Source organism: Oncorhynchus keta, chromosome 14, assembly GCF_023373465.1.
Source record: "Oncorhynchus keta strain PuntledgeMale-10-30-2019 chromosome 14, Oket_V2, whole genome shotgun sequence".
Lineage (NCBI taxonomy): Eukaryota > Metazoa > Chordata > Actinopteri > Salmoniformes > Salmonidae > Oncorhynchus > Oncorhynchus keta.
Genome location: NC_068434.1, coordinates 23,061,294 through 23,345,424, shown reverse-complemented (window position 1 = coordinate 23,345,424; position 284,131 = coordinate 23,061,294). Strand labels below are relative to the sequence as shown.

Here is a 284,131-nt window from a genome sequence, read left to right as displayed (position 1 = left end):
CAAGCCACCAGCTCCTGTGCCCAGAGAAAGGTGTTTTTGTCTGGGGTAAAAACCTGACGGCCACTGGGATCTCCTGGACGCATTTCCCATTCCTGACAGGACAGTAACCTGAAACTTTTATTACGCGGGTGTGAAACACTTTTCAGCTCCTTTACGACCACCGTCTGTCCCAGACCACTTTGTTCAGGGGCTGCAGCCCACACACACACACACACTGTCTGAGGGAGCTGAACCAGGCACCAAGCACCATCCCCACTGAGACACCACATTGTAAGGCGGCGGCCCGACCACGCTCTCCAAATGGAGCGACTGAAAGTCAACACCACATCTGAGGATTGACATCAGTCTGGGCATGGGCTCCGTGGTCGTCTGCACCAACATTGGACAGACACCATTGAGAAGATTTGGGTGGTATCTGGCGTACGGTGTATGAACATGTACTTTCATATTACTTTCTCCGCTGTTCCACTCCGCATGTGACGATGCCACTGCTCTCAAATTCTTATACCGGCAAGGGGAGCTTGAGGAGACTTTGTACTGTTCCTTCATTCTGGTCAGAAATTAAGCCAAATGAAGTATTGTTTGTTCAGCAATTGAAATAGCTGGTATGGATGGATGGAGTGCATGTGATCAGCTACTGCTGGGGTGTTTTCCACAGGATTGAGTGTCACAACTCCTTTCTCCTCCAATGTTACTACAGTGCTGGGAGGGGGCAGCTGCTTCGCTCTCAAAACAACAACTTCTCTCCAGTCTCCCATGTACAATATGCTACAATCCCCAACTATTACACACTGTAAACCACTTTATTGCCACGCATAAAATATTTTACACTCTAGATCTATTTACAGGACCAGTATGAATTCAATCTATACAATGGTCTATAATCTGGATAAATATCTTTTAATTTGGCAAAACATCCTTTTCAGACAAATTTCCAACACAAAACAATCTGTTAAAAATAAAGGTTTACTGTATACTGTTAAAAAAGAATAGCTAAACAGACAATGGTATTACCATTCAACTAAATTCTCAAGCTTATAGAACCAACACAATAGAGCTACAGTACAGTATCTCCATCCTTTATGTCTGTCATATCACTGAATTTCGCTACACTCGCATTAACATCTGCTAACCATGTGTATGTGACAAATAACATTTGATTTGATTTGTCATAAGCCCTTCACATGTCTCCATATGCCTGTTAATCTATGGACATAAACAATACAAACACTTGAGGAAAATACCATAACAAAATCATTGTGCCCTGACAATCTAGATTAATGGATCAATTAAATAAATCCAAACAGGTGAGGTGGAACTATGGAAAATTGTGCCTCTACTGACACCTATTGGATTAAGAACAATATGGTACCATCACAACCTCTACATTACTATGGCCACACTCAAGCTTAGAGGGCTGAAGAGCAACAGTGGACCAACAGTTCCACCATGTCAAACGAACAGTAGTAAATGCCATAGTGTTGCTGCTCATTTGGAATTCACTCCAAACCCCCCAAACTTCCTCCAGTGGTATGGCCTGTCCTTTGAGCCCAGTGCAGATTGCTCCTGTTCCACTGTGCAGCCGGGGGACAGATGGGGCCCGTCATAATGTAGAGGCTGCCGCCATTCGAGGGCCAATCGCACTGCTCGCTTCACCTGGCACAGCAAACACAGAAAGTGCACCTTTGGTCAGTATGAGAGATGCTCTCAACGGGTGGAGGATCCAACTAAAACAAATACTGATCAATGGTGAATGTGAGTGGAAAGCATGAGCGTTTTATGTGATTTGGTGAATAAGAGGTATGGAAAAGAGAGTTTGAATTGAAGGGCTTTATTGAGTGACCTCATTAGATGAGGTTAGATGAGTTTGTCTGTCCCAGTGTCTGGATGTCTTCCTGGTCTCGTACCTGCTGGTTGATCCTGACAATCTGCTGGTATACCTCCTGCGGGGCCACACGGGCTTTAAGAGGCTCCGCCCCCTGGTCGAACTGGTCCTCTGAGGATTGGCTGTCAGACTGGCTGTCTGCGTCATGCGACAGGGTTATCTTGTCAAGCTCACTGCACATTCTGGGGAAACAGGTTAAGGAAATCTGTAATTAGCATCCACCACAGTTAGTTTGTACACTTTGGGACTGGTGAACACACCCATATTTAGCCTATGAAAGGACTACAAATCACTTACAATTGAGACTCTCTGTTGAAAAAGCTTATTTGTAGTCCAGGATAAGGCTTCATCTGGACCTGTGCAACTGCCCTTTAAACAAAATATGTCAAAAACATTAAAGTACTTGAGGTGTGCTTAATTTAGCTTGGATTCTGCACTTTGGGAACTATTCCACTGGTTATATTGTACCTGGCAAACTAAACCAAGTGAAGATTAAGTATTGGACATATATCTTTCTGACTCAGGTCTGACCTGTTTAGCAGTAATAGGAAGGGGTTGCAGACAAACAGTGCTAGCCTAACCTTAGCACGGAGGATGTAGATTGTTTGCAGGCCTGGATGCTGTCCATCAGCTGGGCTTTGACCGTCCTGGCCGTTTCACTGGACAGAATATCTGACACGGAGCAGCCTGGGAATAGACTCAGCAGCAGAGGGACCACCTACACACAAACACACACACTCACACACACACACACACACACGGACAGATTTACTACAGCAGTCAGTTCTGCACCGTGGGAGTTCCGCACCACTTTATGAAACATTTATTACATAAAATGAAATGTTGGTTAAAAGAATCAACCATTCATGTATTTATAAAAAAACATGTTTGGTTTCCCCCAACTGCATAGGAAACAAGTAGTGAGAGCTTTGTACTTGCATAACAAGGGCCCTTCGTATTTCCTGACAAACTCCGTTAAGCCCTTGCCATAAAAGCTCAGAATATCTGGTCCATAGTTTTTGTACAGGCCAAGGTTAGTTTTATGGATAGCGTGGATGAGACATATAGGCCTTGAGGGTCTTGCCTGATCATTAGTGGGGTCCAGGATGAGGGTACTGATGGCATCCTGCTTGGCCCCCTCAACGTTGGGCAGTTTACTGTGGGCTTTGGCTCGGTTCTCATAGTACCGGCTAACTCCAGGGTTATAATTGATGGCCTCAGAGAACTTGTCAGCTGCCTCCTGGTACTTCCTGCGGTGAAGACAAGAAACAGTGGTGTGGATGATAGACAGACTCACCGGTCCTGGTAGCAGTGTGTTTCCAGGGTGTTGTGGATGAGACTCACCGGTCCTGGTCGCAGTGTATTCCCTGGGTGTTGTGGATGAGACTCACCGGTCCTGGTAGCAGTGTGTTCCCAGGGTGTTGTGGATGACAGCGAGGCGGATCCTAATGACCTGGTCATCAGGAGAGATCTCCTTCGCCTGCTGGTAGTCAGCCAGGGCAAACTCCCACTCATCCTGCTTGAAGAAACAATCTGCACAAGCCACAACCACCTTTATAAATATCTGAAGTGATGTGTGCGGTCTACCCAGATGCACCCATTCCTGAAATGGGATGTTATGGATGTAGGCATAGCCACGGAAAGTAGGAGTGCTGAGGGTGCTGCAGCGCCCCCTGATAATCCGTTTTTTTTATTTTTAAATACACAAAATTAGTGCCCTGGCCCTTTATTACTCCGGTATAAGCAAACAAAAATAGCCTTCAGCAGCGCGGGGAGAAAAAAAAAAGGTCAGCACCCCAACCTCTAAACATCTTCCCATGGCCATGGATAGGTACTGACTTTCTGCATTAACGTATTCAAGTTGTATGAGGAGATATAAAATCACCCGTCACTTCAAACACATTCTCTTTTGATCTCAGAGACTCCTGCCCACCATCTATAGTTATACAATATTGTTATTTCACTGGGCCAGACTTCAATTGCACCTTTTTCAAGAGGGAGCCCACAGTCTTCCTCACTTAATTTCACCTCAGCCAAACTCACCTCCTTCACCTCCACCCCCCTCAGACATACCTCACTTCCCTGATCTTACCCTCCTCTATTATCCCCTCCGCTCATTTCTTCTCACCTCCTCTGTTGATGTAGAGGCCACTCTCCTCCTTTTGCTCCTGGATGGCCTTGTTGAGCAGCAGGACTGCCTCTGTGTAGAAGCTACGGGAGAAGCACTGCACAGCAAAGTCGTTGTAGGTGAGCACCAGCTGGACCTGGGCCTCTCCCTGCACGGCCCTCCAGTCTTCCTGGGTGTGTCCGCTCAGCTCCGACCCCTGGTCTCCCGCATCTCCAGCCTCACTCAGCTCCACAGCCAGGACCAAGTCCTCAATGGCAGCAGTAAACTCTTTCAGCCTGCGGTACAGAATACCCCTATGGTGCAAAATACTACATATTAGTGGATAATAGACAGTATATATCCTCATTTACTATAGATTGGTAGAGAAGCTTCTCCTAACAGGTACATGTAGATGTATATCTCTTCAGTGGTAGCAGAGAACGGTATGGTAAAATGGGGTCAGGCATGTATCAGATAAACCACAGGCCTAATCAACCACCTTGCTTGGTGTATCAGAACCTGATAAATACTCTGCCATCAACACCTGAAGAGGTAGTGCCGCCCAGTCTCAGGGCAATGCTCTAGGGCTGTGTTGATCTTGGACAGGGCCTCTGTGAGCTCCCCTGCCAAGGCCCTGCTGACGGCCTGCTGCCTGGCCCTTTCACTGGCCTCCTCTAGCTGGCCCAGCAGGGCACCTGCCTCTGGGCACGACGGACTGAGAATCAAAGCGGACCTCAGATCATGGTAGCACATTTTTACCTGTATAGAGAATTGTGCAGTCATTACATTACATTGCATGTAAATTAGACTTTTGATCATTTATATAGATAAAAGTGGCAATGACGTCACGTGTTGAGCTAGTACATAAGCTATTTATCCCTAGGGTTAAAACTAGAAATCGCCACCCCTTTGTTCTTTCTAGCATGGTATTGTCAGATATTGCCCAGTGTTTAACACAGAGGTAACGGAGTGTGAGAGTGTACTACTGACCTGGTTGAGCTGTTTGTGGAGCCGTGCTCTGAGGGTGAACAGATCTGCGGTCTGAGAGTCTGCCTCCAGCCAGTTACTGACCAGCCTCAGACAGTCAGTATAGCGGCCCAGGGCCGTCAGACATGCCAGGCTACAACAGCAACAAAGGGGGACACTTCAGTGGTTCACACTTTAAATCTTAGGTGAATAGCACCATCACATGGCTGTACAAGGTGTCTGTCTATCTGTAGAGACGGCTGAGGTCAAAGGATCTCACATGACCTCCTTATGCCGCGTCCACACAGGTTATTGCCGTACGGTACATTTTACGTAGTCTTCACAATCCAAGTGCTGCATCACAGCAAAAAGATTCACACCACACATTAGCAACTTCTTCTGTGGTTTACTACTGACACCACGCGGCAAAGAAACACACAAGCTTTAAAAATCCAACGCATGCGACACACTGCACGCAGTGCCACGAACCGCAACCTAGTCCCGCAGATGAGTCGCAGCAGTGCAGATTGTCTCCCAATTAAATGAATGGACATCTGCCGGAATTTGCCGGAATTTTACAGTTTGACGCAACCGGTATGCACGAGGCGTTAGGCAGATAACATATGGATAAAGCTAAAGAAAGTGTTTGTAAATAGAGGAAACAGTAATACATATATTATTTTTATGCACGTAGCTCTCCATGTGAATAACTCGTATTTCACACTGACCTCCTCATGTGATATGACCTGCAGCTAGGCTTGAGCTCGGCAGCCTTGGCAAACGACTCCAGAGCATCCAGGAACATGCCCTTATCATACAAACATTGGCCCTGTGGAGTGGACAAGATTTTATATATTACAAACTGTTTTCAAGTGAAAGCAAGAAGTATTTCAATAGTGCTGGATGCTTGCTTGACTGTGTAGGAATGATCATCCTGTTTGCATCACATAGCAGGCCGCTTTGGGGGACATTCTCCCTCCTCACTCTCACCTGTAGGTAATAGATGAAGGCTAGACGTGTGTGTAAGGTCTTAGTATGAGGCTCCAGGAGGCAGGCATGCCTGTAGCTGACGACTGCAGACTGGAAGTCACATAACTGTAAATAGGCCTCCGCCTGGCTCACATAGAGCTGGGTCTGGAAGTCAGGACACGTATGCCAACTTCAGACAATTCTTTCAGACAAATCAGACTATATTTCAGTTAAACAATCAACCTCACTCCCATCTGTTCTCCTTCCAACAGCAGTTACTATAGATATTCAGAATAATTTGGTACTTGATGTCAATTTATGTGGTTCTGTACCTGTTTCGGCTGAAGATGGATAGCTTTGGTGAAAAATGTCACAGCCTTTGAAAATTGGGACTCTGCCATTGCCTCTTCTCCATTCTCATAGCTGCAAATGGTTAAATATAGGTGAGTGACCCTTGGCAAACTCATCTTCAGAGATCCTATTGACATGTGATCAAAGTAATACATTGTCAAATAAGCTGCATCAACCTGTTGCCATGTCAAACTCACTGTTCAATGGCTTTGTTTGTTAAAATGTAAACGAGATCAGGCCGGTCCCCTCTCCGGCTTTCAGATGATAGGAAAATGCTGCTGGACCCAAAGAGCCGGCAGATGGCATGTTTACGCCGCGCCTCCACGAGCACTTCCTCCGACACAGCAGTGGGGAACAAAACCGTGTCGTCGTCCACCTGTTGGTCCATCTTCAGAGCAGGAACAGACATGCCTTATATTATGCAGTTAACGTTAGCTAGCAATTTGTTGGCATTCATAGCTAATGTAGGGGATCGCAAAAGTGCCTACTTTATCATTCTAACGTACCAAAGTATTTGCATATAACAGGGTAGCTAGCTACTTAGCTATTAGTGCGAAAAGTTTCTACAGTTGTTTTTCTCTCTTTGCTTTCAGTCCCTGTTGAGAGCGCCATGTAACCAAGGGAACGAATAACATGTGCATGAGCGGCTAGTGGATTTACCACGCCTATTCTGTCTGATTGATCACAAGCTTTTGTTACATAAATAATTACAATTGTAATGTTTTGAGAAGAATTTCTAACTTTAACCTGAAAGGCAAAGGATAATCAATTTGTTTTACTCGGCCAAAATCGGTCCATAAAAATAGGCACACGAAGTGAGGAATTTTTGTATGGCACTCAAGGAGAGAGTGGGCTGATTCGATTATGCTGAGCTCCCGGGGACCCCTGTAATACTGCTCGTGGCGTGCAAAGGCGGGAGTCGCGCCCTTCTCAAATCGAACAGTAATCTGCTCCGCTCAGAAACACACAATATCTATTTTATATTACATAAATCTTCGAATTAATTTTCAAACTAGTTTTCATTGAGAAGGCAGATTAAGTGTTTTTTTTTCAAAGGCAATCAGGTGAAAATAGCATCCTTATCATTACTCCGTGCTTAATTACTTACGTACATTTTGTTTTGAGGCAATTTTGCCGTGGTCTTTGAACGGGGCTCCTGGCACACGCCCAGGAGACGGCGCGGTTCCAAGCGAATTTACAATCAATTTTCACCCGGGTCGGATTAATCGAATCCCCTCATAGTGAATTTGGTCAACAATTATTATTTGCTAATTTCCTACACGAGGCGGATTTAATCGAATGTACATTTCGTAATAGTTAGGTTGTTACAAATACACTGGAGTGGACGCACGTGGCATTTAGGCAATAAAAAAAACAATTACTTGAAATGAGAAGTGTGCCTGTTGTCAGAGCTAGATAGAGGATTTTTAAGCAATAAGGCACGAGTGTGGTATATTGGCCATATATCACAAACCCATGAGGTTCCTTATCGCTATTATAAGCTGGTTACCAACGTAATTAGAGCAATACAAATACATGTTTTGTCATACCCGTGGTATACGCCAAATAGTTTATCTGTGTCGTTTACAGTTTCAGCAAATTAAGCATGTGGGCAAAGCCACATGTACTACATGTGTGCAAAGCCATGAGCTAGCGAGATCCTATTGGCGCGTTGTAGCAGATATTAGGGAACGCAATTCCCTGTGAAACGAACGAAACTGCGTCCTGGGAACAGCTGCACTTTTATTTTGAAAAACCAAACCGGAAATTGCAATTAATTGCTAGCGTGTGCATCAACTGATTATATGAAAACACAAGACCAGATTTCACAATCCGCTGGTCGGTCTCTCAGTTGACAACATTGAAACGAATATATTGCTTTAAAAATTGTAATATAATTATGATTTTCGTTCTTTTCTGATCATTGTCGATTTGAATTTGGTGGTTCTAGTCTCACGCGCGGTGGTAGTTTTCAATTCGCGTATTCTTTTGCACAGGTTTGCTAAATTATCTGTCGCTGGCTCTGCATGTTCAACATTCATGGTTGTCAAGTGACTGCGAACAGGACAAAACATGATTGAAATCCAAAATGAGTCAAGACGATTGCTTGATACAGAAGATGGAGAAGACATAGGAGTGAGGTCGGAACAGGACTCATATCTTGAGTAAGTTTGTTATTGATTGTTAGAAACATGTCTGCAATAAAAGTTTTAACCCAATATCTTTGGTGGCCCTATACCACATAACATGATGTTGTTCTTTACTAAAAACAGTCTCGTGTTGTTGAGATGAAGTCTTATATGTAATGTTATTGTTACAATAGATACTGATTTGTAACCCCACCTGTTCTGTCTTTCAACAGCAAGGTGAAGAATGGAAAGCTGTTCCTGGCCACTCTAGCAGCTGTCCTTGGTCCCTTGAGTTTTGGGTTTGTATTGGGGTACAGTTCCCCTGCCATCCCTGAACTAAGCACAATCACTGACCCAAGATTACGACTAGATGATGACGAGGCTTCGTGGTTTGGGGTAAGATCAATGCTGGGTCCCATGACAAGAATGTTTTTTTCCCCCCCTCTCATAACCCCACTAGGATATGCTTTGAATCCTTGTCATGCTATAACAAGGACCCAGAGTTATTCTTGGTCAGGCCATGCCACTCTTGGAGGGGGTGGGGACTTAGGGCCCTAATAATTCCTGAGTGGATGAAAGTGGAAATTAGCCACTTATTTGACTGTTTTTGTTTTGTAGTCTATCGTGACGATTGGAGCTGCTATAGGAGGTCTACTCGGCGGTTGGATGGTGGACAAGATCGGGAGGAAGCTGAGTCTTATGTTCTGCTCTCTACCTTATATTTTTGGTTTTACTATCGTCATTGCTGCTCAGAATGTCTGGATGCTGTATCTTGGGAGGGTACTCACAGGACTGGCAAGTGGGGTTACGTCACTCGTGGTGCCAGTAAGTACTATGGAATGTCTACTCTTATGCTATCAGTTTAAGGTCAGAGGGAGTTACAATTGACCATGATAAGTGTATTATGTGAATGCCTGCATTCTAATGATCTTATTTCATCATGCAGTTCTATTTTACATAGCACCTCAAATGTTGAATTATTGATATTGATATGCCATGCTGCTTACTCTTCCTGTGTGAAAATTGTTTTTCACTTTTCTCTTCCTCTGTGCCCTAGCTGTACATCTCAGAGATTGCCCATGAGCGTGTCCGTGGGACAATGGGCTCCTGTGTTCAACTCATGGTGGTCACAGGAATCATGGGGGCATATATAGCAGGTATGCCACAGTAGGTGTCCGTTTGTTAGCAGTATTTGGATGTTATGTCTTTATCGTTTTGAATCTCATGAGAAAGTCTTAATTTAAAAAAATATTGTATCTGGTCAGTGGAGGGGATTTCTGACCATGTCACTAAGGATTTCTCTGTATTGTACAACTTTGACAGAGGTTATAACAGTAGTCATACGGGTAGAGGTTCATGTTTTAATGATGTGGTGCAAGGTTTTCCAATCCCAATCAGTATTGGCAACTGAACCTTGATAAACACATCATGTCATGTGATCATCATCACCAGGAATGATCAAGATTCCACCCTGCTAACTGAGAGCTCTCATTTGTGCCAGCCTCCCAAGCCACCGCTATGCCTAATCAAGTTACTGACATGACATGCTTGTTTCTCAAGATACTTTCCTCAATAGACAGTACTATTGCAGGCGTGGTAGGCTGTTTTGTCTCATTATTGTCTTCTGTTTAGAAGGAATGGTCTTTGGCTGAGGAATGTTGTAAGGCAGAGGCTTTTCATTTTCCCATTGTCTGCATGTGCTCTTCTAATTATGCATATTTCAATTTAGGGGGGGGGGGGTGGATACTAATAATCGACACTAGATTTTCATTGTTCATCTTCTGGAGTTGCATAATATCAACACCACTGTATGTGGAATCCAGAATGTCAGTGGTTAATTTTCACTGGGAAGGATCCAACTAGGGTCATCCCACTACTGTCCTCTCACATTCCCTACTCTACTAACATCCCAGGGATGTTTCTGGACTGGCGCTGGCTGGCAATCTGCTGCTCCATCCCACCCACCATGATGATGGTGTTCATGTGTTTCATGCCCGAGACCCCCAGGTTCCTGTTGTCTCAGGGTAAACGGAGGGAAGCCGAGGAGGCAGTGCGCTTTCTGAGGGGGCCAGATGCCCCTGCAGAGTGGGAGTGTGCCCGCATTGAGGATGCTTCTGACGACCAGGTGAGCTTTGTGTATTCCCTAATAATCAGGAGGTATAAGACTTGCTTTGAAAAAGACATTGTGCAATGGCATAATACAAGGGACAAAGGTATGGATTGTGAAATATTGAGTCACCTCTGTGTTGCACTTAACCAAATCAATAAGAACATGTGGGGGAAAATCCAAAACTTTCAGCTGAAGGAACTCTTGTCTTTACTTGCATGGTTTTGTATCTGAGTGAGTATATTCTGGTCAGCCCCACTACTATATGGAAGCAGAGCAGAGATAAACTTGGCAGAGCTGAGAAACGGTTGTCATCCATTCAGTGGATATAGTGTGAGGAGAATCGGGAACAAAGAAGCATGCTAACACATCTGACTCATGTTAATGGGAATAAGAGGGTGTGATGACTGTGTGCTTTGTGTTAAACCCAGGGAGGTAGTTTGGGGATGGCTGATCTTAAGGACCCTGGAGTATACAAGCCCCTTGGAGTGGGCATCATGTTGATGCTCTTCCAACAGCTCACCGGTATCAACGCCATCATGTTCTATGCTGAGACTATCTTTGAGGAAGCCCATTTTAAGGTAAGAATTGTTAAGTGTTATTTGAGGTATTTTGGCTGCTGGAATGAGCTATTTTATTTTTTATGATTACAGTTTTAATACATTGATCAAAATTATAAATGCAACAATTTCAAACTTGACTGAGTTACAGTTCATATAAGGAAATCAGTCAATTTAAATCAATTAAAACTGACATTTTCAGCTTCCAGGAATTGTGTACATATTCTTGCGATGTGGGGATGTGCATTATCATGCTGAAACATGAGATGATGATGGTGGTGGATGAATGGTACAACAATGGATCTCAAATGTGCATTCAAATCTCCATTTGATAAAATGCAATTGTCTTCATTGTCCATAGCTTATGCCTGCCCATACCATAACCCCACCGCCACCATGGGGCATTCTGTTCACAATGTTGACTTCAGCAAACCCCTCGCCCACATGATGCCATTTGCCCGGTACAATTGGAACCGGGATTCATCTGTGAAGAGAACACTTCTCCAGCTTGCCAGTGGCCATTGTGACTTTACTTTCATTAATCTGATTACTTATTTATTTAATCCACTAACTATGTTTAATTGTTACCCGATTTTAAAATGATCATCTAACAATTAACTCAAAAGGAATTTGGGGCACCACGGAAGAGATAAAGAGTTATCATCTCCTTAATTAGTCTATGGTATATCTATTAAATCGATAAACAGCAATCTTATTCATTATTACCGCACATCATCATTCTAAACAGTTGTAATCTCATGCATCTGCAAAAAACCCAGCCTATGGGCCTCCTGGGTGGTGCAGTGGTTAAGGGCGCTTTACTGCTGTGCCACGAGAGACTGGGTTTGCGCCCAGGCTCTGTTGTAACCAGCCGCGACCGGGAGGTCCGTGGGGCGACGCACAATTGGCATAGTGTCGTCCGGGTTAGGGAGGGTTTGGCCGGTAGGGATATCCTTGTCTCATCGCGCACCAGTGACTCCGGTGGCGGGCCGGGCGCAGTGCACGCTAACCAAGGTTGCTAGGTGCACAGTGTTTCCTCTGACACATTGGTGTGGCTGGCTTCCGGGTTGTATGCGCGCTGTGTTAAGAAGCAGTGTGGCTTGGTTGGGTTGTGTATCGGAGGACGCATGACTTTCAACCTTCGTCTCTCCTGAGCCCGTACGGGAGTTGTAGCGATGAGACAAGATAGTAGCTACTAACAATTGGATACCATGGAAATTGGGGAGAAAAGGGGGGTAAAAAAAAAGCCTCATGATTCAGTACTACACAAATTGGTTTATTTACTAGCTAACTTAATAATAACAGGATACGCAACATGGAGGGGGAGAGAAAGAAAGATGCTTATCGTTCGTTGATACATTTCAGAACTATTCTCCTTAATCATATAGTTTGCACACTTCCCGTTTGGAATGAGAAATTATGTATGTATTTGTGAGTTCCTTAGTCTGTCGGAACCAGCCCTCTTTAGGAAGGTTGTTGGCCTTTCAGTGGCAAGCTGTATGGCTCTGATTGTCCGAAAGGGGTCTCCCCTGTCCCCTTTTCTACTGTTATTCCCTCTGGAAGATAGCTAGCTAGCCAGCAGTGTCGATGGTTCCCACTGGGTGATGAGACTAGCGTACAGTGATTGTCTGGAAGATGAGCTTTTCGCCAACACCTCGAGTCGATACTCAGGGTTCACATTTCCTGGTCTAATTTTAATTTCTGTTGGCAATCCTTTTATGCATTCTGACCAAAGGGGAAGGTTCCGTTAGTTTGATATGCTCTCTGGCTACTTACTTATGCAGTTTATAGGAGAGGGATTCTCTTTATAAACTCAGCAAAAAAGGAAATGTCCTCACTGACAACTGTGTTTATTTTCAGCAAACTTAACATGTGTAAATAGTTGTACGAACATAACAAGATTCAACACCAGAGACCGAAACTGAACAAGTTCCACAGACATGTGACTAACAGAAATGGAATTATGTGACCCTGAACAAAGGGGGGGGGTCAAATGTAACAGTCAGTTTCTGGTGTGGCCACCAGCGGCATTAAGCACTGCAGTGCATCTCCTCATGGACTGCATCAGATTTGCCAGTTCATGCTGTGAGATGTTACCCCACTCTTCCACAAAAGCACTTGCAAGTTTCTGGACATCTCTGGAGGGAATGGCCCTAGCCTTCAATCGCCGATCCAACAGATCCTGGAAGTGTTCAATGGGATTGAGATCTGGGCTCTTCGCTGGCCATGGCAGAACACTGACATTCCTGACTTGCAGGAAATCACGAGCAGACACTTGGTCTGCCACTGCGAGGACGATCAGCTGTCTGTCCTGTATCCTTGTAGCGCTGTCTTGGGCATCTCAGTACAGACATTGTAATTTATTGCCCTGGCCACATTTGCAGTCCTCATGTCTCCTTGCAGCATGCCTAAAGCACGTTTACGCAGATGAGCAGGGACCCTGGGCATCTTTCTTTTGATGTTTTTCAGAGTCAGTATATACAGTGGGGCAAAAAAAATATTTAGTCAGCCACCAATTGTCCATGTTCTCCCACTTAAAAAGATGAGGCCTGTAATTTTCATCATATGTACACTTCAACTATGACAGACAAAAAAAACAGAAAATAACATTGTAGGATTTTAAAAATGAATTTATTTGCAAATTATGGTGGAAAATAAGTATTAACCTCTTGGGTCGACCCGGGACGCATGCGTCCCATCTAGACATCTGCAAATGCGCTACGCTAAATGCTAATAGCACTCGTTAAAACTCAAACGTTCATTAAAACACACATGCAGGGTACTGAATTAAAGCTACACTCGTTGAGAATCCAGCCAACAAGTCAGATTTTTAAAATGCTTTTCAGCGAAAGCATGAGAAGCTATTATCTGATAGCATGCAACACTCCAAAAGACCCGCAGGGGACGTAAACAAAGTAATTAGCATAGTCGGCGCTACACAAAACGCAGAAATAAAATATAAAGCATTCATTACCTTTGACGATCTTCTTTGTTGGCTCTCCTAGATGTCCCATAAACATCACTATTGGGTCTTTTATTCGATTAAATCGGTCCATATATAGCCTAGATATCGATCTATCTATGAAGACTGTGTGATCAAGGAAAAAAACTGCGTTTTATAACGCAATGCCATTTTTTAAAATTAAAAAAGTCGACGATAAACTTTCACAAAACACTTCGAAATACTTTTGTAATGCAACTTTAGGTATTAGTAAACGTTAATAATCTATCAAATTGATCACGGGGCGATGTATATTCAATAGCTCCACGTCTTCAAATCATGTTCAGAATTTCTACTCCAAAACATCCTGTCGGAGACCGGAGAAAATGGGCTGTCTCTTCGTTTGACCAAGAAACAAAGCCTAGGCAATTGACAAGACTGGTGACATCGTGTGGAAGCTGTAGGAATTGCAATCTCGGCTCTAGGTAATGTGGTTTCCATTCAACAATACATGCAAGTGGCACATTGATATATTTTCCAATTTTCAGTGATCAGATTTTCCTGCTCTTTTCGATGAAACGCACATTCTGTTATAGTCACAGCCGTGATTTAACCAGTTTTAGAAACGTCTGAGTGTTTTCTATCCACACATGCTAATCATATGCATATACTATATTCCTGGCATGAGTAGCAGGGCGCTGAAATGTTGCGCGATTTTTAACAGAATGTTCGAAAAAGTAGGGGGTAGGATTAACAGGTTTTAAGTATCAATCTCACGATACATGGCCCCATTCATTCTTTCCTTTACACGGATCAGTCGTCCTGGTCCCTTTGCAGAAAAACAGCCCCAAAGCATGATGTTTCCACCCCCATGCTTCACAGTAGGTATGGTGTTCTTTGGATGCAACTCAGCATTCTTTGTCCTCCAAACACGACGAGTTGAGTTTTTACCAAAAAGTTCTGTTTTGGTTTCATCTGACCATATGACATTCTCCCAATCTTCTTCTGGATCATCCAAATGCTCTCTAGCAAACTTCAGACGGGCCTGGACATGTACTGGCTTAAGCAGGGGGACACGTCTGGCACTGCAGGATTTGAGTCCCTGGCGGCGTAGTGTCTTACTGATGGTAGGCTTTGTTACTTTGGTCCCAGCTCTCTGCAGGTCATTCACTAGGTCCCCCTGTGTGGTTCTGGATTTTTTTTCTCATTTTGTCTGTCATAGTTGAAGTGTACCTATTATTAAAATTACAGGCCTCATCTTTTTAAGTGGGAGAACATGCACAATTGGTGGCTGACTAAATACTTTTTTGCCCCACTGTAGGTCTCTTTTAGTGTCCTAAGTTTTCATAACTGTGACCTTAACACTAACAGTTACAGACTGTAGGCAATTAAATACCGTTCCACAGGTGCATGTTAATTTATGGTTCATTGAACAAGCATGGGAAACAGTGTTTAACCTGTTGAGTGTAGGGGGCAGTATTTTGATATTTGGATGAGAAACGTACCCAAATGAAACTGCCTATTTCTGAGGCCCAGAATTTAGAATATGCATATAATTGTCAGATTAGGATAGAAAACACAAAAGTTTTCAAAACTGTCAAAATTTTGTCTGTGAGTATAAAATAACTGATATTGCAGGTGAAAACATGAGGAAAATCCAACAAGGAAGTGCCTAAGAGAAACATCTCCCTGTTCCATTGCATGCCTTCCCTCCATTTAAAGGGATATCAACTTTCCCTATGGCTTCCACATGATGTGAACTGTCTTTAGACATAGTTTCAGGCTTCTATTCTGAAAAATGAGCGAGAAGGATCACATCGCGTCAGTGGATGGCTGGATGCCAGCAGAGTTTTGCATGCGCAACAGCTTGGAGCAGACATTTTCTCTCTCCTGTTGAAATAATATCGGTTATTGTAAAAACAACCTGAGGATTGAGTATAAAAAAACTTTTGACATGTTTCTACGTACTTTACGGATACTATTTGGAATTTGTCTGCCCCGTCGTGACCGCTCGAGCCTGTGGATTTCTGAACAAAACGCGCCAACCAAATGGAGGTATTTTGGATATAAAAATAATCTTTATGGAACAAAAGGAACATTTATTGTGTAACATCTGAAGATCAAAGGTAAGAGATTATTTTAATTGCTTTTCTGACTTTCGTGACCAACTTTGCTGCTAGCTGTTTGTGATGTTTTGTCTGCTGAGAGTGATGTCCTAACATAAACGCTTGGATAGCTTTTGCTGTAAAAAAAAAAAAAAAAATCTGACACGCTAGGTGGATTAACATTCCTGCAGTCAGCATGCCAATTGCACGCTCCCTAAACTTGAGACATTTGTGGAATTGTGTTGTGTGAAAACTGCTAATTTAAGTGGCCTTTTATTGTCCCCACAAAGTGTACCTGTGTAATGGTCATGCAGTTTAATCAGCTTCCTTGTATGCCACACCTGTCAGGTGGATGGATTATCTTGGCAAATGTAGAAATGCTCACTAACAGGGATGTAAACAAATTTGTGCACACAACTTAAGATCAGCTCATTAAACATGGGACCAACACTTTACATGTTGCATTTGATATTTTTGTTCAGTGTCGATTTATTGGTTCAATTTGTTTGTTTTTACACATTACTATTCACAAGCTGTAATATGATCCAAATAATATCAATACTATGGATATTGACATGCCAGTTGGGTTAAATGTATTAAATGGCAGATGTTGATTTTGTTTTTCAGAACAGCAATGTTGCTACGGTGGTAGTAGCAGCAATCCAGGTAGTGTTCACTGCAGTAGCAGCATTGGTCATGGACCGCGCTGGAAGAAAGCTTCTCCTCATCCTCTCAGGTGCATATGTCTCAAGCGTGTCTGTGTAATATCAGATACTTAACTTTCCTCCACCACTGATAATAATGCATCAATTGAGTCCTTTGTGGCAATCCCGCTCAAAATGTAGGGGGTGGAAATAAGGCGCTGTCAAGCTTGACATCAGATTATCTCACCCAAACTGGGCCCCAACTCCCTAAAAATAATTGTTTAATGGCGGACATGCATAAATATGGAGGCCTCCATGCACTTACCACAAATGCCTCGTTTGCTGTATTGTAGCTTGCTCTCCATTATGCTTTTTGGTTCTTTTTTTTTTTTGTATCGGCATTAGCACAGTATCAGCACAGTATATGATCCAAATCTCCAAAGACACCAGCAATTCAAAAATAAGAAAAAGATTGAGCCATGTCGCGTGCCATAGTTTTAGAACTATGACATCATGTCTGTACTCTGCCATCTTTATGCTTGTTCACCAATGTGAAAAATGTCAATTTCTCCCCCCCTTTATATATCAAGGAGTTTCTATGTGCCTAAGCACTGCTGCCTTTGGTGTCTACTTCAAGTTGTCCAGTGAAACCCATGGTAACTCCTCAGGACTTTACCTAGTAGAGAGTCCCCTTGCAGAGAACCCTGCGGTTGGGCTGTCCTGGCTCGCACTGGCCAGCATGGGCTTCTTCATCACAGGTGAGCTCCACACTTGGATTGGGCTCTGTCTAGTCTAGAAAACAGTGACTACTGTTGCCCAGCAAACTATCCTGGCTAAATAAAGACATTTTAAAACAAATTGTTGGCAATGTACAGTGCATTTGGAAAGAATTCGCACCCCTTCCCTTTATCCACATACAGCCTTATTCTAAAATGTATGACTTTTTTTATACCTCATCAATGTACACACACTACCCCATAATAACAAAGCGAAAACAGGTTAAAAAAAATGTTTGTACATCTATGTAAAAAAAACAAAAAAAAACAACGTTCACATAAGTATTCAGACCCTTTGCAGTGAGACTCGAAATTGAGCTCAGGTACATCCTGTTTCCATTGATTATCCTTCAGATGTTTCTACAACTTGATTTGGCATCCACCTGTGATGAATTCAATTGTTTGGATATGATTTGGAAAAGCACACAACTGTAAGGTCCCACCGTTGACACAGTGCATGTCGGAGCAAAATCCAAGCCATGAGGTTGAAGGAATTGCTGTTGGATTGTGTCGCGGCACAGATCTGGAGGAAGGGTACCAAAACATTTCTACAGAATTGAAGGTACCCAAGAAAAGTGGCCTGAATCACTCTTATATGGAAGAAGTTTGGAACTACCAAGACTCTTCTAGAGCGGTCCACCCGGCCAAAATGAGCAATCTGGGGAGAAGGGCCTTGGTCATGGAGGTGACCAAGAACCCGATGGTCAGTCTGACAGAGCTCCAGAGTTCCTCTGTGGAGATGGGAGAACCTTCCAGAAGGACAACCATCTCTGCAGCACCTCACCAATCAGGCTTTTATGGTAGAGGTTTCACAGAAGCCGCTCGGGAAAAGGCACATGACTGCCTGCTTGGAGTTTGCCAAAAGGCACCTAAAGGACTCTGACCATGAGAAACAAGCTTCTCTGGTCTGATGAAACAAGCGAACACAGGAGTGGTTTTGGGACAGGTTTCAATGTTCTTGCGTGGCTCGGACTTGAACACGATCAAACATTTCTGGAGAGACCTGAAAATAGCTGTGCAGCTAATAAATAATAGTTTTTGTAGATTCTCATTTATACATGATATAAATTAGGATCAAGCTCCTTGATTGGATAAAAATGATAACTTTTACACTTCCCTGTGGTACTTTTATTTTATTTATCCCCATCTAACCTGACAGCGCTTGAGAGGATCTGCAGAGAAGAATGGGAGAAACTCACCAAATATAGGGGTGACACGCTTGTAGCGTCATACCCAAGAAGACTCGTTGACACTGACATCTTGCTTCCGGACAAGCTAAACACCTTCGGACGCTTTTGAGGATAACACAGTGCCACCGACACGGCCTGCTACCAACGACTGTTGGCTCTCCTCTCCTCAACCTCAGGAGGCTGAAACTTGGCTTGGCACCCACAAACTTTTACAGATGCACAATTGAGAGCATCCTGTCGGGCTGTATCGCCACCTGGTGCAGTCTGCACAACGCATCGCCGGGGGCAAACTACTAGGACACCTACAGCACCTGATGTCACAGGAGGGCCAAAAAGATCATCAAGGACAACAACCACCCAAGCCACTGCCCGTTCACCCTGCTATCATTCAGAAGGAGAGGTCAGTACAGGTGCATCAATGCTGGGACCGACCGACAGACTGAAACAACTTCTATCTCAAGGCCATCAGACTTTTAAATAGCCATCACTAGCACATTAGAGGCTAATGCCTTAGACTTAATCACTGGCCACTTTAATAAACGGAACACTGGTCACTTTAATGTTTACATATTTTGCATTACTCATCTATGTATATACTGTACAGTCGTGGACCAAAAGTTGAAAGAATGACAAATATTAATTTTCAAAGTTTGCTGCTTCAGTGTCTTTAGATATTTTTTTTTGTCAGATGTTACTATGGAATAAGTATAATTACAAGCATTTCATACGTGTCAAAGGCTTTTATTGACATTTACATGAAGTTGATGCAAAGAGTCAATATTTGCAGAGTTGACCCTTCCTTTTTCAAGACCTCTGCAATCCCTGGCATGCTGTCAATTAACTTCTGGGCTACCTCCTGACTGATGGCAGTTCATTCTTGCATAATCAATGCTTGGAGTTTGTCCGAATTTGAGTTTTTGTTTGTTCACCCGCCTCTTCAGGATTGACCACAAATTCTCAATGGGATTAAGGTCTGGGGAGTTTCCTGGCCATGGACCCAAAATATCGATGTTTGTTCCCAGAGCCACTTAGTTATCACTTTTGCCTTACGGCAAGGTGCTCCATCATGCTGGAAAAGGCATTGTTCATCACCAAACTGTTCCTGGATGGTTGGGAGAAGTTGCTCTCGGAAGATGTGTTGGTACCATTCTTTATTCATGGCTGTGTTCTTAGGCAAAATTGTGAGTGAGCCCACTCCCTTGGCTGAAAAGCAACCCCACACATGAATGGTCTCAGGATGTTTTACTGTTTGCATGACACAGGACTGATGGTAGTGCTCAACTTGTCATCTTTTTTCCGGATTCCCCAAACAATCGGGAAGGGGACTTTACAACAGTCCTCAGCAGCCCAATCCCTGTACCTTTTGTAGAATATCAGTCTGTCTGTTTTTCCTCGAAGTGTCTTCTTTGCTGCCCTTCTTCACACCAGGCCATCCTCAGTCTTTGCCTCGCTGTGCGTGCAGATGCACTCACACCTGCCTGCTGCCATTCCTGAACAAGCTCTGTACTAGTGGTGCCCCGATCCCGCAGCTGAATCAACTTTAGGAGACTGTCCTGGCGCTTGCTGGACTTTCTTGGGCGCCCTGAAGCCTTCACAACAATTGAACCACTCTCCTTGAAGTTCTTGATGATCCGATAAATGGATGATTTAGGTGCAATCTTATTGGCAGCAATATCCTTGCCTGTAAAGCTTTTTTTTATGTAAAGCAATGATGACGGCACGTTTCCTTGCAGGTAACCATGATTGACAGAGGAAGAACAATGATTCCAAGCACCACCCTCCTTTTGAAGCTTCCAGTCTGTTATTTGAACTCAATCAGCATGACAGAGTGATCTCTATCCTTGTCCTCGTCAACACTCACTCCTGTGTTAATGAGAGAATCACTGACATGTCAGCTGGTCCTTTTGTTGCAGGGCTGAAATGCAGTGGAAATGTTTTTTGGGGGGATTCAGTTAATTTGCATGGCAAAGAGGGACTTTGCAATTCATCTGATCACTCCATAACATTCAGGAGTATATGCAAATTACCATCATACAAACTGAGGCAGCAGAAAATTAATATTTGTCATTTTCAACTTTTGGCCACGATTGTATTCTATTCTACTGTATCTTAGTCTATGCTGCTCTGACATTGCTCGTCCATATATTTATATATTCTTAATTCCATTCCTTTACTTAGATTTGTGTGTATGCTGTGAAATTGTTAGATATTACTGCACTGTCAGCGCTAGAGAAACAAGCATTTCACTCTGAATACTTATGTAAATGTGTGATTTTAGTTTTGCTAAAATGTATAACCTGTGTTTGCATTTATAATTATTGTGGGGTAAAACAATTTAATACATTTTAGAAAAGGGCTGTAGAGTAACAATCTGGGAAAAGTTGAGGGTTTTGAATACTTTTCGAATGCACTGTAGGAGTGTTTCGTAATGTTTTTAGAGTATAGTGGGTTTAGTCACCTATAAGTTGTTCCATGTCTTTTGGCTATAATATTGAAATGACTATTAACCATAAAATATAAATGAGTATAAGTTCAGATCTGACATTTTGCCTTGTGTGATATGTTTTCTCATCGGCATAACCTGTGTCCGTTCAGGTTTTTCTCTTGGTTGGGGTCCCATCCCCTGGCTGGTGATGTCTGAGATCTTTCCTTCGCGAGTAAAGGGGTTTGCCAGCTCTGTTTGTGTCCTCACCAACTGGGGCACTGCCTTCATCATCACCAAGACCTTCCAGGACCTGATGGTGAGCTGGTGCTGATTTGGGGCATCGTGTGGCAGACGAGGGGGATAAAGGGATGTTTTGCAGGCAGAGGGCTTGGCAGGAAGCCATTTTGCAGTTATGGTTTGCATGTTCTTAGCCTAATAGAGACAAATGTCTTCAACATGTTTTATTACAGATACACACAAATGGCTATGTATATATTTAGATACTAAACACGTCGAGCAAGGTAGTTTCGTGCAGTGTCCAAGACAAAACACAGTTTACAGGATCAGCTAAGATGTCTGAGGTAATACTGGTAACTGTAAGGATGAATTTGGGAATTGTAATAACAATCCATGATGAATTTATTTCAGGACCTTCTAACCAATGCTGGGACCTTCTGGCTGTTTTCTGGGTGTTGTGCGCTCAACATAGTCTTCACCATCCTCTTCGTCCCGGAGACCAAAGGCAAAACTCTGGAGCAGATCCAGACACAATTTAAAGGGACTCCAGAATAATTAAGCTACAATAGACTAACTTAATGCCAACCCCAAATATAACATCAACGACAGCGTTTCCTGATACTTTGTGGTCAATAGTTTTCTGGATGGTCCTTAGCGATAGATTATCTCATTCTGTGACTTGAAAAGGTATAAATGGTTGTGGCTGACTTATGCCTATTTGATACGCTCAGACTTAATAGTGGGCCTTGCATTCTGAGCCATTGGCCTTTTGGGCATCCTGAATGAATGCTGGACCTCCTCAGCCCCCTTTTTTTAAGGGTTATTTTACCAACAACAAAACATTTCTGGAATAGTTTATATCTGGAATAGTTTCACATCACACTTGAGGATTTACAAAATATGTGTGCTCCAGAAATATTTGTTAATTCAACTTACAATGCTTGCATTTCATTATGTTTTATGTATTTTTTTGGGGGTAAAAGTACAAGAACAGTTTACAACATTTTCAAATGTGAGAACAATTAAGGCTATGTGCATGTAAGTTAGAATTTGGCCCATATTGATAATTAGAGACTTTACTGATTTAATGTTCTCTTTGTACCATGGGGGTATTATTTGTCATGTTTTTCTTCTGAAATAACTAAATGTTTTTACTGAAACATATTAGGAAGGTGGAGAAAAGTATGTCATTTTGGTAAGAATGGCTGTGACTACACATGAAGTATCAATGCACACTGTAATATAATGTGTTATACTATTACTGGTGCCAAAACATTGAAACTGAATGTGCTACAATAGTGAATGGTCATAATATCATGTTAATAAAATCTTGTCTATTTCATCCATACCAGTACATTGTTTTTTACCATAGACATTCTATTGTTTTCTTATTCTGAATAGTTCTAGGGGTTATGGGGTCTGTTCAGTGGGCACTCAACTGTATGAAAGCCTAGCGGTTAGAGGGTTTCCAGTTGTTAACCCAGGTCTGATGGGAAAATTCTGGCGGGAAGTGAGCTGGCAACCGGAGCTGGTATCAAATCCTAGATGCCATTGCCTGCTGTTGTGCCCTTGAGCCCAACAACTGCTCCATGGGCGCCCAGTGTGCATCCCCTTCTAACCTGTGTGTCTGTTGGAGGGGATGGGATAAAAGCAGAAGTCGACTAAGTGTATAATTGATGAATAAAGTGATTTTAATAAGACTACATGGAATTGCTATTGCAATGAAATGAGTGTGTGACTAACCCTTGAGACTTTTCTCAAACTTGTGGTGGGTCGTTTGATCGCCTACACCTGCAATTATCTGCCTTATTTACCATCTTACATTTGTATAAACTTGTAAGACCATTTGACTTCTGCACTTTTAACGTCATTAACATTTTCCGAGATTATACAGTATGTCGTCATGTTTTAAATCCTTTCAACTGTGAATGGAAATGTCAGCTTCTTTGTTTCCTGGCCTCACGTTAGGAATGAGTCCATTATGTTAAGCATATTTTATCACCTCTGTTAAGACTAGATGCATCATTACAATGTGGAAGTTACATTCTGATAAACATTTTTTTGTTACTTTATCCTTTGAAAAGTGAATATGCATTACCCACAGGGTACAGGAATGTGCAATTACCTAATTGGTGACAGGTGAATGTGAAGGCGGCATTAGGAACATTTCCAAGTACTTAGAGGAAGATATAAAGGTCCACATCCAGGAGACCTCCCACTTATCTATTTGATTCTACCTGCTTGGTCTCACAACAGGGTCAGTATTTCTCTATTTGTTCATCATGTTTTTAGTGGTGACCGTCTTCAGCGTGATGCTATGGACTCAGTGTATCAATGCTGATATTCATCCACAACAGGACTTTGATCTACAAAGGGTGAGAACAATGGTATATTTGTCAATGTGCTGTGGTAGTCTTTTTCTGATAAAAGCACTGTGGTTCTTTGATCTTTTTTTTTTACAGGTTTTACTCTTTGTTAAATGCCTGCTTTAGACCATTTTATTTATTCTCTGAAATCTGATTAAATAAATGTTATGTATCTATGGTAAATGTCTGTGTCTAACCATAGTATATGGAAATCCTTGTTTGAATCAGAAAAGTTACTGAATTGAAAAACAAACAGTAGTGAGGTCAAAGAACAGTGGAATTTCAACTTTGTTGTTGTTTGTTTAGACCATTACATAAGATTGGTCTTTTTGTGTGTTTTGAATCCTGTTTTTTGAACATTTATTGTAACGCGTACCCTGAAATATTATTTTAAAGCAATTATTAATATTTGTTCTTCATTTTAAACAATGCTGTTCTCTCGTCACTATATATTTAAAAACACAATTGTGTTATTGAATTGTTATTACTATACTTGATGGATTTTGATGGAAGGATTTTATTTCCCTATTTAATGTTGTAGGGAATAATGTATTGTCTTTATTAAAATTCTTAGTTTTTTGCTCAGTTTTCAGGACAGTGGTATCGTGTTGGCCTGGCATATGACTCGCCAGAATTTGTGCCATGGAGAAGTTATGTGCAGGTCTCCAATGGGAATGTAACCTATGATATGGATGGCAATGCCAACCTAACCGTATGGGGGACAGGGTATTTACCCTATTTTGTCTTTTAAATGAGATCTACACTCCAACAAATAAAAACATTGTAGTTTTTAGGAACATTACACATATTTGTCATTAAGTCAACACTGGGATAAACGTTATACCTACTTTATGACTTTCAGTAATAGGCCATTGTAAATGCTTATCAATGTTTATAAATTCTTATAGATGCTTATGTTTATAAATGCTTAAATACTCAAGTAGTGAAAGTAAACACTATGTGTATTCATACTTATTAATACATGTTATAAATACTTGCAGCACACAAACCCATAACCCCTTTCTCAATTTCCTGTTGTCAGGTTAAAAGGTTGCATGTGTCGTGTGTACTACTACCAGAAGACTGACCTCCCAGGCCAGTTCAACTACTTTAGTGACCGTAAGTTGTGCTTCCTGTCTCGAGCTGGTTAGAGGAGATGGTATGAGGGAGGAGACACAGTACAGCATGGGGTAAATGTAGAAATAGACACGCCGATGTTGACACTGCAGTGGGAGGGGGAGTACAGACATCCGTTTCTTATGTATGTTAGATTCTAACCCTAACCCTTCCCATAATCCATTTGTGTTTCAATGTATGATGAAGTTTACTGATCCACTAATTATCTGTGCTATTTTTGTTGCTGTGCGGTTTCATTTGTCTCTTTATGGTATCATGTCCTGAGCCTGTAAAGAAAAAACATTTCAAACCATAAAGTATTCTAACTAACAAATGACCTAATTGACAGGCCATCAGATATTGAAGGACATCACCGTGGTAGAGAGCAATTACACTGAATATGGTCTGGTGGTGAAATACAAGAAGATTGTGAAAGAATTCTCCCAGGTGTCTCTTTATGGTAAAGATAATTTACATACAGAATTGCCTTTTTCATGTGGGATCCCCTTACTCCTACAGTTATTCTAGTCATTATCAAAAAAGTATGTTTTTCTCAATATTTCCCACTCTGTTTTTCTTAAGGTCGCTCTCCAACGCTGAGAAAAGAATTGGTGGAGAGATTTAGAAACTATTCTCTGTCTCTGGGCTTCTCTGCAGACTCCATTCTGACCCCATCGTTCGTAGGTAAATATGACTGATCAAACACAGCACAAACTGTGTTTGTAGCGTAGGACTTGGACTGGTGCCATTGAACTGTATATAATCATTGTGCCACTTTAAAAAAAGTACTAAATGTGTTATGTTATGCTTTAAAATTTCACCTTTTGTTATTTTCATTTTTTCATTCGACTACTTATACAGATCCCTGCTCTGATTGCGGGCATTAAGTGAGTAGAAATTACATTAATTGAGAATAACATTTCTATAGCAATGGGGTTTTCTGAGCGTTTCTGTGTGCTGCTTTTTATATAATACAATCTGCTCACTTTTTAAGGACCTAACAGCAAACATTGGTTAAAGAACTCCACACCATCATACTGGACCAAGATAGGAGCGCATCAGCCTTAAATATCCTGGGTCTTCTGTTTCGCTCTCTACTTCACATACATGTATTGTACAATAACACTATTGAATACACAGAGAACTGTTGCCATACTCTATAACAAGTCTGAGTCATATTACTCATATACGTCACTGCCTCAAGTGTTGTACATGAAGAATCTGTTGTATTTAATATGGGATAGTGGGTTGAAATGTCTTGAAGGTTGACATTGGAAGCTATCAATATAACCCTATTACCTGAGGGAAAATAGAGGCCTGCTTAACATTATTGCTGAATCACTCAACATCGCTTTACATCATTAAACCTTTCTATTTAAATCTCAGGTTTTCTGTAAGCAAATGTACACCATTTATACTGTATACACAGGTCCAGAAATCAACAATAAACAAGATTTTGAATAGAATAACTTCATTTTCCCCTTGAGGGAACTTCTTGTCTGGTGAAAACAAAAAAAGGAACTTGTGTATTTGTTTAATTGTACTTGAGCAGATCTGCCCCACATTTTACCAAACCATTTCAGCTCCCTCTAGTGGGTCTTAATAATGCCATTTAAGAATTTTGTCAGTGTTCATTCAATTTCAGTATAGCCCATGATTTTAGTTTTTTAAGAAATGTCCTCCCATAATAGATCCATAGACACTGTGTGAAAAAGAGTGGACCTGTAGAAGGGAAACAACTTGGTTCTAGGGCTTGAACCAATAAATCCATAGGTATACCAAGTGCACTAATGGGCTAATACACTTATAATAACTATTTCACTTTTTAGGTGGTATGCTGAAAATGCAAACACAAAAACGGCTTCCAACAAGGCCAGAGGGACTGTGATGACACTAATGTTGCACTTTCCACCAAATTATGGGGAACAGCTGGGAATGGGATAAGGGTTTGAACAGTTCATTGAGGTTATAGAGCATGACTGAGTTTACACTATAAAGGTCCAGACTCCAGACACCTTGGTTGATGTCAGAGGCCAGTAACTGTACACTGTGAAACTCAATTAGCCCATTCAGCTATCCCTTTCTAACCTGAACTAAACAATTACAACGTTAGTCAGTGGATAACACATAACACAGTAATATAAGGCACAGAACGCTAATTAAAACAAAACTGTTTTATAAAATATTTGTCAATTTAGAAAAATTGTGGTTCCTTCTTATGGGTATCAGTTCCATTCAATGGACATTTTGGACTAAATGTGTTACAACATTTGGCCAGCCTAAGAAAAAAACTAAATTGAAATTGATATAGAAATTGAACGGCAAGGGTTTATAATCGAAACAAAGTAGAACTTACGAGATAGAAGTCTTCGAAGCAGGGCAAATAACTGACATAGATGGCCTTCACTCACAGCTCGTCAATTTCGTCCTCTCTGGCTAGTTTAGTTTAAAGCTACAATTGGTTGGTGTTACTGTTATGCAGATCTCCATAAGGGTGGTAGCTAGAACTGACATAATATTGCTAGCTGACTTGCTGGGATAGCTATTAACGTTACCTTATGCCGTATTCTTATTTTTCTGGTATTAACTAAATTGTAGTTTAGAAACTGTTTTCGACATAACGTTGTCTTTATAACGGGGTTGATAGAGCTGTGGGAGCTTGACAAGTTGTGCCTGCTTTTGAAAACTTAGCCTGTTAGCTAGTTTAGCTAGCCGGGGGTTGGCACTGGGGATCAGACTTGGAGAGCTGACCAGCTGGCTTTGCTAGCCACTTACTACCAGTCAGCTAGCTAATGTTATTGGCCAAGCTAACGGTACTGTAACAATGCAGGTTAACTAGATATCTATATTCGCTAGCTAACTGTTAAGGCTAGATAAATCGTTTCAGGTTAACTGTGGTGTAGCTAGTTAGCCTGACGACAAGAACACAACATCTTAGCTCAACGTTAGTCCTCGCTACTGTACTTTTTTTGTTTCGTGAAGGGGAAGAATGGAGAGAGATACTATTTTGAGATACATTGACAAATGAATTTTCATCTGGCAAAGATTGATTTGCAAGAATTGGATCGGACCTGGCGTTGACAAGCAAGCTGTAAACTCGCCCTGCTAGCTAGCTAAGTGGGCTAACGGTAGCTGACTGGCGTCAACAACCGAGTAAGTTCTATAACGCGTTACGCTAACGCAACACTTTTAACGCTAGTATGTATAAAAATGTCACGCACTGTACAGTAACTTTACATGGTATGGATTTGTATTTTCTGAAGTTGTAGGTGCAGCCCGTAAGATTGAGTTGACCCGAGCTAGAAAGCTACATTAAGCTAGCTGACTAACGTTGTGACGATAAAGTCGAAGCGAATAGTCACCATATTCAAGTTGAATTGCAATACATTTGTTCCACTAGCTATACATCATAAGAAAAGTAACTAATTTGTCATTACAATAGCATATACTTGCTAGTAGCTAGCAATCAAGGCCCAGTTTGCGTAGTTAACTAGCTGACGTCAACAGGTTACTTAGCTACTAGCTAACACTAGTTAACTAATTGTTTCGCTAACATTAGCCAACTAAATAAGCTTGAAAGCAAGTTGTCAGGCACACATTTCTCATTTGTTTTTATGCATAATGTGTTTTCTGTTTGAATTGTATGGTGGTTAACAGTTTCTACACAAGTTTTCTGTGCCGATGTAGAGGTTATTGCTCCCATTTCTACCGGAAGTGGGGCGTAACTCTTGCGCGATAACTAGCTAGCTACATACCCAGTAAAGTATGGACTGATTGTTTTTTTTTTTACATCTAGTAATGAATAGGTGTAACATTAGGTCATTAATATATATCTGGACACCTTGAGTCACTCACACATTATTTGCAGTGTCGGCCTGGGTGATGTCTCTTGGTCACCCTCACTGCCACAGCCTACAATTCGCTCAAACATAATTTGCACTTCACTAAAACTGAATGCAATATTCATTCAATTCAGTTTAAAAAAATCGATGTATTGAATTGAAGTGCAATATCTTATACACATTGAAAATATTTAATTCAAATACAGTTTCTGTTGGCACTGAAGTCACTCAATACACCACCATGTCACCATGAAGATCCAAGAGACCATGAGTCAATGACATTACCTATTCTGCATGTACTCATGCAACATAGGCACACATAAGGATTTGGTTTTGCCCATGTTTTGAAACTCTAATTGACCGTTATTTCAAACCCCCGAGCTGACAAGGTTGAAATCTGTCGTTCTGCCCCTGAACAGGCAGTTAACCCACTGTTCCTAGGCCGTCATTGAAAATAAGAATTTGTTCTTAACTGACTTGCCTAGTTAAATAAAGGTTACATTTTTAAAATTTGTATTAAACCTCCCTTTAGCTCACATTACATGCATTCACTTTGCAGTGTGGTGAATATTTGCTCCTTGTGTCTGTGATGAGCTGTAGGCGGTAGCCAGTTCAGATTGCTTCCAAGCCAGCACAGATATACTGTGGAAAGTTGTAATATTATGTAAAGGAATGATAAGGCCTGCATCTTCACAACAGTTACTACAAAGCTGCTAACAAAGGTTTTTCTTTGATGTGTTGCTAAGTAATAGCCTTATACAAACTCTTGATGGTGTTATACACCAGTCTTCTGTGATTTTGATTCAGCTCCATTAAAAGGTCTTGTGCTCCTCTCTGTAATCATATTACAAGCTTTTGCCCAGAGGCAGCTTTTGTCATTTACTTCTTCCGATCAGAAGTTATTCATCTCGGCTCAATTTTGCCAAGGGCTTAACTCCTGCTTTGGTCTAAGTGTTTGTGTTAATTGAGTAGGGCAGTCCTATCATGAGCTGCTCATCTCCGGGCCCACAGGCAGTGTCAGGAGGTTGTGTGTGTACAGTGTGTGTACTCCGGTGGTACTGGTGGAGGATTTACAGTAGTCAATAGACCAAAACATCCAGTCATCAACAGAAGAAGGCACTCCTCTGCTCTAAGGCATCTTTGCTTCAAGGTTATATGTTTGTTTGTTATGAAACCCCTCTATTGCCTGCCGGGCAGTTGAAAAGTTGTGTGCTAGCCTGTTGCGCTTCTATGCTCAATTTCTTTGACTGCCACTACTATCTGTCATTGAGATTAATTCTGAGATCTTGATTGCAGACAGTTGTAGCACGCGCTGACAATGGGCCCCTCTGTATTGTAGCTCTCTGCAGACATTTGTTTCACGGTTTCCCTGCTAAGCTAATCAAAACATGAGATGCTCCACAGTATGGTGGAACAACACTGGCTGTACTACTTTCAAAATGCTCTAACTAACCTACCTGTCTTGTATTGTCTGACAAAAGAACTCATCACCTTCCCTTTTCTTCTTCTTTCCCCGTCTGCTGTTCAATGCAGGCAGCTGATTGCGGATGGCCGGTGTCTCTGTATTGGACATGGAGACGCCTTCATGCCCTCCGGTCCCTGTGCACCAGAACGGGACTGCTCACCGGGAGCCTCGGGGGTCCAGGCCAGCCACTGCTCCGGTGCTGCGGGTCCACCTCTACCACAGCAGCCTGGCTGGGCAAGACTCATCCCCCCTCAGATACCCACCGGGGGACTACGTAGTCGAGCAACTGTGTGTCAATGCAGCGAAGGAGTGCAGTGAGTACCAGTCAAATTCTTTCAAAACAGCATGATAACGGTCATGAGTTTGTCCTCATTTAGTGACCTGGCCAAGAAGACCTCTGGACTCTAGTTGTAGACTTGTAACTTTAATAACTTAAAATCATCGTTTTTGGTTAGGTCCTGTGCGTTTGGCATGAGATGTCCTTTCTGCACCAAAATGCATCGTTGCATTTCCTCTGAAAAGGGATAGAGGGAATTGGGTTTGAATGGTATTTTGGTACAGTATTTTATTAGGATCCCCATGTAACTTACATACTCATTGAGTTAATGTGCTCCGTACTAGTTCAGGCATAGAGGACTAGACACAGAGGTTATGGTCTTGGTTGATTGCAAAAATAAACTATATTATACACTTTGTTCCAGCCTGTCTACCTTTATGTGCTGTTGTCATGGACGCGTAAAATATAATAACTAAGGTTGAGTGAGTTCTGACATAAGCTGCACTCCCAATGGTCAATAAAAATGTGCGACAACAAAAAAATGTCAGCGAGGAGAAACTTAACCCGCATGTTTTTAAATGCCCACAAGATTTATTGAAAAGCAAAACATGAGGGACATTTTAAAGGACAATTCAACCACTTTTCAACCTCATTTTCATTATCTCCAGCACAATAACAGTTGTTGGAAATAAGTGTCTACATACAGTATGTGAAAACTGCACATTTCTACATTTAAAAAAAAAACTTTTAATCCTACCCTGAGATGTCACAGAGAAGCACATTTTTAAGACCTACCTTCTCATCTTTTTAATCACAGATCATACAGACATGCTGTTTTAACATATGTAGACACTGGTTTGGTGCAGGAGATAATGAATATGCGGTTGAAACATTTCACAATTGCCCTTTAAGCAAACGGCAACAGGTACGTTTGTTGGAATATGTCCCAAGTTCCAACGGCTCAAATACAGGTCTTGTGTTTAATGACCTTTTGGTGACCCTGTAGGTAGAACATTTTATTATCGTAACATTCAAATCCTTTTCAAGCTTTTTATTAAGACTCAAGGCACAGTGCATTATCTGGTCTCCTAAATGTTGATGAAAGATACAATGTTGTTTTGAAATGAATCATGTTTCCATCCACAGTTTTTATGCGAGTAAAGTCATACAGCTGTCGTGACTTTTTTTATATACTGTGATGTAAACTGGACGTTTCGGCACAAATTATATAAATGCTGAAAGATCATTTGTTCGTTCGACATGGTCAGATCTTTTTGTGTCGGTAATTTTTTTTGGTGAGAAATTGTGGTGGAAACCATCGTATAATAACCATCATCTCATCACGTGACTCCAAGTTTACTTTGATATGTTGTGTGGTTTAGAGGTCGACCGATTAATCGGCATAGCCGATTAACAATCGGTAATCGGCATTTTTGGACGCCGATTACATTGCACTCCACAAGGAGACTGCATGGCAGGCTGACCACCTGTTACGCGAGTGCAGCAAGTAGCCAAGGTAAGTAGCTAGCATTAAACTTTATATTATAAAAAACAATCAATCTTAACATAATCACTAGTTAACTACACATGGTTGATGATATTACTAGTAACTAGCTTGTCCTGTGTTGCAAATAATCAATGCGGTGCCTGTTGCGGTGCCTTATCATCGAATCACAGCCTACTTCGCCAAACGTGATAATTTAACATGCGCATTCTCGAAAAAAAGTACTGTCGTTGCACCAATGTACCTAACCATAAACATCAATGCCTTTCCTAAAATCAATACACAAGTATATATATATATTTAAACCTGCATATTTAGTTAAAAGAAATTCATGTTAGCAGGCAATATTAACTAGGGAAATTGTGTCACTTCTCTTGCGTTCTGTGCAAGCAGATTCAGGGAATATGCAGCAGTTTGGGCCGCCTGGCTCGTTACAAACTGTGTGAAGACCATTTCTTTCCAACAAAGACCGTAATTAATTTGCCAGAATTTTACATAATTATGACATAACATTGAAGGTAACAGCAATATTTAGACTTATTGATGCCACCCGTTCAATAAAATGCGGAACAATTCTGTATTTCACTGAAAGAATAATCTTTTTGTTTTCAAAATTATCGTTTCCGGATTTGACCATATTAATGACCAAGGCTCGTATTTCTGTGTGTTTATTATAATTAAGTCTAGGATTTGATATTTGATAGAGCAGTCTGACTGAGCGGTGGTAGGCAGCAGCAGGCTCGTAAGCATTCATTCAAAAAACACTTTCTTGCATTTACCAGCAGCTCTTCACAATGCTTGAAGCACAGCGCTGTTTATGACTTCAAGCCTATCAACTCCCGAGATTAGGCTGGCAATACTATATTGCCTATAAGAACATCCAATAGTCAAATGTATATGAAATACAAATGATATAGAGATATATTGTCCTGTAATTCCTATAATAACTACAACTAAAACTTCTTACCTGGGAATATTGAAGACTCATGTAAAAAGGAACCACCAGCTTTCATATGTTCTCATGTTCTGAGCAAGGAACCTAAACGTTAGCTTTTTTACATGGCACATATTGCACTTTTACGTTCTTCTCCAACACTATGTTTTTGAAAATTGAACATGTTTACATTGAACATTTATTTGAGACTAAATAGATTTTTATTTATGTGTTATATAGTGTTAAAATAAAACATTTCATTCAGTATTGTTGTAATTGTCATTATTACAAATATATTTATAAAAGTAATCCGATTTAATCCATATCGTCTTTTTTTGGTCCTCCAGTAATCCGTATCAGCGTTGAAAAATCATAATCGGTCGACCTCTAGTGTGGTCCTCCCACTACGTCTCGAAATTGGAAACTATGCAGTTTATTAGGCACACATGCCAAGACCCAGAGTTGGCACATTTTCTATTTAACATAACTGTTTTTGTGACTAAACTATCAGTAGAGTTGAAAATGTAATGGAAACACTTAACTTTAGATTTTTAGCAAAAAAATAACATTTTGTGTGCGCTACGTCATCACCAATGTTCCCTCTAAACTGCGCGCGTGCCCCGAGACTGCCTTTGCAGAAATATCAGCTCACAGAGAGAAGAAGCACTGAGATTGAATTTCTCTCAACTTTCTAGAGCAGTGGTCACCAACCGGTCGATTACGATCGCCTTGTTGATCCAATGCATTCCTAGTCAATCGCCAAACATTTCTGTAAAAAAAAAACAACGATAAAGACTTGTGTTTCTATTTCTTTGTATTAGTCTCGGGAAGTTGGCGGTATGTGCACCACGTTTAAAACCATGCCTAGAGAGAGACAGTCAATGAATACAGAAAAGTGTTGCTGTTTTTATGAATTAGTTAATGTTTAAGTTCTTACAACACTTTGTATTCAACATTTTTAGCAGCTTGGGTATTTTTTAATATCGAGGGATATTTCACTTTCTCTGTTCATAGAAGTAACAACATACAGTTGTGCATGAGGCAGAAATAATGCAGTAAAACTCGTGTTTCGCCATCAGCTGGAAGAAGGTGTTCCTTTTTAGTCCGTTTCAGTGGATGAAAGGGAGAGCGGAGGGATGTTGAGAGGTGGACCCTCAGCCCAGTAAAATAAAAAGCAAATAATTTGAATGTACAGTGCCTTGCGAAAGTATTCGGCCCCCTTGAACTTTGCGACCTTTTGCCACATTTCAGGCTTCAAACATAAAGATATAAAACTGTATTTTTTTTGTGAAGAATCAACAACAAGTGGGACACAATCATGAAGTGGAACCACATTTATTGGATATTTCAAACTTTTTTAACAAATCAAAAACTGAAAAATTGGGCGTGCAAAATTATTCAGCCCCTTTACTTTCAGTGCAGCAAACTCTCTCCAGAAGTTCAGTGAGGATCTCTGTTGAGGATCTCTGTTGATCCAATGTTGACCTAAATGACTAATGATGATAAATACAATCCACCTGTGTGTAATCAAGTCTCCGTATAAATGCACCTGCACTGTGATAGTCTCAGAGGTCCGTTAAAAGCGCAGGGAGCATCATGAAGAACAAGGAACACACCAGGCAGGTCCGAGATACTGTTGTGAAGAAGTTTAAAGCCGGATTTGGATACAAAAAGATTTCCCAAGCTTTAAACATCCCAAGGAGCACTGTGCAAGCGATAATATTGAAATGGAAGGAGTATCAGACCACTGCAAATCTACCAAGACCTGGCCGTCCCTCTAAACTTTCAGCTCATACAAGGAGAAGACTGATCAGAGATGCAGCCAGGAGGCCCATGATCACTCTGGATGAACTGCAGAGATCTACAGCTGAGGTGGGAGACTCTGTCCATAGGACAACAATCAGTCGTATATTGCACAAATCTGGCCTTTATGGAAGAGTGGCAAGAAGAAAGCCATTAATTAAAGATATCCATAAAAAGTGTTGTTTAAAGTTTGCCACAAGCCACCTGGGAGACACACCAAACATGTGGAAGAAGGTGCTCTGGTCAGATGAAACCAAAATTGAACTTTTTGGCAACAATGCAAAATGTTATGTTTGGCGTAAAAGCAACACAGCTCATCACCCTGAACACACCATCCCCACTGTCAAAGATGGTGGTGGCAGCATCATGGTTTGGGCCTGCTTTTCTTCAGCAGGGACAGGGAAGATGGTTAAAATTGATGGGAAGATGGATGGAGCCAAATACAGGACCATTCTGGAAGAAAACCTGATGGAGTCTGCAAAAGACCTGAGACTGGGAAGGAGATTTGTCTTCCAACAAGACAATGATCCAAAACATAAAGCAAAATCTACAATGGAATGGTTAAAAAATAAACATATCCAGGTGTTAGAATGGCCAAGTCAAAGTCCAGACCTGAATCCAATCGAGAATCTGTGGAAAGAACTGAAAACTGCTGTTCACAAATGCTCTCCATCCAACCTCACTGAGCTCGAGCTGTTTTGCAAGGAGGAATGGGAAAAAATGTCAGTCTCTCTATGTGCATAACTGATAGAGACATACCCCAAGCGACTTACAGCTGTAATCACAGCAAAAGGTGGCGCTACAAAGTATTAACTTAAGGGGGCTGAATAATTTTGCACGCCCAATTTTTCAGTTTTTGATTTGTTAAAAAAGTTTGAAATATCCTATAAATGTCGTTCCACTTCATGATTGTGTCCCACTTGTTGTTGATTCTTCACAAAAAATACAGTTTTATATCTTTATGTTTGAAGCCTGAAATGTGGCAAAAGGTCGCAAAGTTCAAGGGGGCCGAATACTTTCGCAAGGCACTGTATGCTCAATCAGCTGCGCCTCACAAGTAATACAACAACATGTCTAGTACCGGTGTGATCATATAGCCTACCTCAAATTTTGTAATATAATTTTAAAAAATGTCCCAAACAACAATGCATTGGCAGGGCAGTTAAAGCAAAGCTAATATGCAGTGTTAATGTGTTGGGCCTTTAGCTTACTGCACAAACCTCATTGCTACAGTACTGTTTTTAATTGGTTAATGTTGCATATGCTAACGTTTTTTAAGTCATGTAAAAAAAAAAGATCTGAGAGGTACATTGAGGGGGAAAAAGTATTTGATCCCCTGCTGATTTTGTATGTTTGCCCACTGACAAAGAATTTATCACTCTCTAATTTTAATGGTAGGTTTATTTGAACAGTGAGAGACAGAATAACAACAACAAAAAAATCGAGAAAAACACATGTAAAACATGTTATAAATTGATTTGCATTTTAATGAGGGAAATAAATATTTCACCCCTCTGCAAAACATGACTTATACTTGGTGGCAAAACCCGTGTTGGCAATCAGAGGTCAGACGTTTCTTGTAGTGGGCCACCAGGTTTGCACACATCTCAGGAGGGATTTTGTCCCACTCCTCTTTGCAAATCTTCTCCAAGTCGTTAAGGTTTCGAGGCTGACGTTTGGCAACTCGAACCTTCAGCTCCCTCCACAGATTTTCTATGGGATTAAGGTCTGGAGACTGGCTAGGCCACTCCAGGACATTAATGTGTTTCTTCTTAAGCCACTCCTTTGTTGCCTTGGCCGTGTGTTTTGGGTCATTGTCATGCTGGAATACCCATCCACGACCCATTGTCAATGGCTGAGGGAAGGAGGTTCTTACCCAAGATTTGACAGTACGTGACCCCGTCCATCGTCCCTTTGATGCGGTGAAGTTGTCCTGTCCCCTTAGCAGAGAAACACCCCCAAAGCATAATGTTTCCACCTCCATGTTTGACGGTGGGGATGGTGTTCTTGGGGTCATAGGCAGCATTCCTCCTCCTCCAAACACAACGAGTTGAGTTGATGCCAAGAGCTCCATTTTGGTCTCATCTGACCACAACACTTTCACCCAGTTGTCCTCTGAATCATTCACATGTTCATTGGCAAACTTCAGATGGGCATGTATATGTGCTTTCTTGAGCAGGGGGACTTTGCGGGCACTGCAGGACTTCAGTCCTTTACCGTGTAGTGTGTTACCAATTGTTTTCTTGGTGACTATGGTCCCAGCTGCCTTGAGATCATTGACAAGATTCTCCTGTGTAGTTCTGGGCTGATTCCTCACCGTTCTCATGGTCATTGCAACTCCATGAGGTGAGATCTTGCATGGAGCCCCAGGCCGAGGGAGATTGACAGTTCTTTTGTGTTTCTTCCATTTGCGAATAATCGCACCAACTGTTGTCACGTTCTCACGAAGCTGCTTGGCGATGGTCTTGTAGCCCATTCCAGCCTTGTGTAGGTCTACAATCTTGTCCCTGCCATCCTTGGAGAGCTCTTTGGTCTTGGCCATGGTGGAGAGTTTGGAATCTGATTGATTGATTGCTTCTGTGGACAGGTGTCTTTTATACAGGTAACAAACTGAGATTAGGGGCACTCCCTTTAATCTCAGCTCGTTACCTGTATAAAACACACTTGGGAGCCAGAAATATTTTTGATTGAGAGGGGGTCCAATACTTATTTCCCGCATTAAAATGCAAATCAATTTATAACATTTTTGACATGCGTTTTTCTGGATTTTTTTGTTGTTATTCTGTCTCTCACTGTTCAAATAAACCTACCATTAAAATTATAGACGGATAATTTCTTTGTCAGTGGGCAAACGTACAAAATCAGCAGGGGATCAAATACTTTTTTCCCTCACTGTAGATTTCGTCTTGCATTTTGACTCAGAAAGTGATCTTGAGTCAGAAAAGGTTGGTGACCACAGTTCTAGAGTTTGCCCTGTTAACACTGTCAACGTTTCCCTTTAATGTGGCAATTGTGATCGAATCAATGCAATATTAGCCACTTTCAATGCAACATACAGGCAGAAAGCATTGGAGTAGGATTCTATTGAATTGTCACACTCTACACAGACCGGTGCGGTATAAACAATCAGAGTTGCAGTAAGCTTTTATGCAAATAGACCATTGCCATATATAGATCTGTGCCATTTTCTTGGAACTGGATTGTGTTTACAGCATGAGAGGTCGTGAGTAGATGCGCTTGTTTTGAGAGCAAAGCGAGAGCTGCATTAAGCCACGTGCAAATTTAGTTTATATCCTTTACTAGTTAGTGAGAGCTATTAGCCCAGTTATAGATCATTTGTAGTCAGCAAAAGGGGAGTTATCGCTTCCTACAAGAGCACAAAACATGTACATTTCTAGACACCTTTGAAAAGGGAGAGAGGTAAAGAGCTTTTTTTGTCTTAAAGGGGCAGTGTAGTATTTTGAGATAGGCTAAGTAGGCAGAGGGTAGCATCATTTTTCTGATTCTCTGTAATAATGGTATGACAATAATGCATTTTATTTTGTAAAGAGGTTTCTTGCATCAAACAACACAACAGCATTGTCAGTCACCTCCTTGTCTGAAGGACAAGTGGATAAACAGTCAAGCCCTGTATGTTCTTTTTCAAAAGTCTCATGAAATGTAGACCTAGATTGAACACCACACATTGGCTGCTACTGTAGGCTGAATGATAGAACAGCTATTTCCATGTTAAAATGGTATGGGTTGCATTTTCCATAGGTTTTTTTTATGGAAGGCAACTCTGGTAGGCCGACATGATGATCAAATAGCCACTATTAAAATGGTAACTTAAAACAGGTACAGCGTCAATGTTCGCAGTAAACGCTGGAAGTTGCACAGAATTTTCGCAATGTAAGATTTTTCTTAGAGCAGACCTGAAATTTGCTCAGTGATGGAAAAATATTTGAGGGAGCATTGGTCTTCACACGCAGATTTTTATCCGCAACAATTATGTTTGTTGGAAACACCACTGGTGGGAAAATGTGCGTATTTTCTTAATGAGGATTTTAGAATATTCACATGAAATTCTGTCGCCAATTGGATGGAACCTAGTTGTGTACCGTGGAAGTGCTTCATAAGCACAATGCATGCCATCTCATGATGTATCTTCTGTCTCCACTCTTCTTTAGGTGTGTCGCCTCTGTACTGCAGCCTGTTTGGGCTCTTCAGAGAGAGAGACGGCATGTGGTTCTCCCCGAACCATGTCTTCCAGCTAGATGAATATGCCAATGAAGACATGGTCTTCAGAATAAGGTATGTGTAGTGTTTTCTGTGCTCATGGTTTCTGCATTTTTGTTCGGTAGATCTCACGCGCTCTAATTATACATGATTCATTTCTCTCTCTGTCTGTCTCTCTCACTCTCTGTCTCTCAGGTACTATTTCCCTGGCTGGTACAGCAGTGGAGCTACGAGGGCATATCGGTATGGAGTCACCAAGGGCTCTGAGAGTCCTGTCCTCGATGACTTTGTCATGGCATACCTCTTTGCCCAGGTAAGAGTCAGTCTGTAACATAAGGAACCAAGCAATCTAGCAAATTGTCTCACTCTTCACTGTGATGATGTTTGTTAAGATTTGATCACTAAAGCACACGTTTGTCCATTGGTGCACATGTGGCCTTATTCCTTCAATAATGCTGTGGAAAAACAATGGTGGTTGATTGGCTGACATTTACTGTAGCCAAGCGGTATCTGAGATAAGAACATAGACTAGCTATATCCTTGAGGAAGTATCAGTATTGCTGTCAGACTGTTGTACTGTCTGTATGTATCGTGCTTTCGGAAAGTTTTCAGACCACTTCACTTTTTCTACATTTTGTTACGTCACAACATTTTGTTACGCCCTATTTATCTTCAGAGTTTGTACTGTTAGGTGACCTAAACTGGGATATGCTTAACACCCCGGCCGTGCTACAATCTAAGCTAGATGCCCTCAATCTCACACAAATGATCATGGAACCTACCAGGTACAACCCTAAATCCGTAAATACGGGCACCCTCATAGATATCATCCTGACCAACCTGCCCTCTAAATACACCTCTGCTGTCTTCAACCAGCGATCACTGCCTCATTGCCTGTGTTCGTAATGGGTCCGCTGTCAAACGACCACCCCTCATCACTGTCAAACGCTCCCTAAAACACTTCAGTGAGCAGGCCTTTCGAAACGACTTGGCCCGGGTATCCTGGGAGGATATTGACCTCATTCTGTCAGTAGAGGATGCCTGGTTATTCTTTAAAAGTGCTTTCCTCACCATCTTAAATAAGCATGCCCCATTCAAAAAATGTAGGACTAAGAACAGATATAGCCTTTGGTTCACTCCAGACCTGACTGCCCTTGACCAGCACAAAAACATCCTGTGGTGTACTGCATTAGCATCGAATAGCCCCCGCGATGTACAACTTTTCAGGGAAGTTAGGAACCAATATACACAGGCAGTTAGGAAAGCAAAGCCTAGCCTTTTCCTGTAGCATAAACTCCAACAAGTCTGAGAAACTGTAAATTCCATGGAGAATAAGAGCACCTCCTCCCACTGCACTGAGGCTAGGAAACACTGTCGCCACCGATAAATCTACGATAATAGAGAATTTCAATAAGCATTTTTATATAGCTGGCCGTACTTTCCACCTGGCCACCCCTACCCTGGTCAACTGCTCTGGACCCCCCCACAGCAACTTGCCCAAGCCTCCCCATTTCTCCATCACCCAAATCCAGATAGGTGATGTTCTGAAAGAGCTGCAAAATCTGGACCCCTACACATTAGCTGAGCTTGACATTCTGGACCCTCTTTCTAGAATTATCCCCCGCAAATTGTTTTTTTATTTTTATTTATTTTTTACCTTTATTTTACTAGGCAAGTCAGTTAAGAACAAATTCTTATTTTCAATGACGGCCTAGGAACAGTGGGTTAACTGCCTGTTCAGGGGCAGAACGACAGATTCTGTACCTTGTCAGCTCGGGGATTTGAACTTGCAACCTTTCGGTTACTAGTCCAATGCTCTAACCACTAGGCTACCCTGCCGCTCCGGTTGTTGCAACTCCTATTACTAGCCTGTTCAACCTCTCTTTCGTATCGTCTGAGATCCCTAAAGATTGGAAAGCTGCCGCGGTCATCCCCCTCTTCAAAGGGGGAGACATCCTAGACCCAAACTGTTACAGATCTATCCTACCCTGCCTTTCAAAAGTCTCCGAAAGCCAAGTTAACAAACAGATCACCGACCATTTTGAATCCCACCATACCTTCTCCGCTATGCAATCTGGTTTCCGAGGTGGTCATGGGTGCACCTCAGCCACGCTCAAGGTCCTAAACGATATCATAACCACCATCGATAAAAGACAATACTGTTCAGCCGTATTCATCGACCCGGCCAAGGCTTTCGACTCCGTTAAGTCACCGTATTCTTATCGTCAGACTCAACAGCCTTGGTTTCTCAAATGACTGCCTCACCTGGTTCACCAACTACTTCTGTGACAGAGTTCAGTGTGTCAAATCGGAGGGCCTGTTGTCCGGACCTCTGGCAGTTTCTATGGGGGTGCCACAGGGTTCAATTCTTGGGCCGACTATTTTCTCTGTATACATCAATGATGTCGCTCTTGCTGCTGGTGATTCTCTGATCCACCTCTACGCAGACGGCACCATTCTGTATACTTCTGGCCCTTCTTTGGACATTGTGTTAACTAACCTCCAGACGAGCTGCATGCACCTGCCCGCCCGTCTAGCATCGCTACTCTGGATGGTTCTGACTAAGAATATGTGGACAACTACAAATACCTAGGTGTCTGGTTAGACTGTAAACTCTCCTTCCAGACTAACATTAAGCATCACCGATCCACTGCGACCTGTATGCTCTCGTTGGCTGGCCCTCGCTTCATATTCGCTGCCAAACCCACTGGCTCCAGGTCATCTATAAGTCTTTGCTAGGTAAATCCCCTCCTTATCTCAGCTCCAGCAGGTATATTTCACTGATCACCCCCAAAGCCAACTCCTCCTTTGGCCACCTTTCCTTCCAGTTCTCTGCTGTCAATGGCTGGAACGAATTGCAAAAATCACTGAAGCTGGAGACTCACATCTCCCTCACTAACTTTAAGCATCAGCTGTCAGAGCAGCTTACCGATCATTGCACCTGTACAAAACCCACCTGTAAATAGCCCACCCAACTACCCCATCTCCATATTGCTGTTTATTTTTTGCTCCTTTGCACAATTTTTTGCTCCTTTGCACTCTACTTGCACATTCGTCTTCTGCTCATCTATCACTCCGGTGTTTAATTGCTGAGTTGTAATTGTTTCACCACTATGGTCTATTTATTGCTTTACCTCTCTAGTCTTACTTAATTTTCACACACTGTATATATACTTTTCTATTGTGTTACTGACTACGTTTGTTTATTCCATGTGTAACTCTGTATTGTTTGTGTCGCTTTGCTTTATCTTGGCCAGATCACAGTTGTAAATGAGGAGTTGTTCTCAATTGGCCTACCTGGTTAAATAAAGATTAAATATAAAATAATTGAACAGCCTTATTCTAAAATGTATTACATAATTATTCAGACGCTTTGATAAGAGACTTGAAATTGAGCTCAGGTGCATCCTGTTTCCATTGATTATCCTTGAGATGTTTCTACAACTTGATTGGAGTTCATCTGTAGTAAATTCAACTGATTGGACATGATTTGGAAAGGCACACACCTGTCTATGTAAGGTCCCACAGTTGACAGTGCATGTCAGGAAAAACCGAGCCATGAGGTCGAAGGAATTATCCATAGAGCTCTGAGACAGGATTGTGTTGAGGAACAGATCTGGGGAAGGGTACCAAAAAATGTCTGCAGCATTGAAGGTCTCCAAGAACACAGTGGCCTCCATCATTCTTAAATGGAAGATGTTTGAAACCAACAAGACTCTTCCTAGAGCTGGCCACTGGCCAAACAAATATTTTGGGTGGAGAAGGGCCTTTGTCAGGGAGGTGAACAAGAATCCAATGGTCAATCTGTCAGAGTTCCTCTGTGGAGATGGTTGTCCTTCTGGAAGGTTCCTCTATCTCTGCAGCACTCCACCAATCAGGCCTTTACGGTAGAATGGCCAGACTCAAGCTACTCCTCAGTAAAAGGCACATGCCAGCCAGCTTGGAGTTTGCCAAAATACATCTAAAGGATGCTCAGACCATGAGAAAGAAGATTCTCTGGTCTGATGAAACCAATATTGAACTCTGACCTGAATGCCAAGCATCAGATCTGGAGGAAACCTGGCACCATCCCTATAGTGAAGCATGGTGGTGGCAGCATCATGCTGTAAGGATGTTTTTCAGTGGCAGGGACTGGGAGACAAGTCAGGATCAAGGGAAAGATGAATGGAACAAAGTACAGAGAGATCCTTGATGAAAACCTGCTCCAGGTTCTTCTTCCAACAGGACAATGGCACTAAGCCCATAGCCAAGACAACGCAGGAGTGGCTTCGGGACAAGTCTCTGAATGTCTTTGAGTAGCCCAGCCAGAGCTCGGACTTGGACCGGGTCAAACATCTCTGGAGAGACCTAAAAATAGCTGTGCAGTGACGCTCCTCATCCAACCTGAGAGGAATGGGAGTAACTCCCCAAATACATGTGTGCCAAGCTTGTAGCGTTACACCCAAGATGACTCGAGGCTGTAATTGCTACCAAAGGTGCTAAAACAAAATACTGAGTGAACTGTCTGAATACATATGTAAATGTAATATTTCTGTTTTTTTTGCACACAAAAAAGTGCAACCTGTGATTTCTTTGTCATTATAGGGTATTGTGTGAAGATTGAGGGGGGAAAAAAACAGTTCAATCCATTTTAGAATAGGGCTGTACCGTAACAGAATGTGGAAAAAGTCAAGGGGTCTGAATACTTTCCAAATGCGCTGTATATATCGAGACATCAGCCGTGGAATGTGAGCATGTTCCAACTGCGTTTGATAAGGGCCCCCTATTAGGGAAGTTGCATGATAAAATGAAGAATTTCTACACCCGCCTGACATTGCTGATGGGCGATGCCTGTTTGGCCATCAATATTTTTGTTTGGGATGTTTACTGTTGAGTGACGTCTACAGTGTATGGTTTAGTGCTGATTGGAACATGTCTTTATCACGGAAGTAGAGAGGGAGACTATTTTAATCGCTGAGGACACAGATTTACTGTAATCTATAGATTTGTGTCTTTTCTTATTAGAGACCATTTCAAAATGATCACACATACACAAAGCTATTTTTAATTTATTTACCACCTCTTCATGTAGCCTGATCGGTTTGTTCTTTTCTTTAGGCCTTTGATATAATTTGTCCAGTCAGTGAATACATTTAGAGGTGCCCATACTGTCCACCCATTCTGTAAAACATGAATTATCTATTAAGCCACAATTTAATAGAAAGTTTATTTTTAAGAGGATATAACATTGAGATAAACCGACTAACACCTTACATTTTCCAAGCTAATTTTTAGGTCTGGGGTCAAATTAGATTGGAGATTCTCCAATGCAACTTCCCATGTGCCTCGATGGAAAAGAGGAGAGGTGAACCCAGGTATCTTGAGACTGCGATATGACTGGGGCTGAACTCTTAAGGATTATATGGATTTATGACTGGGGCGGCAGCATAGCCTAGTGGTTAGAGTTTTGGACTAGTAACCGAAAGGTTGCAAGTTCAAATCCCCGAGCTGACAAGGTACAAATCTGTCGTTCTGCCCTCTGAACAGGCAGTTAACCCACTGTTCCTAGGCCGTCATTGAAAATAAGAATTAGTTCTTAAATGACTTGCCTTAAATAAAGGTAAAATAAATAAAAATAAAAATACCCTGGAGATCTGCTTCAGTGACACGGTGCTCTGGGGCCTCATTTATAACCGTTGGGTAAATTTAACACTAAATATCTGCATGCAGCTTTTCTGAAATGACTGCACATGCACAGAAATATTGAGATTCATACGTTTGGCGCACACCATACATATGCATGTTTGCCGCTATAAATTAGACCTGTCATAAAACTACGCACATGAAGTAGCATTATAACGCCGCCTGAAAAACGCCCATCATTCAACTTTTATGGTGACAATAACTCCCTTATTTGCTGTATACTTTGGAAGTATTGGAATTAGGGCAAGACGGTAAAGGAAGTAGCCTAGTAATGGTGAACTGGATGAGATGTCGTTTAGAGGTGTTGGCAGAATGTTTTTTTCTGCAGTGACATTTGCTGTATATGAAAGGCAAAAACAATTGCAAATCCTTGTGGACCTGTAAACAGATAGTTTGATTTCAATAATGTTTTGCATTCACTTTTTCCCAAACCTTAATATGCTGAACTGCTAGCCAATTCTGAAACATTGTAAATTACAGTAGGCTTACTTACAGTGGCAGCCTACACACTACAAAATATCAACTGTTAATTGATACTGGATGTTCTAAGCCATGCTCCCTGTCAGATGCATAGAGCAAAAAACTTGAAATTATAATGGCCTATCTAATAGGCTCAATTAAATGAGGTGTGCATGGTCATTTGTTGTATGGCTACTTCGGGAATATTAACTCATCGTGGACAGAAAAGGTGAGGAATTTATTATGCAATGGTTATGAGATACACTACCATTCAAAAGTTTGGGGTTACTTAGAAATGTCCTTGTTTTCCATGAAAACATACATGAAATGAGTTTCAAAATGAATAGGAAATATAGTCAAGATGTTTATAAGGTTATAAATAATGAATTTTAATTTAAATAATAATTGTGTCCTTCAAACATAATCAACCATTTGCAGCAATTACAGCCTTGCAGACCTTTGGCATTCTAGTTGTCAATTTGTTGAGGTAATCTGAAGAGATTTCACTCCATGCTTCCTGAAGCACCTCCCACAAATTGGATTGGCTTGATGAGCACTTCGTACCATACGATCAAGCTGCTCCCACAACAGCTCAATAGGTTTGAGATCCAGTGACTGTGCTAGCCACTCCATTATAGACAGAATACCAGCTGACTGCTTCTTCCCTAAATTGTTCTTGCATAGTTTGGAGCTGTGCTTTGGGTCATTGTCCTATTGTAAGATGAAATTGGCTCCAATTAAGTGCAAAATGGAGTGATAGCCTTCTTCAAGATCCCTTTTACCCCATACAAAATAAACTCAGCATAAAAGAAAATGTCCCTTTTTCAGGACCCTGTCTTTCAAAGATAATTAGTAAAAATCCAAATAACTTCACAGATCTTCATTGTAAAGGGTTTAACTTCTTATGGCTGCAGGAGCAGTATTGAGTAGCTTGGATGAAAGGTGCCCAGAGTAAACGGCCTGCTCCTCAGTCCCAGTTGCTAATACAGTGGGGCAAAAAAGTATTTAGTCAGCCACCAATTGTGCAAGTTCTCCACTTAAAAATATGAGAGAGGCCTATACTTTTCATAGGTACACTTCAACTATGACAGACAAAATGAGGGAAAAAAATCCAGAAAATCACATTGTAGGAATTTTTATGAATTTATTTGCAAATTATGGTGGAAAATAAGTATTTTGTCACCTACAAGCAAGCAAGATTTCTGTCTCTCACAGACATGTAACTTCTTCTTTAAGAGGCTCCTCTGTCTTCCACTCATTACCTGTATTAATGGCACCTGTTTGAACTTGTTATCAGTATAAAAGACACCTGTCCACAACCTCAGTCACACTCCAAACTCCACTATGGCCAAGAACAAAGAGCTGTCAAAGGACACCAGAAACAAAATTGTAGACCTGCACCAGGCTGGGATGACTGAATCTGCAATAGGTAAGCAGCTTGGTTTGAAGAAATCAACTGTGGGAGCAATTATTAGGAAATGGAAGACATACAAGACCACTGATAATCTCCCTCATTCTGGGGCTCCATGCAAGATCTCACCCCGTGGGGTCAAAATGATTACATTTTGAGCAAAAATCCCAGAACCACATGGGGGGACCTATTGAATGACCTGCAGAGAGCTGGGACCAAAGTAACAAAGCCTACCATCAGTAACACACTACGCCGCCAGGGACTCAAATCCTGCAGTGCCAGACGTGTCCCCCTGCTTAAGCCAGTACATGTCCAGGCCCGTCTGAAGTTTGCTAGAGAGCATTTGGATGATCCAGAAGAAGATTGGGAGAATGTCATATGGTCAGATGAAACCAAAACAGAACTTTTTGGTAAAAACTCAACTCGTCGTGTTTGGAGGACAAAGAATACTGAGTTGCATCCAAAGAACACCATACCTACTGTGAAGCATGGGGGTGGAAATATCATGCTTTGCAGCTGTTTTTCTGCAAAGGGACCAGGACGACTGATCCGTGTAAAGGAAAGAATGAATGGGGCCATGTATCGTGAGATTTTGAGTGAAAACCTCCTTCCATCAGCAAGGGCATTGGAGATGAAACGTGGCTGGGTCATTCAGCATGGCAATGATCCCAAACACACCGCCCGGGCAACGAATGGTCTTACGAGTGGCTTCGTAAGAAGCATTTCAAGGTACTGGAGTGGCCTAGCCAGTCTCCAGATCTCACCCCCATAGAACAACTTTGGAGGGAGTTGAAAGTCCGTGTTTTCCAGCAACAGCCCCAAAACATCACTGCTCTAGAGGAGATCTGCATGGAGGAATGGGCCAACATACCAGCAACAGTGTGTGAAAACCTTGTGAAGACTTACAGAAAACGTTTGACCTCTGTCATTGCCAACAAAGGGTATTTAAGTATTGATAAACTTTTGTTATTGACCAAATACTTATTTTCCACCATAATGTGCAAATAAATTCATTAAAAAATCCTACAATGTTATTTTCTGGATTTATTTTCTTCTCATTTTGTCTGTCATAGTTGAAGTGAACCTATGATGAAAATTACAGGCCTCCCATCTTTTTAAGTGGGAGAACTTGCACACTTGGTGGCTGACTAAATACTTTTTTGCCCCACTGTATATACTGACTCTGAAAAACATCAAAAGAAAGATGCCTGGGGTCCCTGCTCATCTTCGTGAACGTGCCTTAGGCATGTTGCAAGGAGGCATGAGGACTGCAGATGTGGCCAGGGCAATAAATTGCAATGTCCGTACTGAGAGATGCCTAAGACAGCGCACAAACTTCCGCCCCAGTCGTATTAAATTCTGCTCTCCCACTTCCCTGTAACTTTAATGCCTTGGTTTGTGGGACTCCATAGAATGCACGTCCTCCCTGCCAGAATCTGCAACTAACACTCCGTAGGACTTTCCCCAGGTTTGTGGTCTACTGGTGTCTAAAACTTTCCCTGACCACTTCACTCCCCTAGTTGCTGTACTAAGGGCAATACTGGTGAATTAAACCTCCTTTTACAAGATAGCACTTCCCCCACACTATCCTTTGCTGCTCCATCGTCAGCAATGATTGTGTCCACGCTATCAACCTCCTGAAATGTTTGGAGTTCTGGTAGCATTAATCTGAAAGTTATCGACTGAGCATGAAATCCATCTGTGGCAAAAGAGAAGATCTTGTTTCAGTCTTCAGACTCAGTGTTATTACGTTCCTTCCACACTCCTGTCAGTCATAAAACCGCACCTTGTTCAGCAACACCTACGTCCAATGTGCTAGTTCTGTTATCAAGTGGCTCCTCCCATATCACCATACCTTTGTGATTAGTGATCTGTCAAGTATGTGTAGCTTTAGTACCGACTCTACCCTAATCCATTCTTGTGTCTTCATATTTAGCAACCCATTCTATGCTAATAGTCAATATATCTTCTTTACATGATTCAGTAACCATTAAAGCAACCGACACCAAAACTATGGCGGTTAAAGTAACTCCCAGACCCAACCGCTTGTCTACAGTGGAATCTACTCTTCCTCTCTCTCTTTAGCTCCGCTTCCGCTATCATGGCGACTTCTAGCTCACCCATTATGCCTAGGCAAATCGTTTCACGTGAGAAGTGTGAACCCACCGAGGAGAGGCTGTGGTCTTTAACGCTGCGGGTGCTGTGAGGAGTACTGTGTGTGTGTGGTCCTGACCAACGCTGGCTCACACCCCCGCCTGGTGGATCTTGATGTACACTCGGATCTCCAGGAGTCAGCCCGTGTTCTCGGTTATCTCCTGGCGCCTGCTCCTCGCGTGCTCCTTTTACCTGGGAATATACACACTGCAACGCATGGGTCATTTTCTGACAATAGGACAACATAGTTTTTCCCATTATTGCCAAATCACTAATTTGTGAAATGTGAATAACAGCCCCCGGTACCCTCATCGGTCTGGCAGTCACTACTTCATGTGGCCGGAAGTGGCGTTAGTTGATGCCCTCATTCACATCAGTACCATGGGTAAATTCGCAACCCAGTGTTTTTCCTTCGGGGCCTAAAGTCTTGGCCAATTTCTCTTTATTAGAATGCTTCTTACGCTCCATAATCCCCGCCGCTTGCGGCCTATGCGACAATGAAAAGCATGGGAGATTCCCAAAGCCTTAAATACCGCCTGTAGCACTTTAGAAGTGAAATGCTTTCCTTGATCGGAATCTAATTTCCGAAATAAGTTGCAAATACTTCTGTCCATTTGGAAAATCTCTCCACCACCAGCAATGCATGGGTCTTCCCCCTGCTTCGAGGGAGTGGCCCTATAAAGTCCCCTTCCGACAGCCTATAAGCCTCGGACAATGCATGTAACTCCGCCCCTTGGGCTGACACAGAGGCTGGCACTGAGGCTGGCAGTGGGCCAGCCTTCACTATTCCCCTGTCATCACACACAGCGTACCCCGTTACTCTCTTCCCTTCTATGGTCATGTAACTAGAGCCATCTGAACACAATACTTGTCCCAATTCAAATGCTGTCTCTTGCAAATCAGGCCTAGGCTTTGGATGAATTTGATCTGGGTTACATGTATGCAATTCACCCTCCCCAGACAACAGCATTAACGATGTAGGGGTCAAGCATCAATCTTATGGAATTGTAGATTCTCCCAATTTAACATTAACTCCCATTTTGTTCATCTTGCACCAGTAACATGTTGTGTTTTTGTGCTGTTAACTATGGTTGCTACTGTGTGTGGAACATACATATCCACTTTTTGAACCATTGTAATCAGAGAGCCATGTTATGCAACACCATTTCTGTCGCCGGTACCGCCCTAAGGCACGATGGCATTCCTCTTGCCACCAAGTCTGCCGATTTTACTCCAGTACATCACTGGTCTTTCTCTACCCCCATGATGTCCTTCCTGTTCATTGGGATTGCCAAACCTAAGGTAATTTTAGGTTTGGCAATCCCAATGCTGGCGCTTGACACAATTTACTTCTTTAGCTCGACAAACACTTCCTCGCACTCTTGACTCCACTTTATCCTTTCATGGGGACCCATCCCCCTTTCGTCATGTCTAAGTGGCTCAGCAATTTCAGAGAATTACAGAATAAAATGTCTCACAAAATTGAAAACGTTTTCCTGAGTATGCGAGGAGTGTTTGGCCGTGCCAAAGAACGCATTGTTTCTACCTGATCCTGTGTAATGTGTTTAGTGCCTTTAGAAATCAACACCCCCAAATATGTTACCTCAAATATGTTACCTCTATTTGTCCCGTGTAATACGTAACAGGTGTCGCGTGTGTTCGTACTGGTTGCACCTCTCTGATTACCTGGATCATGCTGATCAACTACCCAGTCCGGTACAACTATGTCCGGACTCGTACTGTGCTTGCACCCTGCCTCTCGCAACCCATATCGCTCTTTTTCCACTTTTAAGAGATGGGTAAAATGGTGGCCCATCAGTTGTGACCTGTTTCACCTTATAGCATGGGGCGAACGGTGGAGCAGTTGCAATTGGATATACTCCTCCACACAAATTCTGATACTGTTGAAGCGTAATCCTGAGTTGTTTAATTTGGTTTTGCCTATCCTCAAGGTCTTTCTCTAACTCTTGGTTGATGTTTTGACTCTTTTCTAGCTCATTAGCCAATTCCTGTTTATCTAATCTATGCGCATGCCCTTCGGATATTCCTAGTTTTTTTTAATTTGCTGCCTCATTCTTGTCTACTGCCTGTTCCATTTTACTTCGCAGATCTCTATTTTTCTCTTTTTGTAGTTTTATCCACTGCTGATAAAATGATGTAGTTAGGATGCCTGCGTATTGTGGTTTGGACCGTTCTTTGATCTCAGTGCACCTATACACTCTTGGCTGGTTTTAAACTTTCCATCAACCAGAAAATGTGTACCAACTTTGTCCAATTTGTCTTGTTTTCCCCACCATTTATTTGGTACTTGGTGCTGATCATATGCTCTTTTTAGTGCCTCTAAGGCTATGGTAACAGTTTCACTTTCTACTCCTCCCCGGGAGTATCCTGGCCTCTAGAAGCCATCTCAGTTATTATTGATTCGGCGTTATCTCTAGGTTTAGTAATAACAGTTTAGCCTATTAATAATTTGGTCACTACTTGTACACTTTTGGTGCTGGTTTACACTATCGTGTTTATCAATTCACCTAATCTGTCTCAACAGGGCTTAAACCAGTTCCTCTCTTTCTTACTACTGTTACCACAGACTAACATTGTCCAAACATTCATACACACACACACACACACCTCCGGCTTCACGGCCACTGTGGCTGGGCTCTAACCCCGTTATAGGTTAATGGAGGGAACCAACGCCGCCCGGGATTTACCTCCTAGATCTTACCCTTTGAAGATTCAAACCTGCTCAGGCTTAACTTCCGGGACTCACTCTATACTTTATACTAGTCACAGGAACTAACCCACTTGGGATTTACCCCCTAGGACTTACCCTCTACGTTTTTTGTTGTGCCGATCCTATTCCACTGATCTGGACACTTTGGTTAGATTCAAAATCGTTGGGAATCCTGTCGACAACGTCAACTGTTAGGTTCTAATTATTAGAGTAAGAACTCGACGGACACTATGAAATCTTAAACCAAGTTTATTCTTCCCAAAGGATCGAACAGCTGAATCGACTAAGACATATTCACACAAGCACTAATATTGAACTCTTTCTCCTATGCTGAGTCTCCTCCTGCACATCTGAACAAATATTGTATCTTTATTGCTAGGCAGGAAACTAAGTGACACGAGCCATAAACTGTTCTTTCTCCCTTAACGTGACCTGACCTGACCTTGACCCCCTTCATCACATATCCATGGCTCTCTCCCCTTATCAATGCCTGCCACGTGATCGCTTTCCCTACACTCAGTATATTCCAAGCTTAATTCCACCCACCATATACCTTCCCCCTACAGATAACCATTCATCTCTGGTGTAGCCCCTCAATTAACAGGTGTGCCTTCTTAAAAGTACATTTGTGGAATTGCTTTCCTTCTAAATGCATTTGAGCCAATCATTTGTGTTGTGACAAGGTAGGGGTGGTATACAGAAAAAAGCCCTATTTGGGAAAACCAAGTCCACATAATGGCAAGATCAGCTCAAATAAGCAAAGAGAAATTACAGTCATTATTACTTTAAGACATGAAGGTCATTCTATACAGAACATTTCAAGCTCTTTGAACATTTCTTCAAGTGCAGTCGCAAAAACCATCAAGTGCTATGATGAAACTGGCTCTCATGAGGAGCGCCACAGGAATGGAAGACCCAGAGTTACCTTTGCAGAGGGTACGTTCATTAGAGTTACCAGCCTCAGAAATTGCAGCCCAAATAAATGCTTCACAGAGTTCAAGTAACATACACATCTCAACATCAACTATTCAGAGGAGACTGTGTGAATCAGGCCTTCATTGTTGAATTGCTGCAAAGAAACCACTACTTAACGACACCAATAAGAAGAAGAGACTTGCTTGGGCCAAGAAAGACGAGCAATGGACATAATACGGGTGGACATCTGTCCTTTGGTCTGACGAGTCCAAATTGGAGATTTTTGGTTCCAACCGCCGTGTCTTTGTGAGACTCGGTGTGGGTGAACGAATGATCTCTAGGTTTAGATATGTTGCTAAGCTTGTGTCAAGTAGACACTTATTGAACACATGATACTGAACATTCTTACAGATTACCATACAAGTAGTTAGTAGATACAGTGGTTGATACAAGTGCTCTCTCTAAGATGGTATCCCTCCTAATTCTACATACCTTTGAAATAAAACCTGTCTTGTCAAGCCTAACAAAGACTTATGCTTTTACAAGAGAGGAAATGCATTTTTTACCAATACAATTATTTATCACTTGAATTGTACCTTCATGCTTGTTGACAAGATTATACAGGGTTATTTAAATGTTTTATGTTTATTCTTCTCTACCATTTGTGTGTCTTTGGCCTCGTACCGACTTGTTGCCTTCCCTATCAGTCGCTTTGTTTTGTAGAGGGATGACTACAATATGTATTATTTTTCCAAAAGGTTGGCTGGACCTCTTTGAAATCATGTAGATCACATCATTACGCTCTTTTTGTTTACATGGCCCTGCTCCACAAACTTCTGACTTACCTTACATCACTGTTAAGATTTAAAATGACAAGTTATCAAACCCGTTCACTCCTTTGGTGTATTGAGAAATAGGTAAATCAGCCTTTAATATCCTTGCACCTTATGTGGGGAATGATCTACAATACACTTTAAAATGGGAGGAATTGGTGCCTCTAAGGCATTTCAGATGGTTGTTAGGGGAACTTTTCTACTGAAGAATGTGTCTGTTTTTATGATTGTGTTTTGCTTTTTGTGTATTGTTGTGCATTTTATTGTGTGTCTGAATGTGTAGTTTCAATGTGTTTTTTTGTATTTTAGAATGTGAATTTTGGTGCTTAGTGGTGCAACGGGTCACAAACCTCACGGTTCGAATCGGATCACGGTTTTGAGTCACGAATTCTTTGGATCAGCAAAGAAAAAGGGGAGACAACTTTGCTTTCCATTTATTACTTAACCTCTTTAAAGTGTAATATGAGGCATGATACCTTCTTCTTTTGAACAATAGTGAATGAAACAATGGCCTGTGTCTACATCATTAAAAAAAAAGTAAAGAAAGAAAGCAAAGCAGACCTGAGCTTATAACTTCAAATTATTTTTAAAAAATATGAGCATGTCTACATTGTCTGGGGAGAGAGTAGACCTCTTTGCAGTCTTCATGTCCCCTGCCGTGGAAAACACCCTCTCGCTAGGAACTGAAGTACCAGGCACAGCCAGGTAGCATCTTGCCATCATGGCAATGTGAGGGTATTTACACTCATTGCTTTTCCACCATGCCAGTGGAACGCCGCTTGCTGCCTTGTAAGATGCCATCTCCTCTTTGATGGTGTTGGCAAATGTCTTGCCTGTGTCCTTGCTCGCAAAGGTCTCCCCGAAAAGCTCCTTCATGGCCAAATTATTTTATTTTGTGGAGGAGATGCCTCTGAGTCTGCTCCTGTCGGCTCTGTGGCTTGACCCTGCAGAAAAAATGACTTGATCTATTAAACTAACTTTATTTCCATATTTCATAGAACTAGAATTGTGGCAATAACATTTAATAAAATCCATTATTATTCCAAATCAAAAGTGGATGATTCTAATAGCAATAGCATAGACTAAGATTAGACTGCACTATATTTATTATTTAAGTAATTCACTCATTATTTTTTTTTTTTTAACCTCTTCAGTGGCCACAAATCTCAGTGGTGAGATCACTGTATGTCCTCCGGTATAGGGCAGGGTCTAGGTGAGACAGGGACTTTAACCTTGGATCCAGTGCAGTAGATCTATGAAGGTCGTCCTGTGCATTAGGGGGGTATCTGGGGTTCAGGTCCTCTCTAATGACAGCCGTGACATATCTAGTGATGGTGCTTTCTTCCTCACTTGGGGCCATGGATTGTAGAATCCTTGTTTTCAGAGGTAGGATCATGGACACAGACGGTGCAGTTTCAGCGCTCAATAGGGTTGTATCCGTTTTGAGGGGTTTGAGCACCTGGAGGAACTCTTCTGCCACTTTCACGTCATCATCAGACAAGGTGACGATGTCTTTATTTTGTTTAGAGTCTTGTCTGTCAGTGCAGAGTATACAGCTGCCTGCTGCTCAAGATGGTGCTCCAACATGTCATAACTGGAGTTCCATCTTGTTGTGACATCTTGTATGAGATGTGGGTCGGTAGCTGTAGCATTTCTTGGTTGGTCTTAAGCACATGAACGGCTATTGTGCTTCCTGATCCTCCCAAGGAGGCGGTCCATCTGGTTCACTGAGATTCCCCTTTGGGATGCTAAATTGATCACGTGCAATACCATTTGTATTTGATATACCTTTGACTATTGGATGTTCTTATAGGCACTATAGTATTGCCAGTGTAACAGTATAGCTTCCGCCCCCCTCCTCGCCCCTACCTGGGCTCGAACCAGGAACACATCGACAACAGCCACACTCGAGGCATTGTTAACCATCGCTCCACAAAAGCCGCAGCCCTTGCAGCGCAAGGGGAATAACTACTCCAAATCTAAAAGCAAGTGACGTTTCAAACAGTATTTGCACACACCCAGCTAACTAGCTAGCCATTTCACATCGGTTACACCAGCCATTAGGCTGATAGGCTTGAAGTCATAAACAGTGCTGTGCTTGCGAAGAGCTGCTGGTAAAATGCACGAAAGTGCTGTTTGGTGCTGTTTGAATGAATGATTACGGGCCAGCTGCTGCTCAGTCAGACTGCTCTATCAAATCATAGACTTACTTATAACACAGAAATACGAGCCTTTGGTCATTAATATGATTGAATCCGGAAACTATAATTTCGAGAAAAAAAAAAGTTTATTTCAATGAAATACGGAAACATTCAGTATTTTATCTAACGGGTGGCATCCCTAAGTCTAAATATTCTTGTTACATTGCACAACCTTCAATGTATGTCATAAATACGTAAAATTCTGGCAAATTAGTTCGCAATGAGCCAGGCAGCCCAAACTGTTGCATATACCCTGACTCTGCGTGCAATGAACGCAAGAGAAATGACACAATTTCACCTTGTTAATATTGCCTGCTAAACTGGATTAGTAGTTATAACTAGTGATTATGATTACTTGTTTTTTATGAGTTTAAATGATTTAGATGCACTATTGTAAAGTGGCTGTTCCACTGGATGTCATAAGGTGTATGCACCAATTTGTAAGTCGCTCTGGATAAGAGCGTCTGCTAAATGACTTAAATGTTAAATGTAAATGTTTAATGCTGCAGTGATAAACATCCCAATAGATTTGGTGATGGCTTTAGCCCGGTTCTGCAGCAAAGGGCTGCTTAAATTCCACGGTGAGAAGTTGTTACCTCCCATCACTGACACACCAGAGTGATGACGCTTTAAATGTGTGGCCATGCTCGATGTATTTCCATGATCATACGGCTTTCTTGTAGCACAATGGCTCCTCGCTGTAATGGTGTTGTCCACCACCCTTCTTCTGTCATCATATTTGACAGGGAAGCCAAAATGCTCCCATACATGAGACTTAAATGAAGCGGGAGGCTTTTCCAGTTCTTCAGCTCCTCCGCCAGCCATGGCTCTCACTGCTCTTTAGTCTTCTTTGCTTTTTGCAACGCGACCATCCAGGATTGATTAGTTGGGATTCAACATGCCCCGCTCTGATGGGCATCCTCCCAAGCTCCCAAGTGTAAGGCTCTGATTGTCCACAAGAGGTCACAATGTTCTTGTCCCGTAGTCTGAAGCAGGCTTACAGGGTGGTGTTTACTTTCACTTCCCAGGAAGGGGGGGTGGATCCTCTGAAGACAGCTAATCAGCCGTTTCGATGAGAGCAGTGTAGTTGACGATGATTCGAAGAGAATAACAGGATGATCCTACTTAAATTCACTTTCTTAGATACTTAGAACAGCTACTCAGCCGTAACATCGATTGTTAGGGAGGCTACTTTGTCATCTTCACCTCGTGTTGATTTTCAGGGTTGTGACCAATGTAGACCTAAGCTGCAGCTTGAGTCCTTCTAGTCTGATATATGTTCATTCTCAACTCACCCTTTATACACTCAGGTAAAAAGGGGGTGTTTCCGTCATGCTGACACGCTCTCTGAGCTCCCTCTGGTGTGGCTAATTACTTGGCAAAGTATCATCCAAGCTATGATCTTGTTAGAAAACTAAAACCACATTCCTATCTTAACAAAAATATTATCTTCATCCTTGATATTTCCTACACGCCGTAAAGGATTTAACCTGACATACACAATGTGAAAACTCCTCAAGTTACAATATTTTTAGACCATATTTAATGACAACACAAAATAGACATTAATTTCCCGTCTCATAATTCCCCACATCCAGATGCTAGAAATATTGTCCCAGTGTTCACTTTTGGACATTAGCGTTTCTGAGTGGAAAACTCTTCTGGAGACACAGGAACATTCCAATCCCAATACTAGAGACCAAAAGGAGTTGTCTGCTGCATATAATTTACGATTGGCGTGAGGTGTCATAAAACCCCCACACCAATCCCTCTTCCCCTCTGCGGGTGAGAGGGATCTGTAGTCGTTGAGCCGTTGCAACCTGATCTTTGCATCCTCACAGGAGAGTCATTACAACTACAATATATTAACCAGCCCACCTCTGTCTCTGTGTTTAGTGGAGGAGTGACTTTGTGAATGGCTGGGTGAAGATCGCCAACACACATGAGACTCAGGAGGAGTGCCTTGGCATGGCTGTATTGGACATGATGAGGACAGCCAAGGAAAGACAAATGTCTCCGCTGGATATCTACAATTCCATAAGGTGCAGAGGAAAGATAAATACATGTCCAACCACTTAAGTGGTTTAACCTGGTAGTACTGGGGGTCAGTTGTAGCTAGAGACAAATGTCTCTGCTGCATATTTACAACAATGCCATAAGGCCATACCTAAAACAATACTGTAAGTAGTATGGCCAACAGAATGACTTGAATTGGCAATGTAAATTATTTATGGTCTATTGTGTATCTTGATATTCTACAGGTACCTATTATACTAACCTATTCCATATGGCTTGACTTATCCTATTCTTCCCCGCTGTCACCTCAGCTACAAGTCCTTCTTGCCCAAGGAAATGAGGGCTCACATCCAGGACTGCAACTTCGTGACCAGGAAGAGGATCCGCTACCGCTTCAAGAAGTTCATCCAGCAGTTTAGCCAGTGTCGGGCTACGGCACGCGACCTGAAGCTCAAATACCTCATCAACATGGAGTCTCTCGAGCAGGCATTCTACACAGAACGCTTCCAGGTCAGGGAATCCTCGGTAGGGCAGGTCACCATCATCGTGACGGCTGATCATGGCATCCAGTGGTGCAGAGACGGGCACAAAGACTCTGAGCAGGTATTCACAGCAGGGTTGTCCAGGTTGTTCATGTTCACTTGTCTAAGGGGAATTTGCTGAAATGTTATAATTATCAGACTTATCACTGACTATATTTCCCTGAAAGCGGAAGGATCAATACAGCAAATGAGTACACTATGATTTGAGTGGAATCTCTTACTTAGTGGAAACATGACTGAACTCCTGGTTCCTTAGTATAGCCTATGAAATAATTTCATACAGTAATCCCAGTGATTTAGCTAGCTACAATGGTTTCATGCTGTTGTCAGGAGGGTTTTACTGTGAAGTTGAATTTAGGGTGGTGATGTCATGTTATTTTGTAGCTTTGGCCTGGCCGTTTTATTCTTTCCTAATCCACGGTTAGAGGTGTTAATGTATAATTGAGTAATTACTGGGTTTAAGAGCTGTTACAGTAGGTCAACAGTGGCTTACATTGCTAATGGCATCTAATGCCGATGGACTGCATCAGATCAGTCTGTGGTGTTTAACAATTTAAAATGTTCAAGGACTTAATTTTCTCCAGTGAAGATGGGCAAAAGCAAATACTGTACTTGGCTCATTTCTGGCTTAGAACTAATTGCGTCATGCAATTTTCTGCTTCTTGGCACTAAAAGTTATTCAATCAACACATTTTACTTTGTTTCAGAGGAATGATATCCTCTAGATTGAGTCAAATGACGTCTTGTTTTCCCACCTTTTTCCGGGCAGGACCTGCAGACCTACTGTGATTTTCCAGACGTTACTGACATCAGTATTAAACACGCCAATAAGGAGGGCTCGATGGAGAGTCGAGTGGTTACCATCAATAAACAAGACGGCAAGACTCTGGTAAGACGTCAGCCTCTCACCTCCACTAGCCTTTCTTAATATTCACATTGAAAAAGCCACAGTATTGAAACCTCATTCTATCAAATTTAGTTTTTATTGGATTGGATAAATATTTTGACAATTGTATTCTCATCCTTTTTGCACTTTCTCAGGAGCTGGAGTTCAATTGCCTCTCTGAAGCTCTGTCCTTTATATCGCTGATTGATGGCTACTATCGTTTGACGACAGATGCACACCACTACCTCTGTAAAGAAGTGGCACCCCCTGCACTGGTGGAGGCCATTACCAGCCACTGTCATGGTCCCATTTCGTAAGTGAAGTTTGGAATCCTACCCTTATAGAGCACTGTGCATCATCTGATTGTATATCAATAACTTACAGAGATGCATACATAGATACACTCTGTGCTTCTCCACAGAATGGATTTTGCAATTAATAGACTGCAAAAATCTGGGAACAAGCGGGGTCTGTACATCCTGCGATGCAGCCCTAAGGACTTTAACAAATACTTTTTGACCTTCACCGTGGGGGTATGTAATGTATTTAAGTTATACTTTTAGTACATAACAGATTTTTTTTAAATTAATGAATTTTGCCAGTTTGGAAAACCTTTGTGTAGAATTTATGCAGTTTGGAACATATTTAACTATCATGTCACAGGAACACTGATTTGATTATAATTTCTTGCTCCTGTGCTTTCCTTTAGTTATATGATGGCATTGAGTACAAGCACTGCCAGATCACTAAGGCTGCTAATGGAGAGTTCAATCTGAGTGGAACCAAAAGGAACTTCAGCAACCTCCAGGAATTGCTGAGCTGCTACCAGAAGGAGACTGTGCGCTCTGATGGCATCATTTTCCAGTTCAGCAAGTGTTGCCCACCCAAATCCAAAGGTAACTGAGTTTAAAGACTCACTCCAGCTATGTTGGAATTTTTCAGATTGAAAAACAAAAACTATATCCCAAGCATAAATACAGTAATGTACACACACTTAATGGTAAAAATATATGTTTTGAGCAAAATATAAGAAAGGTTGCTAGATCAAATCCTCGAGCTGATATGGTAAAAATCTGTCGTTCTGCCCTTGAACAAGGCAGTTAACCCATTGTTCCTTGGCCGTCATTTTAAATAAGAATTTGTTCTTAACTGACTTGCCTGGTTAAATAAAAAAATAAAAACTGGAAACTTCAAGCTGTAGGCCATTCAAGGGGTTCGTCTGATGTGATGTCACCGGCCTCCCCCTTGCTTGCCTACTTGTGCCATGTCATACCAAGACTAGCTATTGAATGTGCCTTCTATTAAGTAAATCGGGTGACAAATGAGGTGAAAAGGAGACTGGAGTGCCACCTTAAATCTTGATTTATTTTTGCCTCTAAATCGGCAGAGAAGTTCTTTGACATGTTGAGGCATTGCTCCACTTAAACTCAATATACTGTCAATGGTTAGGCTGATTTATATGGTCCTCTTGTTTTCTTGACAGACAAGTCCAGTTTACTGGTATCCAGGAGTAACAAGGGCTCAGACGTGCCGCTCTCTCCCTCCCTACATAGACGCAACATCAACCAAATGGTGTTCCACAAGATCAGGAAGGAGGACCTGGAATATGTAAGCATTTCACGTTCAACACAGACACACAGTCTTATTGTCATTCATACAGCAAAATTGTAGATGTCATCATCTCACTGTTTAGTACAGTTTTGGATAACCAGCATGCAGTGTCTGTTTCTTATCAATGAAAGATTCAGGAATGTATCCTTTTATTGTAGACATTATCTTGTTTGTGTGTTTTTTAGACTGAGAGTCAAGGCCAAGGGACATTCACAAAGATCTTCAAAGGGGTCCGCAAGGAGCTGGGAGACTATGGGGAGATGCACCAAACAGACGTCATCATGAAAGTCCTGGACAAGGCCCACAGGAACTACTCGGATGTAAGAAACTAAGATTTTATACACATAGAAGACATTAAACAGTTTCCTGAGTTGATTGGCAAAAAATTAAGTACTTTATCTTTCTACAAAGAAAGTAAGAGCAGGTGACTAATTGCCTGTGGTCATGTCTATTGGTATTATTGTCTTAAATCAGCCATTGTCTATGGTGGGCTGTAATGAATGATGACGGTGTTTATTAATGATGGTTATCTCTCTCCTTCTCTACAGTCTTTCTTTGAGGCAGCCAGCATGATGAGCCAGCTATCTCACAAGCACCTGGTGCTGACCTACGGCGTGTGTGTGTGCGGGGAGGAGAGTGAGTCAATCAATCTGTCCCAGTTGGGAAATGTATATAACAGATAAAGCAAGTGAATGAGTGTGTCCCTCCATCCATAATACCTGCCTGCGTTTTAAGCTTAGGTTATTATCCTTTAATGTCCACTACCCTACTGTGACTGATGATCCTCTGACCCGTTGTAATAATCTGTGTAACCTGAAGAAGAGACCACAGTAGAGTCAAGGTGGGCTATTCTTAGGGGGATTACAATACCAAGCTGTTTCATCAAAACCCTCTTACCTGACCATTCTTAATCTGCCATCCTCTGTGCCCTATGAGTGTTCCTCTGCTGCTTTTAGATTGACCCATGTTGTCTCTGGTATGTAATGTAGTGCTGCATATGACTGGAGGGCTGGATTCGATGAAAGCTGATATAGCGATATTTATGCTTTATTGCAAAAAGGTTCATTAATAGTGGCATTTGATAAATCCTTTGGGACAATGTCTTGTGTTTTAACCCCTGTAAAAATGTTGTTAACTCTTACAGATATCATGGTGCAGGAGTATGTGAAGTTTGGCTCCCTGGACACATACCTGAAGAAGAACAAAAACTCAGTCAACATCTTGTGGAAGCTTCAAGTGGCCAAGCAGCTTGCCTGGGCCATGCACTTCCTGGTAAGGCTGAACCCAACCTGTACTACAGACATGGCTGCTCATTGATAAAGGGATAATTATACATTCTCAGCGTTACAAGCCACAGACTGCACCAGTCCATCAGTGCCTGCAGGAAGTTTGTGAATGTTTAGTTAGTTGGTGTGATGCACCTCTGCTCCTAACTGTTCCATCCCCTCTTGACTGTCCCGTCTCCTCCCCTCCTGACTGTCCCCTCCCCTCAATCCCGCAGGAGGAAAAGAACCTTGTTCATGGGAATGTCTGTGCCAAGAACGTCCTGCTGATCCGGGAAGAGGATCGGAAAACTGGGAATCCCCCCTTCATCAAGCTGAGTGACCCTGGTGTCAGCATCACTGTCCTGCCCAAAGATAGTGAGTTCTCTCTCTTCCTCTGATACACCGGTGTTACCGCTAGGCTGCCAGAAGGGGGCAACGTTTATCCATCAAAACTCAGTTGTGTGCACGAAGTTACCCCAGCTTTGACCTGAGCCACACCTCCAAAAATCCTTGAATACCTCAGTTTTTACGACCTTTCACATCTTAAAATATTACAACCTAGAGATTATATTCAAATCATATTGTACTATTTCAGAGTTATGATTATTGAACACTAAATGCTGTGTGAATTGATTGTCAATTAATTATTAATGACATATTATGGTCTGGCCCAGTTTTGGTTGAGCGAATCCCCTGGGTGCCTCCTGAATGTATTGAGGATTCTACCAACCTGAGCCTTGCAGCAGACAAGTGGAGCTTTGGCACAACGCTGTGGGAGATCTGCAGTGGAGGGGAGAAACCACTGGCGACACTGGACAACTCTAAGGTGAGGATCACATCAGCTATACCAGTAGGTTATGTTTTAGAAATATGTAGCAGTATGTTTACACTAATGCAACTTGATATGCAGTCCTACTACAAGCAGTCCTACTACAAACAAACATACATCTAATGATTCTTTGGTTCAGAAAAACCTCTTTTACGAGGACCGCCACCAGCTGCCTGCTCCTAAGTGGACTGAGCTTGCTAACCTGATCACCAGCTGCATGGACTACGAGCCCACGTTCAGACCCTCTTTCAGGGTCATCATCAGGGACCTCAACAGCCTGTTCACACCTGGTCAGTGCATTGCTACAGTCATTGCAGATTTAAACTGGGTCATACTGATGGGTCCTACGGTCTCTTCATTGAGTTGATTGTCTCAAGATTATTGATTATTATAATTGTCACACATCATGTTGTTATAGGAAGAGGAAATTATGGGTGTAATGGTGGCCATATTACCAGCCTATATTATATCTAGGCTGTTACCGGTGTTTGTGTTTTAGGTGGATCAAGTGCTGCTAGGGGCTTAAAAGAGATGGGGAGAATCCAAGCAGACATGGAAAAAATACAAGTCTCTGCAAAGAATACTGTCATTCTTGAACATGTCTGTGTGATTTGACATTGTGCTGTTTTTGACCACAGAATATGAGCTGATTGTAGAGAGTGACCTCCTGCCAAACAGAACAGCAGCGTCACCATGGGTCACTGGGGCTTTTGAGAACCAAGAGCCAGTCCAGTTTGAGGAGAGACACCTCATCTTCCTACAGCAGTTAGGCAAGGTAAGGAACCACAGTGTCACAGCCAATGATGGCCACAAGCTAAGGAATCACACTACACTCATTGTCATGAACAATGATGACCACAGATGATCATTCATGGTCTTTGAACACCACACAGTGTTCTCGTTTGTGGATGTGTCTGATTCCGTCTCAAAGCGCTTCATTAAGTAATCAGCTGAATTTAATGTCATCTCTTCCGTCCTACTTAATCATGTTGGTTTCTTCCATCAGGGTAACTTTGGCAGTGTGGAGATGTGCCGGTACGACCCACTCCAGGACAACACGGGGGAGGTTGTGGCTGTGAAGAAGCTTCAGCACAGCACGGCAGAGCACATGCGGGACTTTGAGAGGGAGATCGAGATCCTCAAGTCTCTTCAGCATGAGAATATCGTCAAATACAAAGGAGTGTCTTACAGCGCAGGTACCATGTGACGTGTGGGATTGGCTTGATTCCTCGCGTCCTCTCCTCCTTTCGAAAAAGGTCCAATTGAAATTACTCTCCACTACTGCGTCATCAGGAAAATTACGTTTACAGAAGAGGAATCCCAAAATACGTATGTAAAGTGGTAAGGTACATCCATGTATAGATCTATACATGGATAAGTAGCATACCATTTTACATGTGCATGATTTTCTCCTCCGAGAAAACAACAGGTGATTCAAAGGGGGTGTTGCGGATTTCAAAACAATTCTGCAATAGGATACACCTGAGTATCTTTGGCCGGAGGAGGCAATCGAGGAGAGGAGCAAACTCCTCAGTTCACTTTACAAGTCACTGTCCTACATATGGCAACAACTTATGTCTCTGTGTCCAGTATGAAGGAAGTTAGAGGTACAGTAGTTGTGCGAGCCAATGCTAACTAGCATTAACGCAATGACTGGAAGTCTATGGGTATTTATACTGAACAAAACTATTAACTCAACATGCAACAATATTACTGAGTAAATCAATCAGTTGAAATAAATAAATTAGGCCCTAATCTATGGAATTCACATAACTGTGCAGGGGCGCAGCCATAGGTGGGCCTGGGAGGGCATACGCCCACCCACTGGGGAGCCAGCCCCAGTCAATAAGAATAATTTTTTCCCCACAAAAGGGCTTTATTACAGACAGAAATACTCTGTTTAATCAGCTGTCCTGGTGGCTGTTCTCAGACGATCCCGCAGGTGGAGAGGCCGGGTGTGGAGGTCCTGGGCTGGCGTGGTTAACGTGGTCTGCGGTTGTGAGGCCGGTTGGACGTAATGCCAAATTCTCTAAAAGAAAGTTGGAGGTAGCTTATGGTAGAGAAATGAAAATTCAATTATCTGGCAACAGCTCTGGTGGACATTCCTGCAATCAGCATGCTAATTTCACACTCCCTCAAAACTTGAGACATCTGTGTCATTAGGTTGTGTTACAAAACTGCACATTTTAGAGTGGCCTTTTATTGTCCCCAGCACAAGGTGCACTGGTGTAATGATGATACTGTTTAATCAGCTTCTTGATATGCCACACCTGTCAGGTGGATGGATTATCTTGTCAAAGGAGAAATTCCCACTAACAGGGATGTAAACAAGTTTGTGCACAAAATTTGAGCGAAAGAAGCTTATGGAACATTTCTGGGATCTTTTATTTCAGGTCATGAAACACGGGACCAACACTTTACATGTTGCTTTAATATTTTTGTTCAATGTACTAGCATGCTAGCAGATGCCCATAAACTTCCAGCCATTGCGCTAACGCTTCATTGCCAAAACCCTGAAGTATCCCTTTTAAGGCTCAAGTTTAAAGTTTTAATGTCACATGCACAAGTACAGTGAAATGTCTTTCTTGCAAACTCAAAACCCAACCATGCAATAATCAATAACAATGTAATACTAGAAAAAAAACACATGAGAAATAAGATGAAATATGAAGAACACAATAAGTAAGTAAACATACTATGTACATGGTCGGTTCCAAGACCATATTTACAATGTGCAGGGATACTGGAGTGATGGAGGTAGATATGTCTAGGGGTAAGGGGACTAGGCAACAGGATAAAATAAACAGAGTAGCAGCAGCTTGCATGTGAGTGGGTGTGTAGAGTGTATAAATGTATGTTCATATTTTGTGTGAGTGAGCAAATGATGGCGTGAGTGTGTAGGGCCCTATAAGTGTGCGTCGAGACACTGAAATATAAGGTCAATAAGATGCAAGGTAAACTCGGTCCGTGTAGCTATTTATCAGTCGTATTGCTTGGGGCTATAAGATGTTCAAGAGCCTGTTGGTGTCAGACTTGATGCACCAGTACCTCTTGCGATGCGGCAGCAGAGAAAATTGTCTATGGCTTGGGTGGTTGGGGTCTTTGACGATTTTCCAGGCCGCCTTTTCACACCACCTGATATAGAGGCCCTGGATGGCAGGGAGCTCGGCCCCAGTGATGTACTGGGCTGTCCGCATAACCCTCTGTAGCATAACCTTCTGTAGCATAACCCTCTGGCACCACGCTGCCAGTCACTGACCTCCTCCCTGTAGGCTGACTTATTGTTGCCTGTGATCAGGCCTACCACCGTTGTGTCGTCAGCGAACTTGATAATGGTGATAGTCGTGCATGGCCACACAGTCGTGGGCGAAGTCGAAGATCCAGTAACCTGTTAATCCAGGATCCGATCATTAGTAACCCGTTTGCTTCTGAAAAGATAAGTCTAGAATACACTTTTTTGGTGTTTTTTTTGTGTGTTTAAAAAAAAATGTACCCCCTTTTTCTCCCCAATTTCGTGGTATCCAATTGTTAGTAGCTACTATCTTGTCTCATCACTACAACTCCTGTACGGGCTCGGGAGAGACGAAGGTTGAAAGTCATGCGTCCTCCGATACACAACCCAACCAAGCCGCACTGCTTCTTAACACAGCGCGCATCCAACCCGGAAGCCAGCCACACCAATGTGTCGGAGGAAACACCGTGCACCTGGCAACCTTGGTTAGCGCGCACTGCGCCCGGCCCGCCACAGGAGTCGCTGGTGCACAGAAGGTGAATAGTAGTTGCCTTGTAACTCCAACAGATCCTTTTAATTCAGTCAGAAGACAAGACAAGTTCAGCAAGTTATTCGTAGAATCCTAAGTCAGTGCAGAGGTGAATGTTTCTCTATTTGTTTGTTGTCTGCAGGCCGGAGAAACCTGCGACTGATCATGGAATACCTGCCCTATGGGAGTCTGAGAGATTACCTCATCAAGAACAAGCAGAGAATAGACCACATGAAACTGGTGCATTATACCGCTCAGATATGCAAGGTACTGATAGTGACCAGATATGAAAGTAACTTTAACCTTTTGATTATAATGGTTTTACTCTTCCATATCCAGATATCTACCCTCAACTGATGCCTGATGTTTACCATATGGTGATAGTTCATAACATTCTAATACAGACTGCAACCTAGTGGGAAGTAAAGGTAAAGCATGTATGAGGTCTGAACGTTTTTGTCTTTGTTCTTTTGTGTGTGCAGGGTATGGAGTACCTGGCAACCAAGCGCTACATCCACAGAGATCTGGCAACCCGTAACATCCTGGTAGAGAGTGAGCTGAGGGTGAAGATAGGGGACTTTGGCCTGAGCAAAGTCCTGCCCCAGGACAAGGAGTACTATATGGTCAAGGAGCCTGGAGAGAGCCCCATCTTCTGGTTAGACACCTTTAGCAGCCCCTCCAGGATTCTGCTATCTTTTTTAGCAAAATTAACAATTCCCTGCTTATTATCATCATTGAAATTATTGCATATTGTGAAAATCATTTTTAAAAACCCTGCAAATCCTGGAGGGACAGTTTTATTCGGTCACTGGCAGAAAAGTTTTTATTTTTGTAGTGACCAATGATATTTCTTGAAGTCAACCAACATAATCGTTTAAAGTAGGACCAGGCGGTTTACATATAATTACTACATACCGGTATTGAGGCATTTCCACCGCCATTTCTCGCACATTTTTACAGACACAAAAGGATCGCAACGTCGAATGAAGAAATTCATCTGCCAGAATTTATAAAATTGTACTGAAACTTCCTGTTTCTAACAAAGCTGTCGTGATGATTATTTATACAGTTTGCCTTTACTCGCATAAAAACTGTGGATGGAAACATGGTTACAGAGAAAAATAAGGGAAAAGTGACTTTTTGATGATAAAGACAAAACAAGCCTCAGTATGGAAATGACAGCAAAAATTGGTAAATGCTGAAAATTGGTAAATGCAAAAATTGGTAAATGCTGAAAATTATTTTGAAGTTGACTAAACAGTTTGAGACACGTGTCAAAACTCATTGCATGGAGGGCCGAGTGTCTGCAGGTTTTCACTCCTCCCGTGTACGCGATTAGATTAGTCACTGATTAGTTAGGAACTCCTCTCACCTGGTTGTCTAGATCTTAATTGTATACAAATTGAAAGGTGAAACCAAATACCAGCAGACACATGGCCATGGAATGAGTTTGACACCTCTGTTTTAAAACAGTCAGAATAGAGAAAGCCCTGTTAAATCCACTTAGAATTTGTGTTGCCATCCTAGGGTCATGCACTACTCGAAGCTTATTTAGAACTTTTATTATTCAAAAACATAAACAACTGTCAAATGCCATCATTCTGTAAACAAATGTGGATAATATTGTGATATGATACTGTATTTTGAACATATCGTCCAGCCCTAGTTTAGAGTTCTATGAACTGTCCAATCTTGTTCCTGACTTTATTGTTAGTTCCTGTGTTAGATTTGTGCTTCAGCTGTTCGTTTTCACCCATTTCCTTGGCTTCCTATGTGGTGTAACTGTAATTCCTAGTCATCCTTTTTTTGAGAGAAGAATAAGAGAGAGATTTGGGACACTTTTTTGTGTTGTTGTGCAGGTATGCCCCAGAGTCTCTGACGGAAAGCAAGTTCTCTGTGGCTTCTGACATCTGGAGCTTTGGCGTAGTGCTCTATGAACTGTTCACCCACAGCGACAAGAACTGCAGCCCTCCTGCAGTGAGTTCATCCCTCTCTCTCCCTTCTCTGATTATTTTTTTCTTCTTCAAATACAGCTAATATGTTGTCTCATTAAATACTTGATACTTGTACAGTGGGGCAAAAAAGTATTTAGTCAGCCACCAATTGTGCAAGTTCTCCCACTTAAAACGATGAGAGGCCTGTAATTTTCATCATAGGTACACTTCAACTATGACAGACAAAATGAGAGAAAAAAATCCAGAAAATCACATTGTAGGATTTTTAATGAATTTATTTGCAAATTATGGTGGAAAATAAGTATTTGGTCACCTACAAACAAGCAAGATTTCTGACTCTCACAGACCTGTAACTTCTTCTTTAAGAGACTCCTCTGTCCTCCACTCGTTACCTGTATTAATGGCACCTGTTTGAACTTGTTATCAGTATAAAAGACACCTGTCCACAACCTCAAACAGTCACACTCCAAACTCCACTATGGCCAAGACCAAAGAGCTGTCAAAGGACACCAGAAACAAAATTGTAGACCTGCACCAGGCAGGGATGACTGAATCTGCAATAGGTAAGCAGCTTGGTTTGAAGAAATCAACTGTGGGAGCAATTATTAGGAAATGGAAGACATACAAGACCACTGATAATCTCCCTCGAACTGGGGCTCCACGCAAGATCTCACCCCATGGGGTCAAAAATGATCACAAGAACGATGAGCAAAAATCCCAGAACCACATGGGGGGACCTATTGAATGACCTGCAGAGAGCTGGGACCAAAGTAACAAAGCCTACCATCAGTAACACACTACGCCGCTACGCCGCCAGAGACTCAAATCCTGCAGTGCCAGACGTGTCCCCCTGCTTAAGCCAGTACATGTCCAGGCCCGTCTGAAGTTTGCTAGAGAGCATTTGGAGGATCCAGAAGAAGATTGGGAGAATGTCATATGGTCAAATGAAACCAAAATATAACTTTTTGGTAAAAACTCAACTCGTTGTGTTTGGAGGACAAAGAATGCTGAGTTGCATCCAAAGAACACCATACCTACTGTGAAGCATGGGGGTGGAAACATCATGCTTTGCGGCTGTTTTTCTGCAAAGGGACCAGGACGACTGATTCGTGTACAGGAAAGAATGAATGGGGCCATGTATCGTGAGATTTTGAGTGAAAACCTCCTTCCATCAGCAAGGGCATTGAAGATGAAACGTGGCTGGGTCATTCAGCATGGCAATGATCCCAAACACACCGCCCGGGCAACGAATGGTCTTACGAGTGGCTTCGTAAGAAGCATTTCAAGGTCCTGGAGGGGCCTAGCCAGTCTCCAGATTTCAACCCCATAGAAAATCTTTGGAGGGAGTTGAAAGTCCGTGTTGCCAAGCAACAGCCCCAAAACATCACTGCTCTAGAGGAGATCTGCATGGAGGAATGGGTCAAAATACCAGCAACAGTGTGTGAAAACCTTGTGAAGACTTACAGAAAATGTTTGACCTCTGTCATTGCAAACAAAGGGTATATAATAAAGTATTGAGAAACTTTTGTTATTGACCAAATACTTATTTTCCACCATAATTTGCAAATAAATTCATTAAAAATCCTACAATGTGATTTTCTGGGGTTTTTTTCTCTCATTTTGTCTGTCAGAGTTACAGACCTCTCACATCTTTTTAAGTTTGAGAACTTGCACAATTGGTGGCTGACTAAATACTTTTTTGCCCCACTGTATATGCAAAGCCTACTGACCTCAGGCTACGCTAAGATCACATAGCCTGTTAAAACAAACTATGGGGGCCTCCCGGGTGGCGCAGTGGTCTAGGGCACTGCGCCCTAGACCACTGCGCTTTTATTTTTGTTTTATTTTTCATATATGTTTCATAAATATTAGCTTTTTTTGGCATTAGAGTATTTTGTGTAGATCATTTACATTACATTTAAGTCATTTAGCAGACGCTCTTATCCAGAGCGACTTACAAATTGGTGCATTCACCTTATGACATCCAGTGGAACAGCCACTTTACAATAGTGCATCTAAATATTTTAAGGGGGTGAGAAGGATTACTTTATCCTATCCTAGGTATTCCTTAAAGAGGTGGGGTTTCAGGTGTCTCCGGAAGGTGGTGATTGACTCCGCTGTCCTGGCGTCGTGAGGGAGTTTGTTCCACCATTGGGGGGCCAGAGCAGCGAACAGTTTTGACTGGGCTGAGCGGGAACTGTATTTCCTCAGTGGTAGGGAGGCGAGCAGGCCAGAGGTGGGTGAACGCAGTGCCCTTGTTTGGGTGTAGAGCCTGATCAGAGCCTGGAGGTACTGAGGTGCCGTTCCCCTCACAGCTCCGTAGGCAAGCACCATGGTCTTGTAGCGGATGCGAGCTTCAACTGGAAGCCAGTGGAGAGAGCGGAGGAGCGGGGTGACGTGAGAGAACTTGGGAAGGTTGAACACCAGACGGGCTGCGGCGTTCTGGATCAGTTGTAGGGGTTTAATGGCACAGGCAGGGAGCCCAGCCAACAGCGAGTTGCAGTAATCCAGACGGGAGATGACAAGTGCCTGGATTAGGACCTGCGCCGCTTCCTGTGTGAGGCAGGGTCGTACTCTGCGGATGTTGTAGAGCATGAACCTACAGGAACGGGCCACCGCCTTGATGTTAGTTGAGAACGACAGGGTGTTGTCCAGGATCACGCCAAGGTTCTTAGCGCTCTGGGAGGAGGACACAATGGAGTTGTCAACCGTGATGGCGAGATCATGGAATGGGCAGTCCTTCCCGGGAGGATGAGCAGCTCCGTCTTGCCGAGGTTCAGCTTGAGGTGGTGATCCGTCATCCACACTGATATGTCTGCCAGACATGCAGAGATGCGATTCGCCACCTGGTCATCAGAAGGGGAAAGGAGAAGATTAATTGTGTGTCGTCTGCATAGCAATGATAGGAGAGACCATGTGAGGTTATGACAGAGCCAAGTGACTTGGTGTATAGCGAGAATAGGAGAGGGCCTAGAACAGAGCCCTGGGGGACACCAGTGGTGAGAGCGCGTGGTGAGGAGACAGATTCTCGCCACGCCACCTGGTAGGAGCGACCTGTCAGGTAGGACGCAATCCAAGCGTGGGCCGCGCCGGAGATGCCCAACTCGGAGAGGGTGGAGAGGAGGATCTGATGGTTCACAGTATCGAAGGCAGCCGATAGGTCTAGAAGGATGAGAGCAGAGGAGAGAGAGTTAGCTTTAGCAGTGCGGAGCGCCTCCGTGATACAGAGAAGAGCAGTCTCAGTTGAATGACTAGTCTTGAAACCTGACTGATTTGGATCAAGAAGGTCATTCTGAGAGAGATAGCGGGAGAGCTGGCCAAGGACGGCACGTTCAAGAGTTTTGGAGAGAAAAGAAAGAAGGGATACTGGTCTGTAGTTGTTGACATCGGAGGGATCGAGTGTAGGTTTTTTCAGAAGGGGTGCAACTCTCGCTCTCTTGAAGACGGAAGGGACGTCGCCAGCGGTCAGGGATGAGTTGATGAGCGAGGTGAGGTAAGGGAGAAGGTCTCCGGAAATGGTCTGGAGAAGAGAGGAGGGGATAGGGTCGAGCGGGCAGGTTGTTGGGCGGCCGGCCGTCACAAGACGCGAGATTTCATCTGGAGAGAGAGGGGAGAAAGAGGTCAGAGCACAGGGTAGGGCAGTGTGAGCAGAACCAGCGGTGTCGTTTGACTTAGCAAACGAGGATCGGATGTCGTCGACCTTCTTTTCAAAATGGTTGACGAAGTCATCTGCAGAGAGGGAGGAGGGGAGGGGAGGAGGATTCAGGAGGGAGGAGAAGGTGGCAAAGAGCTTCCTAGGGTTAGAGGCAGATGCTTGGAATTTAGAGTGGTAGAAAGTGGCTTTAGCAGCAGAGACAGAGGAGGAAAATGTAGAGAGGAGGGAGCGAAAGGATGCCAGGTCCGCAGGGAGGCGAGTTTTCCTCCATTTCCGCTCGGCTGCCCGGAGCCCTGTTCTGTGAGCTCGCAATGAGTCGTCGAGCCACGGAGCGGGAGGGAAGGACCGAGCCGGCCTGGAAGATAGGGGACATAGAGAGTCAAAGGATGCAGAAAGGGAGGAGAGGAGGGTTGAGGAGGCAGAATCAGGAGATAGGTTAGAGAAGGTTTGAGCAGAGGGAAGAGATGATAGGATGGAAGAGGAGAGAGTAGCGGGGGAGAGAGAGAGCGAAGGTTGGGACGGCGCGATACCATCCGAGTAGGGGCAGTGTGGGAAGTGTTGGATGAGAGCGAGAGGGAAAAGGATACAAGGTAGTGGTCGGAGACTTGGAGGGGAGTTGCAATGAGGTTAGTGGAAGAACAGCATCTAGTAAAGATGAGGTCGAGCGTATTGCCTGCCTTGTGAGTAGGGGGAAGATGAGAGGGTGAGGTCAAAAGAGGAAAGGAGTGGAAAGAAGGAGGCAGAGAGGAATGAGTCAAAGGTAGACGTGGGGAGGTTAAAGTCGCCCAGAACTGTGAGAGGTGAGCCGTCCTCAGGAAAGGAGCTTATCAAGACATCAAGCTCATTGATGAACTCTCCGAGGGGACCTGGAGGGCGATAAATGATAAGGATGTTAAGCTTGAAAGGGCTGGTAACTGTGACAGCATGAAATTCAAAGGAGGCGATAGACAGATGGGTAAGGGGAGAAAGAGAGAATGACCACTTGGGAGAGATGAGGATCCCGGTGCCACCACCCCGCTGACCAGAAGCTCTCGGGGTGTGCGAGAACACGTGGGCGGACGAAGAGAGAGCAGTAGGAGTAGCAGTGTTATCTGTGGTGATCCATGTTTCCGTCAGTGCCAAGAAGTCGAGGGACTGGAGGGAGGCATAGGCTGAGATGAACTCTGCCTTGTTGGCCGCAGATCGGCAGTTCCAGAGGCTACCGGAGACCTGGAACTCCACGTGGGTCGTGCGCGCTGGGACCACCAGATTAGGGTGGCCGCGGCCACGCGGTGTGGAGCGTTAGATCACTGACCATCAAATACAATGAACAAATACAATGAAATCCATCATAATCCTAATTTGTAACACTACCAAATAAGAAAAAATTGAAGGAGTGTGAGTACTTTCTGAAGGCACTGTATGTTAAGACACATTGTCACAGACTCTACTTGAGTCTACTTGTTTACACATGAGCCTGCACATAAAGGAAAGTATACTGTATGTGTGCAATAGAGACCTAAAAAAAACTGCTAACATCCCTGCGTTACACTGACCTAGTTTACATATACTTGTTTGATCATTTGTAGTTTACACCTGACCAACCAACCTTTCTCCACATCCTCAGATGTTCATGGGCATGATGGGTAATGACAAGAAGGGCCAGCTGATTGTTTATCATCTCATTGAGCTCCTCAAGTCGGGCAGCAGGCTGCCTCAACCTGTGGGCTGTCCCATGGAGGTAAGGGCTGGGTTGTAGTCATTATGTCCGTTTTGTCATGCATTGTTCAGTCTATATAGTGCGTTTGCCTTCCTTAATGATGCAGTGTCATATGTGTAAAAGAGGGGTTGCGGTTTCCACAGTTAACTTAGTACCTTAACTGAGCAATGTGAGTGAGTGGTAACATGTTTATGTTACAATCAGATTTCAATGAATATATACCATAGGAAGGATACCAGTTGTGACCATCCCAAATAAACATGTCTTTGGTTCCCTCTCTCGTTCTCTCAGATGCATGAGATAATGCAGGAATGCTGGGATAAAGACCCATGTTTGCGGCCCTCTTTCAAGGAGCTGGCCCTGCGTGTCGACCTGTTCCGTGACAGCAAGGATACGTAGACAAACACCCTAAGTGCCCCTCTTCTAAGAGACTGTTTTTCTGCATTCACTTGGTTGCCGTGTGTGTGTGTGTGTGTGTGTGTGTGTGTGTGTGTGTGTGTGTGTGTGTGTGTGTGTGTGTGTGTGTGTGTGTGTGTGTGTGTGTGTGTGTGTGTGTGTGTGTGTGTGTGTGTGTGTGTGTGTGTGTGACCGCCCCCCCCACCCCCCCCTGTCCTTTTGCAGTGTGGCAATAGATTGGACTGAGAACAAGATCTTCTACCAGGACACTATAGAGACACTTGTATCAAACAAGGTCTCATTTCTCTTGAGAGTGTGTTTTTTTCTTTTCTTCTCCAGCCCTTTGTTTTCTAAGCTAGCAGGGCTAGCCTTCACCTTTCTGTCCCCCCATCTGAAAAATGAAAGTATGCTGGACTGATGGAACGGAATGTTTCTTCTTTTTATTTGTGTCGTTTTATGTATGTATATACATATATTTGTGTACATATGTCAAGAGGATTTTATAATTTTATAAAATGAAAAGAATACAGTGCAGTCTGTATTTGAAATGTTAGACAAGAAGTCAGTGTAAATGAAGTACATTTAGAGATTTAAAAATCCATTGATTTAAAATTCCATTGTGAAGCAGGTGTTGTAAGATTAAAATATATATCCATGCTATATGAAAAAGGGTTGTAGAATGTTTTTCAAAAACCCGTTAGTGGGGTCAGTAATTTATTCTGCTGGCCTTACAGTCAATAATACTATGATCAAGGTCAGTACAGATTATAGGACTCTTCTGATACTTTGTACACAGGCAGAACTCTGCTTGAGGACAGTTCAAAAGTAGTTGAGAGTGTGTGACACTCATTCCTTCCATGTCCATTCTAAAAATATCCCTTCAACCGAACAGGCTACTCATCATATCACTCCTCAAATCACAAGATCTCTTTCATTTGTATAGGGTCACACTATCAGTATAATCTTAGTGTGACATGAGCTCTTCAATTTCACTAGTTGGGTTTGTCAGCTAACATTGAACTCTATCAAGACATTATGGTGCATAGTCTTACACAATCCCTTTCAAATACTTGACACCACTGGCCTTTAAGTTCCAAGAGATACTTTATTTTTCCTAGAGCTACTTTATTATTGCAACATCTCATGCATTTTCTCCCCACGTCATTACAAAATGGGAGTGTTACAAACTAGTGTATCAAATCCAGGGGTCACAACTGGTCAGTGAATGAACCCAGGTACAAGTTTACTGACGTTTTTCAAAGATTATGACAGATTCTTCTATTTGTTCAAATGTGTCTACATGCATTCCCCTCCATATGTATTTGGACATTGAATATGTTTTAATTTTTTGGGCTTTATATTCCATACTTTATACTTTGGAATTGAGATCAAATGTTTCATATGAAGCGACAGTACAGAATGACAGATCTTATTTGAGGGTATTTTCATACATACAGTGCCTTCAGAAAGTATTCACACCCCTTGACTTTTTCAGCATTTTGTTACAGCCTGATTTTAAAATGGATTAAATTGAGATTGTGTGTCACTGATCTACACACAATACCCCATAATGTCAAAGTGGAATTATGTTTTTAGACATTTTTACAAATTAATTAAAAATGAAAAGCTGGAATGTCTTGAGTCAATAAGTAATCAACCTCTTTGTTATGGCAAGCCTAAATACGTTCAGGAATAAAAATGTTCATAGCAAGTCACATAAGTTGCATGGACTCACGCTGTTTGCAATAATAGTGTTTAACATGATTTTTGAATGACTACCCCATCTCTCTTCCCCACACATAAAAGTATCTGTTGGTCCCAAGCACACATTCAACCAAGAAAACCAGGGTTTTCCAATGCCTTACAAAGAAGGTCACCAATTGGTAGATCGGTAAAAATAAAATAAAAGCAGACATTGAATCCTCATTTGAGCATGGGGAAGTTATTAATTACACGTTGCATGGTGTATCAATACACCCAGTCACTACAAAGATACAAGCGTCCTTCCTAACTCAGTTGCCGGAGAGGAAGGAAACCACTCAGGGATTTCACCACGCCAATTGTGATTTTAAAACCATTAAAGACTTCAATGGCTGTGATATAAAACTGAAGTTGGATCAACAACATTGTAGTTACTCCGCAATACTAATTTAAATGACAGGGTGAAAAGAAGAAAGCATTTACAGAATTTTTGTAAATAAAAAAAATGCATTCTGTTTTCAATAAGGCACTAAAGAAATACTGCAAAAACTGTGGCAAAGAAATACACTTTTGTTCTTGAATAAAAAGCATTATTTTGGGGCAAATACAACACATCAAATTTATTTATATAGCCCTTCGTATATCAGCTGATATCTCAAAGTGCTGTACAGAAACCCAGCTTAAAACCCCAAACAGCAAGCAATGCAGGTGTTGAAGCACGTTGGCTAGGAAAAACTCCCTAGAAAAGCCAAAACCTAGGAAGAAACCTAGAGAGGAACCAGGCTATGAGGGGTGGCCAGTCCTCTTCTGGCTGTGCCGGGTGGAGATTATGACAGAACATGGCCAAGATGTTCAAATATTCATAAATGATCAGCATGGTCAAATAATAGGTCTGGGACAGGTAGCACGTCGGGTGAACAGGTCAGGATTCCAGGCAGAACAGTTGAAACTGGAGAAGCAGCACGGCCAGGTGGTCTGGGGACAGCAAGGAGTCATCATGCCAGGTAGTCCTGAGGCATGGTCCTAGGGCTCAAGTCCTCCGAGAGAGATAAAGACAGGACACCGGATGAGACAGGAGAAGTACTCCAGATATACAAACTGACCCTAGCCCCCCGACACACAAACTACTGCAGCATAAATACTAGAGGCTGAGACAGGAGGGGTCAGGAGACACTGTGGCCCCATCTGATGATACCCCCAGACAGGGCCAAACAGGAAGGATATAACCCCACCCACTTTGCCAAAGCACAACCCCCACACCACTAGAGGGATATCTTCAACCACCAACTTACCATCCTGAGACAAGGCCGAGTATAGCCCACAAAGATCTCCGCCACGGCACAACCCAAGGGGGGGCGCCAACCCAGACAGGAATATCACATCAGTGACTCAACCCACTCAATCCACCGAGTTTGTGTCTCTCACATGGGTAGGCAGACCATTCTATAAAAATGGAGCTCTTTAGGAGAAAGACCTGCCTCCAGCTGTTTGCTTAGAAATTCTATGGATAATTAGGAGGCCTGTGTCTTGTGACCATAGCGTACGTGTAGGTATGTACGGCAGGACCAAATCGGAGAGATAGGTAGGAGCAAGCCCATGTAATGCTTTGTAGGTTGGCAGTAAAACCTTGACATCAGCCCTTGCCTTGACAGGAAGCCAGTGTAGGGAGGCTAGCACTGGAGTAATATGATACATTTTTTGGGTTCTAGTCAGGATTCTAGCAGCCGTATTTAGCACTAACTGAAGTTTATTTAGTGCTTTATCCGGGTAGCCGGAAAGTAAAGCATTGCAGTAGTCTAACCTAGAAGTAACAAAAGCATGGATTCATTTTTCTGCATCATTTTTGTACAGAAAGTTTCTGATTTTTGCAATGTTACGTAGATGGAAAAAATCTGCCCTTGAAACAGTTTTGATATGTTGTTCAAAAGAGAGATCAGGGTCCAGAGTAACGCCGAGGTCCTTCACAGTTTCATTTGAGACGACTGTACAACTATTAACATAGTCAGATTCAACAGAAGATCTCTTTGTTTCTTGGGACCTAGAACAAGCATCTCCGTTTTGTCCGAGTTTAAAAGTAGAAAGTTTGCAACCATCCACTTCCTTATGTCTGAAACACAGGCTTCTAGCAAGGGCAATTTTGGGGCTTCACCATGTTTCATTGAAATATACAGCTGTGTGTCAACTGCATAACAGTTAAAGTTAACATTATGTTCTTTTCGAATGACATCCCCAAGAGGTCAAATATATAGTGAAAACAATAGTGGTCCTAAAACAGAACCTTGAACAACACCGAAATTTACAGTTGATTTGTCAGAGGCAAGCCATTCACAGAGGCAAGCCATTCACAGAGGCAAACTGATATCTTTCCGACAGATAAGATCTAAACCAGGCCAGAACTTGTCCGTGAAGACCAATTTGGGTTTCCAATCTCTCCAAAAGAATGTGGTGATCGATGGTATCAAAAGCAGCACTAAGGTCTAGGAGCACGAGGATAGATGCAGAGCCTCGGTCTGATGCCATTAAAAGGTAATTTACCACATCACTGAGTACCAATCAGTATTTCCAAACATGACAGTGGCTGTATCATGTTATGGGTATGCTTGTCATTTGAAAGGACTAGGTAGGTTGTTTAAGATTTAAAAAAAATGGAATTGGGCTAAGCACAGGCAAACTCCTAGAGGAAAACTGGTTGTCTGCTTTCCAACAGACAGTGGGAGACATTCAAATTTCAACAGGAAAATAACCTAAAACACAAGGCCAAATATACACTGGAGTTGCTTACCAAGACGATGTTAAATGTTCCTGTGTGGCCTAGTTACAGTTTTGACTTAAATTGTCTTGAAAATCTATGGTAAGACTTGAAAATGGCTGTCTCGCAATGATCAACAACCAATTTAACAGAGCTGGACGTATTTAAAAAAAAAACAATAATGGGCAAAATATTGTATAATCCAGATGTGCAAAGCTCTTAGAGACTGAGACTCACAGCTGTAATCTCTTCCAAAGGTGCATCAAACATGGGTTTGAATGCTTATCTAATCAAGCAGTTTGTTTTGGTTGTGTTTTGGATTATGTTTTGCCCAATAGTAATTGAATGATGACTAGAGTAATTGTATTTCTAATTAAGTAGGTAAGATTATTTTTGAACACTTACAAATTAATCCTGATAAGAAAAATCATGAATAATTATGCCATTCAGAGGCTGCAACAAAATGCTACCCTCTCACAATTACCAATAACAGGGAAGATTTTTTGGGGAGTATGATCTTTGTGCCTCTGTAACCTCACTCATACATTCATGATTCATTTATGATTATCCATAATCATGGTAGCATCCACTTAATGTTTCTTCAATGATATGACTAAATGATTAATTCATGATTTTTCTTATTAGGATTAATGTAGACTCCAAAATGGCACAAGACATTATTCACCATTCAGTTCCTGTTGGGGAAAAACGTCATCCAAAACAAACTGCAAATTCATCCAAAAAGTTTGTAGAGTCACAAGCTTGATGTAGTCCTTGCGTGCAAGAAATACTACACTTTTGACTACTTTAATACACTAAGTGAATTTATCCAAATGGGGGGACTAGATACATAGTGTTTTAATTTCTTAACAGTAAAACAGATACAATGGGTATAGAAAGTCACCAACCCCTTTCAAAATGTTCACCTTTTGATGTTGCCTTACAGCCTAAAATGAAAACACATCAAATTATTTACAGACAGTAGCCCACAATATCTAAGTAAATGTTTCTTTCTAAAAAATATTCAAATTAATTAAAAAGTAAAACAGTAAAATACCCTATTTGGATAGGTGACGCCCCCCCCCCTTAGAATTGTAATTGCAAATATGCTGAGGTTTAACCAACCACCTTCCAGATCACAAATCAAGCTAATTGGCTTCCATCTGTGACCATTTGTAGTGACTTTGATTCGTTCAGAATAAAAGCAGAGTGTTCATAGAGAACTCTATTGCTGAGTAGTGCAATTCAAAGCAAAGAATCCACTATGGGCGGAAAGGTACTTTCAAAAGATCTACGAGATAAAGTTGTGGAAAGGCACGAGTCAGGATGGATATGAAAAGATTTTGAAGGCTTTCTCTGTCCCTCGGAGCACAGGTAAGACCATTATTAAGAAGTTTAAGGTGTATGGCACCACCCAGATCCTGCATAGATCAGGCCTCCCTCCAAACTGGATGACTGGGAAAGAAGGAAACTGATTAGAGATGCTACCAAGAAGCCAATGTCGACTTTGAAGGGGCTCCAGGCCTTTTTGGCAAACACTAGTCAATGTGTGCATGTGACCACAATATCACAAGCTCCACAAATCTGGCTTCTATGGGAGGGTGGCAAGAAAGAAAAAAACGCTCAGAAAAAGCCACATCAAGTCTCATTTGAGCTTTTGCCAAAAAACACATTGTAGATTCCGAGGCCGTGGCAAAGGGTTCTGTGGTCAGATGAGACCAAAATTGAACTGTCTGGCGAAATCCCAATACATCTTTACACCCAAAGCACCATGCCTACAGTAAAGCCAGCCGGTGGCAGCATCCTGTTATGGGGGTGTTTCTCTTAGTAAGAACTGGAGCACTTGTTAGGATAGAAGGGAAAATGGACAGTGCAAAATACTGACAGTTTCTTGAGGAGAACCTGCAGCCCTCTGTCAGGAAGTTGAAGATGGTTCATGTTTCAACATGACAATGACCTAAATCAACTGTACAGTGGCTGAAGGACAAGAAGGTGAATGTCCTTGAGTGGCCTAGACAGAGGCCCGACCAAAATCCTGTTGAATATGTGGAATGACTTGAGTGCAGCCCCTGAGTGGTCACCTTACAATTTGACTGAGCGTGAACAATTTTGCAAGGAAGAATGGGCAAATATTGCACAGTCTAGCTGTGCAAAGTTAGTGGAGAAGTGTTCAAAGAGGCTCATGGCTGTAATTCAAGCAAAAGGTGGTTCCACCAAGTATTAACTCAGGGGGGTGTTCACTTATCCAAATAAGGTATTTTACTGTGTTAATTTAATACAGTTTGAGGTTTTTATTTTATTTTTCTCACTTGGATATTGTGGGTTACTTACTGTGTGAAAATAAAGCTGGAAAAAATCCAATTTTATGTGTTTTCATTTCAGGCTGTAAGGCAACTGAATGTTAACATTCTGACTTTCTATACCCACTGTATGTCTCAAAGTACTCTCAAAAAGAACCTGACATTCTATACTGTCGCCTATATGAAACATTCTGTCTTAAATACAAAATGCCACATTTTTTTAGAAGTGCTCACTGCCCAAAAACGTATGGATTGTAATTTGCTTCTGCTGTGGAAATGCATTTTATTACTATACAACTCTGGAAAATGTGTTACATTGACTTGAATTCTCACACTCAACCATGCTCTCTGTTTTTAAAGGTTAAGCTCAGGGGAAAACCAATCCCTTTCAGAGGACATGCACCCTAGTGAGAGGGAGAAGTGGGAGTTGGCATACGTTGTGAAAACAGTGAATCAAGCGTTGCTATGTAGTAGTACTGTCTACAATCTTCAATGGTTCCTTCTCCTGTGCAGAGAGCAGGAAACCTGTTGAGATACCAAACAGATGGGGCATGGACAGTTGAAGAGGGCTGTCAGATGTTGTAAATGGACACGTTTGCCCTAATATTCATCATTAATTTCCTTCAGACAATTATGTAATGATGAACATGCCTGATTCTCAAGGCAAGGGCAAATTACACCATTAATGATGGGGTTCTCTCCATGTTGGCACACACCATGGACTCTAAGCATACACACATGATTTAATCAATTATTAGGTTGTGGGTCTTGGTCCATTCCAGTAATGACAGTAATACTTAATTTTGACTGCACATTTTAGTAGTCTACGATGGTTATGTTGTAGGATACAACCAACCTAATACAACCATAGAATAGATACAACCACAACTCCCTTTGCTGTATGAGCTCCAGAGTGGCGCAGCAGTCTACGACACTGCATCTCTGTGCTAGAGGCGTCCCTACAGACCCTGGTTCGATCCCAGCTGTGATTGGGAGACCCATAAGGCAACGTACAATTGTCCCAGCGTCATCCAGGTTAGGGGAGGGTTTGGCCGGGGTAGGCTGTAAAATAAGAATTTGTTTTTAACTGACTTGCCTAGTTAAATACATGTTAAATAAAAATAAATTAGTTGTGACCAAAGCCTCTCATTGGCCAATACATAGCATCTGCAATCCAGGGTTTATATACATGATTGGTCGTTGTAGTAGGATGTCCCTTGGGGGTATCAGTACCTATGTAGGACATGCGAGGGTTGGGTTAATACACAGGCTGGAGCTAGAACCTCGTTGTCGTGCGTCCCCAGGGAAGGCACTGATCACAGCAGATGCACTCTCCAGGGCCCCAATTAAACGTCCATTATCAGAGGAGGAGCAATGTCTAGAGGGTGAGGTACAGGTGTCCATTAATGCAATAAGAGACAGTCTACCTGCATCTCAGACCAAACTGCAGCAGATTGCAGAGAAGCAACAACGAGACCACATCTGCCAACAGATAGTGCAGCATTGCAAAAAGGGATGGCCCAGGCAGAAGGAACTGCCTCAACTGCTGAAGCCCTACTGGGTGCACCAAAGTGACTTCCACTGTAATGGAGACCTTCTCATGAAAGGACAACGGATAGTTATCCCAGAGACTCTACAACCAGAAATGCTAGACAGAGTGCATGATGGACACATGGGGATAACCAAATGCAGACTGAGGGCTCAACAGTCAGTGTGGTGGCTTGGTCTGAGTACTCAGATTGCCAAGCTAGTGGCCCAGTGTGAGGTCTGTACAAAATGTCAACCTTGTAATCCGGAGCCGATGATGGCAACGGAGCTGCCAAAACAGCCATGGCAAAAAGGTAGGGGCGGATATGTTCTATTGGAAAAATGACACTTATCTGCTAGTGGTAGATTACTACTCAAGATACATTGAAATAGCAAAGAAACCCATAACCACATCAGCTGGTGTTATTACATTTACATTTACATTACATTTAAGTCATTTAGCAGACGCTCTTATCCAGAGCGACTTACAAATTGGTGCATTCACCTTATGACATCCAGTGGAACAGCCACTTTACAATAGTGCATCTAAATCTTTTAAGAGGGGGGTGAGAAGGATTACTTTATCCTATCCTAGGTATTCCTTAAAGAGGTGGGGTTTCAGGTGTCTCCGGAAGGTGGTGATTGACTCCGCTGTCCTGGCGTCGTGAGGGAGTTTGTTCCACCATTGGGGGGCCAGAGCAGCGAACAGTTTTGACTGGGCTGAGCGGGAACTGTACTTCCTCAGTGGTAGGGAAGCGAGCAGGCCAGAGGTGGATGAACGCAGTGCCCTTGTTTGGGTGTAGGGCCTGATCAGAGCCTGGAGGTACTGAGGTGCCGTTCCCCTCACAGCTCCGTAGGCAAGCACCATGGTCTTGTAGCGGATGCGAGCTTCAACTGGAAGCCAGTGGAGAGAGCGGAGGAGCGGGGTGACGTGAGAGAACTGTTATCAATGGATTAAAGTCAATTTTTTCCAGGCAAGGGGTCGCTGAGGTCCTGGTTACAGATAACGCTCCCCAGTTCTCTGCAAGCTCCTTTTCTGCTTTTGCCGCAGAATATGACTTCATACATGTGACCAGTAGCCTCCATGCACAGAGTAATGGTGAGGCAGAGAGAGCTGAAAAAGAACAAGGATCCATACAGGGCTCTGTTAGCCCACTGCATCATGGGCCGTCGCCTGCCGTTACACCACTGCATCATGGGCCGTCGCCTGCCGAGCTCCTGATGGGCAGGAGGCTGCGTTCCCCATTGCCTGTCTCGCCGGCTCAGCTTAAACCCCGATGGCCTAACAGGAAGACCTTCGCTGAGAGGGACAAACGTCTGAAACAAACGCAAACTGGAGACTTTAATCGGAGACCCCGTGCTAAGGAGTGGCCAGAGCTGACCAAAGGTCAACGTGTGTGGATTACAAACTCAAAGACACCAGCAATAGTGCTGAGGAAAGCGGATGCCCCATGCTCCTATGTGGTGGACACAGGCTCAGAAGAGGTACGAAGGAACAAAACACACCTCAGAGCTCTTCCAGATCTACCAGCCACACAGAAAATGCACAAAAAAGAGGGTGAAGGAGAGAGAATGCTCACAGAGCCACAAGCACACCCAAAACGAGATGTGAAGCCACCAGAGTGGCTGAAAGACTATGTTACGTGAAGAGAAAACATACTGTTGGGGACCATATCCAGCAAAAATAGACTGTACCTAAGTTAATGCTCATACTGTGTGATTTTAATGCTTTCATACTGTTTCAGGATGGGAAGTAGCATGTTAGAGAATACTACTGGTTTCCAAATTGCATTTCAGTTATGCTTCAGTGGTTATGCATGTTGAGTTCTTGTTCATGGGAGAGGGGAAGATGTAGTAGGATGTCCCTTGGGGGTATCCGTACCTATGTAGGACATGTGAGGTTCAGGTGAATAAACAGGCTGGAGCTAGAATTTCGTTGTCGCGCGTCCTTATTTTAGATCATACTACAGTCGTGACTTACATAATGAGCATGAGCTCGAAGGGGAGTGTCCAACTCCGACATGTATATATAGAAGACCTTCCCGCGCTGAAATAGAAATGACGATATGGCCGGTAGAAGAGAACAGAAATATCTCCCAATGAACCAGGAGGAGAAGAGCAGGAAGTGAGGAGGCTACGATCCAGTCGTGAGTGATACTCAATTTCTTTATTCCATGCTTGCGTTGAGTTTTCAGAACGGTTAGCAGGATAAATACTGTCAATTTAGACATAAAAAAGGCAGAATGACTAGACATGATGCAAGTGCCGTAACTGCTGTTATCTCATTGCGAGGAAGAATAGATATTGTGGATCGATGCATTGTATCACAAGTGGTGCGGATCGTCATTGCTTGGTTTGCAGTGCAAGTCCACTACGTGCGGTCATTCGCGTGAACAACCGAGAAGCTGTGAGTTTAGAGCGCCGATGGACACGACTTAATAGTCAGAAATTCAGAAACGGTCATCATGCTCAGAAATGCATTCAGGCAGACAAGCTGAAGTTCTTAAGAACGTTTTTCATACTCTATGTCAACCTTGTCTCGGAGCATTTCGTATTATTCTGTACATGTTAGGAATTTGCTAAACATATGTTACTAATTCTAGCTAGCGGAGTAACGTTAGCTAGCTCCCTAATGTTAGCTAGGTTAGGCTTTAGGGTTAAGTATTAGGTGACGAGTTAGTTAGGGGAAGGGTTAACTAACATGATAAGTAGTTGCATGTGATGCGCTTCGAACTCTCAGCCTTTGGGTTGCTTGACTTTTCGTATATGTCCAACCCTCCTTTTGTTTTTGCCTTAAGTAACCATCTGTCTAATGTAACCTATCATACTAAATGGAGCGTGTTGGATTTACATACAGAATAATACAAATGCTCTGAGACCAGGTTGCAACTAAGTGTATTTGTGTCCACGAAATGAGTCCCTTTCGCATGCCTTTGACATAAGTAGAAATTGTGCGCAAATATTGCATTTTGAAAGCCTGTTATATTAAAAAAGGCACTTAATTTAATATCTACAGTTTTTTTTTGGGGGGGGGGCAAGATTCGTTTTTTATTAAATTGAACATGTGCTCTTTATGACGATGTCAAAATGATATGAAATAAAGTGGTGGCTCCACCCATTTACTGACCACATTGCAGCAGTGAACATATGCCTACTGTACATATGTTCTTCGAAGGCTGTAGAGCTGTGATGCAGAGCCCTGGTATGAAGGCCGGTGGCCCCCCTGATGGGGGCTATGGATGGGTGGTGGTCACCTCAGCCTTCTTTATCATGGGCCTCACTACAGGCGTCCTTAAGAACTTCGGCCTATTCTTCCTAGAGATCCAGAACCACTTTGGAGTCCTCACCAGCACCACCTCATGGGTCACCTCCACTATGATAGTCATGTTTCACTTGGGAGGTAAGTGAGGGGAAACTTGTCTTGTTTACATTGCAGTTTAACTTCTATTTCATTATTCAACTGAAATGTGTTGCATGGTTATAGAGCATTATAAGTTGGACAAATAAACAAACCCGCTCAAGCAACTAGAGACCAGGTTGACATTTTGTTGTAGTAACCACTAGAACAATCCACTCTGGTTCCTGTAATAATTTGTCTCAGCCCCAGTTGCCAGTGTCCTGAGCATGCACTGTACCCAGAGGGCAGTCATCATGACGGGAGGGCTCCTCAGTGCTTCAGGGATGATCCTGGCGTCTCTCGACCTCAGTCTTCCATGGATGTATCTCAGCATTGGCGTACTGCAAGGTAGGGTTGAGGGCTCCCCAAGTGGGGGAAAAGAAATGTAACATTTAAGAACAGTTTACATTTGTGTGTTCCCAGGGTGATAAAGTTACTTCTTTTTTTTTTTTGTCGATGACCAATCACAGGAGACGATGATCACCAACCCATAAAACTTACTGTACCAGTACAGTTAAAATAATCAGTTAGAGGAAAACAAAAGGCATTACCTCAAGTGATTTATGATTTCAGGAGTTTGAGAAAATAGAACTGAAATGGTCATCCCTGAGGGTAAACAATCCTGATGAGTTTTGCCTTGTGACCCCAACCAGAACACATTGTAACTGAACTTGGTGTAGTTATTGATTAGCTATATTGGCTCATTAAATGTGAGCACATACACATGTATTACATTTAGTAACAGACCAACACAGAGCCTAGATTTATCTTCGCTTTATTTTTAGGTTTGGGACTTTCATTTTCCTGGTTACCAGCCAACAGCATAGTGAGCCACTACTTCCTGAAGTGGCGTCCCATAGCGTACGCCATAGCCAGCTCCGGGGAGTGTGTTTTCGCCATGGTGTTCAGTCCTTTTTTCCAGTGGCTCATCGAGGTCTACACCTGGCAGGGAGCTCTGCTCGTCATAGGGAGCCTTCAGCTCAACCTCTGTGTCTGTGGAGCCCTCATGAGACCTCTTGAATCCAAACCCCATAATCACACAAAGCCAAATAAGGACGACCACCAGGACTCCAAAGCTGATGATGACCCGACACCAAAAAAGCTAAGCTTCCAGTGGACGTTGCTAAGGAAACCAGAATTGCTGCTCTACATCCTGTTTGCCATTTTTGCTGCTGCAGGATTTTTCATCCCACCTCTATTTGTGGTTCCCTATGCCACCAGCCTGGGATTGAAGAACTACTGGGCGGCGTCCATCCTGTCTGTGCTGGCATTGGCTGACCTGCTTGGTCGTCTGGCCTGTGGTTGGCTGGCCAACCTGAGGCTGGTGAGGAACTTACAACTGCTGACAATGGTTGTCACCATGTTGGGGGTAGTGCTACTGCTGCTGCCCATTGGCAAGGACTACTCAGTCCTTCTGGTCTTCTCCTCGCTCTATGGTTTTCTGTTTGGCTGCGTTGTAGCCATCCATGTGACGTCTATTGTGGACATAGTGGGCCTGGAGAGGTTCGACAGCGGCCTGGGACTCTTCATGCTTTTTAGAAGTATCGGGGGCTTCATTGGTCCACCTGCTGCAGGTGAGATGGGGTGAAATTACAATGTTGACATGCACTAACTGAAATTGCACCCATTTTCACTTTGCATGAACTAAGCTTTTAATCAGTGAAGCTACTGGTTTATTCATCCAGGGCAGCAGTTTGTGGGCTCAAATTTCTTCTCTTTGCACAGGTTGGCTGGTTGACCTGGACAAAGACTTTGGTGCATGCTTCTACCTGTCTGGATTGGTTCTCATCCTATCTGGTGTGTTTGTGGTGCTGGTGGACCGGCTTGTCGAGCGGAAGGTGAAACCGAGCTACTCAGGCCTTTGCCTACAAGATGGGAGTGAAGCTGGTTGTTCGTGAGAGAAACTGCAAATAATGTTACTCTGTTTCAGGGGATATGGCAGTTGTTTGCAGTTCATGAGCTCTTGGGATGGCTTCATTCTGAGCTTGTATCACCAAGTCAGGGTTTTATCTATATTAAGCTGCGTCACAGGAGTAAGTAATGGAGGGTGTTGACATTATACCTGGTCATTCACCATTTGTGAAGTTCCCCGTTTACATATGTTTGACCAGGTTGTACAGTAGTTATCACTTTTAATGCCTACCATGATGTATTTGAATGTTCACTGATTTGTCTTGAAATTGTCTGTTATATACTTGGCATATAGTATACCTGTATGAACATCTAAAGTTATTTTTGTTTCAATATCTGGTGCAATGCATATTAAATGTTTTTTTGGTTAGTCCTGCTGCTAACACCTATGCTGAGGCACATAATGTGAGTAAAGTTAAGTACTTTCGATGTGCCGTTTTACCCATACATTAACTGGAATGTAATGTGCTATAGAGTTAATGATCAATGTTATTTATCCCCTTTACACAATAGAAAATTGCACATGGCAATCTAGTACTGGTGCTGTGGCTCAGCACTTCACATGTCACCAGTGCCTTATCTTCAATAGACTCTATTCAAGTATATCAAGCTTCATGGTTGTGCAAATTCCTTCCATCCACATCAAAGATTGTCAACTGTTGCCACACCGTTTAGTCCTCCCCTTATAACGGTGTTTCTGAAATAATGATCAGTTTGTTTCAAAAGCTGAATGTCTTCTGTGGCTTTTAAACCTTCCTTCACTGCCACTGGATGCAATGAAACCACCCAACTTTAAAATCCAACAAATTACATGCAGCTGTTGCAAGTTAAAACACTTGACTGTGATATTGCCTAGACTAAATCCCCCCCTCCAAATATAACAAGACATAAATACAAGGGTACTTTTGCACCCATCAAGTTTTTATTTTTGCAATCGAATAAAAAAACGGTGGCTGTACAATGGCACAAATCTGCACCTTTTATCCCAATGGGTATGAGTCAATTGTCTAGGGCACAATCGCTCTCCTCTGATCCTGAAGTTGATTTGCTACCATTTCACTTACACACTAACCAAACCAAATGCTAGTCATTTGTGAGAACAATGGTGTGTGTGTGACTGGAACTGATGCTCAAGTTTGCAAGCTCTTCAAATTGAGTCTCATACATGGTGTTGAATGAGTTGCAAAAATTACCTCAATCACAAGTCGATGTGTAATTTAATCACGCATACAGGCTGTAGCTCTTACAAGTTCCGTTTTGGGTCTAACAATCTTTACGTTGGTATTCACCACAGCACTTTAAAGTCGTGCACCCACAACTGTTCCCAGTTGGACATTAAGTCAATGTATTTGAGGCTAAGGAAAGATGATCACCCAATAGGATTAACAAAAGGAATGAACTTCCTTGGGGTTCACATGCCATGTCCATAGACAGAACTGAAGTCTTTCTTTGAACTAATACTTAAAGCCCAATTAGTTTGATAAATTGATGTTCTTCAATGTTACCTTAGTCTGTTTTGGAAATATTTTAATGTCGAAATGTATTAGTGTCTCAGAACAAATCATGTGAGAACGTTATTGGTGTTTAACATTCACATCTAGGTGGCAGTATTTCCTTATGTGGAAAAGAAATGACTGAAGTCTACTTCAAACTGAACAAGAAAAGATTGACAATGTTCAATACAACTATTTTCCTTAAAGATCATTAGAACTATCCATAATTCCTATCAAGACTAGTATAAGTGACTAGGCAAAAGTGTCAATACACATTTTAAACATTTTCATGCACAGAACACAGCAAATATTAACAAAACCCTACAACTTGATCTACGTGTCTGTGCGGCTCGCTACTTTAGAGCATAAAAACGTCATGAAGGGAGAGTCAAGGCAACTATTTGTACAACAGAAAAGAGTTGAGGCACATTGAAATACAGAAACTACAGTGGGCGATACAACTCAATGGATTTTCAGAATTTGGAAGTGTGACGACTGGTATAACGGAGACGTTTGTCATGAGGAAGCTCTCTTCTCCTCGTATGGTGACTCATACACATCCATGGGGGGGCAGGTGCAGACCAGGTGCTGGTCACCGTAGATATCGTCAATCCTGGATATAGATGGCCAGAATTTGGTCTCGGGCCTCACAAATGGCTGGAAATGGGGAAAGTGAGTTTACCTTGTTAACAGTTTGTAATTAGAAAGAGTAAGGTGTAAAGATTTTGCTAACGCTGATGTAAACATGTTGACATTCACATGAATCATGAAAACAACTATTTTTAGTGGAGTTGGTAGTGTGTGATGTTTTCCAGAGGAAAGACTCACCAGGGGGAAAGCTGCATACTCCCTGGAGTAGGGCCTGTCCCAGGTAGAGGAGGTGATGCTTGCCAGGGAGTGAGGTGCCATCTGTGGACACAGACCCCAGTCAACACCTATTTTAGCTGGTCTGGTGACGTAAAGCAACTCATGCTACATTTTAGGTGCCACCACTAAAAGCACAGATTTATGCTCAATAGCACTATAATAAAAGGTTGTCCATATCACAGTGGTATTTCTTAAACAGTCTAGTGAAAATCTTGCTTTTTAAGTTCATACTCTAAACTCCAACCCCAAATAATGTTTACTGTCCTATTCTCGTATGTGCCCAAACCATACATAAAAAATAATTACACTTCAGAAACCCCATCTCAAAACAGACAGTTTCAAAAATGCTTGCCATTTCCTCAGAGGATGTCAACAACACAAAACAGTTAAGTTGAAACTAACACCGATTTGACTTAGTAAAATTGCTATGAGTTTAATGACCACTGTATGTAGCTGATTACATGGCTTGACATGCAATTTGTTAGTTGTCTGAGTCAGGCCAGTGACGTACCTTCAATGGGTTAATGCGGGCATCCATCCTGCCTTCCTCGATATCTGCTATTTCCTGTCTGATTCCCATCAGCGAGTCACAGAAGCGGTCCATCTCTGCCTTGTCCTCCGACTCAGTGGGCTCGATCATCAGGGTTCCTGCCACGGGCCACGACATGGTGGGGGCATGGAAACCTGACCAGGGTCAGACACACAGGGGGATGAGAAGGCTCACGGGTAAATTCAATAAAACTATTCCTATTTTTTTAACTTAGAGTAAGCCCAACTATCCGTTAATGCAGTGTGTGTGTTCCAGCTCACCGTAATCCTGCAGCCTTTTCGCCACATCCACCGCTTCAATGTTTGCAGATTTCTTGAATGGCCTCACATCCAAAATAAATTCATGAGCACAAAAGCCTGTAGACCAAAACAAATCGGTGTTAAAGCAACATGTTGCTAGTGTTGGCTAATTACTGAAGGACTTTATAAAGTGATGTAATCAAAAGCTAAATGTTTACTTTTATTTGAGAGTGTGACCGTCCATTACAAATGGAATGTGGTTCCAAGTGACAGATGCAAAGTTATTAAAGTTTAGGAACAAAATCTAAGAAGATCATCTGGCAATAATTGTATGATCTTCTGTGTAGAAAAGATCATTGCTTTCAGTGATTGTGTTCTTTTTCCCTCCAGTCAGATTTGGTGACTGGTCCCGTCCACTCTGTTTTAAGTCCTGTGCAGCTTGTGCATATCGTAGAGGGAAAAAGACACGTACGTGTTCCTGCGAGTCTTAGCTTTCAGGAATGGGGTCATAATAGCTTATAGCTCCAACTATTCAAAAATGTGAACCACATTTGTAGGAAGTAAAACAGACTGCTCTGTTTGTCCCGACCGCTTTTAGCAGATATCAAAAGATTACTCATGTACCCGTGGTTCTATGAACTAAATGGCACATTAGTTTCTCGCGACCCCATTTTAAATCAAGAAATCCGACAAGGTCATGACCCCTAGTTTGGAAAACGCTGCCATATGGGGTGAATAGGAACTACCACTCACCTTTCCTGCCTTTGAAGAGGATTTTGTAGTGGCTCTCCAGTCTCTTGGCCATATAGTTGGCATTCAGGATAGCCACCTCTGTGGCGTGAACCAGCCCCTTGGCTCCCATCATCTACACAGTAGGATACAAGGTCATGGTCTATATCGATATGTACTCAACTGTTGTCGCTGCTTTCGTTGCATGTTTTCTCTGCATTTGCCTAGAAAGACAATTTGAGTATCCTGAATAACACTATTCTAACAAATCTATCATTATTGACATTCCATGGCACTGAACCATAAGATGCATGTTGGCATGTAATGTCATGACTTGTATACTGGAGGCAGCTCTGCAGTGGTCACAAGCTGGCATAGCCACAAAGTCATAGAATCTGATTTTAAACCTAACATTAATCACACTGTTAATCCTGATGCCTAACCTTAAATTAAAGACCAAAAACCACATTTTGGTTTCCATTACATTTTCACAATATCGCCAATATTTACTTTGCATCTGGCCAATCTAGCAGACATCACTCAGTTCTTCCTCCAAGCCAATATTCATGACAAACATCAACCTGCTCTTAGGATAGATGTAGTACTGACCTTGATGTAAGCCCAGGAGATGGGCAGGATGGCACTGGAGCCCCAGGGGGCAGCACTGATGGTGCCCAGGGAGCTGGACATGTTGCCTGCTGACATTAAGACCACTGGGTGGCTAGGCAGGAACGGGGCGAGGTGCTCCTTCCTGTTTAACATACACAACTCGATTTAAAGTCAAAAGTAATTACTTGTCCACTTTTTTAAAAAAAGTTTTTTTTTTTTTGCACTAATACTTAGTGAGTAGCGTTTCCTGACCAGGAAAAAAAACCTCCACATTTATAATGGATTTGGCCAGACATGGATCCGCTTTGGGCAGGTTGAGATCTGCTTTGGGCAGGTTGAGTTTGTGCTTAGCCCATCAATGTGCATTCACGTACACTCCAATAGGTCCCATCCCTGGTCCTCCGCCTCCGTGGGGGATACAGAAGGTCTTGTGGAGGTTCAAGTGAGAGACGTCAGATCCATAGTCACCAGGACGACACAAGCCCACCTGTAGAGTAGAGAGCAGACCAGGTAGGAGAGAGCGGTGATGACAATGTGGTAGAAAGGCAATTCTCCAAAGTTACTCATTTGCAGAAGAGGGCGCTACTGTACTCTGGGGGTAAAATGCATTAGACCTGAGTTCAAAAATATTCCAATTGAATAGCTCAAATACACTACATGACCAAAAGTATGTGGACACCTGCTCAGGGGACATCTCATTCCAAAATCATGGGCATTAATATAGAGTTGGTCCCACCTTTGCTGCTACAACATCCTCCACTCTTCTGGGAAGGCTTTCCACAAGATGTTGGGACATACAGGGACTTGCTTCCATTCAGACACAAGAGCATTAAAGGTTGGGCACTGATGTTGGGCGATTAAGGCTAGCTCGCAGTCGGTACTCCAATTCATCCCAAAGATGTTCGATGGGGTTGAGGTCAAGGCTCTGTGCAGGTCAGTCAAGTTCTTGCACACCAATTGACAAACCATTTCTGTATGGACCTCATTTTGTGCACTGTCATGCTGAAACGTCCTACCCCAAACTGTTGCCACAAAGTTGGAAGCACAGAATTCACTAGAATGTAATTGTATAATGTAGCGTGAAGATTTCCCTTCACTGGAACTAACCACTTCAGCAGACTCTTGGCATTGCGCAAGGGGATCTTAGGCTTGTGTGGCTGCTCGGCCATGGAACCCATTCCATGAAGCACCCGACGGACAGTTCTTCTGTTCACATTGCTTCCAGAGGCAGTTAGTAACTAACTACTGAATGTTGTAACCAGGGACAGACATTTTTTTTTACACTACGCGTACTCTGTGGTCCTGTTCTGTGAGCTTGTGGGGCATACCACTTTGCGGCTGAGCCATTGTTGCTCATAGACATTTCCACTTCACAATAACAGCACTTACAGTTGACCGGGGCAGCTCTAAGCAGAGCAGAAATTTGACAAATGGACTTGTTGGAAAGGAGGCATTCTATGACAGTGCCACGTTGAAAGTCACTGAGCTCTTCAGTATGGGCCATTCTACTGCCAATGTTTGTTTATGGAGATTACATGGCTGTGTGCTCAATTATATACGCCGGTCAGCAACAGATGTGGCTGAAATAGCCAAATCCACTAATTTGAAGGGATGGCCATGTAGTGTATTTATGCTTCAGAATGGCAGTTCCTGTTTTGGCGGGAAATACTGGCTTACCAGGAGAGAAAAGTGATTTATTCTCAGGATGGAACATTTGTAAAATACTGAAAATATTCAACCATACGCTGTAGAATAGTGCAATCCCTGAGACGCTTGTAAAAAATATATACATACTTTCACAAGGTTCTTTCAAATACACTTCTGTAATATGACTCAATATTCAAATAATGGGTCCATGATTCAATTAACATCTGGATAAGTAACCCAATTTTTTTTTTTTTTACCAAAACAGATCTTTCTACAGTTTTAGTACACAGCTTATACTCTTCTCTCACCTGTGCGTTCATATTAGCACCATCCAGGTAGACCTGTCCTCCGTTCTGGTGGATGAGATTGCAGACATCATCAATGCTCTCCTCAAACACACCAAAAGTGGAGGGGTATGTGATCATCATGGCTGCCAGGTTAGCCTTGTGTTTGTCCACCTGAGAGGGGAATAATGTGTTAGTCTGTGACTCTGCAACATGACAGTCCACTTTTAAGGGGGGTAATTGACTGCCAATTACACTACCAGTACATAGTGAGTGACCTGACTGTCGGGCCATCATGTTCCTCAATGATTTTTTTAGTGCGGCTGGTTAGATTGAAAGGCTACTCTAATAGAATCAGATTAGCAGAATCACTCCAACCAGCTCTTACCAGTGCCTTGAGATTTGCCATGTCAATGTTGCCATCCTTGTCCACCTCCACCACCTGCACCTTCATGCCAGCCATCTGGGCACTGGCCGGGTTGGTACCATGGGCTGACTTGGGAATCAGACAAACCTGAGCAAAAGGAAAATATCAGAAACAGTTGCACTCAGACCATCAAAGTAAAAGAGAGAATTAAGACTCAACAAATCAACCATTAGATATGCAATCACACAGCCTTAAGATTTCGAAGCACAAATCTACAATTGACATCAAACATGATTTAAAATAGGTCTTCCAATTATTTTATCCCTTTTATAAGGAGACTTATTTTGACATTTTGCAATATTGTCACACAAGGTCACCAAGACCTGTGTGTTTGTTGGGTAACGTTTACATTTCCCCCCTAACAGGAAAAACAAACTGAGCTCAATCTATTTTGCCCATGACTTGCAGTTCACAAAAAACACCAAATATGGGATCTTGGAATCAAGTAACTTCCAGACAGTGTGGTATTTTCTGTCCCTTATTTGCACAACTGTGGACCTTGACTGTTTCAAGAGCTCACACCACTATCAAAGAAGTGCTTATAATAGTAAAAAAAATAAAGGCCAAATTAGAAAACTGGAAAGCTACTTGAACGAGCATTCTTATCTTCGGTCACTGTTCTATCATATTCCCATCACCAGATGTACTCAAATCACTTCAACCCAGCACATTGTGACACTTGGGGCCTTTCAAAGTTACTGTAGAAGTATCCAAAACAACCCTCTTCTTCAGATAGAGCTTTTCCAATACAATGCATGTTGACAAACAAGTGATTGTACTTAAAATGAGTCCCTTTATGGCTTTACATGTGATAAATTTGTAAGTCGCTCTGGATAAGAGCGTCTGCTAAATGACTTAAATGTAAATGTAATAAATTATTGTAGGTGGGTCTAAGTATCATGTATTACATACAGGTTGTTTACAGGGAAATGGGTGACCTCAGCAAACTTTCAGACTGAAAATGAATTAGAGTCATTTGTAGTACACAAACCCCAACATGTACTTTGATCTAATGTTATAACAATTAACCAAGTTTGGGTTATTTTGATTCTACAGGGCCTAGCATGTGTGCTAGAAAAGATGTGTTTAGTTTCATCAGAACCATACTTACTGTTCTATGGGCCTCTCCTTTAGAGTTCAGGTAGGCTTTGATGGCAGCGAGGCCAGCGTATTCTCCCTGAGCACCACTGAAAGACGAGGTTATACAGTCTTAATGTACCAGACATGCTCACAGACACATGCTCCCAGTGAAGTCTCAGCATAATCAAAACGTGCCGAGTTCAAAGGTAAGTCTATATGAGCGTCATAGTAACTGTAAAGGAAAAGCATGGAATAAGAATAACCAGGCCGCTATCTTTCCAGGCCAATGTAGCACGATGTGCTTTTCATCAGCCCCATTTATACTGATAAGTGGGGGACTTGGAACCATAGTTATCAGCCACAAACTGAGTTATATGATCAAATAAAATGTGTAACAGAGGGTGACAGGGAAATCACGCTCGGATGAGGAGTCTGGGAAACTGAAATCCCAGTTGGTCATGAATAACCCACACTGAATATTGCTGTCAGTGAGGGGCTTACCTGTTGGGTTGGAAGGAGATCTTGTCATAGCCAGTCACCTCACAGAGATCCTTCTCCAGCTGCCTGAAGAGCTGCTGATAACCCTCAGCCTGGTCCAGGGGACAGAAGGGGTGAAGGTTGGCAAACTCCTTCCAGGTGATGGGCTAAAAACAGTGGGAAAGAGAGAACAAAGGGAGAAATATGGGAAATGACAGTCAGCGATGTCCTTATGACTTGTACAATTTTTTTGTCTTAAGGTAAGCTAGTGTTTTCACAACACCACCACCATAAGGAGGAGAAAGAAAATATTAATTAATCAGGGTTGGGGTCAAATCGAAGAGTCAATTCAGGAACCGATTTGAATTTAAAAATGGAAACTTAGAATAAATAGCTTTTACTTTCAAGTTTATTGGGAAATCATTGCAAGCTAAAGCCCTTTAATTATTGGTGCAATCTCAGTACTTCCTGAATTGACTGCCTTCTAACCGAATTGACCCCAACCTTGATATTAACTCACCATGAGCTCTGAAGAACTGTTTAGCTTCATTGTGCAGGAACCCTGACATGGAAAACAAAATGGATATTACAAATGGCGTTGGCCGAGAAATCTTTTCAGTAGTTCGTAAGTTTTTAGTATTCAAGACCATGTAAAAAATGCTAAAGTAAAAAAAAAAAAAAAAAAAAAAAAGTAAAAAACATTTCTTCTTTGCTTTCCCATAACTCACCAGTGGGATCATGCTGTGAACCAAAGAGATGTCCTTGTTCTCCAAGCGTTTCATGTAGCGCACAATGTTGGTCTCCGAATGGTAACTGCATGGGATGAAGAATAGGAGTGAATCAAGATTATAAAGATACGTTTTAGGCCTAATGTGTTATTTTTCTTTAAAACCTTAGTGCTTAAACCCTGTATTATCCCTTATACAGTACCAGTCAAAAGTTGACACCTACTCAAACCAGGGTTTTTCTGTATTTTTACTGTGTTCTACATTGTAGAATAGTGAAGACATCAAAACTATGAAATAACACATTTGGAATCATGTAGTAAGCAAAAAAAGTGTGATGAAATTAAATGAAAATATTTTATATTGGCATTCTCTCAACCAGCTTCATGAGGTTGTCACCTGGAATGCATTTCAATTAACAGGTGTGCCTTGTTAATTTGTGTAATTTCTTTCCTTCGTAATGCGTTTGAGCCAATCAGTTGTGTTGTGACAAGGTAAGGGTGGTATACAGAAGATAGCCCTATTTAGTAAAAGACCAAGTCCATATTATGGCAAGAACAGCTCAAATAAGCAAAGAGAAACAACAATAAATCCTTACTTTAAGACAGTCAGTCAATATAGAAAATATCAAGAACTTTGAAAGTTTCTTCAAGTGCAGTCGCAAAAAACAGGAAAGGAAGACCCAGAGTTCTCTGCTGCAGAGGATAAGTTCATTAGAGTTGGCGGCCTCAGAAATTGCAGCCCAAATAAATGCTTCAGAGTTCAAGTAACAGACACATTTCAACATCAACTGCTCAGAGGAAACTGTGAAATCAGGCCTTCATGGCCAAACTGCTGCAAAGAAACCACTACTAAAAGACACCAATAATAAGAGACTTGCTTGGGCCAAGAAACATGAGCAATGGACATTAGACGGTGGAAATGTGTCCAAATTGCATCCAAATTGCAATTTTGGGTTTCAATCGCTGTGTCTTTGTGAGATGCAGAGTAAGAGAACGGATGATCTCTGCATGTGTGGTTCCCACCGTGAAGTATGGAGGAGGTGTGATGGTGCTTTGCTGGGGACCCGGTCTGATTTATTTAGAATTCAAGGCACACATAATCAGCATGGCTCCCACAGCATTATTTGTTAGCATTATTATCATTTGTTTTTCAACAGGACAATGATCCAATACAACTCCAGGCTGTATAAGGGCAACTTTTTGACCAAGGAGGAGAGTGAGTGCTGCATCAGATGACCTGGCCTCCACAATCACCCAACCTCAACCCAAATGATATGGTTTGGGATGAGTTGGACCACAGCCTGAAAGAAAAGTAGCCAATAAGTGCTCAGCATGTGGGAACTGTTGGAAAAGCATTCCAGGTGAAGCTGGTTGAGAGAATGTCAAGTGTGCAAAGCAAAGGGTGGCTACTTTGAAGAATCTAAAATATATTTTTGTTTAACACTTTTGTTTACTACATGAACCCATATGTGTTGTTTCATAGTTTTGAGCTCTTCACTATTTTTCTACAATGTAGAAAATAATAAAATAAAGAAAAACCCTTGAATGAGTAGGTGTGTCCAAACTTTCTACTGGTACTGCATGTGTAACAACCTTATGCTATCAGTGCAAGGAATGATTCTACCAAGCATCAATCTGAGTTTGGGACAACAAAGACAATAATCACGGAACGTCACCTAATGTCTCTCACCAGTCTGGTGTCATACTGATAATACTATAATCACTGAGAACACGTCATCAACAGTTACGGCATAACAAGCTCATCCTTATTACGGCAAATATTGTAATATTTAGCAGCTACAAACAGACCAACCTGTTGAAGACTGTGTGAACAAGGTACTTGCTGGTCCTCTTGAAAGGACTACCCATAATGCCTTTCACCCTTTCACCCATCTTCTCAGCAATCAGCTCCTGTAAATTGAGATTTAAATTCAATTTGATATTTGTCCTATGGCTTCAAGACGGACCTTTGCACGCTCTTAAGAAAGCAATGCTGAATATATGCATTATCTTATTCCATTGAAAGCAAACGTACCGCTGAGGATTCACATCCAAAGACCCAGAGCAGATCGTCCAAGTCCCTCTCAGTCACGGTCTCATCCAGAGACACACCTAACTTGGTAAACAAATAAATAACTTCAACCAAAAGTCAACTGGTCTGAGAGATTTACATGGTTAACAAAACATCACGCCAGGGTCAGCCTAAATGAAACACCGCCCTTATTTGAAGTGTTTCTAAAAATCCCCTTTACGAAAAATGAATGTTTCCGAAAACAATTGGAACCATTTTCCTGTTTGACTGCTAGATTATGACACCGCCACTGTGGAGTTCTGTGGAGGGGGTCTTAATATGAGTGCATCTATGCTTATGTGTGCTTTAATGACAATGTATTCTAACACAGAACCCAAAACGGCTGCGCGCACCATCGTGCATACATTTATTTTGTCCCCCATCACCAAACGCGATCACGACACGCTGGTTAAAATATCAAAACAAACTGACGACATGGGAACACTGAGTGGATGTATATGTAACTTGTTCCCAAACTGTATCTGTTACTACTCACCACTCCCTCACTGTAGACACGCAGATTGATCTCCCTTTGGACAGCCCTCTCCAGGATGTCCTTGGCTGCCACACTGCAGCCAACCTTCAGCGTGTCGAAGAACATCTCACTGTGCAGCCTGTGTCCGGCCCGCTTCAGACCTGATACAAAAGGAGGGAGAGAGGCATTTCTAAAAACTCAAAGAATACATTTGTAAATCATCTGAAAATAAGCTATGCTACCATTGTCTTTCTCAATGCACCCTTATAGTTTAAATTAGCTAACTATTGATTGATCGTAAAAGTTGTGACGTAAAAATGGATCAGTGCAGTCAGGGTGTCAGAGGACATACCTTCAGCCAGTATCAGTGCAGCATTGTGTGTCCTCTCAGCAATGTGCTTTAAGCCTTGGGGTCCATGATACACCCCAAACATGGCTGCCATGTTGGCCAGCAGAGCCTGAAAGACAGATACATTTGAAGGTGAGAAACTTTCTTTTCAAAAAAACAAATATTAATAATTCATAAATGAAGACAACCACTCCATTGAGATTTTTAACACAAACAAACTTTCATAAGAGATGAATACACCAAGGTAACAATCCTGTCCTGGGGCAAAGAGTGTTGGTATTAAGGGGGGGGGTACAGTACCTGTGCAGTACAGATGTTACTGGTGGCCTTGTCTCTACGTATGTGCTGCTCTCTGGTCTGCAGAGCCAGACGGTACACCTCCTTACCAGCTGCATCCCTGCAGACAAACAAGGGACATTTCAAACCAATGTGCATTGAGATAGTCTTTATGTATATGTGCATTCTGTATGTATATGTGCATTCTGTATATTTCAGTCTTTTCCACTGTGAGCAAGAACTCTATGAAGTCAATCAACATGTTTATAAAGCCCAACATTGAACAATCTCAAGAGATCTGACTTCCATTCTGAACAGGGCCCATGTGAATCTTAAGGGCTCTCACCTGGTCACTCCCACCATCCTGCCAGGCATCATCCTGACCAGGTTTTCTTTGACAGAGAAGAAGGCAGCGTGGGGACCACCGTAGCAGAGTGGTACTCCGAACCTCTGGGAGCTGCCCAGGGCGATGTCCACCCCAAACTCTCCAGGGGGGCGCAGCACACACAGGGCAAGCAGGTCAGTGGCACAGCAAGCCAGAGCCTGCAGGGATGAGAGACAGGGAGTCTTCAAACAAGTCACTTCAGCACCAAACTTGAATCACCACATAATGAGGGGTCCTTTCCTACCAAACGAGGAGCAACAATTCCAAAAGAACACTACCAAACCCCAACCCACATTTACTTTAAGATAGCATCCAAGGTTAATAAACCATTACTACCAATGTCAGACATGGCAGCTCTCTTACCCCTCCCTTGTGAGCGCGGTCCACCAGCGCAGTGAAATCCTCCACTCTGCCGTCGGTGTCTGGGTACTGGAACAGCACACCGCTCACATCCTTCCCACTGAAGTCCATCTCATGAGGCAGCTTCAGCACAGTCTTGACCCCGATGTAGCTGTTGGTCAACAATCAGAGCACCCATAATGAGGATGCTGCTTTTAGTACACAGTTCTAACCTTGGTCTGAGTGAAGCTTTGAAGGATGTCCGTACTTGGCTCTGGTCTGCACCACAGCAATCGTCTGAGGGTGGCATCGTGAGTCGATGTAGAACATCCTTCTCTTGTTCTGTCTGTAGGGAACATAACAAACAATTAAAGATGCAATGTCACTTTTTAGGCAGCCCGACCAAATCCACATAGAAATTCAGTTATAGATCTGTCATTCTCATTTAAAACAAGTCTAAGAAGTACAATGATACAATGATTCTCTACACTATACTTGCTTGTTGTCACAAATTCTGCACATTTTAGGAACCAGGAAATGGATAAGCGATTTCCGCATAGTGCACCTTTAACATGTGTAGGGCCAGGAGTTTTTCATGAAAAAGTAACCTCACCAGGAGAAACTCTGGGCCTTATTTATAGACTATAACTAGACCCTATACATGAACGATACTAAATTAACGACCCTTTAATGGTCAGCCACTATTTCTCTTATGTTTATTCTCCCCTCACCTATGACAGAGCTGCATGGCCTCAGCGGCGGCTGTCGCCTCATCCAGCAGAGAGGCGTTGGCCACAGCCATGCCCGTGATATCACAGATCATGGTCTGATAGTTGAGCAGACTCTCCAGGCGACCCTGAGCCACCTCAGGCTGATAGGGGGTGTACTGTGTCACCCTGAGGAGAACAGGAGACACAGAGAAATGATTACACATTACATGTACTTGCTACGACTGTGATATGTGGTTGTCTCACCTAGCTATCTTAAGATGAATGCACTAATCACTCTGGGTAAATGACTCAAATATTTTTTGGAATGTAAGAATGTATGACAATACAGAGAAAAAAACAAAACTCTTTTTCAAGGAATCGAGATACTAGGGTTAAGTGGGTGGAAGTTAATGAAAATAAAGAAAAAGTCAGTGCTGTCTTGTTTTAAGTTGGACAAAAAACAGATCCCAAGATCCCACATGTGAGGATGTAATTTAATGCAGTGCAAACCTAAACTGGAAACTTGAGCCTCAAGTCAAAATATGTATTTGATTAGGGGCACATTTTTCTGCAATGTAGTAATTAGTGATTTAATGACAAGCAGAAGCCCATACATATATGCACCTTGAGTGCACAATCAAACAGTATATTTCTCTACTGATGGATACAACTTGGCTAGATGCAGAACACATCACAACTCTTTTGTTTTTATGGGTTTGTACCAAAGTGACCGTTACCATCCTGAATTCTCCAGAAGGTTTCTCTGTATAACTGGAGGCACTGAGCAGTTGTAGTAGCCCATTCCGATATAAGACCTCCACACCTTGTTCTTTGATGCAATCTTTTGGAGATGCTCCAAGACTTGATTCTCACCTGCAGAAATAGAAATCACAATTGGCATCACATATATTTGAGGAAAAAGTGCATTAAACAATTATACCCATACATTTTCTGAACAAACCACTCAAACAAATGGGCAGTAACATCATATAGCATCAGATTCACTGTCAAAATGGAGTGGAAAGGAAATTACACTAAACAGCTTTGTGTACTCCACATCACTGTGTCGTGTTCTGTGTGAACTGTATACAACATTTCTGTGCGTGTAGAATGCACTTCCATTTGTGCATCATATTTCTATCTATTGTAGGGGACAATTATGTGCAACATATGGGCCCTTTCCCAAAGGTTAGTAATCTAGCCTAATTCTCCAGTGCTGTAGGGGAGATCAACCAATATACACCTAGACACTGGAATTCCTCAGGCATGCCGTCGCTGCTTAGCAACGCCCTCAGCAAGGAATGGACAATACTACCCCTCTGAATCGAGTGCCCAAAGTACTCTCATTCAGGATGAGCATTTCTATGGTTATTTCTAATGGGGTATACCACCATACGATCAGAAAAAGGTGAACATTTGCAGTTTGAGTTTAGGTGGCAAAGAATTTAACTGTAAATCCATTAAAAAATGCTTGCTTTATGACTCAGCAGCACAAGAGAAGGGTGTTTGGAAATCTAACATTTGACAAAAACAAGTGAAAGCATTATCAGTAGTGGAGGCCAGTGGTTTAGTGTGTGTGTGTGTGGGGGTGGGGGGGGCTACTGTGGAGCTGCACATTTCATTAGAGAGGACAGTTTTCCCATGGTCCCAAAGTTCCTCAAAGCATCAGAAAAGCCTGATTCAGAACCATCCAGCACATCTATTGTTGTGAAGAGAATCCCTTGCTGGCTTTGCAAACCAAGCCCCCCCCACCAAAAGCTGAACAGGCAAAAAGCAGTATAGCCTTCAGTTTGTTCCTTCAGCATGGTTAGCTACATAATGAAACAAGACAGAAAGGAGTGACCGAGGGTGGTCTTAGAACCCCCCCTCGACCTTCTTATTACTTATTAAGCATTGTGAATATTAAGTCAATCAGTTTGCATAACAATAATGTTGGAAAATCCCCAAATAGCAGATAAGTGTTATTTTAGATTTGATCAGTAAGTGTTATTTTATAGCATCTGATCAGTAAGTAGTATATAAGTACACTAGGCCAAGCCTTCATTACCAATTACTTATTCCTCTCACCATGTTGAGCACTGCTGGAATATCAGGATAGTGAAAACAATGACTAATGTAACTGATGCAAAATTATGCAGCAATAATACTAGGGATTTTGACAGCTGAGAGTTTCAATACATGACATTGACACTCCAAAACGAGTAGTTTGTATTACATTGATTATTGTAGAGATGGGTCACTGTTAAGAGTGCATCATCAATGTGGCCTGGTGAGAATATTTTCAAAATAAGAATAATCTTTGATGTGCCTTCGATGAAAATTGTCATCAGCAATACTTGTCTGTTTTCAAATGGCCATATTGGCCATATTGTCAGTTGCTTAAGAACAATGATTTTAATAAATGCAACCCATTACACAGAACAAGGTCAATTAGTAATACAATGTACTGTACTTGTCCAGAATAGTATTTTTATAGACTTGTAAATCTCAAGTGATAACAGTATGAGACTTTAGTCTCTGGTGGAATAATGCAGGGGTTTGCCAGGGAAATATGCCTAGTGAGTGTTTTGTAGACAATAAACTATTATTTATAGTAAGACATTTAAAAGGTCTCCTACTTCTCTTAATCGATTGAAACTCCGTCTGGCTCTTATTAAATGCAACAAAAAGAAATGTATTAAAGTAAGAATACCAACACCCATCAAATTAACCATATTAGGAATTCCATGAAGGTCGTTTACACATGTCATTCGTCTGTGATGTAATGTTAACGCTATAACCAGATTGAACTGGACTTGGGACAGGAGCTCAAGGCTGAACTTTACACTCCAATTGCCATCCTATTAGCATCGGCTTCCCAACAGGAGATTGGTGCTGCTCGTTGAGTTCCGCAAAAACAACTCCAAATATGTTCAAAGGAAGACTTAACCGTGAAGAGGGCTTCACAATAGGAGTGCAACCTACATTTCAGCCAGTCGCTTGCTTGGCTTGATTTACAATGTTAAAAGAAAACTCAGACCAGCAAAATAGGCAGACAAAACATAAATGCAAATAAAACAAATCAAGATTACAATTGACGGGGAAATCAACAACAATAATGAAACGCACTGGAAGAACAAAATCATACCAGAAGCGGAATTTTAACACGATGAATTGCCTCATCGTGTTGTAAAATCCCGCTTCTATATAGAGAACACACACACATCAACAATAACACGTGCTGTTAAAGATGATGAAAGAAGATAAACTTACAGAGAGGATCATCCATTTTCATACTTCTTTGAATACGGATGGATTCTGGAACTGTATCTTCTATCAACTGGGCGATTGACTGTAAAACAATGTATAGATCACAAAAAAACGCACTAAAACTATATACATTGTTGAAAGTTCAGCTGTTTATTACAATAAACATGCAAGAGCGCCTGCAAGGCATTAGATCGACACATTAGCCTACTTTCTGTCCTATCAATTCTCTATTTATCCAAATGTTTGTAAATCTTACCTCAAGTCCAAGAACATCCAGCATCTCCCTTTTCTCCCGTTCGCCTGGACCAATATGTCTCTCTGCAAAATCATCGTGTCTCGGCAGTATTCTGTCTATCTGTCTGGAAGAAGCATAGACTGCAGACATCCGAAGACCGCGGACAGTTACAAAAGCATTGCCGTTTTGGATTCTAGTCTGTAGTTTCCCAAAGAATCGGCTTTGACCAGATATATGTCTGCAAGGTGCATGTGAATTCACCGATTTGGCGAATAGGATCCCCCAAGACTTTGCGCAGCTTTGCATTTTTAACTCACTAAAACAAAAAGCTATTCAAAGAAATCCTTCACACTGCCGACCTCAACTGAATCCCTCAGACATGTGATTTCTCCCAAAGTCTCTGCCATCTACTTCAAACTGCTTAGTTTTTACGCCTGCCCCTTAAAAAATAACTAACCAATCGATAAGAGAAAGGTCGCTGACGCGCTGACGAGCCCCAGTCAAACAGCTGCAGTGAACTTTCTCACGTGCCCGCCCACTGTAAATAAAACGAATCCGCTGCTTTGTATCCGGCGACCATCATCTCCCGCCAGTTAGCTGTCAGTTGGAGCGAAGATGTTGTGGTTTGTATTAATTCAAATGTATTACATGTTTACGGCCATAGCAAGAGCGCTCGAAACGTCATGCCGATGCAGTATGCTTGTGCATGTGTAGGGGAATCGTCTAAGTAAGTAAACAGTGCAATCCCATGAGGTATAAAATGTGTTTTAAATCTTTATCTCATTGATTTTATTTCCATTATTTTGTCATGTGCCCTCCTTGGATAATATTCACAGGGCCACCAGGAGGCATTGTATTATGCTGGTTGATGTAGGGTACCTTAATTATCCAGTTATTTTTAATATTTGTTGAAAGCAATATAATGATGGAACTATCTTGCCTGATGGATAGTGCCTGCCGTGCCATGACAGAAATTGTGAAGGGGTAAGAAAGGTAACATAGAATGTTGTTTTAGAATGGAGGTCACATTGAAGCCAAGCCTCTTACTACCTTTTTGGCAATCTGGACCATATTCAGTATTGTTGACATCTTTGCAATAATGTTTCTGAATTAAACAATTATAAAATACTTTGAGCAAAGATTAACTGAGAATGGAGGCTGTTTGCAACATATTATAAAAAATATTATATTAAATTACTGGAGGGGTTATATCATATACCCTCAAAGTTCCCAAATGGGGTGAAAATCTCAGGGAGAAATCCAAAACCAGTCTAATTGGAATCAATGGCATTAGAGCCATAGAGGATGCATTTCCTGCTTGTACATATGCAGGGAAATAAAAGCATGGCATGTGATGTATCAGAAATTATGTAAGGGAATTATAGTCAGCCTAAAATATTATCATATAATTATGCATACAGTTTATACCAATTTTCAATATAAATAGCCTAGAAATATACAGTACCATTAAAAAGTTTGGGGTCACTTAGAAATGTCCTTGTTTTTGAAAGAAAAGCTTTTTTTGTCCATTAAAATAACATCAAATTGATCAGAAATACAGTGTAGACATTGTTAATGTTGTGAATGACTATTGTAGTTGGAAACGGCAGATTATTATAATTTTTTTTAATGGAATGTCTACATAGGCGTACAGAGGCCCATTATCAGCAACCATCTGTTATGCAGGTGAGTGAGGACCCAAAAGCGTTTTAACAGAAACAGAGTCTTTTAATGTCCAAACACAGGGAAGACATATATCCTCTTCGGATGTATTGATTGACAAAATAGACAACCCGCAGAGAGGGCGACAAATAAATCATAAAGTCCTCTGATCCTTACAGGAGAGTCCCCTTCTAGCAGCAGAGGAGAATAGCAGGGTTAGCGGCAACAGACTGCTGGTCTCTCCGGGTAGGCGCGGGTTGTAGAGGACAGAGGTACCTGATTACACGTAGCATCTAATGAAGAGGCAGATTACGACAGGACGGGACAAGGGTGAAGCAAACGAGAATCTGACAAAGACAGAAGCAGAAACAGAGAGAGAAATAGAGACCTAATCAGAGGGAAAAAAGGGAACAGGTGGGAGAGAGTAAACGACGTAGTTAGAGGAGATGAGGAACAGCTGGGGGAAGGAAAGGGAGAGAAAGTAACCTAATACGACCAGCAGGGGGAAACGAAGTGAAGAGAAAGAACAGGAACAAGACATAACATGACAATACATGACAGTACCCCCCCACTCACCGAGCGCCTCCTGGCGCACTCGAGGAGGAAACCTGGCGGCAACGGAGGAAATCATCGATCAGCGAACGGTCCAGTACGTCCCTAGATGGAACCCAACTCCTTTCCTCAGGACCGTACCCCTCCCAATCCACAAGGTACTGATGACCACGGCCCCGAGGACGCATGTCCAAAATCTTACGGACCCTGTAGATAGGTGCGCCCTCGACAAGGATGGGGGGGGGAGGGAAGACGAACGGGGGCGCGAAGAAATGGCTTAACACAGGAGACATGGAAGACCGGGTGGACGCGACGAAGATGTCGCGGAAGAAGAAGTCGCACTGCGACAGGATTAATGACCTGAGAAATACGGAACGGACCAATGAACCGCGGGGTCAACTTGCGAGAAGCTGTCTTAAGGGGAAGGTTTTGAGTGGAGAGCCATACTCTCTGACCGCGACAATATCTAGGACTCTTAGTCCTACGCTTGTTAGCGGCTCTCACAGTCTGCGCCCTATAACGGCAAAGTGCAGACCTGACCCTCTTCCAGGTGCGCTCACAACGTTGGACAAAAGCCTGAGCGGAGGGGACGCTGGACTCGGCGAGCTGGGACGAGAACAGAGGAGGCTGGTACCCGAGGCTACTCTGAAAAGGAGATAGCCCGGTCGCAGACGAAGGAAGCGAGTTGTGAGCGTATTCTGCCCAGGGGAGCTGTTCTGCCCAAGACGCAGGGTTACGAAAAGACAGACTGCGTAAGATGCGACCAATAGTCTGATTGGCCCGTTCTGCTTGACCGTTAGACTGGGGGTGAAAACCGGAAGAGAGACTGACGGAAGCCCCAATCAAACGGCAAAACTCCCTCCAAAATAGAGACGTGAATTGCGGACCCCTGTCCGAAACGGCGTCTGACGGAAGACCATGAATTCTGAAAACATTCTCAATGATGATCTGTGCCGTCTCTTTAGCAGAAGGAAGCTTAGCGAGGGGAATAAAATGAGCCGCCTTAGAGAACCTATCGACAACCGTTAGAATAACAGTCTTCCCCGCTGACGAAGGCAGTCCGGTAATAAAGTCTAAGGCGATGTGAGACCACGGTCGAGAGGGAATGGAAAGCGGTCTGAGACGGCCGGCGGGAGGGGAGTTACCGGACTTAGTCTGCGCGCAGTCTGAACAAGCAGCCACGAAACGACGCGTGTCACGCTCCTGAGTGGGCCACCAAAAACGCTGGCGAATAGAAGCAAGCGTACCCCGAACGCCGGGGTGGCCGGCTAACTTGGCAGAGTGAGCCCACTGAAGAACGGCCAGACGAGTAGGAACGGGAAGGAAAAGAAGGTTCCTAGGACAAGCGCGCGGCGACAGAGTGTGAGTGAGTGCTTGCTTTACCTGCCGCTCAATTCCCCAGACAGTCAACCCGACAACACGCCCCTCAGGGAGAATCCCCTCGGGGTCGGTGGAGGCTACTGAAGAACTGAGGAGACGGGATAAAGCATCAGGCTTGGTGTTCTTAGAGCCCGGACGATAAGAAATAACGAACTCGAAACGAGCGAAAAACAGCGCCCAACGAGCCTGACGCGCATTAAGTCGTTTGGCAGAACGGATGTACTCAAGGTTCCTATGGTCAGTCCAAACGACAAAAGGAACGGTCGCCCCCTCCAACCACTGTCGCCATTCGCCTAGGGCTAAGCGGATGGTGAGCAGTTCGCGGTTACCCACATCATAGTTACGTTCCGACGGCGACAGGCGATGAGAAAAATACGCGCAAGGGTGGACCTTGTTGTCAGAACGGGAGCGCTGGGAAAGAATGGCTCCCACGCCCACCTCTGACGCGTCAACCTCGACAATGAACTGTCTAGAGACGTCAGGTGTAACAAGGATAGGTGCGGATGAAAAACGCTTCTTGAGGAGATCAAAAGCTCCCTGGGCAGAAACGGACCACTTAAAGCACGTCTTGACAGAAGTAAGGGCTGTGAGAGGAGCTGCCACCTGACCGAAATTACGGATGAAACGACGATAGAAATTCGCGAAGCCGAGAAAGCGCTGCGGCTCGACACGTGACTTAGGGATGGGCCAATCGCTGACAGCTTGGACCTTAGCGGGATCCATCTTAATGCCTTCAGCGGAAATAACAGAACCGAGAAATGTGACGGAGGAGGCATGAAAAGAGCACTTCTCAGCCTTCACATAAAGACAATTCTCTAAAAGGCGCTGGAGGACACGTCGAACGTGCTGAACATGAATCTGGAGTGACGGTGAAAAAATCAGGATATCGTCAAGGTAAATGAAAACAAAGATGTTCAGCATGTCTCTCAGTACATCATTCACTAATGCCTGAAAGACAGCTGGAGCGTTAGCGAGGCCGAACGGCAGAACCCGGTATTCAAAGTGCCCTAACGGAGTGTTAAACGCCGTTTTCCACTCGTCCCCCTCCCTGATGCGCAAAAAATAGTAAAAAACCTGTAAAAAAAACCTGATAGTAAAAAACCTGGCTCCCTGCAGGATCTCGAAGGCTGAAGACATAAGGGGAAGCGGATAACGATTCTTAACCGTTATGTCATTCAGCCCTCGATAATCTACGCAGGGGCGCAGGGTCCCGTCCATTTTCTTAACAAAAAAAACCCCGCTCCGGCGGGAGAGGAGGAGGGGACTACGGTACCGGCGTCGAGAGCTACAGACAAATAATCTTCGAGAGCCTTACGTTCGGGAGCCGACAGAGAGTATAGTCTACCCCGGGGGGGAGTGGTTCCCGGAAGGAGATCAATACTACAATCATACGACCGGTGCGGAGGAAGGGAGGTGGCCCTGGACCGACTGAACACCGTGCGCAGATCGTGATATTCCTCCGGCACCCCTGTCAAATCACCAGGCTCCTCCTGTGAAGAAGGGACAGAGGAAACAGGAGGGATAGCAGACATTAAACACTTCACATGACAAGAGACGTTCCAGGAGAGGATAGAATTACTAGACCAATTAATAGAAGGATTATGACACACTAGCCAGGGATGGCCCAAAACAACAGGTGTAAAAGGTGAACGAAAAATCAAAAAAGAAATGGTTTCGCTATGATTACCAGAGACAGTGAGGGTTAAAGGTAGCGTTTCACGCTGAATCCTGGGGAGAGGACTACCATCCAAGGCGAACAAGGCCGTGGACTCCCCTAACCGTCTGAGAGGAATGTCATGTTCCCGAGCCCAGGCTTTGTCCATAAAACAGCCCTCCGCCCCAGAGTCTATCAAGGCACTGCAGGAAGCTGCCGAACCGGTCCAGCGTAGATGGACCGACAAGGTAGTACAGGATCTTGAAGGAGAGACCTGAGTAGTAGCGCTCACCAGTAGCCCTCCGCTTACTGATGAGCTCTGGCTTTTACTGGACATGAAGTGACAAAATGACCAGCGGAACCGCAATAGAGACAGAGGCGGTTGGTGATTCTCCGTTCCCTCTCCTTAGTCGAAATGCGAATACCCCCCAGCTGCATAGGCTCAGCACCCGAGCCAGTGGAGGAAGATGGTAGTGATGCGGAGAGGGGGGCAATGGATAACGCGAGCTCCCTTCCACGAGCTCGGTGACGAAGATCAACCCGTCGTTCTATGCGAATAGCGAGTTCAATCAAGGAATCCACGCTGGAAGAAACCTCCCGGGAGAGAATCTCATCCTTCACCTCCGCGCGGAGACCCTCCAGAAAACGAGCGAGCAAAGCCGGCTCGTTCCAGTCACTGGAGGCAGCAAGAGTGCGAAACTCTATAGAGTAATCAGTTATGGATCGATTACCCTGACATAGGGAAGACAGGGCCCTGGAAGCTTCTTCCCCAAAAACAGAACGATCAAAAACCTGTATCATCTCCTCCTTAAAGTTCTGATACTGGTTAGTACACTCAGCCCTCGCCTCCCAGATTGCCGTGCCCCACTCACGAGCCCGTCCAGTAAGGAGAGATATGACGTAGGCGATACGAGCTGTGCCCCTGGAGTACGTGTTGGGCTGGAGAGAAAACACAATATCACACTGGGTGAGGAACGAGCGGCATTCAGTGGGCTCCCCAGAGTAACACGGCGGGTTATTAATTCTGGGCTCTGGAGACTCGGAAGCCCTGGAAGTGGCCGGTGGATCGAGGCGAAGTTTTCACCCCCCTAAAGTCAATACTTTGTAGAGCCACCTTTTGCATCAATTACAGCTGCAAGTCTCTTGGGGTATGTCTCTATAAGCTTGGCAAATCTAGCCACTGGGATTTTTGCCCATTCTTCAAGGCAAAACTGCTCCAGCTCTTTCAAGTTGAATGGGTTCTGCTGGTGTACAGCCATCTTTAAGTCATACCACAGATTCTCAATTGGATTGAGGTCTGGGTTTTGACTAGGCTATTCCAAGACATTTAAATGTTTCCCCTTAAACCAATCGAGTGTTGCTTTAGCAGTATGCTTAGGGTCATTGTCCTGCTGGAAGGTGAACCTCCGTTCCAGTCTCAAATCTCTGGAAGACTGAAACAGGTTTCCCTCAAGAATTTCCCTGTATTTAGCGACGTCCATCATTCCTTCAATTTCCCAGTCCCTGCCGATGAAAAACATCCCCACAACACGATGCTGCCACCACCATGCTTCACTGTGGGGATGATATTCTGGGGGTGATGAGAGGTGTTGGGTTTGCGCCAGACAGCGTTTTCCTTGATGGCCAAAAAGCTAAATTTGTCTCATCCGACCAGAGTACCTTCTTCCATATGTTTGGGTAGTCTCCCACATGACTCTTGGCGAACACCAAACGTGTTTGTTAATTTTTTTCTTGAGGCAATGGCTTTTTTTCTGGCCACTCTTCCGTAAAGCCCAGCGCGTACGGATTAAAGTGGTCCTATGGACAGATACTCCAATCTCCACTGTGGAGCTTTGCAGCTCCTTCAAGGTTATCTTTGGTCTCTTTGTTGCCTCTGATTAATGTCCTCCTTGCCTGGTCTGTGAGTTTTGGTGGGCGGCTCTCTCGTGGCAGGTTTGGTTTGTGGTGCCATATTCTTACAATTTTTTAATAAATGATTTAATGGTGCTCTGTGGGATGTTCAAAGTTGCAGATATTTTTTTATAACCCAACCCTGATCTGTAATTCTCCACAACTTTGTCCCTGACCTGTTTGAGAGCTCCTTGGTCTACATGGTGCAGCATGCTTGGTGGTGCCCCTTGCTTAGTGATGTTGCAGACTCTGGGGCCGTTCAGAACAGGTGTATATACAGTGGGGAGAACAAGTATTTGATACACTGCCGATTTTGCAGGTTTTCCAACTTACAAAGCATGTAGAGGTCTGTCATTTTTATCATAGGTACACTTCAACTGTGAGAACTGAATCTAAAACAAAAATCCAGAAAATCACATTGTATGATCTTTAAGCTTTAAGTAATTAATTTGAATTTTATTGCATAACATAACTATTTGATCACCTACCAACCAATAAGAATTCCAGCTCTCACAGACCTGTTAGTTTTTCTTTAAGGAGCCCTCCTGTTCTCAACGCATTACCTGTATTAACTGCACCTGTTTGAACTCGTTACCTGTATAAAAGACACCTGTCCACACACTCAATCAAACAGACTCCAACCTCTCCAATGGCCAAGACCAGAGAGCTGTGTAAAGACATCAGGGATAAAATTGTAGACCTACACAAGGCTGGGATGGGCTACAGGACAATAGGCAAGCAGCTTGGTGAGAAGGCAACAACTGTTGGCGCAATTATTAGAAAATGGAAGAAGTTCAAGATGACGGTCAATCTCCCTCGGTCTGGGCTCCATGCAAGATCTCACCTCGTGGGGCATCAATGATCACGAGGAAGGTGAGGGATCAGCCCAGAATTACACGGCAGGACCTGGTCAATGACCTGAAGAGAGCCGGGACGACAGTCTCAAAGAAAACCATTAGTAACACACTACGCCATCATGGATTAAAATCCTGCAGCGCACGCAAGGTCCCCCTGCTCAAGCCAGCGCATGTCCAGGCCCGTCTGAAGTTCGCCAATGACCATCTGGATGATCCAGAGGAGGAATGGGAGAAGGTCATGTGGTCTGATGAGACAAAAATAGAGCTTTTTGGTCAAAACTCCACTTGCTGTGTTTGGAGGAAGATGAAGGATGGGAAGCACAGCCTCAAGCTGGCCAGTGACACGAGCCAGTGACATATGCCCAGTGACATATATCTACAGTACATGTGTATGTATAGTGTGTGTGTGTGTGTGTTTGTTACTTGATGTGGAATAGTGTTCCATGTAGTCATGGCTCTATGTAGTACTGCGTGCCTCTCGTAGTCTCTTCTGGACTTGGGGACTGTGAAGAGATCTCTTGTGGCATGTCTTGTGGGATATGCATAGGTGTCCGAGCTGTGTGCCAGCAGTTTAGACAGACAGCTCGGTGCATTCAACATGTCAATACCTCTCATAAATAAAAGTAGTGATGAAGTCAATCTCTCCTCCACTTTCAGCCAGGAGAGATTGACATGCATATTATTAATATTAGCTCTCTCTGTACATCCAAGGACCAGCTGTGCTGCTCTGTTCTAAGCCAATTGCAATTTTTCCAAATCCTTTTTTGTGGCACCTGACCACACGACTGAACAGTAGTCAAGGTGCGACAAAACTAGGGCCTGTAGGACATGCCTTGTTGATAGTGTAGTTAAGAAGGCAGAGCATCACTTTATTATAGACAGACTTCTCCCCATCTTAGCTACTACTGCATCAATATGTTTTGACCATGACAGTTTACAATCTAGGGTTACTCCAAGCAGTTTAGTAATCTCAACTTTCTCAATTTCCACTTTATTTATTACAAGATTTAATTGAGATTTAGGGTGTAGTGAGCGTTTTGTTCCAAATACAATGCTTTTAGTTTTTGAAATATTTAGGGCTAACTTATTCCTTGCCACCCACTCTGAAACTGCAGCTCTTTGTTGAGTGTTACAGTCATTTCAGTCTCTGTAGTAGCTGATGTGTATAGTGTTGAGTCATTCACATACATAGACACTCTGGCTTTACTCAAAGTCAGTTAGTAAAAATTGAAAAAAGCAAGGGGCCTAAACAGTTACCCTGGGGAATTCCTGATTCTAACTGGATTATATTTGAGAGGCTTCCATTAAAGAACACCCTCTGCGTTCTGTTAGACAAGTAACTCTTTATCCACATTATAGCAGGGGGTATAAAGCCTTAACACATGTTTTTCCAGCAGCAAACTATGATTGATAATGTCAAAAGCTGCACTGAAGTCTAACAAGACATCCCCACAATCATTTTATCATCAATTTCTCACAGCCAATCATCAGTCATTTTTGTAAGTGATGTGCTTGTTGTGTGTCCTTCCCTATAAGCATGCTGAAATTCTGTTGTCAATTTGTTTACTGTGAAATAGCATTGTATCTGGTAAAACACCATTTTTTTCAGAAGTTTACTAAGGGTTGATAACAGACTGATTGGTCAGCTATTTGAGCCAATAAAGCGGGCTTTACTAATCTTAGTTAGCGGAATGACTTTAGCTTCCCTCCAAGCCTGAGGGCACACACTTTCAAGTAGGCTTAAATTGAAGATGTGGCTAATAGGAGTGGCAATATTGTCTGCTATTATCCTCAGTCATTTTCCATCCAGATTGTCAGACCCCGTGGTTTGTCATTGTTGATAGACAATAATTGTTTCACCTCCTCCACACTGACTTTACGGAATTCAAAACTGCAATTCTTGCCTTTCATAATTTGGTCCAATATACTTGGATGTGTAGTGTTAGCGTTTGTTGCTGGCATGTCGTCCATAAGTTTGCTTATCTTGCCTCAAGACCCCCCGTTGCCAATGAAAAAGTAATTTGTAGTAGTTTGCATTATCAGTGGGCTTTTTGATGAATGAGCCATCTGGTTCAATGAATGAATGTGCCAAGTTGGCTTTTTTCCTCAAGATTTAATTTAAGGTGCTGTGGTGTTGAGGGTCAGATATTACTCCCACTGGGGGATCAGTCTGAATAATGCTGCTGGGCTTGGGTTCAGGGGGATGGTGTCACGTCCTGACCTTAGTTCCTTTTTTTATGTCTCTATTTTAGATTGGTCAGGGCGTGAGTTGGGGTGGGCATTCTATGTTTTGTTCTGTGTTTATATTTCTATGTGTTTGGCCTGGTATGGTTCCCAATCAGAGGCAGCTGTCAATCGTTGTCTCTGATTGAGAACCAAACTTAGGTAGCCTGTTTTCCCACTTTTGTTTGTGGGTGGTTATTTTCCGTTTCAGTGTTTTCACCATACGCAACTACTTAGCATGTTAGCTAACCCTTCCCTTAACCCTAACCTTAACCCTTTTAGATAAACCTTCCCCTAAAGCTAACCCTAAACTTAACCTTAACCTTAACCCTAACCCCTAGCCTAGCTAACATTAGCCACATAGCTAGAATTCCTAACATATGATACATTGTGCAAATTCGTACCATATTGTACAATTTGCAATTTTGTAATACATTGTACGTTTTGCAAATGCATAACACATAATACGAATTCCAATTCATAACATATTATACAAAGTGGGTGATGGCTATCCACAAATTAATACATAACATACAAAACATAATATACCCGACGTGGATGTCGATTAAGGCAGCCCCCCTGCACCTCTCTGATTCAGAGGGGTTGGGTTAAATGCAGAAGACACATTTAAGTTGAAGGCATTCAGTTTGTACAACTGGCTAGGTATCCCCCTTTCCCTTTCCATACCAATTGGAGTGTCTCGGATTTACAGTGCATTCAGAAAGTATTCCGACCCTTGACTTTTCCACATTTTGTTACTTTACAGCCTTATTCTAAAATGTATTATATTGTTATTTTTCCTCATCAATCTACACACAGTGAAATGCTTACTTACAAGCCCTTAAAACCAACAATGCATTTTTAATAAAATCCCTAAAAAAGTAAGATAAAATAATAACAAATAATGAAAGACCAGCAGTAAATAACAATAGTGGGGCTACACACAGGGGGTACCGGTACAATGTGAGTCGATGTGTCAATGTGCAGGGGGCACTGGTGTCGAGGTAATTGAGGTAGTTATGTACATGTAGGTAGAGTTGTTAAAGTGGCTATGCATAGATAATAACAGAGAGTAGCAGCAGTGTAGAGGGGGGCAATGAAAATAGTCTGGGTAGCAATTTTATGAGCTGTTCAGGAGTCTTATGGCTTGGACTTAGACTTGGCGCTCTGGTACCGCTTGCCGTGCGGTAGCAGAGAGAACAGTCTTTGACTAGGGTGGCTGGAGTCTTTGAGATTTTTTGGCCCTTCCTAGATCTCAGGAAGCTTGGCCATGGTGATGTAATGGGCCGTACGTACTACCCTCTGGAGTGCCTTGCGGTCGGAGGCCGAGCAGTTGCCATGCCAGGCGGAGATGCAACCAGTCAGGATGCTTTCAATGGTGCAGCTGTAAAACCTTTTGAGGATCTGAGGACCCATGACAAATCTTTTCAGTCTCCTGAGAGGGAATAAGTTTTGTAGTGCACTCTTCACAACTGTCATGGTGTGCTTGGATCATGTTAGTTTGTTGGTGATGTGGACGCCAAGGAACTTGAAGCTCTCAACCTGCTCCTCTACAGCCCCTTCGATGAGAATGGGGGCATGCTCGGTCCTCCTTTTCCTGTAGTCCACAATCATCTCCTTTGTCTTGATCACGTTGAGGGAGAGGTTGTTGTCCTTGTACCACATGGTCAGGTCTCTGACCTCCTCCCTATAGGCTGTCTCATTGTTGTCGGTGATCAGACCTACCACTGCTGTGTCGTCGGCAAACTTAATGCCTGGCCGTGCCTGGCCGTGCAGTCATCAAATCAAATCCAATTTATTTATATAGCCCTTCATACATCAGCTGATATCTCAAAGTGCTGTACAGAAACCCAGTCTAAAACCCCAAACAGCAAGCAATGCAGGTGTGGAAGCACAGTGGCTAGTAAAAACTCCCTAGAAAGGCCAAAACCTAGGAATAAACTTAGAGAGGAACCAGACTACGAGGGGTGCCTGTGCCGGGTGTAGATTATAACAAAACATGGCCAAGATGTTCAAATGTTCATAAATGAACAGCATGGTCAAATAATAATAATCACAGTAGTTGTCGAGGGTGCAACATGTCAGCACATCAGAAGTAAATGTCAGTTGGCTTTTCATAGCCGATCATTATGAGTGAACAGGGAGTACAGGAGGGGACTACCCCTGAGGGGCCCCCATGTTGAGGGTCAGCATGGCGGATGTGTTGTTACCTACCCTTACCACCTGCAGGTCGGCCTGTCAGGAAGTCCAGGATCCAGTTGCAGAGGGAAGTGTTTAGTCCCAGGGTCCTTAGCTTAGTGATGAGTTTCCAGGGCACTATTGTGTTGAACGCTGAGCTGTGGTCAGTGAATAGCATTCTCACATAAGTGTTCCTTATGTCCAGGTGGGAAGGGGCAGTAAGGAATGCAATACAAATTGCATAATCTGTGGCTCTGTTGGTGCGGTATGCAAATTGGAGTGGGTCTAGGGTTTCTGGGATAATGGTGTTGATGTGAGCCATGACCAGCCTTTCAAAGCATTTCATGGCTACGGACGTGAGCGCTACAGGTCGGTAGTCATTTAGGCAGGTTACCTTAGTGTTCTTGGGCACAGGGACTATGGTGGTCTGCTTGAAAAATGTTGGTATTACAGACTCCGACAGGGAGAGGTTGAAAAATGTCAGTGAAGACACTTGCCAGTTGGTCAGCACATGTTCGGAGTACACGTCCTGGTAATCCATCTGGACCAGCGGCCTTGTGAATGTTGACCTGTTTAAAGGTCTTACTCACATCGGCTGCAGAGAGCGTGATCACACAGTCGTCCGGAACAGCTGATGCTTTCATGCATGTTTCAGTGTTACTTGCCTCGAAAGCGAGCATTGAAGTTATTTAGCTCGTCTGGTAGGCTCGTGTCACTGGGCAGCTCTCGGCTGTGCTTCCCTTTGTAGTCTGTAATAGTTTGCAAGCTCTGCCACGTCTGACGAGCGTCGGAGCCAGTGTAGTACGATTCGATATTAGTCCTGTATTGATGCTTTGCCTGTTTGATAGATCATAAGAGGGCACAGCGGGATTTCTTAAGCTTCTGGGTTAGAGTCCCGCTCCTTGAAAGCGTCAGCTATACCCTTTAGCTCAATGGGAATGTTGCCTGTAATCCATGGCTTCTGGCTGGGGTATGTACGTACAGTCACTGTGGGGACGACATCCTCGATGCACTTATTGATAAAGCCAGTGACTGATGTGGTGTACTCCTCAACACCATCGGAAGAATCCCGGAACATGTTCCAGTCTGTGCTAGCAAAACAGTCTTGTAGTTTATCATCTGCTTCATCTGACCACTTTTTTATAGACTGAGTCACTGGTGCTTCCTGCTTTAATGTTTGCTTGTAAGCAGGAATCAGGAGGAAAGAGTTATGGTCAGATTTCCCAATGGAGTGCGAGGGAGAGCATTGTATGGATTAAAGGTGTGTGGAGTAAAGGTGGTCTAGAACTCTTTTCCCTCTGGTTGCACATTTAACATGCTGATGTATAAAAATAATAAAAAATGGAAATATCACATTTGCATAAGTATTCAGACCCTTTGCGCAGTACTTTGTTGAAGCACATTTGGCAGCGATTACAGCCTCGAGTCTTCTTACACACATATATATATATATATATGTATGTATGTATGTATGTATGTATATGTATATACATATATATATATATAGATATATATATTAAATGTGTATATATATATATTAAATGTGTATGTATGTATATATATATATATATATATATATATATATATATTAAATGTGTATATATATACACGTGTGTACATATATACATATATACACGTGAGTACATATATACACATTTAATATATATATTATATATATATGTGTGTATATATTATATATATACATATATATATATTAAATGTGTATATATATACATATATACACGTGTGTACATATATACACATTTAATATATATATTATGTATATATTATATATATATGTGTGTATATATTATATATATACATATATACATATATATATTAAATGTGTATATATATACATATTTAATATATATATTATGTATATATATATGTATAATATATCCCTCCGATGTCAACAACTACAGACCAGTATCCCTTCTTTCTTTTCTCTCCAAAACTCTTGAACGTGCCGTCCTTGGCCAGCTCTCCCGCTATCTCTCTCTGAATGACCTTCTTGATCCAAATCAGTCAGGTTTCAAGACTAGTCATTCAACTGAGACTGCTCTTCTCTGTATCACGGAGGCGCTCCGCACCGCTAAAGCTAATTCTCTCTCCTCTGCTCTCATCCTTCTAGACCTATCGGCTGCCTTCGATACTGTGAACCATCAGATCCTCCTCTCCACCCTCTCCGAGTTGGGCATCTCCGGCGCGGCCCACGCTTGGATTGCGTCCTACCTGACAGGTCGCTCCTACCAGGTGGCGTGGCGAGAATCTGTCTCCTCACCACGCGCTCTCACCACTGGTGTCCCCCAGGGCTCTGTTCTAGGCCCTCTCCTATTCTCGCTATACACCAAGTCACTTGGCTCTGTCATAACCTCACATGGTCTCTCCTATCATTGCTATGCAGACGACACACAATTAATCTTCTCCTTTCCCCCTTCTGATGACCAGGTGGCGAATCGCATCTCTGCATGTCTGGCAGACATATCAGTGTGGATGACGGATCACCACCTCAAGCTGAACCTCGGCAAGACGGAGCTGCTCTTCCTCCCGGGGAAGGACTGCCCGTTCCATGATCTTGCCATCACGGTTGACAACTCCATTGTGTCCTCCTCCCAGAGCGCTAAGAACCTTGGCGTGATCCTGGACAACACCCTGTCGTTCTCAACTAACATCAAGGCGGTGGCCCGTTCCTGTAGGTTCATGCTCTACAACATCCGCAGAGTACGACCCTGCCTCACACAGGAAGCGGCGCAGGTCCTAATCCAGGCACTTGTCATCTCCCGTCTGGACTACTGCAACTCGCTGTTGGCTGGGCTCCCTGCCTGTGCCATTAAACCCCTACAACTCACCCAGAACGCCGCAGCCCGTCTGGTGTTCAACCTTCCCAAGTTCTCTCACGTCACCCCGCTCCTCCGCTCTCTCCACTGGCTTCCAGTTGAAGCTCGCATCTGCTACAAGACCATGGTGCTTGCCTACGGAGCTGTGAGGGGAACGGCACCTCAGTACCTCCAGGCTCTGATCAGGCCCTACACCCAAACAAGGGCACTGCGTTCATCCACCTCTGGCCTGCTCGCCTCCCTACCACTGAGGAAGTACAGTTCCCGCTCAGCCCAGTCAAAACTGTTCGCTGCTCTGGCCCCTCAATGGTGGAACAAACTCCCTCACGACGCCAGGACAGCGGAGTCAATCACCACCTTCCGGAGACACCTGAAACCCCACCTCTTTAAGGAATACCTAGGATAGGATAAGTAATCCTTCTCACCCCCCTTTAAGATTTAGATGCACTATTGTAAAGTGACTATTCTACTGGATGTCATAAGGTGAATGCACCAATTTGTAAGTCGCTCTGGATAAGAGCGTCTGCTAAATGACTTAAATGTAAATGTAAATATATAATATATATATACATATGTGTGTGTATACATATATTATATATAATATATATATACATATGTATGTGTGTATATATATGTATACATATATGTATACATATATATATGTATGTATATGTATATATATGTGTGTATATATATATATATATATGTATATGTATATGTATATATATGTATATGTATATGTATATATATATATATGTATATACACATATATGCATACACATACATACCACACACACCCATACATACGTACACCATTTTCCTCTTCCCGCTCGGTGCTTCTCTCACCCCATCCCCATCATTGCGTCTCTCAATACATACATTTTAAACAAACTTACAAACAGAAATTAAACAAAAAAGCTCAGTTTAAACCAAGAAGTTAGGTTCCACACATGGAACGTACAGTGTAGTTCTGAAATGCATAGATCCACGCCATTCTAAGAGAATCCTTGCAGCATAATAGCTGATACCTCAGGTTCTAGGTCATTTAGATAAGGTTCCCATACTTTGTAGAACTGGTCTGTTTTAGAATGCAATGTACATGTCAGATATTCCAGAGGCACCCATTCAAATAGTATCTTATGCCAATCTTTAATAGAAGAAACCTTATCACTAATCCACTGTAAAATGATGTTTTTCCTCACTGCGAAGGTAAGGATGTTGTAAAGCCTCCTTTTACCCACAGAAGTAACATGCCTACTAGGGAGACCTAACAGTAAAGAAACTGGGTCCAATTCTAGATCATCCCCTAGGATCTTTTCAATTTCTTGCAGAACACCAGACCAGTATCTTTGTATTTTGGTACATGACCATAAACAATGTGTTAGGGTGCCTTGATCAGTTTTGCATTTAAGACACTGAGGGAAGAGGAAGTGGGGCTAAAAGCATCTCTGCGATTTGGGGATATATGCAATCTGTGTATTATTCTTAATTGGATTGCTCTAGTACGATTACATATAGATATTGTTTTTGCATACCTCCAAATGTCCTCCCACATATCTTTGTCAATAGTGAAAGACAATTCTTTCTCCCACACTTGTTTCACCCTCTGTGTGATGACAGCAGAAAAGGACCTTAAAGTATCATAAAACAGACTTACAGACATTTTCCTTTGTGGGAAAAAAAAGCATTCTTTCAATGACAGACACATCAGGGTTACCAATTAAGGTGGTGCTCTTCAGAATATATAATGTCTTACTTGTAGGAAGCGGAAAAAGTCCTGCTTTGGGAGTCGATATTTCTCAACCATCTGCTCAAATGACAATAAAATCTTATCAGCAAATAAGTCATTTAGCCTGCATATGCCCTTGTTAAGCCAAAAGTTAAAGCCAGCATCCAGCAATCCTGGACTGAAATCTGGGTTGTTAAGAATTGGGGTAAGAGCAGAGGTTAGTTTGGACCTTCCCAGGAAGCGTTGAACTGATCTCCATACTTTGAGTGTGTTAAGTGTAACGGGATTATTGCAGTGATCTTCTACAGACTTGAAACTTCTGAAAAATAAAAGATCCTGTAAGGGGCATTTTGAAAGAGAAGTCTCAATGTCTAACCAAATAGAGGAGTCATAATTTGTGATCCAGTCAGAAATATAACAAAGGTGGGCACACCATTGATAGAACCTGATATTGGGCAGGTCCAATAGGTCCATAGAACTTGGCAGCTGCAATATTGCCATCTAAAGTCTCGGCTTGTGTTTACTCCATATAAAGGAACTTAGCCATCCATTTACATCCTTTATTACCTTATTGGAGAGTAATACTGGGATCATTTGGATTGGGTAAAGTAGTCTAGATAAAATGTTCATTTTCAAGAAGGATATTCTACCCAACCAAGAAATCAGGAGAGAGTTCCAGCACTCCATATCCTGTCTTATTGTATCAAACAAGGGAACAAAATTGGCTTTGTACATTTGCTGGAATTTAGGAGTTACAAATATACCCAGATACATGAAACCTGAGGGACACCATTTAAAAGGGAAGGGGGGAGAAGTATTAGGTACAGAGTGTAGGCTACCAAGTGGCATAGCCTCTGACTTAGTTAGGTTAATCTTGTAGCCTGAGAATTTGCTGAATAATTCAATAATATTAATAAGAGATGTAATTGAAGTCTCGGGACTAGAGATGAATATCAGGACATCATCAGCATACAAGATTATTTTATGGTGAACATCACCAATGAGTAGCCCCTGTATAGCAGGCTTTACCCTGATGGCCTCGGCCAGTGGTTCCATAACGAGTGCAAAGAGGAAAGGGGACAAAGGACAGCCCTGTCTGGTACCTCTGTGTATAGAGAAGCTATTTGACCTTAGCCCATTAGTAAGGACAGCAGCCTGAGGATCATCATATAAAACTTTCACCCATTTTATAAAGTTGTCCACTAGACCAAATTTATGTAGAGCAAATAATAGGTAAGACCACTCCACACAATCAAATGCTTTCTCAGCATCTAGGGAGAGCACAAGACCATCCATAGCACTTTGTTGTTAGGCTTGAATTACATTAAGAAGCCGCCTGACATTGTTGCATGACTTGCGGCCCTTAATGAAGCAAGTTTGATCTCCTTTCACAATTAGTGGCAGTGAGTCCTCTAATCTTGTGGCTAGAATTTTAGGAAGCAATTTTCTATCCACATTCAGAAGGGAAATTGGTCTGTACGAGGAACAAGACTGTGGACATTTTCCCTTTTTGAGAATAAGGGAAATGTTGGCTTCTCGCAGCATTTGAGGGAGCTGGTAATTTGAAAATGAGTGGTTAAACATCACGCAATGGCTCAAGGATCAGGCCATGGACCTCTTTATAGAACTCACTACAAAACCCGTCTGGTCCTGGGGCCTTACCATTTTGCAGATTCTTAATTGCGAACATTATTTCTTCCTCTGTAATAGGGGCATTAAGGAGAGACCTCTGTTCTTCGGAGATAGTAGGGAGCTCAATCTTACAAAAGAAGTTCTCCATTCATTTGGGTGCATCCTTTGGCAGTTCTGAGGGATAAAGGTTTGTATAAAATTTCTTAAATGAGTAATTTATCAATTTATTTTCATATAAATGATTGCCATCAGAATCAGTAATAGTAGCAATTGACTGAGTCAGCTATCTTTTTAGCTAGGTATGCCAAGTACTTTCCTAGCTTATCGCCATGTTCATATAGCTTTTGCTTGACAAATCTAATTTTCTTTTCAGCGTCCTGTGTTAGGAGAGAGTCTAACGTTGATCTAATGACTGATATTTCCTTTAATAGGGCAGGAGTGGGAGTTTTAATGTAGTCCTTCTCTTTAGTTCCTAATTCACCCTCTAACATTTTTTGCTTTTCACGCTTTTTCCGTCTCTTAGTGGCTGTGTATGACATAATCAGACCCCGGGCATACGCTTTACAGGTTTCCCAAAGAAGCGATTGATTGAGAGTTAATAGAGAAAAATGCTTTAAACTCTGTAATAAAATATGATGTGAATGTATGGTCTTTAAGAATGGTTGTATTCAACCTCCAATGTCTTGACCGATTGAATGCCCCGTTGAGTTTTATGTCCAGGATCACCTCAGCATGATCAGATATGACTATGTTTCCTATCCTAGTGGATAAAACAGACTTCAAAGACGTCCTGGGCATAAAAAAGTACTCTATTCTAGTCTGACATCCATGAGGTGCAGAGAAAAAAGTGAATTCTCTGTTGGAGGGATGAAAAGCTCTCCAGACATCCGCATACCCCAGATCATCACAAATAGCTTTAAGTGACTTAGCTTGAGGAGAGAGTGAAGCTATACCGCTGGGAAACTTATCAATAAGGGGGTTCAACAAGCAGTTAAAATCTCCAACCACTGCAGTGTCCCTCAAGACCTATGTTAAGGGGACCTGTAGTAGTTTTATTACACATCAATGTGTCTTACAGTAGTGGCGATAGGTCTACTGTAGTCTATTTTATAGCTATGTTATCCACGGAGAAGCTAACCTCACGACGGAGGTACTCTGTAAGCACTGAACCAGTCGTACACGGTGTGATCATGGTTCATGACTATTTGGGGGATTCTATTTATTAGAGGCATGTGTGTTAACCATCAGAAGAGTGTTTTGGATATTTGGAGATTCCCTTCCACGTGTTGCAATCTGAGTGACTACTAACTCCTCTGTTGCTGTCATCAGTAGCAATTTGACTTGTGAGGTCTCTTACCTTCTTACTGATTGTGCCTGGACTGACTGTGCTGGCATTGACACTAGTACTCAAGGGGACCAGTTATCCTACTTATTTATTCTGAAATGTTATCCTACTGGAACACATGATTAGAGCATTTTACTAGTTGCATTGTAGTTGAAACTACACATGGCAAGCAATGTTTATTGTTGTTTTGGAGGTGGAAAGTCCGCTGGACTTCTTTTACGACCAGTGTGGTACACCTCAGTGATATCTTAGATGTGTTCTAAGGTTATCCCCATCGAGGGGCCTGTCTGCTCCTCTCTTCTCGTGGGGAATTTTACAACTAGATTTTTCCTGCTCTGACTGCCTCGTACAGTGTTGCACCTAGTCTCGACCCCCCCCCAACGACCTCGATGAGGCTCGTCCTGGGTCTGGGCTAGTATTCCCCCCCCCCCACCAGCGGTTGGTGTTGGTAGCAGAGACACAAACGAAAAGGTCAGACCCTTTGTACAAGTTGTCAGCAGCCGCATTATTAGATTGGCTGTAACCTTTCAACCAAATCTCCTGGTGTTTGTGCTTCAAAACACTCAGTGGCTGTCGAGGCCTGTCAGTCACCACAGCATCCTTGTGTGGCAACCTCTCCAGTACCTGCGAACTGAGACAAGGTTATCTGCCTGCGATATCGCACAGCGTTTCACCAGTGGGAGTCATCAGGTCAGTTACGGGACTGATACCGTTAGTGTCATTGTAAGGGGTTTCAGTCCCCCACAAAGCGGGAAATGTATCATCGGAAGCAGAGCACACTCTGTATGTCAATGCTTTTATTGCTGAGACGCCACAGTGCTTGCGGAAGTGTCCGAAGGACAAGAGAATTTCATCTCAACGACAGCATTGCACGACTCCGAGAAGGAGGGAAGTTTCTCATTCACAAAGACTGCTGGCTTGAAATCAAGAAACTGCAGCTACGTGAAGGTGACTTCATCAAAAACTGCATGACCTTTGATCAAATGATTTCAGTAAAGTTCATGTGGTTGACATGTCGGAAATGTTTTATAATCATAATGCAACACACTTTGAAAGGCTGTGTATAATGATGGTCAACAACTTGACAAAAGTGATCCACTCCAATGCGCCCAATGAGAGAAGTTTCCTTAATTGTTAATTTTCTCAAAATCTAAAGACACAACCTAGATTTGAGCCAATGTTTTAAAGTAGTTGAACATATTATTACTCCAAACAAGTGAAAGTGGCAAACTGACACGTTTTTATTTTCGTCAAAAAAACTTTCCTTCGAAGGTATGTCTTTGAGTTTGACGGCATGCACATGCGCAGTTCGGCGTGAGAGACCGTTTTAACGCATGCGCTTAGCTAGGCAACGTCGCCATGACATCGCCTACAAGCGTTATCGGGGATTTCTATTGGAGAAGCAGTTTCTGCCTATCTTCATGATTGTACTGTCTTTGGCTTTATCGTTATCGTTGATTGACAGATTTATTTGCACTGCACGCCACCCCCTGGCACTATCGCGACTGCTAAATTGTTTTATGTGTAGCCCCTCGACCCCGGCGTTGCTGGTTGTCAGACGGAAGAGGACACATGAGGTTGTTGTAGGAGCGGGAAAAAATGGCGACGAACATCGACTACAGAGCTAACACATTGAGGAATCGAAAAATAGTCTGAGTCTCACCGATTCTCTGTGGAAAAGTGTGAGTAGGCTATTCAATCTATTCCATTAACGTCTTTGTAAATGTTCATTGCGGGACACGTTTTGTAGTTTTTGCTTCGTAACATTTTTCATATTTCTGAACTGGATCAATAGAAAGGCAAAGGGGGTTCCGATTCCACTCCCCATGCAATTTTAGTTCCTGTTCGACAAGTGACAGAGCTGGGACCGAAATGGTGTAAACTTGATTGTTCACAAGTTTGATTCTAATAAATGCAGCAAGTGTTATTTGGTAAGTCTGTGCAGTTATCAGAGTTTGCTATATGTTATCAGGGGTTGCATTTAAGAGACAATCTAGATATATAATGTCAATGCAGCCAGAGCTCAGCTCAAGCTTTGGCTACCTTGCTAATACTGTTGTGTTTAAGCGAATTACCCATTCTAGTATAAGGCTGCAAATGTCCAAATATTCTAGTTCACAATTTCAGAGGTGTTGTCTCGCATGTAACGGATTGTGTGCTGAAGTGTCTTGTCCTTTGATCTATTGCTGGGTTGAGGATTTCAAAGGAAAGATCAACTGACATTTTGTGGTTAATCATTTTGTGGTCCTCTTCGATCTGAGGACGAGGCTTATAAACATGCAATGTCTGAAGACACACTGTGGCCACTTAGGTGTGATTGCAAAGCAATACACAACTCTCGATTTCTTACATACTCATATTATTATTTGATTTATTCTGCTCGCTCTAGCCCTTAATAACGACTTTAGCTATTAACGCAAAACCAATTTCCAAATGTGCAGACTGACAAAAGTATTTTTGATAGCATAAATACTTTTTTAACTACAACAAAATGTAAATGTGTTCCCAATATATTTCAATGGCAATAAATGTGCCAGAGATTTACATCGGAACATTTAGGTGTATCTCCTCCTACACTATTTAAACGATCAACTTCGAGATGTTCAGACTGACCCAATATAGATTGTTTGCATGCAAGAATGTTGATAACATTTGTACTTTCTTAACTACAAACATGACACATATTAATAAACGCTCCATGGGCTTGAATGGGAAGTATTTGGATTTGACAAATACACCATTTCAGCTATCAATGCCAAACTAACATTGAGATGTTCAGACTGACCCAACTAAATCCTAAACTTTGATCAACTATAACTATACAAATGTGCATAAATTAGCATAAAATAACTCACCAACAGTAACTTTTCAACTATACAAATGTAGATAAACCAGCTTTCAAATGTTAATTTACATATTAGAACAAATACCAACTCTAACCCTATCAGCTAAAAACACGAAACCAACTTTCAAATGTGCAAGACAGCCCCAACTTAAATTGTTTAAGAAATTATTTTTGATAGCATCCATACTTTTTGTACTAGAACAATATTTAAATGCGCTCCCAATGCATTTCAATGGCAATAAAAGGGCCATAGACTTACATGGGGAACATTTTGGCACGCATCTCCACTTACACGTTTAAGCTATCAACACCAAACCAACATTGAGATGTTCAGACTGACCCAAATTAGATTGCTTGCATTCAGATTCTTTATACTTTTTAACTATAACGGTTTTAAATTTGCTAAAATTAACATCACGTGCGCGGCAAAATACATTTAGAAATGTATGTTATTCAATTATTGCGTCAACGAGCGTCTGCGTTGCCAGGGGCTAAAATAGAAGTCCTTTCTATATCTGACACGGATCGCGCTGCAAGTTCTGCCTCTCCCATCTCATTGGTTTATAGAAGCAGGTACCCATGTGCCATCTACTCATTAGTTATACCCACGTGGGTGATTGAAAGACGAACTTTGTTGCCGGTCGTCGTGGTAATACTATGAAAGTTTAGATTCCAATCACCATTTAATTTCAAAGATTAAATATGCCTGGAAGGAGGAGAGATGACTTGCAACGATTCGGTTGACCATTTTATGTGTGGATTAATTGTCGGAGTAGAGGACCTTGTGCATTTCAGGTAAAATAACAACTCAATGTTTATATCCCAGGACAAATTTAGCTAGCAACAGCAAGCTAGCTAAATAGGACAAATTAGCTAGCAAGTGCAAGCTAACTAGCTAAATTGCCATAAATGTTTAATGCTTCTCGACCTGTCCCCAAATTAATGTCGATATTTGGACCTGCGTTTCGTGATCATGCTTGGTGTAGGGGGACAAAATTAATTTATGCACGACAGCGCATGCGCGCAGCCGGTTTGGGTTCCGTGTTAGAATCACAGTAATACAGTGGTAGCTATTTAAAATGGTCCTGCTCCAATTAAGCTACAAGACCAACTTTAAAACATTCAAGCTATCCTAACTTCAAATTATTTAAGGTTTTTATTAACTATATACATTTAGCATAAAATAACTTACCAACAGTAACTCTTGAACTTTTCAAGCTAGAGACACCAAACCAACTTTATCATGTTCGTGCTATCCTATCAATCAATCGACCCTTCACAAACTAGCATGCACACCATATGGAAATTTTATTTATTTATTTGTAATAATGACAATTACAACAATACTGAATTAACACTTATTTTAACTTAATATAAAACATCAATAAAATCAAATTAGCCTCAAATAAATAATGAAACATGTTCAATTTGGTTTAAATAATGCAAAAACAACGTTTTGGAGAAGAAAGGAATATGTGCCATGTAAAAATGTGTGCTATGTAAAAAAAACTAACGTTTAAGTTCCTTGCTCAGAACATGAAAACATATGAAAGTTGGTGGTTCCTTTTAACATGAGACTTCAATATTCCAAGGTAAGAGGTTTTAGGTTGTAGTTAAAATAGTATTTATAGGACTATTTCTCTCTATACCATTTGTATTTCATATACCTTTAACTATTGGATGTTCTTATAGGCACTATGGTATTGCCAGTGTAACAGTATAGCTTCCGTCCCTCTCCTCGCCCCTACCTGGGCTCGAACCAGGAACACATCGACAACAGCCACATTCGAAGCATCGTTACCCATCGCTCCACAAAAGCCGGGGCCGTTGCAGCGCAGGGGGAATAACTACTCCAAATCTAAAAGCGAGTGACGTTTGAAACAATATTGGCGCACACCCAGCTAACTAGCTAGCTATTTCACATTGGTTACACCAGCCATTAGGCTGATAGGCTTGAAGTCATAAACAGCGATGTGCTTTCGAAGAGCTGCTGGCAAAACGCACGAAAGTGCTGTTATAATGAATGATTACGGGCCTGCTGCTGCTCAGTTAGACTGCTCTATCAAATCAGACTTAATTATAACATAATAACACACAGAAATACGAGCCTTTGGTCATTAATATGATCGAATCCGGAAACTATCATTTCGAGAAAAAAAATGTTTATTTCAGTGAAACACGGAACCGTTAGGTATTTTATCTAACGGGTGGCATCCCGAAGTCTAAATATTCTTGTTGCATTGCACAATCTTGAATGTTATGCCATAATTACGTAAAATTCGGGCAAATTAGTTCGCAGTGAGCCAGGCAGCCCAAACTGTTGCATATACCCTGACTCTGCGTGCAATGAACGCAAGAGAAATTACAATTTCACCTGGCTAATATTGCCTGCTAAACTGTATTAGTAGTTATTATGATTGATTGCTTTTTATAAGATAAGTTTAATGCTAGCTAGCAATTTACCTTGGCTTCTACTGCATTCGCTTAACAGGAAGGCTACTCGTGGAGTGCAAGTTTACTGTGCGGTTGCAAGATTGGAACCCCTGACCTGACAAGGTGAAAATCTATCGTTTTGCCCCTAAACAAGGCAGTTAACCCACAGTTCCTAGGCCTTCATTGAAAATAAGAATGTGTTCTTAACTGACTTGCCTAGTTAAATTAAGGTATAACGGATTTCCGATTGTTATGAACTTGAAATTTGCCCTAATTAATCGGCCATTCTGATTAATCGGTCAACCTCTAGTTTGGGGTTTTAGGCTGGGTTTCTGTACAGCACTTTGAGATATCAGCTGATGTACGAAGGGCTATATAATACATTCATTTGATTTGATTACTGCTGTCACTCACAACTATTTCACAACCATAAATACTTCAAGACCAGCAAGCACACCACATTTACTTCAGTAATTTTCATTTTCTAATTTTGTGTTTGTTTATGAATGCATGGAGTCAATTATAGCTGGTTGGATTAATGTATGCCTATGGTAAAATATGGCCTAGGCTATGTAGTGTGTTTTGCCTACATTACACTTGCCTTTCTGGAGTCACCTTATGTCTTGGTTCTTCAGGTCTTAAAGTTGGGCTATTAAAATAGTTATGTGCTTTTCCAAGAGGACATTCAGAGCTCATCATCTTAAGATGCAGTTGATTATGGTTATAATGACACCATTCTTGTGTGTTGATAAGCTAAAAGTCACTACTTTTTCAGTAATGAGAATGTGATATTGTGCACAGAGACAGAACTATAAGAATATCACTAGCAAACCATACGTTTTAAGTCTCGACCTGTGACTGTACTTGTGTAGCAACACTTTTCAGTGTGACTAACTGTGCTTACAATTTATTAAATGTATACATGACAGTGAACTTGTGGTACTTCCTGCAAAAATGTTATATTCAGATCAGCTATAGGTCTAAATCCTATTCAGATAAATTACACCTATTGTCTTATTAAGTCATTTGGATCAGTTATGGAGTCACCTAGTTGTGGAGAAGTTGGTAAATGTCTCTCCTTTTATCAGTTTTTTTGCATTTTGCATGTTTAGTCTGGTTTTGCTTGTGTTATGTGAGACAATGTCATCAAATTATTATGCTCCCCCATATGTTTCTCTCCCATTTGTCAGTAAAGTTCTGGGATCAAGAAACTCGCAGAGCCAGGGGAGATGGAGGAAGGTATGACTTGTTGTTCTTCTTATTTTTGACTTGTATACTCTGTAAAATAATTCTGCCAACAGCCTACCCCATAATACAAGTTGTTAACTGGAGAATGGTGAACTCTATCACCTGCCTTTTTAGGTGCTTGGTTGGTCTGATAATAGTTAGATACATAGCACATGTAATAATTCATATCTGATACATGTATTATTCTGCAGTTGTATAGATTAAAAGCTCTTTTATACACCTACAGATTCCGGGCACCTCGACAAGTCTGATCAAATGACCCACGGTCAACCAGCCTCTCAACAATCCATGTCTCCAAGTCAGTCATTCCAGTGTAACCATTGTGTCCTCCTATTCAAATCAAAATATTTCCTCCTGGAACACATGAAGAAGGTGCATGGCGTTGATGTGGATCCTTCACAAAATGATGGGAGTTCTAATCCCTCAGAGAGTTCCACACAACCTCACAGTAGCACTCTCTACAACAATTCAGAGGAGAGTTTTTCTTGCCGGCATTGTATGTTTACATCTTCCAGTTGGCCTGTTATTATCAAACATGAAAGAACAAATCACAAGGTTTCGGTAAAGGGTCCTGGTAAGGGCAGGACCCTGAAAACACAGAAACTGTATTTAGGGGGCAAGCTGCTTAATGTCAAAGTGCCACTGCCAGGGAATAAGAACCAACACAATGTGTCAAGACTCCAATGCAAACAAGGGGAAGTGGGGAGACTGAATTTCCCCAAATCCAAGTCTACCTCAAAAACCATAAACATTCCTAGCTCTAGTCTATTGCTGGAGAACCTGCAAACTCAAGTGGGATCCTCTGAAAATATTTCCAAATTCAAAATTGCGCATGGGTCATCTTTACATTCCTCACAACTGAAGTTGCCCAACCTCTCAAGGCCATCACGTGCGCATGATGTGACCCTCGTGTCACATGCGCCTTTCCTTAGCTATGACCACGACGGTGGTAAAGGTGTCTCTAAAGTAACTGAAGAGAGATCTCATACAGAAAGTGAACAGAAGGGCTCTCACTGCTGCTCACTCTGCAACTTTTCTGCAACTTGGCTAGAAGATCTTTACACTCACCAGCGAAGTGAGCACAGTTACCTTTTTTACAGCATGGGGCTAAGTCTGCTGGACGGAACAGCGACAGAACAGCGGGATCCAAAACCTGAAACGTATAATGAAATGCCACTAACAGAGCCATTGGCTAATGCCACCAAGAAGAGGATGCATGATGACACTGCTTTGAGTCCTGCTAAGAAAAAGATCAAAACGAGCCCTGAAAGTACAGTCATCCAAAGCAAGCTGTCAGGGGGCACTGCGTTCACCTTTGAGGTTAGCGAGGATGAAGAGGAGGGGGATGCCTGGAGAACTGAACTAGATGCCTCAGGAACTGAAAAAGATGAGCACGATCAATTGGAAAATAGAGAAAGCAGGGACAAACACAAAATACATTATCGTTGCAAACATTGTGACTACAATCACAGGTCATCTCGCAGTTTGAGCACCCATTACCAGAGAATGCACCCATACATCAGGTATGACTTTCAGTACATCATTAATCCAGATGATTGGACTGCCACCTTCCGTTGCTTGGAGTGTCCTGTTGAGTTTGCCACCCCTGATGACCTCAAGAAGCACTATAGGGATCATCACCCAGAAGCTCCAGATGTGTTCATGATGCGATCAGATCAGCTTGATTTGGTGTACAAGTGCTTTGCCTGCCCATTCACCATTTCTAATGGCAAATACTTGAAACCCCATTACAAAAACAAACATCCAAAACTGAAAATGAGCAGTCCTTTAATGTACTGCAGTTTTACTGCCAAGCCTTCTAAAGACAAACCCTCTAAATCACATTTAGGGCAAACTTCCAGCCTAAAGAATGCAGAGGTTGTCTCTCCTGAGAGTTATCTGACCACATGTAAAGAAACTGTTCATATCAACTCTATACCCCCAAAAGAATGTTCTGCTTCCATGGGAGTGGATGAGGAACTGTACCACTGCAAACATTGTGCCTTCAGCAATAAGTCAGTGGTTGTTGTGCTTGCCCACTTCCAAAAAAGCCATCCGAAGGCAGGATTGACAATTGATGACATAAAACAAGAATCTCTTGCCAATTCCAGGGAAGCTAAGGACGAAACACAGTCGTCTCCTCAAAATATGGTTTTGGAACCATTCAAACTCCCAGAAGTAAAGTCCCCCAACACGTCCCTCTTTAAACCCGATGTTGCACAGGATGATGTAGAGAACGTGTTTTTCTGCCAGCAATGCAACTATGGCAACCTCACAGTGAGGGGGGTGTTGAATCACCAAAGGTCAAGACACAGTGATCTCAATGCTACTGTTGAACAGATCCATTTCCATACTGCGGAGGTTCATAGTCAAAGCAAAGTGTCACAGGGCATAGGAAAAGTCTCACATAGCACTCCCCTCCAAAATGATTTAGCACAGGAACATGTTATAAAGCCATTCAAACTCCCAGAAGTTAAGTCTCCTAACACATCCCCTCCCATATCCAATGTTTCGCAGGCAGATGAGAGTTTGTATTTCTGCCAGTTTTGTGGCTATTGCAACCCCACAGTGAGAGGCGTTATGAATCATCAGAAGTTGAGACACAGTACTCGTAAGTCAACTGCTGAACGGATCATTAAACATACTGCTGCGATTCGTAGCAACCCCAAAGTGAGAGGGGTTTTGAATCATCAGAAGTTAAGACACAGTACTCGTAAGTCGACTGCTAAACGGATCATTAAACATACTGCTGCGATTCGTAGCAACCACAAATTGAGAGGGGTTTTGAATCATCAGAAGTTAAGACGGAGTCATCTCAAGGTGACTGCTAATAAGGTCATCAAGCACACTGCTGAGGCTCATGTTCAAAGTGAAAAGCTTCAGTCTACTGGATTTGACTCATCAAACTCTTCTCTCAAATCCACTGTTGAGAACGAGATAGCTGACTTGTTTTTTTGCCAGTACTGCAACTATGGCAACCCCAGAGCTATAGGGGTTTTGAATCATCAGAAATTAAGACATCGTTGTCTTCAGACATCAACTAGTCAGATCATTCAATATACATCTGAGCTTCGTAGTCAGAAAGATAAACCTCAGTCTGCTGGATTTGACTCCTCTCTCCTCACATCTGATATTGGAAATGAGGCAGGTAACTTGTTTTTCTGCCAATTTTGCAACTATGGGCATCCCTCAATGAGAGGAATGTTGAATCATCAAAAGAGAAGACACAGTGAACTCCAAACAACACCTGGCGACATCTTCAGGCATACTGCTGAGGTTGGAGGGCAAACCGAAGAATCCAAAAAGTCTAAGGGAGTCAACTTGACAAAGTCTTCTCACATCTTACCTCTTCCTCTTGTGACAGAAGAGGCTGTGTTATTCTGTCAGCTTTGCAACTATAGCAATCGAACCATGAGGGTGGTTGTGGAACATCAAAGGAAAAGACACCCAGATCTTAAAGCAACTGCTAAACAAATCCTTGAATATACCGCTATGATTTTGTCCCAAACTAGCAAATCGCCTAACTCCTCTTTCTTAACATCTGATGTTGTCCAAGAAGAGTTAGATAAGTTCTTCTGCCAATATTGTGACTATAACAATCCCACAGTGAGGGGGATTTTTAATCATCAAAGTAAAATGCATTGTGATCTCGAAACAAATGCTGCGCAGATCTTAAGGCATACTGTTGTCGTCCGAGGGCAAACTAAAAAATCTCAGCCAAAAGCAGTGAACTCGCCTCACCTCTTGTCTCATCCTCTTTTGAAGGACGAGGTTGAACACGTGTTTTTCTGTCAGCTTTGCAACTATAGCAATTCAACGGTGATGGGGGTTTTGAATCATAAAAGGAAAAGACACCTTGATATGAAGCCAACTGCTAAGCAAATCCTTGAATATACTGCTACTGTTTTGGGGCAAATGAGCAAATCCCACCCAGTACGAAGAAACTCGCTAAACTCATCCCAAGAAGAAGAGAGAAAGTTGTTTTACTGCCAGCATTGTGACTATGACAATCCGACAGTTAGGGGGGTTTTGAATCATCAAAAATTAAGACATGGTGATCTGAAGGGAACTGCGGATCAGGTTGTCAGATATACTGCAATTGTTCCCGGCCCAAATAAAAAATCAACAATGCAACAGCCTAACAGGTCCTCCATGAAAGCCTCACAATCTCGCAAGCAGAAAGCTGCACTGCTCAGGTCCTTGAAGTGCCGCAAATGCTCTTATACAACTCCCCATATATATCTTTTGAAAAGACATCTGAGGAATAACCACCAAGAGAAAGCCCCAATCACTACGATTATACATTGGGCTTACCAAGATGGCCATTTACAGGAAGGTTATCACTGTGAGTGGTGTGCTTGTTCACATACTGATGCGAAGGGACTCCTCCGGCACTACCGGCAACGTCATCCAGATAAAAAAACTGGACTTGAATCCATCATCCTGAGGTTACATGCCGGCCCTAAGACTTCTCGATCTAAAAAGACGAAGCCTAACCCAGAACACAATGAAAAACATGATCAGATTATCCTCAGGTTTGGGGATGTTCCAAAGACCACTTCATCTTTTCAGACCGGAGGAGGTGACACACAAGTCTATCCATGCAGAGCGTGTCCCTTTAAGGCTACTTCCATGGGGGGTATAAGCAGCCACTACCATGCAGTTCATCCATGGTCTGTCAAGGAAGGTGGGTCTGTGTTAGATGTCATTAGTAGTAGGCAGACCCAAGAACCGGAGGTCCATGAACAGCTTGATGTTCATGAAACCTTGAGTTCAAGCGAGACATATAGGTGCCCTGTCTGTTCCGGAGAGTTCAACAACCTCCATGGTATGTCTACTCATTGTGGAAAGAAACATCCGGAATATGATTTGAAAGTCCATGAACAGCTTGGTGTTCATGAAACTCCAAAGCCAAACCAGCGATATAGGTGCCCTGTCTGTTCTGGAGAGTTCAACAACCTCCATGGTATGTTAACTCATTGTGGTAAGAAACATCCGGAATATGATACATCAACTTATGAAAGTGAACCTGAAGCGGAACCTAGTACAAGTGAGGGGACATTGGTATTCAAGTGTTCAATCTGTCCGTATGTGAACTCTCACTCTCATGGTGTTCTAACTCACTGCCAGATGAGGCATCCAGCCGTCAAAGCCAGAACTGAGAGACTTGAACAAGAAATTGTGCACTTCACTGACCCAAATGAATGCCTGAAAGTCCGATCGGGTAAGCGGATGGGATTGGCAGGCTTCCGGTGCAATATGTGTCCAGTCATCCATGCAAAATTCAAGAAGTTGAAGGCTCACTATGAGATGGATCACAAACGATCTGTCGCAAATATATTCAAACCAGCTTTGAAACAATCCGCTGCCATTAAAAAACAATTGCTCTCCAAATACAGAGGCTCCCAGACCTCAATTGCCCAGGCTGCCATTTTAAAAAATGGGAAATCCATCATGGTCAAGTGCCACCTTTGCAAGTATCTTTGCGCCACTAAAAAGGGCCTTGCCTGTCATCTTCGCATTAACCACAGTACAGTGGCTCCAATTGAGGACAAAGAGTTTTCCTACAAGTGTGCACTGTGCTCGTATACAACTTTGATTTGTAAATACCTTGCAGCCCACTATAGGAGGCAACATGGCAATGCTGCTTTCACCAACCACTTTGTTCCAGCATTCAGACCTCACCGCATTCTTCCAAACTCACCGGACCATAAGGCTTCTTTGAGTCAGGAAACCAAATCACCTGGTGAGAAGATAAGCTGTTCTCGCTGTTTTTTCCAATGTCTTAGTGAAAAAGGCCTGGTCTCCCATTATGCGATTTGCCACCCAGGAGTCTCTCCCAGCAAGCACAAATCTAGCAAACTTAGCCCGAATAACACAGTGCAGTCTCCCCCCAAGCCTAGAAGTCATCCCCAGCAACATAAACCTGTATGCAAATTATTTGATCCACAATGTGAGAAAGGCAAAGCATTGCATCCAGTTAAATGCAAGAAATGCGTGAAGTTATCTTTCAACTCAAATCTGCTGCTAAGTATCCACTACACCAATTTCCACAATGAAGATTTCACACAAGACTTCACTATACTTTCAAAGACTTCAGAGGATGGCACAGAGTTCTACAGATGTGGATACTGTAACCTCCAAATCCAGGGCAGTGCGGATCTCTGCTCCCATCTCGACCATCATAGTGAGGAGTTTCAGAAGCTGACAAATGGACAGAAGAGGAAACAACGCCTCAGTGACCCACCGCCAAAGACCAAGCCTGTTAAGGTAAGTGGCACATAATGCAATAAAGTGCAACCCTATGCATTTTGCCCTTTATGTAGCCTATGTGATCCTCAACCTTAATCATTTATTTTTGTCTTTCAACAGGAAAGACAAGAACTGCCCGAGGTTCTGACAGCAGAAGAATCGGACAGTCATTGGATTGTGACAAAGGTGGAATCTGTTACAACAGGGATGGGTCCACTGGTGTCTCCTTCCCCTGTCCCATCGACAACAGAACCAGGGGGGGGGTCAGTAGGAGAGGAGTGCAACCACTGCGGGCGAACTTTCATGTCTTTGAAAGGTTTACGCTCACATGAGCGGAGCCATGCAGCTACAGCAGCGCTCAAACGGCTGGACAATGTACCTCATCAACAGAAGCAGATGTGAGAGGAAGAGATTTCTATTGTATATTTAAGCAATAAGGTCCAAGGGGGGGGCGATTTTGATTTGATATATGGCCAATATATCACAGCTAAGGGCTGTTCTTAAACACGACCCAACGCGGAGTGCATGGATACGGCCCTTAGCTGTGGTATATTGGCCATATACCACAAACCCCTGAGGTGCCTTATTGCTATTGTAAACTATTTACCAATGTAATTAGAGCAGTAAATATGTTTTGTTATTCTCGTGGTATACAGTCTGATATATCAGCATTCAGAGCATGAACCACTCAGAGGGGAGTATTTATAGTATGTGATTGATTCTTTCTTGTAATGTTACCTTAGGTACCACCATACAACATTATTTCTTGTTTGTATATAAACCAACTGGATAAATCAATTTGTGAAATGTCTGCTATTGTCTCTTCAGGTTTGACCGCCATATTAGACATCGACCCGGGACCATCAGACCCTTCCACTGTGGGCTCTGTCGTTACAGAACTACCATATTGAGCCTCTTGAAGAATCATCTGCTCAAAGTACATGGCGGTGAGACAACCTTACTGCTACAGCACAGAGACAACCTTACTGCTACAGCACACTGTCATTGTCACAACTTTTCAAAGGCTTAAGAAAAAATGTATCTCTGTCAATTTGACAGAATCTGATACTGTATGAAATGACAAAAGCTGTGGAAAACATCTTAAACCTGTTTGCTTTTTTTAATCTGTCTTGCTGGAGTAGCTCAGGACCCATCCAAGAACCTCCCTTCCTCCTTGACCGGTAGCGAGAACAAGGAACACACCCTGAGGGCCGCTGAAGAGACCCAGAACCTGCTAGAACCTCAAGAAGGCAACCAAATGTCTGATTCTGAGGAATCAGACCTCACTGAAAGCAAGTGTTCCCTTTTACATGAATTGTTTAGGATTTGAATTATTAAACTTCATGATTCGAACACTTCCTCTAAAATATGCAAATGTGTTATGCAGCATACAGAGAAGACAATCAGTATAGCTATACAAACCCACATTTTTGAAAATGCATTGTCTTGTATATATACTCCTCAAGAGTATTTTGCCATTAGCACCTCCCCTACCTTTCTGTAAATCAGAGAAGTCATCTGCTGAGTGTCAATGTAATGTGGTACTAATATCCAGTGTATTTTCCGTTACAGAACCAGTATACTCGGAGCCCCCAGATGTCCAGAGACAGCTCAACCACTACAGGCAGGTGGCTCAGGCCAAGGCCTCCAGCAGCCTTCCAAGCCCACAGACCACCAGGACCACTCAAGATGGCTTACTCGTCTGTGAGTTTTGTATCTACACCTCAACACACATCAAGAGTATGCGTCGACACTACATAAATCGCCACAATGGGAAAAGGCTTGTGAGGTGCAAGGACTGCTCATTTTTCACAGGCTTCAGGTAATATATTATTTCCAGAAGAATTTGCTCAAATGCCCATGCTTGCCTTTGCTGTGTCATATTTGTTGCTTAGTATACATATTATTGCTATGTCTAAAGAATACTGATTGAACAAGAAGCACCTGTGACACCTAGTATTGCTACATTAACTGACTCTTTAAATGATGTACAAATGCTTCTTGGTCTCAATTGTTGCCATCTATTAAGCCTCCGTATGATATATTGCCAAATTTGTGATACCATTTTTTTCTCTGAATACTTACATTAGGAAGAAGTTGGATATGCACATAGAGACGGCACATGCCGGTAGCCCAACAGAAGCTCATAAGGAGCTACACTGCCCTCTCTGTCTTTACCACACCAAAAACAAAAACTGCATGATCGACCACATTGTCCTCCATCGTGGTAGGTGTTCTTGTGGTATTGTTCAAATAAATCCATGCTTTATTCATCATGACACTCATTAGACACCTTTTATGGCTGTCTACCATTTATTCTGTCTTCTACTTGTCAGTACCACACCCAGACTTTACACTGCTGATCCTGGTTTGTTAATTTTTTTAAACAGAGCAGCCAGTGGCCCCTATAGAGGTGCGTCGTCCGAAGCTGTCACGATATCTCGAGGGCATCGTGTTCCGCTGCCACAAGTGCACCTTCACCAGTTCCAGTGACAAGAAACTGCTACTGCACATGCTCAAGCACGACGATATCAAGCCCTACAAATGCAGACTGTGCTACTTCGACTGCACACAGCTGAGCGAATTGGAGGCACACCTGTGCGATAAACACCAGGTTAGTGTTCTAGCTACACTCTCCTTACACCCCCTCAATCATGACTCCCATGTTAACTAGACTGTGGCTCTAAACAGAAACGGCTCCTAAGGCACAGAGGACTGTGCCTTAGGATTTAAGACTTGATGTATCAAGTCTTCTCCGTTGAGTCATTTGTCCTTCTGTAGCTGATGTAAATATGTAATCTTCCTTGTGGTGTTCTCTCCGGGAGGTTGTGAGGAACCATGAGCTGGTGGGACAGGTCCATCTGGAGGAACTGGAAACAAGACTGAGCAGAGTCAACGGGGAGGGAGAACAATTCATGGACTGTGAGGAGACCCAAGGGCAACAAGATGAGGTGAACAAAGATGGCGATAAGGAGGTGACAGAGAACACAGCCCAAAACAGTGAATTCCAGGATTTTAGTGATGACGAGAACCAAGAGGGACAATATAAGCAATCCCATGAGAAGGTAGAGGAACATTTCATGGACTGTGAGGAGGAGAACCAAGAACCTGGAGAGATGGACATAGAAGAACAAAACATCCAATATCATGAGATGTCAGTGCTTAAAGATGAAGCCTGCAACTATCACAAGATGCCAGTGTTTGAAAATGAAGAGGGCAAAGAGGAAATGCACAGTAATCATGGTGCGACACAGGAAAATGAGGAGGCAGTGAAGACTGACCGTCTAAAACCTGAGTGCGATAATAAACCGGAGCAAGGGTCTGAACAGGATGAAAAATATGAAGAAAACCCCAAGAGTGGCGAGAAGCAAGATCACGAGGTGGAGGAAAACAACAAGGAAAATGGCAACATATCTTCACCAAAAGGTAAGTCAATTTTGACACGAAACTATTGACATCCAATTAATCAAACTGTTTCTGGTTCCCTGTCAGATGTTTAACTTTGCTTCTTATTCTGTTATCATTCCTGTAGATGCCTCCACTACCCTGAAGATAATTCCAGTGACCAGAAATGAGAAAGCACTTTCCTGCGAGCTCTGTGGTCGGACTCTCATGAACAGCACTGACCTGGAACGGCATGTGATGCGCCATGGCTTGTAACTCTGTGTTGGTGCAACTGATGATGATGTATTGATACTGAGGGTGTTGCTGCTTAGAAATGGGAGACATGTCATAAGAGGGCTGCTTTTAACAGCAAGCTGATTATGTAAAGTTCAATTGAATAATGTTTTATTGTCACTTGTTGCATACTGTTTCCACCTGTAACTAACTATTCTTGACTGGAGACACTGCAGCTATTGTTGTAAAGGACAGTCTTTTATTATTGTATATTATGTCATGCCAGAATGACTGTTCACATTTCCAACATATTGTCTGTTTTGATGCTTTGTAAATATGTTGATCTTGTTGTCTTTTAACATTTCTGTAATAAATGACTTTATCCTAGAGCTATTCTATTTCATAGCTATTTCATTTGTGAAAACGCTTTTCCTCATTTTTAGGGATATGAACTATTCCTGAACCAATCAAGACAAAACCTTTTAAAGGAGGACAAAGCAATGATAAAATCATTGACTAGGGAAAGAAGTGCAATAGTTTTTGTAAATATGTACAATGAATGGTGGATAGTGGCAACAGCTCCTGTGAATCTGCATTGACTTCACAAATTCTTACGTATTATTTTTCTCATACAAGTAGCCACAGTTTGTTCATAGCTGGGCCCAGTATCCCAAAAGCATCTAGAGGCTAAGTGAATCGTAAGAACCATTGAGATTGATGGTGCTAACGAAATGTATGCCTTTGGGAAACTGGACGCAGGGCGTTTAAACATGCGCGGTTGTAAGCGGCTCATGGGGACGTCCCTATCCGATTAAAGTTTAAATGTAAAATGGTAAAGTATGACGTCGCAAAGATTCCGCATAGAACTGACATGCATGGGTCAGTGGAGGCCTTGCTTCTGTGCGCATACGTCACAATCTTGTCATCGTAAACGATAAATGAAACAAGACACCGCTTCCTGGTCCAGTCAGTTTGAGACTTCGAGAATCAGATGAGTTCACAACCCTAAAGCAAGCTGCTCGCAAATTGATATGCCACTGGATTTAGGGTAAGTAAAATGCATATGAAAAATGTATGGGGAATCTCCATGCATGGCTGATCACATTGTAACAACTAAACTCAACTCTATGCTGAAGGAAGTTTCTGATGAACCGTTGGAGTTCATCAGAAACCATTGCACTTCTTTCCCTAGTCAATGATTTTAGCATTGAGTTTATTCAGCTATAACAAACTTTGATTACAATAACTTAATTAATGTGCTCACTACTTTAGGATGCAATGTCTACTACCCCTGTTTCCATTTGCGATACATTAACATTTTGAGTACTTTATTAAAACGCATTTTATCCATAGGCTAAGCCTACAAAGTTGGTTAACACCCATCTTCTGTCTAATGTCATGTGTCTGTCACACGTAATAATATCCATATAATTCCAATCTTCAAATGTAGTCCGGTTTTGAGTGTATTCGGTCATGAATGGAATTATATTATTTCCTACTTCCTCGAACATTGTCTTGCCTCACCACCTTGTTTTGTCGTTAACTCATTCTCTGTTAAGAGACTTGCACATCCACCGTCCAGCGAGGACGACTGAATAAGGATGTAAACAAGCATTTCCCTAACCGATTCAAATCAACCACGATTTACCGTGGAGCTGAGCGGCGACTAGTGTGGCCAGACTGGAGCTCCGACGTCATTATCAAAAACTACAATTTCAGCACCCAAAGAATAGCCCGCAATTACACACGACATTGTTGATAACTTCATCTCTGAATAATGTTTATTTGATATGATAGTGTTTTGCTTTTGTTGTTTTGTTTGCTTTTCATGTATTCATGTGTATGTATATATATCTATAGCCCATATACTGAACAAAAAAATCAACGCAACGATTTTACGGAGTTGCAATTCATATAACGAAATCGGTCAATTGAAATAAATAATGCCCTAATCTCTGGATTTCACATTCCTGGGCAGGGGTTCAGCCATGGGTGGGCCCTGGATGGCATAGGCTCCACCCACTGGGGAGCCAGGCCCAGCCAATCAGAATGAGTTTCCCCCCCCCAAAAGGGCTTTATTACAGACAGAAATACTCCTCAGCACCCCTCCACCCCCCTCAGGTGTAGAATCCGGATGTGGAGGTCCTTGTGCTGGTGTGGTTACACATGAGGCCAATTGGACACACTGCCAAATTCTCTGCAGTCAGCATGCCAATTGCATGCTCCCTCAACTTGAGACATCAGTGGCGTTCTGTTGTGACAAAACTGCACATTTTAGAGTGGCCTTTTATTGTCCCCAGCACAAGGTGCACCTGTGCACCTTCATGTGCCACACCTCTGGTGGATGGATTATCTTGGCAAAGAAGAAATGCTCACTAACAAGGATGTAAACAAATTTGTGCGTATGGAAAATGTCTGGATTATTATTATTTTTTTCCAGCTAATGAAACATGGGACCAACACTTTACATGTTGCGTTTACATTTTTGTTCAGTGTAATTGTTTATTGATGTGGTCATGCAGGGCTCATCAGTGAAAGAGACTGGGTCTTAGCATGACTCCCTGCTTAAATAAAAAGTTAAATAAATCTAGCCTTAATCGTAGTATACCCTTCAGGGCAGGAGACTGGGAGATTTAGGATGGCATTGACATTGGAGAGCTGCAATTCTTATGACATGTGAAGGCCCACTAAGTTGCTGGCATTTCTTGTCAAGTTGTGTTGGTTTATTGTAGTGAACACCTACCTACCTGCCTTATGCGCTTGTCATCATGTGCGGTTGCATCCTCTCCATACACCATAATGTCAACATATACAGCAACTCCAGGGCAGACAGTCAGGATGGTGGACATGATTTTCTGGAAAAAGCAATGTGCCAGCGTAACCTGAACAGCATAAGAGTGCACCAGATCATCCCCCAAATCCAATTCTTCCTTTGGCCGCCTTTCCTTCCAGTTCTCTGCTGCCAATGACTGGAACGAACTGCAAAAATCACTGAAGCTGAAGACTCGTATCTCCCTCACTAGCTTTAAGCACCAGCTGTCAGAGCTGCTCACAGATCACTGCACCTGTACATAGCCCATCTGTTAATAGCACATCCAACTACCTCATCCCCATACTGTATTTATTTATTTATCTTGCTCCTTTGCACTCCAGTATCTCTAGTTGCACATTCATCTTCTGCACATCTACCATTCCAGTGTTTAATTGCTATATTGTAATAACCCTAACCCTTTGCCACCATGGCCTATTTATTGCCTTGCCTCCCTTATCCTACTTCATTTGCACATACTGAATATAGACTTTTTCAACTGTATTATTTATTGACTGTATGTTTGTTTATCCCATGTGTAACACTGATGTTGTATGTGTCGAACTGCTTTGCTTTATCTTGGCCAGGTCGCAGTTGCAAATGAGAACTTGTTCTCAACTAGCCTACCTGGTTAAATAAATAACAAATGTGCATTATGAATGCAGTGAGCCAGCAGAAGGTCATGTTAGATTCAGGCACCCATATCGGAATAGCCATGAATCAACGCTCACTTGTAAATGATAAGGAGGTGTTTTTAGAGCCCTATCCTGGAGGTATACCGTGGGGTGTAGATCTAGGGAGAGGGTGTCAGAGTCGTGGGTTGGATTATCTTCCCTTTCATTGGAGCCCCCGAGTTGCTTCCTTGATCTTCAGAGGCTTGTGACTTGGAGTACTTGGTGTTGCCAAGCTGTCTGTTGTCTTTTCTATATCCAGACAAAGGAGATGGAGTGTAATTATGGTAGGTATATTGGATTCCCAACGTAGTTGAATTGCACAAAAACAGTCTAGAGTACAGGTCATAACAGTACATAAATCTGAAAGATGTCTAATTTAAAGCATATATACAGGTGTTTAAACAACCATTTAATGGTATTGAGGCAGCCATATTCGATTTTGGACGCTATATTGGATTTGGAGTGAAATCTAGGGGGGGTCCCTAATGTAATTGCAAGAGTATGGGCTAAACAAAAAAGACAGTTTTCAGTGTCTTAGAGCTGATTTAGATTACAATAGCCACAACATCAAAAGATGTGTAACTGTATGTATTTTGTATATTAATCAGATACCAAAAAGTAAAGCTTACATTGATCATAAATATTCATACTTGATATTTCCACCTATTGTATTTCTTTGTTTACGGGTCTATCTTTTCAAAATGAATTAAGATCTAATGCTGTTTGTTTATGTAGTGCAGACAACTGAACTGACTACTTAAATTTCAAATATTTGCAATATCAGAGCTTGTAATATTGGGTTACATGTGGCCCATCCTCCCTCCAGCCAGGCATTATTCTGCACTTTTTTAGTTTAAGGGGTGTCACGATCTATCAATTTAACCACTTTTGCAGTAAACTATTTTTGCACAACCATCCATTTCAATAATGGTAGACATAAGAGACATGGTTGTGTTTTGTTCTACTGCGGTTTGGGGATCTCAAACTATATCCTGTTTTGAGGACTGGCCGCTAGCCGGGTAGTAGTTCAGTGCCATTTCGACTTCAAAAAACTTCGTATTAACATCTCCATTAGGCGCTGACACCCATGTATGCATCCCATACAATTATCATTTTAAAAAATCCTGTGTTTTTGTTTAAGGAAGGAGTTTAAGCAGAAAGGAGCAATGTCAAGTGAAACGAGATCTGAAGAGGCCGTTGGCTCCTCAAGAGTCATTAAGAGTGTTTTCTTTGCCCTCCTCTTGGACTTACTGGGATTCACCCTGATCCTACCTCTCCTCCCATCTATACTGGACCACTATGGCCAAACAGAGGTAAGTGCTCATGTTTGTCTGAGCTCAGTGAGCTGTCCTTTTTATTACAGTTTAACATTTCAGCCAACTTTAAAGTTACCCATGATGCATCACGGTCATCACGGTTTTTAATTATCTGGAACATGGCCAATGTCTGTTAATAGTAAATGTGAGCTCCCCTCTTAAAATCTAAATAGTTTTCCTCCCCATCATTATCATAATTAATTAAATACTTTAATTTCATTGTACTATATTGTGAAAGACGAGCATTGTATTTGCAATAATGTTGGGTTATCAATGCAATTTTCCATTTTGGTAATATGCCAACTCCAGAAACTGACATTTGATGCGTTTCTTTGTACACAGAATTTGGGGCCTCACTCTAGGGAGGACAAGGCATGCTTTGTGTGATTAAACCTTTCCATGAGACAGAGTAACAAAATGACACACTTGTCAGCTGATCGAGTGTGTGAAATTTATCAGATTCAGATCTTGCACTCATTTGTAAAAAATATTTTCACGTTTTCCCCCTAACAGGACGGTGTCTATCAGTCACTTCAGAGCATTGTGGACTGGTTCAGGGAAGCTGTCGGAGTTCCGATGGAAACTAAATACAACAGTGTCCTCTTTGGAGGTACAGTAACACAACACACTTTATTTAACTACATGTGGTTGTTACAGTTGAGTAAAATATTTTGATGTCTATATTTAGACAAATGGCATTGTTCAAAATAGTAGCTTGTCTTGTGAATGCCAGAAATAGTGTGGTGTCTGTGTATTAAAATGTGTGACTTAAAATTGACCAGATGTTGTGTTACGTCTTAAAATTTGCCAGAACGCTCAACCAGAAAGGACCATAATCACAGATTATGCTCTCTACATTCTATTGTTCAGGTCTGATTGGATCACTCTTCTCTCTGCTGCAGTTCGTGTCGTCCCCTTTAACTGGGGCTGCATCGGATCATTACGGCAGAAAACCGCTACTCATTCTTACCACAGTTTGTGCAATGTTATAGAAATGCAGTTGATTTAAATAAGTGACTTGCCATTTAAGAATATTTCTATTGCTTTTTCATGGCTATGAAACTGGTTAACATATCAGTACATATCTTGGGCAACTCTCTGTCCATTTCGGTGAGTTATTTGCCCACTTTGCCAGCCTGATTTGATATGGTTTTAATTGGTATTTTTTTGTGTTCCAGTTGGGATTGATGTCTTCCTATGCAGTCTGGGCAGTTTCCCGTAGTTTCAGCATGTTCCTTTTGTCTCGGGTGATTGGGGGTATTTGCAAGGGTAATGTGAGCCTCTGCACTGCCATGATTGCTGACCTTCCTTGCCCGAAGGCACGAAACAAGGGAATGGTAAGCACTGTGCATAAAGCTCATGCTATGATTTAAAAAAAAAAGACATACAGTAAAGTATATGCCATTCAGGATTGAAAGATCTTGATTGAAAGGAGATTGATAATTTAGGAGTATGATTAACCACGGACCATGCGCTCTGTATTGCACTAATACACTAGTTGGTCTTTCTTTAGGCCTCGTGTATGCATTCTTTTAATTTGGCAATGCATATTTTGTTGTTGTTAGATGATGGTTGGAATTGCCTTCTCTTTGGGATTCACGGTAGGCCCACTGATGGGGGCCTACTTTGCCATTAACTCCAGTAAGGAGGAGGTATTCTACCATGGCCCAGCTGTACTGGCCCTGGTCTTCAGTGCTGCTGACCTACTCTTCATCATTGTTATGCTGCCAGAGACCCTGCCAGAGCAGAACAAGGTGCGATTTCATTGGTATACCTCTTAGGAGAAACTGAAAACGGCACACTCGAAACTCATCACAGGTTGGGCAGTGTGCTTCATTGCACAGAAAGTAAAAGCCTTGGTCACTCACTTATCTTCTCCCAGTAATGTTTTAATGCAATGATACTATACACAGTGTTTAATCCATATTAGTAAGCGTTTCTGTTTATTATTTCTGACAAGACTGGTATCTGCTCAGACCCAGGTTTCCTCAGTGACCTCTGGGATCCAGGAATCAGGAGATCTTCTCAACCCAGTGGCTCTGTTCCATTTCTCTGCCCTCACAAGGACAGAGGACCCACCCTCTAAAGAGAGTGAGTACATATTGATTTATGTGATATTTGTACAGTATGAAATAATTGTCAAACTATACACGGAACAAAAATAAACGCAACATACAACTATTTCATAGATTTTAGTGAGTTGCTGTTCATATAAGGAATCAGTCAATTGAAATACATTCATTAGGCCCTAATCTATGGATTTCACCTGATGAAATACAGATATCCATCTGTTGTTTACATACCCCCAAAAAAAGCTAGGGCCGTGGATCAGAAAACCAGTCAGTATCTAGTGTGACTACCATTTGCCTAATGCAACGCAACACATCTCCTTCACATAGATCAGGCTATTGATTGTGGCCTGTGGAATGTTGTCCCACTCTTCAATGGCTGTGCGAAGCTGCTGGATATTGGCGGGAAATGGAACACACTATCGTACACGTCAATCCAGAGCATCCCAAACATGTTCAATGGGTGACATGTCTGGTGAGTATGCAGGCTGGAAGAACTAGAACATTTTCAGCTTTGAGTAATTGTGTACAGATTCTTGCGACATGGGGTCGTGAATTATCATGCTGAAACATGAGGTGGTAGTGGCGGATGAATGGCACGACAATGAGCCTCCAGGATCTCGTCATGGTATCTCTGTGTATTCAAATCACCATTAATAAAATGCAATTGTGTTTGTTGTCCGTAGCTTATGCCTGTCCCTACCATAACCCTACAGCCACCATGAGGCACTCTGTTCACAACGCTGACGTCGGGCAAACTGTTCAGTTACAACGCCAAACTGCAGTGGTTACAAGTGGTCTGCAGTTATTGAAGCCGGTTGGATGTACTGCCAAATTCTCTAAAACAATGTTGGAGGCGATTTATAGAAGAGAAATTAACATTCAAAACTCTGGCAACAGCTCTGGTGGACATTCCTGCAGTCAGCATGCCAATTGCATGCTCCCTCAACTTGAGACATCTGTGGCATTGTGTTGTGTGACAACTGCACATTTTTAGAATGGCCTTTTATTGTCCCCAGCACAATGTGCACCTGTGTAATGATCATGCTGTTTAATCATCTGCTTGATATGCCACACCTGTCAGGTGGATGGATTATCTTGGCAAAGGAGCAACTCTCACTAACAGGGATGTAACCAAATTTGTGCTCAACATTTGAGAGAAATAAGATTTTTGTTCATATGTAACATTTCTGGAATCTTTTATTTCAGCTCATGAAACATGGGATCAACACTTTACATGTTGTGTTTATTTTTGTTCAGTATAAAATATCTATGAATATACAGTAATATATAAAGACCCGCTAGTCTGTATAATGTTTATCTTGTCAAGATCTATGCTTAGTAAGATGGACAATAATCTATTGAAAGTACTTAATAATAACCAAAATATTGTGTTGAAATGTACCACAAAGCCTTTTTTATTTGTCCCCGTTTTTTCTCTTGGACAACAGAAATGCAGAATCTGAAAGTGTTGGGCCTCATTTACTTCACATATCTCTTCCTCTTCTCTGGTCTTGAGTTTACATTGAGTTTCCTCACCCATCAACGGTTCCAGTTTACAAGGTATGGGTTTAGGGACAAAGGTCAATCCTCAGTCTATTTAGCTCCCTACACTCCAATTTATTTGAATCTGTTCAACCAAAAAGAGGCTACCTTAACTCCTTCAAATGTGCTACGATACTCTTACATTTTTGCAGCATGCAGCAGGGTAAGATGTTCTTCTTCATGGGTATCACCATGGCACTGATCCAAGGAGGATATGCCCGTAGGATCAAACCAGGGCATCACATCAGGACTGTTCGTCTGGTAAATATCGTACTCATTACTACATGGCTAAGAAATCAGCATCAAGAAATCGTTTAAATAGTCAAGATTAGCTCTGGTATAAAAAATGTTGCCAAAGTCGGTATTCTTAATGTATTTTAGGCAATCATATTACTGATTCCAGCATTTGCTCTCATTGGACTGGCATGGAATTTGAAGATGGTTTACATAGGTTTGATTTTATACTCATTTGGTAAGTTTTCATATCTTCAAAGTTCATTTAAAAAAATAAACTAAGTATATCCCTGAGGTGATTTTCCTTTACTCAAACATCTTCTTTGTCACAGCTGCTGCCATTGTTGTCCCTTGTTTGACAACGCTGGTTTCAGATCATGGTAAGATTTCTAACTGTACTATCATAACCACTATGCCCTCTCTTAGATACGCACACACACTCAAATCAAATCATTGTGTCATTGTGTAACATGAAACTCCTCTTCTAGGTTCAGCCAATCAGAAGGGCACAGTGATGGGAATCCTACGTAGTTTAGGAGCCCTGGCTCGAGCACTGGGCCCCATAGTGGCATCCTCAGGTGACTTGCTGCATTGAATGTCACATTTTGTAACCGGGCAGAAAAATATTATGTCAGTTGTTAAAGGCTGTGATTTGTGAATAATTTGAATTTCATAACATTTCTGCTGAATGTCTATTTTTATTTTTTTTGCAGTTTACTGGATTGCTGGAGCAGAGACCTGCTTCATTATCAGCTCAACTTCTTTCATCATACCTCTGGTTTTACTGAGAAGACTGGGAGGGCTCAAACAAGAGTGAAGAGGGTGCTAACAAGCCTTAACACAGGAGCGTTAAAGGGTTCCACCACGACAGACTGTTTCAGAGATACTCCAGACAGCTTTGATATGGTTTTGTTCATTGTTATTTCATTTGTTTACATTTGCTTGGAATGCAAGCTATGAGACAATAAGTACATATATCATTTACAAATTGTGGTAATATTTTTACATTTTTTTATAAGTAGTCCATGTATTTTCTTCTCTCTAACCACAAAGCCTTGGCAAAAGATACCGTTACGCTTGTCTACACTGAGCTGCACTGAGGTAGAATTGCAATCACCCTTTTCCTCCTCATACTAGCCAGCAGTAGCCACCGCAGCCATTATCGTAAAACTAGCAGTATTTCAATCTTCTCGATGGAGCAGTGTTGATAAAGGTAGGATTTGGAGAACAGTCACATATCCCATCCCTGCATTGAGGTACGTTTTCCGACCACATCTCGCGCTGGCTCCACTGTGTCTTAATGTAACCATGATTGCGTTCCGACCTCAGTGCAGCTCGGTGTAAACAAGCCTTGCCATGTAAAATTGGCTTTGTATTTTGGTTTCTGATGTTATACCGTTGAAGTATGTCATATCCAGATTTTTAAAAAGAAAGAAAATATTCTCTCAACGTAACAAAGTATCTTGTAGAAATTAAATGACAGCATCCAAAATACATTCAATTATGACATTTAGGACTAGCTCATACATTAAAAGGTAGAGCCTGATTGTATCTGTTGACTTTTGCATATGCTAATGTTTCTGTCAGAGCTCTGTAATAGAACTCTATAATCAGACATGATTTGTTATAATACTATGCTTGATATTGTTGAGTAACACTATGGGAGTATATTTGAGGTACTATTTGTTTATTACTTAAGAAGAGTAAATCAATGAGCTGTTACAATTAAAACATAACATTATTTTTAAATCAATTTAATGTAGTATCAGTATTGAGATTATTCAAAATATCTTAATCTATATTAAAAAAGCTCTGAGTTTGTGTGATATTGTGTTGCCTTGCCCTTTATGCTATATACTCTTATTTACCACACAATGATCATGCAACATAATATATGCCATTTAGCAGACGCTTTTATCCAAAGCGACTTACAGTCATGTGTGCATACATTCTACGTATGGGTGGTCCCGGGAATCGAACCCACTACCCTGGCGTTACAAGCGCCATGCTCTACCAACTGTGCTACAGAAGGACCCCACATCCTCATTCCCACTGTAAAAATTCATGAAAACAAAAATGTTTGCTCTTAATTGGTGGTTAGATTTAAAATCACATTTTAGGAAGACCAATTGTAGAAATAGGCAGGGTTTATGACTGGCTGTAGTAACTAATGATAAACGTACAGGTGAGGGCGCTGCTGTACCTGTTGGTCGGTCAAATAATGTAAACTTTACAAATAAACTAGCTTCTGAGGCAGAGAGTACCACAGTATGAGTCTCAATACCCATAAAACCTAGCGGTCAAACAAGGAAATGCAGTAGTGACAATTGTTTTTCCACCATTTATTTTTTCAATAGGGGATTTTAGAAACACACCTGTAGGCTTACCATGGTGTGGCATTTTGAGAACTGTGTAAATCTCTCTAGGACAAGGTGACATGTCAATATATTTGCCTGTATTTACCCCACAAAAATGAAATGCTAATTAGCTGCGGATGTGACTATCATAAAGAACTACAAATGACATGATGAACTGGACGAGGCTGCCGAATCGAGACGAAGGTATGAATCTCTGGATTAACTATCTAAAGTTAGCTAAATGTAGTAATTATTAAATAGGCTACATTTCTTTTAAATTGACAATTCTGAGAACTGTCTTGTGCAGGTTTTAAATTGACACGATACCAGTTAGCCAAGTTAGAGATAAAGTGCAGGAGCTTGCAGGGATTTGTAGTTTTGCATGAGTTATTTGGGTGTGCGAAACTTGACAGAATAGTTACAGGGTGTGTTAAGTGGTGGTGTCCCATCCTTTCAGGTTGTTGCCCTGAGGAAGGACTAAATACATTTAAATAGTGGAGTAGAGTGGTATTTTTTAATGATTTTATTTATTTATTTGTATTTTTGAGTGTTGTATTACATGGTAGGGTATTTGTTTCATTTTCTTCAAGTAAAGTATAAGGGAGCTGTACTAGTAGGTGGCGGTAATGCAACATTTGATGCCAACCACTGTTAAATCTCATTGAAGAATAATGTGTCTCAGTAAGGTTGTTTTTTTTAGCGTTCATAGCAATGGTTATGAACTGTACCACAGAAATGGAATGTAAATCACCGAAAATAGATGTTGTGGTGGCAGCTGCAGAGTATTTAGGTGTACGAGATTTTACTGACAAGTGTTACAAGGTGCGTTGAACAATAGTGTCCCGGTCTGGTGTATAGTAAGATTGTAGTGGAATAGTGGTGAGGTTTTAATTCATGGGTGTAGGGTTGGTTGGTACAATTTTTCTTCCCATTTCTTGTCACAAAGTGTAATGAATCCACACCAGAACAGTAGGTGGAAACACAGGGCTAGATAAAATAAATAGGTAAATAGGGAGGCCGGGCTGACACCAGTACAGTAGGCGGCAGTGTATTCACCTTTCAGTTGGTTGCGATTCGCCAATACAACGAAGAAGAAGCTTGGGAGAAGCGTGCAATTGCGGCCTGCAATTCGGGGCGTTCGAACTCTTCTTTATACTTCCATTTTTAAGCAAGGATAGGTGGGAGGAGAGGGCGCTCCAATACAGCAGGTGGAGTTAATGCACAATAACGTTGGTGGCCAGCAGCCGATAAACCTTACAGAAGAACAATGCGTGGGCGATACCGGTCGACAGGAGCTGTGTTCGAATAGTCATACTAACCTTAGAATTTGTGACGTAATTGAGTATATAGGATCATAGTATGTGTATAGTTAGTACGCCAAAAGTTCCCGGATATCGTACTAAATTCCCCAAAATACGAAGTATACAAGCAGTGGACACCAAGACATCAGTAGATTTATAATTGAACACATTTATGAAGATTTTACACTATTGTGGAGAGATGTACTGCTTGGATTCTTTACCTACGATAGAAATAAGCTGAAACAATTTTATGTAATAATTTCGTTATTCTTTTGGCCAAATTTCATATTCACAAATGTAAATTTACAAACAAAACACCACATTTTCTTAACTTACAAACATTTATTGAACTATATTTTAAGACAATTAAATACTCTGCTAACAAAAAAAGCTGCTAGAATTATGTGTATGTACGTCCCTTAAGGTCCTTATGTAATGTGATATTGTACCCCCTAGCCCAATTGTCCTTTGTATATTATTTATACATACTTGTGTTCCCACATGTACTTCCTGTATTGATTTGTTGTTAATAAAATAAAAATATATAAGCAGTGGACACTTTCCGTGCTTTTATGGACTATAATGCCGTTCACAAAATAGGCGTGGCTTTTCAGATTTTGAAGTAAATATGACGGGAAATATGCAGCGGAAGTTCTACGAGGGCGGATACAAGTTCATTGCTTTAACTAATTATGACAAATGATAAAATGTTGAGCAATGTAATAAAGTCACCACTTTTCAAATAAGTTACACGTTATGTATGACAATTTCTTAGCTACGCTATGCTTTGAACCGCATAGAATTACAGCAGTATTTTATTTATATTTTTGTATTATTATTCATTGTTTTTGTTTGCATTACAGCAGTATGTAAAGGTATGTTAGATACTGTTACAAGGTTAGTTGGCTACTAATACATCGAATTTACCAGGCAGTATATTAACTATATGCAATCTAACTACCCAACGTGTATTGATTTGATTATTCACGTCATTCTTAGATTAGTAGTATAGTCGCAGTGCGTTCTCAGTGGACATTGTTAATTATGTCTGTCTACTCCGATATCAGAGCACTATTGTCCGAGCGTACCAGAGCGCAGAATAACTGATTAATTTACGAAAGTTCAATATGGCCGGTGTCCGTAAACGTCGGCAAAGAAGCGTGATTAAATTGTTGTCAGCAGCAGAGTTCAGTCACCATCGCTCTAGATAACATGAAAACAGCCTACTAAGCTCTGCTAGGGCATGTAGAATGGTCAGAGTGAGGAACGCCCAGAATTGCGGGCTGCAGTTGCACACTATTGAAGCTTGGTGCTACATCATGTGCACTCTGGGTGCTCAAATTTTCCACAGCTGACTTGCCTGAGAGTTGTGTTTAACGATGTCATGCTATGTTTGTACAGTAACTGTGTAGTCAGCTAACTGTGTGTATATAAATATATATATATATACACGACAGAAACAAGACCATCTGACTTCAACTGGCAATCACGAAACAGGAGATGGACAAGGTAAGATTAAGGATGCAGTTTGTTATTGAGAAATGCCTATAGCTAGCCAAGCGAAGTAGCTAACTAGCTACATTCGCATGCTGAAACCAGGATGCTAGATAGCAACTGTTGTGTAATACTAAACTGCCATATGCCAGCCAGTTGTCGGTTTGTTTGATTGGACATGACTATCATGAAATTCAACATCGACGATTTTATTTCACGCCGAACGATTAACGTTATGTAGCTAGCTAGCTAAGATTGATAGTCGCTAGTACCGTTACATGTGCACGAGCTAGGCTAACCATAACAAACCAATTGAGCTTGAGTGGATGGGCTAGGTAGGCACTGACGTATTACTGTATCCCTGACTGGCGCACTACTGTATCCCTGACTGGCGCCACTAGCAATTGGAAGCCGAGATAGTTTTAACTGACTTGTTAAACTAACGTGTGTATTTGTGACGTTGCAAACCTAATGTCCTTGGCCATTGCACTTGTGTTGGCTTTGAAATTACTTCCCTTACCTGCTAGTGTTCACGTACACTTGTCGCTAACTTAGACATATATTTCCTTGTTAGTTACATTTCAATGTAATATTATTGGTTAATTTCTTATTTGCTTTGGTATATTGCAGCAGAGCAAATTGTCACCTGCAGTCCAGCCCTTTGTTCCAAAAGTCCAGCAGGAAGGGAGATTGGAGGCCCCTAAACAACTGACAACTTCACTGCCCCTGACACTACCAAACCCTTATCTGTTAGATCAAGGTTCTAGAAGGTAGGACTAATTCATTTATTGTGCCTTTTATTGTTTCCATACATTTCTCTAAAGCAAGTACTTGCCGGAGTTGGTGTAGGGTAGTGTGTTTTTAAATGTTAAACTATTTGGTATATTCTGTCATTGAGCGGAAACATAGCTATTTTGCCATTTGTCTTCAGTTTATTGCAGATTGCGTAGCTAACATGATTGTGGAGTGAACTCGTTCATTTCTAAATCTCCATCCAGGCATCAGGCTGGTAAGTCTACTTCAGGTGACGACTCGAGAAAGAGCCCCAGGCAGAGGCCATCAACCACTGATGGTATGCGAGGAGACGCACAGAGCAAGCATGGCTACATCAGCAGCCGTCGTACCAAAGGGACAACTGAAACCAGTGCATACACAGCTGGAGAACGACTCATACGTGATCAGCAAACAAAGGTCTGTTTAATACTGACCACTTTGAAACCAAACTAGAATATAGCTTAATACAAACAAATTGACTTTAATGTATATTCATATATCTCAACTGACCCCCCACAGGCATCAAAATCTAGTTCTGAGTTTGGTTCTCAGGACAATAACATGATCAGGACATCCTTGGATGCACCAAGAAGAGGTAATCACACATGTTGCATATAACGCACACATATTCATAATGTTTTGTTAATGGTAGATATCGATGTTCCCTCTAATTGTGCAACTTCCAGCGTGTGTTTACTGTGAACACTGAGGCTGTACCCGCTATAAGTTACAGTTTCAGACAGTGGTCAAGTAAGCTACTGCGCCTTTTGATCATAATTTAGGCCTTCCAGGGTGGCCTACCATCAAAAAGAATGGAGAAAATGTATCCCATAACATTTTAACATGGAAATAGCTGTTCTATCATCCAGCCTACAGTAGCAACCAATGTGTGGTGTTCAATGTAGTCCTACATTCCATGAGACTTTTGAAAAACACATGTAGGGCTTGACAAGGAGGTGACTGAAAATGTTGTTTGATGCAATAAACCACTTTACAAAATAAAATGCATTATTATTCCTATACTACTATTACAGAGAATAAGACAAATTATGATACCCTCTGCCTATTGACTACTTAGTTTATTCAAGACCGTCTCAAAATACTGCCACTTTAAGACAAAAAAAGCTCTTTACCTGACTCTCTTTTCAAAGATATCTAGAAATGTACTTGTGTTGTGCTCTTGTAGGACGTAATCACTCCCCCATTGCTGACTACAAATGATCTATAACTGGGCTAATAACTCTCACTAACTAGCAAAGGATGTGAACAAATGTGCTCACGTGGCTACATGCAGCTCTTGCTTTGATCTCAAAACAACCGCATCTACACATGAACTCTCAACACAGGCCAGATCAAAGTGAAAGTGTAGTTAAAACAGTGTAATTATTCCCTCAAAGGCAATCAAACAAGTGAAATTCAACGGTCCAGACACGAGATGTATGTGGCAGGGTCTACAGGACTACAAAAGAAAAGCTAGCATGTCATGGACGCCCACGTCACGCTTCCAGACAAACTAAACACCTTCTTTGCACGCTTTGAGGATAATACAGTGCCACAGTCGTCGCCCGCTAACAACGACTAACCATCTCTGCAGCACTCTACTAATCAAACCATTATGGTAGAGCGGCCAGACAGAAGCTACTCCTCAGTAAAAGGCACATGATAGTTTGCTTGGAGTTTGCCAAAGGGCAACTAAAGACTCAGTCTGTGAGACAAGATTTTCTGGTCTGATGAAACCAAGATGTAACTTTTTGGCCTGAATGCCAAGCATCACGTCTGGAGAACCTGGCACCATCCCTACGGTGAAGTACGGTGGTGGCAGCATCATGCTGTGGGATTTTTAAAAAATAAAAAATTAGCGACAGGGACTGGAAGACTAGTCAGGATCGAGGGAAAGATGAGTGAAGCAAAGTACAGAGATCCTTGATGAAAACCTGCTCCAGAGCAGTCAGGATCTCAGACCAGGGTGAAGGTTCACCTTCCAACAGGACAACAACCCTAAGCACACAGCCAAGACAACACAGGAGTGGCTTCGGGGACAAGTCTCGGAATGTCCTTGAATGGCCCAGTCAGAGCCCGGACTTGAACCCGATCGAACATCTCTGGAGAGACCTGAAAATAGCTGTGTAGTGACACTCCCCATACAACCTGACAGAGCTTGAGAGGATCTACAGAGAAGAAGGGGAGATACTCCCCAAATACAGGTGTGCCAAGCTTGTAGCGTCATACCCAAGAAGACTCTATGCTCTAATTACTGCCAAAGTTCATTCAACAAAGTACTGAGTAGAGTCAGTACTTGCATAAATGTTATATTTCCGTTTATATTACATTTGCAAACATTTCTAAAAAAACTTTTTGCTTTGTTATGGGGTATTGTGCATTATGGGGTGTATTGTCTGTAGATTGAGGGGGAAAAAAATATTTAAATCATTTTAGAATAAGGCTGTAACGTAACAAATTGTGGAAGAAGTGAAAGGGTCTGAATGCTTTCCGAATGCACTTTATATACGCTTCCATTTGCAATAAATGTTTTTTTTTTTTCTTTAGTGTGGTGTTTTATTTGCTTTGTCTGCAGGGGTTTTAGAGGGACCAGATCTGCCCCAAAGTCATCAGAGAGATCTGAACCTGCCCAGTTGGATCTTGTCACATTTGAGGTGAAAATGGCTGAATTCCCAGAGCTGGGTGGTTTGGCACCCGGCAGTCCTGCACTTCCTGCCCCACAGAAACCTGGAACCTGCTGGGGATCAGCCTCACCATCCCTCACCCCCCATCATCAGAGCTCAGTATGCACTAGTAAGGTAGGTCTACTTAGCTATAGCATGCTGTCATAATTTCATAAATTAGAAATAACATTTATCTTAAGAAATGCCATTTGATTTTTGGATCTGTAGACTACACCAGTAAGAAAAGGACAAAGACAGGACCCCAGTCGATGCACCGCTTCCAGTGAAAATAGTGATGCATCCTTGACTATCGCACAAGGTACTGGACCTTTTTTAAATTTAGCATTCAAAAGTAATGTAATGGTTTTTGCTGTATGCCATTAAGAAAATAATCAATGTACTTGACCCATTCAGCTCAGACTGTGGAGGCAGTTTCACAGAGCAGTGGCCTAGCAGTGACCTCCTGGGCCAATGTGGCCTCCCAGCCTCCAAAGAAAGTAATCCCCAAGAAAATGGTCAATAATGGCACTCCCTCCCAGGTACTGTGTGTGCTTGATGCAAATCCTACTGTACATCTCGATCTAGCTAAAGTGCCCCCTTGCTCTCAAACTGATATGTTTAAGCTTTGACGATTTACTGAGGTAGAAATTAAGTTGACCAACATTTTCACTTTTGAAGAGAATTTGACCTTTTGTCTTGTCCTTAATTAGAAGGAAACATCTGTGCAGCAAGAAGAACACGCCTCTGAGAAGAAGAAGAAAGGGAAGAAGAAGAAGAAGAGATCCAAAATGCCGGGTGAAGTCGGAGCGTTAGAGGAGTCTGAGGACCTGGTCATTTATCAGGAGCCACCCAAGTTTGAGGTGCAATAAGTAACAGTGCACATGTACAAATACTAAGTTTATTAGGTACACCCATCTAGTACAGTGTCGGTCCCTCCTTTGCCTCCAGAACGGCCTAAATTCTTCAGAGGCATGGATTCTACAAGGTGTGGCGTTCAAGCGTAGCTCAATTGGTATCAAGGGTCCCAACCTGTGCCAGGGAAAAAAATCCCCACACCATTACACCACCGTCATCAGCCTGTACCATTGACACCAGGCAGGATGGGCCCATAAAATTCATGCTGCTTATGCCAAATCATGACTCTGGAACCAGGATTTGTCGGACCAGGCAATGTTTTTCCACTTCTCCAGTGTTGGTGATCGTGTGCCCACTGGAGCCGCTTCTTTATTTTAGCTGATAAGAGTGGAACCTGTGTGGTAGTCTGCTGCAATAGCCCATCCGTGACAAAGACCGACAAGTTGTGTGTTTCGAGATGCTGTTCTGCACACCGCTGTTGTACTGCGCCGTTATTTGCCTGTGTTTGGCCTGCCTGTTAGCTTGCACAATTCTTGCCATTCTCTTCTTGCCATTCTCTTACCTCTCTCATCAACGAGATGTGCTGCTGACTGAATTTTTGTTGTTTGTCACTCCATTCTCGGTACACTCTAGAAATTGTTGTTCTGAGATACTGGAACCGGTGCTCCTGGCACCAATGATCATACCACGCTCAAAGTCGCTTAGGTCAATTGTTTTGCCCATTCAATCGAACAGTAACTGAATGCCTCTGTCTGCTTGCTTTATATAGCTGGCCACGTGACTCACTGTTGGTGCAAACTATTTTTGTGAACGGGGTGGTGTACCTGTTAAACTGGCCACTGAGTTCTATAGTTATGTTTTGATAATATGCTCAAAAGTGCTTTCCATTGTAGAGGGATATTTTAAAACACTTCAGGAGACCTCCCATTTATTTAACCTACCTAGGGAAGTCAATTGAGAACAAATTATTATTTACAATGATGGCCTACCCCTGCCAAACCCTCCCTTAACCCGGATGACGCTGTGCCAATTGTGCGCTGCCTATTTTTAAGAAATCAAATGTATTTATTAATAGAGCCCCTTTTACAACAGTAGTTTCTACAGTGTTTATACAGAAACTGAGCCTAAAACCCCACACTGATGATATTTAGTATCAAATCAATTGAATTTATTTGTTGACTGTTTATTTTCCTCCTAGGATGAAGAAGAGTTTCCAGACTTGTCTCTGGCCTTCGCTGGTTTAGCCAGAGTGCAAGGCCACAACTCGGTAGTGTTGAGCAACATTGCAAAACTTGTCAACAAGGAGGTAGGGAATTAACATTACTCTTGAAAATACAAACCAGAAGCATTATAAATGAAATGACAACTTAATTGAATCAATAATCAATACACATACATTTTTATTTCTGGTAAAGGAGGGTCACAGAGAAGGAACAGGACTCCAGCCAGGTGACCAAAACAAGGACAAAGCCACAGCAGGAAAAGCTCTGCCTTCAGAGACAAAGAAGGGACAGGTCAGCATTGAACTTTACTCATGATTTATAGGAAAATATTAATCTGATTCAGGCTGGCTTATTCTGTACAGACACTGTTCATGATGTTAGAAGAGCAGATAGCCTGAAAGTCAACGTCCGTTGTTGTGTAACTTTGTCCAAATGGTTATTCTTGTAAATGATGAAACCTTCTCATCAGAAAGCTGAGAAGACCAGTGGGAAGAAGAGCAAAGTCCCTGTGCAGCTGGATATCGGGAATATGTTGGCGGTTCTGGAGAAGAAACAGCAAACTCAGAAAGACAAGCAGGACACCAAAGGGGTCATCCTCTCAGGTTATATTACAGCAGAAAAAAACTTCAGTCATTTGTTATTTTTTATTACTCATGGAACTTTTACATGAAAAGTGCTTGAAAAATAGCACTGATGCTACCCACGTTTTGCATCATGCTATTCTAACATATCTTCAACACTTGTTGGGGCGGCAGGGTAGCCTAGTGGTTAGAGCATTGGACGAGTAACCGGAAGGTTGCGAGTTCAAACCCCCTTAGCTGACAAGGTACAAATCTGTTGTTCTGCCCCTGAACAGGCAGTTAACCCACTGTTCCTAGGCCGTCATTGAAAATAAGAATTTGTTCTTAACTGACTTGCCTGGTCAAATAAAACTTGTTACTATGTAGTTGGTGGGTCGCTACCTGTCGGCCATAAGAACGCACTAATCCAGAAGAAACCACGGACACAGGATAAGATAGCCCACAACCCCTTGGACTCGACCAGCCCTCTGGTAAAGAAGGGCAAGCAGAGAGAGGTTCCCAAAGCTAAGAAACCCACACCACTGAAAAGGGTGAGTCTCTCAAACCCCAGCTATCTGGAAATATGTATGGACTGTGTTATCATTCTCTAGCTTGGATTTACTCTGCCTTTCTTTACTCCCACAAACATTTTCTGTGATGATTAAATGTTTTTACCCTATTGAATGCTTTGCTGAATGGTGCACTGCTATTGGACGAGATCATGCTTGATAAGCCTTACTTTAGCATGCATTTTAGACCAATCTGTCTTTAAATACGTTTTTATAGTCCCGTACTCTACTGCCACCCTTTACCAGTATTGTTTTGTCTGTTCAATCTGCAGGTGATTCTCAAGGAGAGGGAAGACAGGAAACAGAACCGTTTGCTGGAGGAGCGGGCACTGCCACCTTCAAGTGAAGAATCCAAGATGGCCGGCGACATAACAGAGGAGCTGTGTGAGGCCATCGGCATAGACCAGGACCAGCATGACTCTACAGGTCAGACAGAACTTCACTTCATCATTTTTAGAGTAGAAAATGTACTTGGTGTAAGTATTTCTGACTAAGTTTAAGAGGTAATGTGTGTGTGATACTTCAGATGTAAGCAGCAGCCCTACTAGCCCCTCTGTGCTTGAGGAGCAGTCAGAAGTACATGGGGAGACTGAGGGGGACACTGAGGGGGACACTGAGGGGGACACTGAGGGGGACACTGAGAAGGAGACTGAGAAGGAGACGGAGGAGACTGAGAAGGAGACGGAGGAGACTGAGAAGGAGACGGAGGAGACTGAAGACCCAACCAACCAGTCTCAGCCACAGCCCTGCCCTCCCTTTCGACCCAAAATCCACAGCAGGAAATTCAGAGAGTAAGCCATCATGGTTTCCATTTCTTACACTGACAAGATAAGATTTTAAACATATACTCTTAACCATACTGGATGACACACACACCATTTAAATATTGTCTCCCAGTTACTGCAGCCAGGTGCTGAGTAAAGATGTGGACGAGTGTGTGACCAACCTGCTGAAAGAGCTGGTGCGCTTCCAGGACCGGCTGTACCAGAAAGACCCTATGAAGGCCCGCATGAAGAGACGTCTGGTCATGGGCCTCCGGGAGGTCCTCAAACACCTCAAACTCAGGAAGGTCAAGTGTGTTGTCATCTCCCCCAACTGTGAACGGATCCAATCTAAAGGTACAGTATACTCATTAGACTTAACTTCTACAACCTGGGTTTCCTGTGTTGACTGAGATTGCAGGGGCATTATCTCACCATTGTCTCTTTAGAATTGTTGCTTTTTATTGTTTATATTGTACATGCAAGAGAAAAATGACAATACACAGTCCTTGTAATGGAAGTAGATTTTAAGTAGATGAAATGAACTTTTCTCATGTTTTGCCCTTTTTTCAGTGTTTACAGTGCACAATGCTAAGGATCATGTATTCCCTCTTCCACAGGCGGTCTGGATGAAGCTCTCCACACCATCATTGACACCTGTCGAGAGCAGGGCGTTCCCTTTGTGTTTGCCCTCTCCAGGAAGGCCCTGGGCCGGTGTGTCAACAAAGCTGTGCCTGTCAGCCTTGTGGGCATCTTCAACTACGATGGAGCACAGGTATGGGCATTCAATCAAACTGGAGGCTTAGTAAGTGCTGCTGGACATTTTTGTTTAGTCTTAATGATACAATGTTGGAGATTTGAGTCACGTATTGCATGATACAAACCAGAGACTAAAAAGATCATTGTTCTCTTGAAACTGTTAAGTGGTGCGTGCATGGATGTGGTTACGGTTTGTCTTTGATTCTACAGGACCATTACCACAAAATGATTGAACTGTCGTCAGAGGCGAGGAGAGCTTATGAGGTGATGATAGAAAACTTGGAGTTGACATCACAAGGAGAACAAGAGAACCAAGCGGATCAGCTAAGCACTGGGCCACTGCCATCTCCACCAGCCTGCTCAGAAACCGAGGAGCCAGAGTACAGTAAGCAAACAAGTTCCATTCACTGACTGTCAAAAGCAATTTACATTACACTAAATACTTGTGTGGAATCTGCCATGACTGGAATCTCCTTCAAACATTTCCCTAGGTTAATTTCCATTTAGCTACATTCCTTGGCGATGCATGGGTGGCCTGATCTGGGCTTAGAACAGTTAGTGTAAATTGTGTCTTAGCTGATAAGAAAAACGGGTATTTACCAAGCCTGTTTCTCTGCTTAGTTTATGTAAGGTGGGGTACTAACTGAATGAAGGACTGCTCGATGATTTTGTTTATTTTCTCTATATCCCTCTTTCCTCAGTAAAACTGTGGAAGAAAATGCTGGAGAAGGAATGCAATCACAAGTTTTTAAACTTCGAGGAGCAGTTTAGCTCCGTTCCCAGGGCTAGTGACTGTAAAAAACAGATGGATGAGAAGAGTTGATGATGGAGACTGTGCCTAAAAACCCACTTGATGCCAGCGCTGACTGTCAGTCCTGAAGGAAATACTTGATGGCACGATGAACCCCCTGATGTTGCATCCCAAATGGCACCCTATTCCTTATATAGTGCTATATTTTCTTTGACCGAGCCCTATGAGTGCTAGGTTAGGGAATATTGTGCCATTTCCGATGCTGACAGATCAAAATTGATCTATTTCCTGGGACCAAACCAATCACTAGAAGTGACCATTCAGCATGTATTTACACTGCTCCATGATGACAGGTTTATTTACCTAATGTGCCTATATAAAATAGAATCAAAGTATACTTTAGCTGTGAATGTTAGATGAGCGACATGACCTCAAGATGTTCAGTTTTTTTTTCTGAAACAATGGAAATGCCACCAAAACAGTTTTGTTTTCTTGTTCAAATTAGGCATATTATTTCCTTTGTCAATCATGTGTGTACTTACTGTATAAGGTTGAGAGTCAGTGATTGTTTCTTTGAGGCTACACCAGTCAACAAATGTGCTGTCATATACACTGATATGAACTTTGGTCTTTGACATTATCCAAACAATAAAATTATAATTTTATTCATAAGAGACAATGTTGTCTTTAAATAATTGTCAATACCTAATGAAGGTTATATCATTTTGTAAATTTACTTTGTTACATTCATGTGCAATACTTTAATAGCATTTTTAAAATTGTTAAATGTCTTTTATAACAGATATTAAAATAATTATGGTTCAGTGATCAATAATGATCTGAAGTGATGTACAGTGCCTTGCGAAAGTATTTGGCCCCCTTGAACTTTGCGACCTTTTGCAACATTTCAGGCTTCAAACATAAAGATATAAAACTATTTTTTTGTGAAGAATCAACAAGTGGGATGACATTTTGGATATTTCAAACTTTTTTAACAAATCAAAAACTGAAATTGGGCGTGCAAAATTATTCAGCCCCCTTAAGTTAATACTTTGTAGTGCCACCTTTTGCTGTGATTACAGCTGTAAGTCGCTTGGGGTATGTCTCTGTTTTGCACATCGAGAGACTGAAATTTTTTCCCATTCCTCCTTGCAAAACAGCATGAGCTCAGTGAGGTTGGATGGAGAGCATTTGTGAACAGCAGTTTTCAGTTCTTTCCACAGATTCTCGATTGGATTCAGGTCTGGACTTTGACTTGGCCATTCTAACACCTGGATATGTTTATTTTTTAACCATTCCATTGTAGATTTTGCATTATGTTTTGGATCATTGGCCTCATTGGATCATTGGCCTCTTGGCTGCATCTCTGATCAGTCTTCTCCTTGTATGAGCTGAAAGTTTAGAGGGACGGCCAGGTCTTGGTAGATTTGCAGTGGTCTGATACTCCTTCCATTTCAATATTATCGCTTGCACAGTGCTCCTTGGGATGTTTAAAGCTTGGGAAATCTTTTTGTATCCAAATCCGGCTTTAAACTTCTTCACAACAGTATCTCGGACCTGCCTGGTGTGTTCCTTGTTCTTCATGATGCTCTCTGCGCTTTTAACGGACCTCTGAGACTATCACAGTGCAGATGCATTTATACGGAGACTTGATTACGCACAGGTTGATTGTATTTATCATCATTCGTCATTTAGGTCAACATTGGATCATTCAGAGATCCTCACTGAACTTCTGGAGAGAGTTTGCTGCACTGAAAGTAAAGGGGCTGAATAATTTTGCACGGCCAATTTTTCTGTTTTTGATTTGTTAAAAAAGTTTGAAATATCCAATAAATGTCGTTCCACTTCATGATTGTGTCCCACTTGTTGATTCTTCACAAAAAAATACAGTTTTATATCTTTATGTTTGAAGCCTGAAATGTGGCAAAAGGTCGCAAAGTTCAAGGGGGCCGAATACTTTCGCAAGGCACTGTATATTGTATTTTTGATGTATATTGTTTTTACATTCTATTCCTTCAGATGCATCATTTTGAATGTGACTGTAGTGTCAATGCAGTAAAACTGCCCCCAAATCAAAATGATCAAAGCTGTACAACGAATCAGTTATTCTTGTTTTAAGGAATTACAATGAAAAATCTTATTCAACATTCATCTGTCTTAACTCTTGAATATGGATAGTTAAGTGAGTTTGCTTTTTATGCTTTGTGTGTAACCTGTGGTGAGTGTTTTAATCTCAAGAAATATATTAATCAGAAAATACCATGTTTATTGGCTCACTATACAGTACATACAAAAACAATATCCTGAGCAACATGATATAGTCAATTCTCTTGTCAGTGAAAATGTCACAATCCCGAGTATTTAATTTTTTTGCTACATTGGAATGTCATTTCAGACAATTACATTTTATAAAGTGTGTGACATAGTGACAGGCTCCACATAACCATTAGATCCTATATGCACTTCCTCTTTTGCAGGCACTGTCATATTAGGTTTACATGGCTTCTGTTGGAGACATTTCTCTGATTGATTGCCTCCTACTTTACAGGAAATGCAATTGAGGGGGACCGTTTCTCTCTTGAGCAGCACTACATTATCATTCTCCACCACACTCACTTTGCTATAGTCCTCCTGCCTCTTATCCATCTTAGGTACAAGCACCTGTAGGCCTATGCTCTTTGTCCACCTCTGAACCTCCACACAACCAATGGCCTTCGAGGGAGTCACAATATTCTGTGATGACAAATGTTTGTCATCACAGTTTGATTGGCTCTTGACCACTGTTTCCATGTAGTCTAGATGTCTGGCTAAGCTGTCCCAGAGATCTTTATGATGGCTTAAGGATCGATACTTGCTGCAAACAGGCGCTTGCTTTGGCGTTTCAGTAACATTGTTGAATGGCTTCTTCTGAGGATATGGGTGAGATGTAACGTCAGTGGACAGGCTCTTGGTCTTCCTAAAAGTAGATTCAAGCCCCTCAGAATAACCCTGTTCCACCGTCTCTCTGCCTCCAACTTTTACTTCTTTATTATTAGCCTCCATCAAAAGGCTGTGGTCATAGGAACCATGATCCATGGAGTTATTTGTCCTTGTTTGTCCATTCTGAAGATCTGGTGTCACCTGTTCACTATCAAACACCAGCAGATAGTCCACCTGCTGGTCCTTAGTGGCTATGGTGGGAGGAAAGCCCTGGTTGATCAGAGAGCTTAAAATGTCCTCGGACCGACCACTCTGGAAGAGAGTTGCATAAGATGAACAACACTGGAAGAGGGAAATATTAACATGTAGACCTGCATGTCTAAATTCTCTGAATAATTTGTGTGTGTGTGTTTCTGTGATGTCTGGTGGTTGGGAGAAGAGCAAAAGAAGAATTTAGTATAACATGGACAAGTATATTGCACTTTACCTTCAGGAGTTGTGAATCTAGTCCTGATATCTTTGGACCAGGAACAGGAGGCAGAAGACAATGCTTCACACTGGGACAAAAAAGAAGAAGATAGTTTTTATTGTACTCACAATTTGAATATATTATGGATCGTTTGAAAATAAAACGTTGAAAATATTCTGTTTAAGGAAAATATATACTATTTTCTCTTCATGGCCAGGGTGAAGGTAACAAGCAGGATTATAAAAGCAGAAAAGACGGTGACCACAATCCAGATCGATCGCTCCTTCAGAAAGTCTACAAACACACACATGGGAGAGAACCGCTTCAGAATTAATTTCAAATGCATACTGTATATCTGGGTTGCGTTCAATTCAGATGTAATCCAGAATGCCTCATGAATTCCAATTCAATTATTGAGTTTTAATTGAAGTAGTAAACAGGATACAGAATGCAATTCAATTTTTAATTAAAGGAAATAGAATTTAATTCAGTGAAATTCAAATGCCTATTCTATTCTATATTAGGTGCAATCTACACAAATATACATCTTGTACATAAAACATCAAACATGTCATTATATACAATACCAGTCAAAAGTTTGGACACACCTACTCATTCAAGGGTTTTTCTTTATTTTGACTAATTTCTACATTGTAGAATAATAGTGAAGACATCAAAACTATTAAATAATACATATGGAATCATGTAGTAACCAACAAAGTGTTAAACAAACATAGCCTGTTTACTTTGTTTAGATATTGAAATCAAGTAGCCGACCTCTTGGCATTCTCTCAACCAGCATTTCAATTAACAGGTGTGCCTTGATAAAAGTTCATTTGTGGAATTTCTTTCCTTATTAATGCGCTGATGAAACTGGCTCTCATGAGGACCACCACAGGAAAGAAAGACTCAGAGTTACCTCTGCTGCAGAGGATAAGTTCATTAGACTTACCAGCCTCAGAAATTGCAGCCATAATAAATGCTTCACAGAGTTCAAGTAATAGACATATTTCAACGTCAACTGTTCAGAGGAGACTGCATGAATCAGGCCTTCATGGTCGAATTGCTGCAAAGAAACCACTACTAAAGGACACCAATAAGAAGAAGAGACTTGCTTGGGTTAAGAAACACGAACAATGGACATTAGGCTGCTGAAAATCTGTCCTTTGGTCTGATGAGTCCAAATGTGAGATTTTTGGTTCCAACCGCTGTGTCTTTGTGAGCCGCAGAATAGGTGAACAGATGATCTCTGCATGTATGGTTTCCACCGTGAAGCATGGAGGAGGTGTGATGGTGCTTTTCTGGTGACACTGTCAGTGATTTATTTAGAATTTAAGGCACACTTAACCAGCATGGCTACCACAGCATTCGGCAGCGATACGCCATCCCATCTGGTTTGTGCTTAATGGGACTATCATTTGTTTTTCAACAGGACAATGACCCAACATACCTCCAGGCTGTGTAAGGGCTATTTGACCAAGAAGGAGAGTGATGGAGTGCTGCATCAGATGACCTGGTCTCCGCAATCACCCGACCTCAACCCAATTGAGATGGTTTGGGATAAGTTGGACCGCAGAGTGAATGAAAACAAGCCAACAAGTGCTCAGCATATGTGGGAACTCCTTCAAGACTGTTGGAAAAGGATTCCAGGTGAAGCTGGTTGAGAGAATGCCAAGAGTGTGCAAAGCTTTCATCAAGGCAAAGGGTGGCTACTTTGAAGAATATAAAATATATTCTGATTTTTTAAAACACTTTTTTGGTTACTACATGACTCCATATGTGTCATTTCATAGTTTTAATGTCTTCACTATTATTCTAAAATGTAGAGAATATTAAAAATAAAAACCCTTGAATGAGTAGGTGTGTCCAAACGTTTGACTGGTACTGTATATGCATATAAAATATTGTTGAAACATTTGATTTTCAGGACAAACCATTACATTTAATGATTAAGAATAACAAAACCTGTATACAAATATTATATTGAATTAATCACCTAAATCTTGCCAGAATGCATTAGTTTAACCCTCAAGTTGACCATAAAGCCTTCAAAAAGAAGCTAAACAAAAAAAAAGGTTGGAGGAAATATAATTGGCTACTAGGGTTCAAAGAGTATATAAACATTGTTTCCAGGGAAAAATGATATGGATCTGGAAGTGTGACCTGTCAGATTCAATGAAACTCTCATGTTTAATGATTTTGTGGAGTTTCTTTGAATTGCACTGAATTACATTTTACATCCTGTCACTCAAACTAAAATAAAAAATTTGACATCATGTGGGGTGTGGCCAATTAAATTATAATTGAATGGGAGAGGCTTTACGTACACACCTGGTGCTCTAATTGTTGAAGTATGTCGCAGAACAAGAGTCGACGAACAGATTTAGTTTGGTCAGTCATCCTGATGAGCCCTTCCCAGCCTCTAGTTTAAAGATTTGGCTCGAAACTTCAGGGATAATTAAAAAAAGTCTGCCGAAGTTGGGACTTGCGAGCTTGTTCAGAAGTAATTGTAATATTTTATTTACACAAATTTAGAGGTTAATGCCATAGTTCTACATTTACTGTGAATATCGCTACAATACATATGCTTTAGCTGTCACCCTGGCCTGATCCTGGCTACACTATCCAGCTACTTCCCTCCTTACTGCGAAAGCGAAGGACGCTGTTGTGTTACCGGCTTGCAGTGCATACTCTGCCCATTGAGCAGTAAACTATATAACGGAGACATCCAGTCTGTTACTAGTACCCAATACCAATACTACAAGTTATTTCTTGTGAAGGCTGTTATCCTTCTCGAAATCAAATTGGCCACTTTAACTAACACCGCCGACATGTGATACAGCTTCCCAGTGGGAAGCAACTTCGGCCCAGTGGGAAGCTACTCACGTCGGCATCACGTCGGCAAGTACTAGCCTCTTCGGTCACCCGAAGCAAACAGGCTAGCAACACCCTTGCACTGGTCATTCGCAACGGCTTGTCCTTATGTTAACTAATTGGCATGTCAAGAGGACATCCAGATGGTGACCAATACTACAATTTATTTCTCCCTCACCCATCCAAATTAACGACTTTGTTTTACAGGTTTTAACTAGGGCAATGCTGCTGCCGTTGTTGCCAGCTAGCCAGAATAAACTATACTGAATAAAAATATGAATGCAACATGTAAAGTGTTGGTCCCATGTTTCATAAGCAGAAATAAAGGATCCCAGAAATGTACCAATATGCACAAAACGCTTATTTCTCTTGTACCATACCAAGAAGCTGATTATACAGCATGATCATTACACAGGTGCACCTTGTGCTGGGGACAATAAAAGGCCACTCTAAAATGTGCAGTTTTGTCACAACACAATGCCACAGATGTCTCAAGTTTTGAGGGAGTGTGCAATTGCCATGCTGACTGCAGGAATGTCCACCAGAGCTGTTGTTTCCCTAAGCCACCGCCAATGTCGTTTAGAGAATTTGGCAGTACGTCCAACCGGACAAAAAAAAACGCAGCCCACTTGTAAACAAGCCATCCCAGGACCTCCGCATCTGGCTTCTTCACATGCGGGATTGTCTGAGACCAGCCACCGGGGCAGCTGATGAAACTGAAGAGTATTTCTGTCTGTAATAAAGCCCTTAACAAATTCTGATTGGCTGCGCCTGCCTCCCCAGTGGGTGGACCTATGTCATCCCAGGCCCACCCATGTCCGCAACCCTGCCAAGTCATAAGAAATTCATAGAGCGTCATTTATTTATTTAAATTGACTGATTTCCTAATATGAACTGTAACTCAGTAAAATCTTGAAATTGTTGCATGTTGCGTTTATATTTCTGTTCAGTATATCTTGCTGGGAGGGGCTCATCAGGATGACTGTGTCGTGTCTTTGGCTTCATTAAATTGAAGACTTATTTTATCAAATCAATTCTCTGTAATTATTATTACGTGATTAAACTAATCATGTAAATGTAATTAACTAGGAAGTCAGGGAACCAAGGAAAATCTTCAGATTAAAGTTATAATTTTCCTAATATAACTCTTCAGATATTTTAATATCTGATCAATTCGTCTTCTAATTAATGAATTATTCTTTACCTCACGTTAGTCTCATTCCGAACGTTGGAAATTGTTGGTTATCTGCACGAACCCAGCCTTTACTATGAATCATCCATACACCAATTGTCTTAATCATTTATTTACTAATTAACTAAATAATCACAGAAATGCATAAACAAACAAACAGTAGATATGGTTACAAGGAAATAATAGGGGAGGTTCCCTAGTGGGCTAAGCCGATATGGCGGCTTGGTGGACAACGGGAAGTGGGTGTGGACTGAGAAGGGCGGGAATTACAAGAGTCACTACACAGTTGATAATTATATTGATTGAAATGCTAATCCTTTGCACATGAACGCTCACTCAGTCGGGAATAATTGCAATCAATACATATTGACACTCAGGGTGTCGTCGTGATCTCTGTTGGAAAGTTCATCCGCCCGTCTCTCTCTGCTCCCATGAAGTCTCTCGTGGTGGGAATGTATACTTCAGAGTCCCATTCAGAAATGTTCTTATAGAATAGATGTTTTGGCGGTTGTTGGTCTTCGCATTCCAGGTAGACATAATTCCTAGCTGCAGACTAGTAATTAGTATTAAAGATTTGCTCTTATTCTGTCGGTATCGATAGTCTCAGAGTTGAACCATTTCCACCCGTGTAGCCAATGCCCCACATGGTTGGTTAGGAATTCAACAACCATTACACCCTTAGCTTATACTGAGGTTTTTGTGGTCTCTACTCAAACCTTCGCCCCCTCTGTGATCGAGGTACACATGGCCTAAAGAGGATTTCTCCAGGTGGGGTTTTTATTCGGAACAGTAGAAAAGGGCTGTCCTATGAGCCAGATCACGTCTGTGCTCACGGGGGCGGGCCAATGACTTTGTTAAACTTTGAAGGGAATACAACTCTCTCACATTAATGGTTCAATATCACATTACATAATTTCACAAATAGTTTCATCTTTACTCATTAATTTTATACAATAATTAGATGCAAACCTCATAACAGAGGCTCCTGTATAAACAGAGTTATGATAATGTGGCTGTATTGTCTTTCAACGAGGTCACAACATGAAACAAAACGGACCGGTCGTAGCTGGCTTCTCCACCGACCGCTTACACATTCTCCAAAACATGGATATTGTTCAGTTCTCAAGTTCTGTGATGTAGAATAAGTTCTTTGTTCTACCGTGAAACTCTCTCTCTATACTGCCTGGCCATGAGGAGAGAGTCTCCTCTAGGAATTTGCGACCTGAGATAACAGAACCTGGGTGTAGGGGGAAGAGAGAGGGGAGTGGTACTCGCTATACTTCCAAAGAGGGCCACGTCATGACAACTGACTGAACCAAATCCATTCGTCTCCACTTGACTCTCAGCTGCGCAACATGCAATTTGGGCACCAGGTGTGCAGGTCAGCTGTAACGGATTACATTTACGTTACTTTCTAAACGAGATCCACACCATAAACCTGGGGACCGTGTCAGCGTGCACTGCTCCCGGCCCGTCACAGGAGTCGCTAGTGCGCAATGGGAAAAGGACATCCCTGTAGGGGAAACCCTCCCCGAACCTGGACGACGCTGGGCCATTTGTGCGCCGCCCCATGGGTCTCCCGGTCGCAGCTGGCTGCGACTTGAACACAGAATCTCTAGTGGTACAGCTAGAACTGTAATGCAGTGCTTTAGACCACTGCACCACTCGGGAGGCCCACGCGTACTCAGGCTGACTGGATCTCGTTCAGGCAAATTACAAATAAGTGCACTCAGGCTATCCGGAAGGCCAAAGTTTGTTACTTTAAGGAGCACTTCTCTCTGTGGGTCTAACCCCTCAGAAATTCTGGAAAACAGTTAAAGACCTGGAGAATAAACCCTCCTCCTTACACTTGTGTCTATAATGTAGTAGTTTTGGAATTGTTAGCTGGATTACTTGTTGGTTATTACTGCATTGTTGGAACTAGAAGCACAAGCATTTCGCTACACTCGCACTAACATCTGCTAACCATGTGTATGTGACAAATAAAATTAGATTAGATTTGATTTGATTTTAATTATATCTTTACATTAAAAACCAAAGCCTGTCAGATTTCCAGTCATTCCAATTAATGTAATACCCCTTTATCTTCAAGAATAGGACATGGAAATATGGAAGTACAGATAAAACAAATTGTTATACCTTAGCGTAACCCCAAAACTAAGGACTAATTAGCCTACTCTGTTGTTTATGATTTTGTTGTCATCGAGGACTGATTTGGCTCATTGATTAGAGTTGAAAAAGGAATGCTGCTCTAAAAATGGCATGCTTTGAACACTCCCGAAAAGTGCCATTTGCATGTGAAAAATGTATGCCATATGCTGCATTTTCTATAGGCCTGTTGTTTACCTTTTTGTTGGTGACACTTTGATATCTCGATAATTTGCAGCTGTTTAAGTCTATCAAAAGTGTACCAGGTTGAGCATGTGTCTGTTAGGCCTATGGACATTTTATTTTTGAATCAGCACAAATTGGATTGAACAATAAAAGCCCGACTTGTGGTGTTCTTAAATTAAACTTGTTTATGACAGTATGGAGCACAATACCACGGGGCAGTTTAAAAGGGAGGAACTCAAACTTTTATTTGATAGGCTGGGTGGGATCCGCACTATCACTGCAGCTGTTGCAAACAAACATAACAAAACGGAGAGGGACCTACCTGAATTTGTCCAATAGAAAGTCTTGTTTTGCTTAAACAGTAAACGGTTTCCGTAATGAATAAACAACTAGTCATAAAAACAATGATTGATAGACAGTTTAAACTTCTTCAATTCAACCATTATTGGTTTAAAATACACATATACGTACATTTGTGAACAGCCATCCACAGCAATCAGTCTCCGTAAAGAACAAATTGACAAATGAGAGCAGCAGTGTGATTCACACCAATGCCCTATGTAGCCTAGATATTAATAAAAGCTATCCATGTCTCTATATGCTACACGACTGCTACACCATTGGAAGACATAGCTTGGACGTTAGCCTATTCCTGCTCTTTTCTGCTCTTTTCTCGCAATCCATCAAACAAATTTGGTGTGTCATCATAGTAGTCTCTGACTTGTGGTCAGACTCGTTCAGACAGAACAAACTTAAACTTGCACCTTTTTTCAATGATGATTTGAATGTCATTGGGAAAATAGAAAGGGGTCACATATTATTTTTGCAAACATCCTTTCTGAAATGTAAAGTAATCCTAGAAGTAATCATGTCGTTTTTCAAAAGTATCTGCAATCTAAATACAATATTTTTGCTGGTAACGTAACGGGTTACAGTTCAAATGTGATCCGTAACTCCCCTACCCTGCAGACGTGTCCGTATAGCCTCTCCCAAGAGTCAGTTCCAAAATTGTGAATTGAGCGCAACCCTGCTGTATATCAACAGTAAGTATTGTATGTCCAAGTATGTTCACTATGCACTTTCTGCTTATCTGAAATGATCTTACTGGTGGACACTTAATCTTGATCCCATCTGTACATCAACCACCTTGGATGCCACAAGGTGGTACAGTAAAGACCAAGATAGCATAGAACCATTGAGCTCTGCAACTTATTGAGGGAAATAAAATAATCATAAAAGATCTTACAATCAGGGACCTCTGTGTGTGTAGTGGTGCTCCACTCGCTCCAGAGGCTATGGTCTAGTTTACAGCGAAGCTGGACCATGTAGACCTCTCCTGGATGCAGACTGTAGATGATCAACTGGGTCTGCTTCCCTGAGGCATACTCCTATAAAGACAAATACAAGGAAACTAAGAAGAGCCTGGACCTGACCAACTGTTTATATATAACATCAACTAAATGGAAACTAAACAGTTAATAAATAAGGCAACGTTTACATTTCTTAAACTCTAACTTCATACACATTCCTACATATTGACCCTCACTGAGTAAACTGCAATGAGAGTCAAATAAATAACAGGGAATTTATCAAATCTCTTTTTGCCTTGACTGTCTACTCTATAGAGTAACCCATCCACACACACACCTCCCACTCGCTCTCCTTCTTATTCTGCCGTTTCACCCGTAGTTGGTAGGTGAGAGTGATCCAGCCAGAGCGTGTGTCGGCCTCGTGAGGGGGCTCCCATTTCACCAGGAGGTGTGGACTCTCCTCAGTCTCCACCACAGACACTGTCACATTCTCTGGGGCATTGGGCTGGACTGCATGAAGCACAGATAGAACACAATTAATTTCTGTAGGGCTCCAATAGGCTTGATCCATATTCATTAAGTTCTATGTCAGGGATGGGCAACTGAAGGCCCACCCCGCCTTTTGTAGACTCGCGGATTGTGGCGACCTCAGTCGAGGTCTCAACTTACTGTTGACAATTGGAATAGTAGAACACACGAGGTGCAATTTTCGAAATGTGGTTGTGCATCAGAAGTTTTTCTCTTGTTATGTCAGTCACTGACAGTCACTCAATTAACCCATGTCAGCTAAAATGTTTTAGATTGGTAAATTAGTCTAGCTAGGTATCTAAAATGTAGTAACCATGGCCGAATTACCAACCGTGGGGCCCCCCATTGATTTCATTAACCACTATCACTCTGATATCATATAAAAAACTACAAACATTTCTATTCACCAAATGGCAAAATATGTAGAATTGCAGGAAATTAGTTGTAAAAGCGAACATTTTCCACTCTGCCCCATGGCAATATGAGTAGAATTGCACGAGTTATCAAATTACGAAATCTTCTCTCTGCCCCATGGCAAAATATGTATAATTGCAGAGAACTTCCTTCAAAACCGCAAAATGTTCTCTACGCCCCATGGCAAAATGTGTAGAATTACAGGAAATGAACTCTAAAACGTTCCCTCCGCTGTCAAGAGGGGTGCCGCTAAAATGTTTTGCTCGCAAGGTGAGGGCAATTTCCAAAAGGCTAGGGCCGGCTCTGACTGCATACAGTATGTGGGTATGGATGTGGGTACACAAACCCGCAAGTCCCTGCATCCCCTCATGATGAGTTCAGATGTTTTGCCCATCCCTGCTCTATATAGACATAAGAATGGATGTTCGCTCAAACATATGCAAATCACATCAGGTTTTATAAATGTAAAATCTAAACATAGTAATATTTTGTTTTCCTGTTTTTCAATTATTTGTTTGTTTTTTGGTCATAATGAAGTAGATCCAGCCACATGTCAATAAAGTATCACATCAATAACCCAATTTGTTTTCTTTACATTTATCCAATGCCAAAACAAACAACAAGTAAGCCAGAGCCTACACAGTCGGGTCGAGAGCATTTAATCACATACTACAAGATATGAAACATGATCCAAGTTATGCACAGGACCCAAACCAGTTCATCCTCATTCTAGTCCAGTAAGTTCAGGTGGTTCCTGTGTCCAAACCGGTCAGTGAGTATTTTTCTATTCCCCCAAGTTGATCTCAGGGATACTGCTTTACAGTAAATTGACATATGGTGACTGATGAATATTCTACTGTAGGTTTGTGCTCTGCAAGCTCTGCTACCTAAAGTGTAAACTAATTAAAAAACAAATGTTAATGCATGAATGATGGGTTGATTATTTCTAACATCAGCAGAGCAGCTTACCAATATACATAACATCGACCTCCAACGGGTCAGAGACAGTGCTGCCCAGAGAGTTGATGGCCACCACTGTGATGTTGTAGTTGACCCATATAGAGGTGTGGCTCTTGTTGAAGAAGCACGAGTTGCTCCCTGCAGCTTGGTAATCTGGACACTCGTACATTCCATAGGAGCTGCACAAAGACAAACAAGATCTTTTCTGACATTCATAGGGGTGAATGCTGGTGATGTGTGCTGGTGCGGGCATCACAGTAAACTTGCATTACATCAATGTAGATAAATACAACACGTGAACACTCAAGGCTGTTTTGCAATGCAGGGCTGATTGGCTGCTCTGGTGATATTGATAAGTCAGAGGTAACTCACCAACAAAGTTGTGTACTCAGTTGATTGATCTTGCACATGATAAGTATGAGCTAGTACTTTTCTACGGTCAGTGGATTTCAATAATGTTGAAGCTGGGTAACTAGAACTACCACCATATAATCATAATAAGAGTGGTCTTGACTCTAGACCTACAAATCAACAGTAGACACAACAAAAATATAAATTATTAAAATGAGTGCTACGAACTCTTCTTTCTGGTAATAGAGGTGGTGGGTTGTGGGTAGTCCTCCATCAAAACCAGGGTCCCACCGGCATGTAAAGGTCTCCTTCTCAGGGGATCTACAGTTGATGAGCACAGGTTTCCCTGGGGGAGAGATACCTGGGTGCACACACATGCCACAGCTAGACATTAGCTCATGACAATCTACCTGCACATAACATGTTGTGGAACATCTATATTTATATTCCCGAAAAATGTACAAAGACTCCAGCCACCCGAGACATGGACTGTTCTCCGTGCTCCTGTCCAGCAGGCGGTAGATCAAGGATCAGACCAACAGACTTCTAAACAGCTTCTATCCCCCTGGCCATAAGACTGTTAAATGGTTAACAACTACCACTAAAATTATTTTTGATTAGATGTATTACTACCACTACAATACTGTTAATTGATTATTGATTGTGATTACCATTAGTTTCAATCTATTTATCCTGCTACTAGTGACTATTACTCCTGTTCACATTTAATATTGACATTAGTATATTACCATAAGTATTTATATATTCCTGCTACGAGTCACTTTTTAGCCCTGTTAAAATGTACACTGAGTGTACAAAACATTAAGAACACCGGCTCTTTCCATGAAATAGACTGACCAGTTGAAGGCAATGAGTCCTTATTGATGTCACTGGTTAAATCCACTTCAATCAGTGTAGACGAAGGGGAGAAGATGGCTTAAAAATCCTTCTTTAACCTTTGAGACAATTGGGACATGGATTGTGTATGTGTGCCATTCAGAGAGTGACTGGGCAAAACAAAAGATTTGTGCCTTTGAACGGGGTATGGTAGTAGGTGCAAGAACTGCAACACTGCTGTGTTTTTCACGCTCAACAGTTTCCCATGTGTATCAAGAATGGTCCACCACCCAAAACACATCCAGACAACTGTGGGAAGCATTGGAAACATGGACCAGCATCCCTGTGGAATGCTTTCGACACCTTGTAGAGTCCATGCCCTGACAAACTGATGCTGTTCTGAGGGCAAAAGGGGTGAAACTCAATATTAGGACGGTGTTCCTAATGTTTGGTATACTCAGAGTATATGTGCCTATCATGCCTACACTGACACTCTTGGACACACACACACCAACCCACTACTTATGCTTTTTAATGTTTTCTTAAATGTAACCTTTATTTAACTAGGCAAGTCAGCTAATTAAGAACAAATTCTTATTTACAATGACAGCCTACCCAGGCCAAACCCAGACAATGCTGGACCAATTTTGCGCCGCCCTATGGGACTCCCAACCACGGCCGGATGTGATGGAACCTGTATTCAAACCAGGGACTGCAGTGACGCACTGAGATGCAGTGCTCTTAGCCCACTGCACCACTCGGGCACAATAATGTTTACAATTATTACTTGGAGTGAAAACCTACAGGAGGGTAGCTCTCCAGGAATAGGGTTGGAGAGCCCTGCTCTAAAGATGGTGAATCATCTTTAGAGCAGTGGGAAGAAAGCCTCAATCTGCTCCACGCTGATTTTTCAGTGGGTAAAAAAAGGCCATCTAAACATTTGGCCAGGTAAAAATGTATTTGAACACGCATTTCAAGTTCTGACATAATGGCAGCCTTTTGGGCTTTACACATTTTGAACAAAGAGCGATTTGGGAGCCAAATGAGCCGGCTCAAAGACTCGGAATGCCCATCACTACAGAGCAGGCCCAACTGTCGAGAGGAGGGGTAACGGGGAAATCATTCAAAAAATGACATGCCTAAATCTGGTTCTGTTTGTGATATTAAGATTCTAACAATGACAGTGTGTTTATATAGACTTATTTACTGTATTAATCTTTCAAAATAACAGAGTAATTAAACATTTACATTTGTATTGAGTCATTAGGATGCCCCCTGTCTTTCTAGTGTTAATATACACAATCACAAAGAAGGACAATCATTTTAATTTAGGAAGGTAATAAAAAACATGATAGGCCTACAAGACAATTTATTTCAAAATAACAGCATAGCATGTTTTGAGTTTTATTTACCTGTGCTTAGTAACCAAGGCCATATCAATAATGAAATCAACGTGTTAGTTTAGCAGACATCACAGGCCCTGCCCTACCACAGTCAACACACATATTCCATTGTACACTTACTGTAAAAGATAACAGAAGAATATTAAAGGATATTTTTCCAAAATGACTATTGCTGATTGTCGACAGTAGCCTACATACATGAGGAACATGCATAGAGACAGTAATTCTAGGAAAAAGTAATATATTGAAACAGAGACCATGTGCGCAATTTGTAGAGTTGTTTGGCAAAAATAGGTTCATTATAAACCTTGGAATCTGCTCTTTCTGATAGGGTATAGCAATTAAAACATCTGGCCTGCATGGACCTCTGTAGTAGGATGATATGGAACAAGTGCTATTTGGTATGCTCTATTCCCTTCTTTGTCAATGCACGCTGGGCATCAGTCTCTTCATTCTCCATTTGACAATTAATAATGTCACCCATCAGACTATTGTCAATTTAATCTTGTCTTTAGGCCACATCTATTATTATTATTATTATTATTATTATTATTATTATTATTATATATGTGTGAAATAAGTTTCAATATAGTTTAGGTGTACTTTGGATGGGCCAACTGGGCAGGCAACTGTCTTACAGTCAGAAAATACACAACTTATTTGAGTATTTCCAGTCTTTTTTCTGTCTGATTCCGATTTACATTTGGTGTCCTGAGGTTTCTTATGAGCATTTTTAACATAATGCATGCATTATTTATGATGGAATATTTACACAATTGAAATATCAAACGTCAGAATGACTCATGGCCATTCAAGTAGTTATGGAATTCCAATGCTCTGAGCTCTAGCTAGCTAGCTGGCTAATTGGTTTGTTCGAATGATACAGCTGGACACCAAACATACAGTAAATTGAAGAGTCGCCTGAAGCTTGAGAGGAATGGGAGATGCAGTAGAGCAAGGATGGGCAAACACCAGTCTCAACGTCAACAGTGAAGAGGCGACTCCGGGATGTTGGCCTTCTAGGGGCGGCAGCGTAGCCTAGTGGTTAGAGCGTTGGACTAGTAACCGGAAGGTTGCGAGTTCAAACCCCCGAGCTGACAAGGTACAAATCTGTCGTTCTGCCCCTGAACAGGCAGTTAACCCACTGTTCCCAGGCCGTCATTGAAAATAAGAATATGTTCTTAACTGACTTGCCTGGTTAAATAAACGTTAAAAAAAAAATTACAAAAAAAAAGAGTTGCAAAGAAAAAGCCATATCTCAGACTGGCCAATAGAAATAAAAGATTGAGATGGACAAAAGAACACAGACACTGGACAGAGGAACGCTGCCAGCATCATGGAGTTGCCGTTGAGATTGGTGTTTTGCGGGTACCATTTAATGAAGCTGCCAGTTGAGGACTTGTGAGGTGTCTGTTTCTCAAATTAAACACTAGTGTACTTGTCCTCTTGCTCAGTTGTGCACCCGGGACCTCCCACTCTCTATTCTGGTTAGAGACCGTTTTCAATGTTCTGTGAAGGGAGTACAGCGTTGTACGAGATCTTCAGTTTCTTGGCAATTTCTTGCATGGAACAGCCTTCATTATTCAGAACAAGAATAGACTGACGAGTTTCAGAAGAAAGACTCTTTATTTCTGGCCATTTTGAGCCTGTAATCGACCCCACAAATGCTGATGCTCCAGATGCAATACTAGTCTAAAAAAGGCCAGTTTTATTGCTTCTTTAAATCAGGACAACCGTTTTCAGCTGTGCTAACATAATTGCAAAAGGGATTTCTTATGATCAATTAGCCTTTTAAAATTATAAACTTAGATTAGCTAACACAACTTGCCATTGGAACACAGGAGTGATGGTTGCTGATAATGGGCCTCTGTAGATATTACATTAAAAAAACAGCTGTTTCCAGCTACAAAAGTCATTTACAACATTAACACTGTATTTCTGATCAATTTGATGTTATTTTATTGGACAAAAGAAATTGCTTTTCTTTCAAAAACAAGGACATTTCTAAGTGACCCCAAACATTTGCATGGTAGTATATAGACACACCATATACACTGAGTGTACAAAACATTAGGAACACCTGCTCTTTCCATGATATAGACTGACCAGGTAAATCCAGGTGAAGCTAGGATCCCTTATTGATGTAAAAAAAAATCAACTTCAAATCAGTGTTGATGAAGGGGAGGAGACAGGTTAAATGATGATTTTTAAGACAATGTTTTGACAATTGAGACATGGATTGTGTATATGTGCCATTCAGAAGGTGAATGGGCAAGACAAAATATTTAAGTGCCTTTGAATAGGTTTTGGTATTAGGAACCAGGCGCACCGGTTTGAGTGTGTCAAGAACTGCAATGCTGCTGGGTTTTTCATGCTCAACGGTTTCCCTAGTGTATCAAAAAATGGTCCACCACCCAAAGAATATCTAGGTAAAGGCAGGCCAGTAGTCGAAAACGGGTCATTGATGAAAGAGGACAAAGGAGACTGACACAAATTGTGAAGAGCAACAGACAGGCTACAGTTAGTCAATTGACAGTCCAGTATAACATTGGTGCCGAAAGACCCATAAAAGAATGCACAAATCATCATAGCTTGACACAAATGGGGTACGGCTGCCAATAACCTTACAGAGTACCACATCTTTCAGCAAAAAACAAGAAACTGTGGTTGCAGTAGGCAAAGGAACGAAAACATGGGGCACTGGAGAATTGGAAACACATTGCCTGGTTTCTGCAATTTCACTCTGATGGGAGGACTAGGGAATGGAGAAAACCACATGAGTACATGCATCCTCATGGCAGCAGTGTATCCATCTGTAAATTAATTTCAGCACGATAATGGTCCATGCCACAAGTGTCACGCCCTGGTCGAAGTATTTTGTGTTTATCTTCATGTATTGGGTCAGGCCAGGGTGTGGCATGGGTTTTTGTATGTGGTGTGTATATATTGAGATTGTAGCTAGTGGGGTGATCTAGCTAAGTCTATGGCTGTCTGGAGTGGTTCTCAATCAGAGGCAGGTGTTTATCGTTGTCTCTGATTGGGAACCATATTTAGGCAGCCATATTCTTTGAGTTTGTCGTGGGTGATTGTCCTTAGTGTCCTTGTTCCTGTCTATGTGTTAGTGTACACAAGTATAGGCTGTTTTGGTTTTCATTACGTTTATTGTTTTTTTGTAGTGTTTGTATTTAGATTCGTGTTATGTTTGTTTATTAAACCATGGATCGCAATCTACACTCTGCATTTTGGTCCGACTCTCCTTCACACCAAGAGAACCGTTACAGAATCACCCACCACAAACGGACCAAGCAGCGTGTCAACAGGCAGGAGCCACAGGAGAGGCAACAGAGGCAGCAGCAGCAGGAGCAGCGGCAGCTGCAGTGGGAGAGGCTGCACTACCTGGAGAAATGGACATGGGAGGACGAACTGGACGGTAAAGGACCCTGGGCTCAGCCTGGAGAATATCGCCGCCCCAAGGAAGAACTGGAGGCGGCGAAAGCTGAGAGGCGCAGGTATGAGGAGGCAGCACGGCGTAGCGGATGGAAGCCCGAGAGTCAGCCCCAAAAATTTATTGGGGGTGGCTCACAGGGAGTAGGGCTACGCTAGGTAGGAGACCTACGCTAACTTCCTGTGGATACCGGGGGGCTAGAGAGACCGGGCAGGCACCGTGTTATGCAGTGGTGCGCACGGTGTCCCCAGTGCGGGTGCATAGCCCGGTGCGGTATATTCCAGCTCCGCGTATCGGGGCTAGATTGAGCGTCGAGCCAAATGCCATGAAGCCGGCTCTACGCATCTTGTCCCCAGTGTGTCTCCTTGGGCTGGCTTACATGGCACCAGCCTTGCGCTCAGTGTCTCTGGTTCGCCTGCATAGCCCAGTGCGGGCTATTCCACCTCGCCGCACTGGCAGGGCGACCGAGAGTATTCAACCAGGTAAGGTTGGGCAGGCTAGGTGCTCAAGAGCTCCAGTGCGCCTGCACGGTCCGGTCTATCCAGTACCACCTCCACACCCCAGCCCTCCGGTAGCAGCTCCCCGCACCAGGCTTCCTGTGCGTGTACTCGGTTCAGTACCACTAGTGGCAGCACCACGCATCAGGCCTACAGTGCGCCTCGCCTCTCCTGCGCTGTCGGAGTCTCCCGCCTCTCCAGCGCTGTCGGAGCCTTTCTCCTCTCCTGCGCTGCCGGAGTCTCCCATCTGTTCAGCGCAGCCAGAGCTGCCAGCCTGCATGGAGCAGCCAGAGCTGCCAGCCTGCATGGAGCAGCCAGAGCTGCCAGTCTGCATGGAGCAGCCAGCGCTGTCAGTCTGCATGGAGCAGCCAGAGATGTCAGTCTGCATGGAGCAGCCAGAGATGTCAGTCTGCATGGAGCAGCCAGAGCTGTCAGTCTGCATGGAGCAGCCAGAGCTGTCAGTCTGCATAAAGCAGCCAGAGCTGTCAGTCTGCATGAAGCAGCCAGAGCTGCCAGTCTGCAAGGAGCTGCCAGTCTGCAAGGAGCTGCCAGTCTGCAAGGAGCTGGCAGTCTGAAAGGAGCTGTCAGTCTGCAAGGAGCTGCCAGTCTGCACGGAGCCGCCAGAGCTGCTAGTCTGTAAGAAGCCGCCAGAGCTGTCAGCCTACATGGAGCAGCCAGAGCCGCCAGTCAGCGTGGAGCAGCCAGAGCCGACAGTCAGCGTGGAGCAGCCAGATCTTTCAGTCTGCCCGGATCCGCCAGTCAACCAGACTCTTCCAGATCTGCCAGTCAACCAGACTCTTCCAGATCTGCCAGTCAACCAGACTCTTCCAGATCTGCCAGTCAACCAGACTCTTCCAGATCCGCCAGTCAGCCGGGATCTGCCAGAACTGCCAGTCGGCCAGGATCCGCCAGTCGGCCAGGTTCCGCCAGTCAGCCAGGATCTGCCAGCCAGCCAGGATCTGGTAGATCTATCTACCTGCCTGAGCTTCCTCTCACTCCCGAGCTTCCTCTCACTCCCGAGCTTCCTCTCACTCCCGAGCTTCCTCTCACTCCCGAGCTTTCTCTCACTCCCGAGCTTTCCCTCAGTCCCGAGCTGCCTCAGTCCCGATCTGCTCCTCAGTCCAGTGGGATTCTGGGTGAGGACTACTAGGCCATGGTCGGCGGCGAGGGTGGACTATCCAGGGACGTGAGGAGAGGGGACTAAGACATTGACTGAGTGGGGTCCACGTCCCGCGCCGGAGCCGCCACCATGGACAGACGCCCACCCGGACCCTCCCTATTGTTTTGAGGTGCGTTCGGGAGTCCGCACCTTAGGGGGGGGTTCTGTCACGCCCTGGTCGAAGTATTTTGTGTTTATCTTCATGTATTGGGTCAGGCCAGGGTGTGGCATGGGTTTTTGTATGTGGTGTGTATATATTGGGATTGTAGCTAGTGGGGTGATCTAGCAAAGTCTATGGCTGTCTGGAGTGGTTCTCAATCAGAGGCAGGTGTTTATCGTTGTCGCTGATTGGGAACCATATTTAGGCAGCCATATTCTTTGGGTTTGTCGTGGGTGATTGTCCTTAGTGTCCTTGTTCCTGTCTATGTGTTAGTGTACACAAGTATAGGCTGTTTCGGTTTTCGTTACGTTTGTTGTTTTTTGTAGTGTTTGTATTTAGATTCGTGTTACGTTTGTTTATTAAAACATGGATCGCAATCTACACGCTGCATTTTGGTCCGACTCTCCTTCACACTAAGAGAACCGTTACAACAAGGCTATGATTGTCCAGTAATGGTTCCACGAACATGACAGTGAATTCAGCTTCCTGCAGTGACCTGCCCAGTCACCAGATCTCAATCCAATTGAGCATCTGTGGGATGAGATGGAGCAAGCAATTCGGAGTAGAGATCCACTACCAGACAATTTGACACAACCGTGGGGAAGCATTGGAGTCAACATGGGCAAGCATCCCTGTGGAATGCGGAGTTCAAAAGGGGGTGCAACTCAACAGTAGGAAGATGTTCCTAATGTTTTGTACACTCAGTGTACAATGCCAACTTAGATTAATACAATATGATCCCCCCCCCAAAAAAACTGAATTCCCAAGACTAATATGTTGTTTGTTTGCGATGCAGCAACTGTTACATCCATGCCTTTATTATAACTTACCAATGCAGTCCAAGACTTCCGAAAGCAGAAACAACACCAACGCCCCTCCAACTTCTCCCCACATCTTGCCCCTAACCTCACAGACAGTGATGGTGGGCCCTGGAAAGGGATGTGACATCACATGGCTTAAGTTAAAACTACAAAGGTATTGTTTTTACTTGATTTAAAAAAAAACATAAAAGGGTAAACAATGGCAAATGTGCATAAAGATGGCAGAATTCAAATGGGACGTCATTGTTTTAGCACTATCCACTTAGTTTTTAAACTATGCCCCACGATATGGTTCAATGTACGTTTGCCAATAAATCAGCACTTTTTCGGTTTTTCATATTACCAGCATCTTGAAGCTAAAATTGGGATCATGTATCATGCTAATGACCATATACAATACGGCGAATTTAGCAAATCTATAAATAAATCATAAATATCTCCTTTTAAATACACCATTGGCCCCCAAATTAAATGTAACAGAGGAGAAAATACATAATGATTAGACATCAAAGGAATTAGACATCTAACTCATTCACAGCAACATCAATGAAATGCCATTAACCACAAAGTTAAGAAATCCCCCAGTCTTGACATTTTACAAGTAAACACAAGAGAGTGGATCAAAGATGAGACATCTGGTAATGGACTTTGAAACGGTTTTCAGTTTAAAGCACTGTGAGCGGTAGGGTCCTGTCACTAGGGCCCTTGTCTAAGTGATTATTTTCAGAAGGAAGATAACAGACACACTGCACTGACCCAGAAAGGGGTGTTGAAAGTAGCATAGCTGGTATAGCTTTCTAAATCCTACACATTTATTTAGTAAACTCTCTCACAATGCATACACACACACTATGTTTCTCTGCATGAAATATTAGAGATGCACTTGAGTAAAATTTGTGGTAGTATGTGAAATGTTGGACACAAACTTTGCAACCATATTCTTCAGGGCTATATTTGTCCTTTATGTGATCTAAGGAATTTCGCTACTAGAGCAAGAGAGTGCAAAGTCAAATGAAAGAAGAGTTTAAAGAGATCACTAATCACAATCAAGGAGGGATAAGATGAGCATTTAGAATGAGGGAGGCTATTCTTGCACAATTTGGGATCATTTGGCCTAATTTCAAAACACACTTCTGGCAGTTATGATTAATAACAGCTTAATTTACTTACTGAAACATATTTAGTGTTTAGTACTTTTACCCTGTGTTACCCTGTTGGTAAGTCCATTTTTCTGAGTCTCTGCCCTGATATAAACAACTGAAAGACGAAAGACTAACAACCCAAAACAGTCGATAGAAAAGAGATGTGCCTAAGAATGTTATTGCTGCACCCGTGACCCGTCACCACAAACAGTGGCTATAACATTGTGGGCCATACGAAATCAAAATAAATACAGGTAATACGGGTCAATACAGGTCTGACTAACCCAGATCATTTACAAGGTTATGTGATGGTAGTTTCTCAGGGCAACGCTGAGGTGGGTTGTGGAGAGCTGGTGTATGACCTCATAGAAAGTTACTCAATTTGCTTTTGGTGTTGTTCAATATAAAATATGGTTGTGAGAAAACATTTGATATTAATAATAAACATTTACATTTAGACATTGTTTTTTAATTTATGTTATCTTAACAAAAATAAAATGACGTATCCATGTGTAAATGTTTATTAGTAATATCGTGAGTTTGGCATACTAGTTATTTATATGGCTATTTCAGGCCAAGTTCCCATTGTTCACCAGCCCAAAGACTAACTACTGTAGCCAACATAACCCAAATCGTCATATCACATTACTTTAGTCTATAAAGGTAAGTCAATAAAATGTAATTTACATGAAGTATGTAATACACGCAATATTTTTTAACTTACATAATGTTGTATTTGAAAAAACATTTACATTTGAGTAAAAAAGTCAAATGAGTTACATTGAAAAAAGTACAGTACTCACCTAGGTAAAGCACGAATCCACTGGACTCGTGGTTAAAGTGCTGACACAAGAGGTGGGTTCTTGAATTGCATGAATTTTTCTTATCTCAATAAATATCACATCTTATTTTGTAGCCTACAGTTGTCAAAGCCTCTGCTGCGTTGGAACATTCACATCGTTACCTGTATAGTCAGTCTAGTCAGAGAGGAAGAGGTTTTGCTCCACCCCAAATCTGCCCACAAAAATCAACCCACAAAATAAATATGGAGGTCAATGAGAGTGTAGAATTTGGTCAACATAAAATGTTATTTCAAATTTGCTACATGGAGCTTAAACTTGATTGAATAGAAGTTTCGTAATGGTGAGGTTGTTATGAATGCACGGATATAAGTGGACGCACGTGGCATTTTGCCAACTGAAAAAAAACGACTTTATATCTGGATATCTACTTACATATTTTAGCATGGGCATTGCCATTGAGGGCTTACACCATTTTGAAGTAGTCAACTAGTTTGGGATTCCTATTAGTTGGGAGCAATCAGCCAATGAAGAAGAATAAAAATAAACTACTTTAAAATGGAGATAGCCTCAATGGCGCTACCCATGCTCTAGCAGACGCTATAATGGCAGATTCAAATATGAATCCTCTATCTATCTCTATGGCCCGTTTATCACACGCGTATCTGCCCTCATTAGCTAGAATGGTCGCACCTGATCTCGCCTCTTCCCGCCTGCCTTGCATCTTTGAGGACATGTATTTCTATTGTTAGAGCGGTCACTCTATTATCTTGTCAATATAATAGAGAATCTTTAATGGAGGTCAAATAAAATCAAATGTTACTTGTCAAATGCGCCGAATACAACCTTACAGTGAAACGCTTACTTACAACGCTTAACCAACAATGCAGTTCAAGACAAATAATTAGGAAAATATTTACTAAATAAATGTCAAATGAAATAAAATAAAAAGTAACACAATTAAACAACAATAACGATGCTATATACAGGGGGTACCAAGTCAACGTGTTGGGGTACAGGTTCGTCGAGGTAATTTGTACATGTAGGTAGGGGTAAAGTGACTATGCATAGATAATAAACAGTGAGTAACAACAGTGTAAAAACAAAGGGGGGGGGGTCAATGTAAGTAGTCCAGGTGGCCATTTGATTAATTGTTCAGCAGTCTTATGGCTAAGGGGTAGAAGCTGTTAAGCAGCCTTCCGGACAGGGGTCAATGTAAGTAGTCCAGGTGGCCATTTGATTAATTGTTCAGGACCTAGATTCGGTGCTCCGGTACCGCTTGACGTGTGGTAGCAGAGAGAACAGTCTATGACTTGGGTGAATGGAGTCTTCAACAATTTTTGGGGGCCTGGATGGCAGGAAGCTTGGCCCCAGTAATGTACTGGGCTGTACGCACTACCATCTGTAGCACCTTGCGGTCGATGCCGAGCAGTTGCCATATCAGGTGGTGATGCAACCGGTCAGGATGCTCTCGATGGTGCTTTTGAGGATCCATACCAAATCGTTTCAAGGGGAAAAATGTGTTGTCATGCCCTCTTCACGACTGTCTTGGTGTGTTTGGACCATGATATTTTGTTGATGATGTGGACACCAAGGAACCTGAAACTCTTGGCCGCTCCACTACAGCCCGTAGATGTTATTCGAGAATGAGCATATTTAATTTGGTCAACAAAAAATGTAATTGCTAATTTGCTACCTGAGGCTTATTAGATGGAATAGACGTTTTGTAATTGTTTGGTTTTTATGAATGCACTGATATAAGTGGACCACGTGGCTTTTTGGCAACTCTGAAAAATATGACTTTTTATCGGAGTTGTGCCTGTTGTTCACAGGCGTATCTGCCCTCTCATTGGCTAGAATGATCCCACCTGATCTCGCCCCCACCCTCTTGCTCTCCATCTTTGAGGACATGTATTTTCATTGTTAGAGTGGTCACTCGACTATCTTGTCAGTATAATTGAACATATTTTGTATTACTAACCATTGAAAAATTATGATCTATGACTAGAAATAATTAAAGTGGAACCAAACAGATTAATACAAATCATTTATTTCAGATGTGGGAACTCTTTAGGCAGTTTATAAGTAATACTAATACAGTTTTAATTCGGAATTAGTCAACCCAATTAGGGTTTAAATGCGGAAGACACATTTAAGTTGAATCCATGCAGTTGTACAACTGACGAGGGTATTTCCTTTTCCATTTCTCTTAATAATGCACCCTTCCTCTGTCATTCGTCCTTACGTTCAGAGAATATCGTGATCAAGGAGGTAAGGAAGGATGCAAGTTTAGAGTATTGGGGCAAAAACGGAAGACCCATAACTAAACCGAAAGTCCCACCCAGTGGTAGGAGTGTAAATATCACTATTTGTAAGCTGTTTCAGGAAGTAACACCAACTCGTCTGAATATTTGTGTCTTTTTGGCCCTCCCCAGAATGATCTTCGGAATTCCCCCAAACTTCTGCAGCGACCATGCCCATGTATCTACCTCTTCTGTGTCGAACACCTGATTTCAAACTACGACATATTTTTAATTTCACAAATGTTCAGATTTTTTTGCAAGTAACCTTTTCAAATTGACTGAACTGAACTACAGTAACTCGCTGAGATGTCGGATTCATCTGACCGGTCTTTAAACTTAAATTTTCTGAAAGAACCTGTCTTGAGGAAACTGTGTGAGGCTCTGGATAAAACCAACAGTAAAGGATGGCGTAAACTCGGGGAGATGGTCGGCAATGACCGGCGTTTTAGGGTGAGGTAAGCCTAATTAAGCAGTCGAACAGCCCGTCTGACGGTCGCGCGGAGATCCTTAGAGGGCGTAGTTCTACCTGATGCCGTATTACCTAACGACCTAAAAGGAATAATAGCGCCATCTTGTGGTCGGTTGGGCAAGTCTGAAGGGTTATTCTTTAAACATGTTAGTTTGATTTTACAGTATAAATGTTATCCCTATCGTCAACATACTGTTATAACACAATAATACATGTTATCAGTATTCCTGTGCATTTTACATTTCCTACGAGTGAACTAACTTGTGAGCTATGTGCCTCCCCTGCTGTTCATATATTTTTTTCTTATTAAATAGTGTCATTGACAGTGTGTGCATTACTGTGTGCATAAATTCTGCCTTTTCCTCCACTGTGCAGTTCAGATGAGATGGAGATGTGCTCTCTGAAGGTGTTGGAGCTGGAGGGCAGCCCCAGCCGCGTGCTGCTCAGGCTCATGGGAGACAGAGGGTGCACACTGGGCCATCTGGTAGACTTACTACAAACCATGGGCCATACAGAGGCCCTACAGTGTGTCAAACCACCAGGTATACAGAGCATCTTTATAAGATGTGTTTGCTGACTATTGACAATTTTTGGTACTTGGAGGGAAGGCTCAGGATTATAAATGGTTTTGGCGCCAAGTTAATCTTGACTCTTGATTTTGGTCCCTGTATGTAAATGTATTGATTATTTATTGTACATATATTTGAATCATTATTGAGAATTTCTTTCCATAATGGTTGTGTTTAGGCATCCAGATCCTCATTCAGCCCCAATCTGTGGCTATAATAGTGGGACACAACCTGCGACTCAGCTGTTATGCTGTGGGGAAGGCTGGTGTTCAATTCCAGTGGTTCAAAACCAAGGAGGAGGTGGGTAGCCTACTAGGGTGTGTTTTGAAGGTAGACTGTACTGTTTATGCATTGGTTGTAAACATGTCATTAAACATGTTTTCTGATAATGATATTGCTGAAATCTTGACCAGATAACATTGTGACAGCTGTGGCTTCATAATGATATATATATATTTCACCTTTATTTAACCAGGTAGGCTCGTTGAGAACAAGTTCTCATTTACAACTGCGACCTGGCCAAGATAAAGCAAAGCAGTGTAACACAAACAACAACACAGAGTTACAGATGGAATAAACAAACATACAGTCAATAATACAATAGACAAAGTCTATATACAATGTGTGCAAATGAGATAGGATAAGGGAGGTAAGGCAATAAATAGGCCATAGTGGCGAAATAATTACAATTTAGCAATTAAACACCGGAGTGATAGATGTGCAGAAGATGAGTGTGCAAGTAGAGATGTATATTTCATGTATTATGAATTGATTTGACACATTGTGACTTCTCCAGGTACACAACAGTTCTTCTCCAGACCTGGTTATTAGCCCAGTCCAACTGACAGACGCAGGCTTCTACATCTGCAGGGTTAATTGTGGAGACTCCTTTGAGTTCAGCCAGTGGGCTCAGGTGGATGTCCTGAATGTTGCAACATCTTATGGTGAGACACTATATTTTACCTCCCAATCAGTTCATGGACAACATTGTTATTATGTCTTTCTTTTGCCTGGGATTTTTGGAATTTGATTTCTTTATCCGGTTCCATTTGAATAAGGCAAACATTTTCTACACGTTGTCGGTTGCTCCTTTCTGTGAAAGACAGACAAAACAGGGGTGAGTTTCCTGAACGCTTTGTAGCACTAACGTTATCTTTTATCCCTCCAGAGCTTTCGCTAAACTCGCCCCCAGAGCGACTGCACATTGAATAAACATATGTTTTCCATGCAGGGTTGGGGTCACACTCGTTGGAGGGCAGGCTGAAGGTGGTGATCCAGCCCCAGGGCCAGAGACTGCTGGTGGGGGACTCTCTGCAGCTGGAGTGTGGGGCGGTAGGGAGACCTATACCCCGCTACCAGTGGCACAGGAACGGGGTGCCCCTTCACTTTCCAGAGGCCTCCAAGAGGAGACTCACGGTAAGGAGGTCAGAGGAGGATGCTAACATCCTTGAGCGCTTATGTAGATAGTTCCACATTTGTACTGTTAAAGTGGCACAGTTACATATTTTGTAGTTACAGTACAGTAACTCTACAATACTGTTGAATGTTGTACAAGTCAGATGAAAACCGTGAGAGTTAGTTGGAATTTTTTTCAAATAGCTTGATATTGTTCGTTAATTCAAACAGATTCCGTATCTGCTGCTGGAACATCATGGAAAGTATCGCTGTGAGATTTGTATTAACAACGAAAGGACGTGGACGAATGAAGTAGACATTCTAGTGGGTATGTCACTATCCTTTATTTTACAGTACTATAATGATGATATTGATCCTAGCCTCAACAAACGGTCTGTTTATCAGTATACAATATGAGCAAAAACAACTCGCATTGAATTTGGTGACAGTTCTTGATGATTACTTACTCTTGTTCTTGAATGAAAGGACCAAGGATATCTGTCCAGTTTTCAGGGGCAATGGAGTGTTCTGAAGGTATAGTTGAAGTGCCTGGTTTCTCTTAGTTTGGCCATCTGAGATGTACAGTATGTGCATGAATAAAACAGGGCCATGTTGGAAACAGTGGGATGGCAAAGTGAATCTGTTTTTATAGACAAGGAGGGTTTGGTTCCAGGTGTTGCATGCATTCTTTTCATCCTTTGAATTTTTGCCTGTTCATTTGATTGATTTATATTTTTGAGAGCACAACATAATCATAACAATCCCACAGAAAGTATGAAATTGTCTGTAATTTGAAAAATTGTCTTTACCGATGCTCAAAATCGCTACATTTCAATTATATAATCATTCACAGCTTTCAGTGATTCAGCTTAGATGTCCCGTATCAATTTCCAATTAATATTTGCAAATGTTCAAGACAGGACATATTTTCCTTGGGTACTCATTTACTAATGGCTAACATTTGGCATGTTGATCCGTTTGGCTTCTGACTGACACCCCACCTAATCGGTGACACTTTTTACTTTAATTCAGTTGAAATGAAAGCACAGGAAATATACATTCTAGTAATTGTTGTAAAATTGTTTTCCCACAGATGATGTTTTTGCCTTTGGAGCTGGTAAGTGACACGCATTGACGTATATCTGAGATGATCAATCACTGTTTATTGGACATTGTTTCCGGCAATTCTAAATGTTTCTGCACATTACATGAAGGAGTTTATCTCCTGAGAATGTTTATCAATCCACCATGTGTAATATCTGTATAATACACTGCTCAAAAACATAAAGGGAACACTTAAACAACACAATGTAACTCCAAGTCAATCACACTTCTGTGAAATCAAACTGTCCACTTAGGAAGCAACACTGATTGACAATACATTTCACATGCTGTTGTGCAAATGGAATAGACAACATGTGGAAATTATAGGCAATTAGCAAGACACCCCAAATAAAGGAGTGGTTCTGCAGGTGGTGACCACATACCACTTCTCAGTTCCTATGCTTCCTGGCTGATGTTTTGGTCACTTTTGAATGCTGGCGGTGCTTTCACTCTAGTGGTAGCATGAGACTGAGTCTACAACCCACACAAGTGGCTCAGGTAGTGCAGCTCATCCAGGATGGCCAATGCGAGCTGTGGCAAGAAGGTTTGCTGTGTCTGTCAGCGTAGTGTCCAGAGCATGGAGGCGCTACCAGGTGATAGGCCAGTACATCAGGAAACGTGGAGGAGACCGTAGGAGGGCAACAACCCAGCAGCAGGACCGCTACCTCCGCCTTTGTGCAAGGAGGAGCAGGAGGAGCACTGCCAGAGCCCTGCAAAATGGCCACAAATGCAGGCCACAAATGTGGATGTGTCTGCTCAAACGGTCAGAAACAGACTCCATGAGGGTGGTATGAGGGCCCGACGTCCACAGGTGGGGTTGTGCTTACAGCCCAACACCGTGCAGGACGTTTGGCATTTGCCAGAGAACACCAAGATTGGCAAATTCGCCACTGGCGCCCTGTGCTCTTCACAGATGAAAGCAGGTTCACACTGAGCACATGTGACAGTCTGGAGACGCCGTGGAGAACGTTCTGCTGCCTGCAACATCCTCCAGCATGACCGGTTTGGCGGTGGGTCAGTCATGGTGTGGGGTGGCATTTCTTTGGGGGGCCGCACAGCCCTCCATGTGCTCCCCAGAGGTAGCCTGACTGCCATTAGGTACCGAGATGAGATCCTCAGACCCCTTGTGAGACCCTATGCGGGTGTGGTTGGCCCTGGGTTCCTCCTACTGCAAGACAATGCTAGACCTCATGTGGCTGGAGTGTGTCAGCAGTTCCTGCAAGAGGAAGGCATTGATGCTATGGACTGGCCCGTCCATTCCCCAGACCTGATTCCAATTGAGCACATCTGGGACATCATGTCTCGCTCCATCCACCAACGCCACGTTGCACCACAGACTGTCCAGGAGTTGGCGGATGCTTTAGTTCAGGTCTGGGAGGAGATCCCTCAGGAGACCATCCGCCACCTCATCAGGAGCATGCCTAGGCATTGTAGGGAGGTCATACAGGCACGTGGAGGCCACACACACTACTGAGCCTCATTTTGCCTTGTTTTAAGGACATTACATCAAAGTTGAATCAGCCTGTAGTGTGATTTTCCACTTTAATTTTGAGTGTGACTCCAAATCCAGACCTCCATGGGTTGATACATTTGATTTCCATTGACAATTTGTGTGATTTTGTTGTCAGCACATTTAACTATGTAAAGAAAAAAGTATTTAATAAGAATATTTCATTCATTCAGATCTAGGATGTGTTATTTTAGTGTTCCCTTTATTTTTTTGAGTAGTGTATAATGATAGCGTTGTGATTGTAGGTGCCAGTGAACTAATCCTGAACAGCAATCAAGAACCACCTTATGGTAAGCAGAACACAAAATGAATCCACACAGTACTTGGTTACCTTTTTATTACTGCTAGAATTTCAAATGCATTTTCTCCATGTTGGTCAATATGTTACATTTCTCCACAACTGATTTCAACTCATAGTCATTGATGGTATTTGTCTCTCATCACAGCGACAGATAAAGTGGCCCTGCTAATCGGGAACCTCTCGTACCGGAACCACCCCCAGCTCAAGGCGCCAATGGTTGATGTGTATGATCTCACCAACCTCCTGCGCCAGCTCAACTTCAAGGTAGTATCGCTGCTGGATCTCACAGAGTCAGAGATGCGCAATGCCGTGGACGAGTTTCTGCTCTTACTTCACAAGGGTGTCTATGGTACGCCATTCATTATTATGGCCTATTAGAGTATGAGAGACCGACATAGAAGAATTCCATCAGTCAAATATTAGTTTATTTGATCTGGTTTTCCCAAAATATAGTGAATCATAAAAAATAAAATACTAGTTTTAAAAAGTGAAGTTTATTTTCAGTCTTATTTCATTCACTGCTCTATTTACTGTCTCGTTTAATTCACTCCCATAAACTTTTGCTGTACTTTTTTTTATAGGTTTGCTGTACTATGCTGGACATGGTTATGAGAACTATGGCAACAGCTTCATGGTACCAGTGGATGCTCCAAACCCGTATCACTCAGCCAACTGCCTGTGTGTGCAGAGCATCCTCAAACTGATGCAGGAGAAGGAGACAGGCCTCAATGTGTTCCTGTTGGATATGTGCAGGAAGCGGTGGGTAAAGACTAGTATACTGTGTTAACCATGTTTGTTTTATGTTTATTTGTTTTTCACTACTATTCAATGTCCCTTCCCTGTTAGTAACATGGGATATAGACCACTCACCATTTCTTGTTTGTTGTAATACTGTAACTATTAAATTTTTATTTTTAGAAATATTCATGATGATACAACCCCAAACATACTATTGAGGGTCACAGCTAACATTGTCTTTGGATATGCAACGTAAGTAATCAGACGATTACTCAAATATATGTCTAAACTTCTATTCGTAACATGTAACTTTGTATGAACAAATGAAGTGATATATTCCCCAATTCTGTTCCATTCTTCTATTGTGCAGCTGCCAAGATGCAGAAGCGTTTGAGCTGAGCTCTAGTGGATTCACTAACGGTGTCTTCGTCAAGTTTCTGAAGAAACGTCTTCTGGAGGATGAGAAGATCACTGTGTTGCTGGACAGAGTGGCTGAGGGTTAGGAGCAATGGACCAATTATGTATTGGTGAACTAATCATTCAGTAAATGTCACCCCATCTATAGTATTTGTGGTCATGGAGCACAAGTCAGTGTAGGCATGAAATATACAGTATTGATCTAATGCAGTGCCGTGCAAAATAAGTAACAGGAGTACAGAAACACATCTATCCTATCCTACCCTGTATATTTCCATGCATCGATTATCATGGCCATAATACTTTGCCTAACACATTTCTTCTGTGAGAGCCTGAGGTAATGTTGTTATGGTGTTGCTTGTGTTATCCAGACATGGGCCAGTTCGATGCCACTAAGGGGAAGCAGGCTCTGGAGATCCGCAGCAGCCTATCAGAAAGGAGGGCTCTGACTGACCCTGTACTGCCTGGTGACAGCTCTGACATGGCCCTGGCTCACAACCGCCAGTGGGCCAAGGCTCACGGTAAGGACACGATCAACCAATGAAAGTAAATGCAGTACATTTCAATTTGAATTGTTTAGCTGAAGCAATCAACATACTTATTGTGGACATAATGTTGTGTTTTCATTCTAGAACTGCCTGAGAGTATGTCTCTGGACTTTGACTGTGGGGCTCAGATCAAGCTGGGCTTCGCTGCAGAGTTCTCCAACGTGCTGGTCATTTACACCCACATCGTGAAGAAACCAGAGGACATGTTCTTCTGCCAGGCTCACGTCACCAACTTCTCCCCGGTGAGACGCTACAGTCTTTCATCTTGTTCAATTATGCCAACTTGTTCCTGTCACCAGTTTCTCACAATTTATTCCCTGTCCCCTAACCCTTGTGTCCACAGATCTGAACAGTTGTAGCTAATCCATCCAAGCTTTTCCGATCAATGAACATCAAAGGGATAGGGAAAGAAATTTAAAATCAATATGTCACTGATGTCATAAGGGTTTTCCTCAGCTCTGTTCAATACCAATGAGAGCGATCTGTCTTTCTTGGGGTTTACTGAAACAACATTAGGAGCATAGTAAAGAGTCTGTCTGCTGAAGATGCTGAGGCTCCAGCACCTGCCTGAAAACTTTGCATATGCAGGTCGTCTTGTCCTAAAATGATTTCCTTTGTTCTGTCCAGGACCTTGACATTGATCCCAAAGAGATGAACAGGGAGACACCAGAGGAGACTGGCATCTACCTGCTCTCCAGCAGTCTTCCCCAGCACTGCCTGTACACACGCCTCAGCTCTCTACAGAAGCTCAGGGTAAGTGTACAAAGGATAATCACCACTTTCCACATTCTCACATTACTACGACATTATTATATTGTCTTTGCCCTTTTAGTTTGATATCTTCAAAAACGTTTTAATCAACCTTCCTGTTCATAGTTGTCCCCTCTGTAGGAGTAGCTGGTGTCATGTTAGAGCAGAGCTTACCTTGGACAAAACGGTTTTGATCTCCGTTGGAGCTCTAGTATAAACATATTAGGTTAATAAAATGTTCTTCTACTCCTTGTCTTCTCCTTTGTAGGATCAGCTGGGGTTTACAGTTTGTCTACAGGGCTCTTTCAAGGCCATGGATGAGCTGGTGGACTGGACCACTGACGTCAACATCGGCAAGCCCCTGATCGCCAAACTAGACCTGTACCGCACCATGAGGAGGAACAGCTGCCTGCAGACCTGCCCCATGCCCCACAGCCCCTGCCATAGCCCCAGAGCCGAGCACCTCCACCACCACCCCCAAGACCTTCTCTCCCCACACTGCTCCAGCCCTTACCTGGATGTGTGCGAGCCTTTACAGGGAGCTGTGGGAGGCTCATGTTGTGTGAGCTCCACTCTGTATGACAACTGCTTCTCTCGCTATGGCTGTACTAGTAGTGACTCTCCTGGCAGAGCCAGCATTCCCATAGAGACCACAGATGACATAAACGAGCTGCAGACAGTCTTCATTAATAGCCTGCAGTTTCACCACCAGTGATGAGGCCCTCTCTAGGGCATTGGTTGCCTGGTGCCAGATCTGTTTCTGCTGTTTTGCTTTCTCCTATGGCCATCAGATCTGGGATCAGGCTATGGTGGATTTTTGTAGGTCTACTCTGTAAATCCTAGTTTATTCCATGGCAAACTCTTTGATACAGTTGCCTGGCTTTAGTGGAGATTACATGTATTTAGTACTTTAGACTAGATTTTTAAATTGAAATAACAGTCAGAGTTGTATAGCTGTACTTAAAAGGTTACATATCCAGCCTGCTGTGAAAAGGTTGTTTATTGCGATTCTTTTTCAGTTTGTTATATAATGATGATATAATGTGACCTATTAAGCTTTGCTGAAACGATCTTAACCAGCCTCTTTCATATTCTGTAGATGATCTTTAAGAGCAGTTACTAAATGTAATAAAGATGTAATAACTTTATCCACAGGGAGATGGGGTCTCACTATATAAACAAGAGTTCTGGACATGGATTGTTTTTCATGGGCTTCTTATGATTCGTCTCTATTTATTACAAACAAAATTACCAAATCCAGTTATATACACTGTTTTACAAAGGCCCAAAATTCAGAGGGATGTCTTTAACACGAAGCAATTCAGAGCATTTTTAACCATGATACCATTGTTTTTTCTCTCCTCCCAATTGTACTTTCTTGCAAAGAAAACATGAAGTTTGCTGTATATAAAAAGAACAGAACCCCTTTTTTAATTACAACAACTAAAATACTCTTACTCCCTCTCAGCCCTGTGATGTTTTTCCCGATCTCTTCCCCACAGCTTTCTGAGAAAGACAGATTAAGAGTCATCTCTTCAACCCTCTATTGACAGATTAGCCAACCTAAGACTGGTTCAATTTAGACTGTGTAGAAGGTCTACTATACGTGTTTCAGATCAATCCAAGTCCACAGTCTAGATTAGAATACTGGAAAGCTGGAATATTTCAGGGAAGTCCAACCTTGGAAGTTATATCCTTGGTCAAACTTGGTGCTTAGGAACTAATCAACTGAACCAATGTTTTCTCTCATCACATGACACAGCACTTCTCCTCTGCTTTAGATTTCATCTCAACCATAGTGGCCGACGCTTTCTCCTTGATCTGGTCCATGTCCATGTTCTGTAGGTTCTGTATCTGGCCCAGGATAGAATCCTTCTCTTCCTCCTCTGTGGCGTCCTCGTCCACCATTTTGAGTAGTTCTTCTGGCACGTCGATGTCGTCTCCTGCCGACTCCATCAGGTTTGCATCCTGTTCACTCTAAACACAGCAAGAAAGACAGGTCAGACTGGCTGAGTAGGAGTGTATTATACCCACATACTGTCTCAATATCATCCTGTCTAAATTCTATTGTTTTTCTTCCTGGGCTATGTTTTAGCATACAGCAGTTCCTGTCTTTACTGAGGGGATTTATGTCCAACAGCGAACACTTCAAACAACAGCTTCATTTAGCATCACATGTGACCCTCTAGGACCCTGCAAGAGAGGGAGACTCCCTGCATAGCCTGTGAGACAGATGGCATACAGACACACGCACAAACACAGGGCATGTTGGGTCTTGGGCTCAAATGTGAGATATCTGCGATCAGTCTTTTTTTTATGCCTTAATCTTGTGACTGTACTTAGGCATATCTGACTAGCAGGCCTTAGACTCCTGTACATGTACTGAGTCACTCTGACACTGATCGACACAGCCTCCGCATCATGTTACTAATTTATGATAGTGTTCTCATTTACAGAGAAAATATGTAAGATTATCACCTTATGTTATTCATAGAAAAGGGAAAATTATATACAAATAAAATATATAAAGGCAAGTGTTTGTCCCATGTTTAATGAGCTGAAATAAAAGATCTCAGAAATGTTCCATACACACAAAAAGCTTATTTCTGCCAAATGTTGTGCACACATTTGTTTACATCCCACAACACAAGGCCACAAATGTCTCAAGTTTTGAGGGAGCGTGCAATTGGCATGCAGACTGCAGGAACTTCCACCTGAGCTATTGTCAGAGAATTGAATGTTAATTTCTTTACCATAAGCCACCTCCAACGTCATTTTAGAGATTGGCAGTACATCCAATTTGCCTCACAACCGAAAGAAATTCTGCACAAACTGTCAGAAAGCATCTCAGGGACGCTCATCTGCATGCTCGGTGTTCTCAACAGGGTATTGACCTGACTGCAGTTCGGAGTGCGGTAAGTGACTTCAGTGGGCAAACTCACATTCGATGGCCACTGGCACGCTGTAGAAGTGTGCTCTTCATGGTTGAATCCCGGTTTCAACTGAAGAGAGTACCCCATGGTGGGGTTATGGTATGGGCAGGCATAAACTACAGACAACGAACACAATTGCATTTTATTGATGGCAATTTGAATGCACAGAGATACTGTGACGAGATCCTGAGGCCCATTGTTGTGCCATTCATCCACCGCTATCATCTCATGTTTCAGCATGATAATCCACGACCCCATGTCGCAAGGATCTGTACAAAATTCTTGGAGGCTGAAACTGTCCCAGTTCTTCCACGGTCTGCATACTCACCAGACATGTCACCCATTGAGCATGTGTGGGATGCTCTGGATTGACGTGTGCGACAGCTTGTTCCAGTTCCCACCAATATCCAGCAACTTCGCACAGCCATTGAAGAGGTGTGGGACAACATTCCACAGGCCACAATTAACAGACTGATCAACTCTATGCGAAGGAGATGTGTCGCACTGCACGAGGCAAATGGTTGTCACACCCGATACGGACTGGTTTTCTGATCCTTTTAAAGGTATCTGGGACCAACATATGCATATCTGTATTTCCAGTCATGTGAAATCCATAAATTAGGGCCTAAATGAATTTATTTTTATATAAACCGTAACTCAGTAAAATCTTTGAAATTGTTGCATGTTAAGTTTTATAATTTTGTTCAGTATAGTTTTTTATTATTGAGGGCATTTGTAGCTAAATAATTTCTCATCTTGTTCCATATGACATGAGACTGTCTTACCTTTGGTAGTCTGTATTTGTCTCTTAAGCACGTTCTCAATGTAGCCCTCTCAGCCTTCTTTACCAAGAACTCTGAATCTCTCTCCATCCTGTTTTCAGACAAGATCAGAAACCATGTTATCAAAACTATAAAAACGTTTTAATATATTGTTGAATAGAATATCCAAAGTGGTTAAAAGGCATTGTATTTTCACTGTGTGATACTGGTTGTGTAAAGGTTAGCATTATATTTTCAGAGATAAAAATGTGTTTTTCAGCATTTGTGTAATCATAATTCCTAATGGCGTTGCCATTTTCATATTAGTCAATCACACGTTACTGGTGTCAGTTCTAAATCAAACACAATATGAAGACTCAATTTCTAGGGCCGCAGAGTAATAGTTATGTTTGTGTTGGGACTGAAATAATCTGGATGTGATGTAATCTAGAGCATGCTGAAGCATGTTAAAATATTTTTATTTGCGTAAAAAGGTACATGTATAGGTGTTTTTCTGTCCTCTTTTATACTTTTATACTTCACATATGTCTAATTCAAACATTCGCAACACTCACTACCCACACCAGTTGCTGACAGGTTCCAAACTGCCTCTGACAAATGTTGGCAGTAGAATGGCAAGAGCTCAGTGACAGCACAAGGATGCCAACTGTTTGTCAAATTCCTGGGAGCTGCTTTGGTCAACTGAAATTGTGAAGGGTTTAGGAGCCATGCCGAGTGCTGAGAGCAGACTCACACCGAGTTCCAAACTGCCCAAGCAACGAGAATGCTTCATGAAAAGGGTTTCCTGCCTGAATGCATAGCATAGTGCCAACTGTAAAGTTTGGTGGAGGAGGAATAATGGGGCTGTTTTTCATGGCTTGGGCTAGGCCCCTTAGTTCCAGTGAAGGGAAATCTTAACGCTACATCATGCAACGATCATGCTGTGCTTCCAACTTTGTGGCAACAGTTTGGGGAAGGCCCTTTTCTGTTTCAGAATGACAATGTCCCTGTGCACAAAGCGAGGTCAATACAGAAATGGTTTGTAATCAGTGTGGAAGAACTTGACTGGCCTGCACAGAGCCCTGACCTTTGGGATGAATTGGAACGCCGACTGCGAGCCAGGCCTATTTGCCCAACATCAGTGCCCGACCTCACTAATGCTCTTGTGGCTGAATGTAAGCAAGTCCCCTCAGCATTGTTCCAACATCTAGTGGTAAGCCTTCCCAGAAGAGTGGAGGCTGTTATAACAGCAAAGTAGGGACCAACTCAATATTAATGCCATGATTTTCCCACATACTTTTGATCATGCAGTGTAGTTCTATTTTTTCACAAAAGGGAAAGTTTAAAACTAAAAGCTCTGCTCTTGCTTGCTTTTGAATAAAAACTGGCCATTTTAATCATTCCAAGGAGGTTGGGGTCAGATTCAGGAGAATCATTTGTCAACGTATTTTCCATTTAATTTAAATTGTATTTGGCTGAATTGAAATGGAATGGACCCCAACCCTAAGGCATTCCTTTCTAGGGTGGCAAAGCTACCGGTAATTTACCCAAGTTACCAGAATATTCAGTCATTTAGGTAATTAACAGGAAATTGATGGCAACTCTAGTATTGACTTACTTTTCCTCCACCAGCTGTTTCTGGTACTCCTCTGCCTCTTCTCTAGACATCCCCTCGGTGGCCATGGAGACAATGTTTCCTCTGGTAGTCCACTGTAGGAGAGAGCTGGACTGGACAGTGCTCTACTACTGTAGCTCTTCACCAAACTGCTCCACTACTTACCATCAGATTCAACTGTGTGAATATCCTACAAGGGGATTTGCAGGCAACACTTTTGTTTTTTCTGTCCTCAAGTTTTGGTCACTGAGTCCCAGCCTTCGACTGAGGGATGGCGTTGTGAATGGCACGACTGATCCCTGATGGGCCAGCTTGACTACATAAGCCCTTATAATCAGAGTCAATTCTGCCAATGCCATGATCTGGATTAATCCTTTTGGGGACAGATTATTTCAATTAAAACATTTAATAAAAGTAAAGTTCACAGGGACTGCTTTTGAGATGGGTAACATTGTGGTGTAGACTGGTATAGTGGTATATTCCACTACAGACAGGGCAGAGCACTACTCACTAGGCCTAATCCATGTCATGTTGCTTGTGTGAGTTTGACCTTAATCCCCTTATATCACCAACCATATCCTGAGTCCCAATAGATGTCCCAGACTGAGAGTGCAATCTGCATACTATACCACAGAGTAAATCACTAAGTCTGCACTCATTTAATGAAACTATACTGTCTTGCCCAAAGTAAACAACTTGAAACATATACATTTCATTAGGACATCAAAATTGTGAATACATAAGTAATTTCAAACGTTGCCAATATTAACACAGGCAATGTTCACGGTATAAATGTGATCTTGCACGTATCATTTTGGGAAGTAATGGACACAGACTTTGAACAATGATCTCCAAGATGACAGGCATACCATGTGACCTACAGCTGTCCTACATCACATCTGACATGACTTGTGTATCTATTTACCTCCCCTCCCACCCAAAGTCATTTTTCAACCAAATGTTTGTAGTATAGGGTTTGTCATATGATACTCACTGTACTGTACTTTGTTTGCAACTTCCATTTCAGGGTTGCTGTTGCACAATGGTACAGGGATGTCTGTTCCCTGGGTCTGTGTCTGTATGAATAATAAAGGAACACCAGTAGGCAGAGGAGGCAGTACGATGATGCTGAGGGGAAGAACAAGGAGGGGAGGGAAAGGGGGCCCATAGACAGAGAGTAGCAGGAAACTGATGAGAGAGGGAGAGTAGCAGGAAACTGATGAGAGAGAGAGTAGCAGGAAGCTGATGAGAGGGAGTAGCAGGAAGCTGATGAGAGAGAGTAGCAGGAAACTGATGAGAGAGAGTAGCAGGAAACTGATGAGAGAGAGAGTAGCAGGAAGCTGATGATAGAGAGAGAGAAGAGCTCTATGCAGCACATTGTAAGGGACTAGGTGACTGACTAAAACAACCACGTTTTCTCACTCGGTCCCTTCCCTGCAACTCATCCTAAACCTGCTTCCTTTCTTCTGGAGAGTTATCTATACAAATAAATAATAATCTGGATTTTATATGTATCTGTTTTGTAGGTCTTTCTGCTTGGACGGTTGTGATGTGACCTTAGCCAGTGGAAACAATGTGGCTGTGTGTCTTGGCTGTATCAGTACATCTGCAAAGGTGCATTTGATTTGCACAGTAACTGCATTGATGTGGTGTATTCAAGATGCCTTTAATCCTACACTATTATGTATTACGTTGGACCCAATGACTGAGTCTGTTGTTTGCTTTGATACTGCATCACAGGAGGTCATTTTCCATTACTGAGCCACTTTTTCCACATGGTAAAATTATGGAAATTGGTTAGCAAAACTTTTTTTTCCTTCTCTGTACTGAATGTAATTGCAACTGTGGGACACCTGTATAGTTACTAATCCAGTAATAAACTACATGAGAATTTGTGCTGCTGGCAATGGCTTTGAAGTGGGTACTGCAAGCACCATGTGCTTTACATGACTATTACTGTACATGGCCTACCATTTGTAGCAGTTAACTGCTTCAATGTCAGGTGTGGTGGTTAGACTACTGAGCTTTGAAAAACTATGAACATGTGCAGATTGATTCGAATGTGGATTCAGTTAAAATGCTGTTGTCTCCATTATATCAATATAAATTCAACAGCTAGATACTTTATGCTCTGAATATGGACTGCATGTGATCTTTTTTATTTAACTAGGCAAGTCAGTTAAGAACAAATTTATATTTTCAATGACTGCATAGGAACAGTGGGTTAACTGCCTGTTCAGGGGCAGAACGACACCTTGTACCTTGTCAGCTCGGGGGTTTGAACTTGCAACCTTCCGGTTACAAGTCCAGTTTATTTCTTTCATCACATTCCCAGTGGGTCAGAAGTTTACATACACTCAATTAGTATTTGGTAGCATTGCCTTTAAATTGTTTTACTTGGGTCAAACATTTTGGGTAGCCTTCCATCAGCTTCCCACAATAAGTTGGGTGAATGTTGGCCCATTCCTCCTGACAGAGCTGGTGTCACTGAGTCAGGTTTGTAGGCTCCCTTGCTTGCACACTTTTTCAGTTCTGCCCACACATTTTCTAAGCCCTTTCTTGAGCTCAGGGCTTTGTGATGGCCACTCCAATACCTTGACTTTGTTGTCCTTAATTAAACCATTTTGCCACAACTTTGGAAATAAGCTTGGGGTCATTGTCCATTTGGAAGACCCATTTGCGACCAAGCTTTAACTTCCTGACTGATGTTGCTCAATATATCCACATCATTTTCCTCCCCCATGATGATATCTATTTTGTAAAGTCCCTCCTGCAGCATAGCACCCCCGTGCTTCACGTTGAGATGGTGTTCTTCAGCTTGCAAGCCTCCCCCTTATTCCTCCAAAGATAACGATGGTCATTACGGCCAAACAGTTATATTTTTGTTTCATCAGACCAGAGGACATTTCTCCAAAAAGTACGATCTTTGTCCTCATGTGCAGTTGCAAACCGTAGTCTGGCTTTTTTTATGACGGTTTTGGAGGAGTGGCTTCTTCCTTGCTGAGCGGCCTTTCAGGTTATGTCAATATAGTACTTGTTTTACTGTGGATATAGATAATTTTGTACCCGTTTCACACCAAAGTACATTCATCTCTAGGAGACAGAACGTGTCTCCTTCCTGAACGGTATGACGTCTGTGTGGTCCCATGGTATTTATACTTGCGTACTATTGTTTGTACAGATGAACGTGGTACCTTCAGGCATTTGGAAATTATTTTTCTGAGGTCTTAGCTGATTTCTTTTGATTTTCCCACGATGTCAAGCAAAGAGGCACTGAGTTTGAAGGTAGGCCTTGAAATACATCCACAGGTACACCTCCAATTGACTCAAATTATGTCAATTAACCTATCAGAAGCTTCTAAAGCAATAACATTCTGGAATTTTCCAAGCTGTTTAAAGGCACAACTTAGTGTATGTAAACTTCTGACCTACTGGAATTGTGATACAGTGAATTAGAAGTGAAATAATCTGTCTGTAAACAATTGTTGGAAAAATTGTTGTTCCATCAGGTTTAGAGACTGTAAACCAGAAATGTCACTGTCAACTTTTTATGCAAATGTATGTACATCTACCATGGTCTATTATAATTGATATTCAGAGTTTGGGAGAAATGTCCAAATTAGGCTTTATGTATTACCCGTATGCAAATATGCTTTGGTAATATTTCACTACTGCAGGAATTAAAATGATGCACTTTGCCTGTGCTGTATCCCAGAATGGTGGGTAACATGACTATCAGCAATCACCTGTTTGTCAGACTGTAACCAATTCATTAATGGTGATACCCTTGGGAATTACTCATGCGTCTTTAGTGGAGCGAAGAGGCAAAAATAGATTTCAATTTGGCAGGTAGTGTTTTGTATGTCATAAGTTGTTGGATATACTGAGCCATCTTAGTAAAATATGTTCCTTTTTGGATCAACAATTATGTACAAGGACAATACTTTTTCTGCATTTTGACAGAAATTATCCCTATGTTTGTATTTGTCCATGTTTCATTCACCATCATAATACTGGTATCTATGAGGTTGCAAAAATAGCAGTGATATCGGAGCAGTGTTTTTGTTCGGTTGGTGACAGCTTGAGGCCTTCAGTTGCCTAACAGGATGTGTGTGTCCGTGGTTTAACAGAAATACAAACGTCTTCCTGTTTGACAAGACTTCTTACTCTTGCACTTTTCTAGCCTATCCATCTTCAACCTAATTTATCACTTACACAAATTAGTTTGTGTGCAACTCCTTATACTTTTATAAACAGGTCAATTCTCTGCTTTGCTGACAATGAATCCCTTGAAGTCCCCATATGATGCCTGATTATTTTACAATATCTGTAAATGTTAAAGCAGTGTCCCTATAACTCATGTTTTTGTTCCAACTCAGATGTAACTTTCCTGTTGTATGTGGATGGTAAATACAAACCTAATGATAGATCAGCCTCGTCAGTGTGCCTAAAGAATTGTGCCGTTTTCCCACTGACTAAGCACCACGTAGTGACGAACAATCAGTTTGAAAACATTGTGGACTGTGCATTCATTTAATTTCATACACACAGCTGAAAAACAACCCACTGACCTGTATGCAACAGTGTCCATTTAAAAACAATGTTTTTATTCCATTCTACAATACATTCTGCCAGACTATACCAGCAATGTACTGCATGCATGCTCAGTTGTGTCCTTTAGTTGATATTGGCCAATGTTGAATACAGATGGAAACACTTCCTTCCTCCCACAAACACTAAACTCTCCATGTCAACCTGACCTGTTCAGTAGGAACTGGACAAGGAGCTTGAGGACCCTGTCTTCCAGCCCCACCACAGCTCCATCCTTCACCCCCTCATATAGACGCATGCTGTCTGTCCCCCAGCACACGTTCTTCCTGGGGTTCCCAGCGTCCGTCTCCATGGACAGGCCCAGGGTGTTGAGCTGGTAGCAGAAGAAGGAGAAGTACTGGCCGTCTGTGATCACAGCCTGGGACACAAAAGGCCTGGTCACGTCCTCATGGCTCCAGAAACCTGGTGATGTTTTGTTCAAGATGACAAATGTGTTTTAACAAATGGTGTTATTCACAACTATTAAGAATATATTAATTCAAGAGCAGTCAGAGAAAACAGTTGAATGGTAAAATTAATTTTAAAAAACTACTGATTATTCTCAGGTAGGTAAAGGAGAATAACATCTGATATTCAAGTTATGGCTAGACACCTTGATACATGGCCTGTGCTCCTGTCCATGCAAATAGACTGGCAATGCCATTGGCTCTCAGGTAGACCTCGATCTGGTCAGTCAGATTCCGTTTGGCCATTTTGTCCCTGCGGTACCTGTCAGGGACCAGGTGGAACTGGGTGTGGCCGTAACAGCCTGGATCATGAAGCTTGGCTCCTGGGAAAGTAAAGACGAGAAAATAATTATGTTGAAATATACACCCAAACAGAATACTTTTGACACTACCACCACCAGTGGATGAATTGCAGTTGGTTGATGCACCACCTATGACTATGACAAAGTAAATGGCTGAGGCTGAAACAGACTGGCAGCCAGGCAGGCGCAAATACTTTGATCAATATTATTAAATTAACAACCAACACCTTGTGACAATTTTACATCCAAAGCCTACTCCAGGGATCATCAACTACATTCATCTGGGGGCTGATTTTTTTGTTGAGTGGATGGTCAGGGTGCCAGAACATAATTAAAAATACATTTGTAGACTGCAAATTGACCACAAGAAGCCCAAACAGATATAATATTGGACTAAAACTATTTCAAACCTTGCTTACATTTGTATATGATCATATCTCTCCCCATTATGCGTTTGAATACTTTTGGAATAGATTTCCAAAAGTTAAATTACTGAGTTGATTCGCTGGTGTTTTTACGGTCTTATGTCCAACAATAAAAAAGTAAAAAGCACAAAAACAAATTGCACTGAAAATTTAGTTGGCCAAATAAAAATAACTTGCGGGCCAAATTTATCCCCCGGGCCACCAGTTGGGGAACCCTGGTCTACTCCATTATTACCTGTGAAGATATTGTTCTCATACTGTCTCCTGAACATGGGAAGCAGGTCTGGGGCAAACTTTATCTCTGGGACTTCAGCAGACATCACCACCTCAAGGGGGACAAACTGGAAGAGGGTCAGTGGAGATTTATTTGGAAACTACTTGCACTCAAATGTAAGTCAAAAAAAAAAAAAAAATGTTTTGTGCCATGAAGTAATCCAACAATATGTACTAAATTTAAACGAACCACCTGCAACTGGACAAAGACATTTTAGAAGATACATGTTTGGCCAAATCGATAACAAAGATAGTATTTTCAAATTAAAGTTGTTACTGTTGTGCTTCTCCAAACAGTAACTATCTTAACAGCTAATGGAGCATCATATTAGCCCTTTGTAATCTGCTAGTGACTGTATGTAGTACCTGTGGAAGTTGTTGAGGTATCCTTATCTGACTGTGTGGCTTATCGTCAATCTGGAATCTGATTGGCTCGACGCGGCCACCCCGATGTCCCCTTGGAATGGTCCTCTGCCCTCTCATCCAGTAGAAGTTAACCTGAGGGTCAAGATCTAAACAGAAAGTGATGTAAGAGACAGTCTTTTGCATAGCAGAGACTGACAAAATCACAACTTCCCCTTACATAGGAGTTAGTGCCACTGATGACTTTTTAATGCTTACACATCATGCCTTGGACTGAGGGTGGAATCAGGAGTGATTATGAATAAATTAACAAATTAATGGTTTACCTAAACTTGACAGCTGGAGTACAGGGTTGTGTTTGGCCATGGTGTGTGTGAGTCCAGATACCAGGTTTCTCAGAAAAGGTGCCACATAATGTTCTTGTTCCCTTTGCAAGAACGGTTGACGTTTCTTCATGTACCAATTCTCTTGTAAAATTGAATGGCAGACATGGGAACGGATGTCAGCAAATGCAGTTTCGTCAATGGTGGATGACGCATTTTGAAAGTCAGGTACCGATTCCTCCTTGGTCTCTTCAACAATGAACTTCTCAGGTAAGCCAGGTAGATATGCAGTCTTTGTGAAGTGCTGATACCATTTATCAGCATTAAGAGCAAAGGTTTGCGGACACAACACATATTTCTTTCGCTGAACTCGTGTGAGGAATGTCAATTTTTCCTGCACATCGGCGGCACGTACTTTGTCAAGATGTTCTGCAATCTGACGTCCTTTTGCAGACTTACTTTTAGCGGTCAACGAAGGTACAATGGGAGGGTATACAGGCTCCTGAATTGCTGTCTTTGTATGAACGATCCGGTCGCTTCTAAACACATGTCCTTTTTTATGAAGTAATGACTGCAAGGGCAAGCGAGTGCGCACCGCCATGTTTGTCGCTGATGACGAGTGCGTCTCGTGCAAACTGGTTAAATTAAGAATATCGCCACCACGTGGACGATAAAAATAAATACTGCTCGGGCGAAAAATATTTCTGGGCTACTCATTCTCTAGTGTTGTTTTCGGAATGTGTATGCTATTAATGGAATGGTTATTTGAATCGAAAATATTACGTTTACAGCATCTTACACCAACCACAGGAGCCAAACGTTTGAAATTGTAATCGTTTTGAAACACAAGAGAACGTTTCGATTCATGAATACAACTTTTTCATCGGGAGAGTTCACACTAGATAACATAGCCATAAGGTCAAAATAGGTTATATCGTAAAAATGTATGAAAACAAAAATTAGTTTTTTAATTTAAGATTATGCATATGGTTAGCAGTATGGTTCATTTTATAGTTAAGGTTAGGCTTATATTTAACATATAATTTTAAAAAGAGAAATTGTAGAAATAGGCGAGGTTTATGACTTTGTGGATGTGTTAACTAATTATGACCCGGGGGCAGCGCAGACATCATATCCGGTAAGATTGCAATTCTCCAAACGGAATTTGCACAGTGCACTCATAGCTATGAATTTTCGCCAACTTTTGCCGACACAATGCTTCAGGAAAAGTGTTTACCATTCACGCATTTTGCGCCCTGCATACCGAGCAGAGGTAGCTATTCTGAAAATAAACTTAATTGTTTTAATGTTAGTAGTTAACAATTTCGTGTTGTTGACTTTCGGGGAGCGTCATGGTCATGGGCAGGTGTGTCCTCCAGCTGGCACAGGAGCAGTGCCCACTCACCAGGAGATTCGGGCTGTTAGAATGGTTCATGGACGTTCAGCAAATGACGGTGTCGCAGTATATGCACTGCATTGTTTGCAATAACATGCATTATTCTAAAGATCAATACAGAAGTTAATGTAAAAAAAAATGCAACCTGCTAATTTGTCAATCTCTGTTATTGTTTGTCATGTCACAGAGACACTTATGCATATCAAACACAAAAAATGACGAGGTGCGTCTTGCTGAAGAAGCAAGCAAGAAATATGGATCTCCAGCTCCAACTATCTTTTCCAGAGTGATTGACAAAACTATTCCTGCAGATATAATTTATGAAGATGATAAGGTATACACCGCACACAGACATATTCACATGCGTATGTTTATTTTACTGTATTCCACATAGACAATATATGATCAATATTCAGCCACAGGGTATATTGCACATTATATTGATGTTCAATATTTTGGAATGTTATCATGTTTTTGTTGTTCTCCTTTTCTTCAGTGTTTAGCTTTCAGAGATATCAGTCCACAAGCCCCTGTGCACTTCCTGGTTATTCCAAGGGACCCTATCCCCAAAATCAGTGAAGTTAAAGATGATGATGCTGAGGTAGCCTACTGATTTGTCTCTACTTTCTCTATGTCATTTTCTGATTTTGATCACACAAAAGAATCCTATTACGTTGAATTGTGTTGGTTTCCCCCCCTCTGGGTCCTGCTCAAATTTGTCTCAATCCAGATTGTCCTTCCACTTTAAAAACACTTTGCTATTTTATATAGCTGTTAGGTCACCTCCTAGTGGTTGCAAAAAATGTGGCGAAGAAAGAGGCATTGCACGAAGGTTACAGAATGGGTAAGTATTAAGATGACCATAATAAGTAGTGTCAAACTACATATGAGCTTAACGCATTTCACAGAGACATATTTAGTTGTTATAAATATGTAACTGCATTTCTATTTTCCACAGTGATCAACGATGGGAAGCATGGTGCCCAGTCTGTATACCACCTTCACATCCACGTCCTGGGAGGCAGACAGCTGAACTGGCCTCCAGGTTAACAGATGGCCTTCCTGTCTTATAGAGGGGTTAGTTTCATGTTAACCTTAAAGAGCAACTGCCCCGAAAAAAACAACTTCTCATTTAGAAAACTCGATATTAGTCGGCAACATTATTCTACTGTCAAAATTGACTACAATGTGTAAATAAGATCATTGTGTTCATAAAGTCTGTTTGGTCCAAAAATAGTTTTGTGACACTTGTGGTCAAGACTGCATCACAATGTATATTAAGGTAGGGTTTGTTTCAACCCTGCCCAAATTCCCACATCTGGCAGCACCCATGAAGTAATCATCAATTAGGAGCTTAATGCCTATGGTCAATTTGGGTTGACTATGGATATCCTTTGGGGCTAGTTACGGACCATCAGTAAATTACACAATGTACATGGGACAATATGTTACAATTCCAATAGCTCCAAATGTCAATGACTTAACCTCAAACCAACTATAAATTGTAGAAATTCATATATAAATATTGAAAGCATTTAATAAGAACTTAAAGGTGTGCAACATGGAAATATTGTAATTTCCATTGTGTAATTTACTGATGGTCGCTAACTATCCCCGGAGATATGTTATCCAAAGTAGAGCTAACTTTGCCACAGTTGCACACCAGCTGGCTTAAGATAATTGGCTAAATAATTTGGCTACCTCTTCCCACCTGCGAACACAAACAAGAGACACCCACATCAAACCACACCCGAAACCAACTCATGTTTGAATTCAGTCATGGCAACTAGCATTTCTTAATGAACCAAATTTAAATTGAGGCCAAATCAGGAAGTGCAGTGGCCCTTTAACCTCATTCACATACAAATATAATGAAGCTCTTGAGTCTGACTATTAGATTTTTTCCAAAGTTAAATATTTTCATCCTATTTAACTATTATGTAATTAACTATTGTGTAATGTGATATGTTGATTGATGTAATCATACAGTTTGCCTGTATATACAAATATGGAATAAAACAAAGTTGTGTGAATGATTTAAACAATATTTCTACATTTGTCAAAATGAAAGTAATTGTTTTGGAGATGTCACAAGCTGGCCCAATTCCATAGGAAGTTTCACACACGTTAGATGTTGTTGTTACTATGTGCTATTTTGATATTGTAGCCCACTTAATATTTCTGGCAGATCTCTAGAAACATTTTGTAGCAATATAACTGAGGGCAGGTGTGGTGTGACTTGGTATGACTAAATGACCTTGGTGCCCAGGATATACTGTAGGTTACTCTGTATCATCTGGAGTGCATGGTTGAACTTTCACCTGCATTTACTAAAACCCCATGTCCATGTTCAGACTATTGTAATTCTCAAATCGCACAAACACCCCTCAATACATGAAATAAGAATGATACTTTGACCTAAGATACAGAATTGAACCCCCAGAGATACATGTAATAACAGGCAATATCTATTAATCTTAGAACACAACTTAGATCACATTCATTTGTTAAAAAATGTTCAATGCAGATGTTTTTCACAGCACAAAAGGTATTGTTGCGCATTGTTTGTTCCACAGATGAAAGATCTGTGTATTGTGGGTCAAAGTATCCTCTTTCCTCATAAACTTTCAGAAGTTATCTTTCTTTATCAATTCATGTTATATCCCGATGATATAAATCCGATAAGGGCTGAATCGATAACTTGCTTTGGTCCAGTCTAAATGACCAGTGTCTTAACCGAAGGTTGTTCTACTTCATATTCTTAGAATATACTTTGAATCAGAGATATTTGTCCTCTATGCACAAAAAAGTGAATGAAATTGGTCTTAACTGTGTTTTACATTTACTTAAACAGGCGTAGCAATGTCAACACTAGCTTAACTCTGATCCCTATGCTGTAATGTAGTCTGCTACCCCCAAACAGCCTCCTTGTCAGTTTCCAGCACATATGCCTGCGGAAGGGGACCTTATTTCAAGTCTATTGGTGGACCGTTAACTAGCAATTTGACCCATAGTAGGTGTGGGGGAAATTACGTAAGAGTGCAGACGGACCTGAGTGGGACAAGACCTCCACAGGCTTATCAGCTGCTGTCCTGGGTCCCATGTTGTGCACATCACATCGAGGCCCATCCAAGTTTTCCCTGCACTCTCCTGCCAAGTTGATATCATATAGCACCTGACTCTCTATCCCTGTCTGAACAAGGTCTCAGAACAAGGTAGGATATCATATCTGTCTTTTCAATAGAATGGTATTCTGCTGAATATTACTACTCTGGAATTAGTTCATCTCTTTTTTGTGTCCTTGGACTCTTTCACAATATGCTTATTTTTTGATGTGGCAGAGCACCACCTCAATCTACAACTCACAGACAGCTCTTGCAACATGTTCCTACAGTCCTTGCTCACATGTCAGAGTGGTGAACAGGGGTCATTTGTCTGTCTGTCTTGGTTTGTGAAATCAATTTGAAACAGTTCTTGCATTATAAACCGTTGTGAATATTTAGTATTAAGACAAATGTGGTAGTCATTATCAACACCAAAGCATTGACTGATGCTGGGATGTGTTCAGTTGTGTATAATTGGATGTATTTGTCTAACCATTAAAACCAAGAGTATCTGTGATTTTGACCTTTAGATCGCCCTCTGGTAACAATACAGTAGCCTTCCCCATTGAATCTCAGTAGCGAAGGCATGTTCAGAGTGAGAAAATTTGACCAGTAGCCTATAATAGCCTCAAGCGTTGGTTGCCTGAGATATACAGTATATACAGAAATGTGTTCAAAGCAAACAAACAAACATGACCTAGCCTACATCTCAGGACATAAATGTAAAACCATGTTCGAACTAAACTGAACCAAGCTGGTTCCTCGTGTTTTATTGTTTGGCCAACAGGCTCAAGCTTCTTCTTTATTGTCTCCTGCTACAAGGTCTCTTGTTAAAGCCAAAACAAAACCATGTTAAACTGGGTCACTTTGAGGCTGTTTCTGTTGGAGAGATAAACACAGACTGTGAGCATCTATAAAAAAAAATCTAAAATATATTTCAATATTTTAAATGGACATGTAGGAGCATAGCTACCACTGTATATTTTTTGTGTCAAGTTGCTACCTTTAATATATCATCTTTTAAGATGTAAGCAAAGAGATTATATCCAATTGATGTAGTACAGTCAATTGTCAATGAGCAGAAATGTTTGCATAATTGTGTGCAAAAGTTTAGTGGCTACTATATTGCCACATAACACAGGCAATCGTTTTGCAATTATGATGAACTTTGCCCTAGAGAAATCTTGGCCCGTAGTTATACGATCTATCTGGTCAGATTCTATTTTAAGTGTTGATAGTGATAGTTATAGGAATGTCCTCGTGAACCAGATTCAAATTTCCTATCACTGTTATAAGCTCTATGTCTCAACATTTTAACTGCTTGTTTGGAATTTGAACTGCACCTTTCTCTCCATACATGTTTAAAAACTTATTGGCAATATTGTGTACTCAAGACATGGTCTCATTATGATCTGAATGTCATCGCTAAACTATAGTGGCTCCGCTTGAAAATTGTCTTCACAATTTCAAGATAAAAACACTAGATGGCACATAGCCTGAATGACTTCATGCCAGAGATAATGATGAGGTATCGGTATCATGGTTAACTAACCCAACGTTGCAAGCAACCCAGCATGTTACTTCATATGCACTTGAATACATGCTCTGGGCCTATGCTGTATTTGAAGACATGTAATAACCAAAACATGCACTATGTGTGTGTATGAAGGTAACTACTGTACAGAATCCTGACCGATCTATCCAAGATGAGACAAAAATGTTTTTTTCACCATAAATATATGTTCACCCCTTAGCTGTCTCAGACCCTATTTCAATGTCCCTTTCTTGGTCAACTGTCATGATGTAACCTACTGTATTTATGTTAAAGGTTGGAAAAAGCTCTGCAAATTGTTACGCGTTTTTGGCACAAACCCCTTAATTTCACCATTCTTTATCAACCTAACCAAGCAGTCATTGGCACACTGCCTCTGACACTGTCATGTTGCAATTCCCACTCATATAAGGATCCAGGAGGAAACACTTGTTTTCCTGAAATTAGTAGAATATCAGGAGCCTTTGCACGACCTAGATAGAGATTTTATTCATTTGATGATCTAGCGGTTTTTCCATATCTAACGTTGATATTTGACCTCTTTTATTTAAGCAATTCCAAGATGTCTGACCAACAGGATTCTGTTCTCACCAATGGGGTTCCTGACATAGAAAAGAGTTCTAAAAGGTATGTGGACCTATCGTAACCTTCTATGCTGGAGACTAATTCTGTCGGGATTGTTGAAATTCTATTTTATTATTACTGAATATTTACCTAATAATGGTACCGTATTTAATGACTGAGTGTTTATTAATTGTGTTGTAATGACTGAGTGTTTATTAAATGTGTTTTATTCTAGTGCTAGTGTGATTGGCATTCCTCTTGGAGAAACCAAACCGTTAGTACCAGTTGCCAAACTTCAACAGAAGGAACTCTACCGCAGTCCCCTTGTCAACGGAGGGGTAGTAGACCATCCACAACCAGAGTCAGAGTCTGATGGAGAAGACACAGACAGTCAGGAGTCAGTTTCTGTAGAACCTGCAGTGATAACCCCATCAAGAATACCTGAAGCACCAGCCAAATTACCCAGATCCCCTGGACAAGAGGGACCTCAAGGGGATCCTCTCTCAGGTAATAGCAGCGTATCATGGTAGGGCTACACATTTTTTTATATATAGGATATTGACTCAACCTAACTGAAGCAGATCAGATGTTTTATCACCTGTCAGAGGCACATGATATATGTTTTGTAATTCATAATACAGCAGCTATAAAGACATTTGTTTAAGAGGTTGACAGAACTGTGCCCGAAAGCATAATCATTTAAGGGTTACAGACACTCATAAATAGTCAATTATTATTTGATCTATGACTGATTTTTTGCCTGTAATTCTTTTTGTTTTCGATAAATCAACTCTAACCTTTTTATTTAATCAGAGCCATGTTCAACACTAACATATCATTGGTGGGTAGGCAGGGACATTCCACAACTTTCTCTATTCTCTATAGTAATCTGATACAGGCAACTTCAACTTCAAATATTTATGCTTCAACATTGTGACAGCGAAGGAGGGTGGAGTAGAGCAGGACCAGTCTGATTCTCAGACGTAGCCATACCTCCCTGATTTCTGGTCCTACCTGCGTTCCACTACATTCTTGTGGGAACAGGGAAGGGGAATACTAATCTCTGAGATTACTCCATAAACAACCAATGATGGCAGGCAACTGCTGCCCCTGCTGTCCCCATACTACAGGTGCCTCGGTGCCCCTGAAGCTGTCGGATGTGTCCCTGGCCACAGCAGAGCAGCTCTGGTGCACCTCCAGGGACCAGGCGGTTAAGCTGAGGATGGCTGAGACGGGGCCGGGATCCGAGGCCCCCATGACTATCCACCAGATGTTCTTAAAGACGGTGAAGATCTATGGAGACCTGCCTGCGATGGCGTCCAAGAAAGAGGGGCAGTGGGTAACCCTGACCTGGAGGGAGTACTACCAGCAGTGCAGAGCGGCGGCCAAGAGCTTCCTCAAGGTCTGTATACTGATGTAGTTGTTGTGTGAGTGTCTGTGCTCTTTAGTTGCTCTATGGTCTATGCTTGCGTGAGATTTAATAGAAAAGGTTTTCTATGCTTAATGTTATGATGTACTTGTACCTGGATTGTTCTCTGCATTTTCAGTGGCTCGAGGCCTAGGGGTGTTTTTGAACTGCGCCAGTGAATTCTAAAAGAATACGAACTATAATACAGATCGGTTAACATCACTGAATCTTCAAATAGGCTACCGGCTATTTAGAATTTGAACTCCAGAGACAGGATTTGGAACGTTTACACAGCAGAAAGAATGTTCTCCCATTGTCATTTCTGTCTCCTTGTAAGAATGGTGCTGGTGAAAACCAACACTTGGGTGTGTTATATCCAAAGCTAAAGTTACTTGTCACGGAGTAGTTTACAAAGCATCATATAGGTCAACAGTAAATGAGGCATTGTGCCACATTCTCATTGATTTTTTTTCTATTTTTTTTTGGATTCTGTCTCTTCCCCTCTACTGTAGTTGGGTCTGGAGCGTTACCATGGCGTCGGTATTCTGGGCTTTAACTCTCCTGAGTGGTTCATCTCAGACATCGGCTGTATCCTGGCTGGGTAATAATAAAAACCATTTTACATATAGCATGCACTGTCTTACCATGCACTACCCTGCACTATTGTTCATACTGCATTCTGTGAGACTTAGACAACTTACTACAGCTAATCCATCCCACACACTCCAAGGACAGTAATCACAGTCTAAACCACCTCAATAAGAAAGTTGTCTGATCTGACGTGTGTGGTCTGCCAGGGGTTTTTCTGCAGGCATATACACCACCAACTCCCCCGAGGCGTGTCAGTATGTGGCAGACAACTGTGAGGCCAACATCCTGGTGGTGGAGAACCACAAACAGCTCCTCAAAATCCTCCAGGTGAGACTCCATAACTGAACTATAATGTGGTCCTGGTTCTGTCTGACAAAAGCCATATAACCTATGCACAGAATTATGCAAACATACATCCATAATTCTGAAGAAAAATATATTTTTTAAAATTACAATTATCCAATACTGCGCTCTAAATTGTATTTGTAAGTAGATCGAGTGATCATTACCTATTTATATATTTATTGTTTTTGTGCCAAAATTATAAATGATAAATTCCCTACTTTGTTCATACCTTTCAGATTAAGGAACAGCTTCCACACTTGAAAGCTATTGTTCAGTACAAGGATGAACTTCAACAGAAGCTGCCAAACCTGTACACTGTAAGTTTCTATTGAAATGAAGAAGATCTATAAGCAGCATCTTGTTTAGCCAGCTGTGGTGAAAAACATTCCTGATTTGCATTACAGATATAGCAATGTTAGTAGCACATAGTATTTCCTTAAATATTGTAGAACACAATATTTCCTGTCACACACTGTAACTGTGAGACTCTTAATCCCTTCACATTACTAAGCAAACTGAGCCAAATCGAGCTGTACCGGGCTGGCTTGGCTACACATCCACAATAGTTGATGAAACCTTTCTGGAAAGGACAATGTGAAAAGAAAATATCCAAGCCAACACAATACGGTTGGGATTGGCCCTATATTGTGAATCAGGTGTTACCGACTCAACCTCTGTCCTCCTACAGTGGGCTGAGTTTATGAAGCTGGGTGAGGAGGTGTCTGATGAACGGCTAGATGCTGTGGTGGACAGTCAGAGGGCTAACCAGTGTTGTACGCTCATCTACACCTCTGGAACCACAGGCAACCCCAAAGGTGTCATGCTAAGCCATGACAATGTGAGTATTGACAATGACATGATGATGTACAGTGCATTCGGTAAATATTCAGACCCCTTCACATTTTCCACATTTTGTTATGTTACAGCCTTGTTCTAAAATTGATCAAATTATTTTGTCCCTCATCAATCTATACATAATACCTCATAATGACAAAGCGAAAACAGGTTTTTAGACATTTTTGCAAATGTATTAAAAATACAAAACTGATATCACATTTACATAAGTATTCAGGACTTTACTATGAGACTCAAATTTGAGCTCCGGTGCATTCTGCTTCCATTGATCATCCTTGAGATGTTTCTACAACTTCATTGGAGTCCACCTGTGGGAAATTCAATTGATTGGACATGATTTGGAAAGGCACACAGCTGTCTATATATGGTCCCACAGTTGACAGTGCATGTCAGAGCAGAAACCAAGCCATGAGGTCGAAGGAATTGTCTATAGAGCAGGCTGTATCACAGCCGAACGTGATTGGGATTCTCATAGGGCGGCGTCGTCTGGGTTAAGGTTTGGCCAGGGTAGGCCGTCATTGTAAATAAGAATATGTTCTTAAGTGACTTGCCGAATTAAATAAATGTTAAATAAAAAGTTTCTGGATGTCCTTGTGTGGCCCAGCCAGAGCCTGGACTTGAACCCGATCGAACATTTCTGGAGAGACCTGAAAATAGCTGTGCAGCAACGCTCCACAGCCACCTAACAGAACTTGAAAGGATCTACAGAGAAGAATGGGAGAAACTCCCCAAATACAGGTTTGCCAAGCTTGTAGCATCATACCCAGGAAGACTTGAGGCTGTAATCTCTGACAACGGTGGTTCCACAAAGTACAAAGGGTCTGAATACTTATGTAAATGTGATATTACAGTTTTTTATTTTTAATACATTTGCAAACATTTCTTTAAAAAAAAATGTTTTTGCTTTGTCATTATGGGGTATTGTGTGTAGAATGATGAGGGGGGAAAAAAAACGATTCAATCATTTTTCGAAGAAGGCTGTAACAAAATCTGAAAAAGTAAAGGGTTCTGAATACTTTCCGAATGCACTGTAAATAGACTAGTGAGGGTAAAGCTCTATATTTACATGTACATTTACTGTACCGGCAGTATCCAGGTTGCTCCTCCTTCATCCTCACAGAATGTGGTGACGCCCTCAGAAACATTACATGTACTATATAATGGAGCTCTGGGTCCACTGGGCACTCGATTCAGTATGTGAAAGTGTCACAATTTTGTCCATGTATTGTTCACGGCAAGTAAAGGACAAACACAACTTCTGGCTTATAGTTTTCCTCTGTGGTAAAGGAGGTTGGATTAATATTAGTTGAAAGTCTCATCTGACTCTCTCCTCAGATCACCTGGACTTCAAATGCGGTCGGAGCCATGATAAGTTTGCAACATGGTGTGGAGTGCGTGGTGAGCTACCTGCCCCTGAGCCATGTAGCTGCCCAGGTCAACGACATGTGGATCAGCATGAGATTTGCAGGGGCAACGTATTTCGCAGACCCAGACGCCCTGAAGGTCAGAATCCCTGAGTGTTGTACTACAGATAATGATGCTGTGCATTGCTTTCCTTTCGAAATGCTGTTTTACGAAGGCAATAATTGATTGAGGCTTGGTGGTTTGGTTTTGACTGGGTTGTGGAGGGTAGGCCTGGGGTAACTTTATATGACCTGATAACTGCTAACTTTCTGATTTCCTAGGGCTCTTTGGGGACTACTCTGAAAGAGGTGCGCCCCACAAGTTTCCTGGGAGTTCCCCGTGTGTGGGAGAAGATGCAGGAGAAGATGAAAGCCATCGGAGCCAAGTCCTCTGGTATGAAGAAAAGAGTGGCTAACTGGGCCAAATCCATCGGATTGCAAGCCAGCTACAGTGCCATGAATGGGTAAGGATTTATGTCAGGTTTTTGTTGTTCATTAAACCCACACTTCAGAAAGAATGTGTATTTTCAGTGCATCAAATTATTTTTGATTTGTTTCACCCATCGATATGATCTTATCAATAACATTAGAAAAAACATGCATCCTCACTCACGCCCAAATAGTATTTTTACATCTTAAACTAGATTAAATTCCAGCCATAATATTTTTCACAATTTGTGGTATTCCTCCGTGTTTTCTGTGTATTACAGTGAGAACCTGGTGCCCTGGGGCTTCATGCTGGCAAACAACCTGGTGTTTAAGAAAGTTCGCTGGGCCTTGGGTCTGGACCGCTGCAAGAACTGCTTAACGGGGGCCGCACCCATCACTAAGGAGACTCTGGAGTACTTCATGAGCCTTAGCCTCCCGCTGTATGAGCTGTATGGGATGAGTGAAAGCACCGGCCCTCACACCATCTCCTGGGAGAATAACTTCAAGATCATGAGGTCAGCAAATGGAAAACTAGGGATGTGAACTGCCATTTGTATTGACAGTTACATTAATTAATTTGTAGTTGACAAAGCTATCATTGCATAATAGTAAATCATTAATTGATACTGATAAGCCATCAGATATGAAGTGACATCTAATAATCCTTCTTGCTTTTCGGTCTCACCATATGAATAATTGATATCATAATGTTGTCCTCAGCTGTGGAAGGGAGGTGGTTGGCTGCCAGACCAAGTTGGACAAGCCAGACGAGGATGGGAATGGTGAGATCTGTTTCTGGGGGCGTCATGTGTTCATGGGCTACCTGAATGAGCCAGAGAAGACTGAGGAGACCCTGGACCAGGAGGGCTGGCTGCACTCTGGAGACCTGGGCAAGCATGACAAGGACAACTTCCTATTCATCACAGGGAGGATAAAGGGTATAGTACTTATTTATAGTTTATTTTGTAGATGTATATACAGTAGCCATTATACAACATGGCTATCAGTGCTGGGTGTCAATGGGAGTAGGATGCAGTTGCTCCTAGACACTGATCAAAGTAACGTTTTGTGTACCTTCTCTTGATACTAAGTCTGTGCCTTAGGTTAACTTCCCCATAAGAAAAAATACTATAGTATACTATGCTCTACATACTGTAGTATTACTATATTCTTTACTATAGTATTCACTTGAGTGTTTTTGTGGAAGCCCTTTGGGTGGTGGACCATTATTGATAGTAGAACACCTATATTCACTATACTATACTATAGTATTAACTGTAGTGTTTTTGTATACTGTTGTATAATGTAGTAAAGTTTACTATAGTATGAATACTGTATTGTATATGATATCTATAGTAATTGCAGTAGTGGTTTTTGCAGATAATACTGTAGTATTTACTATAGTGTTTTTGTTGTTTCATTATCTTTGACATAGAAGTGCGGACAAGACTGTAGTATACTATAGTATTCACTGTAGTGTTTTTGCGGAAGTACACTATAGTATACTCTAGTAAAGTTTACTATAGAATTTCCTATAGAATACTATAGTAAAAACTATTGTATATACTATAGCAATTACTGTAGTGTTTTTGCAGATATTACTGAAGTATTTACTAGTCTTTAATGTTTTTTGTTTAATTGTCTTTGACAAAGAAGTGGATGGCTTTCTCCTTGAACAAATGTTCCATAACCTGTTGGTAGGTAGGTAAATAGTACTGGTGTCTGAACGGATAATTTAGAGCCTCTGCTCTTTTCTATAACCTTTAGGGAACACAATATATGGTCTATTCTTTGCATGTAGGTGTTTTATTCATGGGTGGCACAAATAGGGATATGGGGGATGGGAATGGGTTGAGTATATGCAAATTAAATACTGTAGTATTACTATAGTTAAAACATCTTCAGTGTTTTTTTGTGGAGAATACCATAGTATTTAATATATCTATCCTATATTTATCCTACCCTGTCTTTCTAAGGTCTTCGAAAGCCAAGTTAACAAACAGATTACTGACCATTTCGAATCCCACCATACCTTCTCCGCTATGCAATCTGGTTTCAGAGCTGGTCATGGGTGCACCTCAGCCACGATCAAGGTTCTAAACGACATCATAACCACCATCGATAAGAGACATTACTGTGCAGCCGTATTCATCGACCTGGCCAAGGCTTTCGACTCTGTCAATCACAACATTCTTATTGGCAGACTCGACAGCCTTGGTTTCTCAAATGATTGCCTTGCCTGGTTTACCAACTACTTCTCTGATAGAGTTCAGTGTGCCAAATCAGAGGGCCTGTTGTCCGGACCTCTGTCAGTCTCTGTGGGTGTGCCACAGGGTTCAATTCTCGGGCCGACTCTCTTTTCTGTATACATCAATGATGTTGCTCTTGCTGCTGGTGATTCTCTGATCCACCTCTACGCAGACGACACCATTCTGTATACTTCTGGCCCCTCGTTGGACACTGTGTTAACTAACCTCCAGACGAGCTTCAATGCCATACAACTCTCCTTCCGTGGCCTCCAACTGCTCTTAAACGCAAGTAAAACTAAATGTATGCTATTCAATCAATCACTGCCCGCACCTGCTCGCCCGTCCAGCATCACTACCCTGGACTGCTCTGACTTAGAATACGTGGACTACTACAAATACCTGGGTGTCTGGTTAGACTGTAAACTCTCCTTCAAGACTCACATTAAGCATCTCCAATCCAAAATTAAATCTAGAATCGGCTTCCTATATCGCAACAAAGCATCCTTCACTCATACTGCCAAACATACCCTCGTAAAACTGACCATCCTACCGATCCTCGACTTCGGTGATGTCATCTATAAAATCGTCTCCAACACTCTACTCAACAAACTGGATGCAGTCAATCACAGTGCCATCCGTTTTGTCACCAAAGCCCCATACACTACCCACCATTGTGACCTTGGCCATGGCTTCATACTCGTCGCCAAACCCACTGGCTACAGGTTATCTACAAGTCTCAACTAGGTAAAGCCCCGCCTTATCTCAGCTAACTGGTCACCATAGCAGCACCCACTCGTAGCACACACTCCAGCAGGTATATCTCACTGGTCACCCCCAAAGCCAATTCCTCCTTTGGTTGTCTTTCCTTCCAGTTCTCTGCTGCCCATGACTGGAACGAATTGCAAAAATCTCTGAAGCTGGAGACTCACATCTCCCTCACTAGCTTTAAGCACCAGCTGCCAGAGCAGCTTACAGATCACTGCACCTGTACATAGCCCATCTGTAAACAGCCTATCTATCTATCTACCTACCTCATCCCCATACTGGTATTTATTTATTTTGTTCTTTTGCACCCCAGTATCTCTACCTGCACATTCATCTTCTGCCGATCTACCATTCCAGTTTTTAATTGCTATATTGTAATTATTTTGCCACCATGGCCTATTTATTTCCTTAACTTACCTCATTTGCACTCACTGTATATAGACTTTTTGTTTTATTTTGTTCTACTGTATTATTGACTGTATGTTTTGTTTATTCCATGTGAAACTCTGTGTTGTTGTATGTGTCGAATTGCTACGCTTTATCTTGGCCAGGTCGCAGTTGCAAATGAGAACTTGTTCTCAACTAGCCTACCTGGTTATATAAAGGTGAAATAAAAATAAACACTGAGTGTACAAAACATTAGGAACACCTTCCCAAAATTGAGCACCCCCTTTTGCCCTCAAAACAGCCTGAATTTGTCTGGGGCGTGGACTCTACAAGGTGTCGTTCCATAGGAAGGCTGGCACATGTTGACTCCAATGCTTCTCACAGTTGTGCCAAGTTGGCTGGAAGTCCTTTGGGTGGTGGACCATTCTTGATAGTAGAACACCATGTAGACCTATGATCTAAATATCCTCAGAAAGAAATCTCTTGTCCTGCAGAGCTGATCATAACAGCAGGAGGAGAGAACATCCCACCTGTACCCATTGAGGATGCAGTGAAAGCAGAGATCGCCATCATCAGCAACGCCATGTTGCTCGGAGACAAGATGAAATTCCTCTCCATGATGCTCACGCTCAAAGTAAGGCCTCCAACATTAGATGTGTCCTGTATTGCCAACTCTTATGGTCATTGGCTTGCTTTAGAATTCTCGCTTTTGAATTATTAAGCAATTAGAATATAATTATACAGCACAAACAGATCTGGAACCAGGCTATTTGATGTTTGCTCTGTTCAGCAAATACATTTACATTACATTTAAGTCATTTAGCAGACGCTCTTATCCAGAGCGACTTACAACTCCTGGATCATTGCTAACCTTTGAACCCACTCTCCCTCCGTAGTGTATAGTTGACGACAATGGCGAACCGATGGACGAGCTGACCCCAGAGGCTGTGGCGTTCTGCCATCAGCGTGGCATAACGGCAACCAAGGCCTCTGAGATCATAGCCAGTAAGGAACCAGCTATTTATAAGGCCATCCAGGAGGGCATAGAGCATGTCAATGCTAAGGCCACCTCCAATGCCCAGAGGGTCCAGAAGTGGATCATTTTGGACAGAGATTTCTCTATATCTGGGGGAGAACTGGGTGAGTCAATCAGTGTGAGAAATCAGTTGCTGGTTTTTATTGGTTGGTTCTGTCTGTTTGAGCATGTGACAGAAGAGAGCAGTGAATAGTCTTGGATTGCATTTTCTTCCTCATTTTAGAGAGTTGATTTTTGGTGCTTCTTGTTCATTGTGGGATTAAAATGAATATAGTTCCAAACTAAAGCTAGATAACTAAACCAAAGCTAGTCTGTGAGGTTGTAAATAATGAGCTTTTTCATAATTTGATACAAATAACTCTTAGAGAGAAGGAAGTGTTTTTGCCATTAATGTTTATCATGTATAATATCTGACCAGGCAGTCTTGTGACTAGTTTATGCCAAACAACATTCCTGTAGATACCATTGCATAATATGTCTTCCAAGCTGTTAAGTAGGTCACATGTTGTGATTGAAGAAGCATGGGAAAGAGAGTACAGTCTTTTTGAGAGCACAGTAAGTCTGATTGTTTTGTCTATCTTCTCTCTAGGACCTACCATGAAGCTAAAGAGGGGGGTTGTTGTCAAAAAGTTCCAGGAGAAAATCAACCAGATTTATGGAATGGCACAAGAATAATAGAGGAACTGAACATGGACTAGAGAACACTTGAGGACTGTAGTTATTGGACTATTAAATGCATCTGTAGACATTTGAGTGTGTCTTGTTTTCCAGTAACTAGAGAATTATCCCATTGGTATCTGCTCCATATCAATATTTAAGCTGTTTTAATGTACATAAGATTTCACAGCATTGATATTTGCACTTTCTTTGTAAATAAACCTTATATTCATTATCAATGCTATACTGTACCCATTTCAAGTAAAGGAAAATGCCTCAAAACAAAATCCTTCATGTAATGTTTGTTAAGTGATTCTATCATTTTTTGGATGGTATACTGTAATATTTTCATTTTATTTTAGCCAATTATTTTCCGAGTACATTATAATAAATATTAAAATGTTTATTTTTACGGGTTAAATGAACATGATCAATAAAAGCAAAACAAACTGTTCTGGACCCCCCCAGAACAGTATCTCACATGCACCTTACTTGTTGTCCAAGGTAGTTTTTGATTTGTTAAAAAAGTTTGAAATATCCAATAAATGTCGTTCCACTTCATGATTGTGTCCCACTTGTTGTTGATTCTTCACCAAAAAAATACAGTTTTATATCTTTATGTTTGAAGCCTGAAATGTGGCAAAAGGTCGCAAAGTTCAAGGGAGCCGAATACTTTCGCAAGGCACTGTATGTACTGTATGTTCTTATAGATTTCCTACGGATGTCTGCTACTTGTCTTTTACAGGTGACCCCATAATTATTGAAACCTCCATCCTGAGGAAATTAGGCAAGAGCCTATTAGGTTGATGGGGAACTCCCTGGACAGTGGTCTTATAATGCTATGTATTACAAACTGGGATACATACCCCACCATGAGAGGTGTTGTGGAAAAGTGATATATTACGGTGACACTGAGTACCAGTGTGGTTGGTCCTCCTGAAGTACTGTATCAAAACCTACTGATGTCACCAAACTACAGAAACCCACTGTAAAGTTTGTAATATGGTAACTGAAGCCATAAGCGTGGAGGTTCCACACAAATAGGTGTCCTTTAAATTCTTATAATACTAGAATTTCCATTGAATTATCCCTAGTTTTGCTACCATGCTGTGTTGTTGTCTTAGGTCTCTCTTTATGTAGTGTTGTGGTGTCTCTCTTGTTGTGATGTGTGTTTCATCCTACATTTAATTTTTTCAACCCAGCCCCCTTTCCAAGCAGGAGGCCTTTCGCCTTTTGGTAGGCCGTCATTGTAAATAAGAATTTGTTATTAACTGACTTGCCTAGTTAAATAAAGGTTCAATAAAATACAATTTCAAATGACCTCATGCCCCTTTATAATTTCCCCTCAAAGATTTAACAGGATTGACGAGGTGAGTCGAATACAGTAGGTACAGTCTAGCTCCATCTGGTTTCTGGCATACTGTTTACACATATCCAGTCCTTTCGGATCTTCACAGAAGTATCAAGGACTGTCAGTAGTGTGGATGACAGACAGTAGTGGTCAGTTGTGATTGGGAAGAATGTCATCTCAAAGTCTTCCAGGCCATTAGCTTGGTCAACCAGACTGACTGCTGCTCTCACGTTTGGTTTCAGTGCAGTGTCCTTCTAGTTTACACGGCTTCAAGCCTACTGCAGGACAAAGAGAATTTGGCCAATTGTCAAACAGAATTTCAACAGACAAATTGGTCCATCAACGACAGGTCAAAGTCATTTCACAATTTATTAGTGGGGAAAGGTTGCTGATGGCTGCATACTGATTGCACAAAGTTAAATCCAATAGGGGCTTACAGCAAGATAGGCAACTGACTTTTCTCTGAGGTTGAATATAAGCAAAGTCTCCCCAAAAATGTATGATTTTATATAATGGGTCAATCAAATGATCCTTTGACAGAACAGTGAGCTCCTTACTGACCGACATTCACACCTGCACCAGGAACCTTTGGTTAATTACACACCTACATGCAAAATGCTGACCTACCTGGGCAAACATTTGTTAATTATTTTCAAAATGTGTTACCGAATTACAGTATTCAATTAATCAATAATATCTGACTAGCATTAATGATGAACAACTACAACATGGAAAATATGCTATTTTACACCATATCAAGTGAGTCCAAAAAGTTGTATACTCACAGTAATGATGACAGTTAATGATACGATAATGCCCCCATGTGGTAACAATAATAGGGTTAGGGTTAGGTAACAATAATAGTCATAGTGCAGATTTACCATGAACATACAGCTCATTCGGGAAAGTATTCCGACCCCAGACAGCTTTATTCTAAAATTGATAAAATACATTTTCCCCTCATCAATCAACACAGAATCCCCTTGACAAAGCTAAACGTTTTTTTGAAATGTTAACTAAATTATTAAATATAAAAAACATACGTTTATATAAGTATTTAGACCCTTTGCTATGAGACTCGAACTTGAGCTCAGGTGCATCCTGTTTCCATTGATCATCCTTGAGATGTTTCTACAGTTGATTGGAGTCCACTTGTTGGAAATTCAATTGATTGGACATGATTTGTAAAGGCATACATACACCTGTCTATATAAGGTCCCACAGTTGAAAGTGCATGTCAGAGCAAAAACCAAGCCATGAGGTTGAAGGAATTGCCTGTAGAACGCCGGGACATGATTGTGTCGAGGCACAGATCTGGGCAAGGGTACCAAAAAATGTCTGCAGCATTGAAGGTCCCCAAGAACAGTGGCCTCAATCATTCTTAAATGGAAGAAGTCTGCAACCACCAAGACTCTTCCTAGAGCTGGCTGCCTGGCCAAACTGAGCAATCGGGGGAGAAGGGCCTTGGTCAGGGAGGTGAGCAAGAACCCGTAGGTCACTCTGACAGAGCTCCAGAGATCCCCTATGGAGATGGGAGAACTTTCCAGAAGGATAACCATCTCTGCAGCACTACACCAATCAGCACTTTATGGTAGAGTGGCTCGACGGAAGCCACTCCTCAGTAAAAGGCACATGACAGCCTGCTTGGAGTTTGCATAAAGACTCTCAGACCATGAGAAACAAGATTCTCTGGTCTGATGAAACCAAGATTGAACTATTTTGCATCATGCTGTGGGGATGTTTTTCAGCGGCGGGGACTGGGAGGCTAGTCAGGATCGAGGGTAAGATGAACAGACCAAAGTACAGACAGGTTCTTGATGAAGACCCGCTCCAGAGTGCTCAGGACCTCAGACTGGGCGAAAATTATCCTTCCAACAGGACAACGACCCAAAGCACACAGCCAAGACAACACAAGATTGGCTTCGGGACAAGTCTCGGAATGTCCTTGAGTGGCCCAGCCAGAGCCCGGACTTGAACCCGATCGAATATCTCTGGAGAGACCTGAAAATAGCTGTGCAGTGACACTCCCCATCCAACCTGACAGAGCTTAAGAGGATCTGCACAGAAGAATGGGAGAAACAGGTGTGTCAAGCTTGTAGAGTCATACCCCGGAAGACTCGAGGCTGTAGTTGCTGCCAAAGGTGCCTTAACAAAGTACTTAGTAAAGGGTCTGGATACCTATGTAAATGTGATATTTAAGTACATTTTTTTTATACATTTGCAAAAATGTCTAAAAACCTGTTATTGATTTGTCATTATGGGATATTGTGTGTAGATTGCAGAGGGGATAAACTATATAATCCACTTTAGAATAAGGCTGTAAAGTAACAAAATGTGGAAAACGTCAAGGGGTCTGAATACTTAAATTATGTAAAATTATGTCATTTCTTTTTTAAAGAGGCTCTAGACCTTCAATTACTTTTTCTACCATTTTAAATGTTTGCTTCATGCCAAGTCACAAAAATATAGCTTATGTCTTTATAGGGTAACAAACTCCACATCATAAATAGAATTAAAAACATTGACACATTTTGCTCAAACCAGCAGAAATACATTTAATAAAATGTTCACAATAATGAAAATAGCACAAGATGGTAAACAATATTACAATTAAAGGCTGACGCAAACAGAACATTGATAGCATTTCATTCATTTTTGGTTGTGATGGCAACCGCTTTGTTGAACCAGACATCGGTGTTGAGGAGGAAGAGCATGAAACGAGCCACATCACCCCTTCCTACAGCACTTCCTACAGGCAGGCCATTGGAGTCAGGAACAAAGTAGCCCTCGTGGGTAAGGAACTCTTTACCTGGTGAAAAGAACAAAGTAAATAGAGATCCATTTGTTCCCATCATTTTGATTGGTCCATTTCACTAAGTCTTCTGAGAAAAGTGCAGAGACTTGTGGTAGTAGCAGAACTATGACACTAAATGAACCCTTACACTGGTAGGAATTGGCCTATATGGATAGATAAAAATTGAAATGTTTCTTACAGAAGAAATATGGAAAGCTTATACATAACCATGGTAGCAATCAAAGGGAAAAGTTTGGAGATTATGGGAAAATCATTAACCTAAAATGAGGACAAAACAGCTAATCTGACACAAGACAGATTAGCTGTCTGACATCGAGCTGTCTGACATCGAGTCCAAACATTACGCTTCTGATTTTATGTGCACTTTACATTTACTGTACTTGGTGCCGCATTTGTTGATCAACCAAATGTGAAAATACTCTGGATACATTCAGTAACATAAGAATATTCATGGTGATTTGGGGAAGGTGCAACATAAGACTAAACAATGACAAGGGTTTGAGTGAGAGGTCTAACTGGTGTTTCCAAATGGCCACACACCTCTCTAAAGTGTGCAGAGTTCCTATGTAATTTCAATGTACTTTTATGACTCAAAGAGTCTTCAACTATAAGGTGATATTTTGAACTCCCCTAGCTGTGCTGTTGAGGAACTAGAGCAAGCACACTTGTAATTGTTTTGAACAGAGCTCTGCATCCCCGCCATCACACAATTACTCTTGTTGTTTACGCATTCCAGAAACGGTCCATTATAAATCGCAATCTGAGTCAGGTGGGCATCATTTGGTGCTTATAATAATAATCATGTATTTTGTAAAGTGCTTTTCATTATATCATTATATGGAATAGTCTCAAAGTGCAAAAAATAAAAGATAAAAAACAAATAGTAAAAAAATGTAATAATAATGGACATACAGTGCCTTGCGAAAGTATTCGGCCCCCTTGAACTTTGCGACCTTTTGCCACATTTCAGGCTTCAAACATAAAGATATACAACTGTATTTTTTTGTGAAGAATCAACAACAAGTGGGACACAATCATATTTCAAACTTTTTTAACAAATCAAAAACTGAATTGGGTGTGCAAAATTATACAGCCCCTTTACTTTCAGTGCAGCAAACTCTCTCCAGAAGTTCAGTGAGGATCTCTGAATGATCCAATGTTGACTTAAATGACTAATGATGATAAATACAATCCACCTGTGTGTAATCAAGTCTCCGTATAAATGCACCTGCACGGTGATAGTCTCAGAGGTCCGTTAAAAGCGCAGAGAGCATCATGAAGAACAAGGAACACACCAGGCAGGTCCGAGATACTGTTGTGAAGAAGTTTAAAGCCGGATTTGGATACAAAAAGATTTCATAAGCTTTAAACATCCCAAGGAGCACTGTGCAAGCGATAATATTGAAATGGAAGGAGTATCAGACCACTGCAAATCTACCAAGACCTGGCCGTCCCTCTAAACTTTCAGCTCATACAAGGAGAAGACTGATCAGAGATGCAGCCAAGAGGCCCATGATCACTCTGGATGAACTGCAGAGATCTACAGCTGAGGTGGGAGACTCTGTCCATAGGACAACAATCAGTCGTATATTGCACAAATCTGGCCTTTATGGAAGAGTGGCAAGAAGAAAGCCATTTCTTAAAGAGCCATAAAAAGTGTTGTTTAAAGTTTGCCACAAGCCACCTGGGAGACACACCAAACATGTGGAAGAAGGTGCTCTGGTCAGATGAAACCAAAATTGAACTTTTTGGCAACAATGCAAAACGTTATGTTTGGCGTAAAAGCAACACAGCTCATCACCCTGAACACACCATCCCCACTGTCAAACATGGTGGTGGTGGCAGCATCATGGTTTGGGCCTGCTTTTCTTCAGCAGGGACAGGGAAGATGGTTAAAATTGATGGGAAGATGGATGGAGCCAAATACAGGACCATTCTTGAAGAAAACCTGATGGAGTCTGCAAAAGACCTGAGACTGGGACGGAGATTTGTCTTCCAACAAGACAATGATCCAAAACATAAAGCAAAATCTACAATGGAATGGTTAAAAAATAAACATATCCAGGTGTTAGAATGGCCAAGTCAAAGTCCAGACCTGAATCCAATCGAGAATCTGTGGAAAGAACTGAAAACTGCTGTTCACAAATGCTCTCCATCCAACCTCACTGAAATCGAGCTGTTTTGCAAGGAGGAATGGGAAAATGTCAGTCTCTCGATGTGCAAAACTGATAGAGACATACCCCAAGCGATTTACAGCTGTAATCGCAGCAAAAGGGGGCGCTACAAAGTATTAACTTAAGGGGGCTGAATAATTTTGCACGCTCAATTTTTCAGTTTTTGATTTGTTAAAAAAGTTTGAAATATCCAATAAATGTGGTTCCACTTCATGATTGTGTCCCACTTGTTGTTGATTCTTCCCCCCAAAAATACAGTTTTATATCTTTATGTTTGAAGCCTGAAATGTGGCAAAAGGTTGCAAAGTGCAAAGGGGCCGAATACTTTCGCAAGGCACTGTAACTAGACAGGGCAACTGTCCAAGGAGCACAGCTATCAACAGAAAGCCTTCCTAAAGAGAAAGGACTTTAGTCCTGTTTTAAAGGAGCCCAGAGTCTGGTGCCTTCAGGTGGGCAGGGAGGGCATTCCAGAGGCTGGGGGCAGTCGAGCTGAATGCCCGATCCCCTAAGGAGCACAGCTCAGCTGAGCTATCGCTTGATAGGGGTTATGGAGGGAGATCAGTTTTCGTGAATACACTAGAAAATCAGCAGGAGTGTTTTGAATACAATCCAGAATGAGACAGGGAGCTAGTGTAGAGATGCTAGGATGGGGGTCATGTGATGGTGTTTCTGCACTCTCATCAGGATCCTGGCAGAGCTGTTCAAGATGTATTGGAGCTTAATTTTGCAGGGCTCTGGCAGTGCTCCTCCTGCTCCTCCTTGCACAAAAGCGGAGGTAGCGGTCCTGCTGCTGGGTTGTTGCCCTCCTACGGCCTCCTCCACGTCTCCTGATGTACTGGCCTGTCTCCTGGTAGCGCCTCCAGGCTCTGGACACTACGCTGACAGACACAGCAAACCTTCTTGCCACAGCTCGCATTGATGTGCCATCCTGGATGAGTTGCACTACCTGAGCCACTTGTGTGGGTTGTAGACTTTGTCTCATGCTACCACTAGAGTGAAAGCACCGCCAGCATTCAAAAGCGACCAAAACATCAGCAAGGAAGCATAGGAACTGAGAAGTGGTCTGTGGTCACCACCTGCAGAACCACTCCTTTATTGGGGGTGTCTTGCTAATTGCCTATAATTTCCACCTGTTGTCTATTCCATTTGCACAACAGCATGTGAAATTGATTGTCAATCAGTGTTGCTTCCTAAGTGGACAGTTTGATTTCACAGAAGTGTGATTGACTTGGAGATACATTGTGTTGTTTAAGTGTTCCCTTTATTTTTTTGAGCAGTGTATATATATATATATAGTGCATCTAAACTAGACCCTATTCATCTGTCTTACCTGTGGCAGGTAAATTCTTGAGACCCGGCGGCCTGACAATTGTCCAGTTAACATCCTGTGTCTTCTTCAGAAAGTGCTCCATCTCAAACATATTGCTAAGGACACTTCGGATCATTGGCAGCAGTAGGAAGCGGATGAGGTAAGATGATTGTGTGCCAGAGTTAGCTATGGGGATGAAAATGAGAAGAAGTTAAGGGAATGCTGTTTCACAATGATAAAAACACGCAACTGATTTTGTACATTAAAAAGGCAACATGATCACTAATGAAATACAGTCATGGCATTGTTTATTTAACCCTTATTTTACCAGGTTAGAGAGGCTCTATTCATCCCTTGGTGGATTGAGGCCTAAGTAAGTTACCAGGTAAGTTGACTGAGAACACATTCTCAAGTTGTTCTCAAATGTTCTCAGTCATATTTTACTTTACTTACGGTCAGTGTACCATGAAGTCATGGTGATAATGCGGTTCACTTTGGCCTCTCTCATGGCATTTACTGCGGCCCTCATAGACAAGGTGTATCCAGTGACTCCGGAGAGAAAGGATGCAGGGAACCCCAGGCAGGATATAACTGCATCTTGTCCTTGGAAGTGAGGTTTTAGGCTGGCTTCTGAGAAGATATTGCCCTCAACCACCTGACAGAACAGAGAAAATAGCAGTTTTATGGTATAGGCTCTCTCAGGCCTGGGGTAAGGTTCACACTTCATAAAGCCTCTCTAAAAAAAACATTTCTGCTGCGTACATTACAGAGGAAATGTAAAAAGACATACAGTTGGTGCTCAGACAAGACATTACATTATTTACCTTTAATTTCTCATGTTGCACTGTCAATTTCCCTGGGTTCCTGACAATGGCAGTGACAGAGTGTCCCTGCTGAAGAGCTTGGTTCACCAGATACTGTCCCGTCTGTCCAGTGGCTCCAAGCACGGCTATCTTCATCTTGACACTCGGAAATACACTCTAAAATAAAATAAATATAATTTATGAAATATAATAATTCACAGTCAGAGAGTCAATCAAACCATAGCTCGACGATGATAAGTTACAAAAGCATGAACTCACATTTACAACAGTGCAGGTTTAACAAGCAAGGGTGTGCAGTGGGCGTAGCACGACTTATCACGTGAATAGACTGTGTAGCAACACCCACATTTTTCATAACTGCTTGAAACATAACCAACTTAAAATGTATTAGTTCTTATTCTATTACAACAAATGTCCATTTGCATTTAAGTCATTTAGCAGACGCTCTTATCCAGAGCGACTTAACAGTAGTGAGTGCAGACATTTTCATAGTTTGGTACGTTTAACCCGTAGTAGCCTTTAGGATTTTGATTCATAAAGTGTTAATTGGATGGTTCACTTATGTTTCAGGCACATACTAGAAAGGCCAAAAAAGGACATGACCTGTGTGCATTGAATGGACATTTACAAGAGGTCTATTTACACAGTAGATGGCAGTGTGTACCCCTTCATTATCCCACTAACAAACCAACCCACCCCAATGTCACCACCTCTTTTCATAATGGGCATAACAAACAGCTTTATAGAGAGCCATAACAAAGATGATCATAATGAAATATGATACATTTTCAGTGAGGAAAACCCCAGATTTGTTATCTGAAAAGTGAACTTGGATTTTGATTATGAACTGTTGAAATTCAAAAGGCAATAGTGAGAAAACATTAATTGATTGTTCATTACTTTTATAGACTGCCTCCTGCGTTTGCCTGTAAAGCCCTTCAGTCGACAGAATTAAACCAGGATTCATCTAGGGGGAAATTTGACTGTGTGGCACGAGGTCTGATCACACTGTCTGTGTTGTATCCATCTGAAAATGATTATTTCTGCAACTGTGAAATGTTAACGGTCAGTAAGCTAACGCAAGGAATATAAAAGGCAGTATTATGAAAATCAAACTAAGAAATTAGAAAATGTCAGAAGATGTATTTTATTTTATCTGATAGGCACCACATGCACTGAAAATAACCTACAGACTCTGGCTACACTGCATAGGAATAATCCTATATACAGATGTCATGTTTCATTTCATAACTCATGTTTTGCAGCAAACTTGATTGAATTTCCCATGTCCTATCACTTGGTGATGACCAAATTACACAAAGTTTGTAAACTGTTCGGCTATACCTGCACAATCTACAATACTCCGAATGGTTCATACATAGCAACATGCGATCAAGTAATCCGTTTGCTCCAACAGTAATGTAAAAGCTTATGCATTAAAGGGCATCATACAACCAAGTTGTGTTGTGTAATTATTTTCCCCAACTCAGTTAAGCCAAAACCACGCCCCGTTATTAAGAGGAGCGTTTTACTTCGCTGAGCGCTCCAAGTCCGGAAGTGAATATCACGTAGCGCGAAATTTCAGTCACTCATTAATAACGTTTGCCCCTGTATTTCAAGATTGAAAAATAAAATAACATAATGTCGTGGACAGAGCTAGCCATTAACGTGCCTTGACGTTCAAAGACAGAGCTAATACATATTTGAGAGATACTGAATAATAAGCATATTATTTTACCTGATAATAGACTACTAATGATGATATACCAAATTAAAACACCGCGCTAGTAACGTTAAGTAGCCTAGCTAAACGTATCTGACCTTCAATTGAAGGAATTCAGCAGAGTTCTGAGACATTTTTACAAGTCATTGAAACTCTTAAAATAAATACATGTGGAAATGTTACCAAACATGATAATAATAGGCCTGCATTAGTTGTCAACTAATTGTTAAATTACACTTTCCGTCTTTACCTTGGAAGGCCAATGTCTCTGCGCTGATCGCCTGTGAGTGAGACAACGCTAGCTAGCCAATGGGAGCGTAGTAGAACGCCCCTCTGAACAACAGGGCGTGGTTTTGGCTCAACTGCGTTGGGAAAAAGAAAGACGCTTGCTTGTGACTTAGATGCATTCAAGATCTGCAATGTTTCACATTGTTTCGTTTTTTGATTGAGCACATCACGATATAAATAGTGAATGTGACTTTTTCTAATCACAGTCACAATGATTTATTTCTTATGAAGCATTATTTTGCTTGTAGGCTTAACGAAAAAGGCATTTTTATGAGAAAATTATAATGAAATTATAATTATAATGAAACTGTTTTGCTCTGAGACCGGATGTGCGTTCAGTTCGCTTGAACGTTTGCTACGTCGAAGAACGGTTTGTACTGAACGACAAACGTTATTGTATGTTCTTGAACAGTAAAGTCGCTCTGGATAAGAGCGTCTGCTAAATGACTTAAATGTAATGTAAATGTAACAGACTTCGAACTACGGTTTCTCCGGTTTGGTGGGTGTGGCTTTAAGCAATGAGTGACGTATTTAAAGGGAAGTGGTTATTATAACAGCTTTCACAAACTGGTTGTGCAGTATAGCACCGTTTCCGTTGAATTGAACGTAAAAACGTACCTTGTCAGCTCGGGGATTTGAACTTGCAACCTTTCGGTTACTCGTCCAATGCTCTAACCACTAGGCTACCCTGCCGCCCCAAACGGCTGAGGCTGGAGAATTGTAACCACAGAATTCAAAGACAGAGCTATTGACCAAAGAACTGACCATCCATGAGATCATTAAAAGTTAACCATGTTTTGAAGCTATACAGAGTTTGTTTACAAAGGAGTAAAACAAGTGTATATTTTGGATTATGATGGGGTTACACAGTTGAACTAAATCCATTAACAATGTGTAAGATATACTCTACAATAATTAATTGCTATATATCATTAATTTAAATGTCCGAAAATGTTACAATCGCAGATTGCCCCTTTAACCATGCTCACAGGCGCTACCCCAAAAGAGAAACAGGAAGTTATGGAGAAGTTGCAACGATGTTGCCTGTAAAGTTGCGCCCATTTGAATTGGAACGCACAAGTTCCTAGGCTACTGCCATATCCGCGAAAAGGGCACGATGTTGTCAACATTGCTCCTGCTGGGTCTGGTCGTTTCATGTGAGTCAGACTTCGTTCCAGCTGTGGTCAACGTCAGCTTGGATGATCCCCCAGAAGTGCGATGGGCGCCTCTATTTAAAGTTTTTGATGTCGACTACCTGGTGAAAGCAGGTGCTGAAGTGATTGAGTAAGTGCTTAATACGGCGGAATGCCTATTTATAGAAGTTCTAGTTGCCTCCAAAAGTTGGTTTAATAATATTTGTCTCAAACTAAAATATAGATTTTTGCTTTAATGTCACATGATGGACAGGACTTTTGATTAGGTAGCCTAAACCTGAATTGCAGAAGTTTTACGTCAACTTCAGTATATGGACATTGATCAGACTTAACCATGTATTTTCACTTACCATTTAATATGTCAAATATGACAAAATATGCCATGATATGTTATTTGCATAATATCTGTGCTTGCAGTTTAAATATGTATGAATATCTGCAGGCATACAGTATGTTGACGGACACAATGTGAGTAGCCTAAGCTTGCCCATGGTGTTGATTAATATTAACACCTAAAACTTAATATTTTTTGTTGCAGTGCCACTGTTCCAAAATGGGTGCATCATGCGGTAACTCCGGTTGTGGAGGCCTTGGAGAAGTATGTACCTCCTCCATACGCAGGGGAGATCAGAGGAATGGCCTCATATTTTCGAGGGAGCCTTTCCGATGTCATCCTTCTCAACTTTGCCTATGAAATATCAGCGTATGTATGAACTGATCTGCTTTACATGTAGGCCTACTGATACAAATGCCATTCAACCAGTTGAAACAAGAATGTAGTCACAGCTTCTTGTTGTCAGAAGCACAAAGAAGAAGAATGAAAGTATGTGTTGTAAGAACCCCCCTCCTTCATGACTTAACAGCTCCTATTGCATCTGTAGGTTTTGCACTAGTATTGTAGCTCAGGACACAAGTGGACGTTTGTATCATGGCAGGAACCTTGACTACCCACATGATATACTCCGGAATCTCACCATCAATGTTCTCTTTCTCAAAAATGGAACGGTATGTTACACACAGCTCAACCTTTCCATCTGCAGTTTCACTTCTGCAAGGCCAAGGTGTCAATCAGCCGATAATGCCAGAGAACTTAGTTTGGGCACTGTGAAGTAAATCTGGAGTGTGATGTTAGGCTGGAAAAGGGTCAAGTAAAATCCCCTCCTAATTACTCAACTTTTCCAGGTGGCTTATCGTGGTACGTCTTTTGCTGGCTATGTCGGGCTGTGGACCGGACAGAGTCCAAATAAATTCACAGTCTCTGGTGACCAGCGTGGTAAGGATTCACTTTATCTAATTGTCCAGAACACATCCATAAAGGTGTGAGTCAGTCATTTAAGGCAGTGTGTTATCGTCAGGTGAAGACCACTGGTGGAATTGGTGGAAGAACTGGGTCTCTGCTTTCCTGCTGAAAAGATCTCCAGTCAGCTGGCTGGTGAGAGAGGTAAGTAAGGAAGTTTAACCATCAACATCCACAAAAATCAACACTTTGCTAACCACAAATGACTATTATGGCTTGTCTATTAACCTACTATTGTGGCTTGTCCTTTCTTGTTTTTCTTCAGACGTTGGAGGAAGCAGCAGACTTTCAGGATGCTGTGATGCGGCTGTCCAAAATCCCAATCATCACAAGTGTGTACTACATCGTTGCCGGAGTAAAGCCTGGGGAAGGAGTGGTGGTTACCAGGGACAGGAAGGGCCCAGCTGATATCTGGCCTCTGGAACCCTTAAATGGAGGGTAGGAAATGAGGGGTCTCTTCCATAACACAAATTGTATTAGTTTGTTTTAAGAGCTGCTGAGATTTATAAAGCTGAGTTATGCTAACTGTTATCATTGAGTCTGACCCATATTTCCAACCTCCCATTTTTATCTTAAGTCAATCAATCAAATGTATTTATAAAGCCCTTTTTTACATCAGCCGATGTCACAAAGTGCTATACAGAAATCCAGCATAAAACCCCAAACAGCAAGCAATGCAGATGTAGAAGCGCGGTAGCTAGGAAAAACTACCTAGAAAGGCAGGAACCTAGAGAGGAACCAGGCTCTGAGGGGTGGCCAGTCCTCTTCTGGCTGTGCCGGGTGGAGATTATAACAGTACATGGCCAAGATGTTGAAACGTTCATAGATGACCAGCAGGGTCTAATAATAATAATAATAATAATAATAATAATAATCACAGTGGTTGTAGAGGGTGCAACAGGTCAGCACCTCAGGAGTAAATGTCAGTTGGCTTTTCATACCCGATCATTCAGAGTTAGAGACAGCAGGTCCAGGACAAGGTAGCACATCCGGTGAACAGGTCAGGGTTCCATAGCTGCAGGCAGACCATTTGAAACTGGAGCAGCAACACAACCGGGTGGACTGGGGACAGCAAGGAGTCATCAGGACAGGTAGTCCTGAGGCATGGTCCTAGGGCTCAGGTCCTCCGAGAGCAAGAGAATTAGACGGAGCATACTTAAATTCACACAGGACACCGGATAAGACAGGATAAATACTTCAGATATACAGACTGACCCTAGCCCCCTGACACTAACTATTGCAGCATAAATACTGGAGACTGAGACAGGAGGGGTCAGGAGACACTGTGGCCCCACCCGACAATACCCCCGGACAGGGCCAACCAGGCAGGATATAACCCCACCCACTTTGCCAAAGCACAGCTCCCACACCACTAGAGGGATATCTTCAAACCACCAACTTACTACCCTGAGACAAGGCCGAGTATAGCCCACGAAGATCTCCCCACGGCGCCAACCTGGACAGGAAGATCACGTCAGTGACTCATCCCACTCAAGTGACGCACCCCTCCTGGGGACAGCATGGAAGCGCACCAGTAAGCCAGTGGCTCAGCCCCTGTAATAGGGTTAGAGGCAGAGAATCCCAGTGGAGAGAGGGGAACGGGCCAGGCAGACAGCAAGAGCGATTCGTCGCTCCAGTGTCTTTCCGTTCACCTTCACACCCCTGGGCCAGACTACACTCAGTCATAGTACCTACTGAAGAGATGAGTCTTCAATAAAGACTTAAAGGTCGAGACCGAGTCTGCATCTCTCACATGGATAGGCTGACCATTCCATAAAAATTGAGTTCTATAGGCGAAAGCCCTGCCTCCAGCTGTTTGCTTAGAAATTCTAGGGACAAGGAAGCCTGCATCTTGTGACCGCAGTGTACGTATAGGTATGTACGGCAGGACCAAATCGGAAAGATGGGTAGGAGCAAGCCCATGTAATGCTTTGAAGGTTCAGATTAAAACCTTGAAATCAGCCCAAGCCTTAACAGGAAGCCAGTGTATAGAGGCTAGCACTGGAGTAATATGATCAAATTTTGGGGTTCTAGTCAAGATTCTAGTAGCCGTGTTTAGCACTAACTGAACTTGATTTAGTGCTTTATCCAGGTAGCCGGAAAGTAGAGCTTTGCAGTAGTCTAATCTAGAGGTGACAAAAGCGTGGATACATTTTTCTGCATAATTTTTGGACAGAAATGTTCTGATTTTTGTAATGTTATGTAGATGGAAAAAAGCTGCCCTTGAAATAGTCTTGATTTGTTCGTCAAAAGAGAGATTAGGGTCCAGAGTAACGCCTAGGTCCTTCACAGTTTAAGTCCGTGTTGCCCAGCAACAGCCCCAAAACATCACAGCTCTAGAGGAGATCTGCATGGAGGAATGGGCCAAAATACCAGCAACAGTGTGTGAAAACCTTGTGAAGACTTACAGAAAACGTTTGACCTCTGTCATTGCCAACAAAGGGTATATAACAAAGTATTGAGATAAACTTTTGTTATTGACCAAATACTTACTTATTTTCCACCATAATTTGCAAATAAATTAATTAAAAATCCTACAATGTGTTTTTCTGGATTTTTTTCTTCTCATTTTGTCTGTCATAGTTGAAGTGTACCTATGATGAAAATTACAGGCCTCTCATCTTTTTAAGTAGGAGAACTTGCACAATTGGTGGCTGACTAAATACTTCTTTGCCCCACTGTATATATATATATTTTTTCTATTAACTTTTATTTTATGCACTTTTAGATCATTTGCTTTTCATTATACAAGAATAAACAAATGTATTATAATACTATCAGCAGATATTGGGCTTTTAAAATAAGATGCCAAAACTTATCGGGGTGTTTACTCTTGAATGTGTAAATGAAGTGTAGTGTCCTTTCCTACTATAGGTGGTTCAGAGTAGAGACCAACTTCGATCACTGGCTGCCGCCTCCTGCAAAGGATCATCGCAGGTAAGCTTACTGCTCACTTTACATGACTCCATGATTATATTTTCATTGATTTCATGTGAATGGATGGCTTATGTATCTTTCTTCCAGAGATGCAGCCAACAAAGCATTAAATGCAACTGGTCAAGATAATATCAATATGGATACAATGTATAAGGCAAGTAGATGGCTGTATGTTATTGCTGAATATTTGTTTAGATAGTATTACATTTGACAATGTTATATTGTATCATTGACTACTTTTTGACTACAAGTTATCCTAATAGCAAATTCAGAAATACAGTGCATTCGGAAAGTATTCAGACCACTTGACTTCCACATGTTGTGGAATAATAATGGAAAGCCAAAACTGTTTTTTTTTATTTTTGCAAATGTATTATATATATATAAAAAAAATGAAATCACGTTTACATAAGTATTCAGACCCTACTCAGTACTTTGTTGAAGCACCTTTGGCAGCGATTACAGCCTTGAGTCTTCTTGGGTATGACACTACAAGCTTGGCACACCTGTATTTGGGGAATTTCTCCCATTCTCTGCAGATCCTCTCAAGCCTTGTCAGGTTGTATGGGGAGCGTCACTGCACAGCTATTTTCAGGTCTCTCCAGAGATGTTAGATTGGGTTCAAGTCCGGGCTCTGGCTGGGCCACTCACGGACATTCAGAGACTGGTTGGCTGTGTGCTTAGGGTCATTGTCCTGTTGGAAGGTGAACCTTGGCCCCAGTCAGGTCCTGAGCGCTCTGGAGCAGGTTTTCATCAAGGATCTCTGATTGGTGGAGTGCTGCAGAGATGTTTGTCCTTCTGGAAGGTTCTCCCATCTCCGCAGAGGAACTCTGGAGCTCTGTCAGAGTGACATTCAGGTTCTTGGTTACTTCCCTGACCAAGGCCCTTCTCCCCTGATTGCTCAGGTTGGCTGGGCGGCCAGCTCTAGGAATTCTTGGTGGTTCCAAACTTCTTCCATTTAAGAATGATGGAGGCCACTGTGTTCTTGGGGACCTTTAATGCTGCAGACATTTTTTGGTACTCTTCCCTAGATCTCTGCCTCGACACAAATCTGTCTCAGAGCTCTACTGACAATTCCTTCGACCTCATAGCTTGTTGTTTTTCCTCTGACGTACTGTCAACTGTGAGACCTTTTTATATAGACAGGTGTATGCCTTTCCAAATCATGTCCATTCAATTGAATTTACCACAGGTGGACTCTTGAGTCTCATAGCAAAGGGTCTGAATAATTATGTAAATAAGGTATTTCAGGTTTTTTTTAAAGAAAAGGCACCTGAATGCACTGTATAACTGTATTTATTTTTAAATAAATTGTTTAAGCATCTTAAATCAGTCATTTTGTCTCCCAGGTCCTGTCAATGAACCCAGTATGTAACAGGTAAGGAAGAAGAAGTTTGTTTATTATGTCCTCATTTCTCTCTGTGCCATTCCCCAGTGTGAATCACAGCAGGAGGGAGGGTTTTTGTGCAACGAACATTGCTTTCACTTCCCTTTGCCTTACCACAGCAATAAAGTTAATAGGCCTCTGTTATGAAACTGTCTGAAAAAATAGCTGTAGTGTTATTGTCACTGAAGATCTGAGTAGAATTGTCCCTGTTTTGAAGCTTTTCATGTCACACTGGTATTTAAGTAGGTTTCCATCTTACCCATACATGCAACTAACTGTGATTTGTATGTTTCATATAACTTTCTGTGGTAGATGGGTGTGTCTTATATTAAAAACATGTTCCTTGTTTCTCAGGATTACTGTTTTCACAACAACAATGAGTGCAGCCAGCCCTGAGAAATACAACACAGAGGTCAGACCAGAGGTAATGAAACTACTGACATGTCTAATCATTGGCTCTCAGTTGTGTCCCAATTAGAGTTGTCATAGTTCATCAGTTAACTTTTTGTAATGTCAGTGTATCGTGATTAATGGCATTGTCGGAAAGCATTGAAAATCCTCTGAATACAACCAAAAGACATGATCTATACAGCTAAAACAATGCGATGTTAAAACAAGTTGATGTTGAGTATGGTTACATGCACACAATAATGTGATTAATGTGGATAGTCAGATTAATATAATAATTCAATTAAAACATTTACATGCTTTGCAAGAAGAAAGATTTCCCTAATTATCCTGTTTGCGTGGACACATCTGAAATCAGGCTACCTGATGGCACACTCTTAAAAGCAGAAAATCGGCAATCAAAATAAACATTCTACCACAGCGACCATGTTATTTCTGAGAAGCATATTTGATTCTGAGTACGGACATATAAAGTTTGTATGTGAAAACTACTTTTAAGGCTCATACATTCAGTTGTTCCCAACTCACTTCACTGAGCTAAAGAGGGAGGCTCGCTTGGCTGGTGCTAGCACATGTGCAGATCAGATACACCGCTGGAATGCAGATTAAGGTGTTTAGATGTCCTAATAATTCGAGAGTTTTAAAAAAATAATCAGCTTATGCCCACTTCGATTCTGACCTTACACCGATTAAGATGAGCAGAGTAAGGTGTTTACATGACTATTGCATAATCAGTTGTATTAGTGTGCATGTAAACATACTCATCAAGGTTAAAGAAAGTGTGCTTTATAAATTAACCTGATTTTGCTAACCATTACACTGGACAAAATCAAGACGTCAATATTCTTGTAATGCTATCTGTATAAAAAACAAATCTTAATTTACAGCTCCAATTTGAGCAAATTCTTCATTTGCGGCCTCCCGGGTGGCGCAGTGGTTAAGGGCGCTGTTTTGCCCTACTAACTAAGCATATGTCCATTCTCAATGCTCTATACTATGGTGTAAGGTTCTGTAAATTAGACCTACTGCATTATGTATGGTCTTGCGCAAACATTTGTTTGACATTCAAAGCATCATTGTGGTTGTTGATTTAACCTTCTGTTTCCTGTGTTTCCAGGGCTGCCATAGCAATGAATAAAGCTGAGTCATGGACCAAAACCATGATTATGTTGTTGTCCGGAAAGGGCAGAGCAGAGATTTTCTGCATTAAAAGTGCCTTTTTTAAATGTTTTATTCCATGAGTTATTTGTCATGTATTTTTTTAGGTGATTAAAATTAATATATTTTTTACCCAAAATGTTATTTGGAAATATGAATTATAATTATGTCCACACACATTGAGTCTAGTATTTTAGAGTGGTGAACATGATTATATTTCAATAAAGCTAATTTAATTTTGATGAATTCATGCAACATAAAATGCCTTATGTGAATTTATACAGATCATCCACTGTCAAAATGAATAATAAAACTAGTAATACAAATCCAATGTTTCTACATTGTTGACCTATCAGAGAGCTACTGTTACTGCCACAAAATTAATACATCAGTAATACAAACCTTTTGAATTTGAGAAATAATACAGAAACAATGTCTCTGGTGCCTGCATGTGAAATATTCATTATTTAGAGAAGAATGTTAAAACAAGTGTTACGTTCCCCAGTGTCTGTGTTGTGGGCTCGTGTATATGTATGTGTGTATTTCAGGAAAATGGCGTCCTGGATTCCCCCAAGCAGCTGATTGGTCGGCCTCATTGCGGATTGGAGCTCTGGTCCCGCCCTCTTGTCAGGAGACACAGCTGTCCGCAATTACCCACTGCTTCTGCAGCTGGATAAAAGCCAGTGTTCCTTTGGTAGGAGAGAGCTTCTTTGTATGTCCTGTTTCGTTATGGGCTGTATAAGTTTTTGTGAAGGATTTTGTAGCCGGTCTTGCTGAGGTATGTGTAGGCCAAAATGACTGTGTTTGTGATTATTGAAATTGTTCACTTTAAAGTTAGTAGTTATTTAATTTGTTCCCAGTGGGGAAGGGGATGGCACATTGGGAGTGCTTAGGCAAGAGGCCAGCGGGCATACATATACCCGTAGTATGTACTCTGTCTATTCACACTAGGTAAGACCTGGGCGGACCACCCCAGTACTTTGGTTAGCGCACCAAGTGGCGTTAAAGTTAGGTGGGTAGGCAGGTAAGGTAGGAGAGAGGACTCTAACTTTCTTTGCTTTGGTTCCGTCCAGCCCCTTTCCCCCACATTACCGTGTTAAGGAAATAAATTCCCAGTAAATGGTCATTTACCTGCAATCCCATACCTCTTTCACTCCACGGGGAGTTGGTTGTAGCAGGGTGTTGCTTTTCCTCCTTCAAGAGGCGTATGTAACAACATGTCAAAGCCAGAAAATATTTTTGTAAGGTACAAAGTATAATATATATTTTAAAATACACCATTTACATCTTTCAGAGCTGATAAGGTACATGAATGATCAAACCTTACACACCAAACGTAACGAAGCTGTTTTGACAACCCCAATGATGCGTTGCATGTCAGCCATAACTATACAATAGGTCTATTCCATGAACAATAATGTGATTATAGTTTGAAAGAAATCCCCAAACTAGATGGGCAACAAGAGACATTCAAAGTAACACCTCAAAACCCAATGTTTTGATCTGCAACATCAGTGATGTGAGCATGACCATACATGATGTAAAACATTGATAATGGACATATGTTTAGTTAGTAGGGTGATGGGGTTCATGGGAACATGACCATGTACAGAATATAAAATGTAGAATCTAAAGTATAAAACAGTTGGAGAATGGACAGGTCTAGTAAGACTGTGATGGGGGTTGGTGTGCAGCTGCAGTCCCAGGTCAAATACACAGAGGAGATGATCAGTGTGTTGAATTCATCCAGGTAGAGCACTGGCACCAGGTGTTGGGATGCAGGTTTGCAGCAGGAAACCTAAAAAAGGGAAGGACACTGCACTTAATTTACACATCCAAGAGTGAACACCCTGGTATCTTATTTTAAAAGACCAATATCTGATGATAATATTCTAATAATAATAAATTAAATTTGTAAAGCCATTTTCAATATACAAGAATAACCAAAAAGTGCATAAAATAAAAGTTAAAATAGAAAAATTGGTTTTAAAAAACAATGCAAATGTATATAACCATACCATAAAAGCAACAATCAAAGTCTAGGATGAAGGGACGACAAGCCGATAAAGAGGATTCTTTAAAAAAAAAAAAACAGTCTAAACAGCCCTTAGATGTCTTGGAGTTCCAAAGGTGTGGTGCATGGCAGGAAGCGGGTCCTGGGTGCATGAAGCAGTTTGGCGTGACTTGACCGTAGGGTGCGTGGAGTATTGTAAGTGGGGAGTAGATCTGACAGGTAGGCAGGCCCAATGTCATTTAGGGCTTTGTAGACAAGGAAGAGAATTTTAAAGTCAATTATTTGAGGGACAGGTAGCCAATGGAGGTCAGCAAGGATGGGGGTTAAGTGGACAGACTGGTGGAACACACAGGCCAACGGTGTGGAGCGCACCTTCCCTCACAGGACTCCCCTCTAGAGTTAATGCATGTGCTCCTTGCACCGCGACCACAACTTAAAATAACGTTTAAGCTACCCTATAAAACATTGAAACTACACAAAGATAGATTGCAGGTGCCACACTGTAAACGTATTACTAAGCAGTAACATACAGGAACTTAAATCCTTCTGTTCACCTGATTTAGAATTCCTCACAATCAAATGTCGACCGCATTATCTACCAAGAGAATTCTCTTCGATTATAATCACAGCCGTATATATTCCCCCCCCCAAGCAGACACATCGATGGCTCTGAACGAACTTTATTTGACTCTTTGCAAACTGGAATCCATACATCCTGAGGCTGCATTCATTGTAGCTGGGGATTTTAACAAGGCTAATCTGAAAACAAGACTCCCTAAATTGTATCAGCATATCGATTGTGCAACCAGGGCTGGAAAAACCATGCTGAGGTCTGTCCAACGCTGGTCCAACCAAGCTGATTCCACACTCCAAGACTGCTTCCATCACGTGGACTGGGATATGTTTCGTATTGCATCAGATAACAACATTGACGAATACGCTGATTCGGTGTGCGAGTTCATTAGTGTGAAACTAAAAGCGCGAACCACTGCTTTTAATCAGGGCAAGGTGACTGGTAACATGACCGAATACAAACAGTGCAGCTATTCCCTCCGCAAGGCTATCAAACAAGCTAAGCGTCAGTATAGAGACAAAGTAGAATCTCAATTCAACGGCTCAGACACAAGAGGTATGTGGCAGGGTCTACAGTCAATCACAGACTACAAGAAGAAAACCAGCCCAGTCACGGACCAGGATGTCTTGCTCCCAGGCAGACTAAATAACTTTTTTTCCCGCTTTGAGGACAATACAGTGCCACTGACACGGCCTGCAACGAAAACATGCGGACTCTCCTTCACTGCAGCAGAGGTGAGTAAAACATTTAAACCTGTTAACCCTCGCAAGGCTGCAGGCCCAGACGGCATCCCCAGCTGCGCCCTCAGAGCATGCGCAGACCAGCTGGCCGGTGTGTTTACGGACATATTCAATCAATCCCTATACCAGTCTGCTGTTCCCACATGCTTCAAGAGGGCCACCATTGTTCCTGTTTCCAAGAAAGCTAAGGTAACTGAGCTAAACGACTACCGCCCCGTAGCACTCACTTCCGTAATCATGAAGTGCTTTGAGAGACTAGTCAAGGACCATATCACCTCCACCCTACCTGACACCCTAGACCCACTCCAATTTGCTTACCGGTCCAATTTGCTTAATAGGTCCTCAAATAACCTCACACTCAACGTCAACAAAACTAAGGAGATGATTGTGGACTTCAGGAAACAGCAGAGGGAACACCCCCCTATCCACATCGATGGAACAGTAGTGGAGAGGGTAGTAAGTTTTAAGTTCCTCGGCATACACATCACAGACAAACTGAATTGGTCCACTCACACAGACAGCATCGTGAAGAAGGCGCAGCAGCGACTCTTCAACCTCAGGAGGCTGAAGAAATTTGGCTTGTCACCAAAAGCACTCACAAACTTCTACAGATGCACAATCGAGAGCATCCTGGCGGGCTGTATCACTACCTGGTACCGCAACTGCTCCGCCCACAACCGTAAAGCTCTCCAGAGGGTAGTGAGGTCTGCACAACGCATCACCGGGGGCAAACTACCTGCCCTCCAGGACACCTACACCACCCAATGTTACAGGAAGGCCATAAAGATCATCAAGGACAACAACCACCCGAGCCATTGCTATCATCCCGAAGGCGAGGTCAGTACAGGTACATCAAAGCTGGGACCGAGAGACTGAGAAACAGCTTCTATCTCAAGACCATCAGACTGTTAAACAGCCACCACTAACATTGAGTGGCTGCTGCCAACACACTGACACTGACTCAACTCCAGCCACTTTAATAATGGGAATTGATGGGAAATGATGTAAAATATATCACTAGCCACTTTAAACAATGCTACCTAATATAATGTTTACATACCCTACATTATTCATCTCATATGCATACGTATATACTGTACTCTATATCATCTACTGCATCCTTATGTAATACATGTATCACTAGCCACTTTAACTATGCCACTTTGTTTACATACTCATCTCATATGTATATACTGTACTCGATGCCATCTACTGTATCTTGCCTATGCTGCTCTGTACCATCACTCATTCATATATCTTTATGTACATATTCTTTATCCCCTTACACTGTGAATAAGACAGTAGTTTTGGAATTGTTAGTTAGATTACTTGTTGGTTATTACTGCATTGTCGGAACTAGAAGCACAAGCATTTCGCTACACTCGCATTAACATCTGCTAACCATGTGTTAAATTTGATTTTTTTAAATTTGATTTAATGAGAAGAGTTGGCATGTGATTTTCAAGTTTTTAGTCAAACACACATTTTGCAAACACAATACACATGTGCTGTTATTCCATCTGACTTCCATGGAAACATTTATTGGTGCTTTGTCTGTACAAGGGATCAAATAGAATGTCTTGTTGATCTCAGTACAAGGTAACAGGTTAAAGGTTAGTTCCTTGATGATCTGATTGGTTCTCAAACTAGTTCACCCAGGAAATGGTAGACTGAAACTGACAGAGCAGATATCTTAACAGCCAAATATGATTTAATGGTAAAATTCAGACACAATGTGACTACCATATGTCTTCTTTTTTTTACCACAACACAGCTGTTGCACTTTCCTTATTTATTTGTTTTCCTACCTCTTTCAACCCCCTGAACAAATCTGCTACTAGACAGATAATACTTGATTACTTAATTGTTTTCCTATAGTCTTTCAGTTCAGATGATCAATCTCTCTAGGAAGCAACCTTGCTAAGAAACATAACTATATTAAAATACTGTAGCTTTTTAAACTGTTATCTGATGGCTACTTACAGTACAGTGACCTTTCCTAATATAGGTGGTTCAGAGTAGAGACCAACTTCGATCACTGGCTGCCGCCTCCTGCAAAAGATCATCGCAGGTAAGCTTACTGCTCACTTTACATGACTCCATGATTATATGTTCATTGATTTCATGTGAATGGATGGCTTGATGACATCCAGAGATGCAGCCAACAAAGCATTAAATGCTACTGGTCAAGATAATATCAATATGGATACAATGTATAAAGCAAGTAGATGCCTGTATGTGTTTGGTGAATATTTGTTTAGATAGTATTACAGTTGACAATGTTATACTGTATCATTGACTATATTTGACTACAAGTTATTCTCATAGAAAATCCAGAAATATAACTGTATTTTTATATATCCGTAATTTTGTCTCCCAGGTCCTGTCTCTATGTACACTCACTGTACCCTACTCACTCACTGGGCCCTACACACTCACTGGGCTCTACACACTCACTGTGCCCGACACACTCACTGTGCCCTACACACTCACTGTGCCCTACACACTCACTGTGCCCTACACACTCACTGTGCCCTACACACTCACTGGGCCCTACATACTCACTGTGCCCTACACACTCACTGTGCCCTACACACTCACTGGGCCCTACACACTCACTGGGCCCTACACACTCGCTGGGCCCGACAAACTCACTCACACACATACTCCATCATCTGCTCACACACACATAATATGCACATACATTTATACTGACTCCACACACACACACACACACACACGCACACCCACTCACATACAAGCTGCTTCTACTCTGTTTATCTTATATCCTGTTGCCTAGTCACCTTACCTCTACACATATCTACCTCCATCAATCCAGTATCGAAATTGTAAATATGGTATTGGAACTGACCCTGTAATAGTATACTTACTTACTTATTGTGTTCTTCATATTTCTTCTTATTTGTCGTGTTTTTTTTGTTGTATTACATTGTTATTGATTATTGCATTGTTGGGTTTTGAGTTTGCAAGGCATTTCACTGTACTTGTGTATGTGACATTGAATCTTGAAGGTATGTAACAGGTAAGGAATAAGAAGTTTGTTTATTATGTCCTCATTTCTCTCTGTGCCATTCCCCAGTGTGAATCACTGTGTGAGCAGCAGGAGGGAGGGTTTTTGTGCAACAAACATTGGTTTCACTTCCCTTTGCCTTACCACAGCAATAAAGTTAATAGGCCTCTGTTATGAAACTGTCTGAAAAAATAGCTGTAGTGTTATTGTCACTGAAGATCTGAGTAGAATTGTCCCTGTTTTGAATCTTTTCATGTTTTCATGTCACACTGGTATTTAAGTAGGTTTCCATCTTACCCATACATGCACTAACTGTGATTTGTATGTTTCATATAACTTTCTGTGAGTAGATGGGTGTGTCTTATATTAAAACATTGTCCATTGTTTCCCCGAAGTACTGTTTACACAACAACAATGAGTGCAGCCAGCCCTGAGAAATACAACACAGAGGTCAGACCAGATGTAATGGAACTACTAACATGTCTAATCACTGACTCTCAGGTGTGTCTCAGTTGTGTCCCAAAACCCAATGTTTTGATCTGCAACATCAGGAATGTGAGCGTGACCATACAAATAGGTCTTATTTACAGAACTCTACACCATGGTATACCATAGTATAGAACAATTAGAGTAGATATACAGTTGAAGATGGAAGTCTATATACATCTTAGCCAAATAGATTTAAACTCAGTTTTTCACAATTCCTGACATTTAATCCTAGTAAAAATCCCCTGTCGTAGGTCAGTTAGGATCACCACTTTATTTTAAAAACGTGAAATATCAGAATAATAGTAGAGAGAATTATTTCTTAAATTTTTTATTTCTTTCATCACATTCCCATTGGGTCAGAAGATTACATACACTCAATTAGTATTTGGTAGCATTGCCTTTAAATTCTTTAACTTGGGTCAAATGTTTCGGGTAGCCTTCCACAAGCTTCCCACAATAAATTTGGTGAATTTTGGCCCATTCTTCCTGACAGAGCTGGTTTAACAGAGTCAGGTTTGTAGGCCTCCTTGCACGCAGACGCTTTTTCAGTTCTGCCCTCAAATTTTCTATGGGATTGAGGTCAGGGCTTTGTGATGGCCACTCCAATACCTTGACTTCATTTTGCCACAACTTTGGAAGTATGCTTGGCGTCATTGTCCATTTGGAAGGCCCATTTTGCAACCAAGCTTTAACTTCCTGACTGATGTCTTGACATGTTGCTTCAATATGTCCACATCATTTCCCTTCCTCATGATGCCATCTATTTTGTGAAGGGCACCAGTCCATCCTGCAGCATAGCACCCCCACAACATGATGCTGCCACCCCCGTGCTTCACGGTTGGGATGTTGTTCTTTGGCTTGCAAGCCTCCCCCTTTTACCTCCAAACATAACGATGGTCATTATGGCCAAACAGTTCTATTTTTGCTTCATCAGACCAGAGGACATTTCTCCAAAAAGTACGATCTTTGTCCCCATGTGCAGTTGCAACGCGTAGTCTGGCTTTTTTTTATGGCGGTTTTGGAGCAGTGTCTTCTTCCTTGCCGAGCGGCCTTTCAGGTTATGTCGATATAGGACTCGTTTTACTGTGGATATAGATACTATTGTACCTGTTTCCTCCAGCATCTTCACAAGGTCATTTGCTGTTGTTTCTGGGATTGATTGAAAGTCAATATATATAAAAAATATTTAAAAAAATAAAAAGAGTTCTTAACAGGGCATGTTTTTTTTTAAACACACAAACCTCATACCTAGCAATCACTTCGATACAGACAGCTGTAATCAACGAGGAAGTCATGGTATGACCCCAAACAACACACGTTGCCCTTTAACAGGTACAGTATGCCATCCTTCTATATAAAGAACAGTCTACTCTAGCCGCATCAAGTCATTAGCCAGCCTAATCCACTCTAGGCTTGTTGCCCTGATTAAGCCATAATGCCAAACAAGCCACACCAGAGAACAAGAGAGCAACAAGAGAGCTGCCATATGGAATAGCAGCACATGATGTCAGTAGTGAAGTATAAGAATTAAGTGGAAAATATTATTGTCCACCTCACTAGTATGTATGATCTCAAACCTTGACTTGATGTGTGTGGATTGAAGAGAAATGCAAAGGTGCAAATGCTCCAAGAATAAATACTGAGACCAACTATTCATGGCCAAAATACTTGGGAACTTGTTGACAGAGTAGCGCTGGTGACCAGGTAAGTTGTTTTTCTTTGAAAAAAGCATTTACATTTTCATATGGCTATGTTAAAGGGGCAATCTGCGATACTACATACTCATTGATTCTTCAAGAATATAACTTTTATAAATGCTTAATGAGCTTAGTTCAACTGTCATACCCCATCAGAACCCAATATATATGCTTGTTTTATCGAAACAGTGGTGGCGTGACCGCTTCGTTATTGTTCAAATCGCAGATTGGCCCTTTAAGATGGTCTCTTACCATTTGAGTGTTTCCTGAATGAAAAACGTGGAAGAGAAGAAATAGAAGAAGCAGAAGCAGAATAAAATGAATAGCTCAAATTATTATGGGAAGTAAGCTGTTTGATAACAGATGTGATTAATTCAACATTAATTCCATAACGTTCCTCTTGTCAGCTCAATCAGAGAGACTGTGATTGTCAGATGTTATGTGATATACTTTTCATTTGTCTGTTTTTCCTTGATCTTATGTATATTAAACCCCCTAGTCCTTTAAAAACAACACTGACTTTCCATTTCAGAGACACAATCAGCTTATGTTACACAGAAATCAATACTCACAATGTCATAGAAACAACAGTATTTCCCATAATGGTTTGTTACATGATAGCCACAGGTATATAATTACATTTCAGAAACTAAAAGTCACAATACATATTATAGGCCTTACCAAACTTGCCAAAGGGTAATGTAAAACTGTTTCAACATCTAATTTCATAGAAGTCATGGAATAAGTATGCCTTTATAGAATTACATACATAGTCTCTACTGTAGGATTGAGGTCAATCAATGAGGCCCGAGGTGAGCCAGAAGATAACAAGATTAAAATGTTGTAACAGGGAACATTATCACCATGCTCTCATTGGTTTCTGTGTAGTGGACATGTTTGTCTGGGTCGGATCTATTTTGGTCTTTCAGTGTTTGGCAGTGTGACATGGCCCAGTTTCTATAAATTGTGATTCTTTATGTGTTTGCCTGACAGGAATAACCATTCCTGACAGGAATAACCATGGGATGTGGCGTCGCAAAGTCGAACAAGTTCCATACAAAAAAGGGGGGAAAAGGTAGGCTTAACCTGACAGTTGGGAGTCTTGTTCACTGGTCTTTATGTTCTACAACAGTGGTATTCAAAGTCGGGGTCGCGGGGATACTGCAGTGGGGTCGCAAAAAGATTAAAAAAAATAAAATACAAGAAATAAGGAGTACAGATTATTGTATGGGACCATATATAAACGTTTTTGAGAACGGTCATTTGAAAAAATAAATGAGATTGAGTTAATGTAATTATTTGTTTAGCTTTGTTTAATTAGAATTGAGTGGGATGGGGTCATGAGAAATTATTGTGGAAAAAATGGGGTCCCTAGAAATTATTTTCAGTGGGGTCTCCACTGAAAAGGTTTGAATACCACTGTTCTACAAGCATGAATCATGTTTACATCTTACTTGTGTCATAGGCTAGCAGGTAGCTTAGTGGTTAAGAGTGTTTGGCCACTAACTGAAAGGTTGCTAGTTCAAATCCCTGAGCTGACTAGGTGAAAAATGTGTTGTTATCCCCTTGGGCAAGACTTAACCCTAACTGTTCCTGTAAGTCAGACTGAATAAGATCAGCTGCTAAAATGACATTGGTGTTGACATATGAAATGTATCATAACCACAATACATCAGGAAGGATAGAAAAAAGCATCCACTGATAATGATTTCCTGTAAATTATTTTAAAATGTTGTATTCTGTTTATCAACTTCAGTAAGATAGATATTCTAACCATACACCCCTCTATTTCTCTTCCATAAATAATGGAAGTTGCAATCGTTGCAGGTAAATGAGTCCAGTGCCATATCTATCAGTCTTTCTCAAACTATTTTTGTCCCAGGAACCATATGGTTCCTCCTAATCTGAGGACGGTTTACATCAAATCTATTAAGATACAGTCTGTGATCGCCCGAGTTAAAGGGGCAGTTGCTACATAATTAGTTTTTAAAAAAACGTATAAATGAGTTATACAGTATGTATCCATTGATTCTTGAAGAGTATAACATATTAATGCCTCGTGAGCTTAGTTCAACTGTAGTACCCCATCAGAAAATATAAGCTTGTTTTACGCCAATGTTTGTAATAAAGTAAATGTAAACAAACACTATGTAACCGCAAAACATGGTTAAAACTATCATTTTGATATGATGGATTGTTAACCCTGCATCCATAGCCCTGTCTATGTATTTGAGAGTGGTTACATTTCTCCCTCCCTCAGCTTTTACCAAAATAGGGACTTCACTTTGTTATTGTTTCAACTGCTGATTGCCGCATTAAGCAGCGTAAATGGAAAGCAATTCCCTTTTATACACTTTTCTCTCTGTGCGTATTCTGACATTGAATTTAAGCATGACAATATTATGCTATTCACCTGCTATTCGTTTTGGGTGGAGATTGAATAAATGAAGGTGAGGCGGATGTGTGTTTTCAGATACCCCGTATTCTGACCTTGACTTCATTCCCTAATAATTCCACTACCTTTACATGTGAGGATTCCATGAATAAGGTCTAACAAACCGGTTACAAATTGATAAGAGCTATTGATGTGAGCTAGGTAAATGAGTAATCCGTTTGGATAAGGGGATTGTAAATAAAAATGACATTTGTTTTAGACATATTTTTATCTTATAGATGCTGGAGACAAATGTGAAACCACTCATATACTGTGGCAGCAAACTGAAGCAACATATCAACTTTACCACATTAAAGTTAATATGCTGTACCATTATGCAGAATTAAAATTGTACAGTCTTTTAACTTGCAGACCCGTGAGCATTACTTTCAAAGCTACTGGCTGATATTATACAAATGCTTTGAAGCATCACTTTAATGAGAGCTGTCTAAATTTCTGTCTGGTAACCATTTCAGGGAACAATGCCGATCCACCTACTGGAGTTTGAGAAACATTGATAATGTATCCATTTCTCCATGCTTTATAAAGACTCCAACACAATTATCCAATTACAGCCAACTAAATATTGATGATGATCTATGGCCGGTTGGGTTGGCTGTAGTTGGATAGATGTGTAGGAGCCTTTAGAGGATGTGTGTGCTCTTTTTTTATTTTAGCGATGTTCAAGCAATTTCTACAAAGATAAAGTATTGCCCTCTAGAAAATGTAGACCAATTTGCAGTATACACAGAATAATGGTGACTTTATCACCTTTACCTCAAATCCTAACCTATTTGTATGTGTGTGAAATAATGTAATGTATTTTCTCTTATTTTTCTGTATCTGCAATGCTACATGAAGCCATCACATGTAAGCCCAAATGCTTCCCTTCTATGTTGATGTTGTTTACTTGTAAGGTAACAGGAAACAGGAAACAGATGGAATGTTTACTACATAGTCAGTCTAGGTCAAAGGTCAAGGCTGTAGTGGTCTGGCTTTTGTTGGACAGTATGTTGTTGTGTCCCATTAGCAAGGGTGGACTGGGACCAGAATCTGTCCAGGTATTTGTTACACAATGTCCAGACCTGGCATTGATAAATCAGGGCAATCAATGATCTGTCCTTGTTATAATACTGTTGTGATTATATATCTAATACTCTACTGTTGTGACCCACCTAGAGACATACAACCACATAATGCATGAACATACACAGGCATGTTCGTGGGTCTAGGTCTAGCACTGAATGGTCTCTCTCTATTCTGTCCAACAGCGATGAAGGCAGCTGTGTTGATCCAGCGCTGGTACCGTCAGTATGTGGCTCGTATGGAGATGAGACGCAGATACACCTGGAACATCTTCCAGTCTATAGAATACTCTGGGGAGCAGGCCCAGATCAAAGTGAGACACCGTAGTCACCCTGTATATTAGTGTACAACTGCCAGAGACTTTATGGCACAGTTGGTAGTGCACTTGCCCTGCAACTACATAGTAGCTGGTTCATGCCCCTCCCCCCAGATGTTCCCCATGAATTGGTACACTACCTTCGAAGCAGTGGAGGCTGCTGGGGGGAGGATGGCTCATAATAATGGCTGGAACTGAACAAATGGAATGGCATCAAACCATGTGTTTGATGTATATGATATCATTCTGCTCCAGCCATTACCACGAGCCCGTTCTCCACTATAATGGTGTAACCTCCAATTAGTATCCTCCTGTGCTTCGAAGGACATGGCATATTAATGTAGAAAAAATAAGAAAGTTAAAGATTGATTAACATTAGATGTGTTTTAAGAGAAAATGCAATATTGCAGGCTAATACACTTTCATTTACAAAGCAAATAAATAATCCAAAAAGTGCAATATTAGTATTTACTTTGTGTGAGGAAAGGTTTATACATAGTAATTCAACACAATCATACAGTTCCCTTGGTGAATAGAATACTTTGTGAAACTTTGCTAAAGAAAATGTCTATCTCTCTCTTCTCTATGCAGCTTTACAATTTCCTTGGCTACCTCATGGACAACTTCAACCCAACTAGCACTGAACGTAAGACTTCCCCTGCCCTTCTGTTGTGGCTTTTGTATACAATTGGGACCCTTATTACTGTTTTCACGAAAGTTGTCATATTATACCTGTGGTTTCTCCACTACAGGCAACTTAATCTCCCACATATTCAGAGAGAATGAAGTGTGCCGCGATACAGAGTGGGAGAGGCACTTCTGCTATAAGAATATTGAGGTGCCAGAGATCTACTCAGGTCCCCGTCTTATCTTCCCTCTGACTGTGGAACAAGTGGCTGCCATGGTAGAGGCCTTCAGGAATAAAAGAGTAGGTGCATTTATGTACAGTCAGAATGAAATTGATTCTCTGTTCCTAACTATAGCGCTTTAGCTTTATCACAAATCCCCTTCACTACACAACTGTTTCTCCCAGTAGCAGCTCCACTCTCGGTACGTTCTCCAACTTCTCCTGGAAACATGGAAGTTACTCCGAAAGCTGCCAAACATCAGTCGAATCTCCACCTGTCACAGCAAAGAAATCACCGTTTGTGGTGAGTAATAAATCACCACCGTTTTTTGTTGTTGTCTCGATTCACCTCATTGAGGCGAGCAACCCTTTTCAAATGTTTTCTTTATATACCTTAAATTATACAAATATTGGTCAATGATCAACTGTAATAGTTATTATATCAGTGTATTGATACAGCATTGTTTCATCCAAGGTGATTTACATGGGCAGCTTGAAGACCTGCTGTTGATATTTTACAAGGTACTGTGCGTCACCTGCTACAATTTATCAGCTAAATACATATGAAATGAAATCATTATTTTTGTTGAAACTTTCCCCCATAACAGATAGAAAGATATACATTTAAGATATTCATGGTCTGTTGTGTTTATTGTTTCCCCTGTAGAATGGCATGCCATCATTGGATCGGCCATATGTTTTCAATGGAGACTTTGTTGATCGAGGCAAAGATTCCATTGAGATTCTCCTCATCCTTTTTGCCTTCCTGCTCGTGTATCCAAACGATGTTCACCTCAACAGGGGAAACCATGAAGACCATATTGTCAACTTGAGGTATACAGTCAAAACACTGATCATGTACCAATTCAATCTATTTAATCATTTAAACAATCATATATTTTCAACTCTGGTATCTCTTTGTTGTTTGTTTAGGTATGGCTTCACCAAGGAGGTGTTGGGGAAATACAAGGTAGGTTTCATTTTAGGAAAGTTAAATAAATAAAGAACACATCCTGGTGAAGTGTTGACTAACACAAGATTAACTTGTCGTGGGCAGAAATATTTGACATGTGCATATAATATATAGAATATATTTTATAATAATATATAATATAATACAGTGCATATGATATTATAAATGCCTCACATGCGACTCGTAATAAGACCTAGCAATTAGCCTATTAAAATGTTTATCTGACTCCATAAATTCAATTAGCAATATGCAAGAGACTACAGTTGAACCATGCACAATAAAGTATTATGGATTCAATAATATAATAATACTTTTAGAAAAAAATGTTATCTTTAATTTGCAATCAGTAGCAACTATGAGATTAGAAAGGTTCAGAACTTTTGTGAAACATAACACAGTTGAAAAATATATGCCTAATAAAAAAGTAAAATAAATGAATGGTGTTAAGAGATAGATGGGAGAGGTTGAGTGGAGCTGAAAGGGTGGGATTAAAAACAAGATAACTAATGTGAAATATACTGTGTCTGTAAATTGTATATAGGTTCAGAATTTTGTGACTCACAGTTAAAAATATATGGCAAAATTGAACTAAATGGCTTCAGAAATAGATGGGAGGGGTTGATGATATTTGAAGGATGGGATTAAAAACAAACAAAAGATAACTATTGTAAAATACACTATGTCTATAAAATGTATATAGTATGTATAAACTGGAAGTAATTAGGGGAGGGGTGGTAGGGTTAGGAGAAAATAATAAAGGAACAAATATTTAAAAGAGATATACATGTGTACAGATACGTGTAACCACAGAGATCATACACACTGTACCAGTCAAACGTTTGGACACACCTACTCATTCAAGGGTTTTTCTTTCGTTTTACTCTTTTCTACATTGTAGAATAATAGTGAAGACATCAAAACTATGTAATAACACATATGGAATCACACAGTAACCAAAAAAGTGTTAATCAAATCTAAATCTATATTATATTTGAGATTATATATATTTACCAAAAAATATATGGGGGATTGGAAATTATGCAGACAATTACATTGATGAAAGCTACAATCTATCTGCACTATTAAAGCTGATCCACCCCTGGAAGAAAATAAAAAACTATTTTGGGTTTAGCTGACTAAGATCAATGAATGGTCATGAGAAGTGAATATCAAAGCAAGTATTCTTTTTAATAACTGCTCAACGCTGGTCTGACCAATCTGATTCCACGCTCCAAGACTGCTTCCATCACATGGACTGGGATATGTTTCGTATTGCGTCAAACAACAACATTGACGAATACGCTGATTCGGTGAGCGAGTTCATTTGAACATGCGTTGAAGATGTCGTTCCCATAGCAACGATTAAAGCATGAACCACTACCGGAAACATGACCGAATACAAACAGTGTAGCTATTCCCTCCGCAAGGCAATCAAACAAGCGAAGCTCAGTATAGAGACAAAGTTGAATCGCATTTCAAGGGCTCAGACACGAGGTATGTGGCAGGGTCTACAGTCAATCACGGATTACAAAAAGAAAACCAGCCCAGTCACGGACCAGGATGTCCTGCTCCCAGGCAGACTAAATAACTTTTGCCCGCTTTGAGGACAATACAGTGCCACTGACACGGCTCGCAACCAAAACATGCGGTCTCTCCTTCACTGCAGCCGAGGTTAGTAAAACATATAAACGTGTTAACCCTCGCAAGGCTGCAGGCCCAGACGGCATCCCCAGCCGCGCCCTCAGAGCATGCGCAGACCAGCTGGCTGGTGTGTTTACGGACATATTCAATCAATCCTTATCCCAGTCTGCTGTTCCCACATGCTTCAAGAGGTCCACCATTGTTCCTGTTCCCAAGAAAGCTAATGTAACGGATGTGAAACGGCTAGCTTAGTTAGCGGTGCGCGCTAAATAGCGTTTCAATCAGTGACGTCACTTGCTCTGAGACCTTGAAGTAGTAGTTCCCCTTGCTCTGCAAGGGCCACGGCTTTTGTGGAGCGATGGGTAACGATGCTTCGAGGGGTGACTGTTGATGGGTGCAGAGGGTCCCTGGTTCGCGCCCGGGTATGGGCGAGGGGACGGTCTAAAGTTATACTGTTACACTAAGGTAAATGAGCTAAACGACTACCGCCCCGTAGCACTCACTTCCGTCATCATGAAGTGTTTTGAGAGACTAGTCAAGGACCATATCACCTCCACCCTACCTGACACCCTAGACCCACTCCAATTTGGTTACTGCCCAAATAGGTCCACAGACGATGCAATCTCAACCACACTGCACACTGCCCTAACCCATCTGGACAAGAGGAATACCTATGTGAGAATGCTGTTCATCGACTACAGCTCAGCATTTAACACCATAGTACCCTCCAAACTCGTCATCAAGCTTGAGACCCTGGGTCTCGACCCCGCCCTGTGCGGTGTCAGGAAAATAACCTCACACTCAACGTCAACGTCAACAAAACTAAGGAGATGATTGTGGACTTCAGGAAACAGCAGAGGGAACACCCCTCTATCCACATCGATGGGACAGTAGTGGAGAGGGTAGTAAGTTTTAAGATCCTCAGCGTACACATCACAGACAAACTGAATTGGTCCACCCACACAGACAGCATCGTGAAGCAGACGCAGCAGCGCCTCTTCAACCGCAGGAGGCTGAAGAAATTCGGCTTGTCACCAAAAGCACTCACAAACTTCTACAGATGCACAATCGAGAGCATCCTGTCGGGCTGTATCACCGCCCGGTATGGCAACTGCTCCGCCCACAACCGTAAGACTCTCCAGAGGGTAGTGAGGTCTGTACAACGCATCACCAGGGGCAAACTACCTGCCCACCAGGACACCTACACCATCCGATGTCACAGGAAGGCCATAAAGATTGTCAAGGACAACAACCACCCGAGCCACTGCCTGTTCACCCCGCTATCATCCAGAAGGCGAGGTCAGTACAGGTGCATCAAAGCTGGGACCAAGAGACTGAAAAACAGCTTGTATCTCAAGGCCATCAGACTGTTAAACAGCCACCACTAACATTGAGTGGCTGCAGCCAACACACTGACTCAACTCCAGCCACTTTAATTATGGGAATTGATGGGAATTGATGGAAAATATATCACTAGCCACTTTAAACAATGCTACTTAATATAATGTTTACATACCCTACATTATTCATCTCATATGTATATACTGTACTCTATATCATCTACTGCATCTTTATGTAATACATGTATCACTAGCCTCTTTAAACTATGCCAATTTGTTTACATACCCTACATTACTCATCTCATATGTATATACTGTACTCGATACCATCTACTGCATCTTGCCTATGCCGCTCTGTACCATCACTCATTCATATATCTTTATGTACATATTCTTTATCCCTTTACACTTGTGTGTATAAGGTAGTAGTTTTGGATTTGTTAGTTAGATTACTCGTTGGTTATTACTGCATTGTCGGAACTAGAAGCACAAGCATTTCGCTACACTCGCATTAACATCTGCTAACATGTGTATGTGACAAATAAATTAGATTTGATTTCAATTAACAGGTGTGCCTTGTTAAATGTTAATTTGTAGAATTAGGGATCCTGAGTGGGGTAGTAGTCTAAGCCACTGCATCACAGTGTTAGAGGCAGTGTTAGAGGGTTCGATCCCGGGCTGTATCACAACCGGCCATGCTAGAGGGTTCGATACTGGGGAGGGTTTGGCTGGGGTAGGCCGTCATTGTAAATAAGAATTTGTTCTTAACTGACTTGTCTAGTAAAATAAAGGTTAAATATATAAAAATATGAGTTTCAGCCAATCAATTGTGTTGTGACACGGTAGGGGTGGTATACAGAAGACAGCCCTATTTGGTAAAAGACATAGTCCAGAACAGCTCAAATAAGCAAAGAGAAACGACAGTCCATCATTACTTGAAGACAGGAATTTCAATCAATATGGAACATTCCAAGAACTTTGAAGCTTTCTTCAAGTGCAGTCGCAAAACCATCAAGAGCTATGATGAAACTGGCTCTCATGAGTTCCGCCACAGGAGAGGAAGACCCAGAGTTACCTCTGCTGCAGAGGATAAGTTCATTAGAGTTAACTGCACCTCAGATTGCAGCCCAAATAAATGCTTCACAGAGTTCAAGTAACAGACACATCTCAACCTCAACTGTTCAGAGGAGACTGCGTGAATCAGGCATTCATGGTCGAATTTCTGCAACAACAAAAAAACACTACTAGAGGACACCAATAAGAAGAAGAGACATGAGCCAAGAAACGCTAGCAATGGACTTTAGACCAGTGGGCATCTGTCCTTTGGTCTGATGAGTCCAAATGTGAGATTTTTGGTTCCAACCGCCATGTCTTTATAGACTCAGAGTAAGTGAACAGATGATCTCCGCATGTGTGGTTCCCACCGAGAATAGGGGAGGAGGAGTTGTGATGGCTTTACTGGTGACACTGTCAGTGATTTATTTAGAATTCAAGGCACACTTAACCAGCATGGTTACCACAGCATTCTGCAGCGATATGCAATCCTATCTGGTTTGCGCTTAGTGGGACAATCATTTGTTTTCAACAGGACAATGACCCAAAACACACTTCCAGGTTGTGTAAGGTCTATTTGACCAAGAAGGAGAGTGATGGAGTGCTGCATCAGATGACCTGGTCTCTACAATCACCAGGACCTCAACCCAATTGAGATGGTTTGGGATAAGTTGGATCAAAGAGTGAAGGAAAATCAGCCAAGTGCTCAGCATATGTGGGAACTCCTTCAAGACTGTTGGAAAAGCATTCCTCGTGAAGCTGGTTGAGAGAATGCCAAGAGTTTGCAAAGCTGTCATCAAGGCAAAAGGTGGCTACATTGAATAATCTAAAATATATTTTGATTTGTTTAACACTTTTTTGGTTACTACATGATTGCATATGTGTAATTTCATAGTTTTGATGTCTTCACTATTATTCTACAATGTAAAAAATAGTTAAACAAAAACAAAAACCCTTGAATGAGTAGTTGTGTCCAACTTTTGACTGGTACTGTATGTAGATAGCATCATAGGTATCCTCAGTGAACAAGTTTCAGATAGAAACTATACATGGATACTATAGTAATATTCTATCACATTCAATGTTCTGGATACTGTACCAGATAGACACAGTTGAAGTCAGAAGTTTACTTACACCTTAGCCAAATACATTTAAACTCAGTTTTTCACAATTCCTGACATTTAATCCTAGTAAAAATGATTCCCTGTCTTAGCTCAGTTAGGATCACTACTTTATTTTAAAAATATGAAATGTCAGAATAATAGTAGAGAGAATGAATTATTTCAGCTTTTATTTCTTTCATCCCATTCTCAGTGGGTCAATAGTTTACATACACTCAATTAGTATTTGGTAGCATTGCCTTTAAATTGTTTAACTTGGGTCAAACTTTTCGGGTAGCCTTCCACAAGCTTCCCACAATAAATTGGGTGGATTTTGGCCCATTCCTCTTGACAGAGCTGGTGTAACTGAGTAAGGTTTGTAGGCCTCCTTGCTCGCAGACACTTTTTCAGTTCTGCCCACACATTTTCAATAGGATTGAGGTCAGGGCTTTGTGATGGCCACTCCAATACCTTGACTTTTTTGTCCTTAAGCCATTTTGCCATTTTGGAAGTATGCTTGGGGTCATTGTCCATTTGGAAGACCCATTTGCGACCAAGCTTTAACTTCCTTACTGATGTCTTGAGATGTTGTTTCAATATATCCACTTAACTGTCCCTCCTCATGATGCCATCAATTTTGTGAAGTGCACCAGTCCCTCCTGCAGCATAGCACCCCCACAACATGATGCTGCCACCCCTGTGCTTCACGGCTGGGATGTTGTTCTTCTGTTTGCAAGCCTCCTCCATTTTCCTCCAAACATAACGATGGTCATTATGGTCTATTTTTGTTTCATCAGACCAGAGGACATTTCTCGAAAAAGTACGATCTTCGTCCTCATGTGCAGTTGCAAAGCGTAGTCTGGCTTTTTTATGGCAGTTTCGGAGCAGTGTCTTCTTCCTTGCTGAGCGGCCTTTCAGGTTATGTCGATATAGGACTCGTTTTACTGTGGATATAGATAATTTTGTACCTGTTTCCTCCAGCATCTTCACAAGGTCCTTTGCTGTTGTTTCTGGGTTTGACTTGCACTTTTCGCACCAAAGTACGTTAATCTCTAGGAGACAGAACGTGTCTCCTTCCTGAGCGGAATGACGGCTGAGTGGTCCCATGGTGTTTATACTTGCGTACTATTGTTTGTACAGATGAACGTGGTACCTTCAGGCATTTGGAAATTTCTCCCAAGGATGAACCAGACTTGTGGAGGTCTACAATTTTCTTTCTGAAGTCTTGGCTGATTTCTTTTGATTTTCCCACAATGTCAAGTAAAGAGGCACTGAGTTCGGAGGTAGGCCTTGAAATACATCCACAGGTACACCTACAATTCACTCAAATTATGATAATTAGCCTATCAGAAGCTTCAATATCCATGACATCATTTTCTGGAATTTTCCAAGCTGTTTAAAGGCACAGTCAACTTAGTGTATGTAAACTTCTGACCCACTGGAATTGTGATATATTGAATTATAAGTGAAATTATATGTCTGTAAACAATTGTTGGAAAAAAGTACTTGTGTCATGCACAAAGTAGATGTCTTAACCGACTTGCTAAAAGTATAGTTTGTTAACAAGAAATTTGTGGAGTGGTTGAAAAACCACAAACAACAAAATGACTCCAACCTAAGTGTATGTAAACTTCCAACTTCAACTGTTCATTTTGGCCCCCCAGAGGAGGAAGGGCTGACCAGTCTTTGGGCATTGTCCTATCCTTGTGTTCCTGAACCATTTGCCATGCAGCTCCAGGTGACAGAGAACTCACAAATTAGGGCCTTGCCCACAAGCTCACTGAAGTCTGATGTCAGTCTCATGTAGGACTGTAAATATGTGCAGGATGTTCAGAATAGTTTGTTGACCATATGGCATTAAATCCTCTTTATCCTACTTATAAAACATCAGGAAAATATCTTTGCTATCTAAATAGTATCTTTATTTAATACTTCGATAACTTGGAATCACAACTATAAACTGCAATTGGCTCGCTCATTGCTCAAAGTTTAAAAGGGGTGTATTTCCACATTCAATGTGGGTCACTCACTGACTCGTAACGTCCAGTTAAAGGATTAAGAGGTTGCTAAACAAGATGACTTAAGGTCATCAGTGTTCTCTCAATGTGCCGGTTACAGGTTACAGCGAGTCAGGATGATCAGTGGCTTTACTGTACTTACGCCCACGCAGCAATGCACTCTTGGATCTTTACCCAGATTCTAAACATGCATCAAAACAGTACAGCTAAAGTGATTATTTGTTTACACTGGTTTAAAAGCCAGATCAGCTTGACATACATTTTTTAAACACAATTCCCAAATTTGCTGGCACATATAGGGACAAAATGTCACACTCGTCTCATCTATTCAACAATGCAGTGATGAATTATAATTGTAGTTAATTTCCCTTGTCCTCAGATGCACGGCAAGAGGATCCTAAAGCTGCTTCAGAAGATCTTCAGCTGGTTGCCCCTGGCAACAGTCATCGATCAGAAAGTGTTGATCCTGCATGGGGGCATCTCCAACACCACGGACCTCTGCCTCATAGCCAGAGTGGACAGACACAAAGTAAGTGAGACTTTCTCTAGACAAATGTAGTTTCTATCAATCAATCAAAACTATGGTGGAACATACACTGTACAAACACATGAAGAAAAGGGAAAACGGTCCATTTCCACGGACTGACAAAGAGGACAGATGTAAATGTTAATAAATTATTTCATATAATTGAAATAATGCCTTTGTGTTCTCTCTCCCTCCCCGTTTCACTATCTCTATTTCTCTGTCGTCTCCCAGTACGTGTCAGCCCTGAGGCCTCCTAAGAAGAGGACACAATACCCAGTGAGTCAGTCCTCTGTGGACTTGGACATGGAAGACGACCTGTCAGGCACCAAGAACAACCAGCGCCGGGTCTCCCTGATCAAGGCCAACTCTTTCGGACCCCGGGATGGCTTCCAGCGCCGCTCACTCCAGGACCTTTCCGGCAGGGTCCCCCGGACCGTTGACGAGGAGATAGAGGTGCGGCGGAGGCAGTCTGGCTTCATCAAGGGCGGCTTCAGCCATAGTCAGGGGGAACTCAATAACCTGGCCGTCTCCTCAGCGTCGCAGGAATCCACCGACACAGCAGACACTACCGTAGAGGAGTGGAAACAGGTGAGGAATTCCGGCTGGGGATGTGTTGTAGACTAGAGAGGTGGTTTGGTGAGCTGTGCTGTGTGATGAGTAACAGTAAACCTTGTCTGAGACCTGACGACTTTAGCCTTTAGCTCTATACAGGTTCGATACTCAGTCAGTTACTCATGATTGGTTGTTAAACACCACCTCAGCACTAGGAGTGCTCTATGCTCTGTTTGTGTATGTCGCAGATTGACATTTATTTTCATGATTCTTTCCCTTGAGCCGGAACTGAGAGGTTTCCACTAGATCAAAGGTAGGCAACCCTGGTCCCTGGAGTGCTGCAGGCGCTAGATGGACCAGCTGCAAAATTGTCTATATCATACAAATTAATGAAAACAAAAATCTTAGTTTAAGGCATTAGGGTTTACACTGTGGTTAAGGTTAGAGTTAAGGTTAGGGTTAGGTTTAAAATCAGATTTTATGACTTTTTGGCTGTGCCAGTTAGTCACCACTCTGCAGAGCTGCCTCCAGGGCAAGACTCATGACAGTAAATGCCAACCTGCCTACAGTCACTTACTTAGTCACAGACAGACTAAAACAGAGGACCGTTAATCCGTCAACCTGAATAACAATCTTGTTTTCCAATTTGCCATCTGTTTTAAAAGCAGACACTTTTCAGGACAAACCCTCATTTTACAAGAGGAGCCAACTACATTTTGTTTTCTTCACTTTAACTCAATGGTGAAGGTTAATGTGTCTTACAGTACAATAGTTATTCAACTGAATCCATCACAGTATTTTAAGGAAAAGCTGTCTCCTAAATGGTGAATGATTGTCAGCAGTATGTAGTATATACTCTGATATAATATAAGCACTAGCTAAAAGTAGTATACTGTTAAGGGAATAGAGTGTCATTTGAGATACAACCATGGTCTTCTCACCTCTATATCTACTTATAGCCCTATACCAGTCATCTGTTTACTGTCATTTTTGTTTTCCTTATGATAGCCTATTGTAAAGTCCTTGGGTCTGACAAAAATGCTAATAATTTGACAATGTATTATTTATATGACTAGATTCTGGACCTACTGTGGAGTGACCCCATGTCTCAGAGCGGCTGCATACCCAACGAGGTGCGAGGAGGAGGCTGCTACTGGGGGCCAGACGTCACCCAGGACTTCCTGGACAGACACAACATGCAGCTCATCATCCGCTCCCACGAGTGCAAGCAGGATGGCTATGAGTTTTGCCACAACCGCAGGGTGAGAACAGTCAGGCTAAAGGTGTCTAAGGGATTACATAAGATGGGTAAGACTAGGGACTCTATCCAAACATCTCTCATAGTCTCATACTAGGAGTGTGGATATATTACACTTCCACCTGTCCATTTAACCATATTCATCATGATCTAAACGGCAAATCTGATGTCAGATCTGCAATACTCTGAGACGTGACCGGATCATAAAACACTCTAGACCCTCCTTATACGCTATAACTAGGGCCACAAGTTTGTCCTAGTCAGGTCATGTGGCCAGGAACAATTCCTGGCCTTGGTAATGGCATATTTTGAATGCTAAGTCCCATTTATGCCCACTGCCCTATCGTGACATAGGCCTACACTAAAGTCTTATCTCACTTGGCAGAGGGGAGCAGTTGCTCCACCATACTTTTGAGCTAATATTCTATAAGAGTAGCAGGTGCAAGTAATCAGTTCCGGTGAGCCTACATTTGCTGCTCACTTGCTTTAGTCAGCCTACATTTGTGTGCTTTGAAAGTGCAGTACCAGAGGTTTCTGGAAACTAAAACACTGCTTTTCACTGTTTGGTAATTCTGTATTGTTTACCATTTGTACAACAGGTCCTCACCCTGTTCTCTGCCTCCAACTACTATGAAGTGGGCAGCAACAGAGGGGCCTACGTGAAATTGGGACCAGACCTAGTGCCTTATTTGATTCAGTACCAGGCTAGCAGTATGACTCGAGAACTCACCCTCAGGAAAAAGTAAGCTACAATGGAAAATTATTTAGATTAATAAAATTAAGATTATTAAATTGATGTGGACAGAGTTTGATCTGTTCTCCCTGTCTGGACTACAGTGTGGGGAAGGTGGAACATTCAGCCCTCAAGGTCCTGCGGGAACAGCTGTTTGCACACAAGTCTGACCTCGTCAGTGCCTTCCAAGAGTTTGACAAAGACAAAACAGGTGTCGTATCAATTGACATAGCCATGATCAAATATTCCCCCAAAGAATTAAGATTTATGTGATTTAATACAATTTACACCCTTTAATTGTTTATACTCATATTTCATGACATATAATATCTCTTATTTTGGGGTTATTTTTTTTTTGGGGGGGATTAGATCAGCTATGAAATTAGCAGATAAAATTTAAGTCTATCAAATTACATTACTTGAATCCTTTTGGATTCTTTTTTTTCTACCACCCCCTGCCCTGGTTGGAGAACTCGTTCTCATTCTCTCAAAACCACATAAAAAAAACAGACTACGGTTTGCAACTGCACATGAGGACAAAGATTGTACTTTTTAGAGAAATGTCCTGGGGTCTGATGAAACAAAAATATAACTGTTTGGCCATAATGACCGTTCTGTTTGGAGGAAAAAGGGGGAGGCTTGCAAGCCTTCCGTCAAGATAGAACTGCCAAAGGGGGCGGAGTCGCAGTCTACTGCAGAGATAGCCTGCAAAGTAATGTCATACTTTCCAGGTCCATACCCAAACAGTTTGAACTACTAATTTTGAAAATTACTCTCTCCAGAAACAAGTCTCTCACTGTTGCCGCCTGCTACCGACCCCCGTCAGCTCCCAGCTGTGCCCTGGACACCATTTGTGAATTGATCGCCCCCATCTAGCTTCAGAGTCTGTCCTGTTAGGTGACCTAAACTGGGATATGCTTAACACCCCGGCAGTCCTACAATCTAAGCTAGATGCCCTCAATCTCACGCAAATCATCAAGGAACCCACCAGGTACAACCCTAACTCTGTAAACAAGGGCACCCTCATAGACGTCATCCTGACCAACTGGCCCTCCAAATATACCTCCGCTGTCTTCAACCAGGATCTCAGCGATCACTGCCTCATCGCCTGTATCCGCCACGGAGCCGCAGTCAAACGACCACCCTCATCACTGTCAAACGCTCCCTAAAACACTTCTGTGAGCAGGCCTTTCTAATCGACCTGGCCCGTGTATCCTGGAAGGACATTGACCTCATCCCGTCAGTTGAGGATGCCTGGTCATTCTTTAAAAGTAACTTCCTCACCATTTTGGATAAGCATGCTCCGTTCAAAAATGCAGAACCAAGAACAGATACAGCCCTTGGTTCACTCCAGACCTGACTGCCCTCGACCAGCACAAAAACATCCTGTGGCGGACTGCAATAGCATCGAATAGCCCCGTGATATGCAACTGTTCAGGGAAGTCAGGAACCAATACACGCAGTCAGTCAGGAAAGCTAAGGCCAGCTTCTTCAGGCAAAAGTTTGCATCCTGTAGCTCCAACTCCAAAAAGTTCTGGGACACTGTGAAGTCCATGGAGAACAAGAGCACCTCCTCCCAGCTGCCCACTGCACTGAGGCTAGGAAACACGGTCTCCACCGATAAATCCATGATTATCGAAAACTTCAATAAGCACTTCTCAACGGCTGGCCATGCCTTCCGCCTGGCTACTCCAACCTCGGCCAACAGCTCCGCCCCGTAGTTCCTCACCCAAGCCTCTCCAGGTTCTCCTTTACCCAAATCCAGATAGCAGATGTTCTGAAAGAGCTGCAAAACCTGGACCCGTACAAATCAGCTGGGCTTGACAATCTGGACCCGCTATTTCTGAAACTATCTGCCGCCATTGTCGCAACCCCTATTACCAGCCTGTTCAACCTCTCTTTCATATCGTCTGAGATCCCCAAGGATTGGAAAGCTGCCGCAGTCATCCCCTCTTCAAAGGAGGAGACACCCTGGACCCAAACTGCTATAGACCTATATCCATCCTGCCCTGCCTATCTAAGGTCTTCGAAAGCCAAGTCAACAAACAGGTCACTGACCATCTCGAATCCCACCGTACCTTCTCCGCTGTGCAATCTGGTTTCCGAGCCGGTCACGGGTGCACCTCAGCCACACTCAAGGTACTAAATGATATCATAACCGCCATCGATAAAAGACAGTACTGTGCAGCCGTCTTCATCGACCTCGCCAAGGCTTTCGACTCTGTCAATCACCAAATTCTTATCGGCAGACTCAACAGCCTCGGTTTTTCGGATGACTGCCTTGCCTGGTTCACCAATTACTTTGCAGACAGAGTTCAGTGTGTCAAATCAGAGGGCATGCTGTCCGGTCCTCTGGCAGTCTCTATGGGGGTGCCACAGGGTTCAATTCTCGGGCCGACTCTTTTCTCTGTATATATCAATGATGTTGCTCTTGCTGCGGGCGATTCCCTGATCCACCTCTACGCAGACGACACCATTCTATATACTTTCGGCCCGTCATTGGACACTGTGCTATCAAACCTCCAAACGAGCTTCAATGCCATACAGCACTCCTTCCGTGGCCTCCAACTGCTCTTAAACGCGAGTAAAACCAAATGCATGCTTTTCAACCGATCGCTGCCTGCACCCGCATGCCCGACTAGCATCACCACCCTGGATGGTTCCAACCTTGAATATGTGGACATCTATAAGTACCTAGGTGTCTGGCTAGACTGCAAACTCTCCTTCCAGACTCACATCAAACATCTCCAATCAAAAATCAAATCCAGAGTCGGCTTTCTATTCCGCAACAAAGCCTCCTTCACTCACGCTGCCAAGCTTACCCTAGTAAAACTGACTATCCTACCGCTCCTCGACTTCGGCGATGTCATCTACAAAATGGCTTCCAACACTCTACTCAGCAAACTGGATGCAGTCTATCACAGTGCCATCCGTTTTGTCACTAAAGCACCTTATACCACCCACCACTGCGACTTGTATGCTCTAGTCGGCTGGCCCTCACTACATATTCGTCGCCAGACCCACTGGCTCCAGGTCATTTACAAGTCCATGCTAGGTAAAGCTCCGCCTTATCTCAGTTCACTGGTCACGATGGCAACACCCATCCGTAGCACGCGCTCCAGCAGGTGTATCTCACTGATCATCCCTAAAGCCAACACCTCATTTGGCCGCCTTTCGTTCCAGTACTCTGCTGCCTGTGACTGGAACGAATTGCAAAAATCGCTGAAGTTGAGACTTTTATCTCCCTCACCAACTTCAAACATCAGCTATCCGAGCAGCTAACCGATCGCTGCAGCTGTACATAGTCTATAGGTAAATAGCTCACCCTTTTTCACCTACCTCATTCCCATACTGTTTTTATACTGTTTTTATTTATTTACTTTTCTGCTCTTTTGCACACCAATATCTCTACCTGTACATGCCCATCTGATCATTTATCACTCCAGTGTTAATCTGCAAAATTGTATTATTCGCCTACCTCCTCATGCCTTTTGCACACATTGTATATAGACTGCCCATTTTTTTCTACTGTGTTATTGACTTGCTAATTGTTTACTCCATGTGTAACTCTGTGTTGTCTGTTCACACTGCTATGCTTTATCTTGGCCAGGTCGCAGTTGCAAATGAGAACTTGTTCTCAACTAGCCTACCTGGTTAAATAAAGGTGAAATAAAAAAATAAAAAAATAAAATAAATAAAAGCCGAAGAACAACATCCCAACCGTAAAGCACAGGGGTGGCAGCATCATGTTGTGGCGTTGCTATGCTGCAGGAGGGACTGGTGCACTTCACAAAATTGATGGCATCATGAGAAGGACAGTTAAGTGGATATATTGAAGCAACATCTCAAGACATCAGTTAAAGCTTGGTCGCAAATGGGTCTTCCAAATGGACAATGACCCCAAGCATACTTCCAAAGTTGTGTCAAAATGGCTTAAGGACAACAAAGTCAAGGTATTGGAGTGGCCATCACAAAGCCCTGACCTCAATCCCATAGAAATGTTGAGGGCAGAACTGAAAAAGCATCTGCGAGCAAGGAGGCCTATAAACCTGATTCTGTTACACCAGCTCTGTCAGGAGGAATGTGCCATAATTCACCCAATTTATTGTGGGAAGCTTGTGGAAGGCTACCCAAAGTGTTTGACCCATACTAATTGAGTGTATGTAAACTTCTGACTCACTGGGAATGTGATGAAAGAAATAAAAGCTGAAATAAATCATTCTCTCTACTATTATTCTGACATTTCACATTCTTAATATAAAGTGGTGATCCTAACTGACCTAAGACAATTTTTATTAGGATTAAATGTCAGAAATGGTGAAAAACTGAGTTTACATCTATTTGGCTATAGTGTAAGTAAACTTCCGGTGTGTGTGTGTGTGTGTGTGTGTGTGTGTGTGTGTGTGTGTGTGTGTGTGTGTGTGTGTGTGTGTGTGTGTGTGTGTGTGTGTGTGTGTGTGTGTGTGTGTGTGTGTGTATATATGTGTGTATATGTATATGTTAAGCAGTCCCCTCCTCCCTGTCTCCAACACAGGGCAGGTGTCTCTGAATGACTGGGCTACGGCGGTAGAGAGTGTGCTGCGTCTAGGCCTACCCTGGAGGATGCTGCGCTTTCAGCTGGCCACCTGCAAGACCCCGGGGGGCATGTTGGACTACCAGGAGTGGTTCCAGGAACTTTCCATAAAAGAGCCACAAATGGAGGTAATGGCATGTTACGTCTGTCATTTAACATCCATATTGACGATACTGATCAAATCCTTGTGGATGTACATACTTCTGTCCCAACAGGCTAATTGTGTTTGTTTGTCTTGTCCAAGCATACATGGTTATATAGAATTCTGTGGGAACACAGCTTGTATGTCATGACACACCTCTTATTTCAAAATCTGATGCCATAGAAAACAATTGGTGTTCACAGACAACTCTCCCCTTGATTGCCTATGCAGCACATCGATCAGGGTTTGCTGGAGACCCTGTACCGCCATCGCGCCACCTTGGAGACCATCTTCAGAATAGTGGATTTAGACAACTCAGGTAACAATACTCCTTTACTCCGCCTTCATTCCATGTGTTGTTTCTTCAGGTGAATGTTTTGATCGCACAAGACGTGACGTCAACTACCGGTTACCTGTGTTATTTGTTTGGGGCGCATAGTTTACAAACGTACATATGTAAGTATACTCAGACACATGTCGTACTTATTGAGGCCAACCTCCCTGTAGTCTGTCTGTGGGGTGTTAAAGCTAACGTCAGCAGTAGGTTGATTTAGGATTAACCCACTGGTCTTCTAGTATCACACCCAGCCAACTGACGCCAGCCCTGCTACTTATCTCTCCCCTCATCCCACTGGCTCTCCATCTCTCCTCCCTTCCCCTCTCCTCCATCTTTCCTTCCCCTCTCTCCTCCCTCTCCTCTCAACCATTCTATCATGTCTCTCCCTTCACTCTCTCTCCCCCTCCTCTCGCCTCCCTCCAGGGTTCATCACGATGGAGGACTTCCGTCAGACGTGGAAGCTGCTGAGTGCCTTCTTAAAGATGGAGATCACTGACGAGGCTATCTCGGACCTGTCCGTCACCATAGACACCAACCAGGACGGCAACATTGACATCGATGAGTTCATGGAGGCCTTCCGGCTGACAGACAAGAAAAGCCGGCTGGAGAGGGGAAAGAGCATGTTTATGGGGACTACCACTGACCTGACCAAACTAGAGGGGGACCCCAATATATGAGGGATTAGTTGGACTGGAGGGGGAGCCCAATATATGAGGGATTAGTGGGACTGGAGGGGAAGCCCAACAAGTATGTAGTAGTTTGAGTAAAAAAAAAAATTAAAACAGACACTATCCACTCAAGACCAACAAACTACTACTAGTGGGAGAAGTTCCGTATGGAGAGAGAGAATGTAAGAGAGACTGCTTGTTTATTACCTCAGGGGCTATGGAGGTAGCGCACAAACAAACAAGCCAACAAGCTGCTTTGATCATTGACGCACATTGAGACACTGAGACTATGGAGTGTTACAGCAGTGTCGATTAGGCTAGAAGGTGGATAGCAGACAATCTCCTTGTGGTGATTAGAGCGTATGGCTGGATTTTATTTTCGTCATAGGTTGAAGTTCAAGAAAACACCACAGAGTGATGTAGTTTTGGATTAATTCAGTATGTATGCAGATGCAGAGGCCAACAATAAATATACACAACGTTGTCATAGTTGATGTCCTTCCAAGCGGAGTGACTTGCACATAATTTGAAATGTTCAAATATGAAAAACATTATATTTTTGCCAGATTCATGTAAATAGATCCGGACTGTTATTGGTGCCTTAGTGATAGAATAGGGAAAGCATTCCATCATTTTAGTGAAACTCTTATTAATGTACTGATTGAATCGTGTCATTGCCAACCTGTCCACTGGATGTGGTAGTAAGGTTATATATCTCCAAGGGGACATTGGTTTTTTCCAGTGGCGACCCGTCATTCAGGGAAGGTGGGGCAGAGACCCACCTGTTTTGAGCCCCAACTGTTAAATATATATATACAGTACCAGTCAAAGGTTTGGACACACCTACTCATTGCAAGGTTTTTCTTTATTTTTTGACTATTTTCTACATTGTAGAATAATAGAGAAGACATCAAAACTATGAAATAACACATACGGAATCATGTAGTAACCAAAAAAGGGTTAAACAAATCAAAATACATAATATATTTTAGATTCTTCAAAAAGTAGCCACCCTTTGCCTTGATGACAGCTTTGCACACGCTTGGTATTCTCTCATCCAGATTCACCTGGATTGCAGTCTTGAAGGAGTTCCCACATATGCTGAGCACTTGTTGGCTGATTTTCCTTCACTCTGTGGTCCAACTCACCCCAAACCATCTCAGTTGGGTTGAGGTCGGGTGATTGTGGAGGCCAGGTCATCTGATGCAGTACTCCCATCACTCTCCTTCTTGGTCAGATATCCCTTACACAGCCTGGAGGTCTGTTGGGTCATTGTCCTGTTGAAAACAAATGATAGTCCCACTAAGCGCCAACCAGATGGGATGGCGTATTGCTGCCGAATTCTGTCGTAGCCATGCTGGTTAAGTGTGCCTTAAATTCTAAATAAATCACTGACAGTGTCATCAGCAAAGCACCTCTACACCATCACACCTCCTCCTCCATGCTTCACGGTAGGAACCAGACATGCGGAGATCGTCCATTTACCTACTCATCAGACCAAAGGACACCTTTTCACCGGTCTAATGTCCATTGCTCGTGTTTCTTGGCCCAAGCAAGTCTCTTCTTCTTCTTGGTGTCCTTTAGTAGTGGTTGCTTTGCATCAATTTGACCATGAAGGCCTGATTCATGCAGTGAACAGTTGATGTTGAAATGTGCCTGTTACTTGCACTCTGTGAAGCATTTATTTCAACTGCAATTTGAGGTGCAGTTAACACTAATGAACTTATCCTCTGCAGCAGAGGTAACTTTGGGTCTTCCTTTCCAGTGCCGGTCCTCATGAGAGCCAGCTCAACATAGCACTTGATGGTTTTTGCTACTGCAATTGAAGAAACATTCAAAGTTCTTGAAATGTTCCTCATTGACTGACTTTCATGTCTTCAAGTAATGATGGACTGTAATTTTCTTTTCTTATTTGAGCTGTTCCTGCCATAATATGGACTTGGCAAAGGGTGGCTACTTTGAAGAATCTCAAATATAACATTTATTTTGGTTACTACATGATTCCATATGTGTTATTTCATAGTTTTGATGTCTTCACTATTATTATACAATGTAGAAAATAGTAAAAATAAAGAAAAACCCTTGAAGGTGTGTCCAAACCATTGACCTGTACTGTCGATATTTTGCTGTTGCCTGTTTTGCATGTTATTTTGGAATTAATATGTGTCACAGTTCGCAAACAATGTAACAAAAATATATAGTTGAGTTAATAAAGCCGCATACAAACATGGTCTCTTTTTTGCTTTATTGAGTATTGGACATAAACATTGGACATAAACATTACACAACAAGTTGGAAATTGCTAATTCAACAATGAGTGGTGTGGAAGGAATCAGTGGCTAACTGCAAGAGTCGCAGAGCAATCCCTAGCCTGCTATTCAGTGGAGTGGGTGTGTGGTTCAAGTCTGGGTTTAAGGGTCTCTTTTCCAAGTTGAAAAGGAAAGACATTCACATTCCATGGTCCAGAAAAGTTTGAATACATTGGCCATTCTGTCCATCCAGCATGACTTCTGCCGCATTCAAAACAACTGGAAACTCAGAACGTCAGATGTCCGTGAGTTCAAGACAACTGGGAGCTCTGGGAAAATACGTTTTGAACGGTCATCCCACTCGGAATTCCAAGTCGGGAACTCGGGCCTCTTTCTAGAGCTCTGACCTGAAGATTGCTGACATCATAATTCAACGTTGTTCCCAGTTGTCTTTAAAGCACCATACATCCAGAGAATGCTAGACTTTGATGACAAAAAATGGACAGCCGCGCCACCTTCCTGTTCAAGTGAGCACAGCACAACAAGGTGAGTTCAAAAATGTATTGTATGCTGCTGCATAAATGATGTAATATGCCAGGGATATACAGTGCCTTGCGAAAGTATTCGGCCCCCTTGAACTTTGCAACCTTTTGCCACATTTCAGGCTTCAAACATAAAGATATAAAACTGTATTTTTTGTGAAGAATCAACAAGTGGGACACAATCATGAAGTGGAACGACATTTATTGGATATTTCAAAATTTTAACAAATCAAAAACTGAAAAATTGGGCGTGCAAAATTTTACATCTTTATGTTTATATATATCTTTATGTTTGAAGCCTGAAATGTGGCAAAAGGTCGCAAAGTTCAAGGGGGCCGAATACTTTCGCAAGGCACTGTATGTATACTTTAGCTAAGAAAGTAATACTAAGTGAATGTCGTGTAGTAAACTGTTAGTAGCCCATGTGCCTCACCCTAATTATTTGGTCGCTTTTCCCCTCATAACTTAGCCCACTGTTCTGACTTGGTGGTGCACATGCACCCTATAGCCTGTTTTAGAGAAATGTAATCATTGAATATTGTAAGAGCTTTCATTGTCTGCTTAAATGCACCCTTTATTTATCATTTGGTTCTGACTTGGTGTACAGGAAGAATACTGTAAGAACGGCCCATGTTCTGAATTATGTCGCTGTACATTTAAAAAGTCATGAATGAACTGTTTCGCTGCCAGACACGGCTAAGTGTAGCAGTGGTAAGGATTCACTCCATGATGCTGAAAAGAAAGCTCTGCTTTATGTAGGCCCTAACAGTTTGTGGGCACCATTTGTAACTGTTATAGTGCAATCAATGTATTATTTAGGTGTTGTGTTGTGGCTTTGCTGGCATGCATCCCAATTTTTGCTCACCAAGATTTACATGTTAAAATCGCCACTGGTCCTTTCTCATAGCTGATATAACAGCAGCTAGAATTTAGTACCCAACAAAGGTAACATCTGGAATACATTGGAATTCTAGCTGCTGTTATATCAGCTATTAGCCTCTGGGTGACCCCTGTCTGAGGTTATGGGTCACCATTCGGTCTGCAAAACTACCGGTAATTTATGAACGTCACTGGAATCTTCAGTAATTTAGGTAATTAACAGAAAATCAATGTCAATCTATCGTAAATGTGGTCATTTATATTTGAAGAACTTCATTTTTTTTATTGATATATAGTATTCATTTTGTATTCTGTGTCCATATTGTACTTAAATTGCTAGTAGATAGACCATATGGTTTTAGAAAAAATTCACAAATACAATCTTGATCACATGATAGCGAACTTGGTAATGTAATAATGGAAGTCATTACAAAAGTTAGTTTGAAGCAACCAAGTTTCTTTTTTGAGCTACAACAGAATACAGTTACTGGAGTGCATTAGTGGCAGATATCAGATAACATCATATACCAATACAGGAAAATAAAACATGTATGAAACATCTGAAGGAAAACATTGGTATTAGCCTTGGATTTTTCATAAAATACATTGTGCAAGCAGCTCAATACCGTTTAAAAAAATGTTTAGGACGTGAACACTGATCTCTTTACTACGAACCACCAGATGGCGCATAAACACCACTTGTTGTTCACTTGCATATATCCAATCTGATATAAGGCTGTCTCAGTATTCTATTGCTGTCTCTTTCCTTGATGGTTTTTACCGATAGTATTCATTTCAGCCACATCTCTTTCACATGTCAAGACTATGATACAGCCATGGGTAGAAGTGTTCCATTTACCCTAAACTCTTCCTTGCATGAGCTTTTGTTGATGAATCAATATTGTTTTATGGAGAGGAAGACCATCCATTCGTGATGTTATTTCTGAAGGTTAAAAAACATTTTTGGGGATTTTCAGAATTGATTGAGAACGTAATTGCTCTGTTGCCGATCCACGAAAAAAACGAAGCCCAATAAATATAAAAGTGTGAACCACAAGGAAGAACCACACCTTTTATGACATGGAAATATTAGTTGAACAAAGCAGTGGCTTGAAGCAGTACTTTCTTGGCTTACCCTTCTGTGACCTAGACTCCACAAAGAATTATCATAAGCATCAGCGAACCCATTTTCTAAAGGATTTTGAAATGAATGACCATTAAGTCATGTCTCAACAGAAAGAATAAAAGGACCAGAGAGAGAACACGATCTGGTTACACCCACACTGCAGACAGTGCCCAAACATGCCTCAAACATGCACTGTTGGAGCTAGGAACACAAGCATTTCGCTACACTTGCAATAACATCTGCTAAAGATGTGTGTGACCAATACATTTGATTTAGTTTTTATTTCAAAATAACTATGGTAGAAGATATAGAGAACCATGCCACAAGTGTCCATTTCAAATGTATATAGGACAAATAGAATGGCTTATAGGAATTCTGAGCCTGAGGTCATGTTAGAAGAAGGACAAACACCGCTATTATCTGCAAGGTAAGGTTTTCAATGTTTTGAAACTACTGTGTTCCTTAGTTTCCCAGGAGCCATATAGAGCCTGTGGGGTGGTTGCTAGCTGGCCAATAAGGTGAATGACCCCCGGCCCTCCTCTCAGTCACAACCCCCACATCACACATTGGTGACTAATGACTGCAAAGACAGGCTGAGAGCGCATCAGGGGACATGCATTGTTACTGCTCAAGCTAGGAGATCTGGGATACTATTTACTTTGGCCTCTTCTAAACCAAGTTAAAAACCTGCTGTTGGAACAGAACCTAGGGCTGGAACTCCGAGGCTAGCCCAAAAGTTATAAGTAGGCCTAAGCTTGATGGTCAAGATGAGATCATCACTAGGGGTATTGCTAAGAAGGAAAATATGAGTATTATGTTCAGTTAAAGTTGTCGTTTCTGACCATTTATTGTATAGTTAAGCTGCACAAAGCTCTCATCCTGAATGGTACGTTACAGCATTTCACATGCGATCTGGAGGAACATGCCATCTATTCGATGACAAGAGGAACCACAGACTATGAAACCTGATCAGTGAATCTGGCCAACACAAACCTCCTTTGTATAGTAGTCTAAATGATCTGTATAGTAGTCTAAATGATCTTAGGGCAGTCATGACTATTCAGATCTGCTGTGTCATGGTTCTGTTGCCTTTTCTGACCAAGCTTGTTAAAATGCGAGTCATGTTTTTTTCACAAAACTCATAAAACTCAAAACCAAACTCCCAAAGTGATTTCCCTCAGTTCTCAAAACTAAATGCATATATTCTAACATACTACACTTTACAGTGCACATGGAAAGTATTCAGATCCCTTTCAAAGCAAAAACAGTTTAAGAAATGTTTTCAAATGTGTAAAAAAACAACAACAGATACCCTATTTACATAAGTATTCAGACCCTTTGCTATGAGACTCGAAATTGAGCTCAGGTGCATCCTGTTTCCATTGATCATCCTTGAGATATTTCTACAACTTGATTAGAGTCCACCTGTGGTGAATTCAATTGATTGGACATGATTTGGAAAGGCACACACCTGTCTATATAAAGGTCCCACAGTTGACAGTGCATGTCAGACCAAAAACCCAGCCAACTCGAAGGAATTGTCTATAGAGCTCCGAGAGAAGATTGTGTGGAGGCACAAATCTGGGGAAGGGTACCAAAACATTTCTGCGGCATTGAAGGTCCCCAAGAACAGAGTGGCTTCCATCATTGGAAGAAGAAGTTTGGAACCACGAAGACTCTTCCTAGAGCTGGCCACCTGGCCAAACTGAGCAATCGGTGGAGAAGGGTCTTGGTCAGGGAGGTGACCAAGAACCCGATGGTCACTCTGACAGAGTTCCAGAGTTCCTCTGTGGAGATGGGAGAACCTTCCAGAAGGACAACCATATTTGCAGCACTCTACCAATCAGTCCTTTATGGTAGAGTTGCCAGAAAGAAACCACTTCTCAGTAAAAAGGCACATGACGGCTCGCTTGGAGTTGGCCAAAAGGCACCTAAAGACTCTCAGACCGTGAGAAACAAGATTCTCTGGTCTGATGAAACCAAGATTGGTTTCGCACCTGAATGCCAAGCGTCACCTCTAGTGGAAACCTGGCACCATCCCTACGGTGAAGCATGGTGGTGGCAGCATCATGCTGTGGGGATGTTTTTCAGCGGGGACTGGGAGACTAGTTAGGATTGAGGCAAAGATAAACAGAGCAAAGCTCTCAGGACTTCAGTCTGTGGCAAAGGTTCACCTTCTAACAGGACAATGACCCTAAGCACACAGCCAAGACAACGCAGAAGTGGCTTCGGGACAAGTCTCTGAATGTCTTTGAGTGGCCCAGCCAGAGCCCAAACTTGAACCCTCGAGAGACCCGAAAATAGCTATACAGCAACGCTCCACATTCAACCTGACAGAGCTTGGGTGGATCTACAGAGAAGAATGGGAGAAACCCCCCAAATACAGGTGTGCCAAGCTTGTAGCGTCATACCCAAGAAGACTTAAGGCTGCAAAAGGTGCTTCAACATAGTATTGAGTAAAGGGTCTGGATATGTATGTACATTTTATATCTGTTTTTCATGTTTAATAAATTAGCTAAATGTTTTTTTTTTTTTTTACTGTTTTTGCTTTGTCATTATGGGGTATTGTGTGTAGATTGAGGGGGGGAAAAACAATACATTTTAGAATAAGGCTGTAAAAAAAATGGAAAAAGTCAAGGGGTCTGAATACTTTGCAGAGGCGCTGTATATATACAAAAATATGTGGACACCCCTACAACAGTGGGTTCGGTTATTTCAGCCACACCCGTTGCTGAAAGGTATATAAAATCAAGCACACAGCCGTGCAATCTCCAGAAACAAAGTGTCAGTAGAATGGCCTTACTGAAGAGCTGTGACTGTCAACCTGACACCGTCATACTGTAGGATGCCACTGTCACACCCTGTCCTGACCTATTCTTTGTTTTCTTTATATATTTTGGTTAGGTCAGGGTGTGACATGGGTGATGTACAGTGGGGCAAAAAAGTATTTAGTCAGCCACCAATTGTGCAAGTTCTCCCACTTAAAAAGATGTGAGAGGCCTGTAATTTTCATCATTAGGTACACTTCAACTGTGACAGACAAAATTTGAAAAATAATCCAGAAAATCACATTGTAGGATTTTTTATGAATTTATTTGCAAATTATGGTGGAAAATAAGTATTTGGTCACCTACAAACAAGCAACACTTCTGGCTCTCACAGACCTGTAACTTCTTCTTTAAGAGGCTTCTCGGTCCTCCACTCATTACCTGTATTAATGGCACCTGTTTGAACTTGTTATCAGTATAAAAGACACCTGTCCACAACCTCAAACAGTCACACTCCAAACTCCACTATCGCCAAGACCAAAGAGCTGTCAAAGGACACCAGAAACAAAATTGTAGACCTGCACCAGGCTGGGAAGACTGAATCTGCAATGGCTAAGCAGCTTGGTTTGAAGAAATCAACTGTGGGAGAAATTGTTAGGAAATGGAAGACATACAAAACCACTGATAATCTCCCTCGATCTGGGGCTCCACGCAAGATCTCACCCCCGTGGGGTCAAAATGATCACAAGAACGGTGAGCAAAAATCCCAGAACCACACGGGGGGACCTAGTGAATGACCTGCAGAGAGCTGGGACCAAAGTAACAAAGCCTACCATCAGTAACACACTACGCCGCCAGGGACTCAAATCCTGCCATGCCAGACGTGTCCCCCTGCTTAAGCCAGTACATGTCCAGGCCCGTGTGAAGTTTGCTCGAGAGCATTTGGATGAACCAGAAGAAGATTGGGAGAATGTCATATGGTCAGATGAAACCAAAATATAACTTTTTGGTAAAAACTCAACTCGTCGTGTTTGGAGGACAAAAAATGCTGAGTTGCATCCAAAGAACACCATACCTACTGTGAAGCATGGGGGTGGAAACATCATGCTTTGGGGCTGTTTTTCTGCAAAGGGACCAGGACGATTGATAGGTGTAAAGGAAAGAATGAATGGGGCCATGTATCGTGAGATTTTGAGTGAAAACCTCCTTCCATCAGCAAGGGCATTGAAGATGGGGGGTACTGTCACGCCCTGACCTGCGTATTCTTTGTTTTCTTTATATATTTTGGTTAGGTCAGGGTGTGACATGGGTGATG

General features: G+C 41.9%; 18 protein-coding genes and 1 long non-coding RNA gene across 34 annotated transcripts; 13 read left to right on the top strand and 6 right to left on the bottom strand.

Moving 5' to 3' along the window:
- Positions 1–879: 879 nt before the first annotated feature.
- LOC118393017 (tetratricopeptide repeat protein 16) lies at positions 880–7,978 on the bottom strand. Of its 3 annotated transcripts, none has more exons than XM_035785153.2 (14): positions 7,829–7,978; positions 6,476–6,666; positions 6,260–6,350; positions 5,949–6,092; positions 5,687–5,787; positions 4,983–5,112; positions 4,537–4,751; positions 4,014–4,306; positions 3,277–3,418; positions 2,970–3,135; positions 2,467–2,603; positions 2,183–2,254; positions 1,908–2,067; positions 880–1,656 (listed from the first exon to the last, which is right to left on the bottom strand). In XM_035785153.2, exons 2-14 carry the CDS (start codon positions 6,664–6,666, stop codon positions 1,489–1,491), a joined length of 2,010 nt encoding a protein of 669 aa, XP_035641046.1. In that variant the 5' UTR covers positions 7,829–7,978; the 3' UTR covers positions 880–1,488. The 3 variants fall into 3 exon arrangements, with proteins under 3 accessions (XP_035641046.1, XP_035641045.1, XP_035641044.1); XM_035785152.2 differs by having other exon boundaries at positions 7,391–7,920; XM_035785151.2 differs by lacking the exon at positions 7,829–7,978 and having other exon boundaries at positions 6,476–6,889.
- A 140-nt stretch (positions 7,979–8,118) lies between these two features.
- On the top strand, positions 8,119–22,734 carry LOC118393018 (solute carrier family 2, facilitated glucose transporter member 8-like). The gene is made up of 10 exons (XM_035785156.2): positions 8,119–8,443; positions 8,641–8,803; positions 9,026–9,232; positions 9,465–9,564; positions 10,321–10,532; positions 10,946–11,095; positions 16,748–16,856; positions 17,355–17,522; positions 21,326–21,471; positions 21,804–22,734. Exons 1-10 carry the CDS (start codon positions 8,352–8,354, stop codon positions 21,945–21,947), a joined length of 1,491 nt encoding a protein of 496 aa, XP_035641049.1. The 5' UTR covers positions 8,119–8,351; the 3' UTR covers positions 21,948–22,734.
- An 864-nt stretch (positions 22,735–23,598) lies between these two features.
- lcn15 (lipocalin 15) lies at positions 23,599–26,348 on the top strand. Its single transcript, XM_035785157.2, has 7 exons — positions 23,599–23,767; positions 24,345–24,484; positions 24,801–24,877; positions 25,224–25,334; positions 25,457–25,558; positions 25,736–25,761; positions 25,869–26,348. The coding sequence occupies exons 1-6, from the start codon at positions 23,675–23,677 to the stop codon at positions 25,759–25,761; spliced, it is 549 nt and encodes a 182-aa protein (XP_035641050.1). The 5' UTR covers positions 23,599–23,674; the 3' UTR covers positions 25,869–26,348.
- A 964-nt stretch (positions 26,349–27,312) lies between these two features.
- jak2b (Janus kinase 2b) lies at positions 27,313–74,578 on the top strand. The gene is made up of 24 exons (XM_052461353.1): positions 27,313–28,027; positions 30,250–30,495; positions 38,869–38,992; positions 39,113–39,230; positions 57,200–57,345; positions 57,631–57,922; positions 58,631–58,750; positions 58,903–59,060; positions 59,169–59,280; positions 59,457–59,643; positions 60,231–60,355; positions 60,544–60,678; positions 60,907–60,994; positions 61,503–61,630; positions 61,860–61,998; positions 62,298–62,449; positions 62,592–62,742; positions 63,091–63,227; positions 63,459–63,648; positions 66,356–66,480; positions 66,696–66,868; positions 68,073–68,190; positions 73,430–73,543; positions 73,814–74,578. The coding sequence occupies exons 2-24, from the start codon at positions 30,264–30,266 to the stop codon at positions 73,919–73,921; spliced, it is 3,372 nt and encodes a 1,123-aa protein (XP_052317313.1). The 5' UTR covers positions 27,313–28,027; positions 30,250–30,263; the 3' UTR covers positions 73,922–74,578.
- A 9,315-nt stretch (positions 74,579–83,893) lies between these two features.
- On the top strand, positions 83,894–87,923 carry zgc:114041 (uncharacterized protein LOC574425 homolog). Of its 4 annotated transcripts, none has more exons than XM_035785147.2 (5): positions 83,894–84,342; positions 85,515–85,595; positions 85,797–85,940; positions 86,378–87,166; positions 87,318–87,923. In XM_035785147.2, the coding sequence occupies exons 2-5, from the start codon at positions 85,571–85,573 to the stop codon at positions 87,488–87,490; spliced, it is 1,131 nt and encodes a 376-aa protein (XP_035641040.1). In that variant the 5' UTR covers positions 83,894–84,342; positions 85,515–85,570; the 3' UTR covers positions 87,491–87,923. The 4 variants fall into 4 exon arrangements, with proteins under 4 accessions (XP_035641040.1, XP_035641038.1, XP_035641039.1 ...); XM_035785145.2 differs by having other exon boundaries at positions 83,896–84,342; positions 85,371–85,595; XM_035785146.2 differs by lacking the exon at positions 83,894–84,342 and adding an exon at positions 84,382–84,602 and having other exon boundaries at positions 85,371–85,595.
- A 472-nt stretch (positions 87,924–88,395) lies between these two features.
- On the bottom strand, positions 88,396–105,128 carry LOC118393015 (glycine dehydrogenase (decarboxylating), mitochondrial-like). The gene is made up of 25 exons (XM_052461354.1): positions 104,743–105,128; positions 104,490–104,568; positions 101,975–102,110; positions 101,259–101,423; positions 100,796–100,873; positions 100,552–100,699; positions 100,150–100,346; positions 99,828–99,924; positions 99,531–99,636; positions 99,200–99,339; positions 98,668–98,748; positions 98,446–98,543; positions 96,634–96,718; positions 96,426–96,467; positions 95,930–96,072; positions 95,460–95,535; positions 94,310–94,435; positions 93,946–94,095; positions 92,365–92,477; positions 91,991–92,132; positions 91,406–91,517; positions 90,674–90,769; positions 90,375–90,547; positions 89,825–89,905; positions 88,396–89,653 (listed from the first exon to the last, which is right to left on the bottom strand). The coding sequence occupies exons 1-25, from the start codon at positions 105,025–105,027 to the stop codon at positions 89,513–89,515; spliced, it is 3,090 nt and encodes a 1,029-aa protein (XP_052317314.1). The 5' UTR covers positions 105,028–105,128; the 3' UTR covers positions 88,396–89,512.
- Positions 105,129–126,040: 20,912 nt separating this feature from the next.
- Positions 126,041–141,448, top strand: LOC118393013 (zinc finger protein 462-like). Of its 4 annotated transcripts, none has more exons than XM_035785143.2 (12): positions 126,041–126,345; positions 130,000–130,064; positions 131,137–131,180; positions 131,416–137,459; positions 137,562–137,839; positions 138,270–138,388; positions 138,584–138,733; positions 139,014–139,263; positions 139,532–139,668; positions 139,832–140,055; positions 140,267–140,867; positions 140,974–141,448. In XM_035785143.2, exons 3-12 carry the CDS (start codon positions 131,171–131,173, stop codon positions 141,099–141,101), a joined length of 7,941 nt encoding a protein of 2,646 aa, XP_035641036.1. In that variant the 5' UTR covers positions 126,041–126,345; positions 130,000–130,064; positions 131,137–131,170; the 3' UTR covers positions 141,102–141,448. The 4 variants fall into 4 exon arrangements, with proteins under 4 accessions (XP_035641036.1, XP_052317309.1, XP_052317312.1 ...); XM_052461349.1 differs by having other exon boundaries at positions 131,132–131,180; XM_052461350.1 differs by lacking the exon at positions 126,041–126,345 and adding an exon at positions 126,499–126,594 and having other exon boundaries at positions 131,132–131,180.
- A 501-nt stretch (positions 141,449–141,949) lies between these two features.
- mfsd10 (major facilitator superfamily domain containing 10) lies at positions 141,950–151,532 on the top strand. Of its 2 annotated transcripts, none has more exons than XM_035785142.2 (13): positions 141,950–142,107; positions 145,688–145,855; positions 146,372–146,468; positions 146,729–146,832; positions 147,037–147,195; positions 147,424–147,612; positions 147,835–147,949; positions 149,379–149,490; positions 149,625–149,733; positions 149,854–149,944; positions 150,039–150,086; positions 150,195–150,284; positions 150,420–151,532. In XM_035785142.2, the coding sequence occupies exons 2-13, from the start codon at positions 145,709–145,711 to the stop codon at positions 150,521–150,523; spliced, it is 1,365 nt and encodes a 454-aa protein (XP_035641035.1). In that variant the 5' UTR covers positions 141,950–142,107; positions 145,688–145,708; the 3' UTR covers positions 150,524–151,532. The 2 variants fall into 2 exon arrangements, with proteins under 2 accessions (XP_035641035.1, XP_035641034.1); XM_035785141.2 differs by having other exon boundaries at positions 141,951–142,107; positions 145,684–145,855.
- A 505-nt stretch (positions 151,533–152,037) lies between these two features.
- LOC118393011 (selenocysteine insertion sequence-binding protein 2-like) lies at positions 152,038–165,622 on the top strand. Of its 2 annotated transcripts, XM_052461348.1 has the most exons (19): positions 152,038–152,267; positions 154,822–154,873; positions 155,489–155,628; positions 155,857–156,049; positions 156,152–156,228; positions 158,208–158,430; positions 158,524–158,614; positions 158,710–158,834; positions 159,006–159,155; positions 160,349–160,456; positions 160,566–160,664; positions 160,843–160,975; positions 161,321–161,484; positions 161,775–161,928; positions 162,029–162,293; positions 162,400–162,620; positions 162,884–163,038; positions 163,233–163,407; positions 163,724–165,622. In XM_052461348.1, exons 2-19 carry the CDS (start codon positions 154,865–154,867, stop codon positions 163,843–163,845), a joined length of 2,604 nt encoding a protein of 867 aa, XP_052317308.1. In that variant the 5' UTR covers positions 152,038–152,267; positions 154,822–154,864; the 3' UTR covers positions 163,846–165,622. The 2 variants fall into 2 exon arrangements, with proteins under 2 accessions (XP_052317308.1, XP_052317307.1); XM_052461347.1 differs by lacking the exon at positions 152,038–152,267 and having other exon boundaries at positions 154,511–154,873.
- A 400-nt stretch (positions 165,623–166,022) lies between these two features.
- On the bottom strand, positions 166,023–188,012 carry prlrb (prolactin receptor b). Its single transcript, XM_035785139.2, has 9 exons — positions 187,392–188,012; positions 185,456–185,554; positions 177,353–177,485; positions 176,783–176,952; positions 175,209–175,381; positions 174,808–174,949; positions 167,359–167,455; positions 167,180–167,249; positions 166,023–167,004 (listed from the first exon to the last, which is right to left on the bottom strand). Exons 2-9 carry the CDS (start codon positions 185,517–185,519, stop codon positions 166,180–166,182), a joined length of 1,674 nt encoding a protein of 557 aa, XP_035641032.1. The 5' UTR covers positions 185,520–185,554; positions 187,392–188,012; the 3' UTR covers positions 166,023–166,179.
- Positions 188,013–189,748: 1,736 nt separating this feature from the next.
- On the top strand, positions 189,749–198,640 carry malt1 (MALT paracaspase 1). Of its 2 annotated transcripts, XM_035785135.2 has the most exons (17): positions 189,749–190,146; positions 190,536–190,702; positions 190,908–191,029; positions 191,526–191,673; positions 191,961–192,145; positions 192,356–192,452; positions 192,611–192,658; positions 193,218–193,241; positions 194,984–195,028; positions 195,185–195,388; positions 195,621–195,798; positions 195,958–196,029; positions 196,148–196,275; positions 196,566–196,715; positions 196,827–196,984; positions 197,370–197,495; positions 197,761–198,640. In XM_035785135.2, exons 1-17 carry the CDS (start codon positions 189,998–190,000, stop codon positions 198,205–198,207), a joined length of 2,448 nt encoding a protein of 815 aa, XP_035641028.1. In that variant the 5' UTR covers positions 189,749–189,997; the 3' UTR covers positions 198,208–198,640. The 2 variants fall into 2 exon arrangements, with proteins under 2 accessions (XP_035641028.1, XP_035641030.1); XM_035785137.2 differs by lacking the exon at positions 192,611–192,658.
- A 199-nt stretch (positions 198,641–198,839) lies between these two features.
- Positions 198,840–204,169, bottom strand: LOC118393009 (complexin-4-like). The gene is made up of 3 exons (XM_035785138.2): positions 202,805–204,169; positions 201,211–201,298; positions 198,840–199,469 (listed from the first exon to the last, which is right to left on the bottom strand). Exons 1-3 carry the CDS (start codon positions 202,867–202,869, stop codon positions 199,242–199,244), a joined length of 381 nt encoding a protein of 126 aa, XP_035641031.1. The 5' UTR covers positions 202,870–204,169; the 3' UTR covers positions 198,840–199,241.
- LOC127907240 (uncharacterized) lies at positions 199,297–200,076 on the top strand. Its single transcript, XR_008063877.1, has 2 exons — positions 199,297–199,451; positions 199,588–200,076. It is a non-coding gene; the product is annotated as an uncharacterized LOC127907240 (long non-coding RNA).
- Positions 204,170–207,387: 3,218 nt separating the features above from the next.
- mrps30 (mitochondrial ribosomal protein S30) lies at positions 207,388–210,180 on the bottom strand. The gene is made up of 5 exons (XM_035785132.2): positions 209,548–210,180; positions 209,225–209,370; positions 208,821–208,926; positions 208,005–208,181; positions 207,388–207,814 (listed from the first exon to the last, which is right to left on the bottom strand). Exons 1-5 carry the CDS (start codon positions 210,143–210,145, stop codon positions 207,552–207,554), a joined length of 1,290 nt encoding a protein of 429 aa, XP_035641025.1. The 5' UTR covers positions 210,146–210,180; the 3' UTR covers positions 207,388–207,551.
- Positions 210,181–210,681: 501 nt separating this feature from the next.
- On the top strand, positions 210,682–212,987 carry hint2 (histidine triad nucleotide binding protein 2). The gene is made up of 5 exons (XM_035785134.2): positions 210,682–210,817; positions 211,128–211,274; positions 211,437–211,541; positions 211,712–211,784; positions 211,899–212,987. Exons 1-5 carry the CDS (start codon positions 210,731–210,733, stop codon positions 211,988–211,990), a joined length of 504 nt encoding a protein of 167 aa, XP_035641027.1. The 5' UTR covers positions 210,682–210,730; the 3' UTR covers positions 211,991–212,987.
- Positions 212,988–213,995: 1,008 nt separating this feature from the next.
- Positions 213,996–226,846, top strand: LOC118393005 (long-chain-fatty-acid--CoA ligase ACSBG2-like). The gene is made up of 15 exons (XM_035785131.2): positions 213,996–214,155; positions 216,149–216,223; positions 216,396–216,667; positions 217,291–217,562; positions 218,081–218,169; positions 218,366–218,486; positions 218,741–218,821; positions 219,193–219,342; positions 220,695–220,862; positions 221,045–221,226; positions 221,473–221,706; positions 221,912–222,129; positions 225,087–225,226; positions 225,489–225,732; positions 226,218–226,846. The coding sequence occupies exons 2-15, from the start codon at positions 216,159–216,161 to the stop codon at positions 226,301–226,303; spliced, it is 2,322 nt and encodes a 773-aa protein (XP_035641024.2). The 5' UTR covers positions 213,996–214,155; positions 216,149–216,158; the 3' UTR covers positions 226,304–226,846.
- A 3,319-nt stretch (positions 226,847–230,165) lies between these two features.
- LOC118393004 (flavin reductase (NADPH)-like) lies at positions 230,166–236,871 on the bottom strand. Its single transcript, XM_035785129.2, has 5 exons — positions 236,732–236,871; positions 234,759–234,914; positions 234,388–234,589; positions 233,956–234,120; positions 230,166–230,445 (listed from the first exon to the last, which is right to left on the bottom strand). The coding sequence occupies exons 2-5, from the start codon at positions 234,891–234,893 to the stop codon at positions 230,282–230,284; spliced, it is 666 nt and encodes a 221-aa protein (XP_035641022.1). The 5' UTR covers positions 234,894–234,914; positions 236,732–236,871; the 3' UTR covers positions 230,166–230,281.
- A 168-nt stretch (positions 236,872–237,039) lies between these two features.
- LOC118393003 (N-acylethanolamine-hydrolyzing acid amidase-like) lies at positions 237,040–250,718 on the top strand. Of its 3 annotated transcripts, XM_035785127.2 has the most exons (11): positions 237,110–238,053; positions 238,462–238,626; positions 238,805–238,928; positions 239,106–239,196; positions 239,279–239,364; positions 239,486–239,658; positions 242,095–242,157; positions 242,245–242,311; positions 243,507–243,535; positions 243,899–243,968; positions 245,070–245,436. In XM_035785127.2, the coding sequence occupies exons 1-11, from the start codon at positions 237,887–237,889 to the stop codon at positions 245,088–245,090; spliced, it is 1,056 nt and encodes a 351-aa protein (XP_035641020.1). In that variant the 5' UTR covers positions 237,110–237,886; the 3' UTR covers positions 245,091–245,436. The 3 variants fall into 3 exon arrangements, with proteins under 3 accessions (XP_052317303.1, XP_052317304.1, XP_035641020.1); XM_052461343.1 differs by lacking the exons at positions 242,245–242,311; positions 243,507–243,535; positions 243,899–243,968; positions 245,070–245,436 and adding an exon at positions 250,592–250,718 and having other exon boundaries at positions 237,040–238,053; XM_052461344.1 differs by lacking the exons at positions 242,095–242,157; positions 242,245–242,311; positions 243,507–243,535; positions 243,899–243,968; positions 245,070–245,436 and adding an exon at positions 250,447–250,530 and having other exon boundaries at positions 237,095–238,053.
- ppef2a (protein phosphatase with EF-hand domain 2a) lies at positions 250,446–277,485 on the top strand. Of its 3 annotated transcripts, none has more exons than XM_035785125.2 (17): positions 250,457–250,509; positions 254,649–254,730; positions 257,361–257,488; positions 258,083–258,137; positions 258,244–258,419; positions 258,528–258,642; positions 258,814–258,860; positions 259,006–259,172; positions 259,272–259,308; positions 266,843–266,992; positions 267,221–267,577; positions 268,618–268,803; positions 269,399–269,541; positions 269,637–269,743; positions 274,067–274,233; positions 274,479–274,566; positions 275,008–277,485. In XM_035785125.2, the coding sequence occupies exons 2-17, from the start codon at positions 254,676–254,678 to the stop codon at positions 275,259–275,261; spliced, it is 2,232 nt and encodes a 743-aa protein (XP_035641018.1). In that variant the 5' UTR covers positions 250,457–250,509; positions 254,649–254,675; the 3' UTR covers positions 275,262–277,485. The 3 variants fall into 3 exon arrangements, with proteins under 3 accessions (XP_035641019.1, XP_035641018.1, XP_052317302.1); XM_052461342.1 differs by lacking the exon at positions 250,457–250,509 and adding an exon at positions 251,150–253,662; XM_035785126.2 differs by lacking the exon at positions 254,649–254,730 and having other exon boundaries at positions 250,446–250,509.
- Positions 277,486–284,131: the final 6,646 nt, after the last annotated feature.

Excerpts from the sequence above, each read along its gene's own strand:
- LOC118393017 (XM_035785151.2), bottom strand. The coding sequence starts at position 6,687 with ATGTCTGTTCCTGCTCTGAAGATGGACCAACAGGTGGACGACGACACG. Across the intron at positions 4,752-4,982 it reads TCCACAAACAGCTCAACCAG|GTAAAAATGTGCTACCATGA; the intron begins GTCAGTAGTACA and ends TTCTCTATACAG. Across the intron at positions 3,136-3,276 it reads ACACACTGCTACCAGGACCG|GAAGTACCAGGAGGCAGCTG; the intron begins GTGAGTCTCATC and ends TCTTCACCGCAG.
- LOC118393018 (XM_035785156.2), top strand. The coding sequence starts at position 8,352 with ATGATTGAAATCCAAAATGAGTCAAGACGATTGCTTGATACAGAAGAT. Across the intron at positions 9,565-10,320 it reads CATGGGGGCATATATAGCAG|GGATGTTTCTGGACTGGCGC; the intron begins GTATGCCACAGT and ends CTAACATCCCAG. Across the intron at positions 21,472-21,803 it reads AGACCTTCCAGGACCTGATG|GACCTTCTAACCAATGCTGG; the intron begins GTGAGCTGGTGC and ends AATTTATTTCAG.
- lcn15 (XM_035785157.2), top strand. The coding sequence starts at position 23,675 with ATGTTTTTAGTGGTGACCGTCTTCAGCGTGATGCTATGGACTCAGTGT. Across the intron at positions 23,768-24,344 it reads AGGACTTTGATCTACAAAGG|TTTTCAGGACAGTGGTATCG; the intron begins GTGAGAACAATG and ends TTTTTTGCTCAG. Across the intron at positions 24,485-24,800 it reads CTAACCGTATGGGGGACAGG|GTTAAAAGGTTGCATGTGTC; the intron begins GTATTTACCCTA and ends TCCTGTTGTCAG.
- jak2b (XM_052461353.1), top strand. The coding sequence starts at position 30,264 with ATGGCCGGTGTCTCTGTATTGGACATGGAGACGCCTTCATGCCCTCCG. Across the intron at positions 30,496-38,868 it reads CAATGCAGCGAAGGAGTGCA|GTGTGTCGCCTCTGTACTGC; the intron begins GTGAGTACCAGT and ends ACTCTTCTTTAG. Across the intron at positions 63,649-66,355 it reads AGGAGTGTCTTACAGCGCAG|GCCGGAGAAACCTGCGACTG; the intron begins GTACCATGTGAC and ends TGTTGTCTGCAG.
- zgc:114041 (XM_035785145.2), top strand. The coding sequence starts at position 85,385 with ATGCAGAGCCCTGGTATGAAGGCCGGTGGCCCCCCTGATGGGGGCTAT. Across the intron at positions 85,941-86,377 it reads CAGCATTGGCGTACTGCAAG|GTTTGGGACTTTCATTTTCC; the intron begins GTAGGGTTGAGG and ends CTTTATTTTTAG. Across the intron at positions 87,167-87,317 it reads CATTGGTCCACCTGCTGCAG|GTTGGCTGGTTGACCTGGAC; the intron begins GTGAGATGGGGT and ends CTCTTTGCACAG.
- LOC118393015 (XM_052461354.1), bottom strand. The coding sequence starts at position 105,027 with ATGCAAAGCTGCGCAAAGTCTTGGGGGATCCTATTCGCCAAATCGGTG. Across the intron at positions 102,111-104,489 it reads GAAAATGGATGATCCTCTCT|GTGAGAATCAAGTCTTGGAG; the intron begins GTAAGTTTATCT and ends CTATTTCTGCAG. Across the intron at positions 99,925-100,149 it reads AGGATGGTGGGAGTGACCAG|GGATGCAGCTGGTAAGGAGG; the intron begins GTGAGAGCCCTT and ends GTTTGTCTGCAG.
- LOC118393013 (XM_052461352.1), top strand. Across the intron at positions 137,460-137,561 it reads CAAAGACCAAGCCTGTTAAG|GAAAGACAAGAACTGCCCGA; the intron begins GTAAGTGGCACA and ends GTCTTTCAACAG. Across the intron at positions 140,056-140,266 it reads ACCTGTGCGATAAACACCAG|GTTGTGAGGAACCATGAGCT; the intron begins GTTAGTGTTCTA and ends TCTCTCCGGGAG.
- mfsd10 (XM_035785141.2), top strand. Across the intron at positions 147,613-147,834 it reads CCCTGCCAGAGCAGAACAAG|ACCCAGGTTTCCTCAGTGAC; the intron begins GTGCGATTTCAT and ends GTATCTGCTCAG. Across the intron at positions 149,945-150,038 it reads TTTGATTTTATACTCATTTG|CTGCTGCCATTGTTGTCCCT; the intron begins GTAAGTTTTCAT and ends TCTTTGTCACAG.
- LOC118393011 (XM_052461348.1), top strand. Across the intron at positions 155,629-155,856 it reads TTAGATCAAGGTTCTAGAAG|GCATCAGGCTGGTAAGTCTA; the intron begins GTAGGACTAATT and ends ATCTCCATCCAG. Across the intron at positions 160,976-161,320 it reads CAAAGGGGTCATCCTCTCAG|TTGGTGGGTCGCTACCTGTC; the intron begins GTTATATTACAG and ends GTTACTATGTAG.
- prlrb (XM_035785139.2), bottom strand. The coding sequence starts at position 185,519 with ATGTGGGGAGAAGTTGGAGGGGCGTTGGTGTTGTTTCTGCTTTCGGAA. Across the intron at positions 177,486-185,455 it reads GGAAGTCTTGGACTGCATTG|GTATCTCTCCCCCAGGGAAA; the intron begins GTAAGTTATAAT and ends GTGTGCACCCAG. Across the intron at positions 175,382-176,782 it reads GGTCGATGTTATGTATATTG|TCCAGCCCAATGCCCCAGAG; the intron begins GTAAGCTGCTCT and ends TGCTTCATGCAG.
- malt1 (XM_035785135.2), top strand. The coding sequence starts at position 189,998 with ATGTCGGATTCATCTGACCGGTCTTTAAACTTAAATTTTCTGAAAGAA. Across the intron at positions 192,146-192,355 it reads CCTCCAAGAGGAGACTCACG|ATTCCGTATCTGCTGCTGGA; the intron begins GTAAGGAGGTCA and ends TAATTCAAACAG. Across the intron at positions 192,659-193,217 it reads GGCAATGGAGTGTTCTGAAG|ATGATGTTTTTGCCTTTGGA; the intron begins GTATAGTTGAAG and ends GTTTTCCCACAG.
- LOC118393009 (XM_035785138.2), bottom strand. The coding sequence starts at position 202,869 with ATGGCCACCGAGGGGATGTCTAGAGAAGAGGCAGAGGAGTACCAGAAA. Across the intron at positions 201,299-202,804 it reads AAACAGCTGGTGGAGGAAAA|GATGGAGAGAGATTCAGAGT; the intron begins GTAAGTCAATAC and ends GTCTGAAAACAG. Across the intron at positions 199,470-201,210 it reads ACAAATACAGACTACCAAAG|AGTGAACAGGATGCAAACCT; the intron begins GTAAGACAGTCT and ends TGCTGTGTTTAG.
- mrps30 (XM_035785132.2), bottom strand. The coding sequence starts at position 210,145 with ATGGCGGTGCGCACTCGCTTGCCCTTGCAGTCATTACTTCATAAAAAA. Across the intron at positions 209,371-209,547 it reads ACTCCAGCTGTCAAGTTTAG|ATCTTGACCCTCAGGTTAAC; the intron begins GTAAACCATTAA and ends CTTTCTGTTTAG. Across the intron at positions 207,815-208,004 it reads AGCACAGGCCATGTATCAAG|GTTTCTGGAGCCATGAGGAC; the intron begins GTGTCTAGCCAT and ends AAACATCACCAG.
- hint2 (XM_035785134.2), top strand. The coding sequence starts at position 210,731 with ATGAATTTTCGCCAACTTTTGCCGACACAATGCTTCAGGAAAAGTGTT. Across the intron at positions 211,275-211,436 it reads TAATTTATGAAGATGATAAG|TGTTTAGCTTTCAGAGATAT; the intron begins GTATACACCGCA and ends CCTTTTCTTCAG. Across the intron at positions 211,785-211,898 it reads GCACGAAGGTTACAGAATGG|TGATCAACGATGGGAAGCAT; the intron begins GTAAGTATTAAG and ends TATTTTCCACAG.
- LOC118393005 (XM_035785131.2), top strand. The coding sequence starts at position 216,159 with ATGTCTGACCAACAGGATTCTGTTCTCACCAATGGGGTTCCTGACATA. Across the intron at positions 216,668-217,290 it reads TCAAGGGGATCCTCTCTCAG|GTGCCTCGGTGCCCCTGAAG; the intron begins GTAATAGCAGCG and ends CCCATACTACAG. Across the intron at positions 222,130-225,086 it reads CATCACAGGGAGGATAAAGG|AGCTGATCATAACAGCAGGA; the intron begins GTATAGTACTTA and ends CTTGTCCTGCAG.
- LOC118393004 (XM_035785129.2), bottom strand. The coding sequence starts at position 234,893 with ATGAAGATAGCCGTGCTTGGAGCCACTGGACAGACGGGACAGTATCTG. Across the intron at positions 234,590-234,758 it reads TGCAACATGAGAAATTAAAG|GTGGTTGAGGGCAATATCTT; the intron begins GTAAATAATGTA and ends CTGTTCTGTCAG. Across the intron at positions 234,121-234,387 it reads GACTTCATGGTACACTGACC|CTAACTCTGGCACACAATCA; the intron begins GTAAGTAAAGTA and ends TCATCCCCATAG.
- LOC118393003 (XM_035785127.2), top strand. The coding sequence starts at position 237,887 with ATGTTGTCAACATTGCTCCTGCTGGGTCTGGTCGTTTCATGTGAGTCA. Across the intron at positions 239,197-239,278 it reads AGTCTCTGGTGACCAGCGTG|GTGAAGACCACTGGTGGAAT; the intron begins GTAAGGATTCAC and ends TGTTATCGTCAG. Across the intron at positions 242,312-243,506 it reads ATATGGATACAATGTATAAG|GTCCTGTCAATGAACCCAGT; the intron begins GCAAGTAGATGG and ends TTTGTCTCCCAG.
- ppef2a (XM_035785125.2), top strand. The coding sequence starts at position 254,676 with ATGGGATGTGGCGTCGCAAAGTCGAACAAGTTCCATACAAAAAAGGGG. Across the intron at positions 258,643-258,813 it reads CAAAGAAATCACCGTTTGTG|GTGATTTACATGGGCAGCTT; the intron begins GTGAGTAATAAA and ends GTTTCATCCAAG. Across the intron at positions 274,567-275,007 it reads AGTGGATTTAGACAACTCAG|GGTTCATCACGATGGAGGAC; the intron begins GTAACAATACTC and ends GCCTCCCTCCAG.